This window comes from Delphinus delphis, chromosome 6 (assembly GCF_949987515.2).
Source record: "Delphinus delphis chromosome 6, mDelDel1.2, whole genome shotgun sequence".
NCBI lineage: Eukaryota > Metazoa > Chordata > Mammalia > Artiodactyla > Delphinidae > Delphinus > Delphinus delphis.
Window position 1 is genome coordinate 70,044,029 of NC_082688.1, and position 288,358 is coordinate 70,332,386.

Consider the following 288,358-nt stretch of genomic DNA (forward strand, 5'->3'; position numbering starts at 1 on the left):
ATGTGTTCAGATTAACACACTTTTCTAGGGAGAAAGGAAATCGGGGAAAGGGTAAACGCATCTACATTCTGGAAGGGAAGCTACTAGATATTGGGACCCTCCAGTGGGAAGACTTGGGGACAAGGCTGAGACTTAAAGGAGCCTCGTGGGAAAGGGAAAATGTGAAATTAATTAACCTTTAATGTAAATGGTTAATTTCTCGTCCAATGTTTATGTTGTTGAAAAAATATTTTTAAGTTTAAAAGTATTAAACTCACACTGTCTAAATATTTTATTTATGCCAAAAGAAGACTTTATTATAAGTTCCTGGCTTCAATGGAAGCAAAATCATCAGTAATATTTTCAGAATTACTTCTTTGCTTATCTCATTTCAATTGAGAGAAGGCCGTATTTGGCAATCTCTTATGACCCAGTAACTGTCTTTAATAATTAATCTAAAGTTACAGAATCTTTTGGTCCTCTCATTTGTTTTACTTGGGGTTTTTTTGTTTGTTTCTTTTTTGTTTTTTGGCTGCATTGGGTCTTCTTGCTGTGCACAGGCTTTCTCTAGTTGCAGCGAACGGGCTTCTCATTGTGGTGGCTTCTTTTGTTGGCAGAGCACGGCTAGGTGCATAGGCTTCAGTAATTGCAGCATGCGGGCTCAGTAGTTGCCACACACGGGCCCTAAATCTAGCAGGCTTCAGTAGTTGTGGTGCGTGGGCTCAGTATTGCGGCACACAGGCTCTAGGGCTCACAGGCTTCAGTAGTTGTGGTGCATGCACGGACTTAGTTGTTCCGTGGCATGTGGGATCTTCCCGGACCAGAGATCAAACCCACGTCTCCTGCATTGGCAGGCGGATTCTTAACCACTGCACCACCAGGGAAGTCCCCTCTCATTTGTTTTAAGCAAGTGTCTTCTATTAAACAGTCAGCTTTATTATAGTCACGGTTTTTCATTGTAGAATTTTATTAACTTCTTCAGAATGTCATCTCATATGGATACGTTACATAAAACTTTGTAATCTGTATCAAGATGCTTTTAATTTCGGCATAGTGTAGATTTAAACTTAATATAACATTTTCTACTAAATACGTAACTTCTGTGCCAATGCACTGACTGCATTTTGTTTTGATGCCCACTAGAGATCCATAGGTATTTTTAATCGAGTGTTTGGTACAGCCATGAGGATATTTCATTTGCGAGTAGAATTTAAAAATTTGTGTGTATGCTTTGTACAATGCTAAAAAAGATAACCCTATTTTAATTCACAGAGGTAGAATTTTTGCATAACCAGGTTATGAGCTGAGCAAGGCACAAATGTGCCATAATCATCTTTTGGGTGAGCATGAAATAACGGTTTTTACACCTTGTGTACACCCGTCACAGTAACAACTATCATAACTATGTGTATATGTCTCTGATTATAAAATGTACTCAGTTATGATAACAGTTATGAGTTGTATTCTCATTAAATAGAGCATATAACATAAGATGGTACGTTCAATGGAGTATGGTATTCTCATTATCCCTATTTTAAAGCTGAGAAAAACTGTACAATAGGAAAAAGGAAACAGTTGATCTAAATCATGCAGGAGGTTGAAGGAAGACTAAGGAGATGCCTGGCTAACAAATTTACTGGTCACCTGAGAAGACAAGAGTAACCCACAAGAGAAAATGGAGGAAAACTATAGTTTTCAAACAGATTTACTGGCACAACTATGTTAAGCTTATTACATTTATCACTTTTATGAACAACCCTGAGGACCAGTAATATCCCTAACATTGTGCAGGATACTGGGTGGGAATAAGAAGTGTAGAAGTGCTTCTACTCTGGGGAGTAAATCACAAGCATTTAAGTGACTCTCAGTTACAAGGCCTTGGGTGAGTATGTGCACAGGGAAGGGTGGGGAGAGGGGTTGAAAGTAAAGGGCAAGACCTTGATCTTGAAAAGTACAGGAGCATAGGAAATTATTAGAGTAATAAAAGCTGAAATGTCTTATATGAAACATAGAAACCATGGTAGGATTTTGGGGAGTCAATTTTAATTAATTAACTCTGGCTCATTACAGTAGGGTTTGTAACCCCATGTTCAAATCTCAGCCAAACCTCAGTCTATGGTGGTAAATAAATGATGTGCTGGGATTAGATGAGATGCTTTGACACGTTGCAAATAGTCAAATATCAAGCTTCTAGCTTATATCTGCATATTGACATTTGATTTATTATGTTTGATTTATAAAATGTGAGTGACGTGCATGTAAGTGTCTTAATAGGCAAGGGAGACAGAGGAATGTAGGCTGGATTTAAAGGTAATATTTACAGAGATAAATAACCTGAAAAGGTGCAGGGAGGAGTTTTCACAATAATTAAAGGCCTTCCCACTCTTTCTTAGGGTCACTTTCAGCCTTTAGCGTTTAGAATTAGCAGGCAAATTCTTCAGGGAAGTATCTTAAAGAACTGGTAGAATAGCAAGCATGTCAGAAAACACCAATAAATGTGTTAAAATATTTTTGTCAGAAAACACCTATAAATATGTTAGAATATTTTTAACACATCATGGGATAAAGTGAGAAGTCATCCACCTTCTTTTTCAAGAGAAATAAACTCCTGGTTCAAGGATTTTAAATGGGTTCAATAAGAAAAGAAATTCAGATTAAAAAAACAACTATGGATGCATAACAAATAAAATATCAGTAAAATAAATAGGCATGTTAATGATTAATAAATCATATAAGTAGAATTTAATAATTCAAGGATGATTACAGCATAGCTATTAATATAATTCAGTAGATTGAAGAAGTCTTGTGTTCAGAATGCAGAGCTTTACCAAGTTCTTGGATGAAAAACCTCAGTGGTGTAAAACTTTGATTGCACTCAGACTGGTTGTGAGAGAGGAGCAGAGAATGATGTCATGTACTTTAACCTGAGAACCTGGAAATACAGAGTTGCCATTAACTGATTAGAGAACAATGAGAAAGGACGGGTTCTTGTTATTATTTTATTTATTTATTTTTTAAGGAGAGTTAATTTTGAATAACATAAATGTGAGATGATTACTAGATACCAGCTGTCAAATAGGCAGTTGGGTATGTCATTCCAGAACTTAGCTTTGGAAGACGTGAGTATCACGATTGTTTTTCAATCCCTGAAACTAGATTAGATCAGGACTTATTTCATGAGTTTAAACTGGAAAGAATTCTGGGCACAGAACACAGGAAAGGCACCAATGTTTGTGTCACGAATGAAACTCAGAATGGGCAGCCAGTGAGATGGGAGGAGCACAATGTGAGTGTGGCTTCTGGGATCCAGTTTAGGGCATGACAGACTATGTGTCTTCTACTTTTATAACACAAAGTTTGTATAAAAAATGAATAATGAATTTCTTTAAAGAGGTGAAAAAGTGTCAATGCAAGAGCAGTAGGTGCATTGTGTATGGATAGGAAACTCATGGGGACTTCCCTGGTGGTGCAGTGGTTAAGAATCCGCCTGCCAGTGCAGGGGACACGGGTTCAAGCCCTGGTCCGGGAAGATCCCACACGCCACGGAGCAACTAAGCCCGTGCACCACAACTACTGAGCCTGCGCTCTAGAGCCCACGAGCCACGCTACCGAGCCCATGTGCCACAACTACTGAAGCCCGCACACCAGAGCCCGTGCTCTGCAACAAGAGAAGCCACTGCAAGGAGAAGCCCGCGCACCGCAGCGAAGAATAGCCCCCGCTCGCCACAACTAGAGAAGGCCCACGTGCAGCAACGGAGACCCAACGCAGCCAAAAATAAATAAATAAATGAATAAAATTTTTTTTTAAAAAAAGGAAATTCACGGAGGAAACTTGAATTTCCAGTGGACACTGTCACCTATCTTAGTGTGCTGGTCTTGAAGCTAAAGCCTCAGCTCCACAGCTATCCTTCTCAACTCTGCTCTGTGATGCTGGGGCTCCAGTTCTTTTGACTACATTTCTCCTTTGCCAGCAGATTTTTTTCTTCTAAAGTTCTTCCATACAAGTTGCAAGAGATGGACTAGAAGGCTGGAGGAAATTTTTCTGTTTTTCTGACTAGACTGTGACTGATAACAGCGACCATCAATTAGGAAAACGACAACTAATGGTTGCTACTAGATGCTATCTGTCACCTATCAGGTTGGCAAAAACTGAAAAGAATGATAAGATTGTGTTTTGGATAATGTGTGGGAGCACATATAAACTTATATGCTCTTGAATATGGATCAACATAGCCATTTTATCGTGGAGAATTGGCGGTATGTATTTGCAATGTGTATGTATTTTGAGCAATATAGCTGACTGATGGCACCTTCTTCAGAGAAAGACTCTTACTTGGGTATAAGACACCTGCATGACACTTGTAGAAGTCTCTCCTCTGAAAGCACTAAATCCTGGGAAGGACCGGCTCTAGGATGTGACATTGCCAGCAATTATGGACCTGGGACTTTATGGAAAAGAGACTAAGATTAAACCTGGGAGAGCCCAGGATTGGAGAGCAAAACTTTACATTTCATAACTCCTGCTTTTTTCTTCCTGCCTCTGCATTGCTGCTGAAAGACCAAAAACCAAAACCAGTTCAGAAGCTATTTTTTATCTTTCTCATACTAAAAAAGCAACGAACAGTATTAATGAAAAATGCATGTGACTATCTGCATTGATATGAGATCTCTATTGTTTCCATTTTACTCACTTTTAAGGTAAATCAAAGTATCTTCTACTGATCGTTCTTTCTTAAAAAAGGTTTACTAATTCCTAGGAAATCTTTTAGAAGTATAATACACAGAAAATGCAAGTATCTTCAGCATACAGCACAAGGAAATTTCACACACTGAATACACTGTGAAACTAGCACCCAAGTTAAAAGTAATAGATTTTGCCCAGGACCTAGCATGTTTCTTATGTTGCCTTCCAGTTGCTACCTCAGAGCAGCTCTCCTTCTCCTCCCCGATAGTAGCCACTCTGTGACTCTAACAGTCCTGATTATTTCTGACAGACACACTTTTATGCCTCTTGTGTATATTTACTCATTGAATCCTGAGAATAATCCTATGAGAAAATATTACTATTGTCCCCATATTAAAGATGAGAAAACTAGGGAGTTTAGTGTTTGTGTTATTTGTCAAGGTCACACTGCTATTAATAGAAGAGCTGGGATCCAGTGCCATGAACCCTGGCTCCTTCTCACAGACGTTTTGAAAATCCTAGAACTCTCCTTTAACTGTGCTCTCTTCCTGTGGCTTTCACTCTAACAGAAACCTTGAAGCTGGAAACCTGCACAGAACCAGAGCAGCTGTGTGGCTGGTCAGTGAGTTGGAGGGACTGAAGTTATGTATAAGGGATGAATGGTTCAGTAAAGCAGGACCGAGGAGAAGGTGGGAGGAAGGTGCCAGGATTGGCCAGTCAACACCATATGTCACCAACTTCCCTCGTGGAGATGACTCCTTCCCACAGGTATTTGCACCGACCACTCTTTCCTGGTGGTATAGATCAGTTACACCTATGACATCAGGACTAACCATTCTCCATAATTTCCAGGACTTCCCTCAATTCCATGGAATGCCACCTTTTGACAAGCATTTCCTGATAGTGGTAGGACTGTTTCAAAGGACAAAATGGACAAATACTATTTGGAGATCGATTCATATAGAAAAAATAAGGATTTAGGTTTTCAGAATAAAAAAAAAAACTCATGTTTTCTTTCATAAGAATTGAAAAAAATAAAACAAAATGCAAATTTAGTAAAATAGGTGAATATATTTTCTAAATTTTAATACAGTGTACACATAAAAATATCTTTTACATTAAAATATAAATAAGATACAAGAATAAATATATAAATATAAGTAAGTAAACAATAAATAACATCAGGGCAGTCATCTCTTAAGGACTGATGCCCTTAGGGCTTAATAATTTTAACATATACTTGTGTATTATTGCTGACAAAGTATCAGCTGAATTAATACAATAAATTCTGTGATTAAAGTTGAAATAAGAGCCTTCTGAAATGACCAAACACGTATGTGCAAGGGTGATATGGCATCTTAGTCAATGAGAAACATTTCAAGGTGACCCCAGGTCTCCATCCATAATTCTTATCCTTTCTTGCAAGTTGGTTGATGAATACAAGGATCTCATGATTTCCACTCTGACAATTTCCCAGGCACAGTCACTGTATTTCTTCTCTTTCAGGTAGAGATGGATTCCCTGGAAGTACCTCTTCACAGCCAGTGTAGGGCCCATCACTCCCAGGGCAGTTTCTTCATCTTCCATCGCCTGCACCAAGCAGGCGTCCAGGTCCTCCAGCTGCTGATGGAGTCCAGTGCAGAGTTTGTCCAGGAGGGAGGTGTCCCAGGCGGCAGAGGAGCGCTCTGTGTGGAAGAGGCGGAAGACCTGCTGGAGCATCTCGTGGAGGACAGAGGTGGCCTGGGCCTTCAGGAGCTGGCTGCCATCCACCATGTCCTGGGGGAAACCGAAGTCTTTTCTGTCCTCCAGACAGAAGCGAGGGGAGATTCTCCGCATCTGGCCCAGAAGCATGAAGTTCTTCCTGCTAATCCGCACGTGGTTCTGAGACAGGTCGCAGCCCAGAGATCCACCAGGGCCGTAGCTGAACATCACCAGGGCGGTCAGTAGAGAGAGCACGAAGGCCATGGGGCAAATGAGGCTGCTGCTGGCCTGGCTGAGACGGGCGTCTGGGGGAGCCTTGGGGGTAGGTTCTCTGGTGACATTCTTTCTAAGCAAGGCCATTAAATAGGGAACACAGTAATTTTCATTTTCTAAACATTTCTGTCACTTTTACTTCCTTTTTTGGGTTTCATTTATGTATTCTCAGTGTCTAAGATGTTATCAATCTAAACTATTAATTTTGCACTTTTCCCAATAACTTCTGATGTGCCCATCCAAATGGATATTTATTAATCAAATGAGAAATGTCTTTGTGTTAAAGTCAGAAATGCTACAGGTATGTAAGTACATTCTCTCTCTCCTTCTCATGCATAAATATTGCTTTTCTCTGTTCCAGGAACAAATTTTTAGCCATGACCTTAGTCTCCATTTTTACTGCCTTACTTTATATAGAAAGGCAGGCTTCCTCAGCCCTATGGTTTCTGTACTTTTTTAGGGATTTACTAGACCACCTCTGGCATTTAAGCTCTTTGAAGCCAAAGAGGGGTTTCATAGCAGAGGCTGATGATTATAAGTGAATGAGCTTTTTAATGTTTCTCTTCCTTCACATTCATACATGTCCATGTAGTTATGCTTCAGGGGACCACAAGGTTAGTACTAGTACCCTTTCTTTCCACCATTTTCTTACTGGAGACCTAGTCCTCCACAGGCTGGGCCAATACTCCCACCGGGAATACTGGTTCTTTTCAGAGAATATGGGTGTTGAGGTCCTAATTCCAAGAAAATTGTATTTCCCCAGCAGCACCTCAGTCACAAGGGAGAGATCACATCTAGTCACACCCTCTCCTCTAGAGTGACAGAGTCCCCTTCCTAACCTGGACTCCCTGCCTGAGGGCAGGCTCACCACATCCCGAGGACTTTAAAATCTCCTTTTTGTGGAGGGATTTGTTTATTGTTGGGAAAATAATTCATCTTCCAGGACCCTCACCCTTGCCCCTGGAGTGTTTTTGTGAAGGACCTTAGTCCTCAGTGGTGACCTCCTCTTCTCCTGACCCGTATCAGAAGTGTCAGCAGCCCTCAGATGCTAAGAGCAAAAGTGTGTTTTCTCTAAGGAGGTGGAGGAATTATCCAATTCTAATCATTTCACCCTGAGTAAACAAATAATTTTTATTTTGCCAAATACAAATTTTATTATTCAACTCTTTTACTAAAACTAGTGAACACTTGTTACATTCAGAATTTCTGAGCTGGGGGCAGAGAATTCAACGATGGTGTTGTCTCTCATTAAAGCTTATGTCACAGAAACCAGTGAGGTTCAGTTGTTCATTCAGTCAGTTGATGCCAGTGGGCTTCTCCCTTCCTCTGTCTCTGTCTCCCTCTGAGAATGCAGGGCAGCGAGGCCCAGGATTAGGTCAGAGAGAAATCGCCTTCTTTCCTCTACTTGTGTGCGATTCTACATTTAAAGTTTTAAAGTTTTTTATAAATTATATTCACTTAGTGACTTATTGGGCAAAATTTGTCTTGCTGCTCCTCGTTAGTTCTAATTCATGGTGAGGTAAGAGCAATACAGGGAAGTAAAAAAGGCAGAGGGGCTGCGGTCTCTATCATTTTCAATGCTTTAAATTTTTTGTTTCTCATTGCTACTTTCTTAGAAAGTAAAATTCCACAATTATTTTGTGGGTGAAAAGGAAACTAATGTAAGGTGAAATTCACGAATGTGAAAGAAGGGAAGTGATTTTCCACAGACACAATGACATATTCTAAGTTAGCAAAATTTAATACAGCATTGTTGGGGCAGGATAAAAGCCAATATGAATAACAGAAAGTCTGGAAAATGGCTGCTTCTGCCAGAAACTCAAAGAAGACCGAGTCCTGGGTTAATGGACTGCCTTCAGCTTTGCAAGACCAGGCACCTGATTTTTCTTTCATTTAATCGATATGTGATTATTTTTGAAGAAAGAGGGAAGAAGTCACACCGATCAGCTCACAAGCAACTGGCAACCAGAACCCAATGGCTAGAACACTAACCCTCTGTGGCAGGATCGTGGAGATCAGCCTTGCTGAGCATCTGTCTAGTTGATGAATCCATTCAGGTAATACAAAGAGTGCTTTGAGAACACTAGAATTAAAAGGAAGGGAATTAGATGATGCCAAATGATACTGATCTTAATCTGGATAGTAATCGTCATATAAAAGTAGCAACTGGGGACTTCCCTGATGGTCCAGTGGGTAAGACTCCGAGCTTCCAATGCAGGGGGCCCGGGTTCAATCCCTGATTGGGGAAGTAGATCCCACATGCATGCCACAACTAAGAGTCCACATACCACAATTAAAGATCCTGCATGCCTCAAAAAAGATCCCGCATGTTGCAACTAAGACCTGGTGCAGCCAAAATAAATAAATATTAAGAAAAAAAAAGGGAGAAACAGAGTCTTTGCTGAGAGATGTAGGGAATATGTTGGAAAAAAAAAAAGTAACAACCGAATTTTATTGCTTGCTTATAAGGAACTAGCCACTTTCTAAGTTCTGTTAACTTGGTCCTCTTAGTAACCCTATTTCGATCACACTCACTTATACAGCTGGAGACAAATATCAATCTGGACGGATGAACTATTCCAAACGTACCATAGATACAAGGGCAAACCTTAGTGAGGGGCTTTTCTGTGATTTGTCTGAAAGAGCCCAGTAAAGAAAGTGGAGGGTGGAAAAGAACATGATATTTAAGAACCAACTAAATCATCAGAGGGAAGATAGCGAGATGACAAAGTACCCTTAATTCCACTTCAGATGCCAAAGGATTGCTGTCGCTTGTTTTGGAGGGCTACACAGGGTGTGGTCTGTCAACCGAGCTGACTTTAAGTTCTAAGCAAAAATAGGCAAAATCCTTATTAAACAGTTAGAAAGGAGTGGATTTTTCTGCCAATTGAAGGAACAAGTCTAAGATTTTATGAGTTATTTCTTCAACGAAATACAGTAAATAGCTTTATTAATCCAAGAACAGCAGACTTCTGGAATCTATGTATTTTTAACTCTTGAGTTTTCTTGTGAGTTTAAGAACAAAGTAAAAGCACCTAACGATTTCTATCCATATGAGCTCTGACGTTTCTTCTTCAGGATAACAACTAAAAAGTCACTCGCCATCCGGCTCTACAAGAATGAAGTCACTAGTCACTGTAGTCCCTGACCCCAGCGTGCCCTGTTAGGAGTTCAGGGTGGAGATGAAGAACGAGGCACGCTGTGCTCTGGGAAAACTGACAGAACAGGCCAGTAGGTCGTTAAATAATTTCCCAAGAAAATTTAATAAACGCAATTTCTTGCATGTTCTCCGTATGTAAAAAGCCCTAAAATCATTAACAGAGACATCTGTTCCTCATAACTAGCAGCAAACTTCTACCAAGTTGTGTCCTTGATTGCATGTACCTCCCTCACCAAAATCACCAGTATATACTGACGTCCCCCTTACGTCCTTGGGGCAGTTCGTCAGAGCTGAAAGGCTGTCCTCCAGGCTATAGTCCTCAGTAAGTCCTCCCAAAAAAATGAACTCTCAGCTCTCATGTTGTGGTTTGTTTTCAGTCGACAAGGACCTCACTGATTTCCCAGGAGACCTCCTCAGGTCAGCCTGTTCTCATTCTCAATGAAGACACCTCCATTTCTCACCTACAGTCCAGGCTGGACATCCGTTTGTCTACTGATAGAGTCCAGGGAAGGATCTCTACTCTATTGTTCCAACTATTGGTTAAGATATGGGTATGACCAAGACAGAAGCGCATATGCGCTTCTTAGACAGAAGCAGTGAAGGTTTTTAATGGGCTCCTTAGCAGGGAGAGTCTGGCTTGAACTCCAGAGTCACCCTCATGGCCTTGTATAGTTGTCTTTATTTAAATTTCTAGCCTCAGCCCATTAAAACATCATAATACTGAAGAATTGAAATAAAAATATTTTAAAAATCATTTGTTAATAAAATGATATTTTTAGCAGTAATATAGGAATGGTTTCTGCTTGTTTTAGGACCCTAATCCTTAGGAAGTTTCCCAAACCTCTAAATGTCCTTCTGACTTTAGAAGTACCTACTCAGTGCTGTATGCACCAACTGGAAAGAACAGAAAGATGATCCATCAGTGTCCTCTTTCCAAAGTGCCTAAATTAAATAAATGAATTTCCACTTAGCTCTTTGTTGCTTTTAGAAATTGTGACATTCCAGTGTGCATGTTACTGATACCTGCCCTGCTGGAAAGGCTCTACCCCAGTTGTTGCTAAATATATTAAAATCCCTGCCTGTGTCCCTTCTATTCAAGCATATTTTGTTTTGTTTGTCTTTCAAAGGGGCAAAGACATCATGATGGAATGTAAGAAATTCCTTGGATTGCATTGTCCCCAGGAATGTCCTTCCCTGCTCTGTGATTACTTGCTGGGTCCTAAGGACAAAATAAGTTTGCAGCTGGCACTGAGGTAACCCTCGTCCCTTCCAAGACTCCGCAGGCTGCTGTGGTATCAGTGCTGGGGACACTGCTAGTGGCCACATCCTTATGGGAGAACTCTGTGCTATCGCATGCACCTCATTCTTTTCTTCTCTGAAAAGGAATGTTCTGGAGAAGCACTTGCCTCGGTGCAGCTGATCTGTGTTCTTCCATGTCCTGAGGACCTGCCGCTGTTCCAGTGAACGCTTTAAACATCTCTGTTCTCCTTCCAAGTTCTCAAGCTGCTGCTGCCTTTCAACTCCATGTTTCCTGCGCTTTGGGCTTTTTGAGCAAATAAGAGTCCTGAACCAGGTGAGTTTCTCCTAGTGCAGTCAGCACGTGGAAGTGTGCAAATAGAGGCACAGGTGAGCTCCTGGATTCTCCACCACTGTTCAGTGTTGGGCAGGGTGCCATCTATTTACTGTGTTTCTCTGGGAGTCTGGACAGTCTGGACCTGCAGTGCTTGGCAGGCGGAGAGCGTGGAGTCATATGAGAGTTTCTGACAAACCTAGAACTTTCACTCAGCTTCTGCTTTCCATTGGTGGCTTTGTAGTCTTCAGGGGAAATTGACAGCCAGAAACCCTAATGGAGAAGGAAACAGCTGTATGAATGGGCAGTACAGCTGAATGCAGAGTGAATGGGGAGAGTACACTGGATTTCTACACTGGGAGAAAGTAAATGATTATGGTATTTGAAAAATGAAAAAATGGGATCCAGGAAAGCAGAGATGAAGGAGAGTTATGCCATGTATCAGAATCAGCAGATAGATAAATAGAATTTTATATATATCGTATACCTTATACTATATATTCATACGTATGTAGCATAGATATGTATTATTATATTATTATGCATAAAATTACATACAATTGATGAAACAGTTTTTCCCAGTTCTGTTTTTTAGGCTGTCAGTGTTCTGCAGTCAGTGACAGAGAGAGGGAGAGGAGAATTCATTATTCCCATTTAGATCTGTATGAAAAAATAAGAAGATAGGCACTACCTGTTAGCCTTCACTCAGTGGATGATATTCTGCTAAAGGCTCTTTAATGTTCCAGTTTGTCTAATACCACAACAACTCTAGGAATATTTTCATTTACTTTATATTTGAGGAAACTGAGGCTCAGGGAAGTTACGTGATTCTCCAGGATCACACACATGTCCTGGCAGAATCTACATTCAATGCAGAATCCTATCTCACATATAAATAATTATTTAAATTTCATCCTGTTTAATTCTCAAACCCTTGGTTTCCTTCTTCAGTGTTTCCTGAAGATCGTTGTTCCCTCGCTGACTCCTAACTGCACTCGCTACTCCATCTCTGTGTCCTTGGCAGCCTCTCCTTCTCTTTCTCAGTCTTAAAAGTTGAAGGTCCTCATAAGCTTTAGGTCCTCTTCTCATTCTACATCCTACTCATAAGTAATGACATCCTTACCATATCTTGATTTTCAAATATGCAACAAACACAAATTAATATCTCCATGATGTACGTTGTTGTAGATTCCAGATCTGCATATGCATCCACCAATGGGAAATCTGTCTTTAGATGTTTGTAGAGCACTTTATAGAATACATCTGCCTTCTTGAAAAGCCTCATTCCAGATGCTAGTGAGAGAATCCCGTTTCCTTTATCTCTCATTGTAACAGGAAACTTAATTGAAATAATTTTAGCATGATTACTGTATTTATATCTCTTTCTTTTCCAAACAGAACTCTTTGGCATTTGCTTTTTTCACCTCTTTATTCGTGGAACTATTATATATCTGATATAGAAATATGAAGTTGTAAAATATAACCTACTGAAACAAGTGAATGATGAGTAGAATTCATCATACAGGACTTCCCTGGTGGCGCAGTGGTTAAGAATCTGCCTGCCAATACAGGGGACACGGGTTTGATCCCTGGTCCAGGAAGATCCCACATGCCATGGAGCAACTAAGCCCGTGTGCCACAGCTACTGAACCTGAGTTCTAGAGCCCACAAGGCACAAATACTGAGCCTGCGAGCCACAACTACTGAAGCCTGTGCACCCTAGAACCCGCACACCGGAACTGCGGAGCCCACTCGCTGCAACTGCTGAAGCCTGCGTGCCGAGAGCCTGTGCTCCGCAACAAGAGAAGCCACTGCAATGAGAAGCCTGCGCACCACAACGAAGGGTAGCCCCCGCTCGCCGTAACTAGAGAAAGCCTGTGCATACCAATGAAGACCCAACACAGCAAAAAAAAAAAAAAAAAAAATTCATCATCCATTTTTCACTATGCTTTGAGAATTTAAGCTATTTCTTTTTGTAAGAATAAACCAATGCAGGCTGTCATCTGGGGAAGATTTTCATAAATTAAACAAGAAAATAATTTGAAAAAAGATAAAGGTAAGCATATTTTATTATATTTGAATACATTATAAAGTTGAACGTGATATTATACAAGCAAAACTATTTTAAGTACCATACATAGTTTGACTGAGATAAAGTAGAAGAATAAAATAGGTGAATACATTAGAGCCTTTCGCACTTTAATCACTGTTATTTTGAACTCCTGGTCTGATAATTCCTAAATTTCTACTGTATCTGAGACTGTTTCTGATATTTGCCCTATCACTTCAAACTGTGTTTTTCACCTTTTAGTATGGTAAGTTTCTTTAAAAGTTGAACGTGATGTACAGGATAAAAGGAACTGAGGTAAATTGACCATTAGATGAGTATTTACATTTATCTTGCTAAGAGGTTGGCTGTGTTTACTTCTAGTCCTGGACTCTGTTTCTACCGTCTTTATTTTCCATATCGGCCAAGCTGGCTTATCCTTCAGGATTGGTCTTCTTTTTTTTTTTTTAATTAATTTATTTATTTCTTTATGTTTGGTTGCCTTGGGTCTTCGTTGCTGTGCATGGGCTTTCTTTAGTTGCGGCGAGCGGGGGCTACTCTTCTTTGCGGTGCGCGGGCTTCTCATTGCGGTGGCTTCTCTTGTTGCGGAGAACAGGCTCTAGGTGCACAGGCTTCAGTAATTGTGGCATGCAGGCTCTAGAGCACAGGCTCAGTAGTTGTGGCATACGGGCTTAGTTGCTCCGCAGCATGTGGGATCTTCCTGGACCAGGGCTTGAACCGTGTGCCCTGCATTGGCAGGCAGATTCTTAACCACTGCATCAGCAGGGCAGCCCAGGATTGGTTTTCTTGAACATAGATTTATTAGACCTGTTTGGCAAATAACCACTATAGGAGACAGGTCTGCATCTTGTTCACCATTGTATCATTAGCACAGAGTTCATAACAGTTACTCCAAATAATTATTAACAGAGTATTGGATTTTCCATCAGACCTCCCATTAGAAGCTTCTGTTGACCTCACATCAGAACCTTATATTGAAGTAATTAGTAACCATCATTAGATGACTCAGTAGATTTCTACTGAGCCTCTTGGTTCATCATTCTCCATCTCACAATGAAGATGTAGGGTGGTGAAAATTTAGGGCCTAGGATGCTAGATAAAGTTAGCCTTCTTTGCTTTCCTGGTGTCAGAGTCTTTGTAATGTTATACATTCTTTTTCAGTTCATATTTTTCTTGGCAAGGGTTGTCTTGCTACTACTGAATTACTTCCTGTTTCAACTTGAGGTTAGTTGCTTAATAGGAAAGTAAAAACGGAAACATAAACGGAAACATTATGATTTTCCATAATGTTCAATACATCACTAATTTCCTTCTCCATTCAACTTTCTTGGAAAGCGTCATTGCATTTGATGCACTGAAGTAAAGTGAAAACAGATACAAACCTGACTATGATGAGAGTGAAAGAAGTAAAGTGACTCCCCAGGTGAAACAATGACAGTGGGAGTTCTTCTCTTCTCTTGTCACTCTTCCACCTACTCCAGTATGGTTTCTGCTGATTAATCCCACCAAATCAGCTCTCAGTAAGGTCAGTGCCATCTGTTTCCCATGTAGTGGATGATTTCAATCTACAGAGCAGCTTACTGACAATCAATATAATGTTAATCAAAATGATGATAAATTATCCTTGTGAATAATTAAATATGTCATGTTTTAAAGTAAATAAAATATTAAATATGATTATGAGTTACAATACATCAAATCCATGAAATTTCTTCTGAGGCAAAAATGTTTCAGAAAGGTAAAACCATGCAGAGAATAAAATGAGCCACCTTCTACTCTAGGTTCCAGCCTTGCGTAGGACCTCCTTTCTCTCCTCCAATTCAGATGGCAAATATCTCAAACCTGTTTTCTATGTATATTGTCTTTACCTTCTTTTACTCATCCTTCCACCTTCTCTTCACCTTCTGCTGATTAAGTCTACCAAACAAGCTCTCACTAAGTGGCCAATGCCATCTCTTTTCCCAATGTAGGGAGCATTTTCCATCTATGATTTCATGAATGCATTGAGTCTTCTAAGCAGTTTCAGTCTTTTCAAACACGGTCTTCTCACCATTCTCTCTTGTTAACATATGGCCATTCCATGTCCGCTTCCTTTGTGGTGTTCCCTCCCTTTTAAAGTTAAGGTCATAAGACTCAATTTTAAGTCCTTTTCTCATTCTATACTGTCCTCACATTTGATCACTTCTTCAGTTCCATGCTTTACACTTCGTGGGATTGCTTGTAAATTGCCATCTCCAGTATCCAATGGACATTTGCACTGAAATGCCTACTAGTTAACTATAGGTAATATCTACTGCTTTTATTTTTGTATCCTCACATGGCTTGATCCACCTTCTACTGGAGGAATTCCATTTTTCTCCCTCTCATTGTAGCATTCAACCTAACTGATATTCATTTCTACTACAAATCAGAACTATTTTTAAAATAAGTAATAAAATTTAATTGAAATATGAATTAATTATTGTTTTTAGGTTACTCTCCTTAAAAAAAATCAAAGTTATAAAAAGCAAGATTGGATTAGTTATGTTCATGTCTGTGTCCTGAGGGCAACACAAAACCTGGCTAGAGTTAGTCTATTTTTATTTCTAATGTGAGAATCATAATGATGGTCAAGGAATTGTAACACATTCTTTAATCATTTTGCACATTCAGGCTTGGTGTTTCTTTTTTAAAGAATAAACAAATGAAGTTTTCTCTAGTAAGAATTTAATGAACAAAGAAAACTCATAAACTGAGTTAATACAAAGTATATATTTCTTCTCTTAACCACAGTGTATACATGCACATAATATTATGTAAATAAAAATAATTTAAATCTTTATAAATAGTGAAATAAATATTAAAATAGATAAATAAATATTTAAGTAGATAAGTAAGTAGATAGATCAGCATGGGCATCTATGAGGGACGAGTGCCTGTAGAGTAGAACATCATGTTGCTTAATATTCCTGAAAACACTGGACAAATTAACTCAATTCAGGGCATGATGAGAGCAGAAATGAGAGTCTTTGACATGGCAGCACAGGTGGAAGTGTGGTCTTGTTAGTGAGAATCATTTCTCAGGTTGAACGAGGTGTGTGTCATTCCTTCCTCCTGAGTCTTTCTTACAAGTTCCTTGATGAAGAGAAGGATCTCATGACTTCTGCTCTGACAATCTCCCAGGCACAAGGGCTGTACTTCTTCTCTTGCAGATAGACAGTGATTCTGTGGAAGTATTTCCTCACAGCCAGGATGGAGTCCTCCTTGAGCAGGGGAGTCCCTTCCAGCCCCGCCTCCTGCATCAGACAGGCTTGCAGGTCAGTGAGCTGCTGATAAAGTGCAGTGCAGAACTTGTCCAGGAGGGTCTCATCCCAAGCGGCAGCCGAGCCCTCTGTGCTGAAGAGCTGGAAGGTCTGCTGGATCATCTCATGGACGACAGCGATGGCTTGAGCCTTCTGGAACTGGTTGCCTCCAAACGCCTCCTGGGGGAATCCAAAGTCATTTCTGTCCTTCAGGCAGGAGAAGGGGGAGATTCTCCTCATCTGTCGCAGGAGCATCAGGGCCCTCGTGTTAGCCAGGCTGTGGGTCTGAGGCAGGTCGCAGCCCAGAGAGCAGTTGGAGTTGCAGCTGAGCAGCACCAGGGCCAGGAGTAAGGACAAGGTTGGAGACATCGGGGACCCTGCAGATGCTGCTGGCCTGGCTGAGGTGGGGACTCTGTGAACCCTGCTCTCTAGGTTCTCTGAAGACCTTCCTTCAGGCCTGGGTCTTAAATGGGAGCGAATTGGTTTCCATTTTCTGAATGTTCCCTCTTACTTTCTACTTCTGTTTTTGCTTTTCATTTTGCACTCTCCAGATAGGTTAGGGCAGCGTTTCTCAAACACTGTTTTTTATCCTTGCCTCCCCTTCTCCTGCCCACAGAACCTTTCTAGATATTTTTTTTTCCATATGGCCCCCTGTGAAATTTTGATACACAGATATACTGTGTACATCGGTATGTACTCCATGCATATCTCTACTTTATAAATAGAAAAAGAAAGTGAAAAGTTTTTTCTTTTTATTCAAAGCAGTGGTGAGTATGACAAAAATATTTAGGCTAAAAATTAGCTGTAAAAGCTACTGCAATTAATTTAACATTTTGGTTAAGTGTGCAGAATGAATTTTAATGTAATACATTTACTTAATAAATAGGAATGTATCAAACTACATATTCAATAAAAATTTATACAAATACTTCATAAGAATACCAATGTATAGATATATTTAAAAATCTATCAAAACTGCTAAAACCATTGAAAATTTAAATGATTTTCTTAACATTTATTTTTAAGTAATTCTTAGTTTTGATTCATATCATAAAATGATTTCTAACTTCACTAGCTGCTAGATATTCCTCTAGATATTGTCAACAACTTTTTCTCTTTAGGACTAGACGTAATTATTGATCTCCTAGATAACTTTTTTAGAATTAAATAATAAAATACAACCTATTTGTGCTTAATTCCCGATGCCCACATCACACTGAGGCTCAAACATAAGCAAAATCCACAAGACAGACAAGGACACCTCATAAGTAAGCAGAGGGCACCTCTCACATTATGACTTTGAGTTCAATCATATGATGGAGAGAAAGTCCTCTAATGAAACATCAAGCCACCATAGCTTGTAGCACTGATCCTGCATATTGTGTATCTTCCAGGCACTCAATGTCAATGCCTCTCGTCTCATACACAAGAAAACCCAAAGAGAAAAATGAATACAAAGGATAGGGTTGGATAGGGTTGAGCTTTGGAGTGCCACCCACCATCGTAGTAGCTAAGATTTGTTCGCACCCCTAACAACTACTGTTTGCACCCGTGGGAGCGATCTGCTCCCAGATGATTTAGGAATCATCATCGATTTGAATCTTTCTCTGTATTTTTGCATTGAATTTCAGATTCCCCAAAGGACTGTCAGAGGTTCCAATCCAAGCCTATTCTTTTCAAACAAAAGAAAACCATCTTTGTAATTAATTGAGAACTGGATAAATGTTGATTGGTATCATGGAAAGAATTCACTTTCAACTCTGATCATGAATTCTTTTATTTTGCAGTGGATGTTCTGTGGCCTCAGCCCCCTCTAATACCGATCTTTCAATAAATAATAGGTATGTGACTATCTGTGGCAAATCAGCTCTGTAGCAACTGGACTCTGTCGTATTCTCTGTGGTATCCTCGGCACCAGGCCCAGTGTAATCACGCAACAGGTAATTTTTTTTTTTTTTTTTTTTTTTTGCGGTACGTGGGCCTCTCACTGTTTTGGCCTCTCACATTGCGGAGCACAGGCTCCGGACACGCAGGCTCAGCGGCCATGGCTCACGGGCCCAGCCACTCTGCGGCATGAGGTATCTTCCCAGACCGGGGCACGAACCCGTGTCCCCTGCATCGGCAGGCGTACTCTCAACCACTGCGCCACCAGGGAAGCCCGAACAGGTACTTTTAACTAAAGCAATTTCTCAGATGGTCTCCTCCCCCTGGAAGGCAGTTACGAATGACCAAGCTATTTTCCTTTATCACGGTCGTATTTGCTGGGATTATAATAGACAGTGGCTGGTATTCCCACTCTACTCCTACTGGTATCAGTCATGCCTACTGAGTTTGTTGCTAAAACCACTAGGATTCTCTTTCCTTTAAGGAGCCTATGGCTCTGGGGATTCAAGTTGTAAGAGCAGCACAATTTTCAGCCGTTGCCCGGCACTCTATTAAACTCAGGAGGATGGCCTCGTCGCTAATTTGTCCTCTACTAGGTCATGACAGAAAATAACCAGCTTGATGTCACATACAGAGCCACGTATCTGAACTCAAACTCTCCCTGATTCACACAGGTCACAGCAACCAGACAATTAACCACGTTACTCTTCGGTGGGTCTTTACGGATGTGGCAATGACTACCTATATCCTGAGATTCTTTGGAGACTCCTCACAAAGACTGATGAATGATCCTTTTCCTCCTGTGTCTTCATTCCCTTTCAAGGGACGATGGGGTCCATTTCAGTTTGATTTCCAAATTTTGACACATAATAATTAAAGCATTACTGCAGGTTTGAAGTCAAGAGTTTGGATTCTGAGTCCTCGGTCTGCTCTTTTGGCCTGGTAAATGGCTCATTCTTCTTTATTTACATGAATATATTCTCTCTTCTGGATGCCAAGACATGTAGCCTTCAATGCCCTTTGTGGTCTGAATGTTTCCGTCCCCACAAAATTCATATTTGGAAGTCCTAACCCCCAAAGTGATGGTATCAGGTGGCGGGCCCTTTGGGACTTGATTAGGGTGTGAAGATGGAGGCCTCACGATGGAATTAGTGCCCTTATCAACGAGGTCAGAGATAAATGCCTCCCTCTCCTGCTGTATGATGATACAAGGAGAATTCTGCAGTGTGAGACCTGAAGCAGGCTTTCACCAGAACTGGACCGTTTCTGTATTGTAAATAAGTTCATTTGTATCCTTTTTTTTAGATTCCACATATAAATGATATCTCTCTTTCTCTGTGGGTCAGATTGTTTTTTAATGAAGTGTGTGCAAGCAAGAACATTAGTTGTTCCCCTCCACTCCACCCAGAACTTCATTAGGACAAATAGTGTAAAGATGAAAAGTGGTCTTATGCACTGAACTTGTCTCCTCGTCTATTAATCATCCAATAATTTCCCAACTTCTTTGCAGTGAGATTTCCACGAGGATAAATCCAGGCCATGTAATGTGAGCAGAAGGGCTCTTGCCCTGTATAGTCCTGGCCCTTGAAAACGTCCCATGTATGCACCAGACTTTTTCCCTTTACCACTGAGTGGAATAGACTCAAATACTGCAGAAAAATTTGCAGTCACCTGTTGATGATGGAAAAATCCACAAAACAGGGGGTACCCATGTCCCCGACTCACTCTTTGGAGAGCAACTTAGAACATCCATCTGATCAGGAATGCCTGCCTTGTGTTCTTATACCAGGGAAAGATAAGATTCTATTATGATCAAATTCCTGACAGCATTCTCTTTACCCGTTACAGCAGTCAGCATTAAGTTAACTGACAAATATCTTTAACACCACACTATCCAAAAAACCTTTCTATACTTCATGTGTTGAAAATAGCAAATACCTCTCCCAAAACTTAAAGTGATCTTTTAAATTACGTTATAAAATTATTTATACAAGAAAAGAGATTGTGTTCTGTCAAAACCTTTTTTAAAATCATGATTTTCTTTTCAGACATTTTTTCAGCCTGTGAGGAAACACAAGTCGAGATTGCTTTGGACTTGAACACTAATGTAATTGAATGAGAAGTGTCACGAGTATAAAAAATATTCTGTATTTGTTGACATTTCTTTGAGGATTCTTACATAAGGGAAAGGCACCTTTTAATTTCCACTCTGACAACCTCCCAGGCACAGGGGCTGTATTCCTTTGCCTTCAGATAGACATGGATTCCATGGAAATACTCCCGGGCAGCACGTCCCAAATCTCGACAATCCAGATTGTCTTTTTTCATCTGCTCCAGTCGGTGCAGCCTCAGATGAAGGCTAGAGAGAAGTTTATCGAGGAGGGTGTTGTTCCAGGCAGCACGGCTGTCCTCTGTGGTGAAGAGGTTGAAGATCTGCTGGAGCATCAGATGGTGGTGACAGGTGCCTTGAGTCACCTGGATTGGGGTGATATTCTCTCTTTTCCAAGGAAATTTGAAGTCGGTTCTGTCCTTTAGGCACCACTGAGAGGGGATTCTTTGCAACTGTTCCAAATGTTGGAAGACGTCCTTGTTTTCCTGGCTATGGCTTCTAGGCAAGTTCCAGCCAAGAGAGTAAGCAGGGATAGAGCAGAGCAGCACTCCTGCCACTAGCAAATAGATCTGGGCCATTAAGAAAGGGTGATTCACTAGACGGCCGCCAGGAGAGGCGTGGGCACCGCCAAACAATTAATGAGTGGGAAACTTCCTTCCCTGGAACTGTGGACAGCGTCCTTCCCTAGGTGGCCGGTAGAGGGCGCAGGGTTTGTTTGGGAAACGCCGACTGTTGAGTTTGCCGTCTGCAGCTGTCTCCTGCAGCTCGAGAGACAGGGCGAAAAGTAGTCCCTGAGGCTGCTTTAATAATCAGCATACGCGAAACACCTTGGTTTTCTCGGTGCTGAGCGTTGAAGAGGAAGCCTTGTCGCGGCCTCGCCAGAGACATTTTTGTGTGGCTGGGAACAAGAACCGTGCATTTTCAGGCTTCCCCTGAGTTTTGCGCTTTATTTTCTCACAGAAACTTGAGCGAGGCAATTTTTGGGAAAGAAGCCTTTTTCTGAGCGGTCTGAGGTGGGAAATCAGAGCGATTCCCAGCCGCAGAGAAAGGGGAGCCGATTTTTTAGATTCGGGCTGGTTTCTGGCGCGAGACAGCGAAGGCCCAGAGAAAGGGGAAGGCGGCGGCGGCGATGGGACGACAGGACGGTGTTGGGGACGCCCTGAGGGGTGAGTCGGCGCGCGGCCACCACCGGGGCCGAGGACGCGGGAGCTGAGCGCCCCTGTAGATTCTCTGGGACTTCATGGAGTCTTTCAAGGATACAGCGTTAAAGTGAGGGAGAAAGTATTGAATATCTGAAAAGTAGGAATATTAAAAAAAACTCACAGCCTTTTATTTTTTACATTTTAAAATTAATTTTATATTTAACTTAATTCATATCATATTTAAATTAAATATTTTAAATGTTTGATATTTTTATAAATTTATGTTAAAATATTTTCAATATTAAGCATAGAATATTAAAATATATTTTCATATTAAAATATAGAATTTTATTAAACTTTATTTAAACTATATTGTCTTTCTACTAAAGTAAGTATTTAATATAATTATTTGTTTATTTATTTTAGGCTGGGTTCAGTCTTCATTGCGGTGTGCAGGCTTCTCATTGTGGTGGCTTCTCTTGTTGAGGAGCACAGGCTCTAGGTGCGCAGGCTTCAGTGGTCGTGGCTCGCGGGTTCCAGAGCACAGGCTCAGTAGTAGCAGCACATGGACTTGGTTGCTCCACGGCATGTGGGATCTTCCTAGACCAGGGCTCGAACCCGTGTCCCCTGAGTTGGCAGGCAGATTCTTAACCACTGCGCCACCGGCGAAGCCCCAAGTATTTAGTTTTACTTTTCTATCTTTAATGGAAGCCAACTCATTAATATTGTCAAGATTACTTTTTTGCTTGTTTTTAATTGAGGGAATTACCATGTTTGACAATTTCTAATGACCCCGTGATAGTCTTAACTGATTTTTAACTCATGTTCCTGAAATGTCTTTCCCAGGACCTCACCTTGACTATAAGGTTAGAAAGAAGAGTTGGTGTGTACAAGCAATTGAGGACGTTTAGCAGGTCAGACTTTTTCATTTTTCTTTAGTAGGAATTTTATACACTAAGTGGAATTTGCCCAGATTTCATTTACATCATGAAGGCTTACTTAGTAAGACTGTCAGGGCCATGCAAATGGAGGTCAGCTTCATTTCTTTACTTAAAATTTTTATATTTTGTTCCTCGTGCATATTTTGGTATTAATTTTCATTTTAAAATGTTGCATTAAAACATCCTTTATCTTGATGACGTAGATTTGGTGCCTTCTTACCATTCGTGCTTAAGAGAAGTACTAGCTTAACGTTGCCCTAATGCTAACCCAGGAAATAGCTTTTGAATTAGAGTATTGTGCTGTTCCATGGCTGAAAATCTAGGAATGCTTTAATTCTCATCATCTCTCCCCCATATATATATTTCTTACCATTTTCCTGGTCTCTACAACATTATTTTAATGTCTTTTTTGAAAGGAAGAAAAAACCCTTTTGACTGCCTTCATCTGATTTTCTCAACTCACAACCCCTTGGCTATGGTAACCACAAATCTGATCTTTTTCTCTGAGGTTATGTGTTTGTTTTTAAAGTATAATTTAATCTGTGTCTTAAAAATTAACACCAGAGGTGGTCTGAAACAAAATAAGGTGAGGAAAAGGACTATTTATCTCATTTATACTAGTCACAGAGCAGGCTTTTTTTTTTTTCTTGTGGGGAGGAGGTCAAAACACTTTCTTAGATGCTGCAAAGAGCCTCAGGTGCCGTAGGATTTCTCTCCTTAATGTACGGGGCACTGCTCTAAGGGTGGAGACTAGATCTCTACTCCTTCGCAGGCCTACAGGCAATCCCTCTCCTAGAGTTTGCATTTGGGGGCCTCAACATGCAGACCCCTGAGTGTTAAGGAACCTGTAGTCAGAGCTTCTCTTGGCTGGGCTGAGGGTGGACTCTAGAGGTTTCCATTTGTTATATTAATACAAAAGCCTTCTATCATTCACTCTGTTCAAATTCTCAGCCTGTACTTTGCAAACTTTATTTTATTTGATCTCGGCAATGTCTTGTGTGACCACAACTAACGGTGTCTCCATTTTTTAAAAGATGAAATGAAAATCTGATGTCATTTAAATTCAGGAGCCCCAGATTTTTGTCAGAGTGGAGCCTTCTGCTGCTCCCAGGCCCTCCTCTTCATCAGCTCTGAGCACTGGCCCTCAGCTGCACTGAGCACGTGGTGCTTCCTTCATCCTAATCCTGCCTCTAAAGTCTGTCCTCCCTGCTCCCTGGAGGGCAGTCACCATCCCTGCCTCACTTTCCTGGAATCCACATTGCCAAGCGCATTGTCACATATATACGCAGTCAGAACATTTCTGGTGACGGAATGAAGAGAACTGCATGAATTCACCCTTGCTGTTCATTTTTATGTCACCATTATCTGTAAACTTTCAGAAAACGTGAGCTATGGTCCTGTAAGGAAATGTGGAAGAATTTAAATCTGATGTATGAGTCCCTTTAGAGGAGACTGCAGAGAGGTGAGGCTAGTTGTATTTTGGTGCAATTTAAGAAGTGGCAAAACAGAGTACAGGGTCAAACCTCTAAGTATTCGTATTAGAACTGAAAAAGAGATATATTGAGACTCAGGTTTTTATTTCAACCTTGGGTCTCATTTAGATGAATACATCCTATTGGATTGATACTCTTTCATGTTCCAGGAATGTGTTTAATTTCCAGTGTAATAAAAGAATTGAAGTTGTGACATTCTATGTTGCCCATAAATGGCTTATTTAAGAATCTCCTTTGCAGGCAGGTACCCACAGCAGCTGGATACAGGCTCCCACAGCCAGACACCTGCATCACCAGGCTCACCGGGGCCTGCCACCCTCCTCACTGAGGACACCCAGGATGATGTTCTCCAGCCCTGTCTGCACCCTTAGCTGTCACCTGGCCCAGAACCACAGGCTGCCAAAGCAGGAGACCCTCACAGTCCTGCCCCTAACAGGGAGAATCTTCTTTGTTTTCCTGCCTGAAGGACAAGGAGGTTTTCAGGTTCCATCAGCACCAGCTGGCTGACAGCCAGTTCCCAAACGCTCAGGCCGCCTCATTCTCCATGAGACGATACAGCACTTCTCCATCGTCTTCAGCACAAAGAGCTGAAATTCCTCAGTGGGCTTGATCAACAGTGGGCAGATCTGGAGACTAGTTTGGTGCAGGAGATGGAGAGGAAAAGACCCTGCTGGGCAATGAGGACTCCAGCCTGACTTTGAAGAACTTCCAAAGGACCAGGCTCGATCTGAAAAGAAAGTCCACAGCTGCTGTGCCCAGGACAATATGAGAGTGGAAGTTAAGGCGTGAAAATCAGAGTGTGCTTTCCCTGTATGTTCAACCTCAGAGAATCCAGGAGTGGGAAAAGGAGACCTGGACCCAATCTTCTACAATGGAGTCTTCTCTGCTTAGAGGTGGCCTCTAGTGCGTCCATATTCACTCAGTTCAATGACTTTTCTTCTGATTCAGTTGTAAATGCATCGAGTCTTCTCAGCACATTGTTTTTCAACAGTAAGTGGAACAATACTTTTGAATGGGGAGAAAATTTATTTTTAATTTGTAATAATTAGAATTTATTTCTCTATGATGATTGTTATATTTACCAAATTTATTCTTCATATTATGATATGGTCAGCTTTGTGTCTTGTTTTCCTTTGCTTTGGGGGTGCAAAAGGTGTATTTTAAGTGTTAGGTTTAACTCATACTCTTAAAGAAAATCAGAGTGTCCTTAAACCTTTAATCTGCCTTAAAATCCAACAGGAACATAAATCGTTTTATTCATTTCATTGGTTCTTAAAATATTTTGAAGTATCTCTGCTTTCAGGATTTTACTTGTGTTTTTTAATATATTGGTAGATAAAAGAAAGATATTACTTTCTTAATGGAGCACTCTGTCAGAGAAGACAGGCCTTAAAGAGTAAAAAATTCGCTTGAAACCCTTTCTAGGTTATGAGGGAGATGCACAAGGCATTATGACAGGTTATAGCAGCTGGAGCTATTCTCTTTTACTTGTTTTTTCTTGGAGAAAGCATGTCTAATGGTTGCTGATTCAGTTTCAGCAGTTGCATGATCAGTAAACTGTGGAATACATTATAGAATCATGGAATTTAAACTTCAACAAAGAAGTGTGACTATCCCTTGTATTGTTGGCACTGTGGTGGGTGCCAGGTACAATGAAAATAGTAGACACATTGCCCGCTGTCACAGAGCTTGCAGTCTGGTGGGGATATGGGTAACTACGTGTTCAATGAAAGGAATGCTAATGCTCTGACAGGGAAAGTACAGGTTCTTGGGAGTATGTGGGCTTTCATGGATCAGGGAAAGCATCTGCAAGAGCAGTTGGTAAGCTGGCATCCCAGGGGTCTGCAGGAGTTTGCCAGGTAATTACATGCTGGTCAAGTTTGGCCATGTGTGGAGATTATCTAGGGTAGCAGGTAAATATGAGGGTTTGGAGCTAATGACATTTGTTTGGAGATGTGACCCTGGGTAAAGACATGCATATGGAAGTCAACAGTCATAGAGAGGACGTTTGGAACTATTTGGGAGGTTGAGACTATATGTGCAGAGAGGATGAAGTGTGGGACTAGCATAGATCTTTGAGGAACACCAATTCCCTAAGATGAGAGTGTGGAGTCAACAAAGGAAGGAGAGAAGGAGGGGCAGAAAAGCAGAGGACGGTGGTGACAGGGAGAGCAGATGAGCGTCAGACTTTAAAATGGCGGGTATAATAAGAAGTATCTGATGCTTCGGACATGTCAGCCAAGGCTGCTTCACGTTGATCTCTAACCTCAGTAAATTGTAGCTTATTGGCAATATCTTATGACCTAGTAAGTATCTTAAGAAATTAATCTCAATTTTCAAGATATTTTTTCCTCTCATTTGTTTAAAGCAAGGGTCTCAGAAGACCCTTAAGGCTTCATAGATAAAGCATTCAGCTTTATATATATAATCAGGGTTTTTCCTTGGAGAGTTTTATTCACTACTTCAAAATGTCATTTTATATGGATAAATTGCATAAAAATTTGTAATCTGCATCAAAACGCTTTTAATTTCAGCATGATGTAAATTTAAATTTAATATAGTACTTTCTACTTAATATTGATAAATATCTTCTGTGCCAATGCACTGACTGCATTTTGTTTTGATGTCCCCTAGAGATCCATAGGTATTTGTAATCTAGTGTTTGGTACATCTGTGAGAATATTGCATTTGCTCGTAGAATTTAAAAATGTGTTTGTATGCTTTGCACAATACTTAAAAAGATGATCCTATTTTAATTCACAGAGGTAGAATTTTTGCATAACAAAATTATGAGCTCAGTAAGGCACAAATATGGCATTATATCAAAATCTTCTGGGGACTTCCCTGGCGGTCCAGTGGTTAAGACTTCTCCTTCCAATGCAGGGGGCGTGAGTTCGATCCCTCGTTGGGGAGCTAAGATCCCACATGCCTCAGGGCCACAAAACCCAAACATAAAAAAAAAACAAGCAATGTTGTAACAAATTCAAGGAAGACTTTAAAAATTGTCCACATCAAAAAAAATCTTAAAAAAATATGTATCTTTTGAGTGGACATGAAATAATGGCTTTTACTCCTTTGTGCATACCTGTCACAATAACAACTATCATTGCTATGTTTAATATGTCCCTGGTGCTTAAAATAATCTGCTCACTTAAGATAAGTTTATGACTTGTTATATTCTCATGATATAGAGCATATAACATGCGATGGTATGTTGAATGGAATATAGTAGTCTCATTATCCCTATTCTAAAGCTGAGAAAACTGTACTGTAGGAAAAAGAAAACAATTGCCCTAAATCATGCATGAAGCCGAAGGAAGATAAGGGGATGCCGAGCTAACAAATTTACTGGTCACCTGAGAAGACAAGAGTAACCCCCAAGAGAAGATGCAGCAAGACTGTCATTTTCAAACACTTTTACTGACACAACTATGTTCAGCTTATTACACTTATCGCTTTTATTAACAACTCTGAGGACCAATGATGTCCCTAACAGTGTGCAGGTTACTGGGTGGGAATAAGAAGTGTAGCTGGAGAGTGAGCTGAGTGCTACGGTACCTGATGTAGATGGAGATCTCTTTCCTAAGCCTGATAAGACTATGCAGTTCCACTCCCAGGTTTGCTACGACCCTATACTGCTCTGCCTCCCCTTTGGCCTCCTCTTGTCCCTGCTTGCTCAACCACAAACATGGCCAGGAGTTCTGCATCCCTGCTGCTGCAGAGCCTGTCCCATGAGAAAGGAAAGGCGAAAAGTCCTCAGCTGTACACTTTCATTAAGGCTAAATTGAGAACTGGGGAGCTGAGCTGCTTTGCCCAGCCTTCATCAGGACGCAAGAAGGCCTTGGAGTTAGATGAAAGTTATTCTCCATCAAAATATTTGGGGTCCTCTGGTTTGTTCCATTTCCTTCTGAACTTGAGACCTCAGGAATGCCAAATTCCAGTGCTGTTTTGGGGAATATGTGAAGTTTCTTGTCTCTGTTCCTAGGGGCTGATTGGGACATTGGGAATCTATGTGCCTGTGTAACCCGAAACATTCCAACCCACGGCTGTTTACAGATCAGTATCATGATGGAGAAGGGGAAGGACTGGGAAGTCCAGTTCCTGAGACTCGTTCTTTAATGGATTTTCTCAATTTGTAAAGCCCCTCAGCATTTGTCAAATTCCTATGCTTTTGTATTTGCTTTGTGAAGGGCTGTATTCATCATGACACAAATGAAGGTGGCTGAGATGGTAGAGGGTGTGCAAGGCCACTGTCAGACTCTCTCCCTAACCTTCCTCTGCCTCAAACACTCAAAGTCAGCTCTCAGTCAGAACTGGAGAACCTCTTCTTTTCCCTAGACCCAGTTCCTGGGCTACTGCATCCTTCCCCCAAATGCAGCAGAGACAAAAGAAAACATTCTCTTTTAGAAGAAACGATTTACTTGTGAAGAATGAACTTTGCTGTTTTTGAGAGAGACCATTTTGTTTTCAGAAGATGCCTTACCCCAAGGCTTCCTTCCATAATCTGTTCCCAGTGGGACTCCCTCGTGTCAACCTCTTGCTGGACTAGGACCCTGGAATTCCACAGGGCCAGCTAGCAAGAGGGATGCCTGAGATGACAGAAGATATGAATCACCTTTCTGAAGAGAGGGTGGGACTGGTGTCACATGAGTGCCTTTCAGGTGAGCTCTGCAAACCAAAAATAGGAGCCTGGGTGTGTCTAGGGAGAGTGGAAGCAAAGAGAGAGTGGAACATGCTGAGCAGACTGTTCTACTGGGAAGAGATTCTTTCAAGATTAATGCCCAGGAACTAGAATTATTCGAGGTCAGAGGTTCAATGACACTAATAGTAAGGTCCCTGTGTGTAGAGCGGTGTCATTTCAAAGCTCTTTCACACACATTGCCCCAGGCAATCATCACAACAATCCTGGGACTCTCCCAGACACAGACTATGAAACTTAGGGAGGTTAAGTTGTCTGAGTCATTACCCAAAATTTTGCCCCCAAAACAGTCATTGTTCCACCACGTCTCACACTGTCACTTGATGAGTAAGCGCCATGGCCCAGCTTTCACATGGACGAGCAGAGCCTGGGTTAGAAGTGTCCCAGGTCCTGACTTCTTTGCTTTCTAGCTCTGAGTCTCTCCTCTGGGGGGCGATTATTTTCTGAGAGTACAGGCTCTAGGAGGTGACATTGCCAGCAATTATAGACCTGGGACTGTATGGAGAAGAGAACTAAGATCAAACCCGGGAGAGCCCAGGATTGGAGAGCAGAACCTTACCTTTCATAGCTCCTGCTTTTTTCTTCCTGCTTCTGCGTTGCTGCTGAAAGCCCCCAAAATGAAAGAGTTCACGAGCTATTTTGTGCCTTTCTCATACTAAAGAAGCAACAAACATTATTAATGAAAAATGTGACTTTTTACATTATTTGAGGTCTCTGTTAGTTCCATATTATTCATTTTTAAAGTAGATCCAAGTATTTTCTGCTGATCCTTCTTTCTCAAAGAATTTTTACTAATTCCCAGAATATCTTCCAGAAGTAGAATACACAAGGACTTCCCTGGTGGCAGAGTGGTTAAGAATCCGCCTGCCAATGCAGGGGACACGAGTTCAAGCCGTGGTCCGGGAAGATCCCACATGCCGCGGAGCAACTAAGCCAGTGTGCCACAACTACTGAAGCCCGCGCGCCTAGAGTCCATGCTTCGTGACAAGAGAAGCCACCGCAATGAGAAGCCTGAGCACCGCAAGGAAGAGTAGCCCCCACTCGCTGCAACGAAGACCCAATGCAGCCAAAAATAAAATGCAAATAAATAAATAAATTTATTGTTTTGAAAAAAAAGAAGTGTAATACACAGAAATTGCAAGTATCTTCAACATACAGCACAGGGAAATTTCACACACTGAATACATTGTGAAACTAGCACCCAAGTTAAACGTAATAGATTTTGCCCAGGACCTAGCATGTTTCTTATGTTGCTTTCCAGTTGCTACCTCAGAGCAGCTCTCCTTCTCCTCCCCGATGGTAGCCACTCTGTGACTCTAACAGTCCTGATTATTTCTGACAGACACACTTTTATGCCTCTTGTGTATATTTACTCACTGTATCCTGAGAATAATCCTATGAAAAAATACTACTACTGTCCCCATATTAAAGATGAGGAAACTAGGGAGCTTAGTGATTGTGTTATTTGTCAAGGTCACACTGCTATTAATAGCAGAGCTGGGATCCAGTGCCATGAAGCCTGGCTCCTTCTCATAGAGGTTTTGAAAATCCTAGAACTCTCCTTTCACTTGTGCTCTCTTCCTGTGGCTTTCACTCTAACAGAAACCTTGAAGCTGGAAACCTGCACAGAACCAGAGCAGCTGTGTAGCTGGTCAGTGAGGTGGAGGGACTGAAGTTATGTGTAAGGGATGAATGGTTCAGTAAAGCAGGACCGGGGAGAAGGTGAGAGGAAGGTGCCAGGATTGGCCAGTCAACACCATATGTCACCAGCTTCCCTCGAGGAGATGACTCCTTCCCACAGGTATTTGCACCGACCACTCTTTCCTGGTGGTATAGATCAGTTACACCTATGACATCAGGACTAACCATTCTCCATAATTTTCAGGACTTCCCTCAATTCCATGGAATTCCACCTTTTGACAAGCATTTCCTGAAATGAAAGTGGTAGGACTGTTCCAAAGGACAAAATGGACCAATACTAGTCTGAAATAAATTTACACTGAAAAAGATAAGAATGTAGGTTTCAGAACTTAAAAAACTCAAGAAGTTTTCTCTCATAAGAATTTAATAAATAAAACAAAATGCAAATTTAATGAAATGGAAAGGTGAATATTTTCTAAATTTTACTACAATGTAAGTATAAATATATTGATATGAAAATATAAAAATAAGATACATAAATAAATAAATAAACAAATAAACAGAATAAATAAATAACAGGGTAGTCATTGCTTAGGGACTGATCCCCTGAAGCTGAATAATTTTAACATATACTTGCTTATCACTACTGACAAAGTAGTAGCTGAATTAATACAATAAATTCTGTGATTAAAGTTGAAATAAGAGCCTTCTGAAATGACTAAAGACATGTGTGCAAGGGTGATAGGGCATCTTAGTCAATGAGAATCATTTCAAGGTGACCCCAGGTCTCCATGCATAATTCTTATCCTTTCTTGCAAGTTGGTTGATGAAGACAAGGATCTCACGATTTCCACTCTGACAATTTCCCAGGCACAGTCACTGTATTTCTTCTCTTTCAGGTAGAGGTGGATTCCCTGGAAGTACCTCTTCACGGCCAGTGTAGGGCCCGTCACTCCCAGGGCAGTTTCTTCATCTCCCATCGCCTGCACCAAGCAGGCGTCCAGGTCCTCCAGCTGCTGATGGAGTCCAGTGCGGAGTTTGTCCAGGAGGGAGGTGTCCCAGGCGGCAGGGGAGCGCTCTGTGTGGAAGAGGCGGAAGACCTGCTGGAGCATCTCGTGGAGGACAGAGGTGGCCTGGGCCTTCGGGAGCTGGCTGCCATCCACCATGTCCTGGGGGAAACCGAAGTCTTTTCTGTCCTTCAGACAGAAGCGAGGGGAGATTCTCCGCATCTGGCCCAGAAGCATGAAGTTCTTCCTGCTAATCCTCACGTGGTTGTGAGACAGGTCGCAGCCCAGAGATCCACCAGGGCCGTAGCTGAACACCACCAGGGCGGTCAGTAGAGAGAGCACGAAGGCCATGGGGCAAATGAGGCTGCTGCTGGCCTGGCTGAGACGGGCGTCCGGGGGAACCTTGGGGGTAGGTTCTGTGATGACATTCTTTCTAAGCAAGGCCATTAAATAGGGAACACAGTAATTTTCATTTTCTAAACATTTCTATACACTTTTACTTCCTTTTTTTGATTTTCACTTAGATCTTCTCAGTATGGTCTATGAAGATGTCATCATTCTAAACTATTAATTTTGCAAGAAGTTTAATTTTCCCAGTAATTTCAGATGTGCCCATCCAAATGGATATTTATTAATCAAATGAGAAAAGTTTTCGTCTTAAAGTCAGAAGTGATGTAGGTTTGTAAATACGCACATTCTATATCTCTTTCATGCATAAATGTTGGTCTTCTCTGTTCCAGGAAGAAATTTTTAGCCCTGATCTTAGGTTCCATTTTTACCTCTTACTTTACCTAGGAAGGCAGGCTCTCTCAGCCGTATGCTTTCTGTATTTGCTTAGGGATTTACCAGATCACTCTGGCATAAGCTGTTTGAAACAAAAGATGGGTTTTGTTTAGTGTTTGATTTAGAGAAGAGGCTGATTATTATGAGTCCATGAGCTTCTCCCATGTTTCCTTTCCTTCTAGAACATGTTCCTTCACATCCATGTGGTCATGCTTCAGGGGACCACGAGGTGAGGACTATTATAGATATTGTCCTTTCTTTCCACCATTTTCTTACTGGAGACCTATAGTCCTCCACAGGCTGGGCCAGTACCCCCACCGGGAATCCTGGTTCTTTTCAGGAGAATATGGGTGTGGAGATCCTAATTCCAAGACAATTGTATTTCCCCAGCAGCACCTCAGTCACAAGGGAGAGATCACATCTAGTTACACCCTCTCCTCTAGAGTGACAGAGTCCCCTTCCTAACCTGGACTCCCACCCTGAGGGCAGGCTCACCACATCCCGAGGACTTTACAATCTCCTATCTGTGGAGGGGCTTGTTTATTTGTTGGGAAAATAATTCATCTTCCAGGACCCTCACCCTTGCCCCCGGAGTGTTTGTGTGAAGGACCCTAGTCCTCAGTGGTGACCTCCTCCCCTCCTGACCCATGTCCTCAGGTATCAGAAGTGTCAGCCGCCCTCAGATGCTGAGAGCAAAAGTGTGTTTTCTCTAAGGTGGTGGAGGAGTTACCCAATTCTAATCATTTTACCCTGAGTAGACACATAATTTTTATTTTGCCAAATACAAATTTTATTATTCAACTCTTTTACTAAAACTAGTCAACACTTGTTATGCTCAAAGTTTCTGAGCTGGGGGCAGAGAATTCAGCGACGGTGTTGTCTCTCGATAAAGCTTGTGTCACAGAAACCAGTGAGGTTCAGTTGTTCATTCAGTCAGTTGATGCCAGTGGGCTTTTCCCTTCCTCTGTCTCTGTCTCCCTCTGAGAATGCAGGGCAGCGAGGCCCAGGATTAGGTCAGAGAGAAATCGCCTTCTTTCCTTTACTTGTGTGTAATTTTTCATTTAAAGTTTTTGTCACTTATATTCACTTAGTGACTTATTGGACAGGATTTGCCTCGCTGCTCCTGCATTAGTTCTAATTCATGATGAGGTAAGAACAATAAAGGGAGGTAAAGAAAGGCAAAGGGGCTCCAGTCTCTATCATTTTCAAACTTTAGATTGTTTGTTTATCACTGCAACTGTCCTAGAAAGTAAAAGTCGACAGCTGTCTTGTGGGCATAAAGAAAACAAATGTGAGTCTGAATGTCATGAATGTGAAAGAAGGGAAGTGATTTCCCCCTGACACAATGCCAGATACTAAGTTAGCTAACTTGAGTGCAGCACAGTTGTTGACGAGGCTACCTCAGAGGAGAAGGATGAGGCCAATGTGAAAAACAGAAAGACAGGAACATGGTTGCTTCTGCCAGAAGCTCAGAAAAGACCAAGTCCTGGGTCAGTTGACGGCCTTCAGCTTCGCAAGACAAGCTCCCTCATTTTTCTTTCATTTAATCCATGAATGATCAGTTTTGAGGAGAGAAGGAAGAAGTCACACCCACCAGCTCACAAGTGACTGGCAACCAGAACCCCAGTTGCTAGAACACTAACCCTGTCTGGGAGAATCAGCAAGATCCGTCTTGCTGAGCATCCGTCTAGGTGATAAATGCATTCAGGCAATGAGAAGGGTACTTTAAGAAAACTAGAATTAAAGGAAGGGAATTAGATGATTCCAAAAGATCCTGATCTTATCTGGTTAATAGGAATCGTGATATTAAAAAGTAAGAACTGAATTTTATTGCTTGCTACTAATGGACTAGCCACTTTCTAAGTTCTTTAAAATTTAGCGACTTCCCTGGCAGTCCAGTAGTTAAGACACCGAGCTTCCACTTCTGGGGGCACAGGTTCGATCCCTGGTCGGGGAACTAAGATCTCGCATGTCCCATGGCACAGCCAGAAAATAGAAAAAGAAATTAACTCAACACTCTCAATAACCCTATTGGATCCAATTCACTTATACAACTGGAGAGAAATATAAATCTGGACGAATGAACTGTTCCAAATGTACCCAAGATACAAGGGCAAACCTTAGGGTGCTTACAATGATTTGTCTGAAAGCACCCATTAAAGAAAGTGAAGACTGCACATGAACATGATATTTAGGAACCAACGAAATAAGCAGACAGAGGACAGTGAGATGACAAAGGACCCTTATTCCACTTAAGATGCCAAAGGGTTACTGTCTGTGGTTTTGTAGGGCTACATGAGGTGTGGTCTGAGTCCACTGAACTGACTTTAAGTTCTAATCAAAATAGACAAAATCACTATTAAGTAGTTAGAAGGGAATAGATTTTTCTGCCTATTGAAAAAAAAGGAAGTTTCCTAGTGGCCTAGTGGTTACGATCCGGCACTCTCACTGCTGTGGCCCCGATTCAATCCCCGGTGAGGGAACTGAGATCACACAAGCCACGCAATGCCAAGTGTAAGATTTCGTGAGTGATTTCTTCAATGAAATATGGTAAAATAACTTTATTAACCCTAGAAGAGCTGACCCCTGTAATCTATGTATTTTTAACGCTTGAGTTTTCTTGTGAGTTTAAGAAAAAAAAAAAAAGCACCTAACAATTTCTAGCCATGTGAGCTCTGACATTTCTCCTTCAGGATGACAACTAAAAAGTCACTCACCATCTGGTTCTACAAGAATAAAGTCATTAGCCACAGCAGTCCCTTACCCCAACACGCCCTGACAGGAGTTCAGGGTGGAGATCAGGAATGGGGCACTCTCTGCTCTGGGAAAACTGACAGAATAGGCCTGCAGGTAGTTAGATAATTTCCTGAGAAAATTCTATGAATTCAATTTTTTGCAACTTCTCATACTTAGAAAAGCACTAAAAGCATTAATAGTGACAAATGCTCCTCATGACTAGCAGCAACCTTCTCCCAAGATGTGTCCTTGATTGCACGTATCCCCTTCACCACAATCACCTATATACTGACGTCCACATTATGTCCTTGGAGCAGTTCGTCAGAGCTGACTGAGAGGCTGTCCTCCAGGCTATAGTCCAGTGAGTCCTCCCAAAAAACCGAACTCCCAGCTCTTATGTTGTCGTTTGTTTCCAGTCAACAAGGACCTCACTGATTTCCCAGGAGACCTCCTCAGGTCAGCCTGTTCTCATTCTCAATGAAGACACCTCCATTTCTCACCTACAGTCTAGGCTGGACATCGTTTGTCTACTGATAGAGTCCAGGGAAGTATCTCTACGCCATTGTTCCAACTCTTGGTTAAGATATGGGTATGACCAAGACGGAAGAGCATACGCGCTTCTTAGACAGAAGCAGTGAAGGTTTTTAATGGGCTCCTTAGCAGGGAGAGTCTGGCTTGAACTCCAGAGTCACCCTCATGGCCTTGTATAGTTGTCTTTATTTAAATTTCTAGCCTCAGCCCATTAAAACATCATAATACTGAAGAATTGAAATAAAAATATTATTTAAAAAATCATTTGTTAATAAAATGATATTTTTAGCAGTAATATAGGAATGGTTTCTGCTTGTTTTAGGACCCTAATCCTTAGGAAGTTTCCCAAACCTCTAAATGTACTTTAAATGTCCTTCTGACTTTAAAAGTACCTACTCAGTGCTGTATGCACCAACTGGAAAGGATAGAAAGATGATTGATCCATCAGTGTCCTCTTTCCAAAGTGCCTAAATTAAATAAATGAATTTCCACTTAGCTCTTTGTTGCTTTTAGAATTTGTGACCTTCCAGTGTGCATGTTACTGATACCTGCCCTGCTGGAAAGGCTCTACCCCAGTTGTTGCTAAATATATTAAAATCCCTGCCTGTGTCCCTTCTATTCAAGCATGTTTTATTTTGTTTGTCTTTCAAAGGGGCAAAGACATCATGATGGAATGTAAGAAATTCCTTGGATTGCATTGTCCCCAGGAATATCCTTCCCTGCTCTGTGATTACTTGCTGGGTCCTAAGGACAAAGCAAGTTTGCAGCTGGCACTGAGGTAACCCTCGTCCCTTCCAAGACTCCGCAGGCTGCTGTGGTATCAGTGCTGGGGACACTGCTAGTGGCCACATCCTTATGGGAGAACTCTGTGCTATCGCATGCACCTCAATCTTTTCTTCTCTGAAAAGGAATGTTCTGGAGAAGCACTTGCCTCGGTGCAGCTGATCTGTGTTCTTCCATGTCCTGAGGACCTGCCGCTGTTCCAGTGAACGCTTTAAACATCTCTGTTCTCCTTCCAAGTTCTCAAGCTGCTGCTGCCTTTCAACTCCATGTTTCCTGCGCTTTGGGCTTTTTGAGCAAATAAGAGTCCTGAACCAGGTGAGTTCCTCCTAGTGCAGTCAGCACGTGGAAGTGTGCAAATAGAGGCACAGGTGAGCTCCTGGATTCTCCACCACTGTTCAGTGTTGGGCAGGGTGCCATCTATTTACTGTGTTTCTCTGGGAGTCTGGACAGTCTGGACCTGCAGTGCTTGGCAGGCGGAGAGCGTGGAGTCATATGAGAGTTTCTGACAAACCTAGAACTTTCACTCAGCTTCTGCTTTCCATTGGTGGCTTTCTAGTCTTAAGGGGAAATTGACAGCCAGAAGCCCTAATGGAGAAAGAAACAGCGGTATGAATGGGCAGTACAGCTGAATGCAGAGTGAATGGGGAAAGTACACTATGGATTTCTACACTGGGTGGAACTGAATGATTGTGATATTTTAGTGAAAGAATGGAATCCAGGAAAGCAGAGAGGAAGGGGAATTGTGCCATGTATCAGAATCAGCAGATAGATATATGGTATATTGTATACTATGTATTCATATATATGTACCATATATGTATATTATTGTATGTAAAATTACATACAATTGATGACACACTTTCTCCCAGTTCTGTTTTTTAGGCTGTCATTGTTCTGCAGTCAGTGACAGAGAGAGGGGGAGGAGAATTCATTATTCCCATTTAGACCTATATGAAAAATATAGGAAACAACACACTACCTGTTTAGCCCTCACTCTGTGGATGATACTCTGCTAAGTGTTCTTAAATATTCTGGTTGGTCTAATATTCAATACAACTCTAGGAATATTTTCCCGACTTTATATTTGAGGAAACTGAGGCCCAGGGAAGTTAAGTGATTCCCCAGCATCACACGTGTGTCCTGGCAGAATCTAGACTCAATGCAGAAACCCATATCACATATAAATAATTATTTAACTTCCATCCTCTGTAATTCTCAAGCTCTTTGTTTTCTTCTTTGGTGCTTTCTGAAGATCATTTTTCCCTGCTTGACTCCTAAGTGCACTAGCTACTCCAGCTTTGTGCCCTCCAGACTCTCCTTCTCTTTCTCACTCTTAAAAGTTGAAGGTCCTCATGAGCTTTCGGTTATCATCTCGTTCTACACTCTACTCCTAAGGAATGACATCCACATATGCTGCTTCCAATGGGAAGTCTGTCTTTAGATGTTTCTTGGCCACTTTATGGAGTCCATGTGCTTTCTCCCCTTCTTGAGATGCCTCATTCCAGATTCTGGTGAGAGAATCCCCTTTTCCCTATCTCTCATTGTAATAGGAAACTTAATTGAAATAATTTAGCATGAATACTGTGTTTATATCTTTTATCTCTTGCAAACTGAACTCTCCAGAAGAATAGGTTTGGCATTCTCTTTTTTCACCTCTGTATTCTCAGAACTATCAAATATCCGATATAGAAATATGAAGTTTTAAAATATAACCTGGAACTTCCCTGCTGGTGCAGTGGTTAAGAATCCGCCTGCCATTGCAGGGGAAACAGGTTCGATCCCTGGTCCGGGAAGATCCCACATGCCGCGGAGCCACTAAGCTTGTGGGCCACAACTACTGAGCCTGTGCTGTACAGCCCGCGAGCCACAACTACTGAGCCCACGTGCAGCAACTACTGAAACCTGCACGCGTAGAGCCCGTGCTCCACAAGAGAAGCCATCGCAATGAGAAGCCCGCGCATCACAACGAAGAGTAGCCCCTGCTCGCCACAACTAGAGAAAGCCTGCGCACAGCAACAAAGACCCAGCACGGAGAACAATAAATAAAATTTAAAAAAATAAAATAAAATATAAACCACTGAAATAAATGAATGATGAGAATTATGAGTAGAATTTATCATCCATGTTTCAGTATGCCTTGCGAATTAAAGCTACTTCTTTTTGTAAGAATAAAAAAATCCAAATGTCATCTGGGGGAGAGTTTCATAAATTAAACAAGAAAATAATTTGAAACAATATAGAGGTAAGCATATTTTATTATATTGAAAACACTATAAAGGTGAACATGATATTATATGAACAAAACTATTTTAAATACCATACATGGTATGACTGAGATAAAGTAGAAGAATAAATAGATGACTACATTAGAGCCCTTTGCACTTTAATCACTATCATTTTGACTCCTGGTCTGATCATTTCTAAATCTCTACTGTATATGAGTCTAGTTCTGATACTTGCTCTATCTCTTCAAACTGTGTTTTTCACCTTTTAGTATGGTAAGTTTCTGTTGAAAGTTGAACATGATGTATGGGGTAAAAGGAACTGAGGTAAATTGGCCTTTAGGGTGAGGAGTTACATTTATCTTGCTACGAGGTTGGCTGTGTTTACTTCTAGTCCTGGGCTGTGTTTCTGCCCTCTTTATTTTCCATATCAGCGAAGCTGGCTTATCCTTTGGGATTGGTCTTCTTGAAAATAGATTTATTAGACCTGTTTGACAAGTAACCACCATAGGTGACAGGTCTATATCTTGTTCACCATTTTATCATTAGTACAGAGTTCATAATAATTATTCCAAATAATTATTAACCAAGAGTATTCTTAGATTTTCCATTAGACCTCCCATCAGAAGCTTCTACTGACCTCGCGTCAGAGCCTTATATTGAAGTAATTATTAAGCATCATTAGATGATTCAGTACATTTCTACTGAGCCTCTTGGTTCATCATTCTCCATCTCACAGTGAAGACGTAGGGTGGTAAAAATGTAGGGCATAGGATGCTAGATAAAATTAGCCTTCTCTGCTTTCCTGGTGTCAGAGTCTTTGTAATGTTATACGTTCTTTTTCATTTAGTATTTTTCTGGGCAGGGGTTGTCTTGCTACTACTGAATTACTTCCTTTATCATCTTGAGTTGAGTATCTTAAGAGGGAAGCAGAAATGGAAACATAAAGGGCCCATACCATGATTTTCCATAATGTGCAATACATCATTGATTTGCTTCTCCATTCAACTTTCTTGGAAAGCTGTCCTCGCATTTGATGTACTTAGGTAAAAGGAAAACAAATGCAAATCTGACTATGATGAGAGTGAAAGAAGTAAAGTGACTCCCCAGGTGAAATAATGACAATGGGAGTTCTTCTCTTGTTACCCTTCCACTTGCTCCAGTATGGGTTCTGCTGATTAATTTCAGCAAATCAGCTCTCACTAAGGTCAGTTCTATCTGTTTCCCTTGTAGTGGATGGTTTCAAGCGCAGAGCAGCTTACTGACATTCAACATCATATTCATCAAAATAATGATACATTATCACTGTAAGTGATTAAATGTCAGGATTTAAAGTAAATCAAATCTTGAACATTGATACGAGTTTTCAGTACATCAAATCCATGAAATGTCTTCAGAAGCAAAAAATAGTTCAAAAAAGGAAAAGAATGCAGAGAAAAAAATAATCCACATCCATTCTAGGTTCCACCCTATGTCTCTCCTCCAATTCAGACGGCAACTATCTCAAACCTATTTTCTGTATATATTGTCATTCCCTTCTATTATTCATCCTTCCACCTTCTCCACTATGGTTTCTGCTGATTAATTCTACCAAACAAGCTGTCACTAAGTGGCCAATGCCATCTCTTTCCCAATGTAGGAGAACTTTCCATCTACGTTTTCACGAATGCATTGAATCTTCTAAGCAGTTCCAGTCTTTCAGACATGGTGTTCTCACTTTTCTCTCTTGTCCTGTTAACATATGGCCATTCCCCTTGCTTTCCTTTGTAGCGTTCCCTCACTTTTAACGTTAAGGTCATAGGATTCAATTTTCAGTCCTTTTCTCATGTGATACTCTCCTCCTGTTTGATCACTTCTTCTGTTCCATGCTTTACACTTCATGGAATTGCTTATAAATTGCCATCTCCAGTATCCAATGGACATTTGCACTGAAATGTCTACTAGTTAACTATAGGTAATATCTACTGCTTTAATTTCTATATCCTCGCATGACATGATCCACCTTCTGCTGGGGGAATTCCATTTTCCCACCTTCTCACTGTAGCACTAAATTTAACCGATATTAATTTCTACTACAAATTAGTACTATTTTAAAAATAATTAAATTTAATTGTGAGTTAACGGATTTTTAAAATTTATTTATTTATTTATTTGGCTGTGCCAGGTGTTAGTTGTGGTACACGGGATCTTCATTGCTGCGTGCAGGATCTTCATCGCGACATTCGGGATCTTTGGTTGCAGCATTCAGGATCTTTTAGTTGTTTGCGGCATGTGGGCTCTTGCTTGTGGCATGCAGGATCTAGTTCCCTGACCAGGGATGGAATCCGGGCCCCCTGTATTGGGAGAGCAGAGTCTTAAACACTGCACCACCATGGAAGTCCCTGTATTAACTGATTATTGTTTTTAGGTTACTTTCCTTTAAAAAAAAAATCAAAGTTACCCAAAGCAGAATTGGATTAGTTATGTTCACCTCTAGGTCCTGAGGGCAACCCACGACCTGGCTAGAAGCAGTCTATTTTTATTTCTTACGTGAAAATCGTAATGATGGGTCAAGGAATTGTAACGTACATTCTTTCATCAGGTTGCACATTCAGGCTTGGTGTTTCTTTCTTTCTTTTTTTTTTTTGTAGTGGTACGCGGGCCTCTCACTGTTTTGGCCTCTCCCATTGCGGAGCACAGGCTCCGGACGCGCAGGCTCAGCGGCCATGGCTCACGGGCCCAGCCGCTCCGTACCATGTGGGATCTTCCCAGACCGGGGCACGAACCTGTGTCCCCTGCATCTGCAGGCGGACTCTCAACCACTGCGCCACCAGGGAAGCCCCTTGGTGTTTCTTTTTTAAAGAAAAAAAACAAAACAGGAAGTTTTCTCTAGTAAGAATTTAATGCACAAAGAAAACTCCTAAACTGAGTTAATACAAAGTATATATTTATTCTCTTAACCACATTGTATACATGCACATAATATTATGTAAATAAAAATAATTTAAATCTTTATAAATAGTGAAATAAATATTAAAATAGATAAATAAATATTTAAGTAGGTAAGTAAGTAGATAGATCAGCATGGGCATCTATGAGGGACGAGTGCCTGTAGAGTAGAACATCATGTTGCTTAATATTCCTGAAAACACTTGACAAATTAACTCAATTCAGGGCATGATGAGAGCAGAAATGAGAGTCTTTGACATGGCAGCACAGGTGGAAGTGTGGTCTTGTTAGTGAGAATCATTTCTCAGGTTGAACCAGGTGTGTGTCATTCCTTCCTCCTGAGTCTTTCTTGCAAGTTCGTTGATGAAGAGAAGGATCTCATGACTTCTGCTCTGACAATCTCCCAGGCACAAGGGCTGTACTTCTTCTCTTGCAGATAGACAGTGATTCTGTGGAAGTATTTCCTCACAGCCAGGATGGAGTCCTCCTTGAGCAGGGGAGTCCCTTCCAGCCCCGCCTCCTGCATCAGACAGGCTTGCAGGTCAGTGAGCTGCTGATAAAGTGCAGTGCAGAACTTGTCCAGGAGGGTCTCATCCCAAGCGGCAGCCGAGCCCTCTGTGCTGAAGAGCTGGAAGGTCTGCTGGATCATCTCATGGACGACAGCGATGGCTTGAGCCTTCTGGAACTGGTTGCCTCCAAACGCCTCCTGGGGGAATCCAAAGTCATTTCTGTCCTTCAGGCAGGAGAAGGGGGAGATTCTCCTCATCTGTCGCAGGAGCATCAGGGCCCTCGTGTTAGCCAGGCTGTGGGTCTGAGGCAGGTCGCAGCCCAGAGAGCAGTTGGAGTTGCAGCTGAGCAGCACCAGGGCCAGGAGTAAGGACACGGTTGGGGCCATCGGGGACCCTGCAGATGCTGCCGGCCTGGCTGAGGTGGGGACTCTGTGAACCCTGCTCTCTAGGTTCTCTGAAGACCTTCCTTCAGGCCTGGGTCTTAAATGGGAGCGAATTGGTTTCCATTTTCTGAATGTTCCCTCTAACTTTCTACTTCTGTTTTTGCTTTTCAGTTTGCACTCTCCAGATGGGTTAGGACAACATTTCTCAACCTTTTTTTTCCCCATTATTGCCTCTTCTCCTGCCCACAGATCCTTTTTAGATAGGTTTTTTCCTAATTGCCCCCAGCATGAAATTTTGATAACACAGATATACTGTGTGTCTAGTTTTGTACTTCATGGGTATATTTACTTTATATGTAGACAGAGAAAGTGCAAAGCTTACTGTTTGTATTCTATGCAGGGTTAAGAATGACATAAAATTGAAAGCTATAAATTAAGTGGAAAAGCTATTGAATTTTGTTATAACTTATGACTAAGTTTGCAGAATGATTTTTGAGGTAGGATATTTACTTATATAAATAGTAATATATCAAATTACATATCCATATAAGTTTTATATAAATACTTTATAATAATACCAAAGTATAGATATACTTAAAAATAATTTAAAATTGCTCAAAATCATTGAAAATCTTAAATTATTTTCTTAATATTTATTTTTCGGTAATTTAAATTTTGCTTCATATCAGAAAATAATTTTTAATTTCACTGGCTGCTAGATATTCATCAGATATTATCAACATTTTTTTTTGTTTATCACTTGCCATAATTATGGATGTGTTGAACAACTTTAGTAGAATTAAACAATAAAATATCATAGAACCTTCCCTGGAACCGGGAACAGCACGCTTCTCTACGCGGTCGCAAGAGGGCACAGGATGTCTTTTGATCGGATGTGTTAGGGAAACGCCCACGTCGGAGAGTTGCAGGTTCCGCGGTTTGGGCAGCACGAGAGGGAGTGGGTCGGGTTCTCACGGAGCAATTTTATACTGATATAGTAGTGCGAAAAACCCCCTTCATTTTCACGGTGCTGAGTGCTGCAGAGGGAACCTTAATGCGGCCTCTCCAGCGATATTTTTGTCTGGTAGCAAGCCCGGAACCTTGCATTTTCTGGGCTTCCCCTGAGTTTTGTGCTTTATTTTCGCACAGAAACTTGAGCGAGGCCATTTTTGGGAAAGAAGCCGTTTTCTGAGGGGTTTGAAGCTGGGAAGCGAGTTGGGGCCGATTTTACAGATTCGGGCTCGTTTCTGGCGCTGTGCTGCGACGGCTCAGAGAGAGGGGAACGCGGCGGCGATGGGACGACAGGACAGTGTCGGGGACGCCTTGGGGGTGAGTCGGAGCGCGGCCACCACCGGGGCTGAGGACGCGGGAGCTGAGCGCGCCTGTAGATGCTCTGGGACTTCATGGTGTCTTTCAAGGATACAGCGTTAAAGTGGGGGAGGAAGTACTGAATAACTGAAAAGTGGGAATATTTTAAAACTCACAGTATTTTTTAATATTTTTAAATTAAATTTATATTGTTTTATTTAAATTAAATATTTTAGAATTTTTTACATTTTAATATATTTTCTGAAAATATTTTAAATATTGAAGGTAGGGTATTAAAATATATGGTTGTTAAAACACAGCATTTTATTAAACTGTTTAAACTATAGTTTCTTCATACTAAAACAAGAATTTAATATAATTTTACTTTCCTAGCTTTAATGGAAGCAAACTCATTAATATTTTCAAGACTACTTCTTTACCTGTTTGAGAGAACTGCAGTGTTTGACAATTTCTTGCGACTCTGTGACAGTCTTAAATAATTTCTATTTAACTCGAGTTTCTGAAACACCTTTCTCAGGACTCCAGCTCGACTGTAGTGTAGAAAGACGAGTTAGTGTCCTGTTCAAGCAGTTGAGGACATTGACCGGGTCTGAGCTTCTCATTTTCTTTGGTAAGAATTTTAGAGACTGAACAGAAATTGCCCAAATTTCATTGGCAACGTGAAGCCTTCCTCTGTAAGACTGTCAGCGTCATCCAAATGCAGGGTCATTTCTGTCTTTATTTAAAATTTTGCTATTTTCTTCAGCGTGTATGTTGTGGAATTTCCATTTTTATATATTGCGTTAAAATATGATTTATCTTGATCACTTAGATTTGGTGCCTTCTTACATTCCATGCTTGAGGGAAGCCCTCCCTTTCTTTACCCAAATAGCCAGGAAATAGCTTTCGAAGTAACGTTGTGACCTTCCATAGCTAAAAATATAGGAATGTCCCATTTTTCATCACCCTCTGCCCCGTCTACATTTTATAACCTATATCCTGGTCTCTATAACTTTTTTTTTTTATTTCGTTTATTTATTTATTTTTGGCTGCGTTGGGTCTTCACTGCTGTGTGCGGGCTTTCTCTAGTTGCGGCAAGCAGGGGTTACTCTTCCTTGCGGTGCACAGGCTTCTCATTGCGGTGGCCTCTCTTGTTGCGGAGCACGGGCTCCAGGCGCGCGGGCTCAGTAGTTGTGGCACGTGGGCTTAGTTGCTCCACAGCATATGGGATCTTTCCGGACAGGGATTGAACCCGTGTCCCCTGAGTCGGCAGGCGGTTTCTTAACCACTGCACCACCCGGGAAGTCCCTCTATAGCTTTTAAAAACATCTTTGTCTTAAAATAATATCACCAGAGGTGGTCTGAGACTAACTGAGGATGAGGGAAGGGACCGTTTATCTCATTTGTACTATACATTTATACAGAGCAGCCATTTTTCCTCGATGCTGGTTCTCTGCAAATGTTTCAAGTGCTGTAGGATTTCTCTCCTTAATGTACCAGACACTGCTCTAGGCCTGGAAACTTGGGCTTTGCTCCTTCACAGTCCAGAAGGCAACTCCTCTCCTAGAGTTTGCATTTGGGGCCTCAACACGCACACCCCTGACACTGTTAAGGGAGCGGCAGTCAAAGCCTCTCTTGGTGGGGCTGAGCATGGACTCTACAAGTTACTATATGTCACATTAATGCTAAAGGCAGCTATGTTCACTAAATTCAGATTCTCAGACTATAATCTGCAAACTTCATTTAATCTTTACATTTGCCTGTGTGACAACTACTTGAGTTGTCTCAGTTTTTTAGAAGAGGAAATCAAAATCTGATGTCATTTAAATTGAGGAGCCCCAGATTTTTGTCAGAGTGGAGCCTTCTGCTGCTCCCAGGCCCTCCTCTTCATCAGCTCTGAGCACTGGCCCTCAGCTGCACTGAGCACGTGGTGCTTCCCTCATCCTAATCCTGCCTCTAGTGTCTGTCCTCCCTGCTCCCTGGAGGGCAGTCACCATCCCTGCCTTACTTTCCTAACAATCCACATTGCCAAGCACATTGTTACACATATATGCAGTGAGTACACTTTTGGTGACAGAAGGAAGAGAATGGTATGAATTAGCCCTTGGTGTTAATATTTATGCCACTCTTGTCCGTAGACTATGTCTGAAAACATGAGCTATGACTCCTGTAAAGTCATGTAGAGGAATTCAAATCTAATGTCTTAACCCCTTAAAGGAGAAATGGAGAGAGGTGAGGCTAGTTGTATTTTGGTGCATTACAAAGCGTGAAAATAGAGTAAAATGTCAAATCTCTAAGTACTCTTATTAGAATTCAAAAAGAGATAGATTGAGACTCAGGTTTTTATTACAACCTTGGGTCTCATTTAGATGAATACATCCATTGGATTGATACTCTTTCATGTTCCAGGAGTGTAATTTCCAGTGTAATAAAGGAATTGAAGTTGCGACATTTTATGTTGCCCATAAATGGAAGACAAATTGCAAAAACGTGGAAACAACAGTGGGATAAGTAGAGAAATGACATTCCTGGCCTATTTAAGAATCTCATTTGCAGGCAGGTAGTCAGAGCAGCTGGATACAGGCTCCCACAGCCAGACACCTGCATCACCAGGCTCACCGGGGCCTGCCACCCTCCTCACTGAGGACACCCAGGATGATGTTCTCCAGCCCTGTCTGCACCCTTAGCTGTGACCAGCCCCAAACCATGGCCGGCCAAAGCAGGAGACCTTCACAGTTCTACACCTAAGGGGGAGAATCTTCCTTGTTTTCCTGCCTGAAGGACAAGAATGTTTTCAGGTTCCCTTAGGACAAGCTGGATGACAGTTGGTTCCAAAATGCTCAGGCTGCCTCATTCTTTATGAAATAATCCAGCAGATCTTCAGTCTCTTCAGCCCAAAGAGCTGAAATTCCTATTAGGCTTGATCGCCACTGGGAAGATCTAGAGACCAGTTTGGTGCAGGAGATGGAGAGGAAAAGACTCTGTTGGGCAATGAGGACTCCAGCCAGATTTTGAAGTACTCCTTCCAAAGGACCAGGCTTGATCTGAAAAGAAAGTCCACAGCTGCTGTGACCGGGACACTATCAGACTGGAAGCTGTGAAAGTCAGTGTGTGCTTTCCTCGTATGTTCGACCTCAGAGAGAACCCGGGAGTGGGAAAGGAGATTTGGACCCAGTCTTCCACAATGGGATCTTATCTACTTATAGGTAGCCTCAAGCATGTCAATATTCACTGAGTTCAGAACTTTTTCTTTGCTTCAGTTGTTAACTGCATTGAGTCATCTCAGCAGATTGTTTTACAATAGTAAGAGGAAAGTATAGTTTTGAGATTTTATTTGTAATAATTAGAATTTATTTCTCTATGGTATTTTTTTACTTACAAAATTTATTCTTCATATTATTATGTGGTCCTTTGTGTCTTGTTCTGCTTTGCTTTTGGGTGCAAATGGTGTATTTTATTTTACTTTTAAATTTATTTTATTGAAGTATAGTTGATTTACAGTGTTGTGTTAATTTCTACTGAACAGCAACCTGATTCTGTTATAAATATATATACATACTTTTTCTTATTCTTTTCCATTATGGTTTATCACAGGATATGGAATGTAGTTCCCTGTGCTACACAGTAGGACCTGTTGTTTATCCATTCTCTATATAATAGTTTGCATCCACTAATCCCAAACTGCCAATCCAACCCTCCCCCTCGGCAACCACAAGTCTGTCTCTATGTCTTTGAGTCTGTTTCTGTTTTGTAGATAAGTTCATTTGTGTCATATTTTAGATTCTACATATAAGTGATACCATTATGGTGTTTGTCTTTCTCTTTCTGACTTACTTGACTGAGTGTGATAATCTCTACTTCCATCCATGTTGCTGCAAATGGCATTATTTCATAGTTTTTCGTGGCTGAGTAGTATTTAAATGGTGTGTTTTATTTTTCAATTTTTTAAAATTAATTTTTATTGGAGTATGGTTGCTTTACAATGTTGTGTTAGTTTCTACTGTACAGCAAAGTGAATCAGCTATACATATACTTATAGCCCCTCTTTTTTGGATTTCCTTCCCATTTTAGGTTACCACAGAGCATCCAGTAGAGTTCCCTGTGCTATACAGTAGGTTCTCATTAGTTATCTATTTTATACATAGTATCAATAGTGTATATATGTCAATCCCAACTCCCAATTCCTCCTACTTCCCCTCCCCCCTTGGTATCCATACATTTTCTCTGCATCTGTGTCTCTACTTCTGCTTTGCAAATAAGATCATCTTTACCACAAATGGTGTGTTTTAAATGTTAGGTCTTCTCATACTCTTAAAGAGATAGGAAGTGTCCTTAAACCTTTAATCTGCCTTAAAATCCAAAAGGAATGTAAATAGTTTTGTTCGTTTCATTGATTTTGAAAATATTTTGAAGTATCTCTGCTCCCAGTAATTTTCTTGTGTTTGTGAATCTATTGGCCAATAAAAGAAAGATATTACTTTCCTAGTGGAGCATTCTGTCAGAGAAGACAGGCATTAAACAGTAAGAAATTAGGTAGGAACCCTTTTCAGGGCTGTGAAGGAGACGCATAAGGCACTATGACAGGTTATAGCAGTGGAGATTCAATTAAAGGAATGCTAATACGGTGACAGGGAGAAAATAGGATACTGGGAGCATGTGGGATTGCATGGGTCAAGGAAAGCTTCCAGAGGAAGCAGTTGGTGATCTGGCATCTCAAGGGTCTGTAGGAGTTAGCCAGGTAATTAACTAATGGTCAATTTTGGACATATTATGTGGAAATATTCTAGGGTAGCAGGTACATATAAGTGCTTGGAGAGGAACAAGTGTTTGGAGATGTGACCCTGGGGAAAGACATGCATATGGAGGTCACAATCATAGAGAGGACATTTGGAACTATTTGGGAGGTTGAGAGTGTATGTGCAGAGAGGATGAAGTGTGGGACTAGCACGGAATTTTGAGGAACACCAATTCCCTAAGATGAGAGGGAGCAGTCAACAAAGGAAGGAGAGGAGGAGGGGCAGAAAAGCAGAGGATGGTGGTGACACGGAGACCAGATGAGCATCAGACCTTAAGATGGAGGGTGTGGTAACAAGTGTCCAATGCTTCTGAGATGTCAGCTGAGGCTGCCTGACAGCGATCTCTGATCTCAGTAACATGTAGCTTATTATAAATCTTGGCTGAGCAGGAGAACAGGGAGAACAGGGAGGCTGAAGCCAAATTATAACAACTGGAAAAATGAGGTGCATGTGAAGTTAGGGACGGATATTGCAGAGAATGCTCAAGATGTTTGGATGTGAACAGAATGACAGAAGCAAGATAATAACCTACAGGTGGTTATTAAGAAATGGGCATATTTAGGATGAAGAAGATGAAAATTAAGCATATTAATATTGATCAAAACTAGACAGTAAAAAGGAAAATGTTGATACAGCAGAGAGAGGAGGTAACTGATAAAGCATAAGCATCTTATTGTACTAAGGCCTTCTCTACTTTGCATCAAGGGAATCTCTCCCAAAAGCTAAACCTTCTGGAATTCTCCCTCTGTTTGCTCTCACAGAGGTTTTTCACCCTGGTTCAGTGAACCGTGGTGAGGCTTGGGATGAGTAAGAGGTACTTTCTTTTTTCTTTTATGAAGTGATATGTGGTCTAAATGTGAGAATGGAAGTGGGAATGGAGATAGGCTAAATGTCCATCTCTCTTCTCAGGCCAATCAGTTCTATGCCAAGCATGATGGTGTTAAAAATCTGCTTATTGAAATATTTAAATAAATTTGAACACTTTTAAAAAAATATTATCTTCCGAATAATTTTTTAAAATACAGCTGTTTGATACAGGAAAAACAAAATTTTCCTTGTCATGTCAATAAGAGCATTTGGATAATTAGTAGCTAGGATTTATTATTAACACCATGAATTAATAAACTCAGAGAAACATTTTGTTTGATACTTATGACAATTATATATTGATTAAATATTATATATGTCTAAACATTTATAATAATTTTAAACTTGTATAGAAATATATTGTACTACAGATCTTCAAACCAGTATATTACAAAGTATAAAATCAAAAAATGTTTAAACATTTAATGAATTTGGATTCACCAGTAAATCCTGTCTTTCCTTATTAGCCCCTGTCTGATAGATATTACACATCCACTTTTGGATTCAATTATATATCGGTTTACTAAGAAACCAGGCAAAATGACTTCCTGCCTTAATATTTGTCCCTGAGCAGATTAAATTTTTAAAATATCTTTTTCCTGGCATATTCAAAGATAATAAGAAAATAAAAGAAAAACAATTCAGAACCTGGAAACAAGTAGGTTCTCTTCTTCATTAACAAGTTGACAGGAAAACTCAGGAATTAAAGAAAAAATACTTTGATTCTCAAGATACTGAAGTTCACTGACTTTCACTGGTACTTGAAGTTAAGCAAATTGGCTAATTTCACTGCCCCCTTTCTGACTGGTTACTAATTAAAGGAATGGTTGATGCAAATATTTAGACCAAGCCATGGTTAGGGAACAATTGGTTAAATGGTTTCAAAAAAATCCAAACTTTTTTCAAATAATAAATTACAGTAAAAATTATTTTAGATATTTATTTGGGATTATCCCTTGGGAGGAACCAGACAAAGCGTATTCTTTCTTGTAGCCTCATTTTACTTCTTGCTGTTTCCTTTCTCTCATCAATACTCCCTGTCAGGTATGATTTGAACTTGAACTATTTAGACACAATCTAACTAGTGTATTATATGAGCTAAATGACTGATGTCGTGCATCTTAGTTCAGGCTGCTCTAAAAAGGTACCAGAGACTGGGTGGCTTATAAATGGCAGAGTTTTATTTGTCAAAGTCTGTCGCCTGGAAGTCTGAGATCAGCATGCCAGCACTGTTGAGTTCTGGTGAGAGCCCTCTTCTAGGTTGCATACTGCCAGCTTCTCTTTGTATGCTCACATGGTGGAGAGCAAAGAGAGGAAGCAAACTGTCTTGTGAGTCTCATGAAGGCATTAATCCCATTCATGAGGGTTCACCCTCATAACCTCATCTACTCCTAATAACCTCCTAAATATCCCACCTCGTAATACCATCACATTGAGGGGTAGGGTTTCCGTATATGAATTTTGGATACACACACACATTCAGTCTGTAAAGCGGTGATAAGAAGATCTGAAGGTATTGTGTTTATGGCAAGGATTCATTAGAATGTATTTCATCTTGACATTTATTTGAGGATAAAGAACACCTTCCTTGATGCTGCCCTTACTTTTAATGGCACATTAAAACCTGTACTGATTATTAATTAAATGTTACAATGCTACTGTGAACATGATTACCAAGGACCTGCCAGACAAATTCTACAGACTTTCAGTCTTTATCAAAAATGATGATGACAGCAACTACAAATTCCTTAGCCCTTATAGAGGACTCACTTAATCTTTCCAACATAGTTGAAACTGAGTTGTTAATATTCTAATATTCTCGTTTCCAAGAGTCACCTGCTAAGAGTTTATGTGTATAAAACAATCTAATAAGTAAATGGTAAGTCCAGGTTTCACAACCTAGTAGGTCATATTCCAAATTCCACCTCCCTATCCACACCTTAGACATCTGTGCAAACGGCATGTATTGAACCATAACTTATTTTCGGGAAAGCCCTATACTTTTCTCATAACATTGATATTCCTTTGTCGTCTCATACTTCGCTGTTACAAATTCTCTATATTTTCATAAGTTTATCGTCCACCTACAAATTTGTAGATGCGTTGACCAAATTACAAAGTGTCCTGATTATTTTACATAATAAACAAAATGAAATTATCAACTGGTAATTATTTCTGATAGCCTTAAATGTGATCAACAAATTAATAATTCTAATTATTTTAAAATAATCATATTTAGCACAGGGAACTCTACTCAATATTCTGTAATAACCTATATAAGAATCTGAAAAAGAATGAATATATGTACGTGTATAACTGAATCACTTTGCTCTATACCTGAAACTAACACTATATTGTAAATCAACTATAATAAAAATTTTTTTAAAAATCATATTTAATTGTCCAAGGATGATTCATATAGATTGTTCAGTTAATTCTCACCATAAATTTATGAGCTGCATGTAGACAAGACCCTTGAGAGTTTTGACCCCTGCACCAGATTGGATTACAAACATTTCAACGAGTCCTCTGTAGACAACACCAAAGCTCTAGTGGATTCAGGCAACAAATACTTAACGCTACCAACTTACATGAATATGGGAAATGATTGGAAGAATATAAGACGATGTATACTAACGGGTAAAATGTGAGGGATGGAGCAGAGCATCCCCACGGCCATCAGCAGCGAGATCAGGAGTCCAGAAATTCAGCGCTTCACCTGGACCACCGTGAAAGGGAGCTCAGGTCCTCCGCAAGGCAAAGCCCTCAAAGCTGCCTTCGCTGCGCCGCAGCGGCCGGGAGGGGGCGCCCGAACTCGCCCCAAAGGACCGACGGGCACCGCCCACCCAGCGGGACCCGCTTCCGGATCCAGCTCCGCTAACTCCGGCGCAGCGCCCGCGGGAAGAACCGGCGAGTCGCCGTCTGCAGGAGCCCCGGCCCCGGAAAGGCGCCGCCGGGGCCCAGGGAGCGCGTGGGGCCGCGAGAGCAGAGAGGAAACTTCCTTTTCGGGCCTGACTGCGGAGGGGAGCTTTGCCGCGGCTTCGCAGTCTTCATTTTCTGCACCTGCCTCTGCGTCCATCCTTCCCTTCCTGGTAGGAGCTTTTAGCCAGACCGGTTGACGCCGGTGCCCATTTATGCAGGGATTGACGGCTCGAAATCAGAGCATGTCGTGGTATGTGTTCAGATTAACACACTTTTCTAGGGAGAAAGGAAATCGGGGAAAGGGTAAACGCATCTACATTCTGGAAGGGAAGCTACTAGATATTGGGACCCTCCAGTGGGAAGACTTGGGGACAAGGCTGAGACTTAAAGGAGCCTCGTGGGAAAGGGAAAATGTGAAATTAATTAACCTTTAATGTAAATGGTTAATTTCTCGTCCAATGTTTATGTTGTTGAAAAAATATTTTTAAATTTAAAAGTATTAAACTCACACTGTCTAAATATTTTATTTATGCCAAAAGAAGACTTTATTATAAGTTCCTGGCTTCAATGGAAGCAAAATCATCAGTAATATTTTCAGAATTACTTCTTTGCTTATCTCATTTCAATTGAGAGAAGGCCGTATTTGGCAATCTCTTATGACCCAGTAACTGTCTTTAATAATTAATCTAAAGTTACAGAATCTTTTGGTCCTCTCATTTGTTTTACTTGGGGGTTTTTTGTTTGTTTCTTTTTTGTTTTTTGGCTGCATTGGGTCTTCTTGCTGTGCACAGGCTTTCTCTAGTTGCAGCGAACGGGCTTCTCATTGTGGTGGCTTCTTTTGTTGGCAGAGCACGGCTAGGTGCATAGGCTTCAGTAATTGCAGCATGCGGGCTCAGTAGTTGCCACACACGGGCCCTAAATCTAGCAGGCTTCAGTAGTTGTGGTGCGTGGGCTCAGTATTGCGGCACACAGGCTCTAGGGCTCACAGGCTTCAGTAGTTGTGGTGCATGCACGGACTTAGTTGTTCCGTGGCATGTGGGATCTTCCCGGACCAGAGATCAAACCCACGTCTCCTGCATTGGCAGGCGGATTCTTAACCACTGCACCACCAGGGAAGTCCCCTCTCATTTGTTTTAAGCAAGTGTCTTCTATTAAACAGTCAGCTTTATTATAGTCACGGTTTTTCATTGTAGAATTTTATTAACTTCTTCAGAATGTCATCTCATATGGATACGTTACATAAAACTTTGTAATCTGTATCAAGATGCTTTTAATTTCGGCATAGTGTAGATTTAAACTTAATATAACATTTTCTACTAAATACATAACTTCTGTGCCAATGCACTGATTGCATTTTGTTTTGATGCCCACTAGAGATCCATAGGTATTTTTAATCGAGTGTTTGGTACAGCCATGAGGATATTTCATTTGCGAGTAGAATTTAAAAATTTGTGTGTATGCTTTGTACAATGCTAAAAAAGATAACCCTATTTTAATTCACAGAGGTAGAATTTTTGCATAACCAGGTTATGAGCTGAGCAAGGCACAAATGTGCCATAATCATCTTTTGGGTGAGCATGAAATAATGGTTTTTACACCTTGTGTACACCCGTCACAGTAACAACTATCATAACTATGTGTATATGTCTCTGATTATAAAATGTACTCAGTTATGATAACAGTTATGAGTTGTATTCTCATTAAATAGAGCATATAACATAAGATGGTACGTTCAATGGAGTATGGTATTCTCATTATCCCTATTTTAAAGCTGAGAAAAACTGTACAATAGGAAAAAGGAAACAGTTGATCTAAATCATGCAGGAGGTTGAAGGAAGACTAAGGAGATGCCTGGCTAACAAATTTACTGGTCACCTGAGAAGACAAGAGTAACCCACAAGAGAAAATGGAGGAAAACTATAGTTTTCAAACAGATTTACTGGCACAACTATGTTAAGCTTATTACATTTATCACTTTTATGAACAACCCTGAGGACCAGTAATATCCCTAACATTGTGCAGGATACTGGGTGGGAATAAGAAGTGTAGAAGTGCTTCTACTCTGGGGAGTAAATCACAAGCATTTAAGTGACTCTCAGTTACAAGGCCTTGGGTGAGTATGTGCACAGGGAAGGGTGGGGAGAGGGGTTGAAAGTAAAGGGCAAGACCTTGATCTTGAAAAGTACAGGAGCATAGGAAATTATTAGAGTAATAAAAGCTGAAATGTCTTATATGAAACATAGAAACCATGGTAGGATTTTGGGGAGTCAATTTTAATTAATTAACTCTGGCTCATTACAGTAGGGTTTGTAACCCCATGTTCAAATCTCAGCCAAACCTCAGTCTATGGTGGTAAATAAATGATGTGCTGGGATTAGATGAGATGCTTTGACACGTTGCAAATAGTCAAATATCAAGCTTCTAGCTTATATCTGCATATTGACATTTGATTTATTATGTTTGATTTATAAAATGTGAGTGACGTGCATGTAAGTGTCTTAATAGGCAAGGGAGACAGAGGAATGTAGGCTGGATTTAAAGGTAATATTTACAGAGATAAATAACCTGAAAAGGTGCAGGGAGGAGTTTTCACAATAATTAAAGGCCTTCCCACTCTTTCTTAGGGTCACTTTCAGCCTTTAGCGTTTAGAATTAGCAGGCAAATTCTTCAGGGAAGTATCTTAAAGAACTGGTAGAATAGCAAGCATGTCAGAAAACACCAATAAATGTGTTAAAATATTTTTGTCAGAAAACACCTATAAATATGTTAGAATATTTTTAACACATCATGGGATAAAGTGAGAAGTCATCCACCTTCTTTTTCAAGAGAAATAAACTCCTGGTTCAAGGATTTTAAATGGGTTCAATAAGAAAAGAAATTCAGATTAAAAAAACAACTATGGATGCATAACAAATAAAATATCAGTAAAATAAATAGGCATGTTAATGATTAATAAATCATATAAGTAGAATTTAATAATTCAAGGATGATTACAGCATAGCTATTAATATAATTCAGTAGATTGAAGAAGTCTTGTGTTCAGAATGCAGAGCTTTACCAAGTTCTTGGATGAAAAACCTCAGTGGTGTAAAACTTTGATTGCACTCAGACTGGTTGTGAGAGAGGAGCAGAGAATGATGTCATGTACTTTAACCTGAGAACCTGGAAATACAGAGTTGCCATTAACTGATTAGAGAACAATGAGAAAGGACGGGTTCTTGTTATTATTTTATTTATTTATTTTTTAAGGAGAGTTAATTTTGAATAACATAAATGTGAGATGATTACTAGATACCAGCTGTCAAATAGGCAGTTGGGTATGTCATTCCAGAACTTAGCTTTGGAAGACGTGAGTATCACGATTGTTTTTCAATCCCTGAAACTAGATTAGATCAGGACTTATTTCATGAGTTTAAACTGGAAAGAATTCTGGGCACAGAACACAGGAAAGGCACCAATGTTTGTGTCACGAATGAAACTCAGAATGGGCAGCCAGTGAGATGGGAGGAGCACAATGTGAGTGTGGCTTCTGGGATCCAGTTTAGGGCATGACAGACTATGTGTCTTCTACTTTTATAACACAAAGTTTGTATAAAAAATGAATAATGAATTTCTTTAAAGAGGTGAAAAAGTGTCAATGCAAGAGCAGTAGGTGCATTGTGTATGGATAGGAAACTCATGGGGACTTCCCTGGTGGTGCAGTGGTTAAGAATCCGCCTGCCAGTGCAGGGGACACGGGTTCAAGCCCTGGTCCGGGAAGATCCCACACGCCACGGAGCAACTAAGCCCGTGCACCACAACTACTGAGCCTGCGCTCTAGAGCCCACGAGCCACGCTACCGAGCCCATGTGCCACAACTACTGAAGCCCGCACACCAGAGCCCGTGCTCTGCAACAAGAGAAGCCACTGCAAGGAGAAGCCCGCGCACCGCAGCGAAGAATAGCCCCCGCTCGCCACAACTAGAGAAGGCCCACGTGCAGCAACGGAGACCCAACGCAGCCAAAAATAAATAAATAAATGAATAAAATTTTTTTTTAAAAAAAGGAAATTCACGGAGGAAACTTGAATTTCCAGTGGACACTGTCACCTATCTTAGTGTGCTGGTCTTGAAGCTAAAGCCTCAGCTCCACAGCTATCCTTCTCAACTCTGCTCTGTGATGCTGGGGCTCCAGTTCTTTTGACTACATTTCTCCTTTGCCAGCAGATTTTTTTCTTCTAAAGTTCTTCCATACAAGTTGCAAGAGATGGACTAGAAGGCTGGAGGAAATTTTTCTGTTTTTCTGACTAGACTGTGACTGATAACAGCGACCATCAATTAGGAAAACGACAACTAATGGTTGCTACTAGATGCTATCTGTCACCTATCAGGTTGGCAAAAACTGAAAAGAATGATAAGATTGTGTTTTGGATAATGTGTGGGAGCACATATAAACTTATATGCTCTTGAATATGGATCAACATAGCCATTTTATCGTGGAGAATTGGCGGTATGTATTTGCAATGTGTATGTATTTTGAGCAATATAGCTGACTGATGGCACCTTCTTCAGAGAAAGACTCTTACTTGGGTATAAGACACCTGCATGACACTTGTAGAAGTCTCTCCTCTGAAAGCACTAAATCCTGGGAAGGACCGGCTCTAGGATGTGACATTGCCAGCAATTATGGACCTGGGACTTTATGGAAAAGAGACTAAGATTAAACCTGGGAGAGCCCAGGATTGGAGAGCAAAACTTTACATTTCATAACTCCTGCTTTTTTCTTCCTGCCTCTGCATTGCTGCTGAAAGACCAAAAACCAAAACCAGTTCAGAAGCTATTTTTTATCTTTCTCATACTAAAAAAGCAACGAACAGTATTAATGAAAAATGCATGTGACTATCTGCATTGATATGAGATCTCTATTGTTTCCATTTTACTCACTTTTAAGGTAAATCAAAGTATCTTCTACTGATCGTTCTTTCTTAAAAAAGGTTTACTAATTCCTAGGAAATCTTTTAGAAGTATAATACACAGAAAATGCAAGTATCTTCAGCATACAGCACAAGGAAATTTCACACACTGAATACACTGTGAAACTAGCACCCAAGTTAAAAGTAATAGATTTTGCCCAGGACCTAGCATGTTTCTTATGTTGCCTTCCAGTTGCTACCTCAGAGCAGCTCTCCTTCTCCTCCCCGATAGTAGCCACTCTGTGACTCTAACAGTCCTGATTATTTCTGACAGACACACTTTTATGCCTCTTGTGTATATTTACTCATTGAATCCTGAGAATAATCCTATGAGAAAATATTACTATTGTCCCCATATTAAAGATGAGAAAACTAGGGAGTTTAGTGTTTGTGTTATTTGTCAAGGTCACACTGCTATTAATAGAAGAGCTGGGATCCAGTGCCATGAACCCTGGCTCCTTCTCACAGACGTTTTGAAAATCCTAGAACTCTCCTTTAACTGTGCTCTCTTCCTGTGGCTTTCACTCTAACAGAAACCTTGAAGCTGGAAACCTGCACAGAACCAGAGCAGCTGTGTGGCTGGTCAGTGAGTTGGAGGGACTGAAGTTATGTATAAGGGATGAATGGTTCAGTAAAGCAGGACCGAGGAGAAGGTGGGAGGAAGGTGCCAGGATTGGCCAGTCAACACCATATGTCACCAACTTCCCTCGTGGAGATGACTCCTTCCCACAGGTATTTGCACCGACCACTCTTTCCTGGTGGTATAGATCAGTTACACCTATGACATCAGGACTAACCATTCTCCATAATTTCCAGGACTTCCCTCAATTCCATGGAATGCCACCTTTTGACAAGCATTTCCTGATAGTGGTAGGACTGTTTCAAAGGACAAAATGGACAAATACTATTTGGAGATCGATTCATATAGAAAAAATAAGGATTTAGGTTTTCAGAATAAAAAAAAAAACTCATGTTTTCTTTCATAAGAATTGAAAAAAATAAAACAAAATGCAAATTTAGTAAAATAGGTGAATATATTTTCTAAATTTTAATACAGTGTACACATAAAAATATCTTTTACATTAAAATATAAATAAGATACAAGAATAAATATATAAATATAAGTAAGTAAACAATAAATAACATCAGGGCAGTCATCTCTTAAGGACTGATGCCCTTAGGGCTTAATAATTTTAACATATACTTGTGTATTATTGCTGACAAAGTATCAGCTGAATTAATACAATAAATTCTGTGATTAAAGTTGAAATAAGAGCCTTCTGAAATGACCAAACACGTATGTGCAAGGGTGATATGGCATCTTAGTCAATGAGAAACATTTCAAGGTGACCCCAGGTCTCCATCCATAATTCTTATCCTTTCTTGCAAGTTGGTTGATGAATACAAGGATCTCATGATTTCCACTCTGACAATTTCCCAGGCACAGTCACTGTATTTCTTCTCTTTCAGGTAGAGATGGATTCCCTGGAAGTACCTCTTCACAGCCAGTGTAGGGCCCATCACTCCCAGGGCAGTTTCTTCATCTTCCATCGCCTGCACCAAGCAGGCGTCCAGGTCCTCCAGCTGCTGATGGAGTCCATTGCAGAGTTTGTCCAGGAGGGAGGTGTCCCAGGCGGCAGAGGAGCGCTCTGTGTGGAAGAGGCGGAAGACCTGCTGGAGCATCTCGTGGAGGACAGAGGTGGCCTGGGCCTTCAGGAGCTGGCTGCCATCCACCATGTCCTGGGGGAAACCGAAGTCTTTTCTGTCCTTCAGACAGAAGCGAGGGGAGATTCTCCGCATCTGGCCCAGAAGCATGAAGTTCTTCCTGCTAATCCGCACGTGGTTCTGAGACAGGTCGCAGCCCAGAGATCCACCAGGGCCGTAGCTGAACATCACCAGGGCGGTCAGTAGAGAGAGCACGAAGGCCATGGGGCAAATGAGGCTGCTGCTGGCCTGGCTGAGACGGGCGTCTGGGGGAGCCTTGGGGGTAGGTTCTCTGGTGACATTCTTTCTAAGCAAGGCCATTAAATAGGGAACACAGTAATTTTCATTTTCTAAACATTTCTGTCACTTTTACTTCCTTTTTTGGGTTTCATTTATGTATTCTCAGTGTCTAAGATGTTATCAATCTAAACTATTAATTTTGCACTTTTCCCAATAACTTCTGATGTGCCCATCCAAATGGATATTTATTAATCAAATGAGAAATGTCTTTGTGTTAAAGTCAGAAATGCTACAGGTATGTAAGTACATTCTCTCTCTCCTTCTCATGCATAAATATTGCTTTTCTCTGTTCCAGGAACAAATTTTTAGCCATGACCTTAGTCTCCATTTTTACTGCCTTACTTTATATAGAAAGGCAGGCTTCCTCAGCCCTATGGTTTCTGTACTTTTTTAGGGATTTACTAGACCACCTCTGGCATTTAAGCTCTTTGAAGCCAAAGAGGGGTTTCATAGCAGAGGCTGATGATTATAAGTGAATGAGCTTTTTAATGTTTCTCTTCCTTCACATTCATACATGTCCATGTAGTTATGCTTCAGGGGACCACAAGGTTAGTACTAGTACCCTTTCTTTCCACCATTTTCTTACTGGAGACCTAGTCCTCCACAGGCTGGGCCAATACTCCCACCGGGAATACTGGTTCTTTTCAGAGAATATGGGTGTTGAGGTCCTAATTCCAAGAAAATTGTATTTCCCCAGCAGCACCTCAGTCACAAGGGAGAGATCACATCTAGTCACACCCTCTCCTCTAGAGTGACAGAGTCCCCTTCCTAACCTGGACTCCCTGCCTGAGGGCAGGCTCACCACATCCCGAGGACTTTAAAATCTCCTTTTTGTGGAGGGATTTGTTTATTGTTGGGAAAATAATTCATCTTCCAGGACCCTCACCCTTGCCCCTGGAGTGTTTTTGTGAAGGACCTTAGTCCTCAGTGGTGACCTCCTCTTCTCCTGACCCGTATCAGAAGTGTCAGCAGCCCTCAGATGCTAAGAGCAAAAGTGTGTTTTCTCTAAGGAGGTGGAGGAATTATCCAATTCTAATCATTTCACCCTGAGTAAACAAATAATTTTTATTTTGCCAAATACAAATTTTATTATTCAACTCTTTTACTAAAACTAGTGAACACTTGTTACATTCAGAATTTCTGAGCTGGGGGCAGAGAATTCAACGATGGTGTTGTCTCTCATTAAAGCTTATGTCACAGAAACCAGTGAGGTTCAGTTGTTCATTCAGTCAGTTGATGCCAGTGGGCTTCTCCCTTCCTCTGTCTCTGTCTCCCTCTGAGAATGCAGGGCAGCGAGGCCCAGGATTAGGTCAGAGAGAAATCGCCTTCTTTCCTCTACTTGTGTGCGATTCTACATTTAAAGTTTTAAAGTTTTTTATAAATTATATTCACTTAGTGACTTATTGGGCAAAATTTGTCTTGCTGCTCCTCGTTAGTTCTAATTCATGGTGAGGTAAGAGCAATACAGGGAAGTAAAAAAGGCAGAGGGGCTGCGGTCTCTATCATTTTCAATGCTTTAAATTTTTTGTTTCTCATTGCTACTTTCTTAGAAAGTAAAATTCCACAATTATTTTGTGGGTGAAAAGGAAACTAATGTAAGGTGAAATTCACGAATGTGAAAGAAGGGAAGTGATTTTCCACAGACACAATGACATATTCTAAGTTAGCAAAATTTAATACAGCATTGTTGGGGCAGGATAAAAGCCAATATGAATAACAGAAAGTCTGGAAAATGGCTGCTTCTGCCAGAAACTCAAAGAAGACCGAGTCCTGGGTTAACGGACTGCCTTCAGCTTTGCAAGACCAGGCACCTGATTTTTCTTTCATTTAATCGATATGTGATTATTTTTGAAGAAAGAGGGAAGAAGTCACACCGATCAGCTCACAAGCAACTGGCAACCAGAACCCAATGGCTAGAACACTAACCCTCTGTGGCAGGATCGTGGAGATCAGCCTTGCTGAGCATCTGTCTAGTTGATGAATCCATTCAGGTAATACGAAGAGTGCTTTGAGAACACTAGAATTAAAAGGAAGGGAATTAGATGACGCCAAATGATACTGATCTTAATCTGGATAGTAATCGTCATATAAAAGTAGCAACTGGGGACTTCCCTGATGGTCCAGTGGGTAAGACTCCGAGCTTCCAATGCAGGGGGCCCGGGTTCAATCCCTGATTGGGGAAGTAGATCCCACATGCATGCCACAACTAAGAGTCCACATACCACAACTAAAGATCCTGCATGCCTCAAAAAAGATCCCGCATGTTGCAACTAAGACCTGGTGCAGCCAAAATAAATAAATATTAAGAAAAAAAAAGGGAGAAACAGAGTCTTTGCTGAGAGATGTAGGGAATATGTTGAAAAAAAAAAAGTAACAACCGAATTTTATTGCTTGCTTATAAGGAACTAGCCACTTTCTAAGTTCTGTTAACTTGGTCCTCTCAGTAACCCTATTTCGATCACACTCACTTATACAGCTGGAGACAAATATCAATCTGGACGGATGAACTATTCCAAACGTACCATAGATACAAGGGCAAACCTTAGTGAGGGGCTTTTCTGTGATTTGTCTGAAAGAGCCCAGTAAAGAAAGTGAAGGGTGGAAAAGAACATGATATTTAAGAACCAACTAAATCATCAGAGGGAAGATAGCGAGATGACAAAGTACCCTTAATTCCACTTCAGATGCCAAAGGATTGCTGTCGCTTGTTTTGGAGGGCTACACAGGGTGTGGTCTGTCAACCGAGCTGACTTTAAGTTCTAAGCAAAAATAGGCAAAATCCTTATTAAACAGTTAGAAAGGAGTGGATTTTTCTGCCAATTGAAGGAACAAGTCTAAGATTTTATGAGTTATTTCTTCAACGAAATACAGTAAATAGCTTTATTAATCCAAGAACAGCAGACTTCTGGAATCTATGTATTTTTAACTCTTGAGTTTTCTTGTGAGTTAAAGAACAAAGTAAAAGCACCTAACGATTTCTATCCATATGAGCTCTGACATTTCTTCTTCAGGATAACAACTAAAAAGTCACTCGCCATCCGGCTCTACAAGAATGAAGTCACTAGTCACTGTAGTCCCTGACCCCAGCGTGCCCTGTTAGGAGTTCAGGGTGGAGATGAAGAACGAGGCACGCTGTGCTCTGGGAAAACTGACAGAACAGGCCAGTAGGTCGTTAAATAATTTCCCAAGAAAATTTAATAAACGCAATTTCTTGCATGTTCTCCGTATGTAAAAAGCCCTAAAATCATTAACAGAGACATCTGTTCCTCATAACTAGCAGCAAACTTCTACCAAGTTGTGTCCTTGATTGCATGTACCTCCCTCACCAAAATCACCAGTATATACTGACGTCCCCCTTACGTCCTTGGGGCAGTTCGTCAGAGCTGAAAGGCTGTCCTCCAGGCTATAGTCCTCAGTAAGTCCTCCCAAAAAAATGAACTCTCAGCTCTCATGTTGTGGTTTGTTTTCAGTCGACAAGGACCTCACTGATTTCCCAGGAGACCTCCTCAGGTCAGCCTGTTCTCATTCTCAATGAAGACACCTCCATTTCTCACCTACAGTCCAGGCTGGACATCCGTTTGTCTACTGATAGAGTCCAGGGAAGGATCTCTACTCTATTGTTCCAACTATTGGTTAAGATATGGGTATGACCAAGACAGAAGCGCATATGCGCTTCTTAGACAGAAGCAGTGAAGGTTTTTAATGGGCTCCTTAGCAGGGAGAGTCTGGCTTGAACTCCAGAGTCACCCTCATGGCCTTGTATAGTTGTCTTTATTTAAATTTCTAGCCTCAGCCCATTAAAACATCATAATACTGAAGAATTGAAATAAAAATATTTTAAAAATCATTTGTTAATAAAATGATATTTTTAGCAGTAATATAGGAATGGTTTCTGCTTGTTTTAGGACCCTAATCCTTAGGAAGTTTCCCAAACCTCTAAATGTCCTTCTGACTTTAGAAGTACCTACTCAGTGCTGTATGCACCAACTGGAAAGAACAGAAAGATGATCCATCAGTGTCCTCTTTCCAAAGTGCCTAAATTAAATAAATGAATTTCCACTTAGCTCTTTGTTGCTTTTAGAAATTGTGACATTCCAGTGTGCATGTTACTGATACCTGCCCTGCTGGAAAGGCTCTACCCCAGTTGTTGCTAAATATATTAAAATCCCTGCCTGTGTCCCTTCTATTCAAGCATATTTTGTTTTGTTTCTCTTTCAAAGGGGCAAAGACATCATGATGGAATGTAAGAAATTCCTTGGATTGCATTGTCCCCAGGAATGTCCTTCCCTGCTCTGTGATTACTTGCTGGGTCCTAAGGACAAAACAAGTTTGCAGCTGGCACTGAGGTAACCCTCGTCCCTTCCAAGACTCCGCAGGCTGCTGTGGTATCAGTGCTGGGGACACTGCTAGTGGCCACATCCTTATGGGAGAACTCTGTGCTATCGCATGCACCTCAATCTTTTCTTCTCTGAAAAGGAATGTTCTGGAGAAGCACTTGCCTCGGTGCAGCTGATCTGTGTTCTTCCATGTCCTGAGGACCTGCCGCTGTTCCAGTGAACACTTTAAACATCTCTGTTCTCCTTCCAAGTTCTCAAGCTGCTGCTGCCTTTCAACTCCATGTTTCCTGCGCTTTGGGCTTTTTGAGCAAATAAGAGTCCTGAACCAGGTGAGTTCCTCCTAGTGCAGTCAGCACGTGGAAGTGTGCAAATAGAGGCACAGGTGAGCTCCTGGATTCTCCACCACTGTTCAGTGTTGGGCAGGGTGCCATCTATTTACTGTGTTTCTCTGGGAGTCTGGACAGTCTGGACCTGCAGTGCTTGGCAGGCAGAGAGCGTGGAGTCATATGAGAGTTTCTGACAAACCTAGAACTTTCACTCAGCTTCTGCTTTCCATTGGTGGCTTTGTAGTCTTCAGGGGAAATTGACAGCCAGAAACCCTAATGGAGAAGGAAACAGCGGTATGAATGGGCAGTACAGCTGAATGCAGAGTGAATGGGGAGAGTACACTGGATTTCTACACTGGGAGAAAGTAAATGATTATGGTATTTGAAAAATGAAAAAATGGGATCCAGGAAAGCAGAGATGAAGGAGAGTTATGCCATGTATCAGAATCAGCAGATAGATAAATAGAATTTTATATATATCGTATACCTTATACTATATATTCATACGTATGTAGCATAGATATGTATTATTATATTATTATGCATAAAATTACATACAATTGATGAAACAGTTTTTCCCAGTTCTGTTTTTTAGGCTGTCAGTGTTTTGCAGTCAGTGACAGAGAGAGGGAGAGGAGAATTCATTATTCCCATTTAGATCTGTATGAAAAAATAAGAAGATAGGCACTACCTGTTAGCCTTCACTCAGTGGATGATATTCTGCTAAAGGCTCTTTAATGTTCCAGTTTGTCTAATACCACAACAACTCTAGGAATATTTTCATTTACTTTATATTTGAGGAAACTGAGGCTCAGGGAAGTTACGTGATTCTCCAGGATCACACACATGTCCTGGCAGAATCTACATTCAATGCAGATTCCTATCTCACATATAAATAATTATTTAAATTTCATCCTGTTTAATTCTCAAACCCTTGGTTTCCTTCTTCAGTGTTTCCTGAAGATCGTTGTTCCCTCGCTGACTCCTAACTGCACTCGCTACTCCATCTCTGTGTCCTTGGCAGCCTCTCCTTCTCTTTCTCAGTCTTAAAAGTTGAAGGTCCTCATAAGCTTTAGGTCCTCTTCTCATTCTACATCCTACTCATAAGTAATGACATCCTTACCATATCTTGATTTTCAAATATGCAACAAACACAAATTAATATCTCCATGATGTACGTTGTTGTAGATTCCAGATCTGCATATGCATCCACCAATGGGAAATCTGTCTTTAGATGTTTGTAGAGCACTTTATAGAATACATCTGCCTTCTTGAAAAGCCTCATTCCAGATGCTAGTGAGAGAATCCCGTTTCCTTTATCTCTCATTGTAACAGGAAACTTAATTGAAATAATTTTAGCATGATTACTGTTTTTATATCTCTTTCTTTTCCAAACAGAACTCTTTGGCATTTGCTTTTTTCACCTCTTTATTCGTGGAACTATTATATATCTGATATAGAAATATGAAGTTGTAAAATATAACCTACTGAAACAAGTGAATGATGAGTAGAATTCATCATACAGGACTTCCCTGGTGGCGCAGTGGTTAAGAATCTGCCTGCCAATACAGGGGACACGGGTTTGATCCCTGGTCCAGGAAGATCCCACATGCCATGGAGCAACTAAGCCCGTGTGCCACAGCTACTGAACCTGAGTTCTAGAGCCCACAAGGCACAAATACTGAGCCTGCGAGCCACAACTACTGAAGCCTGTGCACCCTAGAACCCGCGCACCGGAACTGCGGAGCCCACTCGCTGCAACTGCTGAAGCCTGCGTGCCGAGAGCCTGTGCTCCGCAACAAGAGAAGCCACTGCAATGAGAAGCCTGCGCACCACAACGAAGGGTAGCCCCCGCTCGCCGTAACTAGAGAAAGCCTGTGCATACCAATGAAGACCCAACACAGCAAAAAAAAAAAAAAAAAAATTCATCATCCATTTTTCACTATGCTTTGAGAATTTAAGCTATTTCTTTTTGTAAGAATAAACCAATGCAGGCTGTCATCTGGGGAAGATTTTCATAAATTAAACAAGAAAATAATTTGAAAAAAGATAAAGGTAAGCATATTTTATTATATTTGAATACATTATAAAGTTGAACGTGATATTATACAAGCAAAACTATTTTAAGTACCATACATAGTTTGACTGAGATAAAGTAGAAGAATAAAATAGGTGAATACATTAGAGCCTTTCGCACTTTAATCACTGTTATTTTGAACTCCTGGTCTGATAATTCCTAAATTTCTACTGTATCTGAGACTGTTTCTGATATTTGCCCTATCACTTCAAACTGTGTTTTTCACCTTTTAGTATGGTAAGTTTCTTTAAAAGTTGAACGTGATGTACAGGATAAAAGGAACTGAGGTAAATTGACCATTAGATGAGTATTTACATTTATCTTGCTAAGAGGTTGGCTGTGTTTACTTCTAGTCCTGGACTCTGTTTCTACCGTCTTTATTTTCCATATCGGCCAAGCTGGCTTATCCTTCAGGATTGGTCTTCTTTTTTTTTTTTTAATTAATTTATTTATTTCTTTATGTTTGGTTGCCTTGGGTCTTCGTTGCTGTGCATGGGCTTTCTTTAGTTGCGGCGAGCGGGGGCTACTCTTCTTTGCGGTGCGCGGGCTTCTCATTGCGGTGGCTTCTCTTGTTGCGGAGAACAGGCTCTAGGTGCACAGGCTTCAGTAATTGTGGCATGCAGGCTCTAGAGCACAGGCTCAGTAGTTGTGGCATACGGGCTTAGTTGCTCCGCAGCATGTGGGATCTTCCTGGACCAGGGCTTGAACCGTGTGCCCTGCATTGGCAGGCAGATTCTTAACCACTGCATCAGCAGGGCAGCCCAGGATTGGTTTTCTCGAACATAGATTTATTAGACCTGTTTGGCAAATAACCACTATAGGAGACAGGTCTGCATCTTGTTCACCATTGTATCATTAGCACAGAGTTCATAACAGTTACTCCAAATAATTATTAACAGAGTATTGGATTTTCCATCAGACCTCCCATTAGAAGCTTCTGTTGACCTCACATCAGAACCTTATATTGAAGTAATTAGTAACCATCATTAGATGACTCAGTAGATTTCTACTGAGCCTCTTGGTTCATCATTCTCCATCTCACAATGAAGATGTAGGGTGGTGAAAATTTAGGGCCTAGGATGCTAGATAAAGTTAGCCTTCTTTGCTTTCCTGGTGTCAGAGTCTTTGTAATGTTATACATTCTTTTTCAGTTCATATTTTTCTTGGCAAGGGTTGTCTTGCTACTACTGAATTACTTCCTGTTTCAACTTGAGGTTAGTTGCTTAATAGGAAAGTAAAAACGGAAACATAAACGGAAACATTATGATTTTCCATAATGTTCAATACATCACTAATTTCCTTCTCCATTCAACTTTCTTGGAAAGCGTCATTGCATTTGATGCACTGAAGTAAAGTGAAAACAGATACAAACCTGACTATGATGAGAGTGAAAGAAGTAAAGTGACTCCCCAGGTGAAACAATGACAGTGGGAGTTCTTCTCTTCTCTTGTCACTCTTCCACCTACTCCAGTATGGTTTCTGCTGATTAATCCCACCAAATCAGCTCTCAGTAAGGTCAGTGCCATCTGTTTCCCATGTAGTGGATGATTTCAATCTACAGAGCAGCTTACTGACAATCAATATAATGTTAATCAAAATGATGATAAATTATCCTTGTGAATAATTAAATATGTCATGTTTTAAAGTAAATAAAATATTAAATATGATTATGAGTTACAATACATCAAATCCATGAAATTTCTTCTGAGGCAAAAATGTTTCAGAAAGGTAAAACCATGCAGAGAATAAAATGAGCCACCTTCTACTCTAGGTTCCAGCCTTGCGTAGGACCTCCTTTCTCTCCTCCAATTCAGATGGCAAATATCTCAAACCTGTTTTCTATGTATATTGTCTTTACCTTCTTTTACTCATCCTTCCACCTTCTCTTCACCTTCTGCTGATTAAGTCTACCAAACAAGCTCTCACTAAGTGGCCAATGCCATCTCTTTTCCCAATGTAGGGAGCATTTTCCATCTATGATTTCATGAATGCATTGAGTCTTCTAAGCAGTTTCAGTCTTTTCAAACACGGTCTTCTCACCATTCTCTCTTGTTAACATATGGCCATTCCATGTCCGCTTCCTTTGTGGTGTTCCCTCCCTTTTAAAGTTAAGGTCATAAGACTCAATTTTAAGTCCTTTTCTCATTCTATACTGTCCTCACATTTGATCACTTCTTCAGTTCCATGCTTTACACTTCGTGGGATTGCTTGTAAATTGCCATCTCCAGTATCCAATGGACATTTGCACTGAAATGCCTACTAGTTAACTATAGGTAATATCTACTGCTTTTATTTTTGTATCCTCACATGGCTTGATCCACCTTCTACTGGGGGAATTCCATTTTTCTCCCTCTCATTGTAGCATTCAACCTAACTGATATTCATTTCTACTACAAATCAGAACTATTTTTAAAATAAGTAATAAAATTTAATTGAAATATGAATTAATTATTGTTTTTAGGTTACTCTCCTTAAAAAAAATCAAAGTTATAAAAAGCAAGATTGGATTAGTTATGTTCATGTCTGTGTCCTGAGGGCAACACAAAACCTGGCTAGAGTTAGTCTATTTTTATTTCTAATGTGAGAATCATAATGATGGTCAAGGAATTGTAACACATTCTTTAATCATTTTGCACATTCAGGCTTGGTGTTTCTTTTTTAAAGAATAAACAAATGAAGTTTTCTCTAGTAAGAATTTAATGAACAAAGAAAACTCATAAACTGAGTTAATACAAAGTATATATTTCTTCTCTTAACCACAGTGTATACATGCACATAATATTATGTAAATAAAAATAATTTAAATCTTTATAAATAGTGAAATAAATATTAAAATAGATAAATAAATATTTAAGTAGATAAGTAAGTAGATAGATCAGCATGGGCATCTATGAGGGACGAGTGCCTGTAGAGTAGAACATCATGTTGCTTAATATTCCTGAAAACACTGGACAAATTAACTCAATTCAGGGCATGATGAGAGCAGAAATGAGAGTCTTTGACATGGCAGCACAGGTGGAAGTGTGGTCTTGTTAGTGAGAATCATTTCTCAGGTTGAACGAGGTGTGTGTCATTCCTTCCTCCTGAGTCTTTCTTACAAGTTCCTTGATGAAGAGAAGGATCTCATGACTTCTGCTCTGACAATCTCCCAGGCACAAGGGCTGTACTTCTTCTCTTGCAGATAGACAGTGATTCTGTGGAAGTATTTCCTCACAGCCAGGATGGAGTCCTCCTTGAGCAGGGGAGTCCCTTCCAGCCCCGCCTCCTGCATCAGACAGGCTTGCAGGTCAGTGAGCTGCTGATAAAGTGCAGTGCAGAACTTGTCCAGGAGGGTCTCATCCCAAGCGGCAGCCGAGCCCTCTGTGCTGAAGAGCTGGAAGGTCTGCTGGATCATCTCATGGACGACAGCGATGGCTTGAGCCTTCTGGAACTGGTTGCCTCCAAACGCCTCCTGGGGGAATCCAAAGTCATTTCTGTCCTTCAGGCAGGAGAAGGGGGAGATTCTCCTCATCTGTCGCAGGAGCATCAGGGCCCTCGTGTTAGCCAGGCTGTGGGTCTGAGGCAGGTCGCAGCCCAGAGAGCAGTTGGAGTTGCAGCTGAGCAGCACCAGGGCCAGGAGTAAGGACACGGTTGGGGCCATCGGGGACCCTGCAGATGCTGCCGGCCTGGCTGAGGTGGGGTCTCTGTGAACCCTGCTCTCTAGGTTCTCTGAAGACCTTCCTTCAGGCTTGGGTCTTAAATAAGAATGTATTCATTTCCATTTTCTGAATATTTCTTGTGACTTTCTACTTCTGTTTTTGCTTTTCATTTTGCACTCTCCAAATGGGTTAGGGCAGTGTTTCGCAAATATTTTTTTCCATTATTGCCTCTGCCCCTGCCCACAGAGCCTTCTTAGATAGTTTTTCCTAATTGCCTCCGCAACATTAAATTTTGATAACACATATGTCCTGTGTATGTATTTATGTACTCCATGGATATCTCTACTCTGTACATACAAAAAGTGCAAAGCTTACTCTTTGTATTCACTGCAGGATTAAGAATGACAAAAAGTTTTAAAGCTATTGAATTTTTTTTTTAAGCTATTGAAGTTTTAAAAAATTTTTGTCGGAGTAGAGTTGGTTTAAAGTGTTTTGTTAGTTTCAGGTGTACAGCAAAGTGAATCATTTATACATACGTATATCCACTCTTTTTTAGATTCTTTTCCCATATAGGTCATTATAGAGTATTGAGGAGAGTTCCCTGTGCTACAAAGTAGATCCTTATTATTTATCTATTTTGTATATAGTAGTGTGTATATGTCAATCCCAATCTCCCAGTTTATCCCTCCCCCTCTTACCCCCTGGTACCCATAAGTTTGTTTTCTTCATCTGTCACTCTGTTTCTGTTTTGTAGATAAGTTCATTTGTACCCTTTTTATAGATTCCACATATAAGCGATATATGATATTTATCTTTCTCTGTCTGACTTATTTCACTCAGTATGACCATCTCTGGGTCCATCCATGTTGCTGCAAATGGCATTATTTCGTTCTTTTTTATGGCTAAATAATATTCCATTATATATATATGTACTACATTTTCTTTATCCATTCCTCTGTCAATGGACATTTAGGTTGCTTCCATGTCCTGGCTATTGGAAATAGTGCTACAATGAACATTGGGGTGCATGTATCTTTTCTTCCCTTTTTTCTCTATTTTTTAATTACTTTTTATTGGAGTATAGTTGCTTTACCGTGTTGTGTTAGTTTCTGCTGTACAGCAAAGTGAATCAGTTATACATATATCCTCTCTTTTTTGGGTATCCTTCCCATTTAGGTCACCACAGATCACTGAGTAGAGTTCCCTGTGCTATACAGTAGTTTCTCATTACTTATCTATTTTATACGTAGTAGTGTATATATATCCATTCCAATCTCCCAATTCATCCTACCCCCTTTTTCCCCCCTTGGTATCCATAAGTTTGTTCTCTGTATCTGTGTCTCTATTTCTGCTTTACAGATAAGTTCGTCTGTACCATTTTTCTAGATCCACATATGAGCAATATTATACGATATTTGTTTTTTTCTTTCTGACTTACTTCACTCTGTATGACAGTCTCTAGGTCCATCCACATCTCTGCCAATGGCATAATTTTGTTCCTTTTTATGGCTAATATTCCACTGTATATATATACCACATCTTCTTTATCCATTCATCTGTTGATGGACATTTAGGTTGCTTCCAGGTCCTGGCTATTGTAAATAGTGCTGCTGTGAACATTGGGGTGCATGTATCTTTTTGAATTATGGTTTTCTTCGGGTATATGCCCAGGAGTGGGATTGCTGGGTCATATGGTAGTTCTATTTTTAGGGTTTTTAAAAATTATTTATTTATTTGGCTGAGCCGGGTCTTAGTTGCAGCATGCGGGATCTTTAGTTGCAGCATACGGGATCTTTTTGTTGCGCCATGCAGACTCTTAGTTGTGGTATGCAGGATCTAGTTCCCTGACCAGGGATTGAACCCAGGCCACCTGCATTGGGAGTGCGGAGTCTTAACTGCTGGACCACCAGGGAAGTCCCTATTTTTAATTTTTTAAGGAACCTCCATACTGTTCCCCCTAGTGGCTGTATCAGTTTACATTCCCACCAACAGTGCAAGAGGGTTCCCTTTTCTCCACACTGTCTCCAGCATTTATTGTAGGTTTTTTGATGAAGGCCATTCTGACCAGTGTGAAGTGATACTTCTTTGTAGTTTTGATTTGCATTTATCTAATAATTAGTGATGCTGAGCATCATGTGCTCTTTGGCCATCTTCATATCTTCTTTGGAGAAATGTCTATTTAGATATTCTGCCCATTTTTTAAAGCTTTTTTAAAATATAAATTTATTTAATTTATTTTTTGGCTGTGTTGGGTCTTTGTTGCCGTGTGCTGGCTTTCTCTAGGTGCAGTGAGCGGGGGCTATTCTTTGTTGCAGTGCATGGGCTTCTCATTGCAGTGGTTTCTCTTGTTGTGGAGCATGGGATCTAGGCGCACAGGCTTTCGTAGTTGTGGAACGCAGGCTCAGTAGTTGTGGCTCACGGGCTTAGTTGCTCTGCGACATGTGGGATCTTCCCAGACCAGAGATTGAACCCATGTCCCCTGCATTGGCAGGCAGATTCTTAGCCACTGCGCCACCAGGGAAGTTCCTTCCACCCATTTTTTGATTGGGTTGTTTGTTTTTTTGTTATTGAGCTGCATGAGCTGTTTGTATATTTTGGAGATTAATCCCTTGTCAGTTGCCTCGTTCACAAATATTTTCTCCCATTCTGAGGGTGATTTTTTCATTTCGTTTATGATTTCCTTTGCTGTGTAAAAGCTTTTAAGTTTAATTAGGTCCCATTTGTTTATTTCTGTTTTTATTTCCATTTCTCTAGGAGGTGGGTCAAAAAGGATCTTGCTGTGACTTATGTCATAGAGTGTTCTGCCTATGTTTTCCTCTAAGAGTTTTAGAGTGTCCAGTCTTACATTTAGGTCTCTAATCCATTTTGAGTTTATTTTTTGTGTATGGTGTTAGGGAGTGTTCTAATTTCATTCTTTTACATGTAGCTGTCCAATTTTCCCAGCACCACTTATTAAAGAGACTATCTTTTCTCCATTGTATATTGTTGCCTCCTTTTTCATAGATTAGGTGACCATAGGTGCATGGGTTAACTCTGGACTTTCTATCCTGTTCCATTGATCTATATTTCTGTTTTGGGGCCAGTACCGTACGGTTTTGATTACTATAGCTTTGTAGTGCAGTCTGAAGTCAGGGAGCCTGATTCCTCCAGCTCCATTTTTCTTTCTCAGTATTGCTTAGCTTTTCATGGTCTTTTGTGTTTCCATATAAATTGTAAAATTTTTTGTTCTAACTCTGTGATAAATGCCATTGGCAATTTCATAGGGATTGCATTGAATCTGTAGATTGCTTTGGGTAGTATAGTCATTAGCACAATATTGATTCTTCCAATCCAAGACATGGTATCAATACATCTCTCCATCTGTTTGGGTCTTATTTATTTATTTATTTATTTATTTATTTATTTATGGCTGCATTGGGTCTTGGTTGCTGCACGCGGGCTTTCTGTAGTTGCGGCGAGCAGGGGCTACTCTTTGGTGCAGTGTGTGGGCTTCTCATTGCGGTGGCTTCTCTCACTGCAGAGCACGGGCCCTAGGCACCCGGGCTTCGGTAGTTGTGGCATACAGGCTCAGTTGTTGTGGCGCATGGGCTTAGTTGCTCCACGGCACGTGGGATCTTCCCGGACCACGGCTCAAACCCTTGTCCCCTGCATTGGTAGGCGGATTCTTAACCAGTGCACCACCAGGGAAGTCCTGTTTGGGTCATCTTTGATTTCTTTCATCAGTGTCTTATAGTTTTCTGAGTACAAATCTTCTGCCTCCTTACGTAGGTTTATTCCTAGGTATTTTTTGTTTTTGATCTGATGGTAAATGGGATTGTTTTCTTGATTTCTCTTTCTGATCTTTCATTGTTAGTGTATAGGAATGCAAGAGATTTCTGTGTATTAAGTTTGTATCCTGCAACTTTACCAAATTCATTGATGAGCTCTAGTAGTTTTCTAGTAGCATCTTTAGGATTTTCTCTGTATAGTATCATGTCATCTGCAAACAGTGACAGTTTTACTTCTTTTCCACTTTGGATTCCTTTTATTTCTTATTCTTCTCTGATTGCTGTGGCTAGGACTTCCAGGTTTATGTTGAATAATAGTGGTGGGAGTGGACATCGTTGTCTTGTTCCTGATCTTAGAGGAAATGCTTTCAGTTTTTCACCATTGAGAATGATGTTTGCTGTGGGTTTGTTGTATATGGTCTTTATTATGTTGAGGTAGATTCCATCTATGCCCACTTTGTGGAGAGTTTTCTTCATAAATGGGTGTTGAATTTTGTCAAAAGATTTTTCTGTATCTATTGAGATGATCATATGGTTTTTATTCTTCAGTTTGCTGATGTGGTGTATCACACTGATTGATAAGCTAATGAATTTTAATTTAACTTTACAACTAAGTTTTCAGAGTGACTTTTAATTACTATATTTACTTATATAAACAGGAATGTAGCAAACTAAATATTCAAATAAAATTTATAAACATTATAGTACTACCAAGGTATAGATATACTTAAAAATCATTCAAAACTGCTCAAAATCATTGAAATTTTGAAATTATTTTCTTAATATTTATTTTTAGGTACTTAACTTTTAATTTTGCTTCATATCATACAATAATTTTTTTTCAGAAAATAATTTTTAATTTCACTACTGCTAGATATTCATCTAGATATTGTAAACATTTTTTTCTGTTAAGCACTTGCTGTAATTATGGATGTGTTGAACAACTTCAGTAGAATTAAATGATAAAATATAACCTTTTCTGTATTTAATATGCAAATACAATTTTCTATTTGTATTTAATTCCCATAGTGCAAATCATACTGAGACTCAAACATAAGCAACATCCACAAGACAGCCAATGGGAGCTCAGAAGTAAGTGAAGGCCACGTCTCACAATATTACTTTGAGATCAAGCAAATGATGGAGAGAAAGTCCTCCAATGAGCCATCAAGTCACCATAGTTTGGAGCACTGATCGTGTATGCAGTTTCTTTATCGTCCATGAACTCAGTGTCAACGCTTCTTGTGTGTATGATACATAGGAAAACCCAAAGACAAAAATGAATACTAAGGAATAAGATTTTGTTGTATAGGGTTAAGCTTTGGAGTGCCACAGCATTGTAATAGCAAAATTTGTCATACGCCTAAAAACTAATGTTTGTACCCATGGAAGCAGTTAGCATCCCCAATGAGAATGCATGATTTAGCAGTCATCATCAATTTGAATCTTTCTCTCTATTTTTTTTTTTTTTTTTTGCGGTACGCGGGCCTCTCACCGCTGTGGCCTCTCCCGTCGCGGAGCACAGGCTCCGGACGCGCAGGCTCAGCGGCCATGGCTCACAGGCGCAGCCGCTCCGCGGCATGTGGGATCTTCCCGGACCGGGGCACGAACCCGCGTCCCCTGCATTGGCAGGCGGACTCTCAACCACTGCGCCACCAGGGAAGCCCTTTCTCTCTATTTTTGCTTTAAATTTCAAATTTCCCTAAGGATTTTCAGAGGTGCCAATCCAAGTCTATCCTTTTCAATCCAAAGGAAACCATCTTCATAATTAATTTAGAACTGAATAAATATTAAGTCTTGGAAAGAATTAACTTTCAGCTCCAATCTTTAATACTTTTTATTTTGCAGTGGAAGTTATGTTGCTTCAGCCCTCTACATTCCCATCTTCAAACAATAGGTATGTGACCATCTTTGGCAAAGCAGCTCTGCAGTAACTGGACTCTGTCTTATTCTCTGTGGTATCATGGGCACCAGGCGCAGTGTAATCACTCAACAAGTAGTTTTTACTAAAGCAATTTCTTAGATTTTCTCCTCCTACTGGAAGTCATTTGCAAATGACCAAGCTGTTTTGCTTCATCAGGGCCATATTTGCTGGGATTATAATCGAAATGGCTAATATTTCCACTCTTCCCTTACTGGTATCAGTCATGCCTACTGAGTTTATTGCTAAAACCACTAGGATTATGTTTCCTTTAAGGTGCATATGGTTCTGGGCATTCAAGTTGCAGCACAATTTTCAGCCTTTGCCTGGCACTATATTAAACTCATGAGGATGGCCTCATCTCTAATTTGCCCTCTACTAGGTTACAATAGGAAAGAACTAGCCTGGTGTCATATACAGAGCCACCTATCTGAACTCAGACTCTTCCTGCATCTGACAGCTCACAGTACCAGACACATACTACTCCTTAGTGGATCTTTATTGATGTGGCAATTACTACGTTTCTCCTGAGAATCTTTGGAGACTTTTCACAAAGAATGATGAGTGATCTGTTGCATCCTGTATCTTCGTTCCATTCCATGGGAGAGTGGGCTCCTTTCAGTTTGATTTCCAAAATTTGGCCAGTAATAACTAAAGCATGACTTCAGGTCCAAAACCATGAGTTTGGATTCTGAGTCCTTGGTCTGCTCTTTTTTTCTGCTAACCTGCCCTTTCATCTTTATTTACTCAGCATGAATGTATTCTTACTTCTAAATGACAGGCGTGTAGCCTTTAAAGACCTTTATGTTCTTAAGGTTTGGTACCCCACAAGATTCATTAAAGTCCTAATCCCCAAAGTGATGGTGTTAGGTGGTGGGCCCTTTGGGAAGTGATTAGGTCATGAGGATGGAGGCCTCAAAGTTAGAATTAGTGCCCTTTTAAAAGAGGTCTCAGGTAAATCCCCCAGTCTCTGCCAAGGAGAAGTGGACAGTGTGTGACCTGGAAGCAGGCTTTCAGCAGAACTGGACCACGCTGACACCCAGATCTTGGATTTCCAGACTATGGAACTGTGAGTAGTTTCTGCTCTTTACAAACTACCCAGTCTATGCTATTTTGTTGAAGATGCCCAAATAGTAAGACATGTCCTGACCTATTGTATCCTCAGAATACCTTCCAGGCGTGTGTAAAATACCTAAAGGGAGAGAAACCATCTTACCCAACCCCGTTTCCTAGACAGCTAGTCCAGTCCCTATCATTTCAGGAGCTCAATCATATATTTGATAGATATATTTGATAGATATGACGTGAAAGGACAGTAATCTACACATACTTTAAAATTCTTTATGGTTCTACAAGGGAGGTTACAATGAAATATTGTGTGAGGTATTTTTTTTTTTTTTTTTTTTGCGTTATGTGGGCCTCTCACTGTCGTGGCCTCTCTCGTTGCGGAGCACAGGCTCCGGACATGTTGGCTCAGCGGCCATGGCTTATGGGCCTAGCCGCTCTGCGGCATGTGGGATCTTCCTGGACCAGGGCACGAACCCGTGTCCCCTGCATCGGCAGGTGGACTCTCAACCACTGCGCCACCAGGGAAGCCCTGTGTGAGGTATTTTTTAAAAGACTTTGCAGCACTATTTTCTTCAAGTTCACATTTTCAGTATTTAGCAGATAAGGATGAGAATCACGGGCCTGGACATGAATGGAAGACCCACTCTCCACTTTTATTTAGTTCAGTCATCCTCAAGTACTTTCAAGGAGCTACGTGGCCCTACTTTTCTTGTCTCTCTCAGGCAAAAAGGAAACAACTTGTGTCTACACTTGCAGATATTTTCCTTGTTAGTCTGTGCCTTTGGGAATGAACTTGAATGCTTCTTTCAAAGAGTCACTCATGCTGTGAACTCTAATGAGTGACATCCATGTCATCATACCTAAGTTGAAATTGTGGAGTCAGACCCCAAGTCAACTTTTTTTTATGATGTGGGTGGAAGCAAGAACATTGTTTTGGTTTCTTTTCTCTAGAATGTCATTAGTACAAATAGTATAAAAATGAAAAGTAGTCTTATTCATTGAACTTGTCTCCTCTTCCATTAGTCACCCAATAACTTCCCAACTTCTTTGCACTTAGATTCCCATGATAATAAATTCAGGCCAACTAATGTGGGCAGAGGTGATATTGCCCTATACTGTCTTGGCCCTTGAAAACATCCCATGTAATCCCCATACTTTTTCCTTTACCACTGAGTGGAATAGACTCACACACCACAAATCGGAAATCACACGTTGAATAGAGCAACGCCACACAATAGAGGGCACCCATGTCCCTACATCACTGTTTAGAGGAGGCCAGCTAGAAAATTCATCTGATTAGGAATGCCTGCATTTTTCTCTTAAGGATGGAAAGGTAAATTTCTATGCTGACCCAATTACTGACATCTTTCTGTTTCTCTGTGACAGCAGCTATCATGAAATTAACTGACAAATGTCTTGAACAGCATACTATGCTAACAACCTTTCCATTTTAAAATAAACGTCATAGTTGGGAATCCAAATACCCTCCAAGAAGTTACACAGATTTTAGAAAGCACATTGTAAAATTACTTGTATAAGAAAATAGATTGTGTTCTTCTTTGTAAATATATTTTTGTAAACTCGTGACACTTCAGATATTTTTCAACATGTGCAGAAATATGAGTGGACGTATCTTAGAGGACTAAACAGACAATAATCATTTGATTAGAAGTGTCACAAGTGTACCTTTCTTCTTTATTTGTTGACAGTAATCGGAGAATTATTACATGAGAGAAAGGAACACTTTAATTTCTCCTCTGATAGCCTCCCAGGCACAGGGGCTGTATTCCTTTTCCTTCAGATAGAGATGGATTCTTTGGAAATATTTCGGGACAACAATTCCCAAATATGGACAGTCCAGATTGTCATTTTCCACTTGCTTATGCAGTAGTTCCAAGGTGTGATCAAGGCTAGAGGGTAGTTTATGGAGTAGGGTGTTGTTCCAAGCAGCTTGGCTTTCCTCCTTGTTGAAGAGGTTACCATCTGCTGGAGCGTCAGATGGTGGTAGCCGGTGCCTTGAGTCGTCAGGATTTCTGTGATATTCCCTCTTTTCCAAGGAAATTTGAAGTCGGTTCTGTCCTCTAGGCATGACTGAAACGGGATCTTCTTCATCTGTCTCAAAAGTATGAAGAGTTCCCTGCTCTGTAGGCTCTGGATCCAAGGCAAGTTCCAGCCAAGAGGGCGAGCAGGGATGGAGCAGAGTATCACTCCTGCCACTAGCAAACAGATCTGGGCCTTTGAGAATTTCAGTGATTCACCCGCTGGCCGCGAGGGGGCGCGCGGGCACCACTAAATAATTAGCCGGAAGGTTCCTTCCCTGGAACCCGGGACAGCGCGCTTCTCTAGGCGGCAGCGACAGGGCGCCGGATGTCTTTTGATGGGTTCGGCTAGGGAAACGCTGACTTATGAGAGTTTGCAGTTTCCCGGTTTGGGCAGCGCGAGAGAAAGTTGAGTTGCATCCTCACGGAGCAACTTTATACTGATTTAATAGTGAGAAAAAAACTTTTGTCTTCGCGATGCTGAGTTCTCAAGTGGGAGGCTTGTTGCGGCCGCGCCAGCGACAATTTTGTCTGGTTGGAAGCTGAAACCTTGCATTTTCGGGCTTTCCCCTGAGTTTTGTGCTTTATTTTCGCACAGAAACTTGAGCGAGGCCATTTTTGGGAAAGAAGCCGTTTTCTGAGGGGTTTGAAGCTGGGAAGCGAGTTGGGGCCGATTTTACAGCTTCGGGCTGGTTTCTGGCGCTGTGCTGCGACGGCCCAGAGAAAGGGGAACGCGGCGGCGGCGATGGGACGCCCGGACGGTGTTGGGGACGCCCTGGGGGTGAGTGGGAGCGCGGCCACTACCGGGGCCGAGGACGCGGGAGCTGAGCGTGCCTGTAGATGCTCTGGGACTTAATGGTGTCTTTCAAGGATACAGCGTTAACGTGGGGGAGGAAGTACTGAATAACTAAAAAGTAGGAACATTAAAAAACTCACAGGGGGCTTCCCTGGTGGCGCAGGGGTTGAGAGTCCGTCTGCCGATGCAGGGCACACGGGTTCGTGGCCCGGTCCGGGAGGATCCCACATGCCGCGGAGCGGCTGGGCCCCTGAGCCATGGCCGCAGGGCCTGCGCGTCCGGAGCTTTTGCTCCGCAACGGGAGAGGCCACAGCAGTGAGAGGCCCGGTACCGCAGAAAGAAAAAAAAAAAAAAACTCACAGCATTTTATTTTTTATATTTTTAAATTAAACTTATATTGCTTGACTTAAATTAAATATTTTAGAATTTTTTATATTTTAAGATATTTTCTGAAAATATTTAAATCTTGAAGGTAGGATATTATAATATATGGGTATTAAAACAGCATTTTATTAAACTATTTAAACTATAGTTTCTTTATACTAAAACAAGAATTTAATATAATTTTACTTTCCTAGTTTTAGTGGAAGCAAACTCATTAATATTTTCAAGATGACTTCTTTGCCTGTTTGAGAGAACTGCAGTGTTTGACAAGTTCTTGTGACTCTGACAGTCTTAAATAATTTTTATTTAACTCGAGTTTCTGAAACCCCTTTCTCAGGACTCCAGCTTGACTGTAGTGTAGAAAGAAGAGTTATTAGTGTCCTGGACAAGAAGCTCAGGACATTTACCAGGTCTGATCTTCTCATTTTCTCTGGTAAGAATTTTATAGACTAAACAGAAATTACCCAAATTTCACTGGCAACGTGAAGCCTTCCTCTGTAAGACTGTCAGCGTCATCCAAATGCAGGGTCATTTCTGTCTTTATTTAAAATTTTGCTATTTTCTTCAGCATGTATGTTTTGGTATTTTCATTTTTATATATTGCGTTAAAATACGATTTATCTTGATCACTTAGATTTGGTGCCTTCTTACATTCCATGCTTGAGGGAAGCCCTCCCTTTCTTTACCCAAATAACCAGGAAATAGCTTTCAAAGTAATGTTGTGATCTTCCATAGCTAAAAATATAGGAATGGCCCATTTCTCGTCACCCTCTGCTCCATCTACATTTTATAACCCATTTCCTGGTCCCCATAACATTTAAAAACACCTTTGTCTTAAAATAATATCACCAGAGGTGGCCTGAGACTGAGGATGAGGGAAGGGACCGTTGATCTCATTTATACTATTCACAGAGCAGCCATTCCTCCTCGATGCTGGTTCTCTGCAAATGTTTCAAGTGCTGTAGGATTTCTCTCCTTAATGTACCAGACACTGCTCTAGGCCTGGAAACTTGGGCTTTGCTCCTTCGCAGTCCAGAAGGCAACCCCTCTCCTGCAGTTTGCATTTGGGGCCTCAACACGCAGACCCCTGACAGTGTTAAGGGAGTGGCAGTCAAAGCCTTTCTTGGCGGGGCTGATCATGGACTCTACGAGTTACTATATGTCACATTAATGCTAAAGGCAGCTATGTTCACTAAATTCAGATTCTCAGACTATAATTTGCAAACTTCATTTAATCTTTACATTTGCCTGTGTGACAACTACTTGAGTTGTCTCAGTTTTTTAGAAGAGGAAATCAAAATCTGATGTCATTTAAATTGAGGAGCCCCAGATTTTTGTCAGAGTGGAGCCTTCTGCTGCTCCCAGGCCCTCCTCTTCATCAGCTCTGAGCACTGGCCCTCAGCTGCACTGAGCACGTGGTGCTTCCCTCATCCTAATCCTGCCTCTAAAGTCTGTCCTCCCTGCTCCCTGGAGGGCAGTCACCATCCCTGCCTTACTTTTCTGGAATCCATATTGCCAAGCACATTGTCACATATATATGTGGTGAGCACACTTTTGGTGACAGAAGGAAGAGAATGGTATGAATTAGACCTTGGTGCTAACATTTATGCCACTCTTATCCGTAGACTATGTCTGGAAACATGAGCTATGACTCCTATAAAGTCATGTGGAAGAATTCAAATCTAATGTCTTAGCTCCTTAAAGGGAAAATGGAGAGAGGCAAGGCTAGTTGTATTTTGGTGCATTACAAAGCATGAACGTACAGTAAAATGTCAAATGTCTAAGTACTCTTATTAGAATTTTAAAAGACACAGATTGAGACTCAGATTTTATTTCAACCTTGAGTCTCATTTGGATGAGTACATCCTATTGGATTTATACTCTGTCCTTTTCCATGAATGTGTTTCATTTCCAGCGTAATAAACAAAAGCGTTGAAGTTGGGACATTATCTGTTGCCGATAAATTGAATAGAAATTGGAAAAACTTAGAAACAACATTGGCATAAGTACAGAATTGACAACCTTGTACTATTTAAGAATCTCACTTGCAGGCAGGTACTCAGAGCAGCTGGATACAGGCTCCCACAGCCAGACACCTGCATCACCAGGCTCACCGGGGCCTGCCACCCTCCTCACTGAGGACACCCAGGATGACGTTCTCCAGCCCTGTCTGCACCCTTAGCTGTGACCAGCCCCGAACCACGGCCTGCCAAAGCAGGAGACCCTCACAAGTTCTGCACCTAATGGAAGAATCTTTCTTGTTTTCCTGCCTGAAGGACAAGAAGGTTTTCAGGTTCCTCCAGGAGCAGCCAGTTGCAAATAGCTCAGGCCACCTCTTTCTCCATGCGGTAATCTAGCAGATCTTCAACTTTTTCAGCAAGAAGGGATGATAATCCTCATTGGACTGCTCAGCAGCTAGAATTTTTGGAGACCTGTTTGGTGCAGAAAATGGAGATGGAAAGACTTTCTGAGCAATGAGGACTCCAGCCAGACTTTGAAGAACTCCTTCCAAAGTACCAGGCTCAGGGAATTCCCTGGTGCTCCAGTGGTTTGGACTCGGCGCCTTCACTGCTGTGACTCGGATGCAGTCCCTGATCCCACAAGCCGCTGGACCTGGCCGAAAACAACAAAAAGGAGGAAAAAAAAAACCCCAAAATAAACGCAAAGTACCAGGGTCGATCTGAGAAGCAAAGTACACAACTGCTGTGCCTGGGACGTTGTGATACTGGAAGTTAAGACATGAAAATCAATAAATGCTTTCTTTGTCTTAATAAGCTCATCAGAAAACTCAGGAAGTTGAAAAGGAGACTTAAGCTTCCACAGTATGTCTCATCTGCAGTCCTCCCTCAGTACCCGAGGGGGAGAGGTTCCCGGACCTCCACGGATACCGTGTGGATCTTCAAGTTCCTTATATAAGATGGTATAGTATTTGCATATAACCTACATACATCTCCCATATACTTTAAATCACCTCTAGATTACTTATAATACCTAATACAATGTAAATGCTATAAATAGTTGCTGGCGCGTGGCAAATTCAAGCTTTGCTTTTTGGAACTTTCTGGAATTTTTTCTTCAAGTATTTTCAACCTGTAGTGGTTGAACCCATGTGTTTGCAGGGCTGGCTGCACTTATTAGTGGCCTCAATCTTGTAAATATTTACTCAGTTCAAAGACTTTTTTTGTCCGCTTCTGTTAAAAAATATATTGAGTCATTTTGGCAGATTTTTATCAATAATAAGAAACTGTAGTTTTGAATAGAAAGAAATTTCATTTTGATTTGCAATAATTAGTATTTATTATCTTAGGATAATTGCTATATTTGCAAATTTTACTATTTATGTTATAATATGACAAGCTTTGCCTTTTGTTTTATTTTGCTTTGGGGGTGTGATTTAATCTATATTTTAAGTGCTGAGTCTTAACTTTTTTTTTTTTGGCCGTGCACAACACCTGGGATCTTAGTTCCCTGAGCAGGGATCACACCCATGCCCGCTGCAGTGGAACCACAGTCTTAACTGCTGGACTGCTAGGGAAGTCCGCTGAATCTTACTTTTGCTTTTATTTTCTTATTTTTTTATTGGAGTATAATTGCTTTAAAATGTTGTGTTAGTTTCTGCTGTACAATGAAGTGAATCAGATATATGTCTACAAATATCCCCTCCCTCTTGGACCTCCCTCCCACCCCTCCCCCATCCCACCTAGGTCATCACAGAGCACCAAGCTGAGCTCCCTGTGCCAAACAGCAGGTTCCTCCTAGCTATCTGTTTTACACATGGTAGTGTATATACATCAATCCTAATCCCCCAGTTTATCCCACCCTTCCCTTCCCCCTCCACCATGTCCATACATCTGTTCTCTATGTCTGCGTCTCTATTCCTGCCCTGCAAATAGGTTCACCTGTACCATTTTTCTAGATTCCACATATATGCGTTAATATACGATATTTGTTTATCTCTTTCCGGCTTACTTCACTCTTTTGCTTTTAAAGAGGTACAGAGTGCCCTTAAACCTTCAGTCACTCTTAAAATCCAAAAGGCACATAAATAGTTTCGTCAGTTCTGTTTATGTTTTTGCCGATATCCCAGTAGGAACTGAAAGGAAATGCCATGTTTTGATGCCATTTCTTTCCTGGAAACTTGAACTTGCCACCATGGGAAACCACTACTTCAGCCAGCAAACATGGAATCGCCACACAGAGCCTATATCTTCTCATTTTTCACTCTGGATCAAAATGTCACACAGGTGCTTCAGATTGGCAAAGTCTTATTCAAGTGCCTGCATTCTATCTGCAAAGGAGGCTAGAAATTTGCATTGGGTCTCCTACATTGGTAAATTAGTGTTCTATTGATGCATAATTAATAACCTAAAAATTTAGTGGCGTTAACCACTAGTCTATTACCTAACAGTTTTTATGAATCAAGAATTTGAGAGCGCTTTCAGTGGGCTCAGGGTCTCTCATGAGGTGGCGGTCAGGATGTCAGCTGGCCTGCAGTCACCTGAAGGCTTGACTTGGGTTGGAGGATCTGCTTCTAACATGGGTCATTCACATGACCACTGCCAGGAAGCCTCAGTTCCTCATCACAGTCACCTGAGCCCCTCCACTAAGCCCTGTGATGTGTCCTCACAACAGCTGGCTTCTACCAAAGTGAGTAATGAAAACCAGAAGTGGAGAAGGCAGTAAATTGTTTTATGACAGAGTCTTATAAGTTACACACCATCACTTCAACCTGTGTTGTGTATTGATTAGAGGGAAGTTGCTACATCAAGCACATAGTGAAGGGAAGGGACAGGAAAGAGTATGAGACAGTCTGTGACTATATTTTAAAACAACTGCAATGAAAGAAATAGGATTCATAAGGTAGGCATATCCCTTCATGTAGAAAGGCTGTTGTACAGATGATGGGTGGCCATGAGTATGATGTCAGAAGAAGAATCTGTGATGATTTATTGGCTATGGGCTTTGAGGAAGTTGAGAACTCAATGATAATGTCCATGTCTCTATCCTGGCCTGCAGAATGATTGGGGCCCATTCACACAAGGAACATAGAAGGGTGAGAAAGTTTGGAAAATATGTATTCAATTTTGAACACGTGAAGTGGAGATATTCTAGATATTCTAGCATGTAGAAATATGGATCTAATGTTTGGAGATAAGATTCTGGGGAAAGACATGCATATGGAGGTCACAGTCATAGAGAGGACATTTGGAAGTATTTGGGAGGTTGAGAGTGTATGTGCAGAGAGGATGAAGTGTGGGACTAGCACGGAATTTTGAGGAACACCAATTCCCTAAGATGAGAGGGAGCAGTCAACAAAGGAGAAGAGGAGAGGCAGAAAAGCAGAGGATGGTAGTGACATGGAGACCAGATGAGCATCAGACCTTAAGATGGAGGGCATGGTAACAAGTGTCCGATGCTTCTGAGATGTCAGCTGAGGCTGCCTGACAGCGATCTCTGATCTCAGTAACATGTATTATAGTTTATTATAAACTTTGGCTGAGCAGTTTTATTAGAACAGGGAGGTTGAAGCCAAATTATGGCAATTGGAGGAAGGAGGTGCATGTGAAGAAATAGGGACAGATAATCCAGAGAACGTTGAAGAAGTTTGGGTGTGAACAGAATGACAGAAGCAAAATAATACTAACAAGTGGTCATAGGGCTGAGGAATAGTCATGTTTAGGATAAAATGAAAATTAAGCACATTTAACGTGGATCAGAACTAGCCAATAAAAAGAAAGATGTTGATACAGGAGAGAGAGGATGTAACTGATAAAGCATGAACATCTTATTAAAGTCCCCTCTGCTTTTCTATCAAAGGAATCGTTCTGAAGAACTAAGCCTTCTGGAATTGTCCCTCTGGTGTCACAGAGGTTTTGCACCCTGAGGCAGTGCGCCAGGCTGAGGCTTGGAATGGGTAAGAAGGACTTTATTTTACAAAGTGATGTAAAGTCTAAATGTGAGAATGGCGATGGGCCAAACTTCCATCTCTCTTCTCTGGCTGATCAGTTTCATCAAGGATGTTTATCGATGCTGAGGATGTAAAAAATGTGTTCTTAAAATCAATGTGCTTGCATGCCCCTGGAAAGTAATCATGTACCCTCAGGGATACCAGTATCTAGGTTTGAACACTGATATATATATATATATATATATATATATATATATTTTAATATTTATTTATTTTGGCTGCGCTGGGTCTTAGTTGAGGCACGGGATCTTTGCTGCGACATGCGAGATCCTTTAGTTGCGGCATGTGGACTCTTTAGTAGTGGCATGTGGATGCTTAGTTGTGGCATGCATGCAGGATCTAGCTCCCCGACCAGGGATCAAACCCAGGCCCCCTGCATTGGGAGTGCAGAGTCTTACCCACTGGACCACCAGGGAAGTCCCTGAACACTGATATATAATGGATACCAGTATTCAGTGGCTTCACTGGTCTTTACTTACTCACCTGGAATCTCTTTCCTTTGGAGCACAAACAAATAGAATCAAATTTGTGGTTTTGGAAGAAATTGAGACCTTGTTTCCCCTCTAGAGGTCAGTCCAAAATAGTTTTTTTAAACAATTTTCTTTTTTTTTTTTTTCATTTATTTTGGCTGCGCAGGGTCTTAGTTGTGGCATGTGAGATCTTCGTCGTGGCATGTGGGATCTTCGTCACGGCATACGGGATCTTTTAGTTGCTGCATGCAGATTTCTTAGTTGCGGCATGGCATGCAGGATCTAGTTCCCTGACCAGGGATCGAACCCAGGCCCCCTGCATTGGGGGTGTAGAGTCTTACCCACTGGACCACCAGGAAAGTCCCACTTATTCTTTTTTTTTTTTTAAATTTGAAGGCCATTGAACCAATGGTACCCTAAGCATGGACTGGTCTAAGTATTTGCATCAACAGTTCCTTTAATCAATAACCAGTCTTAATGAGGGCAGTGAAAATAACCGCTTGCTGAACTTCGTGACCAGTGAAAGTCTGTGAAGTTCTGTATCTCAAGAGTCAAAATATTTTTCCTTAATCCCTGAGTTTTCCTGACAACTTGTTAAGAAAAAGATCCCACTTGATTCGAAGGTCTAAGTTATATATTATTTATTTTCCTGTTATCTTTGAAAAGGTCAGAAGGAAGATATTTCTTTTAAATGTAATCTGCTCGGACTTCCCTGGTGGCTCAGTGGCTAAGAGTGATTCTCAGAGTGATAGCACTTCTCGTATGAAGGCTCAGTCAGCAAGGCGGAAGCAGCATTACCTTTTAGGACCACGCCTCAGAAATCACAGTATCATTTTTATGTATTGTAGATGTCACAAACCCATTCATATTCAAGGAGAGAGGAATTAGACAATATATCTCTTACTGGAGGATTTTCAACATTCTAGAAAAATATGTGAAATGAGGGAAATGTTGCTGCCATCTTTTAAAAATACAATCTGCTACAGTCCATAAAACGTCACATCCTTTCACATGTAAAATACATTCATCACTTCTCAAAACCTTCCAAAGTCTCATCTTATGGCAAAAATCCAGGTCCAGAGTTTCACCATCTCCGTCAGATCAAGGTGTGGATGGAGTTCCTCAGGCACAGTTCCTCTAGCACTGCTCCTTGAGTGCCATTCTTCTCAATGTGAAGCCCTGTAATCTAAATAGAGAGGTTATTTGTTCCTTTACTCCCAACATGCAGTGGTGAGGCAGGCATAAGATACTATAATAGTCCCGTTCAAAATGGGGTAAAGCAGAAAGCCCATAGCAGTCACCGGCCTATTGTAATTCGGCTCCCTATTAGGGCAGGTGGTGTCAATGTTCAGATTAGGGCTCAGTTCTAAGTCTCTGGGAGTTCTTCTCCAAGGCTGATTTTTCTCCTTTCTGGCTTCTTGGCTCTGCCTTTTAAGTTATCCTTCCTTTTCCACAAGAAGTGCTTATGTTTTACATCATGTAGACTTCTCATCCTGCTTCCTTTCTGGAAAAGTTTGGGGATCTGAAGCTCTCTTTATTGTGTATGCTATTACTTTCAGTCTAAAGTGATATAATTACTGTAACCATTTACTGGGTTTGCTGTATATCCGTTTATAATGAATGCCATTGGATAAGAGGCACACCCACAAATCTCTTCAGATATATACCCTTTTTCACCTTGGGCTACCCATGAGTCTCCAGTGAGACAGCAAGTTGGTGTTTTAGAGCCCTGTCACTTAATGGAGAGAATCTGTGAGGCATTCCCTAGGATCCTCAGAAGGCCCTTTGTTTGTTTGAAAGACTGACTCTCTGAGACACCACCTAGATCTTTCTGAAGTCATAAAGGATTTTACATTCATACTCAGTCTGATCTGATAAATAGGGCTTGTTTGTTTATTGTTGTAGCCCTCCACTCACAATACAAACTAACATAATGTCCCCAGTACTATAGCTTTGAAACAAATGACTCCAAAGTCTATCACCCAAAATAATCAATGTCTCATCTCACAGATTCTGTGAGCCAGGGATTCCCACAGGGCACGGAAGGAAGGGCTGGTCTGTGTTTCACCATCTCTAGGGCGTCAGGAGCACACTCCACTGGGTGGCTGGGATTGACCTGGCATGTGGTAGGCACTTTCACTTGCCTGTCTGATGCGAATAAGTCTCAGCTGGGACCTCAGCTGGTACTGGGTACAGAAGCACCTCACAATGACTCTCCTTGTGGTCTGGTTTTTCTGTGAGTGTGGTAGACTCAGTGTAGTTGAACTTTTTAAAAGGCGCCTTGGGCTCAGAAGTGAGTGGCCCAGTAAGCAAGCTATTATGACCTAATCCATTGGTTCTCGGTGAGGGCAGTTTTGTCCCCGAGGGCACGTTTGGCAATGTCTGGAGACGTTTTCAGTTGTTACAACTGGTGATGAGGGCTGATACTGGCATCTAATGGATAGAGGCCAGGGATGCTGCTAAACACCCTACAGTACCCACAGCACAGCAGCCACAACAAAGAATTATCTGGCCTCTAATGTGTGCACTGCCAGGCTTGATAAACCCTAACCTACCTTTGGAAGTCATAGAATATTATTTCCAACAAATTTTTTTGTAAAAAATTGACACTCTGTATGGTTAGTCAATTCAAGATGGGTGTTCGCTTGCTCTTTGTGCATCCCGTGCTAGACCAGTCCCTGCTTCACTCACACCCCGCTCACACCAACATGCTTGCCCCCTGCCCCACCACGTGATTGTTCTAAAGCTTAGGCCAAAACAGCTCGACCTGCTAGTTCATAAAAGGGAAATATCTGTGGTGGTGATGGTCATTAACCTGAGGGGTTGTGAGAGACCTGCCCCAGCTGCTGGTGTCCTTGGTAACTGATGAGCGAACCAGAGGTCAGTTCTCCCTACAAATGGTAGTCTCCTGTGTCCGGGGGGAGTGGCAAACATGGCTGCCGGCCGATTGCGTTTCACGGCTGGGTGTTCTTTGAGGACCTTTTCATACAGACACGTAAGACCCCTGTCCAGTAAACCACTGATGTCTCTGCCACCGTCTCTGGGCTCTTTCTTGGGTCTGGAGATTGGGCAGCTATAAGGCTTGCAGGCCTGCAGGGTGCAGCTCAACAGTTGGCGAGCCAGCCAAGAACCCAGAGGCCGAGGATACTCCGGTGAGTGCTGAGATGTCGGGAAATAATGATGGATAACGGGGTAGGGTGGGGGGATAATCCCAAGGTGGCCATCCACTGGCAAGTGGGACCTGTGGCAGCTGTCTACCATGAGGCATGTCTTTCTCGACCCTTATACTGATGATATCCTGTTAACCTCAGAGGCTCTTTGCAGTTTAAAAGTAGCAGCCCTGTGCTTGTTGGCGATCTGACTTCCCGGGACTGGCTGGTGAAGGCAAAACGCGAGGACCTGGGTTTCCTATCAGATGGTTTGGGGGTTATCTGTTTGGGTAATGGAGCGTACCCCCAACCCCAAACCCCTAAACAGTTAAAAGCCACAGGCTTCAGGGATATTAAGGACAGGCTTGTGAATTGGGTGTGGCCACTTCCCCGGCAGGGTGTGGTTTGGGCCTTTGGCGATGGCAAAGTACTAATACCCTGGCACTTCTGGGCCCAGCTGTGGAAGGGGACAGAGCCATGATGCAGTGCCTTGGAACGACAGTTCTATGCAGTCTGCAGTGTCTTACAACAGGTGGAAGCCGTTACAGAAGGCTTCCATGATGCGTAGAGCAACGCAAAGGACCACTCTTCAGGACCTAGAACAGCTGTGGGAGAGAAACAGGACTCCCATTGTTACCGGCCCTTTCCAGATTCTTGGGCAGCAGTACCACAGAAATGATACCACTTCCACAAGACTCTTAGGCAAGCAAAGATTTTTATTAAAAGATACAGCTTGGGCTTCCCTGGTGGCACAGTGGTTGAGAGTCCGTCTGCCGATGCAGGGGACACGGGTTCGTGCCCCGGTCCGGGAGGATCCCACATGCCATGGAGCAGCTGGGCTTGTGGGCCATGGCCGCTGGGCCTGCGGGCCCGGAGCCTGTGCTCCGCAGCGGGAGAGGCTACAGCAGTGAGAGGCCCGTGTACCGTAAAAAAAAAAAAAAAAAAAAAGACAGCGTGTGCACAAGGGAGAAGGTTGGGGTGTGGGGCGGAGGAAAAAAAGTAGCTTCCTGAGAGGAAGGGGCGAGTTGCTTTTATAACAAAGGAGAGGGTTTGTCTCATGATCCCTGACAGTTTCCAGAGATAGTCACACATCTTCGTTCAGCAGCAGGAGGCTCCATGGTGGCGCTCAGGTTAGGGAACGCTTCTGGGAGGGGAAAGGGGTGCGTGAGGAGCTTCTGCAAGAGAGCCCCGGAACAGGTAAGGTTGAAATCTGCAGTTGAGCTTGTTCCCTTGTGGCAACTAGGTATACTCGTTAATGTAACAGAGATCATTTATTCCTGGGAGGCTGTTCCCCCCCTCTCTTATCCCACCCCCAGAACTCAGGACCCCTTGGCCTTTGTTCTCTAGCTTGCAAGACCTGTTTTGCCCGTTGTGTGGTCTTTTTTTCAGAATGACTGTACTCTTTCTTGTCTTCTTTTCTCACCATAGACATCGATATCAACCAAGGAATCCCACTTTCTTGGCCATGCACTTAAGGAATGGGCTGGTAAAGATAAGTGCCGGTATTTCCACCTGCCTTCCAACCCTGCTGATGCCTTGCTAATTGAAAGGCTCCATTATTTGGCGCCGGCTGTGGGGACTGAGGGTGGACAGGCAGTATGGTACTGCAGGCCAGGACAGAAACCACAGGTAGGGGTGGTATTATCTCAGAATGCTGTTAAGGCTTGTATTTTGCTTACTGGTCACGACCTCCCTGTATTGTATTGCTAGACTTCCTCGCTAGGCTGAGGGCAGGGAATCAGCTTGTGGACTGGGCCACCGTGGTGGCCAGGCTGCAAAATGAGTCTGATGGCTGGGTGTGCAGTGAGATGCCATGGGAAATCCACCTGGCTCATGCCGCCATACGGGGGGCAACTGAAGACTCTTGCCTTCTTCCTGCCCTGTGTGCCAAGGGCCTAGCTTACTCTTGACACTTCTTAGCAGCTGTTGTGTGTATTGCATTTGTGGTATCTGGTTGCGGTGCGCTGCTATGTACCTGACCCCGGGGGTGTCTCGGAAGAGGGGCGGACGGAGATTGTAAGGGTCGTGTAGGGTGCGTAGGGGTGGGGTGTGTGGTCAGGACACTCAGGACGGCTGTTCTCTTGCTCTTCGTGCATCCCCCGCTAGACCAGCCCCCACTTCCCTCACACCCCACGCCCACCAGCGTGCTAGCCCCGGGCCCGCCTAGTGATTGTTCTAATGCTTAGGCCAAAACGGCTCCACCTGCTAGCTCATAAAAGGGAAATATCAGTATCTGCTGTTGGTCATTAACCTGAGGGGTTGTGATGGAAGGGCCCCTGCTACTGGTTTCCTTGGTAACTGATGAGCCAATCTGATGAAAATTGCCTGTGTAATAGTAGCTTCCCTCAAATAGGTAAGATTGCTGCCACGTCTTGCTTGCTGTCCACGGGGTGTCGCTGCAGGACCTTTTTCTTAAGATTCCCTGTCCAGTAAGACATTGTTGTTTCTGCTGTCTGTGGGCTCTTTCTTAGGTCTTCAGGCTGGGCAGCCACGGGTCTTGGAGGCCTTCGGGGTGCAGCCCAATACAAGCCTTTCCATATTTAAAGAGGGATGAAGTAGACCAACCTCAAGTTGGTGAGAAATGGCATAGTTTTCAAGGCACACCTGGGGTGGGAGTCAGCATTGTTGCTGTCCTTGGAAGATAAAATCTGTCAGCGTCTTGCTCTATTTCTCTTGCTGTGCGGTTTTAAGTTGTGCGTTCTGCTCTTAGAGCGAAGACTATGAAATGTGTTTTTATCTTCCAGGAAGTCTTCAGAATCAGTGCTTTTGATAATCTTATTTCAAGGGACTTGGGTACAAGATGTGTTCACATTGCTGAGTTTTTCTTTTTTTTTTTACTTTTTTTTATGCTTTGATGCCAGTGTTTCTTTTTTTTTAACATCTTTATTGGAGTATAATTGCTTTACAATGTTGTGTTAATTTCTGCTGTATAACAAAATGAATCAGCTACACATATACATATATCCCCATATCTCCTCCCTCTTGAGTCTCCCTCCCACCCTCCGTATCCCACCCCTCTAGGTGGTCACAACAATGCTGAGTTTTTAATGTACAACATGTCTACACTATAGCTATGAGAATATTATGGACAGACCTAAATCTCTGGACCTTTTTTCTTGTCACATTAGTTGAAGGAAACAGAGCTTTTCTCAAATCTTCCAGATATTTTTTGAACAGTTAAAAACATTACTTATATGCATAAAGTAAAAGGGAGCATGTTCCACCCTCACCCTCCAAAAAAATCAGTAGCCTCCAAAATAATTAACACCAAATTCTCTTCTCTCTGACCACTAACAGCACAGTTGGAAGACTGTGCTAGTTGTCTCTGGATGCTCTCACATGACTTTCTTTGCTGGAGTTGTAATGAAGCCCAGCTAGACGCCCCAGGATCAGCTCTATAGTTAACCCAAGTCAGGTGTCCTAACTTGCAGCAAGAGAGTACTCACCATGAAGAACCATGATGAGGCTCAGTAGGAAGGAGGGGTAACGGGATTTGTACATGGTTTGAGCTTGGTTTACCTGATTCTAAGGAACTCAGGGAAGAGGGTATCAGCTCAGGATTAAAATGTATGAGCTCATGTGAACTTGTGTTTTTTCTAGAGGTTCTAGGAACACAGTGGAGCTTGGGTAGTCCTTGCTGCCTTTTTTTTTTTTTTAATTTATTTTTGGCTGTGTTGGGTCTTTGTTTCTGTGCAAGGGCTTTCTCTAGTTACGGTGAGCGGGGGTGACTCTTCGGTGCAGTGTGTGGGCTTCTCATTGCGGTGGCTTCTGTCACTGCAGAGCACGGGCTCTAGCACACAGGCTTCAGTAGTTGTGGCATGCGGGCTCAGTAGTAGTGGCACATGGGCTTAGTTGCTCCACGGCACGTGGGATCTTCCCGGACCACGGCTCGAACCCATGTCCCCTGCATTGGTAGACGGATTCTTAACCAATGCACCACCAGGGAACTCCTGTTTGGGTCATCTTTGATTTCTTTCATCAGTGTCTTATAGTTTTCTGAGTACAAATCTTCTGCCTCCTTAGGTAGGTTTATTCCTAGGTGTTTTATTGTTTTTGATCTGATGGTAAATGGGATTGTTTTCTTGATTTCTCTTTCTAATCTTTCATTGTTAGTGTATAGGAATGCAAGAGATTTCTGTGTATTAAGTTTGTATCCTGCAACTTTACCAAATTCATTGATGAGCTCTAGTAATTTTCTAGTAGCATCTTTAGGATTTTCTCTGTATAGTATCATGTCATCTGCAAACAGTGACAGTTTTACTTCTTTTCTAATTTGGATTCCTTTTATTTCTTATTCTTCTCTGATTGCTGTGGCTAGGACTTCCAAGGTTATGTTGAATAATAGTGGTGAGAGTGGACCTCCTTGTCTTGTTCCTGATCTTAGAGGAAATGCTTTCAGTTTTTCACCATTGAGAATGATATTTGCTGTGGGTTTGTTGTATATGCTCTTTATTATGTTGAGGTAGGTTCCATCTATGCCCACTTTCTGGAGAGTTTTCTTCATAAATGGGTGTTGAATTTTGGCAAAAGATTTTTCTGTATCGAGATGATCATATGCTTTTTATACTTCAACTTGTTGATGTGGTGTATCACACTGATTGATAAGCTATTGAATTTTAATTTAACTTTACAACTAAGTTTTCAGAGTGACTTTTAATTACTATATTTACTTATATAAACAGGAATGTAGCAAACTACATATTCAAATAAAATTTATAAACTTTATAGTACTGCCAAGGTATAGATACACTTAAAAATCATTCAAAATCATTGAAATTTTAAAATTATTTTCTTGGGCTTCCCTGCTGGAGCAGTGGTTAAGAGTCCACCTGCCGATGCAGGGGACACGGGTTTGTGCCCCGGTCCCAGAATATCCCAATGCCACGGAGTGGCTGGGCCCGTAAGCCATGGCCGCTGAGCCTGCGCGTCCGGAGCCTGTGCTCCGCAACGGGAGAGGCCACAACAGCTAGAGGCCCGTGTACCGCAAAAAAAAAAAAAAAAAAAATTATTTTCTTAGTATTTATTTTTAGGTACTTAACTTTTAATTTTGTTTCATATCATACAATAAAATTTTTTCAGAAAATAATTTTTAATTTCACTGCTGCTAGATATTCATCTAGATATTGTAAACATTTTTTTCTGTTAAGCACTTGCTGTAATTACGGATGTGTTGAACAACTTCAGTAGAATTAAATGATAAAATATAAACTTTTTCGTATTTAATATGCAAATACAATTTTCTATTTGTATTTAATTCCCATAGCGCAAATCATACTGAGACTCAAACATAAGCAACATCCACAAGACAGCCAATGGGAGCTCAGAAGTAAGTAAAGGCCACCTCTTACATATTACTTTGAGATCAAGCAAATGATGGAGAGAAAGTCCTCCAATGAGCCATCAAGTCACCATACTGTGGAGCACTGATCGTGTATGCAGTTTGTTTATCTTCCATGAACTCAGTGTCAAGGCTTCTTGGATGTATGATACACAAGAAAAGACAAAAATGAATACTAAGGAATAAGGTTTTGTTGTATAGGGTTAAGCTTTGGACTGCCACAGCATTGTAATAGCAAAATTTGTCATACCCCTAAAAACTAATGTTTGTACCCATGGAAGCAGTTAGCATCCCCAGTGAGAATGCATGATTTAGCAGTCATCATCAATTTGAATCTTTCTCTCTATTTTTGCATTAAATTTCAAATTTCCTTAAGGACTTTTAGAGGTGCCAATCCAAGTCTATCCTTTTCAAACCAAAGGAAACCATCTTCATAATTAATTTAGAACCGAATAAATATTATGTCGTGGAAAGAATTAACTTTCAGCTCCAATCTTTAATACGTTTTATTTTGCAGTGGAAGTTATGTTGCTTCAGCCCTCTACATTCCCATCTTCAAACAATAGGTATGTGACCATCTTTGGCAAATCAGCTCTGCAGTAACTGACTGGACTCTGTCTTATTCTCTGCGGTATCATGGGCACCAGGCGCAGTGTAATCACTCAACAAGTAGTTTTTACTAAAGCAATTTCTTAGATTTTCTCCTCCTACTGGAAGTCATTTGCAAATGACCAAGCTGTTTTGCTTCATCAGGGCCATATTTGCTGGGATTATAATCGAAATGGCTAATATTTCCACTCTTCCCTTACTGGTATCAGTCATGCCTACTGAGTTTATTGCTAAAACCACTAGGATTATGTTTCCTTTAAGGTGCATATGGTTCTGGGGATTCAAGTTGCAGCACAATTTTCAGCCTGTGCCTGGCACTATATTAAACTCATGAAGATGGCCTCATCTCTAATTTGCCCTCTACTAGGTTATAATAGAAAAGAACTAGCCTGGTGTCATATACAGAGGCACCTATCTGAACTCAGACTCTTCCTGAATCTCACAGCTCACAGTAACCAGACGCATATTACTCCTTAGTGGATCTTTATTGATGTGGCAATTACTACGTTTCTCCTGAGAACCTTTGGAGACTCTTCACAGAGAATGATGACTGATCTGTTGCATCCTGTATCTTCATTCCGTTCCATGGGAGAGTGGGCTCCTTTCAGTTTGATTTCCAAAATTTGGCCAGTAATAACTAAAGCATGACTTCAGGTCCCAAACCATGAGTTTGGATTCTGAGTCCTTGGTCTGCTCTTTTTTTCTGCTAACCTGCCCTTTCATCTTTATTTACTCAACATGAATATATTCTTACTTCTAAATGACAGGCGTGTAGCCTTTAAAGACCTTTATGTTCTTAAGGTTTGGTACCCCACAAGATTCATTAAAGTCCTAATCCCCAAAGTGATGGTGTTAGGTGGTGGGCCCTTTGGGAGGTGATTAAGTCATGACGATGGAGGCCTCACAATTGGAATTAGTGCCCTTTTAAAAGAGGTCTCAGGTAAATCCCCCAGTCTCTGCCAAGGAGAAGTGGACAGTGTGTGACCTGGAAGCAGGCTTTCAGCAGAACTGGACCACGCTGACACCCAGATCTTGGATTTCCAGACTATGGAACTGTGAGTAGTTTCTGCTCTTTACAAACTACCCAGTCTATGCTATTTTGTTGAAGATGCCCAAATAGTAAGACATGTCCTGACCTATTGTATCCTCAGAATACCTTCCAGGAGTGTGTAAAATACCTAAAGGGAGAGACACCATCTTACCCAACCGCCGTTTCCTAGACAGCTAGTCCAGTCCCTATCATTTCAGGAGCTCAATCATATATTTGATAGATATATTTGATAGATATGACGTGAAAGGACAGTAATCTACACATACTTTAAAATTCTTTATGGTTCTACAAGGGAAGTTACAATGGAATATTGTGTGAGGTATTTTTTAAAAGACTTTGCAGCACTATTTTCTTCAAGTTAGCATTTTCAGTATTTAGCAGATAAGGATGAGAATCACGGGCCTGGACATGAATGGAAGACCCACTCTCCACTTTTATTTAGTTCAGTATTCCTCAAGTACTTTCAAGGAGCTACGTGGCCCTACTTTTCTTGTCTCTCTCAGGCAAAAAGGAAACAACTTGTGTCTACACTTGCGGATATTTTCCTTGTTAGTCTGTGCCTTTGGGAATGAACTTGAATGCTTCTTTCAAAGAGTCAATCACGCTGTGAACTCTGATGAGTGACATCCATGTCATCATACCTAAGTTGAAATTGTGTAGTCAGACCCCAAGTCAACTTTTTTTTATAATGTGAGTGTAAGCAAGAACATTGTTTTGGTTTCTTTTCTCTAGAATGTCATTAGTACAAATAGTATAAAACTGAGAAGTAGTCTTATTCATTGAACTTGTCTCCTCTTCCATTAGTCACCCAATAACTTCTTTGCACTTAGATTCCCATGATAATAGATTCAGACCAACTAATGTGAGCAGAGGTGATATTGCCCTATACTGTCTTGGCCCTTGAAAACATCCCATGTAATCCCCATACTTTTTCCTTTACCACTGAGTGGAATAGACTCACACACCACAAATCGGAAATCACACGTTGAATAGAGCAACGCCACACAATAGAGGGCACCCATGTCCCTACATCACTGTTTAGAGGAGGCCAGCTAGAAAATTCATCTGATTAGGAATGCCTGCATTTTTCTCTTAAGGATGGAAAGATAAATTTCTATGCTGACCCAATTACTGACATCTTTCTGTTTCTCTGTGACAGCAGCTAGCATGAAATTAACTGACAAATGTCTTGAACAGCATACTATGCTAACAACCTTTCCATTTTAAAATAAACGTCATAGTTGGAAATCCAAATACCCTCCAAGAAGTTACACAGATTTTAGAAAGCACATTGTAAAATTACTTGTATAAGAAAATAGATTGTGTTCTTCTTTGTAAATATATTTTTGTAAACTCGTGATACTTCAGATATTTTTCAGCATGTGCAGAAATATGAGTGGACGTATCTTAGAGGACTAAACAGACAATCATTTGAGTAGAAGTGTCACAGGTGTACCTTTCTTCTTTATTTGTTGACAGTAATTGGAGAATTATTACATGAGAGAAAGGAACACTTTAATTTCTCCTCTGATAACCTCCCAGACACAGGGGCTGTATTCGTTTTCCTTCAGATAGAGATGGATTCTTTGGAAATATTTCCAGACAACAATTCCCAAATATGGACAGTCCAGATTGTCATTTTCCACTTGCTTATGCAGTAGTTCCAAGGTGTGATCAAGGCTAGAGGGTAGTTTATGGAGTAGGGTGTTGTTCCAAGCAGCTTGGCTTTCCTCCTTGTTGAAGAGGTTACCATCTGCTGGAGCGTCAGATGGTGGTAGCCGGTGCCTTGAGTCGTCAGGATTTCTGTGATATTCCCTCTTTTCCAAGGAAATTTGAAGTCGGTTCTGTCCTCTAGGCATGACTGAAACGGGATCTTCTTCATCTGTCTCAAAAGTATGAAGAGTTCCCTGTTATGTAGGCTCTGGATCCAAGGCAAGTTCCAGCCAAGAGGGCGAGCAGGGATGGAGCAGAGTATCACTCCTGCCACTAGCAAATAGATCTGGGCCATTGAGAATTTCAGTGGTTCACGAGATGGCCGCGAGGGGGCGCGCGGGCACCACTAAATAATTAGCGGGAAGGTTCCTTACCTGGACCCCGGAACAGTGCGCTTCTCTAGGCGTCGGCTAATGGGCGCCGGATGTCTTTTGATGGGTTCGGCTAGGGAAAGGCTGACTTATGAGAGTTTGCAGTTTCCGCGGTTTGGGCAGCCCGAGAGAAGGTTGAGTTGCATCCTCATGGAGCAACTTTATACTGATTTAATAGTGAGAAAAAAACTTTTGTCTTCGCGATGCTGAATTCTCAAGTGGGAGGCTTGTCGTGGCCGCGCTAGCGACAATTTTGTCTGGTTGGAAGCGGGAACCTTGCGTTTTCGGGCTTTCCCCTGAGTTTTGTGCTTTATTTTCGCGCAGAAACTTGAGCGAGGCCATTTTTGGGAAAGAAGCCGTTTTCTGAGGGGTTTGAAGCTGGGAAGCGAGTTGGGGCCGATTTTACAGATTCGGGCTCGTTTCTGGCGCTATGCTTCCACGGCTCAGAGCAAGGGGAACGCGGCGGCCGCGATGAGACGCCCGGACGGTGTTGGGGACGCTCTGGGGGTGAGTCGGAGCGCGGCCACCACCGGGGCCGAGGACGCGGGAGCTGAGCGTGCCTGTAGATGCTCTGGGACTTCATGGTGTCTTTCAAGGATACAGCGTTAATGTGGGGGAGGATGTACTGAATAACTGAAAGGTAGGAACATTAAAAAACTCACAGGGGGCTTCCCTGGTGGCGCAGGGGTTGAGAGTCCGCCTGCCAATGCAGGGGACACGGGTTCGTGCCCCGGTCCGGGAGGATCCCACATGCCGCGGAGCAGCTGGGCCCGTGGGCCATGGCCGCTGGGCCTGCGCGTCCGGACCCCGTGCTCCGCAACGGGAGAGGCCACAGCAGTGAGAGGCCCGGTACCGCAGGAAAAAAAAAAAAAAACTCACAGCATTTTATTTTTTATATTTTTAAATTAAACTTACGTTGCATGATTAAAATTAAATATTTTAGAAGTTTTTATATTTTAAGATATTTTCTGAAAATATTTAAATCTTGAAGGTAGGATATTAAAATATATGGGTATTAAAACAGCATTTTATTAAACTATTTAAACTATAGTTTCTTTATACTAAAACAAGAATTTAATATAATTTTACTTTCCTAGCTTTAATGGAAGCAAACTCATTAATATTTTCAAGACTACTTCTTTACTTGTTTGAGAGAACTGCAGTGTTTGACAAGTTCTTGTGACTCTATGAAGTCTTAAATAATTTTTATTTAACTCGAGTTTCTGAAACCCCTTTCTCAGGACTCCAGCTTGACTGTAGTGTAGAAAGAAGAGTTATTAGTGTCCTGGACAAGAAGCTCAGGACATTTACCAGGTCTGATCTTCTCATTTTCTCTGGTAAGAATTTTATAGACTAAACAGAAATTACCCAAATTTCACTGGCAACGTGAAGCCTTCCTCTGTAAGACTGTCAGCGTCATCCAAATGCAGGGTCATTTCTGTCTTTATTTAAAATTTTGACATTTTCTTCAGCATGTATGTTGTGGTGTTTCCATTTTTATATATTGCGTTAAAATATGATTTATCTTGATCACTTAGATTTGGTGCCTTCTTACATTCCATGCTTGAGGGAAGCCCTCCCTTTCTTTACCCAAATAGCCAGGAAATAGCTTTCGAAGTAATGTTGTGATCTTCCATAGGTAAAAATATAGGAATGTCCCATTTCTCGTCACCCTCTGCCCCATGTACATTTTATAACCCATTTCCTGGTCCCCATAACATTTAAAAACACCTTTGTCTTAAAATAATAATAAAATAGTCTCATCCTGAGACTGAGGATGAGGGAAGGGACCGTTGATCTCATTTATACTATTCACAGAGCAGCCATTTCTCCTCGATGCTGGTTCTCTGCAAATGTTTCAAGTGCTGTAGGATTTCTCTCCTTAATGTACCAGGCACTGCTCTAGGCCTGGAAACTTGGGGTTTGCTCCTTCGCAGTCCAGAAGGCAATCCCTCTCCTGCAGTTTGCATTTGGGGCCTCAACACGCAGACCCCTGACAGTGTTAAGGGAGCGGCAGTCAAAGCCTCTCTTGGCGGGGCTGATCATGGACTCTGCAAGTTACTATATGTCACATTAATGCTAAAGGCAGCTATGTTCACTAAATTCAGATTCTCAGACTATAATTTGCAAACTTCATTTAATCTTTACATTTGCCTGTGTGACAACTACTTGAGTTGTCTGTTTTTTAGAAGAGGAAATCAAAATCTGATGTCATTTAAATTGAGGAGCCCCAGATTTTTGTCAGAGTGGAGCCTTCTGCTGCTCCCAGGCCCTCCTCTTCATCAGCTCTGAGCACTGGCCCTCAGCTGCACTGAGCACGTGGTGCTTCCCTCATCCTAATCCTGCCTCTAAAGTCTGTCTTCCCTGCTCCCTGGAGGGCAGTCACCATCCCTGCCTTACTTTTCTGGAATCCACATTGCCAAGCACATTGTCACATATATATGTGGTGAGCACACTTTTGGTGACAGAAGGAAGAGAATGGTATGAATTAGACCTTAGTGTTAACATTTATGCCACTCTTATCCATAGACTATGTCTGGAAACATGAGCTATGACTCCTATAAAGTCATGTGGAAGAATTCAAATCTAATGTCTTAGCTCCTTAAATGGGAAATGGAGAGAGGCGAGGCTAGTTGTATTTTGGTGCATTACAAAGCATGAACGTACAGTAAAATGTCAAATGTCTAAGTACTCTTATTAGAATTTTAAAAGACACAGATTGAGACTCAGATTTTATTTCAACCTTGGGTCTCATTTGGATGAGTACATCCTATTGGATTTATACTCTGTCCTTTTCCATGAATGTGTTTAATTTCCAGTGTAATACACAAAAAAGGCATTGAAGTTGCGACATTATCTGTTGCCGATAAATTGGAAGAGAAATTGGAAAAAGTGGAAAGAACATTGGCATGAGTACAGAATTGAGAACCTTGTACTATTTAAGAATCTCATTTGCAGGCAGGTACTCAGAGCAGCTGGATACAGGCTCCCACAGCCAGACACCTGCATCACCAGGCTCACCGGGGCCTGCCACCCTCCTCACTGAGGACACCCAGGATGATGTTCTCCAGCCCTGTCTGCACCCTTAGGTGTGACCAGCCCCGAACCTTGGCCTGCCAAAGCAGGAGACCCTCACAAGTTCTGCACCTAATGGAAGAATCTTTCCATTGTTTTCCTGCCTGAAGGACAAGAATGTTTTCAGGTTCCTCCAGGAGCAGCCAGTTGCAAATAGCTCAGGCCACCTCTTTCTCCATGCGGTAATCTAGCAGATCTTCAACTTTTTCAGCAGAGAGGGATGATAATCCTCATTGGACTGCTCAGCAGCTAGAATTGTTGGCGACCTGTTTGGTGCAGAAAATGGAGATGGAAAGACTTTCTGAGCAATGAGGACTCCAGCCAGACTTTGAAGAACTCCTTCCAAAGTACCAGGCTCAGGGAATTCCCTGGTGCTCCAGTGGTTTGGACTCGGCGCCTTCACTGCTGTGACTCGGATTCAGTCCCTGATCCCACAAGCTGCTGGACGTGGCCAAAAACAACAAAAAGGACAAAAAAAAAAAAACCCAAAATAAACGCAAAGTACCAGGGTCGATCTGAGAAGCAAAGTACACAACTGCTGTGCCTGGGACATTGTCATACTGGAAGTTAAGACATGAAAATTAGTAAATGATTTCTTTGCATTAATAAGCTCATCAGAAAACTCAGGAAGTTGAAAAGGAGACTTAAGCTTCCACAATATGTCTCATATACAGTCCTCCCTCAGTACCCGAAGGGGAGAGGTTCCCGGACCTCCACGGATACCTTGGATCTTCAAGTTCCTTATATAAGCTGGTATAGTATTTGCATATAACCTACATACATCTCCCATATACTTTAAATCACCTCTAGATTACTTATAATACCTAATACAATGTAAATGCTATAAATAGTTGCTGGCACATGGCAAATTCAAGCTTTGTTTTTTGGAACTTTCTGGAACTTTTTTTTCAAATATTTTCAACCTGTAGTGGTTGAACCCATGTATTTGGAGGGCTGACTGCACTTATTAGTGGCCTCAATCTTGTAAATATTTACTCAGTTCAAAGACTTTTTTGTCTGCTTCCGTTAAAAAATATACTGAGTCATTTTGGCAGATTTTTATCAATAATAAGAAACTGTAGTTTTGAATAGAAAGAAATTTCATTTTAATATGTAATAATTAGTATTTATTAGGATAATTGCTATATTTGCAAATTTTACTATTTATTTTATAATATGACAAGCTTTCCCTTTTGTTTTATTTTGCTTTGTGGGGCTGCTTTATATATTAAGTGCTCAGTCTTAACTTTTTTTTTTTTTGGCCGCACGCGGCATGTGGGATCTTAGTTCCCTGAGCAGGGATCACACCCATGCCCGCTGCAGTGGAACCACAGTCTTAACTGCTGGACTGCCAGGGAAATCCGCTGAATCTTACTTTTGCTTTTATTTTCTTATTTTTTTATTGGAGTATAATTGCTTTAAAATGTTGTGTTAGTTTCTGCTGTACAATGAAGTGAATCAGGTATATGTCTACAAATATCCCCTCCCTCTTGGACCTCCCTCCCACCCATCCCCCATCCCACCTAGGTCATCACAGAGCACCGAGCTGAGCTCCCTGTGCCAAACAGCAGGTTCCCCCTAGCTATCTGTTTTACACTTGGTAGTGTATATACATCAATCCTAATCCCCCAGTTTATCCCACCCTCCCCTTCCCCCTCCACCATGTACACACTTCTGTTCTCTATGTCTACGTCTCTATTCCTGCCCTGCAAATAGGTTCCTCTGTACCATTTTTCTAGATTCCACATATATGCGTTAATATACGATATTTGTTTTTCTCTTTCTGGCTTACTTCACTCTTTTGCTTTTAAAGAGGTGCACAGTGCCCTTAAACCTTCAGTCACCCTTAAAATCCAAAAGGCATATAAATAGTTTCGTCAATTCTGTTTATGTTTTTGCCGATATCCCAGTAGAAACTGAAAGGAAATGCCATTTTTTGATGCCATTTCTTTCCTGGAAACTTGAACTTGCCACCATGGGAAACCACTGCTTCAGCCAGCAAACATGGAATCGCCACACACAGCCTATATCTTCTCATTTTTCACTCTGGATCAAAATGTCACACAGGTGCTTCAGATTGGCAAAGTCTTATTCAAGTGCCTGCATTCTATCTGCAAAGGAGGCTAGAAATTTGCATTGGGTCTCCTACATTGGTAAATTAGTGTTCTATTGATGCATAATTAATAACCTAAAAATTTAGTGGCGTTAACCACTAGTCTATTACCTAACAGTTTTTATGAATCAAGAATTTGAGAGCGCTTTCAGTGGGCTCAGGGTCTCTCATGAGGTGGCGGTCAGGATGTCAGCTGGCCTGCAGTCACCTGAAGGCTTGACTTAGGTTGGAGGATCTGCTTCTAACATGGGTCATTCACATGACCACTGCCAGGAAGCCTCAGTTCCTCATCACAGTCACCCGAGCCCCTCCACTAAGCTTTGTGATGTGTCCTCACAACAGCTGGCTTCTACCAAAGTGAGTGATGAAAACCAGAAGTGGAGAAGGCAGTAAATTGTTTTATGACAGAGTCTTATAAGTTACACACCATCACTTCAACCTGTGTTGTGTATTGATTAGAGGGAAGTTGCTACATCAAGCACATAGTGAAGGGAAGGGACAGGAAAGAGTATGAGACAGTCTGTGACTATATTTTAAAACAACTGCAATGAAAGAAATAGGATTCATAAGGTAGGCATATCCCTTCATGTAGAAAGGCTGTTGTACAGATGATGGGTGGCCATGAGTATGATGTCAGAAGAAGAATCTGTGATGATTTATTGGCTATGGGCTTTGAGGAAGTTGAGAACTCAATGATAATGTCCATGTCTCTATCCTGGCCTGCAGAATGATTGGGGCCCATTCACACAAGGAACATAGAAGGGTGAGAAAGTTTGGAAAATATGTATTCAATTTTGAACACGTGAAGTGGAGATATTCTAGATATTCTAGCATGTAGAAATATGGATCTAATGTTTGGAGATAAGATTCTGGGGAAAGACATGCATATGGAGGTCACAGTCATAGAGAGGACATTTGGAAGTATTTGGGAGGTTGAGAGTGTATGTGCAGAGAGGATGAAGTGTGGGACTAGCACGGAATTTTGAGGAACACCAATTCCCTAAGATGAGAGGGAGCAGTCAACAAAGGAGAAGAGGAGAGGCAGAAAAGCAGAGGATGGTGGTGACATGGAGACCAGATGAGCATCAGACCTTAAGATGGAGGGCGTGGTAACAAGTGTCCGATGCTTCTGAGATGTCAGCTGAGGCTGCCTGACAGCGATCTCTGATCTCAGTAACATGTATTATAGTTTATTATAAACTTTGGCTGAGCAGTTTTATTAGAACAGGGAGGTTGAAGCCAAATTATGGCAATTGGAGGAAGGAGGTGCATGTGAAGAAATAGGGACAGATAATCCAGAGAACGTTGAAGAAGTTTGGGTGTGAACAGAATGACAGAAGCAAAATAATACTAACAAGTGGTCATAGGGCTGAGGAATAGTCATGTTTAGGATAAAATGAAAATTAAGCACATTTAACGTGGATCAGAACTAGCCAATAAAAAGAAAGATGTTGATACAGGAGAGAGAGGATGTAACTGATAAAGCATGAACATCTTATTAAAGTCCCCTCTGCTTTTCTATCAAAGGAATCGTTCTGAAGAACTAAGCCTTCTGGAATTGTCCCTCTGGTGTCACAGAGGTTTTGCACCCTGAGGCAGTGCACCAGGCTGACGCTTGGAATGGGTAAGAAGGACTTTATTTTACAAAGTGATGTTAAGTCTAAATGTGAGAATGGCGATGGGCCAAACTTCCATCTCTCTTCTCTGGCTGATCAGTTTCATCACGGATGTTTATCGATGCTGAGGATGTAAAAAATGTGTTCTTAAAATCAATGTGCTTGCATGCCCCTGGATAATAATCATGTACCCTCAGGGATACCAGTATCTAGGTTTGAACACTGATATATATATATGTATATATTTTAATATTTGTTTATTTATTTTGGCTGCGCTGGGTCTTAGTTGTGGCACGGGATCTTTGCTGCGACATGCGAGATCCTTTAGTTGCGGCATGTGGACTTCTTAGTAGTGGCATGTGGATTCTTAGTTGTGGCATGCATGCAGGATCTAGCTCCCTGACCAGGGATCAAACCCAGGCCCCCTGCATTGGGAGTGCAGAGTCTTACCCACTGGACCACAAGGGAAGTCCCTGAACACTGATATATAATGGATACCAGTATTCAGTGGCTTCACTTGTCTTTACTTACTCACCTGGAATCTCTTTTCTTTGGAGCACAAACAAATAGAATCAAATTTGTGGTTTTGGAAAAAATTGAGACCTTGTTTCCCCTCTAGAGGTCAGTCCAAAAGAGCTTTTTTAAACGATTTTTATTCTTTATTTTTTTTAAATATTTATTTATTTTGGCTGCACAGGGTCTTAGTTGTGGCATGTGGGATCTTCGTCGTGGCATGTGGGATCTTTGTCGCGGCATGTGGGATCTTTTAGTTGCTGCATGTGAACTTCTTAGTTGTGGCATGGCATGCGGTATCTGGTTCCCTGACTAGAGATCGAACCCAGGCCCCCTGCATTGGGGGTGTGGATTCTTACCCAGTGGACCACCAGGGAAGTCCCACTTATTTTTTATTTTTTTAAAAAACTTTGAAGGCCATTGAACCAATGGTACCTTAAGCATGGACTGGTCTAAGTTTTTGCATCAACAATTCCTTTAATCAATAACCAGTCTTAATGAGGACAGTGAAAATAACCACTTGCTGAACTTCGTGACCAGTGAAAGTCTGTGAAGTTCTGTATCTCAAGAGCCAAAATATTTTTCCTTAATCCCTGAGTTTTCCTGTCAAGTTGTTAATGAAGAAAAAGACCCCACTTGATTCGAAGGTCTAAGTTATATATTATTTATTTTCCTGTTATCTTTGAAAAGCTCAGAAGGAAGATATTTCTTTTAAATGTAATCTGCTCGGACTTCCCTGGTGGCGCAGTAGCTAAGAGTGATACTCAGAGTGATAGCATTTCTCATATGAAGGCCCCATAGCGGGGGCAACTGAAGACTCTTGCCTTCTTCCTGCCCTGAGTGCCAAGGGCCTAGCTTACTCTTGACACTTCTTAGCAGCTGTTGTGTGTATTGCATTTGTGGTATCTGGTTGCGGTGCGCTGCTATGTACCTGACCCCGGGGGTGTCTCGGAAGAGGGGCGGACGGAGATTATAAGGGTCGTGTAGGGTGCGTAGGGGTGGGGTGTGTGGTCAGGACACTCAGGACGGCTGTTCTCTTGCTCTTCGTGCATCCCCCGCTAGACCAGCCCCCACTTCCCTCACACCCCACGCCCACCAGCGTGCTCGCCCCGGGCCCGCCTAGTGATTGTTCTAATGCTTAGGCCAAAACGGCTCCACCTGCTAGCTCATAAAAGGGAAATATCAGTATCTGCTCTGATGTTGGTCATTAACCTGAGGGGTTGTGATGGAAGGGCCCCTGCTACTGGTTTCCTTGGTAACTGATGAGCCAATCTGATGCAAATTGCCTGTATAATAGTAGCTTCCCTCAAATAGGTAAGATTGCTGCCACGTCTTGCTTGCTGTCCACGGGGTGTCGCTGCAGGACCTTTTTCTTAAGATTCCCTGTCCAGTAAGACATTGATGTTTCCGCTGTCTGTGGGCTCTTTCTTAGGTCTTCAGGCTGGGCAGCCACGGGGCTTGGAGGCCTTCGGGGTGCAGCCCAATACAAGCCTTTCCATATTTAAAGAGGGATGAAGTAGACCAACCTCAAGTTGGTGAGAAATGGCATAGTTTTCAAGGCACACATGGGGTGGGAGACAGCATTGTTGCTGTCCTTGGAAGATAAAATGTCAGAGTCTTGCTCTATTTCTCTTGCTGTGTGGTTTTAAGTTGTGCGTTGTGCTCTTAGAGCGAAGACTGTGAAATATGTTTTTAATCTTCCAGGAAGTCTTCAAAATCTTTTGATAATCTTATTTCAAGGGACTTGGGTACAAGATGTGTTCACATTGCTGAGTTTTTGTTTTTTTTTTTACTTTTTTTTTACTTTTTTTTATGCTTTGATGCCAGTATTTCTTTCTTTTTAACATCTTTATTGGAGTATAATTGCTTTACACTGTTGTTTTAGTTTCTGCTGTATAACAAAGTGAATCAGCTACACATATACATATATCCCCATATCTCCTCCCTCTTGAGTCTTTCCCACCCTCCGTATCCCACCCCTCTAGGTGGTCACAACAATGCTGAGTTTTTAATGTACAATATGTCTACACTATAGCTATGAGAATATTATGGACAGACCTAAATCTCTGGACCTTTTTTCTTGTCACATTAGTTGAAGGAAACAGAGCTTTTCTCAAATCTTTCAGATATTTTTTGAACAGTTAAAAACATTACTTATATGCATAAAGTAAAAGGGAGCATGTTCCACCCTCACCCTCCAAAAAAAATCAGTAGCCTCCAAAATAATTAACACCAAATTCTCTTCTCTCTGACCACTAACAGCACAGTTGGAAAACTGCTAGTTCTCTCTGGATGCTCTCACGTGACTTTCTTTGCTGGAGTTGTAATGAAGCCCAGCTAGACGCCCCATGATCAGCTCTATAGTTAACCCAAGTCAGGTGTCCTAACTTGCAGCAAGTGAGAGTACTCACCATGAAGAACCATGATGAGGCTCAGTAGGAAGGAGGGGTAACGGGATTTGTACATGGTTTGAGCTTGGGTTACCTGATTCTAAGGAACTCAGGGAAGAGGGTATCAGTTCAGGATTGAAATGTTTGAGCTCATGTGAACTAGTGTTTTTTCTAAAGGTTCTAGGAACACAGTGGAGCTTGGGTAGTCCTTGCTGCCTTTTTTTTTTTAATTATTTTATTTTTTTAATTTACTTTTGGCTGTGTTGGGTCTTTGTTTCTGTGTGAGGGCTTTCTCTAGTTGCGGCGAGCGGGGGCCACTCTTCATCGCGGTGCGCGGGCCTCTCACTGTCGTGGCCTCTCTTGTTGCGGAGCACAGGCTCCAGACGCGCAGGCTCAGTAGTTGTGGCTCACGTGCCTAGTTGCTCCGTGGCATGTGGGATCTTCCCAGACCAGGGTTCGAACCCGTGTCCCCTGCATTGGCAGGCAGATTCTCAACCACTGCGCCACCAGGGAAGCCCCTTGTTGCTTTCTTACAGTCACTCTAAAGCTGAGAGGGTTGTGTTGTTGGCCACATTTCTTTAGAAATGTTAGGAAGATCACCTTGTGTTCCCCCACGCAAGGGAACTAAGGAGAATCCCATTCCTGTTTTTCTTTGGAAAATATAATGCCAGGATAAATGAGGAATGCAGCGTATGAAAACCCAGTGTATGAAGCTTTGCATCTGGTTTGGGAATCAGGTTGCTGCTCTGTTGTATCAAAGTGACCACATGGCTCAGATCCTTTAAGATGATGATTAGAGATGTATGAGAAAATAGATAATAGTCTATGATGTGAGAGAACAGTGTTTCTCAGCATTATATTCTGGGTATTAATAAAAGCCGTTTTTATAGGTCACCTTGAGTAGAAGAGAACTGTTGAGACTGTGGTAGAGGTAAGGTCTGGGGTGTAAAGTCATTCCTATGGGATGGACAAAGGCTATTAAGAGTTAAATTGTAGTACTGTTGAGATTTTTCTTTTGACCATGCTCTTCTGAAAGCCAGCAGTGGGATGGTGACAGTAAAGGATACTAGAGAAAAATTAACCACTCTTTCTATGCAGGGATAGAGCATTGGAGTGGCAGGTTATGTATTTTTCTTGTGCCTGATACCACCATCTTCAGTCATCTGTACATCTTTCCAAATAGAATGGTGTTGGTCCAGCAACATCACTGATGTAGTAACTAACCCAGGGAAGTGAGATTATGGATAGGAGAATAATCAGTTTTAATGATTTTTTAACAAAACAAACATCCAGCTAGTGACTTGACTGTAGTTCGAGACTGGTTAGTAGCAGTAACGAGATGACCCCAGTTGACCCCAGTTCTACCACTGTCCTGAACGAAGTCCCCTTTGCGGCTCCTGCCTCTGCACACAACCAATGCTTCAGCAGACTTAGGTCATTCTCAAAGTTATAATCCTGATGGCTACCTAGATCTTGATAGGGCTTCTCGACTGTGCCCCAGTAGGTACTCCACATCAGCAGGTTGTCCACTGGGAGCTTTGACCAGCTGCAAGCACCCAGCAGGATATGTAAAAACCCATTTCTGGACACTGAGTTTGGGGGCTAACTAGAGGCATCTCTTTGAGCTTGGTCTACACACAGCAGTATTCCTCCCAAATGATAGCCAGGAACGTGTTGCACATGGCTGGTAAGTGCACTATGAGGTAAGTGGTGGGGGTGAATGAGAAATGCAGATATGGAAGATGGAGAAGTAAACTAAGTGGACAATGTAATGGAATCCATAACCCACTCCCCTTACAGGATGAAGTAGGAAAAGTTGAGGGCACAGGTTAGCTCATTAATGGAGAGTCAGCCTGGAAAGTTAGAAAACCCTCTTTCCCCATTCTCTGAGCTTAAGTGATGCCTTTGAGTGTGCCTGTATACATAGGATGCATAGAAGGTTTGTGAAATCTGTGTTATCTGGAGAAGGATGGAGGGATTAATAACCAAACACTCTGCCTAGTAGGAAGAAATGAGTTGTTTTTATGGATCACTAATTCCTGGCTGGAATGTGTTGGCTTCTAAGTGATAAAGTATCCTTCCAAACTAAGATAAAAGTTCAGTCAGTAGAAATTAGACTTGCCCTCCATTCACAAATATAGACTCTGCTGATGCGCTCTTAGGTGAAACGACGCAAAAAATGATAAACCTCTACCTCTATAGTCACAGCCTTCTGGAAGATGGGCCAATAAAGAGCTAGAATACTGCATGAACTTAAAATTGGGAAAGGGCTGTATACACAATGAAACATCTGAGCTCAGGTAACAGACCTTAACTGCCATCAGCAGCTTTATATTCATCTTGTTCTAATACTGTATTAAATAGAACAGAAGGAACAAGGAAGGTTATAGAAAGTGCATTTTGACAGGCTTCAGGAGGCACAATTAAGAGGTCACCTGTTTTCAATCATATCCATCCTGGGAGAAAGAATACTCAGTATGAGAATATTCTGCTCTGAGACAGTGTTTTGGAGATAGAGGAAATGGGTAGTTCCCTAGCCAAGAAATAGGCTTTCTTGGAACCCAGGGATGGTACTAAAAAGAATTTGGATCAGCTGGTCCAGAAGCCACTCTGTATCACACACGTGTGCTATGTATGTGTTGTTGTCTGGGGTGGATGAAAGCTTTGTGGGTAGAGCAGTGATCTGATCCTAGCATCTGCATGGGCAAACCAATATATAAAAGTTCTCAGAATATTATAAGTTAATCAAGTTTACTTATACCTGGATATTTGCACATTAAATTCTTTCTGCCACTGAAAAGATTTACTCTGTTAGTGTGATACTTTGTAAGCTGAAGCTCTTTAGTTTACAATCCATTAAAAAAACCACATAGTAGTGGGTGTGAATGCTTAGAATCCAGATGAAATGGTGCAGATTTTTTATAAAACTCAAATTATATGAATTTATCAATAAGATAAAGGTCAAAGATATTTAAATCTGTGTTTTTGTGTTGTATCAAAGATACTCTCTTTGGCCAAGATGGTGGAGTAGAAAGACCCTGAGCTTACCTCCTCTCATGAGCACACCAAAATCACAAGTACTTGCAGAACAACCATCAATGAAAAAGACCAGAACCAACCAGAAGAGATCTTCTACAACTAAAGACATAAAAGAAGGAACCACGATGAGAATGGGTAGGAGGGGCAGACTTAGATATAACCGTGTCCCATACCCCCCGGGATGGGAGACCCACAAACTGGAGAAGAGTTGTATTGCAGAGGTTCTCTCCTAGGAGTAACTTCTGAGCCCCATGTTGGGCTCCCCAGCCAGGGGGTCCTGCACCAAGAAGTCGAGCCCCCAGAGCATTTGGCTTTGAAGGGCAGTGGGGCTTTATTTCCCCACCAGTTGAGGCTCACAACATTGACTCCCCTTTTAAAGGGCACAGAATCTCCCTGCAGTGGGACCCAGGGAAAAAGCAGTAAATTGACAGAAGCCTGGGCCAGACCTACCTGCTGGTCCTGGAGAGTCTGAGAGAGGTGGCAGTGGGGGGCCGGGGGGCTGCAGCTCACCCTGGGTACATGGGCACTGGCAGCAGCCATACTTGGGAGCTCTACCACGTGGACACTGGTGCGGGCAAGCACTGTTGTGGGATCCTCTCTCTAGCTCATCAGTGCCAAGACCTGACCCCACCCAACAGCCTGTAGATGCCAGTGCTGGGACACCTCAGCCCAAGCAACTTACTAGGTGGGAACACAGCAGACAGGCTGTATAAGGAACTCCTAAGCCCACAGAGGCCTCTAGACATGGCTCCACCCACCAGTGGGCAAGCACTTGTGCTCTAGACCAGCCTTACCCATTAGGGAGGCAGACACCAGATTCAAAACCACAGTTCTCCAGCCAATGGACCCAGTCTACCCACAGCTAGCTACACCCTGCCCTGGGATAAGCTGGTCCCCAGCCTTGCCCACTAGCAGGCCAAAACAAGCTTGGGGACACCCTGGACCCTGTACCCAACTGTGTCAGGAACCACCTCCCCCAACCCCCACTAGTGATCTGACACCAGCTGTGTGATCCCTGGGCCCTGCAGCCAGACTCCAGGACCTGGCTCTGCCTGCCAGTAGTCCAGCACTAACCTTGGGACATGGGCAGGCAACAGCCCCAGAGTCTTCTGGACCTTGGCTCCACCTACCAGTGAGCCAGCACTAGCCCTGTGTCCCCCCTGGGGTCTTGCAGTCAGCTTCCCAGTGACAAGGCCCCACTAACCAGCAGCTGGCAGCCTCTGCACCAGGCAGGGCCTGGCAACCAACCACACTGCGGGCTAACGAAGCCTACCAGACCTCCCACATAGTCAGCCCACTACAACAGAAAGACCCACACAATCCTCATGGGGGAAATGCCTAGAGCATATAGCATGGGAAATGAGATGGGAGTGTGCTGCTGGGATGCATAAGACATCTCCTACAGAAGGCCCCTTCTCCAAGGTCAGGAAACAGACAAAATGAGGTTGCTGAGGAACATGTTCCAGACGAAGGAAGAAGGAAGTGGAGATACACAACTTACCTGAGGAGAAGAATTCAGGGTAATGATGGTACAGATGATCAAAGAACCTGGGAGAAGAATGGAGCGAGAAGTTAGAAGTTTTTAACAGAGTTAGAAAATATACAGAACCACCAAACAGATATGAAGAATACAATTACTGAAATGAAAAATATATATGAAGGAATCAACAGCAGACTAAATGATACAGAGAAATGAATCAGTGAGCTGGAAGACAGTCATGTAAGTAACTGCCACTGGAAAGAAAGAATGAAAAGAAATGAGGACAGTTACAGATACCTCTGGGACTACAATAAGCACACTAATATTTGCATTATAGGGGTCCTAGAATGAGAAGAGAGAGGGGGAAAGGAGCTGAAAACACATTTGAAGACATAATACTTGAAAACTTCCCTAACCTGGGAAAGGAAACAGTCACCCAAGTCCAGGAAGCACAGAGTCCCATAGAGGATTAACCCCAAGAGGAACACACCAAGACACATTGTAATTAAAATGAGAAAAATTAAAGAGAATATTAAAAGCAGCAAAAGAAAAGCAACAAACATACAAGGGAATCCCCATAAGACTATCAAGTGATTTTTCGGCAGAAACTCTTGAAGCCAGAAGGGAGTGGCACAATATATTTAAAATTATGAAAGGGAAAAACCTTTGCTATGGTACTTGAGGAGGGTGTTTGCAGCCAAGAATATCTAGCAAGGCTCTAGAGGAAAAACCTTTGCTATGGTACTTGAGGAGGGTGTATCCAGCCAAGAATACTCTATCTAGCAAGGCTCTCCTTCAGATTTGGTGGCAAAATCAAAAGCTTCATGTACAGGCAAAAGCTAAAAGAGTACAGCACCACCAAACCAGCTTTACAAATGATAAAGGAACTTTTCTAGGCAAAAAAAAAAAGTGACAACTAGAAACAAAATTATGGAATGAAAAGCTCACCAGTAAAGGCAAACATACAGTAAAGGTAGGAAATCATCCAAGCACAAAGCTAGTAGGAAGCTTAAAAGACAAAAGTAATCAAATCGTCTATATCCACAATAAGCAGTTAGGGGATACACAAAACAATTATATGTAAAATATATCAAAATCAGTAATTGTGAGGGGAGGAAAGTACAATGCATTTGAAATTAAGAGACCAGCAACTTAATCGTGTGTGTGTGTGTGTGTGTGTGAGAGATAGATATACAGATTGCTATATAAAAACCTCATGGGAACCAAAAACCAAAAATCTATAATGCACACACAAAGGAAAACCAAACAACATTAAAGATAGCCATCAAATCATGAGAACAAAAGAAAAGGGGAAAAAAGACCTACAAAAACAACCCCTAAACAATTAACAAAATGGCAATAAGAATATCATGTTGATAATTACCTTAAATGCAAATGGACTAAATGCTCCAATCAGAAGACACAGAGTGGCTGAAGGGACACAAGAATAAGGCAGGTGTGTGTGTGTGTGTGTGTGTGTGTATACACACACACACACACACACAGCCTACAGGAGACTACAGATTTAGAGACACAGAGTGAAGGTGAGAGGATGGATAAAGGTATTCCACACAAATGGAAGTCAAAAGAAAGCCATAGTAGCAATACTTATCAGACAAAATAGACTTTAAAACAGACTGTCACAAGGGACAAAGAAGGACACTACATAATGATCAAGGGATCAATCCAAGAATAAATTATAATTGTAACTATATATGCATCCAACATAGGAGCACCTATATACATGTATGACACACATTAACAGACATAAAAGAAGTTGATGGTAACACAATAATAGTAGGGGACTTTAAAACCCCATTTACATCAATGGACAGATCATCCAGACAGAAAATCAATAAGGAAACACTGGTCTTAAGTGACATATTAGAGCAGATGGGCTTAATTGATATATATAGAGAGGATTCCATTCGAAAGTAGCAGAATACACGTTCTTTTCAAGTGCACGTGGACCATTCTCCAGTATAGATCACATGCTAGGGCACAAAACAAACCTCAGTAAATTTAAAACTGAAATCATATCAAGCATCTTTTCTGACCACAACACTATGAGACTACAGGTCAACTACAAAGTTGTGTTTTGTGCAAAAAAACACAAACACGTGGAGGCTAAACAATATGCTGCTAAACAACCAATGGATCACTGCAGAAATCAAAGAGGAAATCAAAAAATACTTAAAGGCAACTGAAAATGAAAACAATGCAATCCAAAATCTACAAGATGTAGCAAAAGCAGTTCTAAGAGGAAAGTTTATAGTGATACAAACTTACCTCAGGAAACTAGGAAAGTCTCAATCTTTCTTTACACCTAAAGGAACTAGAGAAAAAACAAACAAAACCCAAAGTTAGTAGAAGAAAAGAAAGAGCAGAGCAGAAATACAGACTAAAAAACAAAGATCAATGAAACTGAGTTGGTTCTTTGAAAAGATAAATAAAATTGAAAAACTTTAGCTAGGCTCATCAAGAAAAAAGGGGAGAGGGCCCAAATCAATAAACTCAGAAATGAAAAAGGGGATGTTACAACCCAGATCACAGAAATACAAAGGATCCTAAAAGACTACTACAAAACTATATGCCAGTAAAATGGACAAATCTTAGAAAGGTACCATCTCCCAAGACCAAATCAGGAAGAAATAGAAAATGTGAACAGACCAATTACCAATAGTGATACTGAATCAATAATTTGAAAAACCCCCAACAAAGTCCAGGACCAGATGGCTTCACAGGTGAACTGTACCAAACATTTAAAGAAGGATTAACACCTGTCCTCAAATTAGTCCCAAAAATTGCAGAGGAAGGAACACTTCCACTCATTTTATGAGGCCAGCATCACCCTGAAACCAAAACCAAAGATACCACACACACACACAAAATTACAGGCCAGTATCACTGATGAAGATAGTTGCAAAAATACTCAAAAAAATATTAGCAAACTGAATCCAACAATACAGTAAAAGGATCATATATCATGGTCAAGTAGGATTTATCCCAGGGATGCAAGGACTTTTCAATATCCACAAATCAATGTGATACATGATACAGCACATTAAAACTGAAGAATAAAAACCGTATGATCATCTCAGTAGATGCAGAAAAACCTTTTGACAAAATTCAACATCCATTTATGATAAAACTCTAGAAAGTGGACATAAAGGGAACATAAGGTAATAGAGGCTATATATGACAAGCCCACAGCTAACATATTCAGTGAGAAGTTGAACACATTTCCTCTAAGATCAGGAACAAGACAAGGATGCCCACTCTTGCCACTTTTATTCAACATAGTCTTGGAAGTCCTAGAAAAGTCCAGAAAGGAAAAAGAAATAAAAGGAATCTGAATTGGAAAAGAAGAAAAACTGTCACTATTGGCAGATGACATGATACTATTCACAGAAAATCCTAAAGATGCCATCAGAAAACTACTAGAGCTAGTCAGTGAATTCGGTAAAGTTGCAGGATACAAAATTAATATACAGAAATCTCTTACATTTCTGTATACTAACAACGAACTATCAGAACAATAAATTAAGTAAACAATCCCATTCACCATCATACCAAAACAAATAAAATACCTAGGAATAAACCTAGCTAAGGAGGTAAAAGACCTGTACTCAGAAACTGTAAGACACTTATGAAAGAAATTGAAGACATCACAGATGGAAAGAAATACCGTGTTCTTGGACTGGAAGAATTAATATAGTTAGAATGACCAAACTACCAAAGGCAATCTACAATTCAAAGCAATCTCTATCAAAATACCAAGAGCATTTTTCATCAACCTAGAACAAATAATTTTAAAATTTGTATGGAAACACAAAAGACCCCAAATAGCCAAAACAATCTTGAGAAAGAAGAATAGAGCTAGAAGAATAATGTTCTCTGACTTCAGGGTATATTACAAAGCTACAGTAATCAAGGCAGTATGTACTGGCACAAAAACAGACACATAGATCAATGGAAAAATATAGAGCCCAGAAATAAACTGATGTATTTATGGTCAGTTAATCTATGACAAAGGAGGCAAGAATATACAATAGAGAAAAGGCAGTCTCTTCAATAAGTGGTGCTGGGAAAACTGGACAGCTACATGTAAAAGAATGAAATTAGAACATCCTCTAACACCATATACAAAAATAAACTCAAAGTGGATTAAAGAGCTAAATGTAAGGGGCTTCCCTGGTGGCGCAGTGGTTTAGAGTCTGCCTGCTGATGCAGGGGACGCGGGTTCGTGCCCCGGTCCGGGAAGATCCCACATGCCGCGGAGCAGTTGGGCCTGTGAGCCATGGCCGCTGAGCCTGTGCGTCCGGAGCCTGTGATCCGCAACAGGAGAGGCCACAACAGTGAGAGGCCCGTGTACTGCAAAAAAAAAAAAAAAAAAAAAAAAAAAGACCTAAATGTAAGATTGGATACCACAGAACTCCTAGAGGAAAACATAGGCAGAACACCCTTTGACATAAATTGTAGCAATCTTTTTTTTGATCTGTCTCCTAAAACAAAGTAAATAAAAGCAAAAATAAACAAATGTGACCTAATTGAGAAGATTTTACACAGCAAAGGAAACCACCAACAAAATGAAAAGATAATTTATTGATTGGGAGAAGATATTTGCAAATGATATGACCTATAAGGAGTTAATATCTAACATATATAAACAGCTCATACAACTTAACATCAAAAAATTAACAGCCTGATTAAAAATGGGAAGAACTAAACATATTTTCCCAAAGAGGAAATGCAGATGGCTAAGAGGCACAGGAAAAGATGTTCAACATTGCTAATCATCAGGGAAATGCAAATCAAAGCCACAATGAAATGTCACCTCACCCCTGTCAGAATGGCTATCATCAAAAAGAACACAAATAACAAATGTTGGTGAGGCTGTGGAGAAAATGGAACCCTTGTACACTGTTGGCGGGAATGTAGATTGGTGCAGCCACTGTGGAGAACAGTACGGAGGTTTCTCAAAAAACTACAAATAGAACTACCATATGACCCAGCAACACATATCAGAAAAAACAAAAACACCGATTCAGAAAGATACGTGTGGGACTTCACTGGTGGTCCAGTAGTTAAGAATCCACCTTCCAATGCAGGGGACATGGGTTTGATCCCTGGTCAGGGAATTAAGATCCCACATGCCACAGGGCAACTAAGCCTGCATGCCGCAACTACTGAGCCCATGCACTCTAGAGCCCACACGCCACAACTACTGAGCCCGCATGCTCTGGAGCCTGCACACCGCAATGAAGAGCCCGTGCGCTGCAATGAAAGATTCCACGCGCTGCAATGAAAGATCCCACATGCCACAACAAAGATCCCACATGCCGCAACGAAAATCCCACATGCTGCAACTAAGATGCAACCAAATAATTTAAAAAGATACATGCACCCCAATGTTCATAGCAGCATTATTTACAATTGCCAATATACAGAAGTAAATGGATAAAGACGTGGTATCTATATACAATGGAATACCTCTCAGCCAAAAAAAAGAATGAAATTTTGCCATTGGTAGCAACATGGATGGACTTGGACGGTATTACACTAAATGAAATAAGACAAAGACAAATACTGTATTACTTACGTGTGGAATCTAAAAACCACAACAAACTAGAGAATATAACACAAGCAGACTCACATATATAGAAAACAAACTAATGGTTACCAGTGGGGAGAGGGAAGGGGGAAGGGGCAATACAAGGGATAGGAGATTAAGAGGTACAAACTATTACGTATAAAGTAAGCTACAAGGATATATTGTACAACACAGGGAATATAGCCAATATTTTATAATAACTAAATTGAGTATAACATTTAAAACTATAAATCACTATACTGTACACCTTATATAATATTACACATCAACTGTATTTCAATTTAAAAAATTTCTTTAATGGAACCACAGGAAAAATTTTTTTTCTCTGAATATCTGACCCTCTCTATACACTAAGAGTTACCATAGGGATTTTGTATTCATTTATTTGAGTATCACCTGAAGACGGAACTTTCACATACACAATAAAAACTTCTGCTGGTTTTTGTCATTACTGTTTTTTTAAAAAGCCTACCATTTTTTGTAATCCATCTAACTAAGGATTTTGACTTACAACCAGTAGGTGGCAGAATAACATCAACCCCTAGAAAGTAGTTGTTCAGAGACTGTTACCAAGAAAATAGAGGAACTATCTATTATTAGTGCATTTGGTTAAGGACCACAACTTAAGCAGTTCTGTAGTGTATGCAATCATCTTTAGTGAATATCTAAGTCTTTTTTCAACCATCATTCTGCCATTCAAATATATGCTTAAAAATGGATACTAGCCAACACAGATTAGGTATCAAAATCGGGGGAGAAATTCCAAAACATTCATTTTTAAAAGTATGGAAATTTCCCTGGTGGTGCAGTGTTTAAGAATCTGCCTGCCAATGCAGGGGACACGGGTTTGATCCCCGGTCCGGTAAGATCCCACATGCCACAGAGCAACTAAGCCCGTGCACCACAACTACCAAGCCTGCACTCTAGAGCCCACGTGCTGCAACTACTGACTCCACAATGAAGAGCAGCCCCTGCTCGCCGCAACTAGAGAAAGCCCATGCACAGCAACAAAGACACAACACAGCCAAAAATTATTAACACATGTATGTGGAATCTAGAAAAATGGTACAGATGAGTTGGTTTGCAAGGCAGAAATAGAGACAGATACAGAGAACAAACATATGGACACCAAGAGGGGAAAGTGGGGGGTGGGGTGGGAGGGGATGAATTGGGAGATGGGGCTTGACATATATACACTAATATGTATAAAATAGATAACTAATAAGAACCTGCTATATACATAACACAGGGAACTCCACTGTACGGTGGAAACTAACAACATTGTAAAGCAACTATACCCCAATAAAAAAAATTGTTTTTAATTAAAAAAAAATAAAGAATACCTCTCTTTAACAAAAGAATTTAAAATTCTAATTCTAGAATTATCCCTATTAAAATTACCTACAAGGCACAATGCCTCGTGTTACAACTATAATCTGCTGGAAGTATTAACCAATGCTTTAAATTATGATACAAATAATATGAAACAAGGTTTTTATACTATGCAGATAACATGACTCTCTAAGGTAAAAAAAGAGAATCCCCCAAAATCCCCTCAAAATGTTAAGAATCAATGAGAGTAATAACAAAAACATGGTAAAATCATGTATTTCCTACTACTGCAATAGTTTGAAATATAATGTGAAAACAAAACGCCATTCAAAACAGCAATCTACATGCCAAGGACAACTTGAATAAAATATCATTATAACTGAAGAAAAAGACCCTAGTTTGCCCATATTATAAATAAGACCTTTATTACATGATGTTTACAAAGCATAAAAATTCAGTGAGAAAGTAAAGATTATTCAAGAAGTTGTGATGGAACAAGTGGATAATAACTTGGAAACAGAATACTAGTAAAAAGCTGTATCCATAACAATAACATAAAATACCAGGGTAATTACACCTTCACATGATGGGGGGAAGTTGTGCAAGACAGCATTAAAAAAATGACAAAGGAAAAACTAATTTCACTACATTACAAAAAATACCTTGGGGGCTTCCCTGGTGGTGCAGTGGTTGGGAGTCCGCCTGCCGATGCAGGGGACACGGGTTCATGCCCCGGCCTGGGAAGATCCCACGTGCCGCAGAGTGGCTAGGCCCATGAGCCATGGCCGCTGAGCCTGTGCTCCACAACGGGAGAGGCCACAGCAGTGAGAGGCCCACGTACCGCAAAAAAAAAAAAAAATACCTTGTATGTTAAGACATGCACTCAAAGAAAGATGGGAAAATACTTGCTGTAAAGATAGATTAATAGTCTTAATATAAAAGGAATTTTCATAAATTTATTTTAAAAATTCATCTTCATTTCAACCAGAAAAAAGAAAAGCTATCTGAACAAGAGACAAGCAGTAAATGCTACCTTAGCACGTTAAGAATAAGCACTGACAAAGCAATAGAGGACAAGGAACGTGACATCAGTACTATGTAAAAAAAATTATCACCAAAAGGTCAAAATGCAATAAAAGACAGACATATTTGACTATTAAACTGAATGTGTCAAGGTGGTCAAAAGGTACAAATAAGTCCTGGGGATATAATGTTCAGCATGGTGACTATCAATAATACTGTATTGTATATTTGAAAGTTGCTAAGAGTAGATCTTAAACATTCTCATCACAAGAAAAAAATTGTATTAACTATGTGTGGTAATGGAAGTTAATTAGACTTATCATTTCATAATATATACATAGAATCATTATGTTGTATGCCTGAAACAAATATCATTATATCTGAATTTTTAATAATTGAATAGCCCAGCCCCCCCAAAAATGACATAAATTGAAGAAAAAAGTCTTTGTAGCTAATAGGATACTTAAAATAATAGACAGGAACAAATGATTCACATATGAAAAAATGCACATGCTCAATAAGCAAAAAATTCAGTGTTTCCAATAATTAAAGAAATATAAATCCAAACAGTAAGATAACTGGAACTGCCAAGATTGCCTTTGAAATAGTCACTAAACACATTCTGGTGGAAACGCATAGTCACACAATCCTGGAAATATTTTTCAAAAGCCTAAAAAAGCCTACACTATTTGACTCAGATTTTACTTAGAACTTATCACAGGGTAATAAGAGAGAAAATTTTTTGAAAGAATATTAAATTTGTTTAATTTATGATAAAAAATTGGGGGTAGATATTTAAATATATAACCATAGGGAAATGGAAAAAAAATATGAAGGCACATTCATGGGTGAAATACTGTATAGACATTTAACACTTTCAAATAAAAGAACTTGTGAAAATCATTAAGACAAAACTAAAGTAAAAAATTATGCAATACAATGACAGTAACAAATATCTTACTAAATGCTTCTCTGTGTATGTTTTATGCTAATCACTTTATAATATTATCTCCTTCCAATTCTGATATAGATAACAATTATTAATGCCCACCACCAATCCCATAGACAAATGAGAAAATGAAGCTTAGGTTAACTTACCCTAAGGTCTTTCAATCGTTGAACTGCGGATAGAACGTTGGTTTTACTTCTGATAGTATGCTTCTGTAGTTTTGAATGAAATTTTCTGTAGGAGTATATTTTGTCTTTATAATCAGAACAAGATAATTTTAATTACAAACCAGAAAAATTTGAACATGATTAAATATGTTTGCTTTGCAGGTAATCTACAGAAATACTACTCTTGGCAAGTGGGAAAAAAATTAAATATGGATTTTTATCTGGTTTTAAAATGGAATGTTTTTCTTAATGCACATGCATTTGATAATTAGGAAAAAAGCACCTTACATATTATTTTCTAATACATACAGATTTTAGAAAACTTGGAGAAAGCCATAATGAAAGTAGTGTGTGCCTTTGGAAATTGAACTTACTTCCTTTTATCATCCAGATTTTAGCTTAAGTTCTGACATATTTGCAAAGTATTTGACAAATGTCTGTACATATATAAATTCATAATATACCTAGTATTAACATGTTACTTTTGACATGTGGAATCACTGATAATTTACACCCTCTGTTCACTTTCATTTTCCTGTACTTACTGTAATAGGAATTATTTTTATAATCAGGAAACTTAACAAAAGCTTATTTTTGAAACTATCAGAAAAACTAAAACAAGAAATAAAATGTTAACAGAATGCTTTACATGCTTGCAGCTTTTATCCTCTTTTAAATATTTTTCTAAATGTTCTGTAAAAAAAACTATCAGCTTGTAAAATAAAGATATCTTTCCAATCATTTTAGTCACCTCAAATTTCTTTATCTGTAAGGAAGGAATTCCAGATTTAATTAGATTTAATTAGCATAACACCAGTCAGCTGTTTTATGATTATCAAGAGTCCTGTCAATTGCAGAAAGTTATACAGTAAAAGAATGAGAGGTGGGATGTGTGAGGCTGGAGGCAGGGGGTAAAGGTGGAGCAGTTAACTTACCTGGCTGAACAATATTTAGTTAATTACAAAGCAACACAGTCAAATGTAATAGAAGGCAGAAACCTTTTCTCAACAAGGGAAAGAGAAAAGCTTATGCAGAGCAGACATGGGGCAATACCATCTCAGCACGTCAGAATTAGCACCAAAAAAGTAATACATCAAAATGATGTAAAAAATAAAGGAACCATAGCAAAATTATACCCAAAAGGTCAAAATGCAAAAAGATGGACAAATTTGATCTCAAAAATTAACTAAACGGCCCTGCCTCTGTAAACCTCTAACAGATTGAGAAAAAAAGTCAATGCAAGCAAATGCCAGTTAAATTATATTTATTATATAAAGAGATCCTATAACTGGATATGAAAAAGGAAGCAACTCCAATAGGTATTACAAGGGCAAAGGATATTAACATTCGATTAAAGAGGAACACAGCTACTCAAAAAACACAAATATTTAACTTCATTAATAATTAAGGAAATAATTGGGATGCTATTTCTTGCTTATTCAATGTACAAAGTTATTAGCAATTTCTACTTTTTCTATTTCCTAAATGTTCTCAAATGTGCTATTTTTAGTAATAAAAAATTGAATCATTTAAAAAAAATAGGAAGTATGAAATTTTCTGCCAATGCAGAAATCATAAAAGCATTAAAATGAATCAATACCTGTATGGGCAGTGAGGTTCAGATCCCTTGAAGCCAATTCCTTTTGTCTTGGTTCCTGAGTTTTATTATGAGGTTGTCAATAAAGAGAAGGTTGTTCCTGATTTACACTATGACAATCTCCCAAGTATAGGGATATAAATATAAACATATGTATGTAAATGTATACATGTAAATTTTTTCTTCAGGTAGACAATTATTCCAGGGAAGTAACTCTTCAGATTCTTCAGAATCACTCACTTCGGAGGACTCTTATGATTCCATTTGCGGATAAGGTCCCATTAAGATCTCCCCATGTGGTTCTGAACCAGTAGGGATGCCCTTGGTATTGAAGAGGCTGAAGATCTACTTTAGTACTGCATGCAAGACAGCAGTGTCCTAGGCTTTCTACAGCTGGCTTCTTAGGGAATCTGAAGTTGGTCCTGTCCTTTAGACATAGCCAAAAAGACATTTTTCTGACCTGATGCCAAACAGTACATCTTCTGCTTGCTCAGATTACAGCCTTGAGGCAGATCACACAAAGCTCAGGATGCATATGGGCTGGAGCAGCACCAGGGCAACCACCTCAAATCAAACAGTCGTGTTAGAATGACTAAGTTGGGAGACTGAACTTTAAAACCTATAGCTTTGATCAGTATGTTTTTCTTTGTCTTGTTCATAAATTTTACTGAACAAAAAGGTGGAATGTAGCAGAGCCTGAAGTTACTGAGAAGAAGCAATTCTCTGAGACTTGAACTTTGCTAAATAACCTGTATAAAGGCAACTCTACAGAAAACAATATACAAGCAGAAAAAGTGACAAGTTTCATCTGTAGTAACAATTCAGTCAAATGACAAATTTGGTTGTCAATTTAATGTTGTAGTTCTTATCTACATCAATTCAGTAAGACAACACAGACATTTATTCTCTAGTACTGAATTCCCGTTTGAATAGAAATAGCTGCTAGGCAGAAAAGAACTTAAATTTAAAAACAATTTCACTATAGCTAAAGTGCCAATTGATTTAAAAATTATGTGTATGCATGCATATACATTGTGTGTGTGTGTGTGTGTGTGTGTGTGTATGTGTATTTTCTCTCTCCCTCTCCCCAGAAAGATATGAAATCCTGACTTAGGGTTGTACTATTTTTTGAGTTAATATTTTTGAATTTATTATTTCTCTGGTCTGCCTAAGAATCGTCACATATTCTGAATGTACCCACATAATCTGGTGAGTTGGCAGCTATGTCAAAAACTCTATGAAAAAAGGGAGGCAGCTAATAAGGCTTGGAGACCTTATTTGTTTATTATTTTAGGTTAGAGCAGGCAGCCTCCCTTTGATGTTTTGTAGTCAAAGATGAAAACTTTCAACTTTGAAGCATAATGAATATAATTATACATTTACTACAATCACCTACACTTTGACTTACACACCACCACAAAAAGACATCTAACAAACATTTTTCTACTTATCTTTTTACATTTGTTAAAATGGCTATGTTGAATACATTTTCAGAATACATTTGTTAACCATTTGATAAACATACTAAGCCAAGCAATACAAATAACATCAATTACCTTTTTATCTAATAACTGTACCAATCAATGTAGGAAGATACAACTGAAGGGGAAGTATGGGATCATCCATGATGCACTGCAAAGGTATTTTACACCTTGGTCCTAAGAATGATCTGAAGGTGCTGAAAGAGGTGATTCTCTGGAAGGTGACCCAGGGTTTTCTTCAGGTGGAAAAACTGTGAGAGTACAAGCTCGAATGCCACCAAGTGACTCTGGAAGGTCAAAAACTTTATGCCACTCATCCTTTTCTGGGTCATATTTCTGGACAATTTCTACCATACAACGATTATTCCAAGAATATCCACCTACGACATAGATTTTATTTTCAAAGACGGCAACTCCGACATCACTCTGACCTCTTAACATGGCAGCAATTGGTGTCCACTGGTCAAGGGTCGGTGAATAGTATTCACAGCTTAGAACATCATCATAATCACTTGTTCCTCTGAAGTGATTGCCACCAATGACATAGAGCTTGTCTCCAACTGTACACATGCAATGCAGACCTCTGACTGTAGTCATTGGAGCCTTCTGTGTCCATTTGTCTGTATCAGGGTCAAAACACATGAGCTCGTTTTGGAAAGTATCATGAGTAATTCCTCCTGAAATATACATTAAGCCTCCATACACTGTTCCAGCATGGCCATAGTGGGGTTCACTCATTTTTGCAACATAGCTCCACTCATTCATTCTCGGATTGTAACATTCTACTGTGGCCAGCTCACCAGCTGCACTTCGCCCACCAACGGCATACAAATGTCCTTTGAGAGCACTCAAGTGGAAAAATGTGCGCTTTTCATTTAACGAAGCAACCTGCATCCACTTATTATACCGAGGGTCAAATCTGAAAACTGTATCAACGGCAGTTTTTCCTTTTGTATCATAATTACTTTGACCACCAACTACATAAAGAAAGTTTCCAATGACAGCAATGCCATGCTGGTAACGAGGAGCATCCATTGGGGCTAAAGATCTCCACTCTTGCGCCCTTTCATCATACATCCGTAATTCTTTACTGACAACCAGCTGCTGCCTCAAAACTCCTCCTAATGTAACCAAATGGGTTGAGTCAGATCTAATGGCAGTTCTATCTGACTGCATCACTGGCTGCATATATGGCATCATTTGGTAATTGCTAGCTTCCAAAAGCAAATTCACACAGGTATTGTCTGTTCTCATGAAATCTACTGTCTGCACATAATTGATGAGATCCTGTGGTGTCATCAGTGGAAATCGAATATTCTTCATTAATTTTGCAGCATAATCCATCCGAGGGTCTTCCAACCTTAGCCAGCGACAGGCAGCCTTGAAAAGCTCAAGTTCAGTACAGTGCTTAAGACTATTGCTAGAAAGCACAAAGGCAAGCCGTTCAAAAGGGAGTTTTAGAAACTCCCCAGTACTCAATAATGCAGGAAAATTCTTCAGGATGAAATTATTGACATATTTATCTACCTCTATAAGATTGTAGGTGTTAGCAATTCGTCCAACTTCAACACAGTTATCTAAAGAGACTCCTGAAATAAGAAACACTTTACAGAAGTCTAAAACAGGTAAAATTTGTAAAAAGCTGGCTGCTTCAAGTGTGTCCTGAAGATTGTCCATATTAAGAGAAAGTTTTGCAGTATAAATAAAATCAATTATTTTCTTCAGACCAACTTTGTTCACCCCATGAAGCTTAATGCACATTAAATCTTGTTCTTTCATTCCACCTGTGAACATAGCCTTGAAATAATCACTAGCAGACGCCATCATAGCTCTATGAACAGGGAAGATTTCATCTCCATCACCTGGTACCAGGGTCACGTCACAAAGCAATCCTTCTATTCTAAGCTGATCAAAGCCTTGCAAAACCACCGAACTGTGAGTATTGCTGGTAAAAAAACGTGTGGTTCCTGCCTTGCAAGGCTGTAAATGGGCGGAGACGCCCATTTCACCGTTACCAAGAGACACTTTCATGTGAAAGCCTTCCTCTTGCACAAAGATGTATGCCGTCCAAAGAGGTTATGACCTGAAAGCTTTAAAGGAAACGAGGATGTCCCAAGAGCAAGACAGCTTGCTTTCCTTATCAAGGGCAAACAGTCCCTGTGGCACACCTCAGAACACACCAGTCACTCTCTGAAAATTGTTCTATAGCAGGACCACAGAGGGCTGTGGACCTCAAATCTGATTATTATGTAGATAATTCATCACCTGAAGGCAGTTTAGTGACCCGGTTCACCGCGTCCGGCCTGCGTTGCCGCTCCTCCCGCAGTTCCGCTCCGGGCCAAGGGGGAGGTGCCGCCACGTCCTGCGGCCCCGGGGTTCGCTCGGCGGCGAAGCCGGGCACCTCAGCGAGCGGCCCGCCGCGCCCTCCGCTGTCCTTAGAGCGTCGCCGCGGCTACGGGCCCGTCGTGGAGCAAGGGCCTGGAACACTGGGCTGCAACACGGGCCGAGGCCCCGACGCCGAACCGGTCCTTCCGGAAAGGCCTGCTCCCAGGATCCCCCGGGCTAGGAGCGGCCGTGGCAGCTACTGCGGCTGCGCGGCCGCCTGACCTCGCCAGTGGGCGGTCGTGTGGGGGATGGGAGGAAGTGGGCGGGGGACTGGAAGGGCGGGGTTTGGGCAAGGCGGGGCTGTGCAGGATGGGCCCGCGGGGCCTCTTGGGGTACTTTGTATGTGGCATTAAATGGGCTGGAATGGGTGCATGTATCTTATGCTTGACCTAAACCTTTCACGGCAGCTGAGCTGTCCCCCTAAATGCATACTTTGAGATTTACACTTCCTGGCTTCTTCCTTTTGTTACTTCTGAGTGACAATGAAATGCGGCTTTTGTAGAAATTGAAAGGCAGCATGGGGGAAAATGCTTAAAGTTTTTTCTCTATTAAAAAAACTTTAAAATTCTTATCCCACAGGGGAATGCCCTGGTGGTCTAGTGGTTAGGACTCGGCGCTTTCACTGCTGTGGCCCGGGTTCAATCCCTGATCCGGAAACCAAGATCCCACGAGCCACGCAGCCCAAAAAAAAAAAAAAACATCCCACACAATTTAATAGATACTTCAGTTATAACTTTGGTTCATAGTTTCAAATTTTAATCATTTAAAACATGTCATTTGCCTCTTTTAAAATACCAAATTGTGACTATGCTATGTAAGTAATTTAGCCTGAATTTTTGCCACTCAATGGAATTCCATCATCAGTAAATTTTTCGTGCTTTTGTTTTCTACTCACAAATTTTTAAATGGATACACAATTGTCTCATAACTACACATACTATAGTTCCCTTGCCCATCATTTGTTCCTGAATATATACTTTCTTGTTCTCCACTGTTTTATAAAATCTGAGCACAAAACTTTACCTGTCTTTGGATAAATCCTAAGGGCAGAATGCTGATTGAAGACAATTTTTTTTTTCCAAAATACTGTCACCAGCAATGTTTGAGTGTGTATTTCCCTGCTACTGATCTTTTCCCTTTATGGATATTTTGCTAACTTACATTTTTTAAATTACTAGTAAATTGGAATTTGGGCATATGAATAAATGTATACTTTGACACAACTGCTTCCAACCTTTTCCACAGTTTGAAGTTATTACTGTCTTTTAAATCCTTCCAGTTTCTTTATGCATATGTCAACTGATCACAATATAGGTACATTATTTTATTACACTCTCCCCCTTTTTTAATATAAAAGATAGCATACTATACTCACTGTTCTGCATCTATCTTTTTTAACTTGGAGATCTTCTCATTCATATATAGATAACTGCTTTATCTTTTTAAATAGCTGTACTGTTTCCCATTGAATGGGTGTGTCCTACATTATTTGATTAGTCCCCTACCGATGGACATTTAGCTGGTTCCAATGGTCTTCTGTTGTTTCTGGTAGATGGCAGCAAGGTCCAGAAGGCTCAAATCACTGCTCTCCTCCATCAGATGCTTCAGCAAATCTTCAAACTGTTCAGCATAAGCGGTGGTTGGAATGAGACTGGCCTGGAGAAGTTCTTCACTGGACTTCATCGGCATTGGCAAGTCCTGGAGACCGGCTTGTTGCAGTAGTTGGGGATGGAAGGACTCCCCTGAGCTGTGAAGACTCCATAATGGCTGTGAAAAAGCACTTCCAAGGAAACAATTTTTCTCTGTTAAAGAAAGAACAGAGCTGCTACACCTGGGTAGTTGTCAGAGCAAGAAATCATGAAATCCTGCTCTTTATTATCAAGCTTGCAAGAACGATTAAGAGCTAAGTGTAAGGCCAACTGGCCCGAGGCAAGGGGAACGCAATCAGACTCACAGGTTGCATCAGACCGAAACTTTCCAGACCACCCAGTTCCAGGAACTGACCTGGAGACTTTCCACCCTGCCCAGCCTTCCCGCCTTTCGAGGGGTGGGACTAATGGCCCCAAGACTGATGCGACCGGCACCGGATATTGCCACGATACCCGAAAAGACCACCAAATAACGAATACCCTGCGCCCTCCCGGATTCACCACACCCCTTTCCCTTCTTTCCCTATAAATTCTGCCCAAACCCTCCCCCGGGCGCGGCTTCTCTGGCCCCTTTCTCTCGGACCAGTCAACCTCGCCCGGGAGCATTCCCAAATAAAGCTTGTTTAAGCTCTCCTCCGACTAAGGAACTAGAGGTATGCTCTTAAAGAAACAATTATGGACAGATACAACTCATTGTACTCCCACATGTTTAGTAATTTAAAAAGACTTGTTTTTTTCTGCCTTCATCATAAAATAAACGGATTAAATTTGTCAAAACATTTATTGGTAGTATTAAGCAACTATAAGTAAAAGCATCTAGTTCATAGGGGGCACCAGACCATCACAGATAACCTTATTAATGTACTTATGTACTTAAATATCTATTTTACTATATTTATTATATTTCAGTATTTTTGCTTGTATTTGTGCTAATTACACAAGTGTTCATCTTTATATTTTTAAGTTATTTAAAGTTTTACTTTCAAATCTTTTTGCATTTGTTTATTTTTCAGAAAGTAATACCAAGACTGATTTTGCAACCTCAATTCCCTGGTGGCGCAGTGGTTGAGAGTCCGCCTGCCGATGCAGGGGACACGGGTTCGTGCCCCGGTCCGGGAAGATCCCACATGCTGCGGAGCCGCTGGGCCCGTGAGCCATGGCCGCTGAGCCTGCGCGTCCGGAGCCTGTGCTCCGCAATGGGAGAGGCCACAACAGTGAGAGGCCCGCGTACCGCAAAAAAAAAAAAAAAAGTGAAGAAAGAAAATGAAGTGCCGGCCCTCTTGAAACTTCCCTTTTTGCCAGAAGGAAACATAAAACTATTAATCAATCAATTAATTCATTTCAACTACATTATATACTAACACCATAGGCAAAAGAAAAGTGGCTTCTGTCACCAGAAACTGGAGGATGCAGAGATTCTAAGACTTGACGCTGGATGTACAGTTCTAGAACTTTCAGAGTGCTATGGCTAGAAGTGTTAACCTAGAAGCTGGGTTATCCTTGTCTCTGAAGGCCCAGGAAGGAGTGAGGTCTTTTAGAAATAGAGAATAGGAGAACCAAAAACTAAACCTTAGGGACCTTCATATTTTAATGAAGAGAAGAGAATAAGGAGCCTGAAAAGCACACTGGAATGGTATGCAACACAACAGCAGGACAACCAGGAGACAGTGGTGATGAGAGGACGTTTCAAGGAAGAAATACATTTAAAACATGATATCTTATATTCAGGGAAAATGAGGGCTGGTTTGGCAAAGTTAATTCCACAGAATCCGGACTGGAATATACTGACTAAGGTTAAATAAGAGAAAAGGTTTTGGAGACAGAATGAATAGAAACTTCTTTTGAGAAGTTTATCTGTGAAAAGAAGAAGAGAACTAGGGTAGCGCCTGGAGAATAAAAGTGTGTGTTTATATTACTGGATATAATTTAAAAAAATTTTTACAAACATTTTTTGGGGACAGATTTCAAGAAATGTATGTAGTAGCACAAAGCACATAAAAATCAGTATTTTGATTTTTAAATAACTGCTTACATAACAGCCTAAAATGTCAAGCATCATTGTTAAATCATTTCTAAATACTAGTAGGCTGGAATGCTTTTCATATGCTTTGTTTGCTATTTTTAGTTCTTTTATTTGTGTTTCAGTTTACGACATTAACTAGTTTCCTACTGCCCTTGTGAATTGTCTTTATGTATCCTTAAGTCTTAAAAGTACATATAAACCATTTATGCAGATGGTAGCTATATTCCTATGATGCAACTATTTGTCAATTTTATGTTTACAAATAATAGCTTATTTTATTTATATTTTCTGCTAATGCCAGAATGTTGAACATGTAGAACCAATCCTCTCCCATTTTCATTCCTCTATTGATCGTATGGATTATCAATTCCCTTTTATGTTTTAAATCTTTCACATTTATTTTTTATAGTATATTAGGATTTTTTTTTCATCTATAATACGAAATGAGAATCTAAATTGATTTCTGTCTAGGTTGCCAGGCATTTATCCTGTTACCATTTACTGAAACTTTTTTTCTTCCATATTAACGTCTAAGATAGCCTTTACTTAATTACTACAGATTATATAACAATTTTTGGGATTTCTTTTTTTTTTTTTGCTGCACCAATGTGGCTTGCAGGATCTTAGTTCCCTGACCAGGGATTGAACCCGGGCCACAGGAGTGAAAGCTTGGAGTCCTAACCACTGGACCACCAGGTAACTCTCCTGGGATTTATTTTCTTTATTACTCTGCTCACCTAACTCCTTACTGTCACTGTATTTATACTGTTGCTGCTTTATAATACAGTTCATTTTCTGGTAAAGCTATATATGTAAGAATTTTTCCTCTTCTACACTTTGATATTTTTGCTTGGTGATCTTTCTTAATTAACTTTTGAATTGTTCTATAGAAGTCAGCATTGGGTTTATAAAAATCATGAAATTTTGTGGACTTAAAAATAACCATACTTAAGAATCTGCCTGCCAATGCAGGGGACACGGGTTCGATCCCTGGTCCGGGAAGATCCCGCATGCCGTGGACCAACTAAGCCCGTCCGTGCGCCACAACTACTGAGCCTGCACTCTAGAGCCCGTGTGCCACAACTACTGAAGCCCATGTGCCTAGAACCTGCGCTCTGCAATAAGAGAAGCCACCGCAAGGAGAAGCCCGCACACCGCAACGAAGAGTAGCCCCCGCTCGCCGCAACTAGAGAAAGCCCGCACGCAGCAACGAAGACCCAATGCAGCCCTAAATAAATAAATAAATTTATTTTTAAAAAATAATAACCACATTGCAGTGGATATAAAATTCTGAGGAATTTTCTTCATCAGATGGAAAAATGAAACTGGATAGGAGAATTTCTCTTCCACAAAAATCTAAGGTAAAGAACAAAAAATAGATTAAAATCATCAGAAAGTAAAAATGTAGCCACCAAAAAGAGAAGCTCAGGGAAAAAGAAAAAGAATAATTCTGCAAGTAAAAATAATTAGATTTAAAAAACCGCACAGAAATCCAACATATTGCTTAAAGAATCACTCATAACTCACAATGTACTATGTGAGGTTCTGCATGGAACCCTTATTCTGCTCGGAGGCAACTCAACTTCCCTGAGTCTCAGTTTTCTCAAATGGAAAATGGAATGAAAAATATTTGTAGAGCTGATGTAAATACATTTTAAAGCTCTTAGAGGGACTTCCCTGGCGGTCCAGTGGTTAAGACTCTGAGCTACTACTGTAGCGGGCGCAGGTTGGATCCCAAGATCCCACATGCCGAGGCAGTGCAACCAAAAATAAAAAGCTCTTTAGAATGGCTCCTTCCTCGGGGTTAACCATAAGTGGTAACTCTTTTCTTCATTTTCTCCATATAAACCTAAATGAGAATATTACGTGTCTTTTTCTATAAACTGGTTTGAAACTGTACCATCTCACTCTTGATAGCTGACTGACAAAGTCAACTGAATTGGTGAGAACCTAGAAGAGTGAAAGATAGGTATGATCATATCAAAGACATGTTTGATTTATATTCAGTCAGCACAATGGCTTAAATCAATATCTGAAATTGAAGGGAATCTCCTAGGCTGGAATGGGAAAAATATACTGTATTCTTTTGCTGATTCTGGCGCCTGGCACCTCTCCCTGCTTTCCTGGATCTATTCTTTGGCTTCCATTTCACAGTACTTTCCTTTTCCTTCAGGGCTGAAATTTCCAGGGAGCCCTCCTCCTTCACTCCCTTTCCTTGCACTGCCCTCTCCTACTTGCACAGCTACCTCCTGTTCTGTTGTGATTTCTGGTTTAAGTTTTCCCAGAGGAACACAAATAGAAAGTAAAAGTTGAATGATATTTTCAGATTTTATAGGAACACATATAAGAGAAGTCTTCCTTTTTTATGTTGAATACTTTTGAAACATGAGGGCCCACATAGTTCAAAGGAAGCAGAAAGCAGGGTCCAGTAACTGGGTGGGCTACAAAGCCCTCCCAGGAAAAGAAGCCCCTGCTGGTCAAGTGTAACAGGGCCAGAGACCAAGTCTGGCAGTCTTCTGGCCTGTGCAGATGTGCTCCTTTTAGGGAATTTTCCTCCAGAGCTGATCAGAGGTTCTTTCCTGGCAGGAACTGACCCTAATATTGGAATAAGCCTCTTGCCATAGTCTTTGTTATGAAGAGAACAAGTCTTCAACTTCAGACAGGGCATGGCTCCTTTGATCTAGGAGCAGGTATGGTGAGAGAAAAAGGAGCCAAAAGGAGGTTCCTTCCTCCAACCTGCTGGGCAGACCCAGGGCTCCTGATTAATGATCTGATCCACATACTGACACTGGCAGGTGGGTAGGCCCTGAAAATCTCAGGGTAAAACCCACAACAGTATATCTGAGTACAATCTCATATTTGAGGGTGCACTAAATTTCTCTATTAACAGTAAATTCCCAGTTTCACAAATTCATTTTTTATTAAGGACCTTTTAACTTTATCATTAGAAAAATACGTTCATTGTAACTTTGCATAAGGACTGCAACAGCCCCTTCTACTCCTGACACAGTAGTAAAAGGTCGCAGTCCTGCTCCATGCCAGCCTCCAAATCCCTTTTTATCACTGGATGCCACAATACTCAAGGATCATTTTACACTTCCCAAGTCCATCTTTCCCTCTTCCGTCACCCATGTTTCAAAGACTAACTCCATGGCCAAGGTTGCAAAGCTCCTCGGAAGAAACCCTCAAGCAGATTAGGGAAAAGAAATTCAGTCGCCAGCCTGGATAGCTCTTTCCCTTCACCCTCACCTGTGGCAAAGGAAGGCCAGATGACCATGAGAGGGGCCTGCTCTAATTCTTCTCATAGGCTTGCAGAATTAGTCCCTCAGAGTGGGAAGGATCGCAAATAGGACAAGAATCTATAATCTACTCAGGATGGAGAATACCCTAGGAGACTCTTAGAAGGACAGTATTAAAGAGGGCATGCAGGAATTTGGGTCCTTCCACATTACAGATTAGTTACCTTGCCCAGGACAGGGAATTAGCAGAGATCCCTGTGAGCAAGTCTCCTCAGTTTGTGCTACAGGTTCCATGAAAGAATAACTTTAAAAACCGGATGAAATGTTTGTGTCAGATGCTTCATCCACAGAAAACTGAGAAGGTACAGGAAGATCCACAGCACAAATCCATAGTGATGTCAGCCTCTGTTGACAGCCTAAACCTACTAGAAATTAGAGCAGTGTTTATGGATCAAGTGGGTAGTGAAACTCCGAAGAACAAGTCAGATACTGGTCAGATCCTAGAGAAGAAACTGAGGCTTATGCATGAATTAAGGAAACAAAAGACAGTCCACCCATGGAGGAACTCAAGGACCAACAGAGTCCAAAGATAGAAATTCCTGTGATGGAATTTCCCTCCTCCCCCAAAGAAAGGTAAGGGCTGAGTGTCACATCCTGCAGCCTTCAAGCAGGTGTGAGGGCCCAAGTACACCGACCATCCATGCCATTTGTTCTACCCAAACTTCACTACATGCTTTCCAAGAGGTACACACCTTTACCTTTGCTGCCTAAAAACTTCCACATGTCTAAGGAACTGGATTCTTCTTGTACTGAAGGTAGACTCATGAACTGTTTTTGCCTTTTCGCTGATTCCCTGCATACTGGTTATATTTAACCTTAAATACACTTGCTACATGCTGGCTGTCTTCTGCCAACCTGCAATGTTTCAAGTACACAATACAAAAAAAAATGAGGAAAACTGCTACAAAAATTTAATACTGTTCATCATAGAAAGACTAGTCCAGTGAGCTTCCATGCTACCCAATGAAAAGACAAGTGATCTTGGATTAGACCAGTGGAAAGAGTGCTACACTTTATAAGACCATAAATTGAATCATATACACCTTATACATGTATTTCTTTTCTATACTTTTCAAAAGATTCTGTTTTTAATAAGTTAAAATGTGTCCCATTGTAGCCACTTAAGGTAGTGCCAGTGGTGCCTATATTATCCGTCAGCTGAAGACACGAGCAGCCCCACAAACTTGACTGGGACCAAAGGCAAAAAAAAAAGGGTGTATTCAGAAACGGTTGTCTAAGTAGACCAGAACAATCAATCAGAAGAGAAACCCCACCTGGTCTTCTGCCCTATATATCTGATCATTATGTTATTGTGCCCTTACTGTCTAATGATATAAACTAACTTTTCATCAGAGAAAGAGAAATACTTCATTTTTTACTCCAAAAAGTAGCTGATCCAAATGGTCCATCTGGGAAGAGTGGAAAGGCTAAAAAATTTAAAAAATAGCTTAATTTCTTAGCAGAGCCATATGAGCAGGGTTCATTCATTATTTTTAATGTCTGGGGGGTTAAAATAGAAGATCTCATATATTATGCTATTGTAGGTCAGATACCTGGGAAAGCAGACTCTGAGACAGAGGTAAGCATGCAAGGAGTTTACTGGAGAATTCATGGATCAGTCATTGTGGCAAAGAGAATTTGAGCAGAAGTTGAGCTGCAGTGCAGTCACAGCAGGGCTTTAGCCAATCCCAAGGGAGCTCTGACTCTGGGATGACCCTGTGGAGGTAGAGAGAAGGGGCCAGGCCTTTATATCCCCACATTGACAGGTAATTGGATGCAGCCTGACCCAGGAGGGGGAAATAACTTTGGGCTAAATGAGTCGCTTTAGCCAAGAGCAGTTTCCAGAGAAGACCTGCATGCTCTCAGCATGAAGCTCTATCAGCAGCTAAAGGGAGTAAGTTCTCAGGTCTTAAAGGGAGCTGTGAATGGTGCATCAGATGTCTATTATAAATGTCTTTTTAAAAAAGTTTTGGGGTTTTTTTTGTTTGTTTGCTTTGTTGTTTTCTCTCTTCCTTTTTCTTCTTTTGTATGGTCATACTCAAACTTTCAGCTGGGTCCATAATTTGCAAAAATGTCTAACAAGAGTATGATGGACAAAGTATAGTCTGAAAACAGTGGCCCTCTGATGTTTATTATAAGCAGTTTATGGATGTGATATTTGTTGTCTCTACCTGAGGGCATTATAGTAGCAGATGGGGTAACTGGATTGGGCACCTTCCCTGTGAATGGGAAAGATGTAGATACTGGGAAACCAAGGATGGAATGTAGGAGGACACGTTATCTGTCTTCACAGCCCTTCCCTAAGAACTGCCCTCCAGCCCTGATATCCCGACCTGGAAGCTATGAATGATAAAGCCAGTGTGAGCCAATCAGAAAGCTAATCTTAAGAATCTGACTAAAGAAAGCCAGAACCTGAGACTCAGGAGCAGAGTCACATGAATGAGAATGTTCTAAGGTTGCTGGAGTTTATACAGTTCTTACCTCTTCTCAGGCTTTACTGTTTAACTTCTACTTGAATTCTGTGAGCTATCACAGTATTCCTGGAATAATTACCTTGCAGCTCATATCAATGCAGATTGTCACATCTTCTTAGAAGTGTGTGTGTACTTTTTGAGGACGTCATGATGTCCCTTTAATAATAAAAAGATACAATTTTAAAATGTTTTATCATAGATTATCCATTTAAAATTTTCTATTACAAATGTATACTGTATAATATGCACAGTATTTTATAACTGTAATACCTAGGTATATTATCAATAAAATAAATACATTGGAGGTGTGTGCTCAACATTTTTTCCAAGCGGGGTGGAAGGTGAAATACCGAGGGCTTATATCTCCATAATCCTGGGGACTCCACTTAAAAATATGGGTGGACAGTCTCTGGGATTCCACATATTTGTTGAAAGTTGAGTTTTGTTTGGGTCACAGGAACAGCAAGTCACCCCTTCTAGAACCTGGGTTCACAGACAGTCCCTGCCCTGATCACCCTATGTCTCACTTCTAATTCTCCTCTCATCCTATTACATTATCTGCCTGGGTAAGTAGCTAATCTATCACCAGCATGAGTACAGTAAGATCTCAGGTTCCCTTGAGGAGTCTCAGGGTTCAGGTAGCCTCTAAATATTCAGTGCCGAGTCAAGACCATTCTAGGACTTCATACAGGTTTAGCGCCAACCACCTGCAAAGGGGTGAGCAGGACCCACTGGAGGGAAGGGACCCTAACTTATACAACCCACCCAGCCTCAGTTATCTCCTGCTGTCTGTGAAATGGAGAAGAAAATAATGGTCCCAATCTGTCTTGTGCTCACATCTGACTCTGCTCCTTACCAGCTGTGGCCCTTGAGCAAGTCCCCTCCCTTCTTGACCCTCATGCCTCTCCACACCTTTCTGAGCTACAAGAAAGTGGATAAGACTCAAAGAATACTGTGAAACCACCTGCAAAGCGCTATGTGGAAGCGAGTACTATGCTTCACCCCCTCTAACTGATCTGCATTTGAATGCTTCCCAGGGAGTCTATATCCCTGGCCTGGGCCACGATGCCAGGTCCCTGGATGTCCTTAACTCTGCCCTAGGCTTTGTCTATGGGGGGAGGGGGGGTGACACTGCCAATTAGCCCGATATTGCTCTTCAATAATCTCCTTAGAGGAAACTTTCCCTCCCAAAGATGTTTTATTACATTTAGAGAACATCAGGTAGCTCCTATATCACATCCTCTGGTAAGGATGGTGTCTGTTTCTCGTCAGCAAGGATAATTATTATTCCCCCATATATGCTTGTTTTTTTCCTAAAGGAGGATGGTGCCATCTGTCTCTGTTGTGTCCAGGGGGAAATAGAATATGCTATGAGCTTGGATTTAGGGAAAGGAAGGGGTCCCTTCAGCTTTTATTGAGAGCGGGCTTTGGCTTATAAAATGAGACAAAGGTTAGGGAGAGAAGTTGATGATGGCGTTGCTGACACACCACCATCCTGGTTTCCTTCATTTGTATTTGTGAAGATAGCCCACTTTAAAAATTCATTACTTTTTCCATAATACTCTTATTGGAAAAACAAGTAACTACTCAGCAATCATTCAATGCTTATAAAAGTGAGAAATTGTAACAAAGACCACAGCACAGTATCTGGACCCGTCAGTCTTCTCCTTTGCTTCCTCATTACCCTGAGCATTACGTAGTAACGGCATGGAGTGAATCAGGTTATACATGCCTCACGGGGCCAAAGATTCCCCACTGAGCATCTAGGAATAGTAAGAGAAAATAAACTTCACAAATCCCCAAAGTGGAGCTCAAGAGTTTGGAGCAGTGAGCCCCTGAGTTCACAAGTGTGAGGAAAAAACAAAATCTATGACCATGAATCTATGGTGGGCCATAGATTCCATCTGCACCAAAGATCCCACACCCTTCCTGATGAAAGCTGCAGTGCTGGGTGCCCTTACTCCCTTCTCAACCTTAAGGAAAACATACAGCTGATCACACCACAACTCCTCTCCTCTCCCCATGTGACCTGCGCTGGATGGAATGTAGGAGGACATGCCAGTAGGGGACACAGAACCCCTGGCTCTGTGTTTTGGGAAGTGGTGTTGGCAGGGATTGGAGCTCTCAGCAAGGCTGCCGTGGGTGTTGGCTCACCTCCCTGCTCCTGTGAAAAGTGTTCACAGATTACCTGCCTTTCTTTCCTACCTCCATCCCAGAGGGGCGGTAGGAAGCCCTGAGTGGGTGGTACAAGGGCACGGATGTGTGTAGTCACCACAACTCTCTGACTGTGGGGCACTGTGGACCCAGGGTCTGGTGGTGCTGCTAAAGCAAGATGAGTCCTCTGCTCTTGCCCCTCCCGACAGGAGGTGGCTAAAGGGAAGGGAGAGCCGTGAAAGGCCTCAGCAGAGCTGGAGGGGAAGGAGAATACACTGTGTCCAGGCTTGGGGAAGAAATCTCCATGTACGTTCAAGTAACACTCCCATCACTCTCTAGCCACTGGAGGGGAACTGGATTCAAAGCTAGGGACCTGAAAATGGACCCGTGAGCTGGGTCACCCCACCTTCTGCCCTCCAGGCAGTCCAGCTCTGAAGGAGTTCAGAAACAGGATAAGTTCCCTCTTAAAAGTGGCTTTTTTAGATATTAGAAAAGTATCCATTGTACAGTGGATGCAGAACTGGGTGGAGGACAGGGATGTTGCTGTGCTTGGATACTGAGATGGACATGCTAAGGCCTAATACTACGGTAGGGGCTACTTAAACATCTGCTATAGCTGTGATATTTATCTGTTTTGAAACAAACGTTGAACTAAAAATAAATAAATTCTCCCTGCTGGCTGGTCACCCTGTACAGGGATTTAACTCCTCACTGGGACTGCATGTTGCCTGACTCAATGACATCAGTGCAAGGCATGTGGGTCAAATGGCCCTCAATGATGGGAATGTTCACAGTGCGGCCACACAGGGCCTGCGGAAGAATGAGGAGACAATGAGGAAAAGGTCAGGATTGAATGTGTGGAAAGGAGGGAAACTAACAGAGGGGAAAGAATGACCCAGTGGGTGGGAAGGCACAGGAGTGTCTATCACTAATCAAGCTACTCCCACTCCCTGCCTCACTCCCCAACTACTTGACTCGAGCGCCACCTGCTGGTGACTTACTAGAACACTGACAAAGTAAGATGGACTTGGTGCCATCCTGGCAAGAATGTGTGTATGTGTGTCCTTGGGACAAGTAGTGGAGAGGGAGAGCTTGTCTTTGAGCACAAAAACAATGATGCCTTCAGGGATGTTCTGAGGCCTGCCAAACTCCTTTCTGGCCTTCCTTTCAGCCATTCTTTCTGACATTGTGCAGGATCTTGTACTCAATGCAAGCAGGTGGCCTATCAGGGTTGAGGTGTCCTCTGTGGTCGTTAGTTACAGTCATGGGATATCTTCTTCAGGATACACAAAGTGCATGCACCACAGGTGGTTCTGCAATTTATGACAAGGGTGCAGTTTTTCTGGGCTCACTTTGGACCACTACTCAGCCCATTGAAGCCAAGGTGGCCAAACATTTTAAGACTTTCCGTATCCCTCCACATCCAAATGGCTTTGGTTAACGCCATTAAAGGGCAGAGTGGCGCTTCCCTGTGGCGCTTCCCTCGTGGCGCGGTGGTTAAGAATCTGCGTGTCGGGCTTCCCTGGTGGCGCAGTGGTTGGGAGTCCGCCTGCCGATGCAGGGGATGCAGGTTCGTGCCCCGGTCCGGGAGGATCCCACATGCCGCGGAGCGGCTGGGCCCGTGAGCCATGGCCGCTGGGCCTGCGCGTCCGGAGCCTGTGCTCCGCAACGGGAGAGGCCACAACAGTGAGAGGCCCGCGTACCGCAAAAAAAAAAAAAAAAAAAAAAAAAAAAAGAATCTGCCTGTCGATGCAGGGAACATGGGTTAGAGTCCTGGTCCAGGAAGATCCCACGTGCTGCAGAGCAACTAATACCGTGTACCAACTACTGAGCCTGCGCTCTAGAGCCCGCGAGCCACAACTACTGAGCCCGCATGCCACAACTACTGAAGCGCACGTAACTAGAGCCTGTGCTCCGCAACAAGAGAAGCCCGTGCACCGCAACGAAGAGTAGCTCCAGCTCTCCACAACTAGAGAAAGCCCGTGCGCAGCAACAAAGACCCAACACAGCCAAAAATAAATAAAGTAAATAAATTTTAAAAATAAATAAATAAAGGGCAGAGTGGAGTGATGGCTGAAAAAGAAGAGCCACAAAGAAGTGGAGTCACGCAAAAGGAGGAGTCCCCATGAAATAGAGAAAGGAGCCACTGAGCCACCTTGTGCCATTTGCACCTGGAGGAGAGAGGAGGTTGGGGTCAATGTAGCCACACCAGTTTTTCAGCTGCCTTGGCTCCCATATCCAGGCCCTGAGAATCAACCTTTATCTCCTACAGATAAGTCCACACTTACAGAGCAAGTAAAGCCTGGGGAAAATTACTATCTGCTTTTTATTATATAATTAATAACACTGCCCACTCATTTAAAAAATGTGATTCTCCTAACTTGAAGTTCAGATAGGATGAGTAACCACACAAGTAGAAAATCCAGGACCAGAGAACTCTATTTCTGTAGAGTTGGAAGGTGACTCTAAAGACGGTGACCTTCCTTATGCTCCCATAGACAAAGACTACTCATCCAGAGAGGTAGTGGCTCAGAAGTGCCAATGACTGGCCATGGGTCATATGACAAGTTACACCTGATTCACAGATCTTCGCTTTTCACTAGGAGCTGCTCTGCACTCTGAAGTAATAAAGCAATACAGTCTAGCATTCCACCCTCTGACCTCCACCTTCAGTTTCCAAATTGTCCTCCACTGGCCAATTTGTCAAGGAATTAAAGTTCGTTGGTCCTGACGGTTTCTCCTTCTCCATCAACAGCCTCTGGTCTTCTCTCTCTCTCTCTCTCTCTCTCTCTCTCCATAGATGTTATGGGCTGCATTGTGACCTCTGCACAAATTCATATACGAAAGTCCTGACCCCCAGTACCTAGGAATGTAATGGTATTTGGAGGTAAGGTCTTTAAAGAGGTGATTAAGTTAAAATGAGGCCCTTAGGGTGGGGTCCTAATCCAGTATGACTGGTGTCTTTTTTAGTTTTTGCCGTGCCGTGGCATGGGGAATCTTAGTTCCCTGACCAGGGATCGAACCCATGTCCCCTGCAGTGGAAGCATGGAGTCTTAACCACTGGATCGCCAGGGAAGTCCCAATGGTGTCCTTATAAAAGGAAGAGATACCAGGATGGGCACACATGGAGAAAGGCGCAGCAAGAAGGCAGCCATCTGCAAGGCAAGAAGAGAGGCCTCAGGAGAAACCAAATCTGCCTACACCTTGATCTTGGACTTTTAGCCTCCAGAACTATGAGAAAATAAATTTCTGTTGTTTAAGCCACCCAATCTGCAGCATTTTGTTAGGGCAGTTCTAGCAAACTAACAGAGTGGTCTTCATGGTTCATCAGCTAAGCAACATTCTAAACACCCTCACATCATTCTTGTTTCATCATTCCTGTCCAGCTAAAGTCCAAACTCTCTGCCTCTTCCACGCCTGACCTCTGGTAAGTGGTGGAGACCCACTAGATAAAATTACACAAACGACTATATTGTGCTACCATAGTTCTATGGTCTACAACTAATGGGCATCTCCAATACTGCATGGAATTCATACTTTCATTCATCCTATATACTTGGTAAGTTCCTTCTATGTGCACTTAGGATACATAAGTGAACAAAGGTGACAAAGCTCCCTGTTTTTCGGAGCTTATATCACTGGTTCCACTGTCAACTCTCTTATGCTTAACAAAACGATTTCAAACATTCTCCACTTTGACAAACTTCTGTCCCCCAACCTCAGCAGATGTGCTGGATGCCACTTCACAGAGGACATAAAAGCCATTAGAAGAGAACTTTTTGTTACCAAACTCTAAAACATTTGCCACCCTTCCTCCTTCCTTCCTGTTATAGTGAAAAAAGTTTCCCAGGGGATAATCCTTCTTGGACTTTTACAGTTGGGAAAGGTGCCTTTACTTCCCCAGGCATACAGTTTAGTCTATGTTGTGACTTTTGGCTTAATTATCTATTTTCTTCCAGAACAGGTATTCGCTGCTCTATCACTAGCCTTAGGGGCTTAGGATTTAGTTGGTACTCAAGAGCCATTTGGGAAATGAATGAGAAATGAGAGAGCTAGCTGGAGAGAGGGCACCCACAGCATGTCCTAGGACAGAGCCACCAGAAAGGACAGGAGTCTGAGGGATGCCCCCTTAGGCTGTCTATTGGGAGCCACCACAGGTTTCACCTCAGGAAACTTGCTCTGCCCCTGTGGCTTCTGGAAGACAAGAGCTGGAGATTTAGCCTCACATGTGAGGTTCTAGCACAGCTTTCTGGACATGCTGGGAACCCTGCAGTGCCCCTGCCAAAGGGACTCTTCTGCCAGCTCCTCTATCAGTGTTCAGCGGGCAGGGCTCAGCTCTGGGGGCCTCTGAGGCTGCTCCAGCCAGGAGAAGCTTGGAACCTCAGATCCCCTAGGCACAGCCTCAGCCTCAGAATGTCTTCCAAGGGCTGCTCGTGGTCTGGGCCTGCTGCAGTCAGGACCTCCCTTCTCTGCTGCAGCTCCATGAAGATAACAGTGGTAGTAACGATTATGATATTTAATACAGAAAACTGCATATTTAATCCCCAAATCTCATCTACTAACTGGAGAATATTCATATATTTTAATAACATAGTCATGAAGAACAGAACAAACAGGTAAGCACTTTATACAAATTTAAGGCCTGGCCTTGTTAGAGTTGCCACATGGACTTGGCAAATAACACTGTCCAGAGCCCCCCAGAGTCCCAGTGCCTTAGAAATATCAAGACTGCCTCAGTGAGACCTCAAAGTGGCCCCTTTCCACTAAAGTTGAGGGGTTGGTATCTCAAACTCTCTACAGGACCAATGCTCTTTTTGGATATGCTTTTATATAATTATATCAAAGACATCACTGTACAGTTTATTTCTATATAATATTTATCATGGAAATCTTTCCAGGGCAGTTAACATAGACTGACCTAATTTTGTATTTGGGGTGTGACATAGTTTAACTGACTACTTGACAATTTTTTCAGGTGTTTTTAAACTTAAGGATCAGAGAAGTTAGCACCTCCCAAATGGGAACTCCTGGACAAAGGGTTGTCTGCAGAAATGCGAAGGAGCAGAGCCCAGGCTACGTTGCTAAGTCTGTCCCTAGCACAGAGGAGAAATCACACAGCACACCTGAAGCTCTCTCTAGAGCACCTGAATCTTAGCAAGTTGTTTGGCAGATCATAGCTACTCTGTGAAATGTATAAATAAATGATATAAATAATCGCGACTCTCATTTCACTTAGTTTCAGACTACCTCTGGTGACAGTGTTTAAGGTATAGGTAAAACAATGTTATAAAGACAAAGATAACTTGTAAAAAAAACAATAAAGTGAGGGATGGGGAAAGGGATGCTCCCTGATTTTCAGACATAATTTTCACCCAAGGAAAATCACAACACTTCATTTCAAAAACTCTTTCCAGTGTAGGGATTAGATTTAGGCAAGCTAGAAACTTGCCTCAGATACAAATAGAGAAGGGGTGCCAAGTGACTTAGTAATATGGAAAAGTAATATATTATTGCAATGTTTTAAAAAATTAGAATTAATGATAAAAAACCCTTGATGAACATATAAAAATTATAAATGAAGACAAAATCTGGCACCACAATTACAAAAGCTTAAGAGTTGTACAAGTGGGGGAGGGAGGAGGGCTTCTAGCACAAAGTTAAAGTTTGACAAATGCCATGCATTCTATACATTTGTGACCAAAGAAACCTAAATGTACTTACTTGCTAAATATCTGGACACCTTTCAGACAACACTGCTAAAACAGGGTGTGATGTGCTTACCTGTGATACTGAAGCTTTTATAGTGAAAAGTTTTGGTCACTTTTCAGTCTCAATACATACAGAAGCACTTGATGAAAATTTTGACTCTGTCAAAAGAGAAAGAGGTAGCCCCATAAAAATGTGCCAACAAGGTGGTTATCATTGTTGTCAATCAAAGAAGAAATATCAAAATATTGGCCTGCCACAGAATCTTATTTTCAAACTGTGGGACAGGAAGAATATCCCCTATAATTTGGAAATGCATTAGGGATGAGATGGAGAAAATAATTAATATAAATCAGAAATTTATATGCTGTTTCTCAATAACTGTTTCAGTAAGCTAAAATTAAATTAAGATGGTAATTCTCTCAATTGAAAATGAGATAAGAAGTAATTCTGACAAAATTATTGTTGAATTTGCTTTCAAAAGCCCAGTACATTTTAACAAATTGTGGTTTTGGTATAAGTAAAATGTTTACAGCTACAGTAATCTGAGTTTTAATACACCCACTTTTCAATACTTTTAAACTACTATAACGTTGTATAAGAAATGAACCATTGGCGGAGATCACCTTCCTCCCCACAGATACACCAGAAATACATCTACGCGTGGAACAACTCCTGCGGAGCACCTACTGAACGCTGGCAGAAGACCTCAGACCTCCCAAAAGGCAAGGAACCCCCCACGTACCTGGTTAGGGCAAAAGAAAAAAAATAAACAGAGACAAAAGGATAGGGACGGGTCCTGCACCAGCGGGAGGGAGCTGTGAAGGAGGAAAAGTGTCCACACACTAGGAAGCCCCTTCGCGGGCGGAGACTGCGGGTGGCGGAGTGGGGGAACTTCGGAGCCGCGGGGGAGAGCACAGCAACAGGGGTGCGGAGGGCAAAGCGGGAAGATTCCAGCGCAGAGGATCGGGGCCGACCGGCACTCACCAGCCGAGAAGCTTGTCTGCTCACCCACCGGGGCGGGCGGGGCTGGGAGCTGAGGCTCCGGCTTGGTCGGAGCACCGGGAGAGGACTGGGGTTGGCAGCGTGAACACAGCCTGCAGGGCATTAGTGCACCGTGGCTAGCTGGGAGGGAGTCCGGGGAAAAGTCTGGACCTGCCGAAGAGGCAAGAGACTTTTTCTTCCCTCTTTGTTTCCTGGTGTGTGAGGAGAGGGGATTAAGAACGCTGCTTAAGGGAGCTCCAGAGACGGGCACGAGCCGCGGCTAAAAGTGCGGACCCCAGAGACAGACATGAGACGCTAAGGCCGCTGCTGCCGCCACCAAGAAGCCTGTGTGCGAGCACAGGTCACTATCCACACCTCCTTCCAGGGAGCCTGTGCAGCCCGCCACTGCCAGGGTCCCGGGATCCAGGAACAACTCCCCCGGGAGAACGCACAGCGCACCTCACGCTGGCAACGTCACGCCGGCCTCTGCCGCTGCAGGCCCGCCCCACACTCCGTGACCCTCCCTACCCCCGGCCTGAGTGAGCCAGAGCCTCCGAATCAGCGGCTCCTTTAACCCTGTCCTGTCTGAACAAAGAACAGACGCCCTCCGGCGACCTACACGCAGAGGTGGGGCCAAATCCAAAGCTGAGCCCCTGGGAGCTGTGAGAACAAAGAAGAGAAAGGGAAATCTCTCCCAGCAGCCTCAGAAGCAGCGGATTAAAGCTCCACAATCAACTTGATGTACCCTGCATCTGTGGAATACATGAATAGACAACGAATCATCCCAAATTAAGGAGCCGTGTGGATGAAAGGTTCTTGGTGCTGCAGCCAGGAGTTAGTGCTGTGCCTCTGAGGTGGGAGAGCCAACTTCAGGACACTGGTCCACAAGAGACCTCCCAGCTCCACATAATATCAAATGGCAAAAATCTCCCAGAGATCTCCATCTCAACACCAGCACCCAGCTTCACTCAACGACCAGCAAGATACAGTGCTGGACATCCTATGCCAAACAACTAGCAAGACAGGAACACAACCCCACCCATTAGCAGAGAGGCTGCCCAAAATCATAAGTCTACAGACACCCCAAAACACACCACCAGACGTGGACCTGCCCACCAGAAAGACAAGATCCAGCCTCATCCACCAGAACACAGGCACTAGTACCCTCCACCAGGAAGCCTAAACAACCCACTGAACCAACCTTAGCCACTGGGGACAGACACCAAAAACAACGGGAACTACAAACCTGCAGCCTGCAAAAAGGAGACCCCAAACACATTTGCTTATCTAGCAAAATGAAAAGACAGAAAAACACACAGCAGATGAAGGAGCAAGATAAAAACCCACCAGACCTAACAAATGAAGAGGAAATAGGCAGTCTACCTGAAAAAGAATTCAGAATAATGATAGTAAAGATGATCCAAAATCTTGGAAATAGAATAGACAAAATGCAAGAAACAGTTAACAAGGACCTAGAAGAACTAAAGATGAAACAAACAATGATGAACAACACAATAAATGAAATGAAAAATACTCTAGATGGGATCAATAGCAGAATAACTGAGGCAGAAGAACGGATAAGTGACATAGAAGATAAAATAGTGGAAATAACTAATGCAGAGCAGAATAAAGAAAAAAGAATGAAAAGAACTGAGGACAGTGTCAGAGACCTCTGGGACAACATTAAACGCACCAACATTAGAATTATAGGAGTTCCAGAAGAAGAAAAGAAAAAGAAAGGGACTGAGAAAATATTTGAAGAGATTATAATTGAAAACTTCCCTAATATGGGAAAGGAAATAGTTAATCAAGTCCAGGAAGCACAGAGAGTCCCATACAGGATAAATCCAAGGAGAAATACACCAAGACACATATTAATCAAACTGTCAAAAATTAAATACAAAGAAAGCATATTAAAAGCAGCAAGGGAAAAACAACAAATAACACACAAGGGAATCCCCATAAGGTTAACAGCTGATCTTTCAGCAGAAACTCTGCAAGCCAGAAGGGAGTGGCAGGACATATTGAAAGTGTTGAAGGAGAAAAACCTGCAACCAAGATTACTCTACCCAGCAAGGATCTCATTCAGATTTGATGGAGAAATTAAAACCTTTACAGACAAGCAAAAGCTGAGAGAGTTCAGCACCACCAAACCAGCTCTACAACAACTGCTAAAGGAACTTCTCTAGGCAAGAAACACAAAAGAAGGAAAGGACCTACAATAACGAACCCAAAACAATTAAGAAAATGGGAATAGGAACACACATATCGATAATTACCTTAAATGTAAATGGACTAAATGCTCCCACCAAAGGACACAGATTGGCTGAATGGATACAAAAACAAGATGCATATATTTGCTGTCTACGAGAGACCCACTTCAGACCTAGAGACACATACAGACTGAAAGTAAGGGGATGGAAAAAGGTATTTCATGCAAATGGACACCAAAAGAAAGCTGGAGTAGCAATTCTCATATCAGACAAAATAGACCTTAAAATAAAGATTATTAGAAGAGACAAAGAAGGACACTACATAATGATCAAGGGATCGATCCAAGAAGAAGATATAACAATTGTAAATATTTATGCACCCAATATAGGAGCACCTCAATACATAAGGCAAATACTAACAGCCATAAAAGGGGAAATCGACAGTAACACATTCATAGTAGGGGACTTTAACACCCCACTTTCACCAATGGACAGATCATCCAAAATGAAAATAAATAAGGAAACACAAGCTTTAAATGATACATTAAACAAGATGGACTTCATTGATATTTATAGGACATTCCATCCAAAAACAACAGAATACACATTTTTCTCAAGTGCTCATGGAACATTCTCCAGGATAGATCATATTTTGGGTCACAAATCAAGCCTTGGTAAATTTAAGAAAATTGAAATTGTATCAAGTATCTTTTCTGACCACAACGCTGGGAGACTAGATATCAATTACAGGAAAAGATCTGTAAAAAATACAAACACATGGAGGCTAAACAATACACTACTTAATAACGAAGTGATCACTGAAGAAATCAAAGAGGAAATCAAAAAATACCTAGAAACAAATGACAATGGAGACACAACGACTCAAAATCTATGGGATGCAGCAAAAGCAGTTCTAAGAGGGAAGTCTATAGCAATACAATCCTACCTTAAGAAACAGGAAACATCTCGAATAAACAACCTAACTTTGCACCTAAAGCAATTAGAGAAAGAAGAACAAAAAAACCCCAAAGTTAGCAGAAGGAAAGAAATCATAAAAATCAGATCAGAAATAAATGAAAAAGAACTGAAGGAAACGATAGCAAAGATCAATAAAACTAAAAGCTGGTTCTTTGAGAAGATAAACAAAATTGATAAACCATTAGCCAGACTCATCAAGAAAAAAAGGGAGAAGACTCAAATCAATAGAATTAGAAATGAAAAAGGAGAAGTAACAACTGACACTGCAGAAATACAAAAGATCATGAGAGATTACTACAAGCAACTCTATGCCAATAAAATGGACAACCTGGAAGAAATGGACAAATTCTTAGAAAGGCACAACCTGCCAAGACTGAATCAGGAAGAAATAGAAAATATGAACAGACCAATCACAAGCACTGAAATTGAAACTGTGATTAAAAATCTTCCAACAAGCAAAAGCCCAGGACCAGATTGCTTCACAGGCGAATTCTATCAAACATTTAGAGAAGAGCTATCACCTATCCTTCTCAAACTCTTCCAAAATATAGCAGAGGGAGGAACACTCCCCAACTCATTCTACGAGGCCACCATCACCCTGATACCAAAACCAGACAAGGATGTCACGAAGAAAGAAAACTACAGGCCAATATCACTGATGAACATAGATGCAAAAATCCTCAACAAAATACTAGCAAACAGAATCCAACAGCACATTAAATGGATCATACACCATGATCAAGTGGGGTTTATGCCAGGAATGCAAGGATTCTTCAATATACGCAAATCAATCAACGTGATACACCATATTAACAAATTGAAGGAGAAAAACCTTATGATCATCTCAATAGACGCAGAGAAAGCTTTTGACAAAATTCAACACCCATTTATGATAAAAACTCTGCAGAAAGTAGGCATAGAGGGAACTTTCCTCAACATAATAAAGGCCATATATGACAAACCCACAGCCAACATCGTCCTCAATGGTGAAAAACTGAAAGCATTTCCACTAAGATCAGGAACAAGACAAGGTTGCCCACTCTCACCACTCTTATTCAACATAGTTTTGGAAGTTTTAGCCACAGCAATCAGAGAAGAAAAGGAAATAAAAGGAATCCAAATTGGAAAAGAAGAAGTAAAGCTGTCACTCTTTGCAGATGACATGATACTATACATACAGAATCCTAAACATGCTACCAGAAAACTACTAGAGCTAATCAATGAATTTGGTAAAGTAGCAGGATACAAAATTAATGCACAGAAATCTCTGGCATTCCTATACACTAAGGATGAAAAATCTGAAAGTGAAATCAAGAAAACACTCCCATTTACCATTGCAACAAAAAGAATAAAATATCTAGGAATAAACCTACCTAAGCAGACAAAAGACCTGTATGCAGAAAATTATAAGACACTGATGAAAGAAATTAAAGATGATACAAATAGATGGAGAGATATACCATGTTCTTGGATTGGAAGAATCAACATTGTGAAAATGACTATACTACCCAAAGCAATCTACAGATTCAATGCAATCCCTATCAAACTACCACTGGCATTTTTCACAGAACTAGAACAAAAAATTACACAATTTGTATGGAAACCCAAAAGACCCCGAAGAGCCAAAGCAATCTTGAGAATGAAAAACGGAGCTGGAGGAATCAGGCTCCCAGACTTCAGACTATACTACAAAGCTACAGTAATCAAGACAGTATGGTACTGGCACAAAAACAGAAATATGGATCAATGGAACAGGATAGAAAGCCCAGAGATAAACCCACGCACCTATGGTCACCTTATCTTTGATAAAGGAGGCAGGAATGTACAGTGGAGAAAGGACAGCCTCTTCAATAAGTGGTGCTGGGAAAACTGGACAGGTACATGTAAAAGTATGAGATTAGATCACTCCCTAACACCATACACAAAAATAAGCTCAAAATGGATTAAAGACCTAAACGTAAGGCCAGAAACTATCAAACTCTTAGAGGAAAACATAGGCAGGACACTCTATGACATAAATCACAGCAAGATCCTTTTTGACCCACCTCCTAGAGAAATGGAAATAAAAACAAACAAATGGGACCTAATGAAACTTAAAAGCTTTTGTGCAGCAAAGGAAACCATAAAGAAGACCAAAAGACAACCCTCAGAATGGGAGAAAATATTTGCAAATGAAGCAAATGACAAAGGATTAATCTCCAAAATTTATAAGCAGCTCATGCAGCTTAATAACAAAAAAACAAACAACCCAATCCAAAAATGGGCAGAAGACCTAAATAGACATTTCTCCAAAGAAGATATACAGACTTCCAACAAACACATGAAAGAATGCTCAACATCACTAATCATTAGAGAAAAGCAAATCAAAACTACAATGAGATATCATCTCACACCAGTCAGAATGGCCATCATCAAAAAATCTAGAAACAATAAATGCTGGAGAGGGTGTGGAGAAAAGGGAACCCTCTTACACTGTTGGTGGGAATGTAAATTGATACCCCCACTGTGGAGAACAGTATGGAGGTTCCTTAAAAAACTACAAATAGAACTACCATATGACCCAGCAATCCCACTACTGGGCATATACCCTGAGAAAACCATAATTCAAAAAGAGTCATGTACCAAAATGTTCATTGCAGCTCTATTTACAATAGCCCAGAGATGGAAACAACCTAAGTGTCCAGCATCGGATGAATGGATAAAGAAGATGTGGCACATATATACAATGGAATATTACTCAGCCATAAAAAGAGACGAAATTGAGCTATTTGTAATGAGGTGGATAGACCTAGAGTCTGTCATACAGAGTGAAGTAAGTCAGAAAGAGAGAGACAAATACCATATGCTAACACATATATATGGAATTTAAAAAAAAAAAAATGTCATGAAAAACCTAGGGGTGAAACAGGAATAAAGACACAGACTTACTAGAGAATGGACTTGAGGCTATGGGGAGGGGGAAGTGTAAACGGTGACAAAGCGATAAAGAGGCATGGACATATATACACTACCAAACGTAAGGTAGATAGCTAGTGGGAAGCAGCCGCATAGCACAGGGAGATCAGCTCGGTGCTTTGTGACCGCCTGGAGGGGTGGGATAGGGAGGGTGGGAGGGAGGGAGACGCAAGCGGGAAGAGATATGGGAATATATGTATATATATAACTGATTCATTTTGTTGTGAAGCTGAAACTAACATACCATTGTAAAGCAATTATACTCCAATAAAGATGTTAAAAAAAAAAAAAAGTCTACAAACAATAAATGTTGGAGAGGATTTGGAGAAAAGGGAATCCTCCTACACTGTTGATGGGAATGTAAATTGGTGCAGCCACTATGGAAAACAGGATGGATGTTCCTTAAAAAAAGAAAACTAGAGTTACCATATGATCCAGCAATCCCATTCCTGGGCATATATCTGGAGAAAACTCTAATTCGAAAAGATACATGCACTTCAATGTTTATAGCAGAACTATTCACAATAGCCAAGACATGGAAAGAACCTGAATGTTCATCGACAGATGAATGGAAAGAGAAGATGTGGTATATAAATATACAATGGAATACTACTCAGCCATATAAAAGGATGAAATAATGCCATTTGCAACAACATGGATGGACCTGGAGATTATCATACTAAGTGAAGTAAGACAAAGACAAATATCACATGATATCACTTATATGTGGAATCAAAAAATGATACAAATGAACTTATTTACAAAACAGACACTGATTCACAGACATAGAAAACAAACTTATGGTTACCAAAAGGAAATGGGGGAGACGGATAAATGGAGTTTGAGATCAGCAGGTACAAACTACTATATATAAAATAGAAAAACAACAAGGTCCTACTGTATAACACATGAAATTATGTTCAATATCTTCTAGTAAACTATAATGGAAAAGAATCTGAAAAAGAATATATATATATCTGAATCGCTTTGCTATACACCAGAAAAACTAACAAACATTTGAATCAACTATACTTCAATGAAAATAAAATAAAATACATAGATGAGTCTATTAAAAAAAATTACTTGCGTGATTACACTGGGCTTGCTGCCAGGGATAATACAGGGAATGGATAGAGTCCAGTTACTAATGAGCTAATTTGCCAAAGATTATCACATACTACAATGTAAAGAGCAGGAATATAGAGGGCTGAGGCCACATGACTTCCTATGCAAAATAAAAGAATTCAAGATGGGAGATGAAAGTTAATTCTTTCCATGATAATAATCAATATTTATCCAGTTATGAGTCAAATACAAAGATGTATTCATTCCGTTTAAAAGAACAGACTTGGATTGGAACTTCTGGAGGTCCTTAGGGAAATTTGAACATTAATGAAAAAATATGGAGAATGATTCAATTTTTTTTTTTACTTTTTTGTTTTATTTTTAGTACACACTACAAGATACACTGCATGCTACACAATACACTGCATAACCTTCTAGCAGGGGTAGACAAGCATAACTGAGTTATTTTTCATCAATCAGGAAAATGCTTCCTTAATCAATGTTCTCCAAACCCTTTGACACATAGTAACGATTAACTGCAGAGATGCGCCTATTTCTTTCCATCAAATTCCACTGTTATGAATAATGGGCAACCCTTTTTTCCTTGCCCCCATTAGTGAACCTGTGGATGCGTGCAGTGGCCATTCCCGGGATGAACAAGCACGCGGCCATGACTGCGATTCCGGGGAGAATCTCGAACCACATCACTACAATTCAATTTTTCATGTTGCCTAAATTACGCATTCTCATTGGGGATGCTCCCATGGGTGCAAACATTAGTTTTCTGGGGTATGAACAAATCTCAGCCATTATAATGGCTTTGGTGTTCAAAGGTCAACCTTATCCAACAAAGTCTTATTCCTTTGTATTCATTTTGCTCTTCAGGTTTTCTTGTATATGATGTGAGAAGCATTGACACTGAGTTCATGGAATATAAACAAATGTCACGCAGGATCAGTGCTACAACCTATGGTGACTTAACTGTTCATTACAGGACTTTCTCGCCATCATTTGCTTGATCTCAAAGTCATAATGTGAGAAGTGTCCTTTACTTACTTATGAGCTGCCATTGGCTGTCTTGCGGATGCTGCTTATGTTCGAGCCTTGGTGTGATTTGGGCTTTGGGAATTAAGCACGAATAGGTTATATTTTATTATTTAATTCTACTAAAGTTATTTAGCACATCACTAATTATGCCTATTTCTAAACAGAAAACTGTTGACAATATCTAGATGAATACCTAGCAGCTAGTGAAGTTAAAAATTTTATGATATGAATCAAAATTAATAGTTAATTACCTAAAAATAAATGCTAAGTAAATAATTTAAATTTTCAGTGGTTTTAGCAGTTCTGATGATTTTATTTAAAATATATCTATACATTGGTACTATTATGAAATATTTATATAAATTTTTATTTGAAATTATAATTTGATATATTACTATTTATATAAGGAAATATATTACATTAAAAGTTACTCTGCATAATTAGGTAAATTTCACTCTATATCAAATACCCTATACAAATTCAAAGTAAAACCAGTATCAAATTTTTATTTAACTGGAAAAAAGATTAGCAAGTGAGCAATAAAATGGACATTACCACAGTCCTAGCATAAATTTCAGCAACTCCTTGGAAAACAAATTAGTTTTAGGTCTCAAGAACTTTAAAAAAGGTGATGTCTTTTGATTTCGTAATTATACTTTGTCAAATCGGGTACAATTTTATACCCAACGACATTCTCCCAACATGATTGGTAATTATGAAATTTTGAAATATTCTTCATCTAAAAAAAGTAAAATGTTAAACAAGGCTACATCCATAGACTAGAACATTATACAGTCATTGTAGATGTTCTATTTGAGTAATATTTTTAAGTTTATTTATTTATTTATTTTTGGCTGCATTGGGTCTTCGTTGCTATGCACAGGCTTTCTCTAGTTGCGGCGAGCGGTGGCTACTTTTCGTTGTGGTGTGGTGGCTTCTCTTGTTGTGGAGCACGGGCTCTAGGCGCACGGGCTTCAGTAGTTGTGGCACACAGGCTCAGTAGTTGTGGTGCACAGGCTTAGTTGTTCTGCAGCATGTGGGATCTTCCTGGACCAGGGCTTGAACTTGTGTCCCCTGAATTGGCAGGCGGATTCTTTTTTTTTTTTTAAGTTGTCTTTTATCTAAATCTGTCTTTTTTTAAAAAAATAAATTTATTTATTTATTTTTGGCTGCATTGAGTCTTTGTTGCTGCGTGTGGGCTTTCTCTAGTTGCGGCGAGCGGGGGCTACTCTTTGTTGCGGTGCCCGAGCTTCTCATTGCAGTGGTTTCTCTTGTTGCGGAGTATGGGTTCTAGGCGCACGGGGTTCAGTAGTTGTGGTTCATGGGCTCCAGACCACAGGCTCAGTAGTTGTGGCACACAGGCTTAGCTGCTCCGCGGCATGTGGGATATTCTCAGACCAGGGCTCGAACCCGTGTCCCTGCATTGGCAGGCAGATTCTTAACCACTGCGCCACCGGAGAAGTCCCTGAGTAATTTTTAATGGCATGAGAAAATGTTTATAATATAGAGCTTAATTTAGAAAATCAGTAAGCTTCTTCAAATATATCTTTTGACTAAAAAAAAGTTACTCTGCAAACTTAGTTATAAAGTTAAATTAGTTGTCAGTAACTTTTTATTTTTTCTTTTTGGCCACACTGCGTAGCATGTGGGATCTTAGTTCCCCGACCAGGGATCAAACCCGTGCCCCCTGCAGTGGAAGCGTGGATTCTTAACCACTGGACCACCAGGGAAGTCCCTAGTTCTCAACTTTTAAATATAATGTTTAGCTCAAATTTTTTTCATTCTTAACCCTGCATTGAATAAAACCAGTAAAATTTTCACTTTCTTTTTCTATGTATGCAGATATTCATGGAGTATATAAATACTCAGTACCTATGTGTTTTCAAACTTTCATGGGGGGGCAATTAGGAAAAAGCTATCTAAGAAGGCTCTGTGGGCAGGGGAAGAGGAGGCAATAATGGAAAAAATAATGGTTGAGAAATGTTGCCATAACCCATTTGGAGAGTGCAAAGTGAAAATCAAAAACAGAAGTAGAAATTAACGTTTAGAAAATGGAAACGAATGGGTTCCCATTTAAGACCCAGGCCTGAAGGAAGGTCTTCAGAGAACCTAGAGAGCAAGGTTCACAGAGTCCCCACCTCTGCCAGGCCGGCAGCATCTGCAGGATCCCCGATGGCCCCAACCTTGTCCTTACTCCTGGCCCTGGTGCTGCTCAGCTGCAACTCCAACTGCTCTCTGGGCTGCGACCTGCCTCAGACCCACAGCCTGGCTAACACGAGGGCCCTGATGCTCCTGCAACAGATGAGGAGAATCTCCCCCTTCTCCTGCCTGAAGGACAGAAATGACTTTGGATTCCCCCAGGAGGCGTTTGGAGGCAACCAGTTCCAGAAGGCTCAAGCCATCGCTGTCGTCCATGAGATGATCCAGCAGACCTTCCAGCTCTTCAGCACAGAGGGCTCGGCTGCCGCTTGGGATGAGACCCTCCTGGACAAGTTCTGCACTGCACTTTATCAGCAGCTCACTGACCTGCAAGCCTGTCTGATGCAGGAGGCGGGGCTGGGAGGGACTCCCCTGCTGAAGGAGGACTCCATCCTGGCTGTGAGGAAATACTTCCACAGAATCACTGTCTATCTGCAAGAGAAGAAGTACAGCCCTTGTGCCTGGGAGATTGTCAGAGCAGAAGTCATGAGATCCTTCTCTTCATCAACAAACTTGTAAGAAAGATTCAGAAGGAAGGAACGACACACACCTGGTTCAACACAGAAATGATTCTCACTAACGAGACCACACTTCCACCTGTGCTGCCATGTCAAAGACTCATTTCTGCTCTCATCATGCCCTGAATTAAATTAATTTGTCAAATGTTTTCAGGAATATTAAGCAACATGATGTTCTACTCTACAGGCACTTGTTCCTCACAGATGCCCATGCTGATCTATCTATTTAAATATTTATTTATTTAACTATTTATAAAGATTACAATTATTTTTGTTCATACAATATTATGTGCACATTTACACTGTAGTTTCAGAGAAAAAATACATTCTTTGTATTTAGTCAATTTATTATTTTCTTTGTTCATTAAATTCTTTCTATAGAAAACTTCTGGTATTAGTTTCATCTTTAAAAAAGAAAACCAAGGCTGAATGTGCAATCTGATTAAACAATTGATGGTACAATTCATTTACCCATCAGTATTATATTCAAGTTAGAAGTAAAATAGACTTCCCCTAAGCCAGGTTGTATCCCTCCAGATATAGAGGTAAACACAACAAATACAGCTCATGCTCTCTTGTATCTTTGATTTTTGTAGGGAAAATAACCTAAAGACAGTATAAATAATATTTATTATATTTAAAATTAATACTAATTAATGTTAGAAATTAATATCAGTTAGATTTACTGCTATAATGAGAAGGTAAAAAATTGACTTCTCTCTGCAGAAGGTACATCAGTCCATGTGAGGATATAAACACAAAAGTTGTACATATTCTCTGTAGTTGGCTGGTAGACATCTAACTACAAATGTCTGTTGGATATTTGAGTTTGCAATTTACAAGCAATTCCATTAATTGGAAGGCATAGGAACAGAAGAGGTCAAATGAGAAGAGAGTATAGAATGAGAAAAGGACTTAAATTGAGTCCTATGGGGCTTCCCTGGTGGTGCAGTAGTTAAGAATCTGTCTGCCAATGCAGGGGACACAGGTTCAAGCCCTGGTCCGGGAAGATCCCACATGCTGCAGAGCAACTAAGCCCATGCGCCACAACTACTGAGCCTGCACTCTAGAGCCCATGAGCCACAACTACTGAAGCCTGCATGCCTAGAGTCCGTGCTCTGCAATGAGAAGCCACAGCAGTGAGAAGCCTGCGCACCGCAACAAAGAGTAGCCCCCCCTCGCCGCAACTAGAGAAAAGCCTGCGCGCAGCAACAAAGACCCAATGCAGCCTAAATAAATAAATTTTTAAAAAGAAATAAAATGAGTCCTATGACTTCCAACCTTAAAAGGGAGGGAACACCACAAAGGAAGCAGAGGTGGAGTGGCCATATGATAACAGAGGAGAGAGGACGGTGATAAGACCATGTTTACAAACTGAGACTGCTTAGAAGACTCAATGCGTTTGTAAAAAGTATGGATGGAAGTTGTCCCTTACATTGGAAAATAGGTGGCACTGGCGACCTTAGTGAGAGCCTGTTTGGTAGAATTAATCAGCAGAAACCATCATGGAGAAGGTGGAAGGATGAATAAGAGAAGGGAATGACAGTTTGTATAGAAAATTGGTTTGAGAGGTTTTCCTTAGGAAGTGGAGGAGAGAAATAGGGTGGGACCTAGAATGGAAGTGGTTTATTTTTTCTTGGCGTGGTTTTCCCTTTTTTGAAATATTTTTGTCTCTGAAGAGACTCCATGGATTTGATGTATTGACAACTCACATCAACATGTTTAATATTTGATATACTATAAATCATGACATATTTAATTACTTACAATGATTTACCATCAGTTTGATTAATAGGATGTTGAATGTCACTAAGCTGCTCTGTAGATTGAAATCATCCACTACATGGGAAACAGATGGCACTGACCTTAGTGAGAGCTGATTTGATGGGATTAATCAGCAGAACCCATACTGGAGTAGGTGGAGGGTAACAAGAGAAGAGAAGAACTCCCATTGTCATTGTTTCACCTGGGGAGTCACTTTACTTCTTTCACTCTCATCATAGTCAGAGTTGCATTTGTTTTCCTTTTGCCTCAGTGCATCCAATGCAATGACAGCTTTCTATGAAAGGTGAATGGAGAAAGAAAATCAAAAATGTGTAACGAAAATTATGGAAAATAATGGTATGGCCCCTTTATGTTTCTATTTTTACTTCTCTATTTTGGTTTCTGTTTCAAGATGAAACATAAAATAATTCAGAAGCAGAAAAACAACCATTGCCCAGAATAATACTAAATGAGAAAGAATTTATACAATTATAAAGACTCAAATCAGGAAAGCAAAGAAGTCTAATTTTACCTAGCATCATATGCCATACATCTTCACTGCTTGGCATCTTCACTGTGAGATGGAGAGTAATGAACCAAGAGGCTCAGTAGAAATGTACTAAATAATCTAATGATGCCTATTAATTGCTTTAATATAAGGTTCTTTTGGGAGGTCAGCAGAAGCTTCTGAAGAGAGGTCTAATGGAAAATCTGAAAATATTATTTGTTACTATTTATACCTTTTGTAATTATTATGTACTCTGTGCTAATGATGATACAATAGTGAACAAGACGTAGACCTTTCTCCCATGGTGGTTACTTATTGAGTAGGTCTAAGGAATGATTTTCAAGAAGACCAATCCAGAAGGATAAGGCAGCGTGGCTGACGTATAAAACAAAGAGGGCAAAAACAGAGACCAGGTCATAATTAAAATGCCATTCTTAGAAAGAACATTATTTACATTAAGTTTGACTTTAACAAAAAGACTTTCCTCATTTGAAAGAACTGAATCCACTTTTTGAAACATCTGAAATTTTGACAGTCACAGCCGAGGGGCACAGGCTCACTAAAAGACTGAGACCTAATCATAGGATTATAGAACACTTCCCCTCCCCATACCTACCATCACATCAACAGGATCCCTGTATAACAGGGGATTACAACAGAAAAGAACTGCACGTGTATGATTTTATATAAGAATTCTCTAGGGAAACCACATGACAACAGGGGAGAAAAAAAATCATCGACAAAAGAGGAAGTTTTCGCTTCTGACTTCTACAGCTATGGCAAACGGGAAACACATCCCAACTCCTAGCAAGATAAATATAAAACCTCATTCTAAAGGCCAGATTACATCAGTTACTTTTACCTAGTACATCACGTCCAACTTTCAATTGAAATTTACAAGTCTTACCAAAAGCTGAATAACACAGTTTGAAGAGAAGGAGCAAGCATCAGACCTAGACTCAGATATAGTAGATTTTGGAATTATCAGGACAGGAATTTAAAGTGACAGTGATTAATATGCTAAGGTGTCTAATGTATTCATGGAGTAGTTATCTACTTTATCTCAGTCATACTATGTATGGTGTTTAAAATAGTTTTGTTCATATGATACCATGTTCACATTCATAATATACTCAAATGTAACAAAGTATATTCAACTTCATCTTTTCTCAAATTACTTTCTTCTTTAGTTGATGAAATTCTTCCCCAGAAGACATCTTGGATTTGTTTATTCTTAAAAAAGAAATAGCTTAAATATGCAACCAATATTGAAAAACTATGATGAATTCACCTAGCTCATTCATTTTTTCCAGTCAGTTATGTTTTAAAACTTCATATTTCTATGTCAGATTATGTGATCGTTCTGAGAATACAAAGTTGAATACAAAAGTTGAAAAAATAAAAAGCCTCTTCCTTTGGAGCTTTCAGTTTGGAAAAGAAAGAGATGAAAAAATAGTAATCATAATCAATGAATTTCAATTATGTCTCATGTTACAACGATAAGTAGAGGACAAGGGATTCTCTCACCAGAAACAGAAGGGAGGGATGTCAAGAAGGGGAAAAACAGATGTAGTCTATAAAGTGCCCAAGAAACATCTAAAAGCAGACTTCCCATTGATAGATGAACATGTGGATCTGGAAACTACAACAATGTACATCCTGGATATATTAATTTGCAACTGTTTGTTGCCTATTTGGAAATCAGGACATGGTAACAGATGTCCTTCCTTAGGAGTAGACGGGTAGAATGAGAAGATGACCTAAGCTTCTGAAAACCTTCAACTTTTATGACTGAGACAGAGAAGAAAAGCCTGGAAAGGGCACAGAGATGGAGCAGTCAGTGCACTTAGGAGTCAACCAGGGAAGAACGATCTTCAGAAAGCATTGAAGAAGAAGTCCCTCTTCTTAGGAGCAAAGCTATTATGTGATATCTTCACTCTTATCCTGACCAATTCTGTTAGGGTAGCTGAATTGAGGAAAGATGTCAGGTCAGCCTCCTACCTAACCAGTCAGCCCAGAAGGCTCTGTGTCTTTCAACTGAGCAAATCCTGGTATCTTTCACCTGGGCTATCTCAGTATCTTTCAAATGGGGAGGGGGGCACTTTATTCCCAGTGTCTTTCAAACAGGCTCTGAAGTTTCTTTCAGTTGGGGGCACTCCCCCCGAGGATCCTTCAATTGAGGGGCAGGTATCTGGTATATACTGCCAAATAAAACTCAGGATCATCAACCAAGAATTGGGAGATTCAAGAACCAGGAGACACTCACCCAGATGCATCTGGACTCTCCAGGAAGGTGGATGGGCACAAGAGGCGCTACTGGTACCAATGCTCCATAGCCTCATAGAGTTGAGGTGAAGGAAAGAAGTCTGTTCTGGGTCCCTTCCTTGTTCGCCAAAGCTGTCCACTGAAAATAACACACAGCACGAGGGCTGTGACTTCAGCTTTTCTTGAGGGGCAGGGATGTGGTGAGCGTGCCCTCAGGCAGGGAGTCCAGGTTAGGAAGGGGACTCTGTCACTCCAGAGGGTGTGACTAGATGTGATCTCTCCCTTGTGAGTGAGGTGTTGCTGAGAAAATACAATTCTCTTGGAATTAGGACCTCCACACCCATATTCTCCTGAAAAGAACCAGTATTCCTGGGGATGCTGGACCAGCCTGTGGAGGACTATAGGTCTCCAGTAAGAAAATGGCAGAAAGAAAGGGCAAGGTCTATAATAGTCCTGACCTTGTGGTCCCCCTGCAGCATAACCACATAGACATGAAGGAACATGTTCTAGAAGGAAAGGAAACATGGGAGAAGCTCATGGACTCATAGTAATCAGCCTGTGCTGTGAATCAGGCAGTAAATAAAACCCATCTTTTGGAGCTCTGAGCACATTGCTGAGTTGAGGGCATGCACTTAGTTTCACTGTGGTCCAGGTGAAGTGCTGAACTTCTGGACTTCTGGTCTCTCTGCTGATGGCACTGGTGATGCTCTGCTCTGTTCCCCCACATTTTACCCATTAGTGAATGTCATCTTAATTTCTTCCTCCAGTCATTTCCCATATTCATGTAAGTTGGTAGCATAAGATAGGTTTTTGTTACCTTGAATCCACAGAGCCATTAGCTCTGTGTTTTCCACAGAGGACTCCCTGAAATGTTTGTAATTCAATCACTATCTGGTGCAGGGGCCATAACTCTCAAGGGTCTTGTCTATCACGCATCTCATAAATTTATGGTGAGAAATAATGGAGCAATCTACATGAATCACCGGGGATAATTAAATGTGTTTATTTTATAATTATTAGAATTATTAATTTTATTGATCACTAGGATCTCAGAAGTAATTGCTAGTTGATAATTTCATTTTATTTGTTGTATAAAATAATCAGAATATTTGTTATTTGGCCAACTCATCTCCACATTGGAAGTGGATGATAAATTACTGAAAACATAGAGAATTTGTAACAGCGAGGTTTGAGACAAGTGAACATTAGTGTGTTAGAAGTAAAGTATAGGGCTTTCCAGAAAATAAGTGATGGTTCAATACATGTGATTTGCACAGGTGTCTATGGTGTGGATAGGGAGGTGGAGTTTGGAATCTGACATATTAGGTTTTGAAACCTGGATTTGCCATTTACTTATTAGATTGTTTTATTTATATAAACCCTTAGCAGGTGGCTCTTTGGAAATGAGAATATTAACAAGTCAGTTTCAACTATGTTGGAAGGATTAAATGAGTCCCTCAGAAAAAGCAAAGGAATTTGTAGCTGGTATCATCATCATTTTTGATAAAGACTAAAGTCCGTGGAATCTGTCTGGTAGGTCCTTGGTGATCTTGTTCACAGTAGCATTGTAACACTTAATTAGTAATCAATTCAGGATGAATGTGCCATAGTAAATGAAGGCAGCAACAAGGAATGTGTTCTTTATCCTCAAATAAATGTTGGGAATGAAAAATATTCTAATGACCACAATACCTGCCATAACCACAATACCTTGGGATCTTATCACCAGACTGAATGTTTGTATGTACCCAAAATTCATACATGGAAACTCTAACCCTCAATGTGATGGTATTAGGAAGTGGGGGTGTTTGGGAGGTCATTAGGGTTAGATGAAGTTAGGAGGCTGGAGCCCTCATGAATGGAATTAATGCCTTCATGAGACTCACAAGACAGCTTGCTTCCTCTCTCTGCTCTCCAACATGTGAGGATACAAAGAGAAGCTGGCAGTGTGCAACCCAGAAGAGGACTCTCATCAGAACTCAACCTTGCTGGCATGCTGATCTCAGACTTCCAGGCTCTGGAACTGTGAAAATAAATTTCTGCCCTTTATAAGCCACCCAGTCTCTGGTACCTTGTTAGAACAGCCTGAACTAAGACACACAGCATCATTCAGTTAGCTCCTAGAATACACTAGCTGAGGTTGTGCCTAAATAGTTCAAGTTTAAATCATACATGACCGAGAGAAATTGTCACGTACAGTTATTCTCAATCCCTTTCTTGAAAAGAAGAACTGATATCTGTGCTCACAGGTTAAAAATCATAGAAGGTTAATCAAAGAGAGACAGGAACCATGGCCCATCTAAAAGATATGAGTATTAATGCGAGAAAGGAAATGGCAAGAAGTAGACTGAGGCTACAAGAAAGAGTACACTGGTGTTTGGTTCCTTCCAAGGCATAATCCCAAATAAGTTTGTAAAATTATTCTTATTCTAGTTTTTGAAAATATTTTGGAGGCCACTTAACCAACTGTTCTCTAACTATGTCTTGGTGTAAATATTTGCAGCAACCATTCCTTTAATCAGTAAACAGTCAGAAAAAGGGGCAATGAAATTTGCCAATTTGCTGAACTTCATTTACCAGTGAAAGTCAGTGATGCTCAATACCTTGAGAGTCAAAATATTTTTCATAATCTGTTTTCCTTTCAACTTTTTAGAAATAAATTTATTTATTTATTTATTTGTTATTTATTTTTGGCTGCATTGGGTCTTTGGTGGCTTCTCTTGTTGTGGAGCACAGGTTCTAGGAGCGCAGGCTTCAGTAGTTGTGGCATGTGGGCTCAGTAGTTGTGGCTTGCAGGCTCTAGAGCACAGGCTCAGTAGTTGTGGTGCATGGACTTAGTTACTCCATGGCATGTGGGATCTTCCCAGACCAGGGCTTGAACCCGTGTCCCCTGCATTGGCAGGCGGATTCTTAACCACAGCACCACCAGGGAAGTTCTCAACTTGTTTTTTTTAATTAATTTTTATTGGAGTATAGTTGCTTTACAATGTTTTGTTAGTTTCTGCTGTACAGCAAAGGGAATCATTTATATGTATACATTATATCCCCTCTTTTTTAGATTTCCTTCCCATTAAGGTCACCACAGAGCATTGAGTAGAGTTTCCTGTGCTATACAGTAGGTTCTCATTAGTTATCTATTTTACACATAGTAGTGCGTATATGTCAATCTCAATCTCCCAATTTACCCCTTCCCCTTCCTCCCTGGGTATCCATAAGTTTGTGTCTCTATTTCAGCTTTGCAAATAAGTTCATCTGTACCATTTTTCTAGATCCCACGTATAAGCAATATTATACGATATTTTTCTCCTGACTTACTTCACTCGGTATGACAGTCTCTAGATCTATCCACGCCTCTGCAAATGGCACTATTTTGTTCCTTTTTATGGCTGAGTAAATATTCCATTGTATATGTGTACCACATCTTCTTTACCCATTCCTCTGTTGATGGACATTTAGGTTGCTTCCATGTCCTGGTTATTGTAAATAGTGATGCAATGAACATTGGGATGCATGTATCTTTTGGAATAATGGTTTTCTCTGGGTATATGCCTAGGAGTGGGATTGCTGGGTCATATGTATGGTAGTTATATTTTTAGTTTTTTATGGAACCTCCATACTGTTCTCCATAGTGGCTGTACCAATTTACATTCCTACCAACAGTGTAGGAGGGTTCCCTTTTCTCCATATCCTCTCCAGCATTTATTGTTTGTAGATGTTTTGATGATGGCCATTGTGACCAGTGTGATGTGATACCTCATTGTAGTTTTGATTTGCATTTCTCCAATAATTAATGATGTTGAGCATCTTTTCATGTGTTTGTTGGGCATCTGTATGTGTTTTTTGGAGAAATGTCTATTTAGATCTTCCTCCCACTTTTTGATTGGGTTGTTTTGTTTTTGATACACTGAGCTGCATGAGCTGTTTGTATATTTTGGAGATTAATCCCTTGTTGGTTGCTTTGTTTGCAAATATTTTCTCCCACTCTGAGGGGTTTTTGTTTTGTTTATGTTTTCCTTTGCTATGCAAAAGCTTTTAAGTTTACTTAGATCCCATTTGCTTATTTTTGTTTTAATTTTCATTACTCTAGGAGGTGGATCAAAAAAGATCTTGTTGCGATTTATGTTGAAGAGTATTCTGCCTATGTTTTCCTCAGAGTTCTACAGTGTCTGGCCTTACATTTAGGTCTTTGATCAATTTTGAGTTTACTTTTGTGTATGGTGTTGGGGAATATGGTTCTTCTTTTCCAATTTGTATTCCTTTTATTTCTTTTTCTTCTCTGATTGCTGTGGCTAGGACTTCTAAAACTATGTGGAATAACAGTGGCAAGAGTGGATATCCTTGCCTTGTTCCTGATCTGAAAGGAAATGCTTTCAGTTTTTCACCATTGAGAATGATGTTTGCTGTGGGTTTGTCATATATGGACTTTATTATGTTGAGGTAGGTTCCCTCTATGCCCACTTTCTGGAGAGTTTTTATCATAAATGGGTGTTGAATTTTGCCAAAAGCTTTTTCTCCATCTCTTTAGATGATCATATGGTTTTTATTCTTTAATTTGTTAATATGGTATATCACATTGATTGATTTGTGTATATTGAAGAACCTTTTTGCATCCCTGGGATAAATCCCACTTGATCATGGTGTATGAACCTTTAAATTTGTTGTTGGATTCTGTTTGCTAGTATTTTGTTGAGGATTTTTGTGTCTATGTTCATCAGTGATATTGGCCTGTAATTTTCTTTTTTTGTGATATCTTTGTCTGGTTTTGGTATCAAGGTGATAATGGCCTCATAGAATGAGCTTGGGAGTGTTCCTTCCTCTGTGATTTTTTGGGAGAGTTTGAGAAGGATAGGTGTTAGCTCTTCTCTAAATGTTTGATAGAATTCACCTGTGAAGCCATCTGGTCTTAGACTTTTGTTTGTTGGAAGATTTTGTTTGTTTGTTTGTTTGTTTGTTTGGCTGCATTGGGTCTTTGTTGCTGTGCGTGGGCTTTCTCTAGTCGCGGCAAGTGGGGGCTCCTCTGCCTTGAGGTACGTGGGCTTCTCATTGCAGTGGTTTCTCCTGTTACAGAGCACAGGCTCTAGGCACGCAGGCTTCAGTAGTTGCAGCATGCAGGCTGTAGAGTACGCAGGCTTCAGTAGTTGCAGCACACGAGCTCTAGGGTGTGCGGTCTTCAGCAGTCATGGCGCACGGGCTCAGTAGTTGTGGCGCACCAGCTTAGTTGTTCCACAGCATGTGGAATCTGCCAGGACCAGGGATTAAACTCATGTCCTCTGCATTGGCAGGCTGATCCTTAACCACTGTGCCACCAGGGAAGTTCCTGTTGAAAGATTTTTAATCACAGTTTCAATTTCATTACTTGTGATTGGTCTGTTCACATTTTCTATTTCTTCCTGGTTCAGTCTTAGAAGGTTATACCTTTCTAAGAATTTATCCATTTCTTCCAGGTTGTCCATATTATTGGCATATAGCTGTTTGTAGTATTCTCTTATGATCCTTTGTCTTCCTGCAGTGTCAGTTGCAACTTCTTTTTCATTTCTAATTTTACTGATTTGAGTCCTCTCCCTTTTTTTCTTGATGAATCTGGCTAAAGGTTTATCAATTTTGTTTATCTTCTCTAAGAACCAGCTTTTAGTTTCATTGATCTTTGCTATTGTTTCCTTCATTTCTATTTCATTTATTTCTGTTCTGATCTTTCCTTCTACTAGCTTTGGGTTTTGTTTGTTCTTCTTTCTCTAGTTGCTTTAGGTGTAAGGTTAGGTTGTTTATGTGAGATATTTCTTATTTCTTGATGTGGGACTGTATTGCTATAAACTTCCCTCTTAGAACTGCTTTTGCTTCATCCCATTGGTTTTGGGTCATCATGTTTTCATTATCATTTGTTTCTAGGTATTTTTTGATTTCCTCTTTGATTTCTTCAGTGATCCATTGGTTATTTAGTAGTGTATTGTTTAGCCTCCATGTGTTCGTGTTTTTTACTGCTTTTTTCCTGTAACTGATTTTTCTTTCTTTTTTTAAATACATCTTTATTGGAGTATAATTGCTTCACAATACCATGTTAGTTTCTGTTGCACAACAAAGCATTTCAGCCATATGCATACACATGTCCACATATCCCCTCCCTCTTGAGCCTCCCTCCCATCCTCCCTATCCCACCCCTCTAGGTCATAGCAAAGCACCAAGCCAATCTCCCTGTGCTATGCTGCTGTTTCCCACCAGCCAACTATTTTATATTCAGTAGTGTATATATGTTGATGCTACTCTCACTTCGCCCCAGCTTCACCCTCCCACCCTGTGTCATCAAGTCCATGCTCTATGTCTACCTCTTTATTCCTGCCCTGCAACTAGGTTCATCAGTACCATTTTTTTTTTTTTAGATTCCATATATATGCGTTAGCATACAGTATTTGTTTTTCTCTTTCTGACTTACTTCACTCTGTATGACAGACTCTAGGTCCATCCACCTCACTACAAATAACTCAATTTCATTTCTTTTTATGGCTGAGTAATATTCCATTGTATATATGTGCCACATCTTCTTTATCCATTCATCTGTCGATGGACATTTAGGTTGGTTCCATGTCCTGGCTAGTGTAAACAGTGCTGCAATGAACATTGTGGTGCATGTCTCTTTTTGAATTATGGTTTTCTCAGGGTATATGCCCAGTAGTGGGATTGCTGGCTCATATGGTAGTTCTATTTTTAGTTTTTTTAGGAACCTACATACTGTTTTCCACAGTGGTTGTATCAATTTACATTCCCACCAGCAGTGTAGGAGGGTTCCCCCTGTAATTTATTTCTAATCTCATAGCATTGTGGTCAGAAAAGATGCTTGATATGATTTCAATTTTCTTAAATTTACCAAGGCTTGATTTATGACCCAAGATGTGGTCTATCCTGGAGAATGGTCCATGAGCACTTGAGAAGAAAGTGTATTCTGCTGCTTTCAGATGGAATGTCCAATAAAAATTAATTCTATCTGGTCTAATGTGTTACTTAAGGCTTGTGTTTCCTTACTAATTTTCTGTCTGGATGATCTTTCCATTGGTGAAGTGGGGTGTTAAAGTCCCCCACCATTATTGTGTTACTGTCAACTTCCCCTTTTTTGGCTGTTAGCATTTGCCTTATGTATTGAGGTGCTCCTATGTTGGGTGCATAAATACTTATAATTGTTATATCTTCTTCTTGGATTGATCCATTGATCATTATGTAGTGTCCTTCCTTGTCTCTTGTAAAAGTCTTTATTTTAAAGTCTATTTTATCTGATATGAGTATTGCTACTCCAGCTTTCTTTTGATTTCCATTAGCATGGAATATCTTCTGCTCTGTGGCAGAGATTACCACCATTCTTTCTTCCAGGTCACTTATCTGTTCTTCTGCCTCAATTATTCTGCTATTGATTCCTTCTAGTGTATTTTTCATTTTGGTAATTGTCTTGTTCATCTCTGTTTGTATGTTATTTAGTTCTTCTACGTCTTTGTTAAACTTTTCTTTTATGTTCTTGATCCGTGCCTCCATTCTGTTTCAGAGATTTTGGATCATCTTTACTATCATGACTCTGAATTCTTTTTCAGATAGATTGCTTATCTCTTCTTCATTTAGTTGTTCTTGTTTTTATCTTGCTCCTTCATCTGCAACATATTTCTTTGTCGCCTCATTCTGTCAAACTTACTGTGTTGTGGTCCCCTTTCCACAGGTTGCAGGACTGCAGTTCCTCTTGCTTCTGGAGTCTGCCCCCTGGTGGGTGAGTTTGGTCCAGAGGCTTGTGCTGTTATCCCCTTGATGGGGGTTTGATTGGTGTTGTGGTGATCAGATCCTACCCTAGATATGGAGCAGGCCTCCTCTTTGCTTTGTGGTTGTCACTGCCTTGTCAGGGGTGAGGTCTGCTCCCTAGTTGTTGTAGTAGAGGTCCCCAGATCTGTTTCTTAGCTGTGATTCTGATCTGTGGTATGAGGTAGGTGGGACTGGAGTACTCCCACTTGGAGGGAAGCCACTGAGTTTTCCTCCTTTGGAGCTGTTTACCTGTGAATGTGCTCTGTTGTGTCCCCTTTTGCCTGTTGTGCGGGCTCACAAAGTATATTGTTGTTGGCACCGCTCTCGGTCCCGCCTTAACCGTGAGTATGCCAGAACTTGGCCCTGGTGACTCTTAGGCATTGGTTTCACCTGCCCACTGGAGCAGGTCCACTGAGGTTAGGTCCCAGTACTATAGTGGTCATGCACCTGGACCCGCTGTGGGAGCTATGGAGGCAGCTTGAACTCTGGTCTGCCCCTACCCCCAATGTGTACATGCCCACAGAGCCCACAGCTGCTAACTCCAGACCCATCCCAGCTGCAGGAGCACTTGTCCTTTCAGCTGTTTTGCAGGTGCGGAATTTAGGAAGCTGGTAGTGGAAGTGTAACTCTGCAGTTCACACAGCCACGAGGAGAGATTTCAGCTCTTCTTCATTAGTCACATAGCCCTGGGGCTCAGCTGTGGTTTCAGTCCCTCCTCTGGGCTAATTTCCTAGTGAGAGGAGCTATCTATGCCCTCCTGGGACAGCAGGGTGGGTCCCGGCACCCACTGGCAGATTTCCGAGTAGTGAGAGGTTTCTGCGTGCTCCCGGGATGGCGGGACAGATCCTGGCACCTGCTGATGAATTTCCTAGTGGGGGGAGTTATCTGCACCCTCCCAGGGCAGTGGAGCAGGTCCCAGCACCCACTGACAGATTTTCTAGTAGGGAGAGCTATCCATGCCCTCCTGGGACAGCAGGGTGGGTTCCAGCACCCACTGATGGATTTCCCAGTTGTGGAAGCTTTCTACACCTTGCTGGGACAGTGGGGCAGGTCCGGGCGCCCACTGACAGCTCTCCTAGCAGGGAAAGCTATCTGTCCCCTCCCAGGACAGTTAGGTGGGTTCTGGCACCCACTGATAGATTTCCCAGTCACGAAAACTATCCGTGCCCTTCCAGGACAGCAGGCAGGTCCTGGGCCCACTGGCAGAATTCCCAGTGGCTGGATCTGTCTGTCAGTGGGGACAGGTTCTGTGGCCCGCTGGCAAAATTCCCAGTAGGGGAATCTGTCTGCACCATTCTGGGTCAGTGGAGCGGGCCCTGCGACCCACTGGCAGAATTTCTAGTTTGGGGAACTGTCTGCGCCCTTCCAGGTCAGCAGGGGCAGGGCCTGGAAGAGGCAGCCAGTGCCAGCCTCTGCAGCCCAAGATGGTGGCAGAAATTCGCTCCCATTCCCAGAGCTCCTGTAGGTAGAGTCCTGTTGCCTGGGAGTGCTCACAGGGAAAGGAGATTTTATGGTGGTCCTGCCCCTCTCCTCATGCCTCTCCCAATAATGGTGCCTTGCCTCTCTGGAGGGCCCAGGCTTCTTCCTAATACACCCTCAGTTGCCACAGCCTGAACTGTTCAGGCTGTTTCCGCACCTAATCCTGGTCCTCTCCCTGAGACTGAGCTTTGTAGTGTGAGCTTCAGCACCCGACTCCCACCCTCACCAACAGAGGAGTATCTCAGGTTGGGGAGCACAGGGTGGCGGTGCCGACTCTCTGTGCAGGTTACTCTCTGTTTTGCCTTCCACAAACCAGTTGCTGCTCTACCCTTTTTAGGCTCCAAAACTCCCCCCTCCATCCAGTCTAGTTTCTCTGCTGATGAGGAGCCTTCCCAAGGTTCAGGAATCTTTCCTCCTTCACAGCTCCCTCCCCGGGGCGCAGGCCCCATCCTGATTCTTTCTTTTTCTTTTTCCTCTTGTCCTACCCGGTCTTTTCAGATATCTGAGGTCTTCTGTCAGCGCTCAGTAGCTGTTTTGTGTGAATTGTTCCACTTGTAGATGTATTTTTAATGTTCCTGTGGAGGACGTTGAACTCTGCTTCCTACTCCTCCACCATCTTGATCCCCCTCTCAACTTGTTGTAAAGAAAATTAACCTACTTGATTCTAGGACCTAACTTATCTTCATCTATTTTCCTGTTATTCTTTAATAGGCCAGTAAGAAGACATTATCACATTTACATTTAATACACTCAGGGAAAAATATTCTTAAGGCAGTTGGCAATTTACCTCTTTTACTAGTAAACCCACATACACTTTAATCCAAAAGTGGGTGTGTAGGGACTTCCCTGGTGGCACAGTGGTTAAGAGTCCGTCTGACAATGCAGGGGACACATGTTCAATCCCTGGTCTGGAAAGATCCCAGATGCCATGGAGCAACCAAGCCCATGAGCCACAACTACTAAGCCTGTGCTGTAGAGCCTGTGAGCCACAACTACTGAGCCCGCATGCCACAACTACTGAAGCCTGCACACCTAGAGCCCATGCTCTGCAACAAGAGAAGCCACCACAATGAGAAGCCCACATATCACAACTAAGAGTAGCCCCCGCTCGCCGCAACTAGAGAAAGCCCGCACGCAGCAGCAAAGACCCAACACAGCCAAAAGTAAATAAATACATTTACAAAAACCCAAAAAACAAAAGTGGATGTGTAATATGTACTATGCATATTAATAAAGAAAGGATATCCTGATGAATGCAGACTCATTAACATTTAAACGTTAAAAAAAGTTTATACTTTGTAATATATTGAACTGAAGATCTGTTTCTTAGTACAATATATTTCTGAATATGATTAAAATTAATATAAATGTTCAACCATATAAAGATTTAATCTATATGTAACTGTCACAGGTATCAAAGAAAAAATCTCTCTTAATTTGTTGTGTGAGTTTACTATTACATGACGCTAATATTAAATCCTGTCCCCCAATTATGTGTAAGTTCTTACAGATAAGATTAGGTAAATTCCATTTCTCCTAAGCCAAATAGTTGTATTTTTTAATCATTTGGAAGTTAATTCATTTAAAAAGTTATCAAAGTCTATTTACATTTTTCATTAAGCAGATTTTTAACACTGTCAACACTGACAACCATGCTGCATAAAATACATCTGCCTGAGAAGAGAGATGTACGTTTGGTGCATCTCCCTTTCCACTTCCATTCTCACATTTGGAACTTATATCTTAATAAAAGAAAGTATCTCTTACTCATCCCAAGCCTCCCCATCGTTCACTGCCCCGGGGTGAAAAAACTCTGTGACACCACACAGAGGGATAATTTCAGGAGGTTTAGCTTTTGGGAGAGATTCCCTTGATGCAAAGCAGAGAAGGCCTTAGTACAATAAGATGCTTATGCTTTATCAGTTACTTCCTCTCTCTGCTGTATCAACATCTTCCTTTTCAAAGACTAGTTTTGTTTTTTTTTGCGGTACGCGGGCCTCTCACTGTTGTGGCCTCTCCCGTTGCGGAGCACAGGCTCCGGACGCACAGGCTCAGCGGCCATGGCTCACGGGCCCAGCCACTCCGCGGCATGTGGGATCTTCCTGGACCGGGTCACAAACCCGTGTCCCCTGCATCGGCAGGCAGACTTTCAACCACTGCGCCACCAGGGAAGCCCAAAGGCTAGTTTTGATCAACATTAAATGTGCTTAATTTTCATCTTCTTCATCCTAAACATGACCACCTGTAAGTATTATCTTGCTTCTGTCATTCTGTTCATACACAAAAGTTCTCTGCAATATTTGCCTCTACTTCTTCACATGCACCTCCTTCCTCCGATTGCCATAATTTGGCTTCAACCTCCCTGTTCTCTTAAAACTGCTCAGCCAAAGTTTATAATAAACTATCAATACATGTTACTGAGATCAGAGATCGCTGTCAGGCAGCCTCAGCTGACATCTCAGAAGCATCGGACACTTGTTACCACGCCCTCCATCTTAAGGTCTGATGCTCATCCGGTCTCCATGTCACCACCACCCTCTGCTTTTCTGCCCCTCCTCCTCTCCTTCCTTTGTTGACTGCTCCCTCTCATCTTAGGGAATTGGTGTTCCTCAAAATTCTGTGCTAGTCCCACACTTCATCCTCTCTGCACATACACTCTCAACCTCCCAAATAGTTCCAAATGTCCTCTCTATGATTGTGACCTCCATATGCATGTCTTTCCCTAGGGTCACATCTCCAAACAAATGTCATTAGCTCCAAACCCTTATATCTACCTGCTTCCCTAGACTATCTCTCCACAACATGTCCAAAATTGACCATGATGCAATTATCTGGCAAACTCCTGCAGACCCCTGGGATGCCAGCTTACCAACTGCTCTTGCAGAAGCTTTCCCTGATCCATGCAAGCCCACATGCTCCCAAGAACCTGTACTTTCCCTGTCACAGCATTAGCATTGCTTTAATTGAATGCCTAGTTACCCATATCCCCACCAGACTGCAAGCTCTGTGACAGCAGGCAACGCATCTACTCTTTTCATTGTACCTGGCACCCACCACAGTACCAACAAATGGAAGACATATTCACTACTTATTTGTTGAAGTTTAAATTCCATGATTCTACAATATATTTCACTTTAGTTTCTCGAGCCTGCAAATGCTGAAGCTGAATTAAACAAACCATTAGACATGCTTTCTCTGAGAAAGCATAAGTTAAAGAGAAAAGCTCCAGCTGATATAACCTGCAAATTACAGGCTGAGAATTTGAACAGACTGAATGATAGCAGCCTTTTGTATTAATATAACAAATAGTAACCTGTATAGTCCACCCTTGGCCCAGCCAAGAGAAGCTCTGACTACAGGTCCCTTAACACTGTCAGGGGTCTGCATCTTGAGGCCCCCAAATGCAAACTGTAGTTGAGGGATTGCCTGTGGAACTGTAAAGGAGCAGAGCCCACCTTTCCACCCTTAGAGCAGTACCTGGTACATTAAGGAGAGAAACCCTACAGCACCTGAAGCTCTTTGGAGACAACCAGCATCTAAGAAAGTTTTCTGACCAAAAAATACTATTCACTGCTCTGTGAATAGTATAAATGAGATAAACAGTCCTTTTCCTCATCTTGATTTTGTTTCAGACCACCTTTGATGTTAATGTTTAAGAAACAGATTAGGGCTTCCCTGGTGGCACAGTGGTTGAGAGTCCGCCTGCCGATGCAGGGGACATGGGTTCGTGCCCCAGTCCGGGAAGATCCCACGTGCTGCGGAGTGACTGGGCCCGTGAGCCATGGCCGCTGAGCCTGTGCGTCTGGAGCCTGTGCTCTGCAACAGGAGAGGCCACAACAGTGAGAAGCCCGCGTACCACAAAAAAAAAAAAGAAAGAAAGAAACAGATTAAATTATACTTTAAAAACAAACAAATAGAGAGAGGACCTTCAAGATGGCAGAGGAGTAAGATCACCTTCCTCCCCACGAATATATCAAAAAATACATCTACATGTGGAACAACTCCTACAGAACACCAACTGAACGCTGGCAGAAGACCTCAGACTTCCCAAAAGGCAAGAAACTCCCCATGTACCTGGGTAGGGCAAAAGAAAAATGTAAAAACAGAGAAAAAAGAATAAGGACAGCACCTGCACCTCTGGGAGGGAGCTGTGGAGGAGGAAAAGTTTCCACACACTAGGAAGTCGCTTCACTGGCGGAGCCGGGGGGCGCGGGTGGGCAGAGGGGAAGCTTTGGAGCCACAGAGGACAGCGCAGCAACAGGGGTGCAGAGGGCAAAGTGGAGAGATTCCCGCACAAAGGATTGGTGCTGACCAGCACTCACCAGCCTGAGAGGCTTGTCTGCACAACCGCCGGGGCAGGTGGGGGCTGGGAGCTGAGGCTCAGGGTACGGAGATGGGATCCCAGGGAGAGGACTGGGGTTGGCTGCGTGAACACAGACTGAAGGGGGCTAGTGTGCCACAGCTAGCCAGGAGGGAGTCCGGGAAAAAGTCTGGATCTGCCTAAGAGTCAAGAGACAACTGTTTCAGGGTGCGTGAGGACAGGGGATTCAGCACACTGCCTAAACAAGCTCCAGAGATGGGCATGAGCTGCGGCTATCAGCGTGGACACCAGAGACGGGCATGAAATGCTAATGCTGCTGCTGCAGCCACCAAGAAACCTGTGTGCAAGCACAGGTCACTATCCACACCTCCCCTCCCGGGAGCCTGTGTAGCCCGCCACTGCCAGGGTCCTGGGATCCAGGGACAACTTCCCCAGGAGGAGACATGGTGCACCTCAGGCTGTTGCAACGTCACACTGGCCTCTGCCGCTACAGGTTTGCCCCACATTCCGTACCTCTCCCTCCCCCTGGCCTGAGTGAGCCAGAGCCCCCAAATCAGCTGTTCCTTTAACCCCCTCCTGTCCGGGTAAAGAACAGATGCCAGAGGGCAACCTACACACAGAGGTGGGGCCAAATCCAAAGCTGAACCCCAGGAGCTGTGCGAACAAAGGGAAAGGGAAATTTTTTCCCAGCAGCCTCAGGAGCAGTGGATTAAATCTACACAATCAACTTGATGTACCCTGCATCTGTGGAATACCTGAATAAACAACAAATCACCCCAAAACTGAGGTGGTAGACTTTGGGAGCAACTGTAGAAATGGGGTTTCCTTTCTGTGTCTAATTTGTTTCTACTTTAATGTTTATCTTAGTTTAGTATTTACAGCTTATTATCATTGGTAGATTTGCTTATTGATTTAGTTGTGCTCTTCCTTTTTTTAATATATATATATATTTTTTTTCCTTTTTCTCTTTTTGTGAATGTGTATACTTCTTTGTGTGATTTTGTCTGTATACATTTGCTTTTAACATTTGTCCTAGGGTTCTGTCTGTCAATTATTTTTTAGCATAGTTTTTAGCGCTTATTATCATTGGTGGATTTGTTTATTGGTTTAGTTGCTCTCTTCTTTTATTTTATTACTTTTTAAAATTTGTTTATTTTAATAACTTTATTTATTTTATTATTTTTTCTTTCTTTCTTTCTTTTTCTTTTCTCCCTTTTCTTCTGAGCAGTGGCTGACAGGGTCTTGGCGCTCTGGCCGGGTGTCAGGCCTGAGTCTCTGAGGTGGGAGAGCCGAATTCAGGACATTGGACCACTAGAGACCTCCTGGCCACATGTAATATCAGTCAGCGAGAGCTCTCCGAGAGATCTCCGTCTCAACGCTAAGACCCAGCTCCATTCAATGACCAGCAAGCTCCAGTGAAGGACACCCCATGCTAAACAACTAGCAAGACAGGAACACAACCACACCCATTAGCAGAGAGGCTGCCTAAAATCATAATAAGTTCACAGATACCCAAAACACACCACCGGATGCAGTCCTGCCTACAAGAAACACGAGATCCAACCTCATGCACCAGAACACAGGCACTAGTCCCCTCCACCAGGAAGCCTACACAACATACTGAACCAACCTCACCCACTGGGGGCAGACCCCCAAAACAACTGGAACTACAAACCTGCAGCCTGTGAAAAGGAGACCCCAAACACAGTAAGTTAAGCAAAATGAGAAGACAGAGAAATACACAGCAGATGAAGGAGAAAGGTAAAAATCCACCAGATCAAACAAATGAAGAGGAAATAGGCAGTCTACCTGAAAAAGAATTCAGATAATGATAGTAAAGATGATCCAAAATCTTGGAAATAGAATGGAGAAAACACAAGAAACGTTTAATAAGAGCTAGAAGAACTAAAGAGCAAACAAACAATGATGAACAACACAATAAATGAAATTTAAAATTTTCTACAAGGACTCAATAGCAGAATAACTGAGACAGAAGAACGGATAAGTGACCTGGAAGACAAAATAATGGAAATAACTACCGCAGAGCAGAATAAAGAAAAAAGAATGAAAAGAATTGAGGACAGTCTCAGAGACTGCTGGGACAACATTAAATGCACCAACATTAGAATTATAGGGGTCCCAGAAGAAGAAGAGTAAAAGAAAGGGACTGAGAAAATATTTGAAAAGATTATAGTTGAAAACTTCCCTAATAGGAGAAAGAAAATAGTCAATCAGGCCCAGGAGGCACAGAGAGTCCCATACAGGATAAATCCAAGGAGAAACACACCAAGACACATATTAATCAAACTATCAAAAATTAAATATTAAAGAAAAAATATTAAAAGCAGCAAAGGAAAAGCAACAAATAACATATAAGGGAATCCCCATAAGGTTAACAGCTGATCTTTCAGAAACTCTGCAAGCCAGAAGGGTGTGGCAGGACATATTTAAAGTGATGAAAAGGAAAAACCTACAACGAAGATTACTCTACCCAGCAAGGATCTACCCAGCAAGGAGAGAATTCAGCACCACCAAACCAGCTTTGCAACAAATGCTAAAGGAACTTCTTTAGGCAGGAAACACAGAGAAGGAAAAGACCACAATAACAAACCAAAAACAATTTTAAAAATGGTAGTAAGAACATACATATCGATAATTACCTTAAATGTAAATGGATTAAATGCTCCAACCAAAACACATAGACAGGCTGAATGGATATAAGAACAAGACCCATATATATGCTGTCTACAAGAGACCCACTTCAGACCTAGGGACACATACAGACTGAAAGTGAGGGGATGGAAAAAGATATTCCATGTAAATGGAAATCAAAAGAAAGCTGGAGTAGCAATTCTCATATCAGACAAAACAGACTTTAGTTTAAAAAAAGACTATTAGAAGAGACAAAGAAGGACACTACATAATGATCAAGGGATCGATTCAAGAAGATATAACAATTGTAAATATTAATGCACCCAACATAGGAGCACCTCAATACATAAGGCAAATGCTAACAGCCATAAAAGGGGAAATCAACAGTAACACAATCATAGTAGGAGACTTTAACACCCCACTTTCACCAATGGACAGATCATCCAAAATGAAAGTAAATAAGGAAACAGAAGCTTTAAATGACACATTAAACAAGATGAACTTAGTTGATATTTACAGGACATTGCAACCCAGAAAAACAGAATACACTTTCTTCTCAATTGCTCATGGAACATTCTCCAGGATAGGTCATATCTTTGGTCACAAATCAAGCCTTGGTAAATTTTAAAAAATTGAAATCACATCAAGTATCTTTTCCGACCACAACAGCATAAGACTAGATATCAATTACAGGAAAAAAAACTGTAAAATATACAAACACAAGGAGGCTAAACAATACACTACTAAATAACCAAGAGATCACTGAAGAAATCAAAGAGGAAATCAAAAAATACCTAGAAACAAATGACAATGAAAACATGATGACCCAAAACCAATGGGATGCAGCAAAAGCAGTTCAAAAAGGGAAATTACAGCAATACAATCCTACCTCAAGGAACAAGAAAAATCTCAAATAAACAACCTAACCTTACACCTAAAGCAATTAGAGAAGGAAGAGCAAAAAAAACCCCCAAAGTTAGCAGAAGGAAAGAAATCACAAAGATCAGTTCAGAAATAAATGAAAGAGAAATGAAGAAAATAATAGCAAAGGTAAATAAAACTAAAAGCTGGTTCTTTGAGAAGATAAACAAAATTGATAAACCATTAGCCAGACTCATCAAGAAAAAAAAGGGAAAAGACTCAAATCAATAGAATTAGAAATGAAAAAGGAGACGTAACAACTGACACTGCAGAAATACAAAAGATCATGATTGATTACTACAAGCAACTATATGCCCAAAAAATGGACAACCTGGAAGAAATGGACAAATTCTTAGAAAAGCACAACCTTCCGAGACTGAACCAGGAAAAAATAGAAAATATGAACAGACCAATCACAAGCACTGAAATTGAAACTGTGATTTAAAATCTTCCAACAAACAAAAGCCCAGTACCAGAGAGTTTCACAGGCGAATTCTATCAAACATTTAGAGAAGAGCTAACACCTATCCTTCTCAAACTCTTCCAAAACATAGCAGAGGGAGGAACACTCCCAAACTCATTCTACAAGGCCACCATCTCCCTGATACCAAAACCAGACAAAGATGTCACAAAAAAAGAAAACTACAGGCTAATATCACTGATGAACATAGACGCAAATATTCTCAACAAAATACTAGCAAAGAGAATCCAACAGCACATTAAAAGGATCATACACCATGACCAAGTGGGATTTACCCCAGGAATGCAAGGATTCTTCAATATATGCAAATTAATCAACGTGATACACCATATTAACAAATTGAAGGAGAAAAACCTTATGATCATCTCAACAGATGCAGAAAAAGCTTTCGACAAAATTCAACACCCAATTATGATGAAAACACTCCAAAAAAGTAGGCATAGAGGGAACTTACCTCAACATAATAAAGGCCATAGATGACAAACCCACAGCCAACATCGTACTCAATGGTGAAAAACTGAAACCATATCCTCTAATATCAGGAACAAGACAAGGTTGCCCACTCTCACCACTCTTATTCAACATAGTTTTGGAAGTTTTAGCCACAGAAATCAGAGAAGAAAAAGAAAGAAAAGGAATCCAATTCGGAAAAGAAGAAGTAAAACTGTCACTGTTTGCAGATGACGTGACACTATATAGAGAGAATCCTAAAGACGCTACCAGAAAAGTACTAGAGCTAATCAATGAATTTGGTAAAGTTGCAGGATACAAAATTAATGCACAGAAATCTCTTGCAATCCTATACACTAATGGTGAAAAATCTGAAAGAGAAATTAAGGAAACACTCCCATTTTCCACTGGAACAAAAAGAATAAAATACCTAGGAATAAACCTTTCTAAGGAGACAAAAGACCTGTATGCAGAAAACTATCAGACACTGATGAAAGAAATTAAAGATGATACAAACATATGGAAAGATATACCATGTTCTTGGATTGGAAGAATCAACATTGTGAAAATGAGTATACTACCCAAAGCAATGTACAGATTCAATGCAACCCTTATCAAACTACCGATGGCATTTTTCACAGAACTAGAACAAAAAATTTCACAATTTGTATGGAAACACAAAAGACCCCGAAGAGCCAAAGCAATCTTGAGAAAGAAAAATGGAGCTGGAGGAATCAGGCTCCCTGATTTCAGACTATACTACAAAGCTACAGTAATCAAGACAGTATGGTACTGGCACAAAAACAGAAATATAGATCAATGGAACAGGATAGAAAGCCCGGAAATAAACCCACACACATATGGTCACCTTATCTTTGATAAAGAAGGCAAGAATATACAATGGAGAAAAGACAGCCACTTTAATAAGTGGTGCTGGGAAAACTGGACAGCGACATGCAAAAGAATGAAATTAGAACACTCCGTAACACCATACACAAAAATAAACTCAAAATGGATTAAAGACCTAAATGTAAGGCCAGAAACTATCAAACTCTTAGAGGAAAACATAGGCAGAACACTCTATGACATAAATCACAGCAAGATGCTTTTGACCCATCTCCTAGAGAAAGGGAAATAACATCAAAAATAAACAAATGGGACCTAATGAAACTTAAAAGCTTTTGCACAGCAAAGGAAATCATAAACAAGACAAAAGGACAACCCTCAGAATGGGAGAAAATATTTGCAAATGAAGCAACTGACAAAGGATTAATCTACAAAATATACAATCAGCTCATGCAGCTCAGTATCAAAAAAGCAAACAACCGAATCCAAAAATGGGCAGAAGACCTAAATAGACATTTCTCCAAAGCAGATATACAGATTGCCAACAAATACATGAAAGGATGCTCAACATCACTAATTATTAGAGAAATGCAAGTCAAAACTACAATGAGGTATCACCTCACATGGGTCAGAATGGACAGCATCAAAAAATCTACAAACAATAAATGCTGGAGAGGGTGTGGAGAAAAGGGAACCCTCTTGCACTGTTGGTGGGAATGTAAATTGATACAGTCACTATGGAGATTCCTTAAAAAAGTAAAAATAGAACTACCATATGACCCAGTAATCCCACTACTGGGCATATACCCTGAGAAAACCATAATTCAAAAAGAGTCATGTACCACAATGTTCACTGCAGCACTGTTTACAATAGCCAGGACATGGAAGCAACCTAAGTGTCCATCGACAGATGAATGGATAAAGATGTGGCACATATATACAGTGGAATATTACTCAGCCATAAAAGAAATGAAATTGAGTTATTTGTAGTGAGGTGGATGGACCTAGCGTCTGTCATACAGAGTGAAGTAAGTCAGAAAGAGAAAAACAAATACTGTATGTTAACACATCTATATGGAATCTAAAAAAAAAAAAAAATGCTTCTGAAGAACCTAGGGGCAGAACAGGAATAAAGACGCAGACGTAGAGGATGGACTTGAGGACATGGGGAGGGGGAAGGGTAAGCTGTGACAAAGCGAGAGAGTGGCATGGACATATATACACTACCAAATGTAAAATAGATAGCTAGTGGGAAGCAGCCACATAGCACAGGGAGATCAGGTCGGTGCTTTGTGACCACCTAAAGGGGTGGGATAGGGAGGGTGGGAGGGAGATGCAAGAGGGAGGAGATATGGGGATATATGTCTATGTATAGCTGATTCACTTTGTTATAAAGCAGAAACTAACACACCATTGTAAAGCAATTATACTCCAATAAAGATGTTTTTAAAAATGAGATCAGATTTGTGGTTACCATAGGCAAGGGGGTGGGGGGAGAGGAAATCAGATGAAGGCAGTAAAAGGGTTTTTTTCTTCCTTAAAAAAAAGACATTAAAATATTGTAGAGACCAGGAAAATGGTAAGAAATATATTTATGGATGAGAGGGTGATGAGAAATGAAACAGTCCTAGATTTTCAGCCATGGAACAGCACAATACTCTAATTCAAAAGCTATTTCCTGGGTCAGTGTTAGGGTCAAGTAAGCTAGTACTTCCCTTAAACACGGAATGTTAAAGAGGCACCAAATCTAAGTCATCAAGATAAAGAATGTTTCAATGTAATATTTTAAAATGAAAAGTAATACCAAAACATGCACGAGGAACAAAATACCAAAATTTTAAATTTAAATAAACAAATGAAATCACCCTTCATTTGCAGGTCCCTGAAAGTCTTACAAAGTGAGCCTTCATGATGCAACTGAAATTTGGTCAAATTCCATTTAGTTTATAAAATTCTTACTAAAGAAAATGAAAAAGTCTGACCTGCTAAATGTCCTCAGTTGCTTGTACACAGCAACTCTTCTTTCTAACCATATAGTCAAAGTGAGCTCCTGGGAAAGACATTTCAGGAACATGAGTTAAAAATCAGTTAAGGGGTTTGCCTGGTGGCGCAGTGGTTAAGAATCTGCCTGCCAATGCAGGAGACACGGGTTTGAGCCCTGGTCTAGGAGGATCCCACATGCCGCGGAGCAACTAGGCCCGTGAGCCATGGCCGCTGAGCCTGCGCATCTGGAGCCTGTGCTCCGCAACAAGAGAGGCCGCGACAGTGAGAGGCCCGCACACCGCGACGAAGAGTGGCCCCCGCTTGCCACAACTAGAGAAAGCCCTCGCACAGAAACGAAGACGCAACACAGCAAAAATAAATAAATTAGTTAATAAACTCCTACCCCCAACATCTTCTTTAAAAAAAAAACAACAAATCAGTTAAGACTATCACGGGGTCATTAGAAATTATCAAACATGGTAATTCCCTCAATTACAAACAAGTGAAGAAGTAATCTTGAAAATATCACTGATTTTGCTTCCATTAAATATAGAAAACTAAAACTATATTAAATACTTGTTTTAGTATAACGAAAATATAGTTTAAATAAAGTTTAATAACCCACGTTTTAATATTAAAATATATTTTAATATTCTATGCTTACTATTTAAAATATTTTAATATAAATATATTGTAAAAGCATGAAACATTTAAAATATTTAATTTAAATTAAATATAATATGAATTAATTTAAATATAACATTAATTTTAAAATATAAAAAGTAAAATGCTGTGTTTTTTAATATTCCTACTTTTCAGATATTCAATACTTTCTCCCTCACTTTAACGCTGTATCCTTGAAAGACCCTTGAAAGTCCCAGAGCCATCTACAGGGGCGCTCAGCTCCCGCGTCCTCGGCCCCGGTGGTGGCCGCGCCCCGACTCACCCCTCAGGGCGTCCCCAACACCGTCCTGTCGTCCCATCGCCGCCGCCGCCTTCCCCTTTCTCTGGGCCTTCGCTGTCTCGCGCCAGAAACGAGCCCCAATCTGAAAAATCGGCTCCCCTTTCTCTGAGGCTGGGAATCGCTCTGATTCCCCACCTCAGACCGCTCGGAAAACGGCTTCTTTCCCCCAAAATTGCCTCGCTCAAGTTTCTGGGAGAAAATAAAGCGCAAAACTCAGGGGAAGCCCCGAAAATGCAAGGTTCCGGTTCCCAACCAGACAAAAATGTCTCTGGCGAGGCCGCGACAAGGCTTCCTCTTCAACACTCAGCACCGAGAAAACGAAGGTTTTTCGCGCACTATGCTGATTATTAAAGTAGCCTCAGTGACTACGTTTCGCCCTGTCTCTCGAGCTGCAGGAGACAGCTGCAGACAGCAAACTCAATAGTCGGCGTTTCCCAAATAAACCCTACGCCCTCTACCGGCCGCCTAGGGAAGGACGCTGTCCACAGTTCCAGGGAAGGAACCTTCCAGCTAATTGTTTAGCTGGAAGGAACCTTCCAGCTAATTGTTTAGAGGTTCCCGCGCGCCACCTGGCGGCCGTCTAGTGAATCACTCAAATTCTCAATGGCCCAGTTCTTTTGCTAGTAGCAGGGTGATGCTCTGCTCCATCCCTGCTTGCTCTCTTAGCTGGAACTTGCCTAGGAGCCATAGTCAGGACAACAAGGAAGTCTTCCAACAGTTGGAACAGATGCAAAGGATCCCCTCTCAGTGGTCCCTAAAGGACAGAGCCGACTTCAAATTTGCTTGGCGAATTTAAAAAGTTTAAAGAGAGTATCACTCAAATCCAGATGATTCAAGGCTCCTGTTACCACTATCTGATGCTCAAGCAGATCCTCCAACTCTTAAACACAGAGGACAGCCGTGCTGCTTGGAACAACACCCTCCTCGATAAACCCTTCCCTAGCCTTGATCAGAGAGGCTGGACTGACTAAAGCAGATGGAAGAAGACAATCCGGATTGTCCTGATTTGGGACGTGCTGCCCGGAAGTATTTCCATGGAATCCATGTCTACCTGAAGGCAAAGGAATACAGCCCCTGTGCCCGGGAGGTTGTCAGAGTGGAAATTGAAAAGTGCCTTTCCCTCATGTAAGAATCCTCAAAGAAATGTCAACAAATACAGAATATTTTTTATACTTGTGACACTTTTTAATTCAATTACATTAGTGCTTGCTGAGTGCTCCAAAGCAATCTCAACTTACGTTTCTCCACAAGTTGAAAAATGTCTGAAATGAAAAACTTGATTTTAAAAAAATGTGTAGACATTTTTTCTTGTATAAACAATTGTACATTATACACATTATTTCTTGTATAATTTCATAATGTAATTTAAAAGATCACTTTAAGTTTTGGGCTGGTATTTGCTATTTTCAACATATGAAGTTTCTTTTTTTATAGAAAGGTTTTTCAGATAGTGTGGTGTTAGAGATATTTGTCAGTTAACTTAATGCTGGCTGCTGTAACAGGTAAACAGAAAGCTGTCAGGAATTTGATCATAATAGAATGTTATGTTTCCCTGGTATAAGAGCACAATGCAGGCATTCCTGATCACATGGATGTTCTGGTTTGCTCTCCTCCAAAGAGTGATTCGGAGACATGGGTACCCCCTGTTTTGAGGATTTTTCCATCATCAACAGGTGACTCCAAATTTGCCTGTAGTACTTGAGTCTACTCCACTCGCTGGTAAAGGTAAAAAGTCTGGTGGATCACATGGGATGTTTTCAAGGGCCAGGGCTATACAAGGCAAGAGCACTTCTTCTGCTCATATTACATGGCCTGGATTTATCCTCGTGGGAAACTAATTGCAAAGAAGTTGGGAAACTACTGGATGATTAATGGTCAAGGAAACAAGTTCAGTGCATAAGTCCACTTTTCATCTTTACACTATTTGTCCTAATGAAGTTCTGGGTGGGGTGGAGGGGAACAAGTAATGTTCTTGCTTGCACACACTTCATTAAGAAACAATCTGGGTGGGAGGGAAGCACAAGAGGGAGGGGATATGGGGATATATGTATACATATAGCTGATTCACTTTGTTGTACAGCATAAACTAACACAACATTGTAAAGCAATTATACTCCAATAAAGATGTATAAAAAAAATCTGACCCTCAGAGAAAGAGAAATATATGATATCTCTTGTATGGGGAATCTAAACAAGAATGATATACAAATGAACTTACTTACAAAACAGAAACAGACTCACAGACTTAGAGACAAACTTATGGTTACCTGGGGGGAAGAGGGAGGGGGAGGGATAGTTGGGGAGTTTGGGATTGACATGTACACACTGCCATATTTGGGATGGAGGCCAACAGGAACATACTGTGTATGTACTCTGCTCAATATTATGTGGCAACCTAGATGGGAGGAGAGTTTGAGAAAGAATGGACGCATGTATGTGTGTGGCTGAATCACTTTGCTGTACACCTGAGGCTAGCACAGCATTGTTAATCAAATATACTCCAATATAAAATAAAAAGTTTTTTTAAATAAATAAAAAAATAAAAAATCTCATCCCCTAGTTCTGCCTTAAAAGAAATAAAACAGTCAAGTTTTGATGTTTATTCTCAGAATTAGTGATATTATGATTTCATGTATTTTTATTGTTCATTGGCTGGAATAAAGAGAAGGAAAAAAAAAACTGCAATCAGACTCAAATTCTTATTCCACAAGTTCAGCTTGGAGAAGATAACACGGATGTCACTCAGAGTTCACAGCATCATAGACTATTTGAAAGAAGCATTCAAGTTGATGCCCAAAGGCATAGCCTACAAGGAAAATATCCACAAGTGTAGACACATTACAAGTTGTTTCCTTATTTCCTGAGGGAGACAAGAAAAGTATGATCAGGCAGCTCCTTGCAAGTACTTGAGGATAACTGAAGAAAAAGTGGAGAGCGAGTCTTCCATTTGTGTCCAAGCCTGTGATTCTCATACTGATCTTCTAAATACTGGAAATACAAACTTGAAGAAAACATTCCTGCAGACGATCTTCAAAAAATATCTCACACAATATTCCATTATCACTTCCCTTGTAGAACCATGAAGAATTTACAAATTCTCTGTAGATTATTGTCCTCTCACATCATATCTATCTAATATATGTTGGTATTATTTCTTCTCCTATTATTATTATCATCATGAGTATGGATCGAGCTCCTGAAATGACAAGGACTGGACTAGCTGTCTAGGAAACGGGGTTGGGTAAGATGGTGTCTCTCCCTTTAGGTATTTTAAAGACTTCTGGGAGGTATTCCGAGGATACTAGATCAGGTCATGTATTAATATTTGGGCTTCTTCAACAAAATAGCATAGACTGGGTAGTTTCTAAAGAGCAGAAATGTACTGCTCACAGTTCTAGAGTTTGGAAATCTAAGATCTGGGTGCCCACGTGGTCCAGTTCTGGTAAGAGCCTGCTTCAGGTCTCACACTGCAGAGTTCTCCTTGTTTCATCACAGGGCAGGAGAGGGAGGCATTTATCAAGACCTCTTCTATAATTCCATTTGTGAGGCCTCCATCCCCACACCCTAATAAAGTCCCAAAGGGTCCGCCACCTGATACAATCACTTTGGGGTTAGGACTTCAAACTAATAATTTTGTGGGGACTGAAATATTCAAACCAGAAAGGTCATTGAAAGCTACATGCTTGGCATCTGGAAGAGAGAATATTTTCATGCTGAGTAAATAAAGAAGAATGAGCAATTTATCTGGCCAAAAGTGTAGGCCAAGGACTCAGAATCCAAACTCTTGATTTTCGACCTGCAGTAATGCTTTAATTATTATGTGTCAACTTTTGGAAATAAATCAGGAATGGAGCCTATTGTCCCATGGAAGGGAATGAAGATACAGGATGAAAATGATCATTCATCAGTCTTTGTGAGGAGTCTCCAAAGAATCTCAGGATATAGGTAGTCATTGCCACATCCGTAAAGATCCACCGAAGAGTAACGTGGTTAATTGTCTGGTTGCTGTGACCTGTGTGAATCAGGGAGACTTTGAGTTCAGATACATGGCTCTGTATGTGACATCAAGCTGGTTATTTTCTGTCATGACCAAGTAGAGGACAAATTAGCGACGAGGCCATCCTCCTGAGTTTAATAGAGTGCCGGGCAAAGGCTGAAAATTGTGCTGCTCTTACAACTTGAATCCCCAGAGCCATAGGCACCTTAAAGGAAAGAGAATCCTAGTGGTTTTAGCAACAAACTCAGTAGGCATGACTGATACCAGTAGGAATAGAGTGGGAATACCAGCCACTGTCTATTATAATCCCAGCAAATATGATCGTGATAAAGGAAAATAGCTTGGTCATTCGTAACTGCCTTCCAGTGGAAGGAGAACATCTGAGAAACTGCTTTAGTTAAAAGTACCTGTTGCGTGATTACAGTGGGCCTGGTGCCGAGGATACCACAGAGAATATGACAGAGTTCAGTTTCTACAGAGCTGATTTGCCAAAGATGGTCACATACCTATTATTTATTGAAAGATCGGAATTGGAGAGGGCTGAGGTCACAGAACATCCACTGCAAAATAAAAGAATTCATGATCAGAGTTGAAAGTTAATTCTTTCCATGATACCAATCAATATTTATCCAGTTCTCAATTAATTACAGAGATGGTTTCCTTTTGTTTGAATAGACTTGGATTGGAACCTTTGACAGTCTTTGGGAAATTTGAAATTTAATGCAAAAATACAGAGAAAGATTCAAATTGGTGATGATTGCTAAATCATGCTTTCTCACTGGGGATGATACTGCTTCCATGGGTGCAAACATAGTTTTTAGGAGTATGAAAATCTTGCTATTACAATGGTTTGTGGCACTCCAAAACTCAACCAGATACTACAAAACCTTATTCCTTTGTATTCATTTTTGTCTTTGGGATTTTTTTGTGTGTATCATACATAAGAGAAGTATTGACATTGACTTCAGGGAAGGTAAACACACTGTATACAAATCAGTGTTACGACCTAAGGTGACTTGATGGTTCATTGGAGGACTTTCTCGTCATCATTTTCTTGATCTCAGAGTCATATTGTGAGAGGTGGCCTTTACATACTTACGAGCAGCCACTGGCTGTCTTGTGGATGTTGCTTATGTTTGAGGGTCAGCGTGATTTGGGATCGGGAAATTAAATACAAGTCGTAAATTGTATTTGTAAGTAAAATACAAAAAATATGATATTTTATTATTTAATTCTACTAAAGTTGTTTAACACATCCATAATTATGGCAAGTGATAAACAGAAAAAAATGTTGACAATACCTAGATGAATATCTAGCAGTCAGTGTAATTAAAAATTATTTTCTGATATGAAGCAAAATTAAAAGTTAAGTACCTAAAAATAAATATTAAAGAAATAATTTAGTTTTGCTATGATTTTGAACAGCTTTGAATGATTTTTAAGTATGTCTGTACACTGGTATTATTATAAAGTATCTAAATTTTATTTGAATATATAATTTGATACATTCCTACTTATATAAGTAAATATATTACATTAAAATCACTTTGAAAACTTAGTTATAAAGTTAAATTAAAATTCAATAGCTTTTAATTTAAATTATAGCTTAAAATTTTACATATTCTTAACCCTGCACTGAATAGAAAGAGTAAGATTTTCACTTTCTTTTTCTATGTATAAAGTAAAGATATACATGGAGTACAAAAATAGATACACAGTATATCTGTGGTATCAAAATTTCATGCTGGGGGCAATTAGGAAAAAACTATCTAAAAAGGCTCTGTGGGCAGAGGAAAGAGAGGCAATAATGAAAAAAAGGTTGAGAAATGTTGTCCTAACCCATCTGGAGAGTGCAAAATGAAAAGCAAAAACAGAAGTAGAAAGTAAGAGGGAACATTCAGAAAATGGAAACCAATTCGCTCCCATTTAAGACCCAGGCCTGAAGGAAGGTCTTCAGAGAACCTAGAGAGCAGGGTTCACAGAGTCCCCACCTCTGCCAGGCCGGCAGCATCTGCAGGGTCCCCGATGGCCCCAACTTTGTCCTTACTCCTGGCCCTGGTGCTGCTCAGCTGCAACTCCAACTGCTCTCTGGGCTGCGACCTGCCTCAGACCCACAGCCTGGCTAACACGAGGGCCCTGATGCTCCTGCAACAGATGAGGAGAATCTCCCCCTTCTCCTGCCTGAAGGACAGAAATGACTTTGGATTCCCCCAGGAGGCGTTTGGAGGCAACCAGTTCCAGAAGGCTCAAGCCATCGCTGTCGTCCATGAGATGATCCAGCAGACCTTCCAGCTCTTCAGCACAGAGGGCTCGGCTGTCGCTTGGGATGAGACCCTCCTGGACAAGTTCTGCACTGCACTTTATCAGCAGCTCACTGACCTGCAAGCCTGTCTGATGCAGGAGGCGGGGCTGGAAGGGACTCCCCTGCTGAAGGAGGACTCCATCCTGGCTGTGAGGAAATACTTCCACAGAATCACTGTCTATCTGCAAGAGAAGAAGTACAGCCCTTGTGCCTGGGAGATTGTCAGAGCAGAAGTCATGAGATCCTTCTCTTCATCAACAAACTTGCAAGAAAGACTCAGGAGGAAGGAATGACACACACCTGGTTCAACACCGAAATGATTCTCACTAACGAGACCACACTTCCACCTGTGCTGCCATGTCAAAGACTCTCATTTCTGCTCTCATCATGCCCTGAATTGAATTAATTTGTCAAATGTCTTCAGGAATATTAAGCAACATGATGTTCTACTCTACAGGTACTATTCCCTCACAGATGCCCATGCTGATATATTTATTTATGTACTTAAATATTTATCTATTTTAATTATTTATAACTATTTATAAGATTTAAATTATTTTTATTTTTATAATATTTTGTGTACCTTAAATTGTGTAATATAATAAAATATGTTCTTTATAATTAGTTTATTTTGTCTTGTTTATTAAATTTTTATTATAGAAAACTTCTTGTATTTGTTTATTCTTTAAAAAGAAACACCAAGCCTGATTGTGCAACTTGATTAAAGAAATGGATGTCACAATTCATTTACCCATCACATTATATTCAAATTAAAAGTAACAACTGACTTTCTGTAAGCCAGGTTGGATGTTGCCCTCAGGATATAAAGGTGAAGACAACAAATACAGCTCCTGCCCTCTTGTTTCTTTGATTTTTGAAGGGAAAGAAATCTAAAAATAATAATCATACTTAATGCTATAATGAGAAGAAGGAAAAACAAATGAATTCTCTCACCAGAAGCAAGAGTGGAGAATGTCAGGAAATAAAAATAAAAGCAGTAGATATCCTCTTTAGTTGACTGGAAGACATTTAAGTGCAAATGTCATTTGTAAGTTGGAGATGTGAGTTTATAATTTAAAAGGAATGCTGTAGCTGGAGATACCTTATCTGGCAAATGAAAGCCGGAAATGGAGGCAGTTGTGTGGGGAGATAGTGAAGAGTGAGAAAAAGACTTAAAATTGATTCTGAGGATCTTTCACCTTTAAAGGGAGGGGAGAGAAGAGCCACAAAGGAAACAGAGGTGGAATGGCCATACATTACAAGGACAATAACAGAACAGTGATAAGAGTGTATTTAAGAAAATGAGGTGCTTAGAAGAAATCAGTGGATTCATGGAAGATGTGGATTGAAACTACATACCACATCAGGAATATAGATGGCATTGGCAACCTTAATGAGATTTGGCTTGGTGGAGTGAATAAGCGGAAACCACAATGGAGTAGGTAGAAGCGTAAATCAGAGAAGTTAGTGACTCTGAGGTAGAGAAGGAAATAGTATGGGATCTCGTAAATAATGTCGGTTAGTTTTTCTGTGCATAGTTTTCCTTTTTACGTAGTATATCTTTTTTCTAAATGATTTTATGTAATCGATGTACTGGCAAATCATATTAATGTGTTTAATATTGTATTTATTTTCAATCATGACTTAATTACTTACAATGATAATTTATCTAAGTTAATACTACTTTGTATATCAGTAAGCTGCTCATCATTTCAAAAAATTCATTAGGCAGGAATAGATAACTAATTCAATCCCTCATCAAAAAATCTAATTACTACTGATAATGTAATGTTTCCTGGAATTATTGGCTTTATTAGTTACATTACTTAACTTTCATCATTGTGACACTGGTTACTACAGCAACTTTACACACATTTCATTTTATATTAGAGCTAGATACGAAAAGAATTTTTTTATATTACTACTTGGTAATTTTTCCTAATTTTATGAATATCACAATCTTCTGTGGATTCCAAAATAACAAAGATTATACTGAACATAAAGACTGACAGACTTCCTTCAAAAAAGGAAAGTGGGAAACTGGATCAGGCAACCTCTTTCTCAATACTTAAGGTAAAGGAAAAAAAATAGTCAAAACCGTCTGAAAATATAACACGAACCATGGAAATCCATAGAGCAAGAGAGTGTTGTGTATAATTCAGGAGTAAAAAACAGATTTAACAATGATAACAGAAATCCAGAATACAAAGCTCAAAAAATCACCCGTAACTCACAATAAAAAATTTTTCATTGAAATTCCATTCTGCTTGTACACGTGTTATGTCGCGAAACCCATTTAATCTAAGCCTCAGTTTTTCCATAAATAAAATGGGTTCAAAATATTTATACATTTTTTATGAATATTAAATGAACTCATGCTTTTTAAAGCATTTAGCATCATATATTAGAGTAAGGAATTAAAATATACTAGGTTTTTTCCTGTTTTCCTTCAGACAGTTGTATATGAGAATATTATATGTCTCTTTCTATAAAATTCTCAGGAACTGTGACCTACTTTTCAGTAACTGACCTCCAAAGGAGGCAGCCTAAAAAAAACAGAATTCTGTCGTGAATTTTAAAGAAGGTTGAAAAATTGTCATTTCGTCCCTCATTTCAAAGAAGTGTCTTGTTTACATTCAGAGATGAAATGGTGGCTTGTATTGATATCTGAGAGACGGGAATAAATATTTAGATAAATGGCAGAAGAACATGCTATCTATTTAATGGTTCTGGCACCTGGCACACTCCCTCCCTCTCATCATTCCAGGATACACTCCCATATCACAATATTTCCTTCCCCTCCAAGGTAGAAATTCCCACACCATCCTTCTTATTCACTTAAACTCTTCACCATTCACACAACTCCCTTCTGCTGTTTTTTCAGCTTAATGGTTTCCTAAAAAGCAGAACAACACAAGTGGAAAGCAAAAGTTAAATAAAACTTCTAGGTTTTGCAGAAGCATCTGCAAGAGAGGCTTTCCTTAATTTCAGCTGAGTATGATGTAATAGTAGCTGTAGCTAAAAGGAAGCAAAGCAGGATCCAGCTTATGGGTGGGAAGATGAAGCTCCTCTCAGGGAAGACAGCCCTCAGGTGGCTAAGTGCAACAACAGCAGCGACCAAGACTGGAGGACAGGCCTCTGATCTATGCAGAAATCCTACCACTTCCTGGGGATGTCCCTTCATGCTACAAAAAGGCTTCTTCTTGGCACCAATTAATTCTAATGCTGTCATAAACTTGTTTCTTTACTCTCTGTTATAAAGAGAAAGAGTCTCCAGTCTCTGGCTTCAGGCAGGGCATGGACTCTTTGGGATCAGGCAAAGGGACAAAAATGTGTTCCCTTCCTACAGCCCACTATGCAGACCAGAGCCTCCCTTTGAATTACTCCTTCCACATACAACAAAACAGGCAGAGCTGCCAACCTGGACATGGAATTCAATGATAACCAGGAAAACCTCAGGTTTATAATGCATTAAACAACTGTCAAAAATAAAATTTTAGTTTCACAGATTTATTCCAAATATGAGACTTCAACTATTATTAAATAGAAAACTATTCTCATTGCCACTTTGAATAACAATCTTGACATCTATTGTACTCAGTAGTAAAAATTCTGCCTAGGTAGCAAAAGAGAGAAACTAAGAAGCGTGAATGAATAGTATCTGAGAGCTTAGTGACATTTTTAAAAATTCAAATGTATCAATTTTGGTATAAGTTGAGAGGAATTTCTGTAATCAATATCTTCATTGAGGTATTTCCCTGGGGAGTATGTGTAAATTGCTAAGGTAGCAGGGAGGGTCTGCAACTGTGTGTGTGTCTCCAATCTTTTCCTGAGGTTACTCACTCAACATTTGGATTTGCTGTTCTCCAACTTGGCGTTGGCCAGGGCCTTAGTAAAATTTCAACAGACTTTTGTCCTTTGCTATCTTGTTCTCCCCTCTGGAGGAGGGGCAGATGGAAACATTCAGCAGATGGAGAAGGCTTGGAAACATTTGGCTTCCAGCCTGTATTGGTCAGGGTTTTCCAGAAACGGAACCAGTGGGAACCAGAGAAAGAGAGAGATTGATATTTTAAGGAATTTGCTTAGGTGATTGTAGAGGCTTGGCAAGTCCAAAATCTGCAGGGTAGGCTGCAAGCTGGAAACCCAGGGAAGAGTTGCTGTTCAAGTCCAAAGGCAGTATCTGGCAGAATTCCTTCTTATTCCTGGGAGGGTCAGTCTTTTTCTATTAAGGCCTTCAATTGATTGGATGAGGCCCACCTGTAATATGGAAGGTAATATGTTTTACTTAAAGTCTACTGACTTAAATGTCAAATTCCTATAATCTCATGTAAAACCTACCTTCACAGAAACATCTAGAATAGTGTTTGACCAAGTATCTGGGTACCATGGTCTAGCCAAGCTGACATATAAAATGAGCTATTCCATTGTTCCTCCCTAATTCATGTCTTAACACTTTTCAAATATTATTCCTCTTCCATTCTTTGATGGCTGCTTATGTATTTTGTACATTTTACTTAATTTTCCTTATTTTGTTGGTTTCAGGGTGAGGAAATTCTGAGATCAGGCTTCATTCAGGCATCTTGCCAGGCAAGTCTCTGTAGCCATGTCCTGTTTCATCTGAAGTTAAAATTTTGTATATATTAAAAAATAACCAACTTTTTTTAATAGGTTAGCTATTTCTCATGAGCTTACAAGGTTACTGTGGGCCTCCTCTCTCCTTTTTAAATCTAATCTTACTGTCAATTCTCCATTCCATCAAGATTTTACTATCACATATGGTATGAGATGAGATTTTATTTTGATTTCTTCCTAGATTGCTAACTAATCAACCTAGAACCATTTATTGAAATGTTTTTCCATCATGTTAACATCAGATATATCTTTTACCTTAAATCTAATTAATACTGATAATTCAATTTCAGAATTGAAATTTAATAATCTGTTTACCTAATTTCTCCCTTTATCACAGTTTTTAGTATTACTACTATAATCTCATTTCATTTTCTAGAAAAGATAGGTATGCTAAGAATTCTTCTATTCTTTAACATTATTTGCATTCTTCCTGATTAAATTTATATTTCCTCCTCAATGTGGAGCATCAATTTTATGAAAATCACAGGCTCCTGGGGATGCACAGATAACCAAATTGCAATGAGTATAATAGCCTGGGACAATTCCTTCATAAGATGGAAGACTGAAACTGGATCAAGGAAGTTCTCTTCCACAATATCTAAGGTAAAGAATAGGTGGAAACCAGCAAAAAAGAAATAAAATAGTATGCACCAATAAAAAGAAAACAAGGGAGCAAGACGTTTATTTAATTTTGGGATCAAAGCATATTTTAAACCTGAATAGAATTCTAAAACATGAAACTTTTTCAATTGCCTATAATATGCAATATAGGGTTCTGTAGTGACTCTTGACGCTGCCAGCAATTATGTGTGATCCTAACTTCTCTAAGCCTCAGTTTTCTCAAACGTACAATAAAGTGAAAATATTCTAAGAATTATTGTACTAAACTAACATCTTAAAACACTTAGGCTATTTTCCACAGAGTTAGGGCTTAAATATGGTAACTATTTTCTTATTTTTTCATATAGATATCTATCAGAATAGTGAAGTCTCCCACTTCTTTCTCAACACCTGCAAAAACATGACAGTCTGAAAAATGGAATTCTGTGAAGTGTTCTGGAGAAGGCTGAAATATAGTCACTCTTCACATCAAAGGTAACTGATGTGTATTTTCAGTTCCAAAATGGCGGCCTGCATAAACATCTGGAAGAGAAGTTAGTTTTCTAAACTGAAGTGAAATATGTATAGTATTAATTTGCAGATTTTGATATCTGGCTCCTTTTGCCCTCCCCTCCTTGCTTTTCTGAATCACATTCTTTTATTTTCATACATACCACAGTTACTTACAGGCATAGCTCAGAGTATTGTAGGTTCAGTTCCAGACCACCACAATAAATCTAGACCTCAATTAGCAAAACTAGAATTTAACATCCACTGAAACATATATTTTTCTCTCTAAAATTACCCTCATCTCCACAAATCAAGCCTAATTTGTCTGCAAAACAAGTCTGGTCAATTGATCATATAGGCTCCTCCAAACTGGCTGAGGTAGAACTCCTCAGAAGGAGTCTCAGACTGAATTCCCAACAGGCTTCTCAAGGCCAGGAAAGTCATGCCCAAGGCCTGCCATCAGGCTCTGCCTCAGTGGATTTCTTAGTCCCCATAATATTGAGATTCTTGCACATGCCCGGAGACAGTCTTTCCCATTCACCTGATAAGTCTGCTCAGAACCCGAGTCTCCAATTTCTGGAGGGACCAGGCAGAGAGAAAAGAAAAATGTTTTAATTCTACCCACAGGTGTAGTTTACCAAAATTGCTGTAAATCGTAACCAACTTGAGGGGAAGGGCTTCCTTCTATCTGGAAAACACAAATACCAGTAATTTTCCAGACAAAATCCATAAAAATTATAACCATATTCACCAGTTCACTCAGTAACCAATCTTTTTGTTTTCTTTTTATGAAGCCATCAGGTTTTCCATTAGGATACCTTAATTTCTTACCCTGTTCAGCGGTATAATCTGACATTTATCAGAGACCTGTTGTTGTCAAAAAGTCCTTCCTATGAATCTTCTTGAAGATGAAGCACTTTTGCAAACACATCAGAGTACAACAAACACTGTCTATGAATGACAGAAGACTTAAAAAGCCATGGTTAAGGACCTGATTACAATGTAATCCATAAATAAACTTGGTTACAATAACTAGAATTATAACCGATTATAATCTTAACCCTTAAAAACCTTAATCTCTCGCAAAAACCAAGAAGCAAGTAATTGTACATTTCCTGATTGGAAACTTACACTTTAGTCTTTCTCTCCTAAGAAGGCAAGGGTAGATAATCTTAGGCCTGCCCAGCAATTAATGTTTCAATATTTTATCCTATTTGAAATGACCCAGATAGTCAATGAATTCTCTTCATTTAACTTCGTTTAGTTTCAAGTTACCAAAATCTGGAGAGACTATTTTATATAGACATTCCCCAAACATAGTTTGTTTCTACACAGTTTACCTAAAAGCTCTTCTTTCTCCTTTACTTTTAGAGATCACATAAGATTAGGTTCCAGAGAGCCCAGGTAGATCATTTACATCTCAAAGGCATAAGAGAAATACCAATTCCTTCTAGAAAGCTGGCTTAACCAATTACAAAAGGCTCACTTTGAGACAACAGCAGAGCCATTAGAGACCATTGTTCTCCATATCTCTTGGCAGCCCCCATTAACCAAGGACAGCCACCACAAACTAGTAGACAGCCACCACACGATTACCCCTGCAATTTTCGGGCCCTGCATGCTAGTGGACAGCCTCTGCAACTTTCCATTACCCTTCCCATATTTTCCAACATCTCTGTGCTCATGGCAGTTTCCTCGGGCTCCTGGCTGCTCCGCCAATTGTTGGGCTGCACCTCACAGGCCTGCAAGTCCTGTGCTTGCCCAGCTTCAAGATTGAAGAGCCCAGAGTCAGCAACAGAGACATCAATGGTTTAATGGACGGGGGAGCTTACACGTCTGAAGCAAGGTCCTGGAGTGACACCCCACCGTGTGCGGTGCGCAGTGGGCCAGACTTGGTGGCAGTCTTCGATCCTGGGGGGGGGAAAGTGTTGCAGGAAGGGGGACCCCTTCCAGGGCCTGAGAGTGGGCTCTTGTCTAACACTTGTAAGTGAATTGTCCAAGGAGACACATGTGCTGACAAAGCAAGAGACTTTATTGGGGAGGGGTGCTCGAAAGGAGAGCAGCAGGGTAAGGGAACCCAGGAGAACTGCCACGTGGCTCACAGTCTCAGGTTTTATGGTAATGGGGTTAGTTTCCGGGTTGTCTCTGAGCAATCATTCTGACTCAGGGTCCTTCGTGGTGGCGCGCCTATCGTTCAGCCAAGATGGATTCCAGTAAGAAGGATTCTGGGAGGTTGGTAGGACACATGGACTGGCATTTCCTCTCTCTTTTTGACCTTTCCGGAAATCTTCTGGTTGGTGGTAGCTTGTTAGTTCCACGTTCCTTACCAGGACCTGCTGTTGTAAGATAACTCATGCAAGTGGCTACTATCTTGCCTGGCCAGGGTGGGCAGTTTTGGTCAGTGGTTCCCCTAACAAAGGGGAGATTGCCAGTTCTAGGGGAATTGACATCAGGTGGGCTCATTAGTTACCAGGGAAACCATTAGAGGGACACGCCCCTCACCGCCCCTTTGATAAGATAACTAACTAGCTGGGGCTTGGTGCAAGTACAGAAGGAGGTCAGTCATGTGCATAGGGTGTAGGTGAAGACGCAGGCACTGGTGGGGCAGGGGATGTACAGAGAGCAAGAGAGCAGCCATCTTGAGTGGCCTGACCACACATACATACGTTAATTTTAAAAAGACTTTATTATTATAAACTACTAATGGTCATCTGGGCCTTCAGCAAGTCAGAATTTTTCTGCCGGTGAAGGTTTGAACACTCCTGAAAATTAAGGTGATGTGACACAGAGACATGGAGTATGCAAAAGCTGTTAGAAAATGGCACCAATAGACTTGCTTGACGTACGGTTGTCATAAACCGTCAATTAGTAAAAAGTGCAATTATCTGTGAAGTGCGATAAAGCAAAGTATGCCTGTACTTCCTCTCCAATGTAGAAATTCGCAGTATGCTCCCCTCATTCACTCCTCCTTCACCTGCACCAGCCATTCATACAGCTGTGTCCTGTTCCTTTGTGGTTCTGGCCACCAATTTCCCCTTAAGAGTACAAAGCCACAAATTAAAAGCAAAAGTTGAGTGAAAGTTCTGGACTTTTCAGAAACTCCTATATAAGAGGCTATTGTTTTTCTTCTGATGAATATTTTTGGGAATGAGGGGATGTCCTTGTTACAATATTATGACAGCAGCTGTAGCAAAAATGAACTGGAAAGCAGGATCCATTTTACTCTGGAGGCTGTTAAAACACTTATGGAGGAAGAGTGCCACTTACTGGCCAAGATGGACTAGGACATTGACCAAGTCTGCAGAGCAGAATTCTTTCTGTTCTAGGCAGAAGTCTCTCTTCTTCCACTAGCATTTTCTTCGGAGCTAAAAGAGGCTCTTTCCTGGAAAGAACTGACACCAATAACTTGGCTAAGCCTGCTTCCTTAGCTTTGCATCTTAGAGAGGGAAAATACTCCCAGCTTCAGGCAGGACGTGTCTTTGGGCTAAGGCAGCTGTGTGGAGAGAAGGGTCAGAATGTGTTCCTTGCCTCCAGGCTGCTCAGCTGGCCAAGCCTCCTGAATCATTATTCGCTTTACATACTGTAGGACTCTTGGAGGCTTAGAGTCTGCCATTCTGGGTGTGAAATTGCAAGGGGAATCAGAGGAAATAGCTCCTGTTTGAAGGTGCATTAACTCTTTCTTAAGAGTATGTTGTCAGTTTTTCAAATCCATTCCCAGTATGAGATCATGTTGCTTGACTTTACAGTTGGGAGAAAATTCTCAATGTCCCTTTGAATAATGACTGCACTTGCATCCCTTCCACATTGACTCAGTAGTAAGAGTGAACACAGACATACATAAAGGAATTTCAGAGAATACAACTGTTGCCAACTGACAGTCTATTTAGATAGAATTGAGAACTATTAAGGTAATCCAATATTGTAATTGGCAAAGTTAACCAGGAAGTGTGCATGCGTGCATGCATGTGTGTGTGTGTGTGTATGTGTGTGTGTGAATTGCTCAGGTAGCAGGGAAGGGCTTCAATTTAGCCTAGATCTCTCAAATCTCTGCTTTAGGTTACAGACTTCGTAACCAATTGACCGATGAGAGGGCTCTCTAATTTACATGTTAAATAACTTTTGTCCTTTGTCTTTCTATCTTCCTTCACCACTTTGGGAGCCCATTTCAGGGCAGGACAACATGGACAATTTTGGACTCACTTGGCTCTGTCTTTGTGGCTGCTTAACATCTTTCAAATACGATGATTCCTTCTATTCTTTGGTTGATGCTTTTTTTAGGTTTAACTTACACTTTGCCATTTTGTCAGCAGAAACGTCACTTCTCTTTTTTCACTTTCATGACATTCAGAATTACCTTTGTTTTATTTTTGCCCACAAACAGCTCTCAAGTTTTGCTTTCTAGGAAAGTTGAAATGAGAAACAAAAAATCTCAAGTCTTGAAAATCATAGAAAATAAGGTGAAACCCCTTTGCCATTCTTTTACTTCCCATTTTATTAACCTCAGGATGAAATGGAAAGTAACTATGGCCAGTAAATCACTATGTAAAAAATAAGTTCCTAAATTTTTTTGGTTGTTATTTAAATTTAAAACAAAACATTGTGAATAAGTAAAGGAAACCAGGCTATTTCTCTCTGACATAATCTGGGCCTCACTGCTCTGCGTTCTGAGCACGAGGCAGAGATGGACAAACAAATAAGCCCAGTAGAAATACGTAGACTGAATGAACAACTGAAGGTCACTAGTTTCTGTGACACAAACTTCTAATGAGAGACAGCATCATCACTGAATTCCCTATAGCCAACTCAGAAATTCTGAGCGTAACAAAGTTCAACAGTTTAAAAGAGTTGAACAACAAAAGCTGTACTGGCAAAATAAAACTTGTCTACTAAAGGTGAAACAATTGCAATTGAATAATTCCTCCACCTACTTAGACAAAACAAACTTTTGCTTTCAGCATCTGCGGGCTGGTCATACTTTTGATACCTGGGGACACAGGTAAGGAGAGGAGGAGGTCCCCACTGAGAAAGAGGGTCCTTAACACGAACACTCCAGGGACAAGGGTGCGGGTCCTGGAAGATGAATTATTTTGCAAACAAAGAAACAAGCCCCTCCAGAGTAGAATTCTGAACTCCTCGGGATGTGGTGAGCCTGCCCTCAGGGAGTGAGCCCCAGAGAGTTTGGGTTGAGGATACTGTGTCATTCCAGGAAAGTGCTACTAGATGTGATAACTACCTTGTGAGTGAGGCGGTGCTGGAAAATACAATTAATTATCTTGGAATTAAAATCTGCATACCTACATTCACCAGAAAAGAACCAGGATTCCTGCTGAGGGTATTGGCCCAGCCTGTGGAGCACTATAGGTCTCCTGTAAAAAAATGGTGGAAAGAAAGGGCGATGTCTAGTATATTAGTCCTGACCTTGTGGCCCCAGTGAAGAATACCCTCCGGAACTTGAATGAATGCATTCTAGGAAGAAGAGAAACACCTGAGAAGCTCATTCACTAGTAATCATAAGCCTCTGCTCTGAATAAAACAGAAAACAAAACCAGTCTTTGGTTCTAAACAGCTTATTTACCATGCATGGTCTGGTAATTACTTAACAAAATACAGAAACCTATAGGGATGAGGGAACCCAACTTCCTATGTATAAAGTAAGGATGGTAAAAATGTAGTCCAGAGTCAAGGACAAATTTTGTTCCTAACACAGAGAAGAGCAATATTTATACATACTGAAATGTGTACAGGGACTTCCCTGGTGACACAGTGGTTAAGAACCCGCCTGCCAATGCAGGGGACACGGGTTCGAGCCCTGGTCTGGGAAGATCCCACATGCCGTGGAGCAACTAAGCCCACGAGCCACAACTACTGGGCCAGCATGCCACAACTACTGAAGCCCACATGCCAAGAGCCTGTGCTCTACAACAAGAGAAGATACTGCAGTGAGAAGCCCATGTACTACAATGAAAAGTAGCCCCCTCTCGCTGCAACTAGAGAAAGCCCACGCACAGCAACGAAGACCCAACACAGCCAAAAATAAATAAATAAATTGTACAAAGAAAAAAATAATAAAATAAAATGTGTACATAAGTATGTGCATGAATCTTTACATACCTACATATACTTCATCCTTTAGTTAGTTTCTCATTTAATTGATATTCTTTTGGATTGACACATCCAAAGTTTACTGGGAAACTTAAACTTCTTTTGTAAATTAAGAGTTTAGATTGATTACATCGTCTTAGGTCAAAAGAAAATATCTAAATGAAAACACAAATTGGAAATAAAAGTAGAGAGAAATTTTCAGAAAATGGAAACTGTCTTCCCTATTTAAAAGCCATACTTAGAAAGAATGTCATCAGAGAACCTACCCCCAAGGCTCCCCCAGACACCCGTCTCAGCCAGGCCAGCAGCAGCCTCATTTGCCCCATGGCCTTCGTGCTCTCTCTACTGACCGCCCTGGTGCTGTTCAGCTACGGCCCTGGTGGATCTCTGGGCTGTGACCTGTCTCAGAACCACGTGCGGATTAGCAAGAAAAACTTCATGCTTCTGGGTCAGATGCGGAGAATCTCCCCTCTCTTCTGTCTGAAGGACAGAAAAGACTTCGGTTTCCCCCAGTACATGGTGGATGGCAGCCAGCTCCCGAAGGCCCAGGCCACCTCTGTCCTCCACGAGATGCTCCAGCAGGTCTTCCGCCTCTTCCACACAGAGCGCTCCTCTGTCGCCTGGGACACCTCCCTCCTGGACAAACTCCGCACTGGACTCCATCAGCAGCTGGAGGACCTGGACGCCTGCTTGGTGCAGGCGATGGGAGATGAAGAAACTGCCCTGGGAGTGACGGGCCCTACACTGGCCGTGAAGAGGTACTTCCAGGGAATCCACCTCTACCTGAAAGAGAAGAAATACAGTGACTGTGCCTGGGAAATTGTCAGAGTGGAAATCATGAGATCCTTGTCTTCATCAACCAACTTGCAAGAAAGGATAAGAATTATGGATGGAGACCTGGGGTCACCTTGAAATGATTCTCATTGACTAAGATGCCACATCACCCTTGCACATTCATCTTTGGTCATTTCAAAAGACTTATTTCTGCTTTAGCCACAAAATTTATTGCATTAATTCAGCCATTACTTGTCAGTAGTAATAAGCAAGTAATAAGCAAGTATATATAAAAGTATTCAGCTACAGGGTCATCAGTCCCTAAGTGATGACTGCCCTGATGTTATTTATTTATTTATTGTTTATTTATCTATTCCTTCTTGCATCGCTCATATTTATAATATTTAGAAATTATTTATAAAATTACATTTCATCTGTATATTGTAATAAAACTTTTAAAACATGTTTTTCATTTCATGTTATTAAGTTTGCACTTTGTTTTATTTATTAAACTCTTAACAAAGAAAATTTGAGTTTGTTTACTCTAAATTCAAACACTCATTTGGTAAATGATATTGAAGAATGGATGGTAACATTTACTCTTCATTCCATTCAGATTATACATATAAATTGAGTACCTAAATGACAGAGTGTAATTGCTATCAAGAAATACAAGCGAATAAAGCACATGCAGTTTTTACTGTGTTGAAACTCTCAGTCTTACAGGGAAGAGGACATAAAACAGTATTATTGTTCATTTTATTTCAAGTACATTAAACACTGCAAAGAGAAGTAAAGGAAAATAATTTTCTCGCACTGGAATTTTTAGGTACAAATGATCCTGGAAAGGAAAAATAATATTATACAGTATATCCTTTCTAAGCTGCCTGGAAGACATATAAGTGCAGAGTCTTATTGACAGCTGGAAATATGGGTCTTGAGTAAAAAAAAAATGCCAAGGGGGAGGTATTAATTTGAAGTTATTGTGTATCTGGTAATAAGGGCATGGGGATGGATGTGGTCACTTATAAATAGAATGGACAACGAGAAGAGGACCTAAACCTAATCCTGCAGACCCTCAGCATTAAAGGTTGAACAGAGGAGAGTCTGCAACAGGCACTAAGGCAGAGTGGCAGTGCAGTTAGAAGGACACAAGGATGAACAGGGGAGAGAAAACTGAAGGGAAGAAGTGTGTTTAAAAGAAGGAGGGGTGCTTGTAGGGCAGGTGAGGACTGAACTATCCCAGCAGACCTGTAAACAAAGGCTACTGTGACCTTAGCAGGATCTGGTTTAGTAGAATTAATGAGACAGAAACTCGATGGGAGTAGGTTGAAAAGCAAACACAAGAAAGAGAATTAGGGGCATTGTGTATAGACAATTACCTTCACAATTTTGTTTGTGAAGTGGAGAAGTGAAATAAGATAGTACGTGGAGGAGACTGTGGCTTAACATGCCCATGCACATTTTTCTTCATGTTTTTCGAGAATCATTTTCAAAGAATGGGTGAATTGCCACAAAACAGAAGAACATTTTTAATATCTAACTTATTTGATTTAAACAACTGCTTAGATATTTAATACATTGCTTATTTGGCTAAAAATTAATTTAGCATTGTTCTAATTCATATCACTTTGTAGTGAATTTCAACGGTAACTCATTTGCTTGCTAATTTAATTTCTTTTTTCAATCAACTTTTACAATCAAGCTTCATTTTCTTTTATCTGCCACTTCCTTTAATTTTATATTGGTAATTTACATTATTTATCATTTTATATCTCTAATCATTGACACATACATTTTCTATAAATTATAGCCATATTCTTTTGATGGACACTTGTTTTTAATTTTTCCTGTGTACAAAGACCTGGACAGTTCCTTGTATATTTCTCCAAGGGCTGTTTAGGACATAGAACCAAGGCTCTCCCTAGTCACATTCATTCTTCTTTTGAGTTTACATGTATTCAGTGCCCTTTCTTGTCCACCTGTTTTTACATTAAATTCAGTATTTCATTGGCAGTTTTTTTCCTTTTTTGATCTATGATATGAGAATCTAAATTGCTTTCTGTTAGAGTGCAAGGCAATTTTTCTAGAACATTTTATTGAAATATTATTTCTTTCCTTATTAACAATAGGTACATCTTTAGCATAAATCTAATTAATTCTGATAATACAACTATTTTTGAGATTTTCTTTGTTTTATTAATATGATTACTGAACTTTACTCATTGCTACACTTGTTTTACTACAGCTACTTTAAAACTCATTTAATACTTCTGGTTGAGGTAGCAAACCAAGGTCAAGAATTCCTTTCGGCTTTTAAATATTATTGCTTGCAGTAGTTCCTGACTAGTTTTAGAATTGTTCTAAGGTTAAGAGCATTGGCTTAATGAGAATCACAAACATTTGTGGATCCCCAAATGGCTAATTATAACAAAGAAGAGACATCCAATAAAAATGAATGAAAGAAATGGTATCAGAGAATCTTTGTCCCAAAACTTAAGGCTAAGAACAATTACTAAGTAATATATGGGAAGAGTTATAACATTAGCCAGGAAAAAAAGAACAGAGAGCAAGAGAGAGTTTAAGGATTGAATAAATTCAAATTTAAGAAATGATGACAGAAATCCATAGTATGAAACTTAAGGAGTCATACATACCTCACAATATAGGATGTAGTGTTGACCCACCCATTTGGCCAGTTGGTATACATATATACGTATAATTTTACTTTTCATTCATTTTGTTACATTGTTATATTTAATGTGAAAAACTTGTCCTAGCTAGTTCCGTACTATCACCTTGCCCTGAAAATCTCTTGCAGTCATATCCTGTTTAATATTCAGAAGTTATTAACTTGTACATTCCAAATTATTGGAGAAACAAGAAGCTGGGTTGGCAAAGCAGAGCTAGGGATGACTGAGCTGCTGCCAGCACTGCGCTGCCAGCCAACCGTGCACAGGTCCTGCCCAGGCTCTGGACTTTAGCAGCTCAAGACACATGTGGTCAACTGGGGAAAGGATGAGGGAAGACAGGGTTGCAGCTATGGTGGCCATGAGCTTCTGCAGGGGATCACAGTGCATTGTCAGTGAGAGGTAGCTCAGATTTGCTGGCTGCTGGAGTGAGAGTAGGAACATGGCCACGACTCAACCCTCTCCATCTGCCAAGCCCTCCTCTGCAGAGGTCAAGGTGCTCCTGATATCCAGGAATGCACAGAAATGCAGTAAATAGAGGTAGGTGCAAGCACCAACACTGCCCACATGTCCACATGAAACAAGCTGGTCAAGAACCCAGGAGCTCATTGCATCAATGTTTAGGTGCGTTTAAGTTCTGATTCCACTAGAAGAATAATGCACCAGTCATGTAATGCTCAATTGCTCAATAAACAAAGCATCAAGAACTATGAAATACTTGTAGGAGCCAGCAGCCCCTCAAGAATTTGAACTGCCACTCCCCGCCCCACAACCAGCTGCCCTGGGACCAGGCCCCACTTACCAGTGGGCCAGCAGCCACCACACAAGGCAGGGCCTGGCAGCCAACTGGGCCAGGGGCCAGCCACTTACCAGTGTGTCCACAGTAGTCAGCCCCACCAAAACAGAAGGGCCCACACAGGGGGCACCCCTAGAGCATACAGCCTGGTGATCAGAGGAGAGTGTGCTGCTGGGCCCCCTAGGACATCTCCTGCATAAGATCACTTCTCTAATATTCAGAACTATAGCTGATCTACCTAATATGTAGAAATAAACACAGAGAATTAGGTAAAATGAGGAGACAGAGGAATATATTCCAAACAAAAGAACGAGCCAACACCTCAGAAAAAGAACTGAAGTGGAGATAAGGAATCTACCCAATAAGAGTTCAAAGTAATGATCATAAAGATGCTCAGCAAACTCAGGAGAAGGACACATCAACACAGTGAGAATTTTAACAAAGGCTTAGAAAATATAAAGAAGAACCAAACAGAGCTGAAGTATACAATAACTGAAATAAAAAATACACTAGAAAGAATCAACAGTAGATTAGATGATACAGAGGAGTGGATCTGTGAACTGGAACCCAGAGCAGTGGAAATCACCCAAGCTAAACAGAAAAAAGAATTTAAAAAAATGAGGATAGGGCTTCCCTGGTGGCACAGTGGTTAAGAGTCCGCCTGCCGATGCAGGGGACACGGGTTCGTGCCCCAGTCCGGGAAGATCCCACATGCCGCTGGGCATGCGCGTCCAGAGCCTGTGCCCCAAAACGGGAGAGGCCACAACAGTGAGAGGCCCGCGTACCGCAAAAAAAAAAAAAAAAAAAAAAAAAGAGGATAGTTTAAGAGGCCACACTTACATGATCAACTAATCTATGACCAAAAAATCCACGAATATTACAATGGGGAAAACACAGTCTCTTCAATAAATGGTTGGGAGAACTACACAGCTATATGTAAAAGAATGAAACAACTATTTCCTCACACTATATACAAAAATAAACTTAAAATGGATTATAGACTTAAGTGTAAGACCTGAAACAATAAAACTCCTAGAAGAAAACATAAGCAGTATGCTCTTTGACACAGCAATATTTTTTTCGGATCCGTCTCCCAGGCAAGGGAAATAAAAGCAAAAATAAACAAATGGGACTACATCAACCTAAAAAGCTTTTGCACAGTGAAGGAAACTATCAACAAAATGAAAAGGCCATCGGCTGAATGGGAGAAAATACTTGCAAACAATATATTCAACGGGAAAAAAATGCAAAATATACAAACGACATATACAACTCAACATCAATAAAACAAACAACCTGATTAAAAATAGGCAAAGGATATGAATAGACATTTTTCTAATGAAAATATACAGATGGCTAACAGACACATGAAAAGATCTTCAACATCATTAATCATCAGGGAAATGCAGTTGAAGAACACAATTAGACACCACCTTACACCTGTCAGAATGGCTACTATTAAAAGGACAACACATAACAAGTGTTGGCGAGGATATTGAGAAAAGGGGACCCTTGTGCACTGTTGATGGGATTGTAAATTGGTGCAGCCACTATGGAAAACAGTCTGGATGTTTTCCAAAACATTAAAAATATAACTGCCATATGATCCAGCAATTTCACTCCTGGGTATTTACCAGAAGGAAAGAAAAACCCTAATTTGGAAAGATATATGCACTTCAATGTTCACTGCAGTATTATTTGTAATAGTCAAGATATGGAAGCAACCTAAGTGTCCATTCATATTTGAAAAAAGAAAATATGGTATACACACATGATGGAATATTAGTCATAAAAAGAAAAACAATTCCTGCCATTTGCAACAACATGGATAGATCTAGAGCAGGGGTCCGCAACTCCCAGGCCATGGACTGGTTTATGGTTTTCTGTCTACATTTATGGTTTTCTGCCTCCAGCTGTATTTTCAGACAAGTTGCAGAATGGCTGGCTGTGGAAGGAGGCAATCAGAGCCTGGAAATCAGAGCCTGATTGGAAATTCAATAAAGGCAGAAAATAAATACTTCATATAACACAACATGTATACATCACCCAAATTCAGTTTTTAGATAACTCTGCTAGTCAAACACAGAAATGTTCTCAGGATGACAAGGCTGGTTTGTAACAGGTATAAGGAAAGTGATGACCAAATTAATGGTACCATAAAAAGTCTGTCACAAGGGAATGGTGCCTATTATGACTGGGACAAATGGGAATTGGGGAGAAAGAACTTATCATTATTTATCTATTTAAGATTGTCCTGGAGAAAGAATGCTCAGATTCCCGGCTGTCTTTCTCATCCTTGTGGACTTGGATATCCCCAAAATTGGTAAAGAGCTCAAGCTGTGCATTCAGAGGGCCTGGATTCTAAAATGAGGCCAGGACCTTGGGAACGTTATTAATCTCTCCATGGCTCTGTTTTCTTCTCTATAAAAATCAGAATAATGAAAGAAACTACATCAGCCTGTTTTGTTAACAGATGCAAAGGTTTGAGATACAGCAACGATAAAGGAATAGAGCAATGCATTTTAACACATTAATTTTTAAAAAGTCTGTTCAGCAAAGCATCATAAAATTTTAAAACACATGGTATTGAAAAACCTTATAACGTATAATAGAGCATTAACATTTTTACTAATAGGAAGAGCTCAAGAAAGTTTAGGAATCCAAAAAAAATCTGGGCAAAAGAATATAAAGAGGCGATTTACAGAAGCAGAAATAACTGAGTGGGTAACATACATATGCTAAATAATCAGTCTCCTAGTGATCACAGATTTTGTAAATGAAATTTCAAATGAAAAATTTGATGAACAGCAACAACAAAAAGATTGCTTGGTGGTAGTTGGGGTAAAAGTGCACAGTTACAGAGTTGGTAGAAGTGTAAAAATTTCAAACACTATTGATCATTAGTTTAGTAACATCTATCAAAAATTCTAAAGCATCAGACCCAGCAAATATAGCAGTATGTGTCTATCTTACAGAAATACTAAGTGAATACTCAAATTTGCTCATTGTGTAGCATTATTTATATGAACGGTAATTGAAATCAACTTAATGTGTGACAGTACAGATGAATGGTTAAGTAAATCAGGATTCCTTCACAGAATACTGTGCAGCCACATTAACTTAAATAAGGTGGACCAATACTCACCAGCATCCAAGGATGTTCATGATATTCTGAGTGTCTTCTCGAGTGAAAAAGCAAGTTAAGGGATAAGAGTAAACACATTGGTGAAAATTGATATCTAGCTATTCTTAAAGATTAGGATTTTAGGAAATAAAGGGTAGAGATAAGATCATTTGACTTCCTTTTGTTTTCTGGAACCTATAGATTGCTTTTTGTTAACTTAAAAAAATAAGCTATATACTTAGAATTGATTTTTTAATATTGTTTCCAACATTTCTATTAGACTGAAGCAAGGGGTGTCCATCTTAGCTTAGTATCCCACACGTTTGATACTGAAAAAAGAGCACTGTCTTTGTATCACCAGGAGAAAACATGGGGGAAAATGGTTGACTGGACTCTTTAAAAGGTAGAAGTGGAGCAGACAGCATTGACTACTTAACACTTTAGATAGCAGTCAGAGTTGTCTACCAATACAGAAAGAAGAGAATGCTAGTGATGTTTCTCATTTAATAAAAACTTTGAGATAATTTTATACAAAAGTAATGTTTTCAATCTTGGACGTTTATTTCTTCAACATTTGAGTTTTCTTAGTATGAATGAATAAAAAGCACCTCTTGGCTTTTTTCTCCAGACTCTTCTAGGTCTTAGAGCTATGTTTCTGCTCCTCTTGGTAGTGGTTTGTTTCCTCCATAGAGCCAGAGCTTGCACCAAAAGGACTCTTTTGATTCAGTATCCTGCTCCAAATTTACCTTTAGCTGTTCCATCAGCTGAGAAATCCTTCATGGGTCTCTATTCCAATCCTTAGGTACACTCTTGGCAGAAAATAGCAAGGAGGGTCTGCTGGAACGTGCCTTATGGAAGAAAAAAACATTGAACAAGGTCTTCTGGTACAGACATAGCAAAGATCTCCTACCTGCAGAGAATATAAATCTAAATCATGTTTTGATATTTATATATACATCCATAAAACCATCACAATTAAGATAATGAAGATGCCAGTCACCCTCCAGAGGTTTCTTCATGCACCTTTGTAATCCCTTTCCCTTTCCAACCTCACCTCTCACCCTGCCAGTCAGCCCTTTCTGTCCCTAAAGACAAGTTTGCATTTCCTACAAGTTCATGTAAATGGAATAACACAGTATGTGCTCTTTTTCTTTTCATTCGGCTTCAACATTTTAAGATTCACCCATATTTTACCATGTTTCAATAGTTGATTGTTTTTATTGCTGAATAATCTTCCATTTTATGGATCTATGATAATTCATTGTTTCACTTGTTGATGGACATTTTTTTCCCCAGGGTTTTTAAATAGGAATAAAGCTGCTCAGAACATTCATGTATAAGTCTTTATGAGGACATGTACTTTCATTTCTCTCAGGTAAATATCTAAGAGTAGAACAGCTGTATCATATGAAAGGTATAGGTTTTACATTTTAGGAAACTGCCAAACCATTTTCCAAAGTGGTTGTACCATTTGATATTTCCACCAGCAATGGAGGAGAATTCCAGTGATGTCACATCCTCTGTACCAGTTATGCACAATCTTTTTAATTTTAGCCACTTCCATAAATAGGAAGTGGTATTTAATTGTGCTTTTAATTTGTATCTCCCTGGTGACTAATAATGTTGAGCATCTTTTCACATCTTTATTTGACATTTACACATGCACATTTTCCTTGGGAACCTGCCTATAAAAGTCTATCAAATCAGTGCAAAATACTTTACAGAAAAAAATTTAAAGAACTTCCATTCTTCTGCCCCAAATTTTGCTCAAGTTGTGAGGTGACTCAGGTCATGGTCTGGACAAGAGGCACATCTTAGTGTTTCTCCAACAAAAAGCAAGTGCTTCCCATCTGTTATTTCTGGAAAACACATCTGACTGATCTCTGAGATCCAGGGGATGCTGGGCAGTTTCAAGGAGTCCACATCACGCTGTCTTCCCTGAGATTTCTCTGTAGCATCTTCAGTACAAAGGGCCCAGGATGTTTGGGATGAGACTCTCTTGGAGAAATTCCACATTGGACATCAGCAGCAGCATAACAGCTGGAGATGTGTTTGGGACAAGAGAGAGATTTAGAAGAGAACTTGCTAGAAGTGAGGATTCAAGACTGGATAAGAAGAGTTACTTTCAAGGAATGAACCTTTCCCTAAAGGGGGAAGAATACAGACCCCATGTTTAACAAACTGTCGCAGTGGGAATCAACAGGTGCTTTCTCTTCATTAACAAACTTGTAAAAGAAATTAAAGAAAAAAAGGAAGAAAACTAAGCTTTCACAAAACGGTGACAAAATGATCCTTACAAAGTTCAGGTTTTCATGCATTTTAGAAGTTCCTTTACCAACTGAAAACTGAAGCCTAGAATCAACAATGGTGACCTTAAAAGCAGAGAAATATGAATTATATTCAATGATCATAAGGCTGACAGCTTTAAATTTATCACATACTTATTTTCCACATGTTATTTATATCTTATAGAACAAAATGTTCTCATTACAATGTATAAAACTTTATTTTGTAAACATACATGCAATTTCTCAAAAGTTATATGCTCATGTGTTCAATTTTTAAATCTAAATCAATGCACACAGAAACTGCAATGGAGTTGATGTTTTCCCATGTGAGACCTACACTGGAAACAAGAATACCTATACTTCCCAGGCTGATTTTGGGGCTGAATCTCAGTGAAGCATCTTTGTTCAGGACCAATGGACATATTAAGTTCTTGGGATGAGGGAGAATCTGCAGGCACCTGACATAAGTCAAAGAATGCTAAGTCCATACTTTTATCATAACAAATTTGAGGATACGGACCAATAAAGAGCTGGACATGCTTTTATAGACAAGAACTAGGAATGGAGACTGCAAAAATAAAACAGCAGTGCTTGAGTCACAGACCTGGGGAGCTCTTATCCACGGTATATTGATTCTGTTCTGATACTGCCTCTTATCTAAACTTATACCTTTGGTTATATCTATAAAAGAAAGATGAAAATATGTGCAGGCAAGCTGCAGTTTAGAAAGCACCACAGAAAAGTACATGTGTTTATAGCCACATCCATCCCAAGTGGAAAATGCTTAGTATAGGAGAACATCCTGCAGAGATAATGGCTGGAGAGTGGGGGAATGCAGTCAGTGCCACCTGACTATTCAGATGGTCAACAAGTAACCTGGGCAGAAACAGGCATGAGTTTCTGGAGAATTTGGGTTAGCTGGTCTAGAAGCCAGTCTGTATCATTCATACATGGGTGCCTGTACATGTGTGTGTGTGTTGGAGGGTAGGGGGGTGGTTCACGCATGTGCCTTTGTTCTTGCGTGTGTGTTGAAAGCTATTCGGCTACAGCAGCAAAAAGCCCAGTGTCTACAAGGAAATAGTGTATACAAAGCACTTAGAATATTAAGAGTTTTATTTCTCTTTCTTTTTATTTCTCTTTCTTCTCTGATTGCCACAGCTAGGACTTTCAAAACTATGTTGAATAAAAGTGGCGAGAGTGGACATCCTTGTTTTGCTCCTGATCTTACAGGAAATGCTTTCAGCTTTTCACCATTGAGTATGATGTTGGCTGTAGGTTTGTCATATATGGCCTTTAATATGTTGAGGTAGATTCCCTCTATGCCCACTTTCTGGAGAGTTCTTATCATAAATGGGTGCTGAATTTTGTCGAAAGATTTTCCTGCATCTATTGAGATGATCACATGGTTTTTATTCTTTAATTTGTTGATGTGGGGTATCACACTTATTGATTTGAGAATATTGAAGAATCCTTGCATCCCTGGGATAAATCCCACTTGATCATGGTGTATGATCCTTTTTATTATTGGATTCGGACTGCTAGTATTTTGTTGAGGGGTTTTGCATCTATGTTAATCAGTGATATTGCCCTGTAATTTTCTTTCTTTTGTGGTATCTTTGTCTGGTTTTGGTATCAGGATGATGGTGGCCTCATAGAATGAGTTTGGGAGTTTTCCTTCCTCTGCAAATTTTTGGAACAGTTTCAGAAGGGTAGGTGTTAGTTGTCCTCTAAATGTTTGATAGAATTTGCCTGTGAAGCCACCAGGTCCGGTACTTCTGTTTGCGGGGAGTTTTAAAATCACAGCTTCAATTTCAGTGCTTGTGATTGGTCTGTTCATAGTTTTTATTTCTTCCTGGATCAGTCTTGGGAGACTGTACCTTTCTAAAAATTTGTCCATTTCTTCCAGGTTGTCCATTTTATTGGTATACAGTTGCTTGTAGTATTCTCTTATGATCCTTTGTATTTCTGTGGTATCAGTTGTAACTGCTCCTTTTTCATTTCTAATTTTATTGATTTTAGTCCTCTCCCTTTTTTTCTTGGTGAGTCTGGTTAAAGGTTTATCAATTTTGTTTATTTTTTCAAAGAACCAGCTTTTCATTTCATTGATCTGTGTTGTTGTTTTCTTTGTCTCTATTTCATTTATTTCTGTTCTGATCTTTATGATTTCTTTCCTTCTACTAACTTTAGGTTTTGTTTGTTCTTCTTTCCCTAGTTGCTTTAGGTGTAAGTTGAGGTTGTTATTTGAGATTCTTCTTATTTCCTGAAGTAAGCCTGTATTGCTATAAACTTCCTTCTTAGAACGCTTTTGCTGCATCCCATAGGTTTTGGATCATTGTGCTTCCATTTTCATTCATCTCTAAGTATTTATGATTTCCTCTTCAATTTCTTCAGTGATCCATTGGTTGTTTAGTAGCATATTGTTTAGCCTCCATGTGTTTGTGTTTTTTATAGTTTTTTTTTCTTGTAGTTTATTTCTAACCTCATAGTGTTGTGATCAGAAAAGATGCTTGATATGATTTCAATTTTCTTAAATTTACTGAGGCTCACCTTGTGGCCCAGCATGTGGAGAGCGTTCCATGTGCACTTGAGAAGAATGTGTATTCTGCTGCTTTTGGATGGAATGCTCTATAAATATCAATTAAGTCCATCTGGTCTAATGTGTCATTTAAGGTCTGTGTTTCCTTTTGATTTTCTGTCTGGATGATTTGTCCATTGATGAAAGTGGGGTGTTACAGTCCCCCACTATTATTGTGCTACTGCCGATTTCTCCCTTTATAGATGTTAGTACTTGCCTTATATATTGAGGTGTTCCTATGCTGGATGCATATATATTTACAATTGTTATATCATCTTCTTGGATTGATCCCTTGATCATTATGTAGTGTCCTTCTTTGTCTCTTATAGCAGTCTTTATTTTAAAGTCTATTTCATCTGAAATGAGCATTGCTATTCCACCTTTCCTTTGATTTCCATTTGCATGGAATGCCTTCTTCCACCTCCTCACTTTCAGTCTGTATGTGTCTCTAGGTCTGAGGTGGGTCTCTTGTAGACAGCATATATACAGGTTTTCTTTGTGTATCCACTCAGCCAGTCTATGTCTTTTGGTTGGAGCATTTAATCCATCTACATTTAAGGTAATTATTGATACATATGTTCCTATTACCATTTTCTAATTGTTTTGGGTTTGTTCTCATAGGTCTTTTTCTTCTCTTGTGTTTCCTGCCTTGAGAAGTCCCTTTACTATTTGTTGCAAAGCTGGTCTGGTGGTACTGAATTCTCTTAGCTTTTGCTTGTCTGTAAAGCTTTTGATTTCTCCATCAAATCTGAATGAAAGCCTTGCTGGGTAGAGTATTCTTGGTTGTAGGTTCTTCCCTTTCATCACTTTAAATATATGGTGCCACTCCTTTATGGTTTGCAGAGTTTCTGCTGAGAAATTAACTGATAACCTTATGGGAGTTCCCTTGTATGTTATTTGTTGTTCTCCCCTTGCTGCTTTCAGTATTTTTTGTCTTTAATTTTTATCAGTTTGATTACTGTGTGTCTTGGTGTGTTCTTCCTTGGGTTTATCATGCCTGGGAATCTCTGCACTTCCTGGACTTGGTTGACTGTTTCCTTTCCCATGTTAGGGAGGAGTTCAGCTATTATCTCTTCAAATATTTTCTCAGGTCCTTTCTCTCTTCTCCTTCTGGGACTCCTACAATGAGAATGTTGTTGCATTTAATGTTGTCCTAGAGATCTCTTAAGCTGTCTTCATTTCTTTTCATTCTTTTTTCTTTATTCTGTTCCATGGCAGTGATTTCCACCATTCTGTCTTCCAGGTCATTTACCCGTTCTTCTGCCTCAGTTATTCTGCTATTGATTCCTTCTAGTGTATTTTTCATTTCAGTTCATCTCTGTTCTTTAGTTCTTCTAGGTCTTTGTTAAACATTCCCTGCCTCTTCTCAATCACTGCCTCCATTCTTTTTCCAAAACGCTGGATTATCTTCACTATCATTATTCTGAATTCCTTTTCTGGATAGTTGCCTATCTCCACTTCATTTAGTTGTTTTTCTGGGGTTTTACCTTGTTCCTTCATCTGGGACATAATCCTTTGCCTTTTCATTTTTTCTAACTTTCTGTGATTGTTGTTTTTGTTCTGCAGGTTGCAGGATTGTAGTTCTTCTTGCTTCTGCTGTCTGCCCTCTGGTGGTTGAGACTATCCAAGAGGCTTGTGCAAGCTTCCTTATGGGAGGGACCGGTGGTGGGTATAGCTGGGTCTTGCTCTGGTGGGCAGGGCTATGCTCAGTAAAACTTTAATCCACTTGTCTGCTGATGGGTGGGGCTGTTTTCCCTCCCTGTTAGTTCTTTGGCCTGAGGTGACCCATCATTGGAGCCTACAGGCTATATGGTGGGGCTAGTGGCAGCCTCTGGGAGGGCTCATGCCAATGGGTATTTCCCAGAACTGCTGCTGCCAGTGTCCTTGTCCCTGCAATGAGCCACAGCCGCCTGCTGCCTCTGCATGAGACCCTCCAACACTAGCAGGTAGGTTTGATTCAGTCTCCTATGGGGTCACTGCTCCTTTCCCTTGGTCCTGGTGCACACAAGACTTTGTGTGTGCCCTCCAAGAGTGGAGTCTCTGTTTCCCCAAGTCCTGTGGAAGTTCTGCAGTCAAATCCCACTGACCTTCAAAGTCAGATTCCCTGGGGACTCCTAGTCCCCTTGCCAGACTCCCAAGCTGGGAATCCTGATGAGGGGCTCAGAACCTTCACTCCAGTGGGAGAACTTCTGTGGTATAATTGTTCTCCAATTTGTGGGTCACCCACCCAGCAGGTATGGGATTTGATTTTATAGTGACTGTGCCCCTCCTACTGTCTCGTTGCAGCTTCTCCTTTGTCTTTGGATGTGGGGTATCTTCCTGTTGATGGTTGTTCAGTGGTTAGCTGTGATTTTGGTGCTCTTACAAGAGAAGGTGAGCGCACATCCTTCTACTCCGCCATCTTGAACCAATCTCCTTTGCTTGTTTTCTTTTTAAGGAGAAAATTTCATTAAAATTCTACCTTAAAGCTGTTTTCCTGGAATGTATCTAAATTGGGGATTTCAATTTGAACCAGTAGAGGGCAGAATAACATTAGTCACAGAAGGCACTTGCTTACCGTGTCAACAGTAAGCAAATAAATTAAGTCCAGGTATTCATATGTCTTAGTGCATTTGGTTAGTTAACATAACACCATGTTATGTTCATCCTTAATGAACACAAGACTTATTTTTTTTAACAGCACTCAGCCATTCAAATATACTTCTTAGCAAAGAGAAACCAGAGGACAAAGATATGTTATTAAAATCAGAATGGAAAAAATTCCAGAACCTCCCTTAAATTATATTGGATGCCTGATATGGTCAGATTACGTAGTACATAACAACACAGGCTGACATAGCCATTTTAAAGCTTACCTCTTCCTCTTCATTTTTACATTATTTACTTATTCTAGATTTCTGTAAATATATTTAATTTTTTAATACAATGGCACTTGGAAGATTTTTGTACAATGTTTTTCTAAGTTGGTTACCATAATTGATAAGGCAACCAGTAACATGGATTTTTGATCCAACTCCTGGGAACAATTCAAAACAATCTATTCATCAGTATTTAACATGAGAAAAATAAACTTTCTTCTCAAATATTTTGATGTGATATTTGTAAGAAAAAGAAATTATATGCATCATCTTTAAAAATTCCAAACTGATGAGAAATAAACAGAAACATGAGAATAACATCAAGCAGCTTTCTTTATAAACAGGAGAAATGATAAACTGGAATACAGGCATACCTCAGAGATCTTGCAGGTTCAGTTTCAGACCACTGCAATAAAGCCAATATTGCAATAAAGTGAGTCACACAAATTTTTTGCTTTCCCAGTGCATCTAAGTTATGTTTAAATTATACTGTAGTCTATTAAGTGTACAATAACATTTTATGTCTAAAAAAATGATGCACATACCTAAATTAAAAAATACTTTATTGCTAAAAATGCTAACCATCATCTGAGCCTTCAGTGAGTCATAATTTGTGCAATAGTAACATCAAAGATCACTGATCATGAATCACCATAACAAATATAATAATAATGAAAAAGTTTGAAATATTGTGAGAATTACCAAAATGTGACACAGAGACACAAAGTTTGAAAAATGGTGCTGATAGACTTGCTCAACGCTGGGTTGTCACAAATCTTCCATTTGTAAAAAACGCAGTATCTACAAAGCACAATAAAGAAGATACGCCTGTATTCTTCCTAAAAATTAGGAATAATAACGATAAATATGAAGCAAACAGAAGGAAGCAAAATTATTATAGTAAGTAGAAAATACAGTTCCTTAAGGTAAAAGTAAGACTACCTTTGAGCCCTATTAAGGAACACTCCACCATAAGTCTAACCACTCTGAGTCCTCTATCACCATGGATTGGTTTTGCCAATTTCTGAACTTCTTATAAATGAAAATACACTTCAGATACTTTATTTATATCTAGCTTTTTCACTCAATGCTACGTCTGTGAAATCATCCATATTGATTTTGTGTATCAATAATTCATTGTTTTCATTGTTATGTACTATGTTTTTTGAATAGATCAAAATATATGTGTCACTTTAGTATTAATGTACTTTTGCTTTCTTTGGCATGCGTAGGGTCTACTATGATTACGGCTTCTGTGAGCATACTTGGACATTTCTTTTGGTGGATCTAAGCAATAATTTCTATTGGATATATGCCCAGTAGTGGAGTGGCTTTGTCACAGGGTACATACATGCTTATCTTTATAGAATCTACCAAACACTTTTCAAAAGTTTTAATAATTTATACTCCCATCAACAATTGTCATGTCAGTGTTTTAAATTTTTTAATTTAATATTTTTAGTTTCAGCTGTTCTGGTGTGTGTGTTGTGGTGAGATTCTGGCTTTAATTTACCTCCCATGAGCAGTCACGATGTTGATCACTTTTTTTCAAGTTTGTCGATGGTTTGGATATCTTCTTCTGTGAAGTACAGTTTATACCTTCCTCTGTGAAGTACAGTTTCACAAAGTGTGAAGATACTTTCTCATTTTCTTGTTGATACTGAAACACGTATTTTAAAAATTTGCAAGAAAGCTACAGATGTAAATAAGCTAGAGATGCAAGTAAGTTCATAATCTTCTGAGTTTTTTTAAATCTGGTTAGTCTGGCAACATCACAATGGTCCTTTGGATTGCTGCAGGATCCTTCTGAGTTTGTAAAGTTTTGTTGTAGGTTCATACTTCCTGCAGGTAAGAGATCTTGGCTAATTCTTTACCAGAAGTCCTTTTCTCAATGTCTTTCTTCCCTAACTTGCATCCCAGAAGTTCTTCCTTCGTGTTAATTTCATCCAAGAGCATCCCTTCTGATTGGAATAGATACATGTAGAGAAATTTCTTCTGGAACTTATTCAACAATTGCTGGAAGTGCTAAAGGTAAGTTTGAAGCAAGATATTGAGTTAGAGACATCCTTTTTAGTGAAAATATTTGCTCTAAAGAGAAAATAAGTTAATACCAAGAGGTGCAAAAACATAGATCCAAGATCTAGAATAGTGCTGGAGGAAACAATCAGGATATACTTTATTCATCCATAAACTACTATGAAAAACCATATAGTAAAGAAAAAAATCAGCATTCAGGAGTCAGTTACTTACTCTTATTTAAAGCTATATCAATGGTTTTATTCATCAAATGAGAAACATATTAAAATTTTCTTATTTATATATTATCAGGAAAACATTTTTATCCAAATTCTGTCTGTTCCACCTTCACCTTTTAACAGAGTCCAGTGAAGTGGTTCCTCCATACTGTCCCTGGTGATACAAAGTCAGGAGTCATCTTCCAGTACCAACTTTGGGATACTGAGCTAAGATAAGCCCCCTTCTTTTCAGAAAAACAGAAATACTGGACACAATTTAAAAGAGTCAATTTTAAACACATAGCTAAGAAAAAAAAAAAAAAAAAGGGAAAGATACCTAGGTCCCAAAAGTTAAAATGGAGTTTAAAGATCTCATTTCTACCCTCCATTCCATCAAATCCCACTCTCTAGGAATAATGAGACATCAGTTTTCCCCAGTGTAATCATTCTTATTCCTTAATTAGCTTTTTCATTCAACATAATTCAATATGTTATGAACAAGCTTGGATTTAGGTGACTGTTCTTTACCTAAATGAATTTAATTGCTGTGTAGCTAGTATTCCATAATATGAGGGGATCAATGTTTACTTAACCAATCCTCTATAATAGCACATTAATTTGACTACAATTCCCTTTTATATAAATAGGGCTGCTATAAATAAATTCGTATTCATATTTGGGCAGGGGTATGGACAGAATATTTCTGTAATATAAGTACCTAGAACTGCATTTGGTAAGTCCAGTGGTTCAAAAATTTTGGTAATTTTTACTAAATTAATTACTGATTTTTAAAAAATTTTATGTTTCTACTGTGTATAGGTGTGGGCTCTTACCACAACCATCACCAAGCTATCTTGTTCTTTATCATATTTTTCATTTATATGAAAAATCCATGATCACTAGGAAGGCTGATTATTTGGCACATGTATATTATCTACTTGTAGCTATTACTGCTTTTGAAAATTACCTCAATATTTCTTGCTCACGTTGCTATTGGGTTAAACTTTTTTGACCTCTTTTTATATTGAAAATATTATTCTATTGCATGTTTTAAGATTTTTTTCACGTCTTTAAATTTTCTTGATAGTTCTGTATTGGAGAGACTTTTGTTTTTAATTCATGTATTAAAATGCGTTGCTCATTTCCTTTTAGCCTTGTGTTTCACATCACTCAGGAAGAGCTTTCCTATCTGAAAATTTAAAAACTTTTTATATACACATTTCTTTTAGTATTTAATAGGTTTGTTTTTGTTTCATATATTTATAACCATAAACATTCAGCGATTTGTTATACTAACTTAACAGCTGGATGACCTGAGACACAGAGATGCAGAGTAACATGCTCATGGCCATAAAGCAGTGTATGGCAAAGCTGGTATTGAAACCCAGGTGATCTGCCTTCAGAGCCAACCCTCTTATTGCCTCTTATTCTGTATACATCAAATTTCATTTTGTGTACTGTGGGAGATTTGGAATCTAATTTTTTTCCCAGATATCCTATTTTCCCAACAATATTTATTGCATCAGTCAAGCTTTCCCCATTTAGTTTAAAAACAACCATTATTCAATTATCAGTTCTCATACATACATGAGTATGCAAGGAATCTTAAAGCAGTTTTGTTTATTTTTGTGCCAGTACCAACTTTAAAAATTCCAATTAAAAACATTTTCTTTCTCTTTAAATAAAAAGTTACATACGTCTCAACAAAAAAAATATGTTTTTTGCAAAGTCATATGAAAATGCAATTCAGATCGTTTTGGGACTCAAAACCCAGAACAAAACTTCTTAAAATCCATCTTTTCCAGGCTCCTCCATCTGGATTCTGTTCACCGCATTCTGTACCCTATTTCTCCAGCCCCTGCACTGCAGAACCCTTAAGATATTTTCCCTTTTCCTCTCTTTCTAAATCCCTGGAGACCCTCTCTTCAAATCTTCTCTGACTACATGGAAATTTGCCCATTTTTTGATTCCTGCCACTGCTTTTCTGGATCCATTCTTCTATCTGTCTCCCAATTGTTTTCTTCCTTTATATTATGAAAATTGCTCTATAGTTTTTCTGGGACAATTTCTGCATCCCTTTCTATACTTTATAAATACACATAACGCAGCAGAGCAAAAGACCAAAAACCAAGCAAGGAGATGTACAATCTTTCTTACAGGGTACCTGAGGGAGAGAGGTTGTAAATACTCATTTGTTTTTTACTTTGCTCTTGTTAACATTTCAATGTATATGAATTTGTATATAGCTTGTATCATACATTTAAATAAATAAATAAAATGAGGACTTGGAGCTGATGAGGGAGAAGGGCAAGGAGGTCTACAGATGATTCTCACTCACAGCTTCCATTGAATGGCACTGCTCAGGGTGCTTAAGGTAATTCTGGCAGTCATCGTGGAAGGTGGGATCCTGGTCCCCTTCTCTTCAGAGGACATGGCATGGACCCCAGTTTCTATGGCCTGATCTCTACTCTTGAGAGCAGATCCCTGTTATCCTCAATAGCACTGCAACAGTAAGTTACCCTTCTTAACCCTGGGGTACCAAACCATATTGCTTGTGTGGGTACCAGAGAGAGTCAACATTCACCCCCATATGGAGAGACCCAGGGTCTCCTTTATTCTTTTATTTTCCTTATTTCCTTAATTTTTTAGCAAGTTTTTTAATGGATAGGAAGCCCCTCCTGATTTCCACCCTGATATCCTCCCAGAGGCTATATTCACTTACTTTAATTTAGAGGCTTACTCCTTGGAAGGCCCTCTAACCTTCCAATCTTGGCTCCTCACTGCTCAGGAGGAGCCCCTCCTTCCTTTCTCTCCTGCCCCTGATACATCTCCAGCTGTCCACCTGCTGGTGAAGACAAGTGAGGAATTTTTCCATCCAGGTCTTATCCCAAATAGCATGAGATCTGCTGTGCCTCAAGGCTGAACATCTGCTGGTGCTACTCACAGAGGACACAGTGGCCTGGTCTTTTGTCCATGGCTGACTATCTTCCATCAGCTCCTGAGGGAATCTGGTCCTTCCTATTCTCCAGGCATAAGAGAAGCAAGATTCTCTTTTGGTGCAGAAGCTGTGAGGTCTCCTTCTTGTGTAGATCATTATACCCCCGAGTCTGAGCCCAGCTCAGGGAGAGCTGAGGCTCAAGCAGAGCTAGTACTCTGGTAGGGGTGTATCTATTTCTTCAAAACTACGTTACTAGGTATGGGTTTCACAGTTTACTCAATGTTTATTCAGGATATGATATCATCATCTGAATTGCCTAAATATATTTATATAATAAATTATATTTTACATTTTTTCCTTATGTACTGAAGATGCCCAGCTTGAGCTTAACTAGTGTTGTCCTTGGATTCATACCAGTGTGGCTTGTGTCAGGGGTCTTAGACTGGGCTCACAGGGTTCCATTTGCATGAGATGACAAGGGAGCTTCCTGAGGACCACAACCTGGTCCAATCACACTAATTCTGCTTGGGAGTAGAAGGTCAGCTTTGACAAAGTCATGGGGTTTGACACTAGGATCTCCGGTGGCCCAACCCTTATAACCACACCCCTGAATGCTGTGAAAGAGGACAGTTAGTGTTTTTTGTTTTCATTTGACTTTTTGTTTATTTTTAATATGTCAGGCATTAGTTGCACAAGACAACACATGACAATCTGAGAGAAATGCTTTGGGGAAGAAATCTTTCCTCTGGAATCTTACACTCTACCCCACGTGTATATAATGCCACATGTGGTTTTTGATGTTCAAGGCCTCAGATATGACCCCAAGTGCTCCAGTGAACTTCGTGCCTAGAACTTACAGCATGAACCTACTGATGGAAATTCTAACATCCTTTTTCCCCGGGACCCTTGATCTGGTATCTTCTGAGACAATTTCCCTGTAGAATGCTACAACGGAATCCCTGATATGTCCAAACTCATCTCTTTGCCCTTCTAATTTCAATCCATGGTAGAAATCCACTTAGCTAGAGGCATTTGGGGGACATTTCTGTTATTTTATTTATTTCAGCTCCTGAACACTATCCCACCCACAGAAAGTGTGTCCTCTTTCCCCTACCCCTCTACTAGACAAAAGTGGGGACTTCAAGGTATTTTTCCTGTAATAGCACAATCTGCTCTGGAAATATGCTTATTTCCTTCCCAGCTCCATCCAGCCTTTTTCTCCTCCACTTGTCCCTCCCTCCCAAGGAGTGATAATAGATTAGGAGATGTTACTTAAAAAATGTCTGTTATATTGCAATAATACACCAGCTAGAATTCAGTTCTTAATGCTCTCAAACTAACTCTGTTTTGATCAGATTGATAACAACCTTGATCATCTGACATGAACCGAAATGAATCTCTGTTATTTAGAATAATTAAATTTCCCCCAGGGATCTATGCCTTATTTAGCACAAGGCTTATACTGAAACTTAACTTGGAATAAATTTCACTAAAACAATGTGCACTTAGCTCTCTTACACAGAAAAAGTTACATGATTTATGGGTCAAGGGAACCTGCCTTTTGTTCTATTCAAACTTGCTCCACTGTTGCTAAGAGGTACACATCTCCACCTTCAGTGAAGAAAAATTAAGCCATTTACACCATTTCCATGTATTGTCTTCATAATTTTTCCAACATATTAAGCTTTCTATAAACTGAACAAAAATTTTAAGTTGGTACCAGTGGTTTCTATACTACTTGGCAGTTGAAAGCACAACTAACCATCACTAGGCTGACAGGGATCAAAGGCCCAGGAAGGGTGAATTCAGAAAAGGATTGTCTAAGAAGACCAGAACAATCAGAAGAGAGGCTCCGGCCCTACATATCATGACATTATTTTATTATGCCCTTAATATACAAGGTTAAAAACCACTCTTTTATCAGAGAAAGACAGATACTTCACTTTTTACTCCAAGAAATAGCTTATCCAAATATCCCATCCAGGAAAAGTAGAGAAACTGAAAAACAAAAAAAATTTACCCCTTGGCAGACACAGGTAAACAAGACCTTCTCACCTCTAGACAGAGTCTCCTCACATATACAGCTGTCCGTGACAATATGGTACTGACATATCCCTTCTTTTTTTTTTAATACATTTAAAATTTCTTCATTCATTCAATAGTTAGATTGTCCCTGTTATGTGCTCAGGTAAAGACTTAAGAAGTCATTTGCCTACCGTGAAGTAGTTCACACTTTAGCTGAAAGAAAGAGAAGTAATTGATTATAGTACAATGTAGTTTGTGACATGGTAAGAGTTGTGATCTGCAGGGGCACAAATAGATTCAGAGAAATCTGACTGTAAGGGCTTTCAGTGAAGGGAAAATTTTTAAGTGAGTCATAAATAGCAAGAATGAGCTATTAACACATATTAGAAAAAGGATATGTACCAGACCAAAGAAACAGAATGTGAGTTTGGGTTTTCTATGGCCCTAAAGGGAAGTTCTATATGCTATGCATTGGAGTTCAGGTGCTGAGAAAGCAGACTTTGAGACAAAAATTACCATACAAGGAGTTTACTAGGGAGTACTATGGGATCAACACTTAAGGGAAGAGAAGCCAGGAGGATTGAGACAGAGAATGTTGAGTTGCAGTGCAGTCACAAAGTGGCCTTGGCCAATTACAGTGAGGAGCTCCGAAGCTGGGATGACCCTTCTGAGGTGGAGTGAGGGGTATGAGTCTTTATACCTCTACATAGACCAGTCATTGAATACAGGCAGAGCCCAGGAAAGGGGAGAAAACTTGGGCTAAATGCCAAAAGTAATTCCAGGAATGAACCCCAAGTCTCTTTATTTACCAAACATCTATACGTCTCAATAGAGATTATTGAATCACCTGTCATCTTTCACCCGGGAATCCTCTATCTTTCAGAAGTGTGGTTTCCTTTGTGTTCACAACATATTCTTTTTCCAATCAATTATATAGTTGTAGTTTTTTTGCAGTACGCGGGCCTCTCACTGTTGTGGCCTCTCCTGCTGCGGAGCACAGGCTCTGGATGCGCAGGCTCAGTGGCCATGGCTCACGGGCCCAGCCGCTCTGCGGCATGTGGGATCCTCCTGGACCGGGGCACGAACCCGCATCCCCTGCATCGGCAGACGGACTCTCAACCACTGCGCCACCAGGGAAGCCCCTAGAGTTGTAGTTTTGATTTCATTTAACCACAGGCATGAGAAACAGAAACTCTTACAGAAAGAAACTTGGTTTGGATCATTTTCCTTAAAAAGCAGTTATTGTTATGGGGTGTAACTGGAATATTACAGCTTCTTTAAGAGGGAAAAAAGCCATTTAATCTGCTGCTGTGAAAAGGCAGTGACAGAAAAAACTATCCTTACCAACTACCTCCTATCTATAGGATGCCCATTTCTCTCCAGGTACTATGGGAAAATATGAGATCAGTAACCTCAAGGAGACCATGCCTTCATCTGTTAAAAGTCTACCTTGGTTATCAAGAAATAGGGATGTGGTTAATACTGTGTAGTCACAAGACCAACAGCATCAACTTCATCTAGGAATTGTTAGAAATGCGGGACTTAGTCCCCACCACAGACCTATTAGATCAGAAACAGTGGGTGTGGAGTCATGTGATCTGTGCTTTAACAAGCCCTCCAGATGACTCTGATGTGCTGGAGGTGGGGCTTAATTTACTGCACATGATAAGCATACGAAGCCAAATGTCTACAAGAGGCCATATTTGTTCTTTTGAAAAATATTTGTATTTATGTATTTATTTATATTCTGGCCACCCCATGCGGCATGTGGGATCTTAGACCAGGGATTGAACCCATGCCCCCTGCAGTGGAAGTGTGGAGTCCTTACCACTGGACGGACAGGGAATTCCCTATTTGTTCTTTTCTTAAATTTCAAAAATAAAATTATTTTATTTTTCCTGGTTCCAAAATGAATCCATATTCATAACAGAAGTATTTAATCTGAAAAGTATAAGAGAATGGAAATTCTATCACCCAGATGGTACCGCTGTGAACATTTCAATGTATTTCTTTTCAGACATTTTTCATGCATATTTTATTTGGAAAAAATACGATACTGTACTTGTTATTTAGTAACTCGTTTTTTTGATTTAGTAATCTATTTAGCTCAGGACATGTAGATGTAACAATGATAATTCAGATGACTCAGCCTGCGAGTACAAATGAACTTGCCTTTACTCTGAGCTCACCCATGCATTACTAGCAGGGCATCTAGTCTTTTAAAGTATTTCTCTTCCTCAATATCTCCAAGCTTAGAACTCTGGTTTTAAAGTTTTAAAAGGGTACATATATTTAAAAGCAAGCAATTTTTAGTCTGTATTATGCAGTTAAAACAGTTATACAAGCAGGATGTCAACTTAAGCTAAATGTTTGGGGAAACATTAGCATGTAAAGTATTGGTTCTAGCGTCTAAATATGATTATCATCTGCTGTAAGTTTCCACTTGGCAGCTTCTCCATTCTGTTTACCTTAGTTCTGAAGAAAAAAATGTCCGGGAGAGAAAATATCCTTTCTGTAATTCAAGACTGTGAGAGTACGCGAACTTGAATAAGGAAAGCCAGGAGCAAATTATTATCATGACTGCCATCATTATATTTCCCAGTGATATTGCACAATGCTGTTCAGGTTTGTGGTGACTAGAATACAACACAGGCTTTCAAGGCGCGCAGACTTGGGAGGAAATTTTGCTCTGGCATTTGCTAGCTCTGTGGCTTGCTGCGTTACTTTGAGCAAGTTACGTACTTGACTTTTAAAGTCTTGTTCTCCTCACCTGAGGAAAGAATAACAGAAATTACCTTGCGAGATTAACTAGAAAACTGAATAACATGCTAAATGATGGATTTGGTTCTGAAAGGTTCCTGGTTTATAGAAAACAACAAAAATTGAAGACATGAGAAGCAAATAACCTGTAAACACAGCTGAGTGTGATAAATACTTCTTCTTTCTCCACTTCCCTACCTCTGCGTGAACGTGAAGGTAAGCAGGTCAACCCGTGGGCTGAAAATGTGAAGCCAACAAAGACTTCCTCCTGACTGCCCAGCCTCTGCTTCCTCACCCTCTTCCACTACTGCAGCTGACCCTGCCTCAGTCTCAGGATCCTATTCGGTTCCTCCTCGTTCCTTTCAATACAAATCTGGAAGCACTGGCCAATAGTTAATATACTTACATTAGTTAAACTGAAATGGAATATGTTCCTCAGCAAGCTTTTACAGCCAGTGATAACTTTTAACGAGAATTATACAGTGAATCTGAAGCAGAACATGACATAAAGTAGTAGAATGAGCACCAGATTTGGGGGCCACAGCTATGCTTCTCACGTTGGGCAAAAGTTGCTGTGACTGTGGGAAAGTTAACAAGCCTCAGTGACCTTCAGTTTCTCTGGCCTCACATTTGTTCCATGACAATTTTGGGGAGCTCCTGGGTGGAAGAGCTGGAATCCCTTCATCACCAGCATCTCCTCTTGTTTGGCATGAGCACCCTTCTATCCAGCTCTCCTCCCGTCTAGCCCTCCTCCGGGCCACCCCAAGGGCAGGCTGGCTCAGTCCTGTTTCTTCTAACCTTCACCAAACACTTCCTTTCAACAACAAGACTCCTCCATGTATATTTCTGATTACTGCGACTTGTTAGATATATTTTATTATTTTAATTTGTAACATTCAAATGGCTAAAAATTAAAATACAAAAATATGCTGTAAATCCTCTTCCACCCTGTTCTCCTCCCTTAGTTTCTCTCCCTACCCCACTCCACCAAATACAGGTTATCATCACTGTAATTTATTCCTTGTATATTCTTTATTTAGTCATACCTAAGTAAGGTCAAATATAAAATGTGTTTTACATTTTAATCTCAAATGTAGCATTTTATATATACAGTCTGCATCTTGTTTTTTTTTTTTTTTTTTCAGTATAGGAAGAGCACCCAATTCTTTCCTCCAGCTGAATAGTTTTCCTTTGTGTGAATATGACTTAACTATCTCTAATTGGAAGGATCTGGGTGATTTTCTGTCTTTTGATATTATATATAACATTGCAATGAATAATACTGTATGTAAGTCATTTCACATGGATGCAAGTATTTTTATAGGACACATTTCAGACCTGCACTTGATGGATAAAAGACTATATGCATCTGTAATTTTAATAGATTTCACCAAATTGCCTCCACAGTGATCGTGTCAATTTCCAGGACTGGCAAATTATAAGAGCATCCCTCCCCAAAGTCTCCATAAGAGTGTTTTTAAAACTGAACTCGGCAGTTTCATCTATCTGATAGGTTATAAATGGCACGTTAGTCACTTTTAATTTCTATTTTTTATTATTGTGCATGAGGTTGAACCTCTTTTCATGCATTTATGGTTTCCTCTGCAAACTGCTTGCTCATGTCCTTTGGCTTTACTTCTATTGTGTCACCTGTAACAAATATTCAGTGTGTGATGATATTTTCAGATCTTGCAATACAAATTATTCCTAGTATTTCTCATTGCTCCTACCAATTTCCGGCAAATAAAGAAATCACTGGGATGGATATTCTATGATAAGGAAAGTATTATAGTGGAGACATATATCATTATATCTACTTGGCCAACTTTTATGAAAATATACCCATTTGAAGAACAATTATGAAATATTAATGGCTCATTTCAACTCATAAAAATTTCAGATGGATAGAAAATACAAAGTGACATTACAAAACAAAAACACTTGTAGTCAATGTGCATCATCTTAAAGCACAGACCTATATATATATATATATATAAACAAAATTAAATAATATATATATTTATATATAAAAATATAAAACAAAATTAAACTATATATATATATACACACAAAACCAAAGCAATACTACCATTTTAAAACAAAAAGAAATAATAGTGTCTGGAGAAATCCTACCACCCCTCCACCTACCCTATGCTTTTAAAGCCTGCCGTTGGCTCTTCCTCCACATGGTTCAAGTTTCCATTCCTTGTTTGCTCAGCTTTCCTGTGAGTTGGAACACAAAGAACAGACATCGGTTGATTTCTACTTGGACAATGGTCCAGGCACAGGTGCTATAGTCCTGGTTTTCCAGGTAATCACGTATCCTTTGGAAATATATTTTAACCTGTAATCTAAGGTTCTCACTGCCCAAGGTGTCTCTTTTCTGCTCTGCTTGCCGTCTCTTGAGCGCTTCTAGGTATTTCAGCTGTTGATGAAGTTCAATGAGGAGCTTCTCCATGTGGCTTTCCTCTCAACCATTCAGAGAAATAATTGCCCTGAAGAGGTTGAAGATCTGCTGAAGCATCTCATGAAGAATGGTCAGTGCTTGTCCTTTCTGGTACTGGTGAGGATTCACAGACTTCTGGGGAAGCAGGAAGTTTTTCCTGTGTGGTAGACACTGCTGAATTGAAGAGGTCTGCAATTTATTCAAGAGTTTTAAACTCTCTCTGTTCACTCTCTTTTGTTGGAAAAGAACCAGTTTCAGCTCTCGGGAGCAGACAGAGGAAGAAGCCAACAGCACCAGCACAATGTCAAAGAAAGGCTTGTTAATCATGGTGAAGGTCAAATACTCCACTCACCTCTGTACAGACTTGATAAGGCTCCAACTCTAGTGACTATATGTCTTTCGTGCATCTCAGATTATTCTGGAAGGGGATCTCTTTTGCAGTTTTGTTTCTAATGCTGTCATTTCTCAAAGTTTACATGTTAGGCTTTCTGGTTCCCTTTTCATACTGTTCATGGGATATTTCCTCCCCATTGTGTTGGCTGTTTGAGGAAGTAATCAGAAGAATTTGTTTTCTTTGTATGTGTTCCTTGAGGCAATTACAGACCAGTCATCCAAAATGATCTTCTATTACTCTCATTATTTATGACACACAAAGTTTCACTCAACACAATACGCTTTCTAAATATTTAGTCATTTGATCAAGCTTATTAAAGTTCTTTTATTGAGAGTAAATGTTTCTTCTTAAAGTAGTAGTGTTTCATGGAGTTATATGTATCAGAGGCTTAGAAACACCTGTAAGGCACTCAGGGGCAAAAATTAAATAACAAAAATTTGAGTAAAATTAAAGGTCAAACTGGCTCCACCAAGCTGTAGAAAAGGAAAGGTTTTTTTTTTTTTTTTTTTTTTTTTAGGAAAGGTTTTTAAAGGTAGAAAGGGGGCAGAAAAAAGAAAATTATTAGCAAAAAATGTATTGTCTCAGGCAAGGTTGCCTTCCTAAGGGGAATGGAGGGGCCTATACGGCAGATTACCTCACTAGCGCTAACCAGGTAATTCTAGGTTGGCTGGTTAAAGGTTACATTCCTGGGCTGTTGAAACGGCAATTAAATTAAATATTAAGTCTTGGTTTACTGACATGGGGCTTGGCACAAGTAACTCCATTTTAAACACATTTTAGTAGTGTTAAAAAGGAGACCTTTTAGTAGTGTTAAAAAGGAGACCTTTTTAACACTACTAAATTTAAAACCTCAAGTAGAACTGTAAATTTGCACAAATCCTTGAGCAAATTAATCTTAAGATTATGTATCAGCAATCTTAAATTGTTTTGTGTCTTATCCAAGCGGTATAACATCTAAGATTCTAGCCTATGGAAGTAATATAAAAGGGAAAATATTAGCAAAAGAAGGTCATTAAAAAATTATTGCAATTGCAGAATATTAGAGACAGCCTATAGGTCCAACAATAGGAGAATGGTTAAATAAATGTTGGTAAGTCCACATAATGAAATGCTATGTAACCATTATAAATGATAAAAATTATACGTGAAAAGAGTTTGGGAGCAGTTGGTTAGTCTATATTCCCTAGGGTACCAATAACTATGGTAAATCAATGTGACTAGTTTACATCAGTAATGCTTCTTGAATTACAAATTCCCAGTTCCATATCTAAGTCCTCCAGAATAAACCCCCAATCAACCTTTCCGATCTTAGATAAGATTGCTCAAAATGTAGTATGAGGGAACCTGAATTCCAAATAAAGTTAATGATGCACTATTCCCTTAATATAGCTAGACTTGTGTGTGTGTGTGTGTGTATTAATGATATTTTCTCTCTCTGAAACATCACTTGTTGCCTCCTTCACTCCCAGTACCTGTCTGTCCAAGGACTAAGGACAACTTCTCCTTTAGGGCCTAGATCTCTCCCCAAGGAGTTTTAATCTCTTCTCTGGATCCTCACAGCACTTTGCACCTTTTAAGCCACTTTTCTTGGTCTGCCTTATATATGGTTATTTACTTACCTGTCTTACAACCTTCCAACATTAAAACCTCTTAATAGAGTGGAATAAACACTCATCTTTTTTACTGTCTATACAACTATAATAGGAGCTTAATAAACCTGTGTTGACTTGGAGTGACGATGTGCTCTACCACAAAGTAATACAAGATGTTACAACTTATATTTGACCATTTCTCTGCAGGTAGTTGGGTGAGATCACAAGTGTTGAAAAGAGACTGTAAACATGTGTGGTCTCATTATCTACCAGCTCAGCTATATGCTGGTGTCACTTAGTCGGTCTGGTATTAATAAGCTGAAATAAACTGAGTCAACATGCTCCATGGAGGAATCTTTTCCTGTACAAAAGTTCAACTACATCGATCAAAAGATTTCTAACATTTTGGGTGCTGTGGAATTTGAACTTTCAGATCCAGGTCCATGAGAGTCAAATTACAGAAATCTCTTATCTGAGCTAACAAGGTAAATAGGCTTTAAACTGATGTCAGGGAGTGGGAGTTGGAAAGAAAAGAAAACTTCACACCAAATTGGACAGAGTATTAACTCTGTTCAAAGGTAGGTTATGTCATGTTAAACCTTGGGCCCATGACTACAAACTTAACATCTAAGCTATGCACAGCTTGTATTGGATATTGTTCTGTAAAGCATGTCCTCTTTGAAAAGTTTTTAAACTTTTCACAGGATCAAAAATTACCTAGTAATTCCACTAGACTTACTGGTTATTTGACATCTGTACATAGTGTTCCTCTGCTTGGGACCATGGTGTCCATCAGAATGACAAATACTTCTTTCATGTTTTCACATCTCCTAGGGCAACCAGTAACTTTATAAAGTGATTCAGTGAACTAAGGGCTCTGTTCTTTCCCACTGGCTGCTAGAGAAGCCAATTGCTTAAGAAAAGGCTAGGGAAAAAGAAGGAAATCTGTTATATATTATCATCGGAATTACGGAATTTGGATTTTGATCACAAAGACCTGGAATGGAATATTCTCTCTACCATCTGCTGGCTGTGTGACTTTGTGCAAGTTACTTAATTCCTTTCTTACTCAGTGTTTTCATCTCTAATTTATAAACATTTTTGAGGATCAGCAGATAATAAGATTATAAATAAAAATCTAGTATGGTGTCTAAACTATGATAAATAACTAATACATATTATTTTACTTCCACTTAACAAATGACTTCATCAGTCACATTCTTCCTGGGGATTCACAGATAGTTATGGTAAAATATTTTTACAGATAGAACAGAAGATAGGAATTAAAAGTTCAACATTTTTATCTTCTTGTGGCTCTTTTGAAGATAAGCTGAGTTGTTCTGGGTATCTGGAAGGGTCTGATCTCACTATATCTGAATAATTTTTAATGTGGCAGCAACTCCACTAGTGTTTTTGAAATTTCTTCTTCTCCCTCTTCTCCTCTTTCTCCTCCTTCTTCTCCTCTTCCTTCTCTGCCCCTTCTTTCTCTATCTGTGTCTCTGTTTCTCTCTCTCTCTCAACAAAGACCTATGGTTATTTATATTATACAAAAGGAATAACATCTGTTTTGATAACATTCTGATTCTCTATCTAGACAACAGATTTTTGACCTGATCTCAACATATATCTATAAATCTTTAATGCAGAACTTCAGGAAAACACTGTAAGGATAAATGAGAACAATCTCTAATCTGCAATCAAGACTTTCACATCATTTTCATCCAATTGACTATAATAATGTAAAATTGTGTTGATTTCCAAATGCTGGAGGATTTTCCAGATATCATTGTTATTGATTTCTAATTTGAATCTGTTGTAGTCAAAGAAATTTAAATTTATTGAGACTTATTTTATGGCTCAGAATATGTTATATCTTGGTGACTTGTACCATGTGAACTCAAAAGAATTATTTTCTGCTTTTGTTGGCTGAACTGCTCTATAAGTTGTAATTAGGTCAACTTGGTTGATAGCGTTGTTGACATTTTCTATGCTCTTTCTATCATTTGTTCTACCAACTATCAAGAGAGATGCCTTGAAATCTCCAACTATAATTTTGGATTTGTCTATCTCCTTTTCAGTTCTATCAGTTTTTGCTTCATATATCTTTAAACTCTTGCTGTTAGGTACATCACATCACTGTCCACTTGATGAATTGACTCTTTTATTTTGAAATGTCCCTCTTTGTCCCTGGTAATATTCCTTATTCTGAAATCAACTTTGTCTCATATTATATACTCATGCTTTCTTTTGATTAGTGTTTGCAAGGTGTATCTTGTTGTATCTTTTTACTTTTAACCTATACATGGTTTTTTCATATTGAAAGTGAGTTTCTTCCATATGGCATATAGTTGGACCTTGCTTTTTATCCAATCTAACAATCTTTGCTTTTTATTAGAGTGTTTGGGCCATTTCCATTTAATGTGATTATCAATATGTCTGGGTTTACATCTACCATTTTGCTATTTGTTTTCTAATTGCCTGCATGTTCTTTTTTCCTTCTTTTAGATTTATTTTTAAAAAGTAATTCCACTTTATTTCTACCATGAGTTTATTAGCTACACCATTTTGTTTTATTTTTATAATAGCTTCTCTAGGGTTTAAAGTATATATTTTTATTTAGCATATTACAGTTTACTTTCAAACAATATTATATAACACAAAGTATATTGTAAGGATATTACAACAACATATTTCTATCTTTTCCCTTTCATTCTTGTACTATTGTTGTCAGACATTTTCACATATTTTAAACCTCTAATGCATTGATATTATATTTGTCTTTTAAATAGTCAATTATATTGTAAAGAGATTCTGGAAATCTGTCTTCTATATTTATTCACATAGTTACCATTTAACCAACCATATCTACCATCATCATATATTTACCACATAGCTACTGGTGGTCTTCATTCTTTTTTTGTAGATCTAAATTTCTGTCTGGTGTTATTTTCCTCCTGTCTTTCGGCTTACATGATTTCTGAAGGGAAGACTGCTGTCATTCTTAATTTTATCCCCTTGTGCATAATGTGTCTCCTTTTTCTCTGACAGCTTTTAAAATTTTTCTATCATCATTTTTCAGCAATTTGATTATGATATGCCTTGGTGTGATTTTCTTCCTGTATCTTCTACTAGGAGTTTCTTGAATCTGTGTTTTTATAATTTTCATCAGAATCAGAAAAGTTTCAGACATTATTTTTTCCAACATTTTTCATCTTTTTCTGGGACTCTATTGTAGATATGTCAGGACCATTCAATATTTTCACACAGGCCACTGATGTTTTGTTCATTTATTTTAGTCTTTTTCTCTTTTATTTTTGATAGTTCTACGGCTATATCTTCAAGTTGATTGAATAATATCTTATATCTTATCTTATATCCTAATATCTTATCTAATGTTAATCCCACCCAATATATTTATCATTCTAGGTATTACATTTTTCATCTCTAGAAGTTCAATTTGTTCCTTTCTGACATCTTTCATTTCTTCCTTCATTATGTTCATCTTTTCTTCTACCTTCTTGAGCTTATGGGGTATTTTTATAATAGGCCTTTTAACCTCCTTGTCTGCTAATTCTATCTGTGTCATTTCTGGGTCTGGTTTCTTGATTATTTTTTCTACTGCTTATGGGTCCTATTTTCTTGCTTCTTTGCATGCCTGGTAGCTTTTGGTTGGATTCTGAACATTCTAAGTTTTACTTTACTGGGTACTGAATTTGCTAAGTCCTATATATATGGTTGGGCTTTGTTTAAGACATAGTTAATTTACTTGGAATCTGTTTGATTTCTTGGGGCCTTGCTTTTAAGCTTTGCTAGGGTGGATGGATCAGACTTTATAGTCTAGGGCAATGTTATTCCACTACCAAGAGAATACCCTTGTAAGGACTCTCCTCAATGTTCCCTGTATTAGGAAGTCTTTGCAATTTGGTCAGTAGAAAATGAAATATTCCCAGCCCTGTGTCAGCCCTGGGGATAGCTGGCCTGTTCCTTTCTGGGTCTTTTTCCCCAGTCTTGGTTAATTCACACATCACAAATTAGCTACAGGCTCCAGCAGTCCCTTCTACAGATCTCTGTATCTTTATATCTCAGTATTTGTCTCTATCTCTTTTCTCTCTAATATTTTGCCCTGCAATATCTAACTACCTCTCTGAACTCCAAACTTTGACTATCAACTCAGTGAGATCACTGATGTTTGGGTTTCCTCCTCCTCCTTGTGCTCCTAGAAATTTTCTCCACACAGTAAGCAGGAGCAATAATAGGGCTAACTATATTTAGTTTCTTTTTCTCAAGGATCATTATCCTATGCTTCCTGTTACCCAATGTCTGAAACCTATTGTTTAATATGTTTTCTTTCATATTTTAGTTGTTTAAAGTGGGAGGGTGAATCTAGTCTCTCAACATGTCTGGAAGTGAAAGTTCTCTCAACATTAATGATCTAAATCAGAAGTTAGCAAACTACAACCCATGAGCCAAATCCAGTTCACTACCCGTTTTCATAAATAAAGTTTTACTGGAACACAACTGTGCCCATTCAATTATGTATTGCATATGACACTTTCATGCTATAATTGGCGAGTTTAGTTGTGACAAAAATGGGCTTTGTCAGTGACTTCTAAGTTTATTAGCTGAAAGTATATTTCTATTTCTTCACTTTTCCCATAATTTATTTACTATTAATCTAAAAAAATTAGTGCTGTAATTAGAATCCTGATTACCTCTGTGTGCTAAAAATATGCCAAAATAGTTTGTTAGTATGGAAGGCATTTAAAACTCAACCAAAGGATGGCAGTATAAGATCAATTACTTATAGTCTGGAATCAGCTTGCACCATTAGCAAAAGAAATCAAAACGTTCATGGCATCTAGTAGTCTAATAATGTGTAGTCAACATGTTATTGCTTTGACCAACTGAATTGTTCCCATAATGCATAAGCTTACTAATCACTCTAACTCATACTAAGATACTTACTGGTTAGTGTTAAATATTTTTCTTTTTTGCTTTGATTACTCTAATGGACATTTACTGCTTTCTGGATATCCACTGTCATCACTGCTCTCTTCTCTGGGGGTTATAGGTAAACATATCCTGACTTCTCTGCCTACTCTTGGATCTTGTGCTTCTGGCCAGACTCCTCAGTGTGATACATCCAGCCCTAGGCCAAAATACCCACTTTGACCCGGCCTCAGTGATTATTTCAGGCATGGTCATTTGTCCCAATGATTTCAACAAACCTCTATCCCCATTTTCTAAGCATAAACTTGCAAATTAAATTAACCATACTAATTTATCTATCACAGAATGCTGGAGTTGGAAGTGATCTTAAATAGTATGTAATCTCTGCTTCCCTTTCCCTTCCTGAAAAACTAGTTCTAAAGCCAAAAGATGGGTAGGAAAAAGTAAGCATTGTGCTGGAAGGGGCAGGGACTCATGGTGGTCCAGATCCCATGGTAGGATGCCAGAGTTCAAAGAGGATGGGTCAAGCACCCACATGAAGAGATAACCTGGCATGAGACGTTGGAGCCTGAGAAGAATGAGTAGAGTATCTGCAGTGGGTGGGATGGGCAGCTGCTGTGAAGAGTCACAGCCTGAGTTGGGTGAGGAGAGCAAAGTTTCTTATGGACAAAGTTTCAAAGTAAAATTTTGTTATTTATTTGTACAAGTTGTATATATTTAAGGTATACAATGTGATGTTTTGATATACATGTGCATCATGAAATGACTACTATAGTCAAGCTAATTAATATATCTATTACCTCACATAATTACCTAAATAACTTAATTAGTTTTAAAGAGTGAAAGAGTAACTTTACAGTGGAAAAGCCCAGCAGCCATAACCTCATTCAAGGGATCAAAGTGAACCTCAAAATGGGACAAACTGAAATCATGGATGACCAGATAAGATGCAACTCAAAAAACACAACCATCTCTTTTGTGCTCTTACTGCCAAGTGTAAATAACTTTAATCACGAAGCACCATTACTTAAACCCAAATGAGGAACATTCTACAAAACAACTGCCCTGAATATTTCAAGGTTGTGAAAGTCAACAAAAGACCAAAGAACTGTTTCAGAATAAAAGAGACTAAAGGGACTTCCAGTTTCCAGTTCTGTGTGTAAGGAGCATGGAAGTAGTCACTCTGTCTTAACAAGTAAAAAGTTGAACAGACCAAGAAATCAATAACTCTTTTAGGATCCATAAAAGAGGGGAAGACACAGGGCAAACTTCTGTCCTACAATTCAGAGACAGAGAGAGAGAGAGAGAGGAGAATACAGGGAGTAAGAGTTTACTGGAGCAGAGACTCAGAAGAGGAAACCACTGTGGGAACCAGTGCTGGGTGGGAAAACCTGAATTGGTGAGTTGCTGGATGCTCAGCGAGACTAAAGGATATGCCAACTCAATACAGAGCGTGATTCTGAACACTGTCCATTTGCAATTAACAATATTATTAGTACATCTGTACAAATCTAAATATGAAGGCTGAGTATTATATGGTACTAATGTAACAATGTTGATTTCTCAGTTTTGATGATGGTATTGTGGTTATATGGGAGAAATGTTCTTGTTTGTAGGAAGTACACATTAAAGTATTTGAGAGTATTAGAGCATCAGATTGGCAACTTACTCTGAAATAATTCCAAAACTAAGGTTCTCTCCTCTGTATTGGCAACTTTTGAGATATCAAAAGGAAAAAAAAGTTTGTGTTGTGTGTATTTTTTTAAGTGAAATAACCCATTTTTGAGATGTGGTAACTGAGGCCTCATAGGGCAGAGTATCCTTCTTTTTACATACTATCATCACCTATACTATTCTTTCTTCCCCTCTTCATAGTTTAATTTAGGCCAAGAATGGCAAAAATTCAGGGGAAAAAAGGCCACCACTTCCCATTATGAATATATATAGCATGATGCTTAAGCCCATGGAATCTAAAGTGTGATATATTAGATTTAAATCCCAACTCTATCATTTGTTTGCTGGTTGGTCTTGGGCAAGTTTTAACATTTCTGTGTCTCAGTTACATTAATGTAAAGTCATGGTATCCCATGGAGCTGTTGTGAGATCTAACTGAGATAATCCAATTAATGTGCTTATCACATGGTCTGTGCTCAATTAATAGTAGTATGTTATTTGTATTAGGCACAACAGTATTAATATCAATAGATTACAGCACTCTTTCACACTGATCCCTAGGTAACTGCTCTCAACATAGCTCTCCAAGCAGACCCCTATTAATCAATCACAGCTGGAAATAAGATGAAGCCTATCTTCCATCAATGGTTTTTCAGTAAATGTTGATTAATCCAAAGAAAGAAGGACTGAGTGGGTGCATGCTCTAGAAGCACTTACACAACATTTACTGGTCCTCATGATACTAATTCATTCAACACATTTTTATTGATTGCTTATTATCTTCCTATTACTGCTTTAGACCTGTTCACTGAGCCAGAGATAAAGATTATTGGAATGTGGTTTAACTGGATTGATTAGGAAGGGTGAGAAGGGAGAAACAGTGAAATATAATCAAATTATGTAGCACAATATAAAACAGAAGTAGATCAGAATAAGATCAGTTGGGAGCATCTTTTCTTTCCATTTATTCACCTCTTTGTTATACAACTTCTGTATACAGAATGAGAAGAGCAAGCAGCCTGAAGATCAACCCTGAGGATCACCAGTACTTAAGGAATGAGTAGAAGAGGACACCACAAGGGAAATAAAGAGCGCCTAGATCAGTAGAAGGAAAACCATTTTTCAGGAAAAAAGGGTAGTCTAACAGTGTCCAGTGCTGCTGACTGGATAAGCAAAATAAAGTACTTGAAAGCATATGTTGCAGTTAATGCCATGGAAGTCATTAGTGACTCTGATAAACAGAATTTTCAACAGGGTAGTCTCGGTAGAAGCCAGATTTCAACGCTTTTAAGAAGAAATGGAAAAACAATGTAGGCAATGCCAACAAAAATTTGATCACTCCAGGGAGGAGAAAAATAGAGTGGAAGCAGGAGTAGGATGTTCAATCTTGAAAGGTCCCGTTAGTTTATAAATTTTGATTTAAGGTGAGAAAGACTACCCATTGGCTGCAAGAAGCCAGGAGAGAGAGAGAGAGAGAGAGACAGAGGGCGGGGGGGAACTCATGGCAGGCTTGGTCTTTAGCAGGAAGGAAAGAGGAAAGAATAGGCATTGATGCAGGTTGGTGTGCAGGTGCGGATGAGGAAGTTGAGAGTTTCATTCTGATGGTTTCTATTTATTTTCTTGGTGAAGTAGGCGGTTAGATCACTTGAAGGGCCATCTTTGAGATCAGCATTTGCCTTGGCACATGCTGTTTCCTCTGCCCTCAAAGCCCTTCTTGTCTCCAACCCCTCTTCACCTACTGACGTGCCTCTCTGCATCCTCTTATATCCCCATTCATTGTTTTCATCACAGTCTATAAGATTTGTGACTATTTTATTAATTTCTCTCTCTCCTAAGAAGACAGTGGCCAAGTCTTTGTTTTGCTCACATTGAAATCACACAGCCTAGCACATTATATTCCTAGCTTGGAATAGTAGGGATTCAATAAAAATTGGATGAATAAGTGTTTTTAATTCAACAGAAGAGGGAGAAGTGTCCTAGGTTTGAAGAGAAGGGACAAGATTTAGGGCTGTGATAGCAAAAAATGTGAGGAAGAGATGGCTGATCGGGTAGGAGAGTAATATTGACCTGGTGTGATAATAAATTTTGTGTGTCAACTTGGCTAGGCCACAGTATTCAGATATTTGGTCAAACATTATCCTGGATGTTTCTATGAGGGGGTTTCTGGATGATATTTACATTTAAATCAAAGGACTCTGAGTAAAGCAGACTGTCCTCCATACTGCGGATGGGCCTTATCCAATCAGTTGGAGGTCTGAATAAAACAAAATAAAACAAAAGATTGACCCCCCTCCAAGCAAGAAGGAATTCCACAGTGACTCGATATGTATCATCAGCTTGTCTCCAGGTCTCATGACTGCCAGCCCACTCTGCAGATTTTGGATCTGCCAGCCTCCTTATGCCTCTGTGTACATACACACATCCTATTAGTTGACTATTACACCTTGTTGGGTACATTGGTGAACCTAAGTTAATAACGGCATCAATTTACCTTGCTTTGAGCAGAAGCAGAGAAGGTCCACAGTCCACCCAGGGTTGGGGCTTTGCCAGGTGGTATTCAACTGAATGACAATGAAATAATTCCAAGATATTAGTAAGAGAGTAGTAGAAGTACTGGACCGTGGAATTGGTAACAGGTGAGTCTGGATTATACCTAAATGATCAAGTTCAGGAGCAGTATAGTCCTCCTAAACCCCTCTGATCATATTTTCTCTAGTTTGAATACCTGGTTAGATAACAATGTTACTTGTGTATCCATTCACATGGAAATATCCAAATAATAGCCACTGTTTACTGAATATATACTATCTATGAGACACTTCTCAAAAAGCTTTACCTCCTTCCTCTCCCTCTCAGCAGGATTCTTGGTAAAATAGTGTAAAGTAACAGAGACTCTCTTAGCATTATATAACACATCAAAATTATGAGAAGTGGTCTACATAACAAGAGAAAAATTTGTCCTATATATGTTCTGACAAATTAAAAGACCTAAGCTTTTCTAAGATGAACAGTAAAAGGTATCCAAAGCTCTTCAAAGATGAAAGTTTTAAAAAGGCAAGTATGAGGCATGATCTTGAGGACATTTCATCATGTGGCTAGGAGTAAGCCAGGAAATTAGGCAGGGTAGGGAAGAGAGGTTTAGACAAAGGGAAGATGAAGGGGCCAATGAAAGAGATGGCACCCTGGACAACCATCTGAGATGGTTGCTACAGGCTGAAAAGTATTTCAATGGGAAAGGTTAAGAAATGGTTTGTATTTTCTCTGAATGCCAAGTGTGTTCACTGTTGATTAATGGTAAGATTACTTCCTTTCTGGTAGTAAACAACACCTCCACAACTGTCCAAAATTATTTATTTAACTAACACTTATACCTCTTACTTTGTGCAAGGCATTGTGCTAGGCAAACTGCAAATATCATATTAATTCATTTAATCCACACAATTACTCTATGAAGTATTATTATTACCCCCACTGTATAAACAAGGAAGCTTAGATGAAGACATATTAAATACAAATGTTGTACATTGTTAAGAAAATACATTAATATTATTTCTAATCTTTTTTTAGGAGTTTGGGATTAATACATACACAGTACTATATATAAAATAGGTAAACAACAAGGATCTAATGTATACCACAGGGAACTCTATACTCAATGTCCTATAATAACATATAATGGAAAATATCTGAAAAAGAATATATATATTTTTAAAAGATAAAATTCTAATGTTTATAATATGCTTGAGAGGTAGGTCTTATTATCTCCACTTAAAAAATGAAAAGAAAAAAACACCTTTGATTTAGAGAATTAAATAACATTTCCAACTACATGGACTTATACTTCTGCTTATAAGGGAGTAACAGGGTAAAGAATTACCCTCCCACTGTAAACAACTAGAAAACAAGACAGAATACAGGCAACAACGATTTTTAGTCACTGGATAATAGGCAGTGGAAGACTGTGATCCCTGAGAGATGGGAAACAAATGAGGCTTTCTGCTTGGAGGCAATTTCTAGACTAGGCTGCCGGAAGAAGAAACCTCCCTGGACAATCTGAGTTAAAGAAAGAGAGATCAGAGTTTGTAGAGCCGACACAGCTAGAATTTGCAGGGAAGAGTACCCAAAAGGGTGGAACTATCTAGAATTTCAGAGATGTACTCTTGAGCCTTTGGTGGATACTAATGTGTGTACATGTTAGGTGAAATCCTACAAGGCACAACAAGTATAATCTTCAGAAGAAGAAAGTAAGTATCATGGACTTTTAGGCTAAAGAGCACAGAGCTGATGAACACTGAATTCCATGAACACTGAATTCATTGACTCATTTGTAAATTTGGGAAAGAAAGGCCCAATACATAGCAATATATAGCAATCATTCAGGTTCCCATCAGGCACATGGGAGAATACATAGGGCATTCCATAAAGAGCCCTTAAAGAGCCACTCTTAAATGTGGAACTAAATTAGTCCTAAAGTAAAGACTGCTCTAGACCTGTCAAAAGTGCTTAAGAACAAGACTGGAAAAAACCAAACTAATCCACAATCAATATGACTGCCAAAAATATATATATATATATATGACTGCCTGGCAGAGCAAAATACAAAACTCTTAAAAGAAATACATCAAAATCCAGCACAATGAAACATAAAATCACAATGTCTGGCATTCAATTAAAAACTACTGTACATATGAGGAAATAGGAAAATGTGACCCATACTTAGGAGAATAATGAGTTAATGAATCAGATTGAGAAATAATGGAACTAGCAAAGATATTAACATTATGCTCCATATGCTTAAGGACATAGAGGAAAACAAACATAAACACAATGAGAAGAGAAATGGAAAACAAAATAAACAAATAAGCCAAAGAGAAAGTCAAGATTTGAAAAATACACTATCTGAATATGTCACTATGGGATTCACAACCAAACAACAAAGACACAACAGAGACGGTCAGGTCATAAATAGAACTCAAAGTCACTTCCACATGACTCCAAGGTATTATGATTTTCTCATGGTGCTTCTCATTTTATAGTGCCCTATAAAAAGCCACAGATAACAACAAAGGCAGAAATATCATTCATACAGAGGGATTGTGATTAGAGGGACAAATGTAAAGTTCGCATAATGAAGAAAAGAATTTTAGAAACAAGACAGACATAGGCTCAAATTCTAGCTCTGTTATTGAGCTAGGTGAACTCAAATCCATGAACACTGAATTCACTGACTCATTTGTAAATTTGGGAAAGAAAGGACCAATACACGGCAATATATAGCAACAATTAAGATAAAGTGAGAGGATACTTATCACTCCACTTGGCACATAGGCATATAACTTTTTCAATAGCTGGTAGGGGAGAACGCTGAAATTCTTACATGGGCTCAAGAAACTAAATATCAATGACTAGAAGGCCTGCATCAGGCTCAGGAAAAGCTATAGGATGTGTGTGCACGTATGTGTCTATCTGTGTGTGTGGAAGGGGGTGGTCCTGGATGCCAAGGATTCTGCACCAGGCTTCTAGCCACTTTTAAAGCTAGTGGGCCAGATGATGTGCGTGAACATATTTCTCCCAGAACAGCATACAAAGCCTTAATGGATATTACTCTTTTGACCTAAAAAAAAGTTTACAGGAATTCTAGATGGAAATCATCATTGAAAAGGATCTGCCAAAATACATATTTTAGGAAATGTGCCAGTCAACTTCACATTGTAATGAATGTTCTCATTTTCCCTTGGAACAAAATGACGTATTTCAGAGTCTGTTTTACCCTCAGATAGTACTGGCTCTGGAACCCAGCATACTAGATGTACAGTACTTAGAGAGTTAGTTAACCTTATTAAGTCTCCATTTTTGTAAAACTGGCATGCTAATAATAACCTTGTAGTTATAACGGTTAAATAAGGTAACATATATAAATTGCCTAGTATTAGTAATTTAATATTTATTTGTTTCTTGTCCTTCGGGAGTCCTTTTTTCCCTTCAATTCCTATTTATTTTATCTGATATTATGAAATCCTCCTCAGATGGAAATTGAACTAAGATTCCATATCACTGGCCTCTGATGTCAACTCTCTCAGTTTAGGCTTATCACTTCTTCCTTTCCTGAATCAACATTTGAGGGATTAAAAGAGACAAACACAAGAGAAGTCATTGTAACCTCACAGAGCTTTGTCACATTTGGGGTTCATTAATCTCTGAGTTTTGAGAAGAACTTGGTTGGCTTCACTTCTTGGTAGAGCAAAGAAAAAAATAAACCAGGAGACTATAAAATATTAAAGAGCTGGAAACTTTGCCCTTTGCCTTCTTAACCTAGCCTACATTTTTCAAGGCTCTAAGCAACTATCAAGAGACAGAGTTGTCTAAAATCAGTACTGCTACCTTGTATAACCACCAGAAAGCAGATATGAAGACCGGTGCCTGACCTGGCCCAGAGATTAATGAGTTTGCTGAAAAACATAGTCTGACTACCTAGTCACACATTTCTCCTGGCATAGGACTGGAAGGATGACTAGTACAGAGGCTGTGGCCTAACGTGGTGCCAGGAAATTCTCACATTGGTGAGAGTATTATCAAAAGCCCAGTGAGCCGGGAGGGTATCCAAGTGATCTACAGGCTGCCATGCCAAGAACCCAAGTTCACTTGAATTCCAGGTAAAAATATTCTTTGTGGGCTAAGATGTGTTGTCTCAAACAATGTGCTCTTCTAAATAAATGAACTAAAAATGAAGACAAAATACTGCTGCTTAAAAATCTTATTAAAGGTGTAGTAGTAGATTTGCAAAGTTCTTTATGAAGGCTGAAAATCTATGCCTGGAACATGGAGGGAGAAGCACTGAACAGATTTACTTAAATTCAATTTCAATTTTTCCGGGCTTAATAGATATTAACATTGGGTCCATTTATCTTCATGATTAACTTCCTGTAGGCACCTAAGTTTGACCCCATCTATCAGTGTCGAACTTCACTCCGACTAACCTAGGAAGTCAGGAAGCCTAATCTGTGCTGCCTTGGGTCATGTGTGAATGCAAGATGAGGAAGGTCATTCTAAAGATGTAAAACAGGGAGACTGATGCCCAGAGTGGGCCCTCTGGAAATTCAAGAGAAGATGGCTTAGAAATGGTAACACATACCCAACAGCAGGTAGCAACTGGGGCATGGGTGGAGCAAGCTGGAACAATGACAGTGTCTTTGATAAGCATCCTTTGTGGTGGCAGTTCTCCTCTTTGGGGCAGAAATAAAGGTTTTGTAAAAAGTCCTTAGATGCAGAAACAAATGTCCTCTTTGTCACTGTGACTGGGTAGCGAATACAGTCAGGTCATATAATGAAACCATTCACTAGCTTTGGGAATATAAATGGAGCTTCTTCCTACTCATCTCACCTATCCTGAAGGTCAGAACAAGATTAAGATCACCCTGAAATGAACTGACTCCCCTGCTGGTGGTGTACTGATACTTTCAAGAAGGTTTAGTTACATCAGTTTCTGAGGACCTCAGAATTGTTTTTCTTTATCCATCAGTATGCATAATATTTACATACAAGGCAGAAAATAGCATTTTAAAAGAAAACACCTTGTATCACAGAAGGGGGAAAATGGACACTATGAGATGTTGCCAGTCAGCTGTTATTTGGGATTGAGTGTTGAATACAAAGTATTGTACTACTACAAGACTTTAAGGTTATTTGTGAGAATTTCAGAGATCAAGGAGACCCATCATTTTATATTCATCACATGGACCTTTAAAAAGATGTATAATTTTGCATCACAGCTCATGGCCACATTCTTTGTACTTTCACGTTACCATCCAGAACAGTTTAAGGACAGTGCTTTACTTTAAAGGAGGGTATGAGCCTAAACATTATAGTGCTTCATTTTAGATTTTAGTAAAATTGAACTTTTACATCCCTAATTCATGTCTATTCAGCCATAATTAGCAAATCACACTATTAGTAATCACACTAATCACACTGATGTGAAAAGAAAAAGTACAGATATGTATGGTGGGAGAGGAGTGAGGTAGGAAACCAAGGGCATTAAGATGGGCAATAGGTACAAAGCAGTTTGTAATTTATTGAGATCAGTACAGGCACAACCACTTTTCTAAACAAGAAAAGCAGTCAATTTTCTGAAAGTCTAAAAATTTTAAATTAGCCTTCATATTAGGCTGAGTTATTATTTTTTAAATTATCAAGAGGTAAATAACTAAGACCACTGGTTCTCGGATGGAATGGAACCAAGATTTTGCAAGTTGAAGCTGGATGATCTACTGCTAAACTCAAATAACGGCAAGCATTTCCCAATGCATATAGAGTAAGTTAATGGACAGAGCTTTCTAAATTGTAAGCATTTTCCTCATAATTTGGTCTTAAACCATTAATGCGGGCAATGATTTATCTTGACTTCTCAAGGTAGCTTCTGATTTGTCCATAATATATAATTAAGGTTGCCATAGCAATAATTCATGGTGTTCTTTTAATAACACCATGACTCCTACATGTTCTTTCCCTTTAAAGACATCAGAAAACAATAGACTAAGACCACTGATCTATTGGCAGGTAAGTAAATTTAAGCTTAAATAAATAAAGAGAAAGGAGCCTGGGCATCCTTCTGTGACTCAGACAAAAATGAGGACACTGGCTGTGGTCTGTGAAAAAGAAGGGCACTGCACATAAGGCAACATCGATATCTCTGGCAGTCTTTTCAAAGGATGAAGTTTCAGCAAGTGCTACACAGTTAATTTTGAGACTTTCCGGAAGGCAGTGCTGTCATTAATTACTCTTTATATTCCTCCTAAAGGGAACTTGATTTTTAAGTACTTGTTACTCCTTTAAAACCTGGACAGTAAGGGTTTGAAATAACCATAAAATTTATTTATTTAAACAATGAAAACTGTCAGTCATCTTAACAAATATTTACTGAGTGCCTATCAATAATAACAGTGAAATCTAGATACTCCTCATTTGATTCCTTAGAGATTGGTTTTGATTTCTACATCACTGTTTTTCTAAATTATCACTCCTCTTGGCCTTCCCGAGAGAAAGAGTAAGTTGTTAGCATTTAGATTCTCTTGTAATTTTGCCATCTTTTAAGAGGAACTAGAGAATAAACCCTCATACTAAAACACATTAACAAGGAATTACAAATATTAGCTAAAGGCAAGAGAAATACCATAGAAGACTTTGCATATCAGCACATTGCTTGATTACTATTTAAAAAAACTCAGTCCATTAATGTTTTAAAAAATTAAAGGAATGCTTAACTCTGATTCTGGCTACAACCATAAAAGGATGTTTTCAGTACATCAAGAAATGTATAGATGAGATTAAAGAAGAAACGGGCTATTTATGCTATAGGCATGTCACTGAGATACTCGGTATTATATAACTTCAGAATTAAATCAAGGTTGAAAGGTTTTGGAAATTTCACAAGATATTACACTTGATTTCTTTAATCTAGAAAGGCCTTCTTCTTTCTCATGATTTCTCTAACTCATTCACTCAGCCAATCACTGAACATTAAATTCATTTTTTAGTTAAGTGTTAAAAGAACTGGTCTAAAGTAGAACATGAAGAGACCCAGTCTCACACGTACTCCAGTGTTTATCTAAAATTCTTGAAAGCAGTGATAAAGGATGCTAAAAGGGAAGGCAAACACCAAAACTTGGGAATTTATGTGGGCTATATTATGAAAAGATGAGGAAGAGGAGAGACAAGAAATCTCTAAGGTTTAGGACTTTCTGAAATATCAGCATACTTAAATCTTGCAAGTGTATGAGAAAGTCCTATAAATGAATGGTTCAAAGGACAAAGTTCATTATGATATAGAGGAGAAACAGAAGAAAGGAAAACCAAAAATTGGGGTTATGATGTTTTATAATCAAAATTATTTTAGTGTTTCTGGAAGTATGATTAGGATATACGATAGTAGGAAAATAATTCTAAACTTTTAAGCATATGTAAATATATTAATGATATTCAGTGATGGCACCTGGTGAGTATAAGCAGATACTCCTTACACCCCTTAAGAATAGAGCCCTGCCCACAATTTCTATGACCTAGGTAGCCACGTTTGTTTGTTTAGAGGTGACTGGGCCAGAGGTGGTACATGACCCAAGGACTGTCTCTGCCAGAACCCTATGACATGGTCTGGTACAAAAGGAGAACTGAGCCCGTCAGCTTCTCACTCCTGGGAATCAGAACTGGGACACATGGAGAGTCTGTTACAATTAACAGTGGGAAGTGAAGCTGAAAGGTTGTGATGCAGACAGTCCATAAAAGCAGGTGGTGGCACTCATATAAGAGCCCCACCTAAGCCAAAGCTATGAGAAAGAGAAAAATGAGTAAGAATAGAAAAGTGTACTGAAAAAGAAAATGGAGTACTCTCAGAGGGAGCAGGGGAGCAGTGAGCAATAGATATATAGGAAATGATGGGTGGAGAAAAGAGTATTCCGTTATAGCTGCTTTGATTCTTGACATCTTCCAGTTCCAGTCATGAATTCTTACACTGGACCCCTCCTGTTTGAGGTAACTGGATCCTTGAAATCATTAGAGTTTAACCACAGCAGTAGCTTATATAATAAAGCACTACTGGAATGCCTGAGCAAGGAAATGAGCTCTCACTGAGCAAAGGGACCGCAGCAACTGCAGCGTTTTGTGTGTGTTTTATGAATTAATAAAAGCTGATCCGTTACAAGTACTTTGTACATTATACAACAATTGATAACCATCATGACAGAGATTCATCAAATGTATTATATGCATAAGGTTTTGCACTAGGTACCATGAAGAAGAAGACATGCACTCTCCCCTCACAAAGCACTCTTAGGAGGATCTAACCAAACTTAAAACACCTCTTCATTGGAATGAGATTACTTCACCATTTCCTGTCTAAATTAGGTTCCCTTGTTATGTTTCCATATGCAAAAAGTACTTCCCTATCATAATCAAACTTGCAATGGCTTATCTCTTTCCTTAATACTCCAAGCCATGGGACAGGACTGACTATGTATCTGGTACATGGTGTGTGCTTAATAAATACTAAATGGTGAATAAATAACTGAAAAAATCGAGGCCATGACACAGAAAGTTGGGTAGAAGACTTCTGTAATTCTCAAAAAAACTGATAGAGCTTTTATATTCAGTGAAGGTAGTGATGCAGAGTCATTAAATTTAGGGTAAGTATTCATCTACAGACTCTAATCATTTTAATTTTAAAAGGTTAAAGGGTTTTCCAGAAATACTCACAGACACAGAAAACAAATTTGGTTACCAAAGGGGATAGTGGGGGGTGGGTGAGAGATCAATGAGGAGTTTGGGATTATCAGATACACACCACTATATATAAAATAGATAAACAACAAGGACCTACTGTATAGCACAGGAAACTGTATTCAATATCTTATAATAACCTATAATGGAAAAGAATCTGAAAAAGAATAGAGATATATGTATATGAAACTGATATATATACATATATATGTATATATACACACACATATAACTGAATCACTTTGCTGTACACCTGAAACTAATACAACATTGTAAATTAACTATACTTCAATTTAAAAAATGGTTTAAAAAAAGGTGGGTTTTCCCCTAATTTTTCAGTTTGTGGCCTTGTCACCAGTTACATTTTTACCTTTGTTTTTACCTCTTTTTCATTCTCAAGTGCTGATTCTTCTAAGATTAGACCTTGATCTTCCCAAATAACCTCCTCTCTCCTCCCTCTCTCCCCACAATCCAGCAATGGAGTCAACCTATTTTTTATGACCAGTCTCTAAAGTCCAGTATATGGGTCCCTTACACAGTTTTAGAAATCAGGAAAGATTTGCAAGTGAAAAGGCAGATGAGAAAACATGGGCAGATACCATTATTGGTTACAGAAATTTTGAGTGCTCTTCTAGAAATTCTTTTAACAGCCAGGTAATTAATTCAGAATCAGCAAGTCAAGTCACTCATTTTTCAGCAAAGTTACACAATTAGATAGAACATATTTCCAAAATATGCAAACTATGAAGGTGGCCTGCTTCCCAGTAACTACATCATCGTCCTGTAATGCCATCCCGGTTCTGTTTCCTCATACATGCTTGATGATCTCCTCAGTACACATCTTTTTGGACTTCTAGATTTTTAATTCCAAACTTAGCAAATTATCTTTGCTGACATTTTCTAATTTGCAGTTCTCATGGCATTACATAGGCATTGTAAGGCAAATCTCTCAGTGCTATTTTCTGATCTGAGACTCTGAAAGCTCTCTAGGCTATTAGAAAGGGCATCTGGCTTTATTGCATATACGCAGGTGAAGTGCCTGCTCTGTCAATGGAAACTGCCACTTTTGGGCACTGAGGACACTCTTATCTCCAAAAACAGAACACACACCTAGCCTCAAATACTTGCTCAACTGGCAAATCAACTTAAATGGACTTTCTTATCATTTACCAACTGGGCTTTGCTTTCAAAGACATAAGATATATTATCTTTACATCAGGGAAGTATTAGTAGTTTCTGACAGCAACTAAGTATATGACCATATATGCAATGCACAGGCAAAGTCCATTAACACTCAAAACTAAAATTTTCTTCATTTATGAATAATACATGAACTTCTCTGTTTGGACTATCCATTGAAGAGACTTTAGGAAACATCTCACCAGATCCATAAAGCTCTCACCTGTTGCTCCCAGAGCAAGCACTTGCTCACCCAAACTCCCGTTTCCCACTACCTGGGCAGCAATTCCACAACATTTGTCATATGCACTTACCATAAATGTAACATTTTATTTAATTAACTTTTAAAACAAATTTACTTTCAAAAGGAAACTCTGTGTAGTTTTTCTAATATACATTAAATAAACATGTAAAATATTTATATGGGAATAAAAACATCATCTAAGTTTCAGTGAAACTAAAAGTAGTACTTTGGCTTGTTTCGTCACACGTGTGGATGGAACAGGAAATTCATTGTAGTGGATGCTCTAAGCTTCTCACTTTTTTGCCTCCGCATTCCCAGATGAGCAGAACTGAAAGAAGATGGGCCTAACATACAATCCTCTGTAGTCAGTTTAGCTGCTACAGGTATACTGATAAATAATGAGAACCCTACGAATTAAAACTTTATAGCCAGCTTTAGAATAACATGTTTCATTTTTGTTAAAATTTCAATCACTTCAAAGGCAAACTTTTGTAGGGATAAAGGGAGAAAGGGTGGGTTGGAAAAAATTTATAAACAGTATCTTAGGACTTCATATAACTTCTTACCATTTTTGACGCAGTTTCATAATTTGAACCTCATAATAAGCCAATGAGATAGAGAAAGGTATATGGTTCACAGAATTATCATTATTTTAAGTCCTATAAGCTATTTCTAGGCTTAAAATAGGATAAGAGAAGCTGGACCTTTCTTCAAGATAAAACTAACTAAAATATCACCTTCCTTCTCTTTTGACTGGAGTTAGTTAGGAAATAAGTGATTGAGGCTAAATGAGAACAAAGTTCTGCCTTTTACCCGGGAGTCATAATTTTTAAATAATTTTAAAATTAGACAATAACAACATAAAGCAACAAAACACTGAAAGAAGTTTAAATTACTACTGAAAATGTCCAACTATTTTCTTTCTGTAGATTGCCTTCCAGTTTGCCTACATGCTTAATTTTCACAGCTGTGTTTTCCTATTTTCTAATATATCATATAGTCTCTCCTACTATTACCCCCAATTTACAAATAAGGTAACAGATTAAATGATCTGTCCGAATTCATGTACACAGTTAGAAAATGACAGGACTCGGACTAGAACGTAGGTCTTTTTGCATTTCATTCTGAAGCTCTTTCTATTACCCCATACTGTCTCAGAGAGGAAAAGATGTCCCAATTAAAAAAAAAATCCACAAAAGTCTAAACTTAAGAAATAGATCAATTAAGATGTAACCCTTTAGTTTATAGAAAGATTTATCACTGTAGGAGTCCTATAAATGTTGAAAATTCCCCTTCTGCACAATCAGACTTAGTCTCTTGCCTTGAGGAGCTCATATATCATTTGCAATTTAACAGAAATCTTACAGAAGAATGTATATTTAGAGGTAAAGGATTTTGGTCAATATCAAGTCAATCAGAAAAGAAAAGAAAACATCTTGGAAACTGTAATGTGAACCAGTGGAGAAAAGATAATTGAAGTTAAAAACAACTCCGCAGAAGCACATCAGCAGCCCATGGTGCTCCTGTGTGTAGTTATATAGCCTGTTTATATAAGAAACCTCAGAATATGAAGCACAATTACAAAACACTGTTCCAGTTTTCCATAAGCACAGATGCAGTGGGAAAGCAGGCTGCTTTCAAAACCATGCCCAAGTTCCATATTGGGAATTGTATATGATTTTTAAAAATCTGCCCTGTGACTTAGGATATAAGACAAGTGTTCTCAAAGTGCATGGTCAAACTGCATCAAAATAAGGTGCTTGTTAAAAATGAAGATTCCTGAGTCTCAATCAAGACTTATTAAATCAGAATGTCTAGGGGATGGTTTTGGATCTTCATTTTTAACAAGCTCTCCAGTTGACTGATAATGCAACACTAAAGTTTAAAAACCACTGACTTAGAGGAGTTATTGGATACTTCAGAATACTAATTTCTTAGCCTCTCATTTTGATGTTTCTATATGCCAAGTTTTGTTTTTGCCCCCATGATCACTTAAAATAAAAAAGAAGGTTCAGGTGTTTAGCAAATTACTGTAAAACGCATTAAGATGTGGAGGATTGATTGAAGTGACCTCAGGGTTCATTTCCATTATGGATCCAGCCATCAGTGGTACTGAGGTCAAGGGGTAGTGGATATCTCTCTCAATGGATGTAGATGAGGATAAAATGGAAGTCTGAAAAAGGCAGAAGCAGCCCAAACAAACTCACGAAACAAGTTTTTAGAACAAAGTTATAGGTTAAAAAAGTATTAAATAACAGCAGTTCCTAGAATAGACTGAATGTCCCAGCCTATTGACTCTGCACAGATTTTCTTTACTAGCAAGATAAAGAATGAATAAGGTGATGTGGATCTCTGTTTTTAGCTACAGCTATTGTGTGGGTTCTTAAAAGTTTTCATGGGCAATATCAGCTTACATAATGACCCTTCTGGGCTGGTGTTCTATGCATTTATTTCTGGCTGATAACTTCAAGAATTCAAAGAATAAAACAAGGTGATGAATACACAAACCATCAAGATTGAGATGATAAATCTGTAGAACTTCAGATTAGGAAAGCAGCATAATATTGCTTAAGGTACTTACCATACTGAATTTTAAATGATGTCTCTAAACTAATCATCCTCAGGTATCAATGGAACTTTTATAAGACTTGTAGACTAAAACTGCCGTACTTTGTGCTATGTATTTTTGTTAAATTCACAGTTCAGATTAATAATACTCTGAGGCAAGACAAAAATGTATAATACACAGTTTCTGGATGTTATAATACCATGAGCAACAATAAATGGGTCATGGGCTTTCCTGGTGGCGCAGTGGTTAAGAATCCACCTGCCAGTGCAGGGGACACAGGCTCAAGCCCTGGTCCCGGAAGACCCCACAAGCCACAGAGCAACTAAGTCCGTGCGCCACAACTACCAAGCCTGTGCTCTAGAGCCCGCGAGCCACAACTACTGAGCCCACGTACCACAACTACTGAAGCCAGCGTGTCTAGAGCCCATGCTCCACAACAAGAGAAGCCATTGCAACAAAAAGGCCACACACCACAAAGAAGAGTAGCCCCCGCTCGCCACAACTAGAGAAAGCCCACGCACAGCAATGAAGACCCAACGCAGCCAAAAATAAATAAATTTATAAAAAAATAAGTAAGTCATGAGTAGTGACTGTTATTTCTTGGAAAAGCATCAAAATTAAAATTAATTTAGTTTATTAAAAGCAAAACGTTTCACTAAAACTTCAATGCTTAAAAAACATGATCAGCAAACAGTATTTGTTAAATATTTTGATTCTGTAAAGTGAATCTGTAAAAGTTGCTTTTAAAAGAGATCTACAGACAACGAGCAACTCTAGAAATAAAAGAAGACAGAGGAGTAAGAACTAACCCAGAGAGAAGAATTTGAGATGTTGGACAATTAATTCCTTGGCCTTTTGAGATCTCTGTGTCTTAACAAAGAATTCCACATGTGCTATAGTTCTGGCAACGCAGTTCCACACATTCCATGGCTGATTACCTGTTTCTAGCTAAAGAAAAGTTAACTTTTTTTCCTTGGTAGTAAAATAAAATTTGTTGGGTGTCTACTACTACTACACATACCTCAGAAATTTAAGACACTAACTTAGACACAAAGTAAGAATTATCTGGCTAAAATATCTCATTTCTTAGTCTCAAGAATCCTCAGGGTTTAGTAGTAGTATCCTCATTTTGCACTTGAGAAAACTGTAGCTCAAAGGTTAAATGACTGTCCGAGAACACACCATAGGTAATACCGGTGGTGAGATTCGAACATAAGTTTTATTCTGAAACCCATGCTTTTCTCACCATGATTTGCTGAGCTCCATGAGTCTGTGGACCCAATGATCTATATAGTCATCCCTTGGTATATGTGGGGGATTGATTCCAAGAGTCCCCATGGATACCAAAATCCACGGATGCTCAAGTCCCTTATATAAAATGGTGTAGTATAGCTGGCTCTCTGCATCTGCATGCTCAACAAACTTTGGATCAAATTTCAGTCTGAATACAGAGGACTGACTGTATGTTGGGACTGTTTTAAAGAGTTAGGTTTGCAGGCCCAGAACGGTTTTACCAAAACCATTCAAAATGGGAAGAGACTGACATCTCTCCAGCATAATAAAATCAGGGTGGAGTCTCAAAAATATGCATGAAGGGACTACTATGTGTCAGGCTCTGGGGATACTGTGGTTGGTCAAGACACAAGGTCCCTAACTTCCAAGGGGCTTACATTCTAACGAGGGAGATCAAGATACTCAACAAGCCAACACATGTGTTTCAGATGGTGACCAATGTTTTGAAAACATATGGCAGGGTACAGGCATGAAGGGTGACTATGGTATGTGACAGCTGTTTTAAAGAGTGGTCAAGGAAGGCTTCCCTGAGGAGGTGATGTCCTTGCTAAGACCCAAATGAAGAGAAAGAGGCAGGAACATCCTGGATGTGTTCAAGGATCAGCCAGAAAGGCAGTGCGGCTAAAATGAAGTGACTCAGAGTATGGCAGGAGAGGTCAGGGAGGTGAGAGGTGCCATGTAATGGAAACCCACATCCAAGAAAGGGTACACATCCGGAGCAGTGCGTGGAGGAGCGGCACGCAGGTGGCGATGGCTGCTGTCAGACAAGAGAGGTGGCAGTATGCTGGCATAGCAGGCTCTCAGTTCAACAGCTATGCCAGCATCTTGCCTCCTCTCCAGTTCCAAGTTACAGGGGCAGCACCATGCCTCTTCGATGTTTTACTTTTCCAGAATCTTCCCTTCCACCTGAGGGAGGGAAAACACACTCATTAATTGAAAATGCAAACTGGTTTCTGAACATTACAACACAATCTTCTTAGAGCATCCAATTCTGAAGATGTAGTTAGGCACAGGAAGGTTGTGGCTAGTTTCTTTTTTTCATGGCCTTTGATCTAAAATGAGTCCTGAGAATGTTTACTGACTGCTTGTGAAACGACGGAGGGAAAATGCTGACAAAAATTTTAAGTCAGTAAAGTCTGAAGTTGATGACAGTTAATTATAGGTTATTACCACTATATTCACAGTCCATGGTACATCCCAGTGACTCTCAGTACAGTTTTATTTTTACTCTAATAACTCTCTTGGTCAATTTCTGCCACTCAGATGTACTCAAACAATAACAAACTGTCACCCTGCAATGTGTAGTTCACTGCTTTATGTGCTCTTAAAAATAGTGCCCCTTTGAGCCAGTTAACTGCCAGCTGGGAACTTAATCCACAAGAACATTTGCAAAAGCACCAGTATCATGTCCAAAGATGTTCACTGAAACACTGTTTGTAATAGCCAAAGAACTAGAAACAACCTGAATGTCCATCAGTATGATTGATATTGGCTAAATTATGATTATAAGTTATGATATAGTCTCACAATAAAGTACTTTGTCATTCTTACAAAGTATTATGGCATAAGAATAATGACACGGTGTATGAGAACTTTTGTGTCAGTGAAAAAGTATGTATAATCATACACATATCCTGGGGCGCACATATAAATTTTTTCTTGAAGGGTACATGAGTGATTTATTATTTTAAATAATGGTTTATTATTTTAAAAGTAATTGGATGACAGGATTATATTATATTTTTGTTTTCCTCTTTATATACATTTCTAATAAAAATACTAACAAATATTACTTACAAAAAAATGAACCTAAGATATACCCACATAAACATAAAACATTTCCCTGCATAGTGCTACCAAGGTACAGATAAGAAAGAATCACTTTCACTTAAACTTGACTAATATCAATTGCATTTGCCAGAAACAAAAGTTCCCTGTTCCCTAAGCCTGGAGCTAGGCATATACAGACACATTCACTTATACATGTGCACTATGCGGCACACATTTCTAGTGGGAGGACAGGAGGTAATGAGGGTTCTATTGCACAAGACCCTGTAAACATTGTCCTGGAGCTAGAGAACTGGTGGAAGAGGTACTAATTGACTTCCTAGAGTACAATTCAACTTGATCATGATCTATTAATGTAAAGGTATTTAGGAATTTTTGGTTCATTTTTGGTTCATCAAGTACAGAACATTAGTTCAAAATTAATGGTAAATACAATACAGCTTAGGTTACAAAATGCACCACTGAATTAAGAAGATTTAATTAAATCAAATTTCTTCCAAAAGTTTAGTTTTTTTAAAATATTCCTAATATTCATAATTGAGAGGAAGATGTAGATTGCCATCATTTTGGAAGGAAGAGACTACATATTTGAAAACAATAATTCCTTGTGACTTTTTCAGATCCATTTTGCATATGCAAAAGAAAACTGAATGCTAGCAACTATCTGATTTACCAGTCAGATGCAGCAGATACAGCAGATACCTGAGAAGTCATACAGGCTATTTTAAATGAAGATCACTTAAAGGGAAAAGCTAGGATAATGCAATAACCTGCCCCATGTTCCTCTTCCTTATTTACTTGCATTTTTTAAAAATAAGATGAAACTTACTTTTGTAAGTTATCAAATAATTGTTCAATTTATAATTTAAAAGTCTAGAACAAGATCATGCCCTTCCCCTATTAAAGAAGTTGTTGCTGTTAAAACTTGGGTCCTTTTGTTAATTTCTCTGATGTATTCAGGGAAGATGGCTTCCATCAGACACTGGTAAAATGCACCTCCTCACCACATACACCTCAGACAAATTTCTTGCAAAAATACGGCCTAACCATGAATTATGTTACAACTGGAAAGCAAAAAAATATTATGGGTACCTGATTATAGCCTTTGGCAGTTAAGGTTAAACTTTGAAAAATACTGTCAATGAAATGCCCTGGAGAGAATGCAACGCCTATTTATAATTTTTTCCTAAAAGAAGAATAAAAATATTTTTTTTTTCTTCTTTTTTGCGGTACGTGGGCCTCTCACTGTTGTGGCCTCTCCTGTTGCAGAGCACAGGCTCCGGACACGCAGGCTCAGCGGCCATGGCTCACGGGCCCAGCTGCTCCGCGGCATGTGGGATCTTCCCGGGCCGGGGCACGAACCCGTGTCCCCTGCATTGGCAGGCAGACTCTCAACCCCTGCGTCACCAGGGAAGCCCTAAAAATAATTTTTAAAAACATCTCAAACCTACTAAACCTTTTTGTAGTAAAATTAACAAAATGAAGTTTAAATTATAGAACTTTCAAACTATTTTAACTAACTTTAAATTCATTTAAAATGAATAATCTGATTTCATTTTGTGAATAACTGATTTATAACCATTCTGGCAGCAAATCCAGCATGTCCCAGACATGAGTGGGACAGGAGGCAGTTAGCTATACCAGCCCCAGTTAGTACACAGATATAAAGAATGAGAACAACTCAATCACAGAAAAAAAGAAAAATGGTGTAACTAGAGCTGGAATACAATCTACTTTTTTTTCAGAGCTGGAATACAATCTACTTAACACTTCATTAAAAGACAAGTTTTCTAAAAGTGGCTGGAGGTAGGGGGCTGATTATGTATAAAGAGCTAGAATGTCCTATTTTTCAAGTACAGTATTATGGAAAAATTTGTGGTCCAATCAAGAACATAACTGTGGGGAAAAAATAACATTCACTGAATGTGTTGGTATTGCTTTTGGGAACAGACAATTTGACAGGATGTGCTTAAAGCTACTCCCCAACTGATAGAAGCCAGATGTGTGTCTGCCCTGCATCTGGGGGACTGCAAGAAAGAAAGGGGTATAGTTATACATATATATAATTATATATATATATTTATTTATAGAGTTATATATATTTAATTATATATAATTATATAAACCATATGGAAAAAATAAGAAATAAGACTATATAAATATATATTATACATTTTAATTTAGAAATATTAATAAAACACAACTGAATATCTGTATCAGGCATCAAAAACAACCCCCATGCTGCAACCACTAAATTAAAGATAAACTGGCAGAAAGGGTTGGGTTTTTATTCCTTGCCCTCCCCATTAGCCCCTGGCTTTCCTGCTGGAATATCTCATACTCCCCTCTGCCAGTCCAATGTCCACCTCCCCACACACACATATACTGTGGCACCTACCAGGCTTGTTCTCCCTCAAAGAACTCCATTCCCCCAAATTACAGTCCTCTATCCATTCTAAACTGCCTTTCCTCTTTGCATAAGTTCTCTGTGGGAATGAGAAAGAAGAAATCTATCCCTTCATTATAGGAATTTAAGACAAACTGCTAATGGTTCAAAGGCTTAAGCCTTCAAGGGGACCTGACTTCTTTAGGAGATGAGTATTATACAAAATTAATTTTTAATGAGAAGATACGGAAGATGGTTTTAATAGGGGGATCACTATCCTAAAACTTCCTGCCTAAAATAGGCCAAGATTAAATCATTTACCATTTTCCCAAATTCATGTAAAGCCAGTGAGAAAGGAAGGTGGGGGGGGAGAACCAATTCTCTTGAGAAAATGGTATGTACTTTTACATTTTTTCCCCTTTTTAACCCTCAGAAAGGTGGTTGCAGTGGGTATTATTATCCTCTTAATTATCTCAAGTAAACAGACGAAAGTTAACCTACCAATAATTCCATTACTTTAACATTTGTTGGCATCTATTATATGCCAAACATTGTGCTGAAGACAGGTCTCCGTCCATAGTGAGTTACCCAAGTTGGGGGAGGGGTAAACTCTTAACATATTATAAGTCTCAACTTACTTTGGTAAGTCCTATGATCAGTTATGCACAAAGTGTATTAAGAGAAAACATAGCATTGTGACGGATTACAATTTACAGCCTCAATTCTCCCTGTATTCGCATTCTGGCCATGTAACTTTGCAGTACCCATTCTGACTCTGGAGTTATTAGCTGTGTAGTTCACTTTAGTCAACTTGTTACGTTAGCAAGACAGGATGCAAGCAGAGCTTAAAAAGCACTGTGAGACTGTGCTTGCCTGCTCTTTCCTGAGCCTTAGCCATCACTATGAGAACACACCTAGACTACTCTACTGAAAAATAAGACACATAGTGCAAAGTCTCCCCGGTCGTCCTAGCCAAGGCCAGCCTAGATCAGTCAACAGCCTGCCCTGACATGTGAGCATGCCTAACCAAGATGAACTGAGCTGCTTAGCTGACCACCCCAACGTGTAAGCAAATAAACACTTCTGCCGAACTCCTTTGGATTTTTTTTCTGGTTGTTTGCTATGCAGCATTATTGCTTGACAATAAGTGACATAAATAATGATTAAGCCTATGTGCTCTGGATTTAGGCTGACAGGGTCAAAATTACCCTGAGAGCAGTGTAGGCCATGTTTGTTCAAGCCATCCATTTCACTAAAGTCATAGCGAAGTCAACAGACACCCAAGTTCCTACCAGCACCCTGCTGGTAAATGAGTAAACTTTGATCAACTACTGTTTTGCTAGATGGTGGGTTCCTTGAGGATAGGAGGCAAGTCTCATTTATCTCTGCATCCCCAGGACACAACGTGATACAAGGCCTTCAGCAGAAAGGTCAGTCAGTATTTGTTGAATAAGAGAATAGTAAGGATTTGGGTTATTTTATCAAATCAATGGGAAGCTGTCAAAGAGCTGTAAGGAAGCAACATGAGAAGCTTTGAGTTTTTAAAAACACAATTTTTTTCCTAAGTTTAAACACTTTTTATCTCTTTATTTTTAAGACTTGTGATGTGGCAAGATGACTCTGGCTGCTCTTTGGTAGTGAATGGACAAAGGGGCCAGAACGGATTAACAGAGACCAGCTGGCAGCCACGAAGGTTGTCCAGTCAGAGGTGGTGTCAGCTTGGATTAGAAGAAAAAAGAACACAGATTCTAGATATATTTGGGAGGCACAATAGAAAAAACTTGCTTGAGGGCTTAAGGAAATAGAAGAACCAAGAAAAAAACCCAGTTTCCTGGTCTGTGCTCCTGGATGGGCAGCGGTGACTTTCACTGAAATAGGGAACTCTGAAAGAGGACAAATATTTTAAAAATGTAGACTCCTAATTAGAGAGATCTTGAGTTAATCCCAGTATAAAGCCACCATCTGGAAATTCAATTTAAAGAATCTGTGGTATCAATTTACTTCAAGATTGATGTTCCTTGAACAGTAAATTGTAACCTGTTGCACTAGAAAAGTTCATCTGCCTTATGTGGCCAAAGTGATCTGAAGGAAAGCCATGCTGGGTCTTGGTTAGAGGACAAAATACAACCCTGCTGTGGAAACTTCTTGAACTATATTAAACCTTTAAAGGAAATTAAGCTTAAGGAAGAAAAGAGTGTATGTGACACATTTGAAATCAGTTTTAAAGACTAAGGGTGAATCCTTTCCTGCTTAACTAACTTTCCATGGACCTAAAAATTGAACTAGACTTTACAGCGCTCCATAAACACAAAGTATGCACTCTTACTTTGCTCCCTTTCATTGATCTTAAACTCCATATTCCTAGAATTTCATTTAATGCAATTATTTTAAAAAATCTAATTGTTTAAGGTCATGATTCAATTATCCTTTTGAATACTGCTATTGCCACCATACTGTGGTCTATACCAGTGTAAAAGCATTGGCTTGATTTGGTAACTGGCATCTTTTCCTAAAGATTTAGTTCTTAATCAAGCCCTTAAAACATGTCCTTTATTAAATTAAAATGTTTATTTTACAATAGGGTCATTACTTCATTTGAGTATGAGTCATTCTATTTTCTCTTGATTTCATGGCCATGGACTGCCACCCCAATCCTAGCTAGTTACCTAAGATTGTGTGCTGTTGGCCTTAAAGGGGTTATGAGAGACTGGGGATAGAACCATGCAAACCTATCAACACTTCTAGAAAGAGACCAGAGCATTCTGATGGTGGGTGAGCAATATTTTCATGTGTGAAAATGTAGAGAAGGTGGAGCTGTTGTGAGTCACACATGAGGTGAGTGACTTACCAGTAATATATATGATACCTTGAAAGCCCAGCCAAGGGGACCCCTTAACCACTGGATAGCCGTCACCCTTGAAGATCTGGTATAGTGCATACCTTAAAAAACAAAATCTTATAAAAATATTGAATCACTATGCTGTACACCTGAAACTAATATACTATTGTAAATCAACTATACTTCAATAAAAAATCTTTATAATGGTTGAGTTTCCCAATAAATTCATATCCTAGATCCTCCAAAGCCTTAACCAAGGGGAGGATGAATTTAGAATTTATTAAGTGTCGAACACTTTACATCTATTCTGTGATTAAATCCTAACTCCAAACTGAAGAGTTGTTGAGGAAAATTATCTCCATTTTGTGCATGAGGAAACTAAACCTCAGAAAGGTTAAGTAACTAGTTAATAATCACATTGCTAGTAAATGTTACAGGCAGAATCAGCATGTCTTCCCCCATACACTGTATCTGTGCTCGCATACTGAATTCTAGCTTCACCAGCTTTATTTCCTACTTAACAACATGGCTCTCCCTTTGCAGCTAGATTCATCTCACCATCTCCATAGCATGCCAGATCCACCCCCAGATCCACTGTGTTCACACCATTTCTTCTGTCCCTGAAATATTCTTCTAAATGATTTTTCTGCTTCATGATTCCAAAAGGATCCATCCAAAAGGAAGCATTCTGAACTCAAAAAATTATCCACCAAGTTGATTCACAGCAAATCTATAAAGGACTCAGTCTTCTTCTTTATCAGTAATCTTTTGGACACCGTCTAAACATAATAAAAATATAAAACATGCTAGATGTTTACCTGTGAGCCAACTAGCACCAAATTCAGACATAAAGAACACATTACAGGGGAATCGTCCAAGTAATCCAAAAACCAAAGGCTCTCAAATATCTCCATCACCTGTAAGTGGTGGAGAGTGCTTAGCCTTAGAATGCTAAGTCTCCAGCCCTTTGCAAGCGTTGTTCCCTAAAGCCTATTAACCCCCTCCTAACATGCCCCTTGGTCTCCCTAGAAAACCAGAATTCATCTTCAAGACTGCTCAGGTAGTGTCTTGCTGCTGTTGCTGCTGCTGCTGCTGTTAAATGCCCAATTCTAACAAAGGAACAGACTGAGGAATGCTAAGTTATATTTACTGGAGGTTGTTTTTTTGTTTTATTTTGTTTTTTAATGGTCCCTTGCAGGTAATTTTGGTGCTACTGGAAGGCACACTGACAAACTGGGCCCAATCCGTGTATACTTTTGCTCAAATTAAAATCCAATGCCCTAAACCGCGAATGATGATGGGGCAGTTTTCAGACCCAGAGATTACCAAGGCTCCAAGAAGAGCTGGATTCCAGAAGGGGACTTTAGGAAGGAATATGGCCTGACTACGTCAAGGAGACTGGAGTAAAGGTCACAGTGCACAGGCCGCAAGTAACCTGGGGTAGGAGGTGGCGAGGTGGATGGCCTGTAGGAGAGAAAAGCAGTGACAGCAACAACAATGCTTACCATTTGTTTCTACTCTGTGCGGATACCATGCTAGGCTTTCATATACGTTACTGGACTATTTCCAATCCTCCCAAAAGTCCTGCAAGGTCACACCATCATTTCTATTTTATTCTCTTTATAGAGAATGTGCAAAATTGATGCTTTATAACACAACTCTGATTCATGAAAAGGAGTTCTGCTTTGTTTAAGAACAAAATACCAGCTTCTCCTTTGCACCTTTTCCAGCTGTGCTACCCTTTCACTAAATATATTTCCAAGTTCTTGTCTAGGGCTAAAATTTTCATTTTAATACCTGCCAAGGGAAGATAAATATTAATAGATGTTAAACAAGAATCAGAGTAAATGTGTGTATTTTTAGATATTTCCTCTAAACAACTCGAGCTGCTCTGGAAATACTTATTAAAGTGTATAAATCATCTTCCTAGTAAATGCTTACAAAAAACTCAAATAAGCTCAAGGAAAAAAAGAGAAAAAATGGAGAACAAAAGAAAACCTGGAGAACCAAAGACACAAGACCAGCTTCAGTGAGGAGGAGGCAAGTCCAAACAGTAATGAACTTGGCAGTGCAATGAAGAGGCTGCCCTCTGGGACACAGAAGCAACATCATACTTAAACTGTCATCACTAGCCTTTTATGCTACTCTTTCTGCCAGCTTTTGGTAATCTGATACAACCACAGGAAAAAGTGCTTATCTCCCCAGATAGTGAGGAAGCCCCTGCCCTTGAGATTTTTGTTTTTCATAGGACTGGGTATATATTACTACAAATATGTTTATCTTTTATTACAATGAAGATCCATTTACATATTCTTAATTATGTTTCTGCTAATATTGACAGGAATTATATTTTACTAAAAGACCTACGTCTTGATTACTGACGTCAGCCTGAGAATGTTCACTCAAAAATGCAAGAAACACAAAATCAAAATTTCATTTCCTGATGACAGTCATTAATTAGTATGTAGCGTTCTAAGGCAAATAAACACGTTACACTTTTAAGACAATTATAAGAAGAGTCTTTGCCTTATTAATTTACAATTAGCTTTCTCTCCTACAGACATAACTTGTGCTGGGATTTTAGCAAGATAAAATACTTAAAAAGGACTGGAGAATGCTTTAACTAGATAATTTCAACTTTGGTTCTATCATGTTTGATATCCAGAAGAAAATGCAAACTATTCCATTTACTGTATTGCAAAGTATCTGCTACTGCAAGGACGATGACATTTTAAAGACCTGAATTAGGCTGGATTGTTCTGAGAAGAAGCAAATAGGAGACAAGGCACTTTTCAAACACAATGGGATGGTTAGAACAGACCCAGGGACACATGGATTTCAAAAGAAAGTTAGTAAAAAGAAAATGTAAAACAAAAAAACACAACTCATGCTTCATTTAAAATATTACGTAGTGAATAATGAAAATGTCTTCATATAATAAATTATAGAGTTTCACATTTAAACCTTCATATTTATTGAAAGAGAGAAATGTACATTTTTAGAAATACTATTCTATTTAAATTATGCCTTAGAAATCCTACTAAAAATGTACTCTGAAACCCCAAAGTTAGCAGAAGGAAAGAAACCATAAAGATCAGATCAGAAAAAAACTAAAAAGAAATGAAGGAACGATAGCAAAGATCAATAAAACTAAAAGCTGGTTCTTTGAGAAGATAAACAAAATTGATAAAGCATTAGCCAGACTCATCAAGAAAAAAAGGGAGAAGACTCAAATCAATAGAATTAGAAATGAAAAAGGAGAAGTAACAACTGACACTGCAGAAATACAAAAGATCATGAGACATTACTACAAACAATTCTATGACAATAAAATGGACAACCTGGAAGAAATGGACAAATTCTTAGAAATGCACAACCTGCCAAGACTGAATCAGGAAGAAATAGAAAATATGAACAGACCAATCACAAGCACTGAAATTGAAACTGATTAAAAATCTTCCAACAAACAAAAGCCCAGGACCACAGAGTTTCACAGGCGAATTCTATCAAACATTTAGAGAAGAGCTAACACCTATCCTTCTCAAACTCTTCCAAAATATAGCAGAGGGAGGAACACTCCCAAACTCATTCTACGAGGCCACCATCACCCTGATACCAAAACCAGACAAGGATGTCACAAAGAAAGAAAACTACAGGCCAATATCACTGATGAACATAGATGCAAAAATCCTTAACAAAATATTAGCAAACAGAATCCAACAGCACATTAAAAGGATCATACACCATGATCAAGTGGGGTTTATTCCAGGATTGCAAGGATTCTTCAATATATGCAAATCAATCAACGTGATACACCATATTAACAAATTGAAGGATAAAAACCTTATGATCATCTCAATAGATGCAGAGAAAGCTTTTGACAAAATTCAACACCCATTTATGATAAAAACCCTGCAGAAAGTAGGCATAGAGGGAACTTTCCTCAACATAATAAAGGCCATAGATGACAAACCCACAGCCAACATCGTCCTCAATGGTGAAAAACTGAAATCATTTCCACTAAGATCAGGAACAAGACAAGGTTGCCCACTCTAACCACTCTTATTCAACACAGTTTTGCAAGTTTTAGCCACAGCAATCAGAGAGGAAAAGGAATCCAAATCGGAAAAGAAGAAGTAAAGCTGTCGCTGTTTGCAGATGACATGATACTATACATAGAGAATCCTAAAGATGCTACCAGAAAACTACTAGAGGTAATCAATGAATTTGGTAAAGTAGCAGGATACAAAATTAATGCACAGAAATCTCTGGCATTCCTATCACTAATGATGGAAAATCTGAAAGTGAAATTAAGGAAACACTCCCATTTACCATTGCTACAAAAAGAATAAAATATCTAGGAATAAACCTACCTAAGGAGACAAAAGACCTGTATGCAGAAAATTATAAGACACTGATGAAAGAAATTAAAGATGATACAAATAGATGGAGAGATATACCATGTTCTTGGATTGGAAGAATCAACATTGTATAAATCACTCTACTACCCAAAGCAATCTTACAGATTCAATGCAGTCCCTATCAAACTACCACTGGCATTTTTCACAGAACTAGAACAAAAAATTTCACAATTTGTATGGAAACACAAAAGACCCCGAATAGCCAAAGCAATCTTGAGAATGAAAAACGGAGCTGGAGGAATCAGGCTCCCTGACTTCAGACTATAATACAAAGCTACAGTAATCAAGACAGTATGGTACTGGCACAAAAACACAAATATAGATCGATGGAACAGGATAGAAAGCCCAGAGATAAACCCATGCACATATGGTCACCTGATCTTTGATAAAGGAGGCAGGAATGTACAGTGGGGAAAGGACAGCCTCTTCAATAAGTGGTGCTGGGAAAACTGGACAGCTACATGTAAAAGTATGAGATTAGATCACTCCCTAACACCAGACACAAAAATAAGCTCAAAATGGATTAAAGAGCTAAATGTAAGGCCAGAAACTATCAAACTCTTAGAGGAAAACATAGGCAGAACACTCTATGACATACATCACAGGAAGATCCTTTTTGACCCACCTCCGAGATAAATGGAAATAAAAACAAAAATAAACAAATGGGACCTAATGAAACTTCAAAGCTTTTGCACAGCAAAGGAAACCATAAACAAGACCAAAACAGAACCCTCAGAATGGGAGAAAACATTTGCAAATGAAGCAACTGACAAAGGATTAATCTCCAAAATTTATAAGCAGCTCATGCAGCTCAATAACAAAAAAACAAACAACCCAATCCAAAAATGGGCAAAAGACCTAAATAGACACTTCTCCAAAGAAGATATACAGACTTCCAACAAACACATGAAAGAATGCTCAACATCGTTAATCATGAGAAATGCAAATCAAAACTACAATGAGATATCATCTCACACCAGTCAGAATGGCCATCATCAAAAAATCTAGAAACAATAAATGCTGGAGAGGGTGTGGAAAAAGGGAACACTCTTGCATGGCTGGTGGGAATATGAATTGGTACAGCCACTATGGAGAACAGTATGGAGGTTCCTTAAAAAACTACAAATAGAACTACCATATGACCCAGCAATCCCACTACTGGGCATATACCCTGAGAAAACCATAATTCAAAAAGAGTCATGTACCAAAATGTTCATTGCAGCACTATTTACTATAGCCAGGAGATGGAAGCAACCTAAATGTCCGTCATCGGATGAATGGATAAAGAAGATGTGGCACATATATACAATGGAATATTACTCAGCCATAAAAAGAAACAAAATTGAGTTATTTGTAGTGACGTGGATGGACCTAGAGTCTGTCATACAGAGTGAAGCAAGTCAGAAAGAGAAAAACAAATACCGTATGCTAACACATATATATGGAATCTAAGAAAAAAAAAGGTCATGAAGAACCTAGGGGTAAGACGGGAATAAAGACACAGACCTACTAGAGAATGGACTTGAGGATACGGGGAGTGGGAAGGGTAAGCTGTGACAAAGTAAGAGAGTGGCATGGACATATATACACTACCAAACGTAAAATAGATAGCTAGTGGGAAGCAGTCGCATAGCACAGGGAGATCAGCTCGGTGCTTTGTGACCACCTAGAGGGGTGGGATAGGGAGGATGGGAGGGAGGGAGATGCAAGAGGGCGGAGATATGGGAACATATGTATATGTATAACTGAGTCACTCTGTTATAAAGCAGAAACTAACACACCATTGTAAAGCAATTATACTCCAATAAAGATGTAAAAATAAAAAAATTTACTCTGTAACTTAAGGTGATTCTACTGATCCATTTCAGAAACATTAAAAACACAAGCACTCTAATTAAAATGTATATTTTCCCCAGTAAACTTAAATGTTAAGAACTACATTTATTTTTCATATATGGTAACCAGTTAAAAGTGTATAATGGAATATCAATGGATAAATCCTGGGAAAATACAACTCTTTATCTGCAATCACATTTTGAAAGCACAGATATTTGCTTCTCTATCGAGTTTTACTACTCAGTTTATTTTTTACTTACAAAATGTCTTAAAAGCAGCATAATGATGAGCAATTTTGTCCCAACTTCCACATCAGAAGATCAGATTCCAATCTTCTTCCAGATAAGAAACTAACTTTTCACTTCCTCCACATTTCATGATCATCTGGGGGTTAAGGTGAAACTCTTGAGGGTACAAACTACAGCCTGGGGTTGGAGCTAAGCAAACTCTTCTCCTTTCTGGGAATTTTAGTGCTTTCAGAGTTTCCAGCACAACAGGGTTCTCAAGCCCTTGCAGTTCACTAGAATCCTTTTACTTACTCCTGGACCTCACAGCACAGTGAATAAATCAGAATCTCTAGAAATGGGGCCTGAGCATTGGCATGTTTATAAAAGCTCCCCACATGATTATCATGTGCAAGCAGGGTAGAGAACCACAGATAGAAGGCTTTAAGACAGATGGATGGTTACATCATGGTCAGCTTAACGAGCTGGTGAACCAATAATGTTGAGTGGGGAAAAAATGAGGGGAAGCCTCCATGATGAATTGATAATGACCAGAGAAAGCTCTATCTGTAGGTACATGAGGATGGAGCCAATAGCCAGAGAATGTTAAGTCCTGGGCAAGCTGTGTGACTTTAGGCAAATCCTCTAAGTCCCCTGGAGTGCAGAATTGGAGGAGAAGGCAGAGTGGAAGATTCACCAGTCTTAACCACAGCTGTTTTGTCTGTTTTCTATGTCTTGCTTCTGCAGGATTCTGTGCCTAAGAACAGCATGAACACGGCTGATCCACATGTCCTCTAAGGTCTCTTCTGAGGTAATTTTACAACATCCCGGGTAACATAAATACGAGGAATTGGCTTACTGGCCCAGCATAAGTTAAGAATAAAAAAGAATTTAAGATAATCACAGTGATGCTTCTATTCTCTGTGGTCCTACACCCACTCTTCCCCACAGATCAACTCTGTGGGCAGGAGGAGTTTACCCAAGATGCTCCCCCATCCTCACTGGCCTTCCCTCTCCCAGCATCTCCCAGGTACACAATATCTCTGTGATTTTCCCCTCCCAGATTATCTGTAAAGTAAATGTAATCAACTCATGCCCAGATTATAGCCTACATTTGAGGCCCTAAAACATCACTTTTTCTGGAGACAAATTTTCACTGTGGAATAAAGAGGCTATACGTGTTCCAGCTGTCTTCTGGGTTTACCTCTCCAAATCAGCTCTCCACTCTGCTCTCTGCCCTGGGAGGCAGACCTGTGACAGACTATATAAACAATTCCCCAGTCCTCTGACTTCCTGCTGGTGACAGCACTGAGGAGTCCTGATAGGAGATCAGAGGAAAGAGAGGGAAACTGGAATATAAATTCCCTGGGCTTGCTCCCTGTGGGCTGTGCCCCTCAGCCCAAAGTCATAGGTCCACTCAAAGTGGCCCTCTTGCAGGTTCCAGTTATTCCCACCCCTCACCTTCTTGTCTAGGAGTGCAAACCATCTCTGTTCTCAGAAGCCCTTCTTACTCTGCCCCCTCTGTTTTAAATAGTTCCTTTATTGAACCCAACAAGAATTATCCTAATTTGAGTGATCTGTTTCCTGATAGGCTCCTGACATATTTGTTGGCCAAAGATTTTCACTTTTAGATTTTTCAAGAAATAATGAGAGATGTATACAAAGATTCAGGGGTATCATTAACTATTTTGAAGAGATATACCAGAGTCAGGACTGATCAGAATGAGTGTCACCTGTGTCCTAGAGCCCTGCTACTGTGCCACGCCAGGCATTAAATTAGATCATGAGGAGTCCAGGAGGGGTAGAGAGAAGGGACTCAGGATGGTTGGGGTAGTGACTACTTTCCAGTCAGTATGGAAATATTCCAGTATTTTAGCAAGTATAGCCAAACCAGCTGAAGGTTAGTGAATCCTGTATATAATGCTGTTCATTGCAGAAGATTTATGATAGGAAACAAACAGAAAAACTTAAAGAAAAAACGGAGTACAGTAAAAAAAAGAAGTTGCTACAATACATTTTAAACTGAATCGTAAAGCCCTTTTGGAGATTTTGGTAAGCATTTTCACTTCATCCCCTCTCAGTTAAGACTTATTGCTTAAGCTTTGTAGACCAGATTAAAGAACTGATGCAGTTCAGCACCGATGAGCTAACAACCAGGTGGAGAAGGTGGACAGACTGAAAAATAACACATCACTCTAACACAGGCAAGAACAGAAACAGCTAAAGATTTTAAAATACAGGGAAAGAGATGACTTTTGTTTGGAAGGAGGTCATGAAGAGCTTCACAGAGGAACTAATGACTGAGCAGGACTGTGAAGACTAAACAATGGTTCAAAAAGCAGATAAGGCAGGATGGAACTTTTCTAGGAGAGAACAGTCCATGCAAATGATCTCAGGCATGAAACAGCCAGCAACTAAACGGAATTAGTTCTGCTCTCTTTCTCCTAAAATAGAAACTTGTAAGGATCTTGACTTTGAGGGGCATGGAGTAAGCATTTATGAAAAACATACTATATATCAAGGATTAAGCTAGTTCTGTTTTTTTTTTCCCCCAAACTGAGACCATATTACAAATAAGAAAACTGAGGCCCACAGAAGTAAGGGCTATTTTAGACATCTCTGGAATTACACCTTCACGGGTAGTTACTTTCTTTATATTATTCTTATGTTTATATGCAATCTTTTTTCCCTTGTCTTTATATTGTATTCTATCACTTGCTCTCATTACATGCAAAGGATTAAGATGAATTTATGGTGTCCAGGGTTTTGGATTTACCCACCAGAGCACTTCCTCATCGTAACAAGAATTAATTCACTGCTGATACCTGTCCATGGAGTGTGTGTGTGTGTGTGTGTGTGTGTGTGTGTGTGTATGTGTATGTGTAGGGGGCAAGTTCAAATGGGACATGTCGTAAATGTAAGCAGTTTAGGGAACAAGTAATCAGAAAATAACATGTGCCATGCTGGAATAATCACCTTAAACGTGAAACCTTCAATGAAAGCAAATCTTTAAGGAATTCAACATAGGAATTAAATTCTTTTAAAATTACAGGATGTTCTGGGCTCTGGATCTGGTAGAATTTCTCAAAACTATTGATAAATACTTGTATTTGTCGTTTTGAAAATATTTTCCAATATTAACTATTTTAGGCCACTTATTTTTATTAGAATGGGTTAATTCTGGGGTTATTAATTTTTGCTACTTCCTAAGTATGCAAAAAGTAATTATTTAATAATATGCCTATGTGGGCCAAAATCTACAAATGTTTAATGTAGATATCAGGTCAAGCGTCACTCTACAGAAATCAAGAAATCAAGTTAAGCCCAGTCCATCTCTCGCCATTAAGGGATTTCATTTGGGCATAAATTTACTTGGCCAAGACAATAAATTCAGTTTTTCTTCAGCACAAACCAAATTACTTTCTTAGATGTTTGTTGCTTTACTCCACTTAGATCTCAGGTCTTTGAAGCCCAGGCATCCAATTAAGAACCTTTTAATTCTATTATAGCTCAACCTTATACCACCTGACTTCAATGGGATATTCTACAAAAAAGCAAGCTGACTTGAGTTCCTTTAAACTTTGAGAAAGTTAATTAATATTCGCCAAGCACTTTGAAGATAAAGTGTGTCAAGAGTAATAATTATTTTTAAAAATAAAATCACAGGGAGCTACCATTCTATAATTTTTTGGTGCATCTTTATTATTTTTTTTTAATCCATGCTTCAATATCCCTCAAAGTGAGGAGGCGGTGCAGATATAAGCATGTAGCCTGTATTTTCTTTCAAGTAAATTCAAAGTCAGGCCAAAAAAAATGCACTTTCCATACCACATTTTGCTCTCCACAACTTTTAGGCACAAAGCACATTTAAAAGCACTATTCTGGGGACTTCCCTGCTGGCACAGTGGTTAAGAATCCACCTGCCAATGCAAGAGACACGGGTTTGATCCCTAGTCCAAGAAGATCTCACATGCTGCGGAGTAACTAAGCCCGTGCACCACAACTACTGACTGAGCCTATGCTCTAGAGCCTGCGAGCCACAACTACTGAAGCCCACATGCCTAGAGCCCGTGCTCTGCAACAAGAGAAGCCACCGCAATGAGAAGTCCGCACACCACTATATCTTCCATGCAGACCCCTCCACCTAGCCTTAGCATTACATCTGTGTTACCCCAAATAACCAAGTATTAGAATTCAGCCTATTTTCTCTATGTATTACATCAAATACCATGATTCAGACTGGCATGGAAATTTGATAAATTATATAATTAAATTTTTAACACTTTAAATAGACTTTAAAAAGGATGATCTCTCAAAAGACAAACTCTAGTGGATCCAATAGTGGGAACCTAAATCTAAGAATCTAGAAGAACCCACTGATTTCCTTGTAGGAAGTTATAAACTGTGGTGAGGCTGAGATTAGATGCCTGCCCTCCCACCAGTACCTCTGCTTATGAAGCCTTTGCACAGTGTGGCCTTCATACAACCTGTGTCTGTGTGTGTGTGTCTGTACACACATTTATCAAGTTGAGTACATGGTGGTGTTTTATGGAGGCCGGGGGCACTTGACAGAGGAAGTGGGAAGCACTGTTGAGACTGAGCACATCAGCCAGTCTATAGAAAATTACTTAGGAGGCTTGGCTTCTAGAGAAAATGGCTCACTGCATTCAGCATGTCAAATCCGTGAGAGCCTTCCAACTTACTAACTTGATTAGTATAAAATGACCACTGGCAAAAGCAAAAACTGAATTGTTTAAATTTTCTCTCACTTTGATGGTGAGTGTCAAACATTTTTTTTTAAAGATTTTAAAGGATGGGGACTTCCCTGGTGGCACAGTGGTTAAGAATCTGCCTGAAAATGCAGGGGCCACAGGTTTGAGCCCTGGTCCGGGAGGATCCCACATGCCGCAGAGCAACTAAGCCCATGTGCCACAACTACTGAGCCTGCGCTCTAGAGACTGCGAGCCACAACTACTGAGCCCACATGCCACAACTACTGAAGCCTGCGCGCCTAGAGCCCATGCTCCTCAACGGGGGAGGCCACCGCAATGAGAAACCCATGCACCGCAACAAGGAGTAGTCCCTGCTCGCCGCAACTGGGGAAAGCCTGTGCACAGCAACCAAGACCCAACACAGCCATAAATAAATAAATTAAAAAAAAAAAAGATTTTAAAGGATGGTCAACAGGTTTCAAGAAACTTAAAACATTTTAAATTCTTAGGTCTATTTAGAAAATAATGTTGTTTTTGCATATTAGCATTTATTAGCTTTTATTTAGCTTTTATCTGTACCTAGCAGGCATTTCCTAAAATTATAACCAAAATTGAAAGAAAAGCACATTGCCTGTAACGATCTGAGAGAAGCTGGTGAAGTGAATAAAATTTTAAAAAGCATTTACTCCTTTAGGACTCATAATTGTAGTATTCTGCCAAGAAATCTGTAAAAATTTCATATCATCATGCTTCTGAATTAGCAACTCATAAAAAGTAAAATTAAACTAATTCATAAATTTCAATAGTATAAAACATTGCAGATTTGAAATTAATTAATAAAAATATTCCCAAGTCCAGGAAGACAATAAAATAGCTGTCTTGTGTGTTACTGGAATAACATTTGTTTTCTTCCTCCATTGGTAGCTATTAGAATGTTACCTGTGGTGATGAAGTGTTCCACAATATGCAGGGTGGTAATTTCAAAACCTTCTCATGAAGTTAGATCCCCATGTTTTTTAAGCTAGTAACTAACCAAGCAGAACATTTTCATATAAAAAATCCAGTAAAGCTATGAAAGGTTTGACAAGTTAATACCAATCTACAGAGGAGCCAGCAGAAAATAAAATACACACCAAAGTCATTCATGGATGGAGGGCAGAAAACTCTTGGAATGGTGAGAAAAATCATGGTGTAGCATATTTTGCGCTGGCAAACAAAGTCAGCTGTAGGTTGGTCCTTCCCAGGAAGCTGAATGAACGCTCACTTTTTAAAGTGCCCATTCACAGGAGGTTTTATACAATGCAAGCATAACAGTGCTTGTTTTGACAAATATATCATCTCTTTGTGCTCAAAGGCACGTATAGCTTGTCGCTTGGTAGATTACTTCTTGAAAAGGAAGTGCTCCTGTCAGAAATTACTGAGATATTAAAAAAAGGGTTTTTAGGAGGTGGGGATTGAAGAGTCAAGGACAGCATAGCTACTTTTGCTAACGTTCTAATCATAGGTATAGTTACCATTCAAGCCAACTGGAAGCTGAAAAGTCTTGAAGATATAGACTAGAAGAAAAGTTAACAGGGATACTGCAGACTATATGATTCAATTAAAGGAAGAACCATAGAATCTTAGGATGTGAAAGCTTGGATGGAACCTTTATTGGACTAGACTTGATAGTCTAATTGCCTTATTTAACCAATTCACAGAAGTAAAAACAAGTCATCTGTGAGACCTCTTAACCTACAAGAAATAACAAATTCACATTAAATGTGCATGATACATAATTTGCTCATCTAATGTGTGGTATGAGATGCAACAGAGAGTAAGCCAGGCTATGGAGGGGATGGCCTCGGTGCACTCTTTTTCCTGTTCCTGGCTTCATGACAAAGAAGGCAGTCACAGGTACAGAAGTAGGGTGTCAAAGGCTTAATTACTTTGCAACTAAAAGTTCTTTTTGGAACATTTTGCTTTATGTTCTCAAACATTGTTCTTGTCTGTAATTTCTATGTATTCACATGGAAATTGCTTATGCTATAAAAATACACCCAAATCTGACTTTTTCTGAAAGGGTAGGAGGTTGGGGAGAACTTTTTTTGGCTACTCACCATGTGCTAGGGATTTTACATAGTCGCTCTCAGTTAATCTTGATCATCACCCTATGAAATATGGTATTACATCCATTTCATATGAAATAGAATTGAGGTTCCAGAGGGTGAAGTGATCTGCCGAGAGCCAAAGAGCTGGAGAATGGCAAAAACAGGATTAAAACCTGTCTTGCTCCAAACTCAAGGTGCTTCCAATTAAATTATTTTAAAAGCACGTTTAAAATATCTAATTCTTGTCCAAGGAGTAGTCAGGCAAGCCATGCAGTGGGGTTTTCCCTTATTATAAAAGAATCACTGTGGGGCTTTCAAGTGATGATTTTATGCTTGAAACCAGTATTGGAATCGGGGCAAAGTGTGGTCTTTCAGATTAGCCTGCTTCTTACCCCCTTGTTCCCCACCCTTTTCCTTCATGGTTTCCAAATACTCTCTTTCTACATACTCTTATCGTTATTACAGACTTTCACTTTTCTCCCTACACTTCTGAAATTAAATAGAACCAACAGATGGTGGTTGAAGTACTATAATGGTGTTGGTAGCTCATTATCATTCATGGTGGACACGTTCCCAATATATGATATGTAGCAGCATTTTTACTTCTCCTGTTTAATTCTGATGCTGTTTCTACAAATTCTTGCCATGCGATATGATGATATGGCCGTGCAATATAGGAGAGCAGATATCTGCGTTGCCCTAAGTAGTAACCAAAGAATTCCGAAACATCTTCTGCACGTGTGTAAAAAATAAATATGATGTGTGATAGTCACAGAATTCAAGTTTTAAGTAGCTTCTCCAGGTCACACAGCTCTGAAGCGGCATGATCTACATTACAAAGGAAGCTTCACTCTAGGGCCTATGCTTCTAACTACTTGGTTATTTTGCTTCCCACCAGAACTGACTACAAGTAAAATTATTAACCACCTCAGACAAAATACAAAGAGTCTAACAAGTACACTCAAAGGGAAACATACCATGTGTTGAAGAACGACTCCTAGAACGTATGAGTTGTTCTGTTTTTGATTAATCAGGCATAAATTATCAAATCGATTATGTAATTTCAGAAAAATAAAACCAGTATGAACATAGAGAAAAAGGAGTAGGTGTTCATGAAACCACTAGAATCACATTTTTATGCGACCCATTGTAGGAAATGCATTTTACGTCATGACCTGTTACACAATACATATATAACAAAAACAAAAGTTTTACAAAGCAATACTTATAATCACTATGTGCAATGACTTTGTTATTTCACTATTTCCTTTCTTAAATAATGCTTATGGTGATGCACATAATTGATTTCATGATATGCTAATGGGTCAGACCCACACTTTAAAAACCCCTCTGCCAGAGGACTGTCAAATTCTGTGCTGCCACTGTCTTTATTTTGTCCAAGGCAGACAATATTAATGGATCACAGCATTCATTCCAATGAGTTCAGTCAAGCCTCAGGACTCTTTCCAAACTGGTGTTCTAGGCAGCAAATATCAACTGGAATTAGGACGGTCACTATCTTATTTCCAAGGGGACAGGGTACAGAGGTAGAATAGCTCTTTTTGTTATTTGCTCTCTTTATATCCCTAGTGCTTCCTTTTGTCTGGCACACAGTAGGTACTCAAATATCCATTACAAAGATGAATCAGTAAACAGTCACTAGGATTAGAGGGTAAGCTTTGGCTCTGAAACTTCCTCTGTGAATCCTTTCTCTCCCTCTCTTGGCTACCTTGTTATATCTTTAAATGTAAAGTTTCCATGATTCAATGGCTTAAACTACTGTATGTACTCTCCCTTCTTTCCAAACCCCATCCTGTAATGAAAGTGCACTAGGCTACTTGATGTTATCTCTATTACCTTCAAAAACAATTGGTTTACATTGAAAGAATTACCAAAAAGGATTATGAAGTTGAAAACCATGGTAGAGTTCCTTGATAAACTGGTCCTGGAAGGAAGAAGAAAAACCGACACACCTGGACCTGGGCTGGATATCGGTGTATCTATGCTCTCACTTCAACCTTTCAATAATATGAGCAGTTTCATAGCTTTACCCCATCTTAATAGTGGAGAACCAAACCCTTAAAAAACCCTTAAAAAAAGAGGTGAGGTCACACAGTAAGTGTTTGGTAAAGCCAGTATTTAAATCTAGGTATTTCACTGCTTTTTTTTTTTTTTTTAACCTCTTTACTGGAGTATAATTGCTTTACAATGGTGTGTTAGTTTCTGCTTTATAACAAAGTGAATCAGTTATACATATACATATGTTTCCATATCTCTTCCCTCTTGCGTCTCCCTCCCTCCCACCCCCTAGGTGGTCACAAACCACTGAGCTGATCTCCCTGTGCTATGTGGCTGCTTCCCACTAGCCATCTATTTTACGTTTGGTAGTGTATATATGTCCATGCAACTCTTTCACTTTGTCACAGCTTACCCTTCCCCCTCCCCATATCCTCAAGTCCATTCTCTAGTAGGTCTGTGTCTTTATTCCCGTCTTACCCCTAGGTTCTTCATGACCTTTTTTTTTCTCTTAGATTCCATATATATGTGTTAGCATACGGTATTTGTTTTTCTCTTTCTGACTTACTTCACTCTGTATGACAGACTCTAGGTCCATCCACGTCACTACAAATAACTCAATTTTGTTTCTTTTTATGGCTGAGTAATATTCCATTGTATATATGTGCCACATCTTCTTTATCCATTCATCTGTTGATGGACACTTAGGTTGCTTCTGTGTCCTGGCTATTGTAAATAGAGCTGCAATGAACATACTGGTACATGACTCTTTTTGAATTATGGTTTTCTCAGGGTATATGCCCAGTAGTGGGATTGCTGGGTCATATGGTAGTTCTATTTGTAGTTCTTTAAGGAACCTCCATACTGTTCTCCATCGTGGCTGTATCAATTTACATTCCCACCAACAGTGCAAGAGTGTTTCCTTTTCTCCACACCCTCTCCAGCATTTATTGTTTCTAGATTTTTTGATGATGGCCATTCTGGGTGTGAGATGATATCTCATTGTAGTTTTTTTTTTTTTTTTCCGGTACGTGGGCCTCTCACTGCTGTGGCCTCTCCCGTTGCGGAGCACAGGCTCCAGACGCGCAGGCTCAGCGGCCATGGCTCACGGGCCTAGCTGCTCCGCGCAATGTGGGATCCTCCCAGACCGGGGCACGAACCCGTGTCCCCTGCATTGGCAGGCGGACTCTCAACCATTGCGCCACTAGGGAAGCCCTCTCATTGTAGTTTTGATTTGCATTTCTCTAATGATTGTCACTGCTCTTTTTATTATACCTCAGCTACTCGTGAAAACGGCATACTAAGTTACAAAGAAACAATGACCAGAAGCCTTGAATCCATTTGAAGTGTGTGAATTTAACAGGTTATCACACTGCAAAAATAAAACCCAATACCTTAGTAATGTACTTCAGCATATAACATTATTTTTTCTTCACCAAATCTTTGTGAGTGTTTCACTGCTGGGTATGTTTTTCTTGGCAGCTGTTAATCTTGGCTCAGACATAAATTCTTACTGCAGAGTAATTCAAATGTGTTAAGTCCTCTATTACACAGAGGAAAAACAAGACTCTGTGTGTGTGTGTATGTGTGTGTGTGTGCGTGTGTGTGTGTGTGTATGTGTGTGTTTGTGTGTGTTTATGTGGGTCAAGTCCAAGAGGAAGTATAAAATGGAAACAATGTATGATTTGGGGGTGTGTAGGGCAGTTAAAAGAAGTTACAGGCAGAATCACAATTTTAGCCTTTAGGTTCTCACCAGAAGCTGTGTAAGGAAACGGAGTAGAAGAGAGCAGCATGGGTCAAGTTTAACTCACACCCACCCCCAAACAAGTGTACACAGCTTGATATAGTCACAAAATCTACAATATGTAATTTGCCCAATCATGATCATGAGTCACTGTAAAAGTTACCAAGAAGGTCGTTTGAAAAAGTAATTTCTGCTATAAGTTTACAACAGTGGTTCCTAACCAGAAGCAATTTAGGGGACATTTGGCAATGTCTGGAGACATTTTTGGTTGACACATCTGGGAAAAGGCCAAGGATGCTGCTAAACATTCTACAGTGCACAGGACAGCCTCCCACAACAACAGATAATATGGTCAAAATGTCAACAGTGCCAAGGTTGAGAAACCCTGGTTTACAGGTGACACTGTTATCTGAGCAACACAACTATTGATACTATACTCCAGCTGTCTCTCTGGCCTCAGTCTCCTCATCTGTAAAATGGAGTTGTAGTTTCATGGAGTTGTTGTGAGGATTAGAGTCTTACTATGCAAAGCATTTAGAACAGTGCCTGTGGCACAGTAAGTACTCAGCAAATGTTGTTATCACCACCACCACCACTGCGGCCATCTTCACTATCATCAAAACTCATCACTGTGCAGGGCAGTATTCCCCAAAGTACGACACCTTATTAGGTGGATTCTGGGGGCAAAAAAAGGATTCTATGATCAAATAAAGCTGGAAAATGGTGGCTTAAAATCGGACAAGTCTCTATACTACAGAATTTCTCAGAATCTTTAATAAACCAAAATATATGGCATGCAGAATTTTCACAACTGATCTGAATAAAGAATCCTATGCAGAATCTTGCAAGATTGAACACATTTTAAGGAAAGGCTTGTGTGGTGAAAGGATAGTGAATTGAGAATCTACAGACAGGATTCAGCTCTTGAGTCTACCACTTACCCACTCTGAAGCCTGGATAAGTCCCTTGACCTTTCTTGGCCTCAGGGATCACCAATGAAAAAGAGAATTTGGGCCCTTCCAGTTCTGAAAGGCTCTGACTCTCCTGCACATTGAATATCTCTAGGAGAGCTCAAAGTCGTGCATTATCAGATAACAAGGACAGCATGGTCAAGCAAAATCAAGAGCTGTGACAAAACTCAGGACAATAATGTTTGCCAAATTCCTATTATTAAAGAAGCTCAAATATTCAATGTTGGGAAATCAAGATGAGTATGATGTCACAATAAATGCTAGCTTATGTATCGCTGTTGTTTCTGCAAATGCAGCCCACGTTTTAAGCAGAAAGTGGGGCTAGCAGAGAAGAATATGGAGACCAAAAAAAAGAGTCTCAACTACGCAAAATGCACACCAGTATAATCTACTCAATTACTTCTTGTTAGGCGCTAAATAAAATTGGCAGAGAACATGACAAGACAGGATTGCTACCTCAAGGAACTAAAACTCTATTTGGGGAGAAAGATGCACATATATCAGGAATCCAGTGAGGGCTCTGACAGAGGTTTAAACAAAGACCCACAAAGAAGAGTAATCTTACTTATTGCTATTTTTTGGTAAGTCAAATGCACAATGGCAAAAACACAAGATAAACCTTAAAAAAGAAATATAAACATCTATTTTCTTGTTTGGGTTTCCAGATGAACATTCTTACTGCCTGCTGTTTAGGTATCATCTATAGCTGTCAGGAAGGTAACTAAGCTGGAGGATATGAATGCAGCTTGTCATTCCCTGTGATCTTCACCCCTCTGAGTGCATTTGTATGGTCTGGCCTGAATCCGCCATGCATGACAGAGGTGGCACTGGGAGAAGAGATCTGTGCTTTGTATTGTCCAGGGCACTGTGTCATTATATTATAACTTTAAGCTACTTTAATTTGCATAACTAGAATTTCTCACTTTCAGCCATGGCTATCTAAGCAGCCAGTGTACAGGTAATCCTTCTCAATACCAGCATCTGGTGAAACCCATAGGCCCTCTGGCAGAATAATAACCTCAAAAATCCCTATCTTTTTTTTGCATCTATGGATCGCTTCTCAGATGAAATGCATAAAAATAAACCAGACTACAAAGGAAACCAAGTATAGTGAAATAGCTAAATATTAAAACACACATTTTAATACAATAATATATATGTGATTCTTTATTAACGTATTAATAACAAGATCTAGCAATGTATCTAGTAACTACCATTATGTTAAAGCTGTGTCATACACAAACAGTATTTCTAGATGTCGGCAACAACTGTAGTGTGATACAAAAGTATCTGTGATTTCTACTGGTGATAAAGTCACAGGTCCTGCTAAAATACTACTGTAATTTTTTGCCTCCATTCATAACTGATAGAAATGCTAAGTTTTGATTAGAGGTTAATGCAAATAAAATGCAAACAAAAACATTTTTGCATCCAAGCTCACAATCCCCTGAATTCTATCTATGGGCCCTCTTGTGATCCATGGACTCCAGGTTAAGAAGCCCTACATTTGGGTGATATCCTGAAGTCTCAAGAACTTTGGTGATAGAAAAGAACAAAAAAGTAACTCATCACATTAATTTCTTCTTCTCACTGGAAGTAATTTCAAAAAGATCTCTCTCTGTTACAGTAAATCATCCAGGTATACTTACAAAATACATGAGCTCATTTGATTCTCATCAGAGCCCTGTGAAGAAGGTATTAGACTAGCATTAACCCCATTTAACAAATGTGGAAAGTGAGGCAGAGAGCTTTTAAAAGACCTGTCCAAATCACACAGCCAGAAGTTAAATGCTGAGCTGGGACTCAAACACAGGGTTCCCAACATTCCAAACCCAGTCCATTCCTCCTGGGTGGTATCTATAATGTTGGGGTGGGGGAGGGAAAGTTAAAACAAAAACTTATGTTAAGACTCTTCTATCCACAGCAACCTACTTAACAAAGTTACTGCTAGATTGAGTAGGTAACTGATCAGCAACATTCACTCATTTCCTCGCAGTTCACTCTCATACATGATTATGCATAAACTAGTGTCATTTTCTAGAATGCCACAGGTTCCAGCAACTATATTGGTTTTCTCTGACACAAACAGAATTCAGCATTTGCTATTATTTTTGTAAGTTCTTTTGTGTTTGTCATATTGTTTCTAGCTTTTGGATTCCAAAGATTTTTTGAAATATTTCTTATGATAAACTTGTCTGTTTTGGCTTTTTCTGTAAATGCTTTAAATTTCGGGTGACTATCAACTTGTGTAGTTCCTGTTTTCCATTTCAGACACAAAAAGAAAATGACTTCGTACTTTCAAACTGCTTTAGAATTTCTTTTGTCAAAAACCCCTTTCAAAATGCTTGGATTTGGATTTGGTGGTGTCTCAGAATGTTGTTTTACATCATCCTCCTCTTAACCTCTTTCCCCATGCACATAAAAGGTTTGCTTTTCTGGAATATAACCACTCTGCTCCAATGGGTCTCAAAAGAGGAATTCTGATGAAAAAAAGAGCTTTAATTGCTTTTACTATTTACAAGTCATTTTTCCATCATCAAATTTGTTTTTTACATTTTTACTTTCTTCTCACGTAAATTTAATTCGTCTGACTTTGTCCTTAACATTTTTGTTTTGACCTCTGAGCTCATTTTGACAAATCTTTTTTTTGCTATTAAAGTTCCCTTTGTTTCTCTGTGTTTTAATCCCTGTTTTGTTCAGCCTGCAAACTGACTCAGTTCACTCTTTAGCCCTCTCCTTTTGCTCTTTTCCTGTGTCCCTGTGTTGAATTTCAGACACTGCAAAATGTTAGACTGAAAAGGGGCCTCTGCAATTATCCTGTTCAGGAGTGCAGGATCTTTAACCTCTACAAAATAAATACTAACAAGCCCCTACTTCCTTTACCATCATAGAGAACAATGGAAGAGGCTGAGGGGAATGGAGAATAGTGCTAAAGGAAAAGCTGAGGTCCAAGTAGTGCTAACCTGGATATGGAAGCAGAGGGGAGGGAGGGAGGGGGAGGGGGGGGAGAGAGAGAGAGAGAGAGAGAGAGAGAGAGAGAGAGAGAGGGAAAGAGAGAGAGAGAGAGCGCGCGAGCCACACTTTAGAGACTCTTAGGCAGCCTGAAGTGTGCCCTCAGTTTACACACTGACAGCCCAGGTGACTTGTCTAAAGCCACAAGTCAACACTAAAGATTCAGCACTGGAACACAGGTCCCTTCCTCTGCTGCTCTCTGCCTGGGCTCAGACCTTTACTCCAGAACCAGCAAAGCCCCATTTTCACCTCATTCCTTTATTTTTCCTCTAGTGGGTTCAGTTACACGAACTCTCATCTCAACTCATGCCTTAATTATGGCTGGCTCTGACAGATTTTCTTCAATCCTCACAAGCCAATAGGCTTTGTACCAACACAAAAGGTCAGGTGTGATAATAAAGAAAAGTGAATGATCATTTATTTAACTTTCACAACAATTAACTGAGGAAGATGTAATTATTCCCATTTCACAAAAGAGGAAACTGCGTTTCAAGATGGTACAGTCCTGGTTGCACAATTAATGGTAAAATACCCACACTTGTCTACTACACTTCAACACACAAGTGCATATTACAACTTTCATGGGCAAAGAAATGTTATCTTTTTACTCATTCTCTCACATTCATTGTTTCAAAAAATATTCATTGAACACCTATTATGGGTTAGGTGTCCCAGAGGTTTTAACTATATTCCACTTCCGGTGCCATGGTTCCAAAAAACAACAAAAAAATTGTCTATACGATTCTTTCAAAATGATTTTCAGAGAAAATTTACAATCCACCTAAAAACCAGGCTGAATACTTTAAAGACACCACTTATTTCTTTTGGTCACAAACATTACTACCTATATCTCATCTATGTCTTTTGTCAAACTTGGACATGAAAGGCTTTGAACTAGTTCTAAAAATGAAAGAAAAAAAAAGTGCTATATCTGAGAACATTTAAACTGCTATACAAATGACTCCCAAACAGTTTTTTACAAGAATTCCACAAATATTCTGCTTAATTACTGTGAAGTATAGCAAAGTAATCAAGAACAGAGAGGTGGGAATAGGAAAGACTTTGGTTTAAATCCCAGAGCCACATTCTTTATGAGCTGTTTGAGCCTTTTCTTCTTACCAGGCCATGGTTTTCTTGCCTGTAAGACAGGAACAATCATGGTGCTAAGACTGTAAGGTTGCTGTGAAGATTACTGTAGGTAATACAGATAAAGCATGTGGAACAAAGCACAGCTCACAGAAAATTATCAATAAAGAGAGCTATAATTGTCATTATCATTATCGCTCTGGCAATTAGAAGAGTTGACACATTTTAATATTTGTTTTTGAGAAAAGAGCAGGGGGGTCTATGAAGTGGACCCCCGACCCCCCAACCCAGCAGTTTTGGAAAAGAGTTTTGTGTTAGCTGTAGATAGTAATTTGGACATGTGTTCTGAAATAAAAGCAAACAATAATAAACTATGCTATTCCATTTATAGTTTAATATTCCCAGTATAAATTACATTTTTAGGTTAGCTAATAGAGCCATCTATTTTTCTGAAATATGTAGCTGTCTTATCATTTCTACTTTACTAAATTTTCCAAAAAAATTTGCACTAACAATTGTTAGTATAATGAACACCTTCAGAAGGAAGATTTACTTTGCAAACAAATGTTTTTAAAATTGTTCTTACCTGATTCATAATTAGCTTTCCAGTTTCATTGGTCTCTTTGCCACAATGTGTTAATTAAAAAGAGGAAATACAGGACATGAGGTTTTACCAATTACTAAATACATTTATTTTAAAAGGAAACTGACTTCTGTCAAATGTTTTGATTGTCTTTGTCATTAAATATGACTTACTGACATTTCTCCAGACTTAAAAAAAAATCCAGTTGGTTAGTCTTTTATTTCATATTTCTTTTCATTACCTTTCCATATAGTCTTCTTTTGTCTATAAAGATATTTTCAGTACTGCTGGTTGAAAAACCACAACACTGAAAGAAAATATCATTTGGCTAATTTAATAAGATTAAAATGTCTTATATTTTTTTCTCTTTGGTATGAAACTAGAAATTTGTTTCCAGGTGTTAAAAAGCTATGATAAAATTTTAATTGTTCAATTATTAGAAGCAATTAGAATGCTACTTATCACACATAGGTCCAAGTACTAACTTGTAATTTTTTTACTTCAAATTACAATTCAAACTATTGTTTGTCATGACTGACAGTTAATGTGCACAGATGTTCACTTAAAAAGGAAATTAATGTTACTCTTTTCATTAAAAAAATCCTAATTCCAAAAACAAAAATAAATAATAAAACAACCTAGAATCTTATCATTATTAGGGTGCTGGCAAACATGCAGCAGCAGCACTGTTACAAAACTATTAGAAGTCAGGCTGTTAAGCTATAAATTGTTCCTTTTGTTTTTTAATTTAATACAGTTCCACTCTTACCTATAAAAAGAAAATCAGTTTTGAGTCATGGCACAGAATATTTAAAGGAAATGTCAAGTGACAGTATTATCAGTTATTAGTTACTCGAAAACCCATTCTAGTTAAAAGCCAGTTAAATCCTAATTTAAAAGGCTTCATTCACTATATGTAGATTTTACGACAGGGAGCTCTCACACCTTTATTGCTTTAGTCTATTGTTTCCTGAGCCTTTTTTTTTTTTTTAAGTTAATGAAGTTGAGATGATAGGTGAAAGATCAGATTTAAAGAAGGAAAAAATTACCAGAACCCCATAGGGTTATTCAATAATGACTTTATGATTTGACTTTCCACTTGAGCATGCACTGTAATTCACAAATCTCAGGCTATTTTATTTCAGAAAGATGTTATCAGTTTGACTTTTGGGGGACCAATTCTTTACCTGCATCAACATTTAGACTCCAAAAGTTTCACCTCAAATGTCTAATAATGATTGGTCTTGACTGATCATTGGATGCCACATTCAGATCAATTAGAAAAGCACACGTACCACAAGTTTCTGACACAGGCCTTTCCGAGCTGATTTCTTTATCTTATTTTATACATATCCAATTTACTAATGTGGCCAAAGTCCACCTGAAATTTGATAGAGATAACTTACAATGTTGGTCGTCAGATGGCATTTTGGTTTTTAGACATAGCTCTTTTCCTTTCCTGCTACCCTTCTCAAAATCAGGATTACTTCTAAGCAAAGAACTTATATTTACAATACAAGGAAGAAAGTCCAACAGAGAATTACTTCAGCAGTAGTGGAACAGCTTTTACATGACCAATGCTTTATCATCTTCGTCACATTGAAATGCATCATTTTATTGTACTTTTTGCCTCTTTCAAATTGTAGAGGCTGAAGTAACCCTCCCACCTCCCATCACAAACTAGAGAACTACAATATAAACTATAAGTAATTCAAAATAAGTGAAAAACCTAACTGCATTCTTGAGCAACAGTCTCCTACATACTACCAACCCTGGAAGACTTATAATCAAATCATATTCTGGTGTGTTTTTTTGTTTTTCTTTCCAATTAAGGTTGAAAGTTTGAACAAGGCTACTGCCTATTCACAAATGGCACTAATTTTCCCGTTTGAGTATATCTTTTAACTTCAGCTGTTATGCCCTTGGCAAGGAAGTAGAAATGAACTGGACAAGACTAAAAGATTTCGTGGGTTTGATTTGCTGTGGATGTGAAGCTGGCTTTGCAAATGGCAGAAGACAACTACTTCCTTCCCTGCCACTGGAATTGGTGTAAAAGGGTGCTGGGGAATCTGACTCTCAGAATTCCTCTTTTGGTTCTGAATTCATGTGGACATAGGCTTACCAGGCAGAATTATGCTCAGCCCATAGAGCTGGTTTCATTAATTTTCTCCTCACAGTCTTTCATCTCTCTCAGTACCAGTCCTTTGTAAGAGGCAGGGCAGATTAGAGAAATGGAAACTGGGCCACAAACTACTTAGCATGAATGCCCCCAAGGCCAGTAAAAATTGCATTTCCCCTTGCTAAAAGTATAACTTGTAATTAATATAACCATTCTTATTTTACTCAAAGGATTGGTGCTATTTGTGATGTTAAAAAATAGTCCCTCAAAAGAGGAATTTCTCTCAAAATGGAAATTACTTATTTAATTAACTTTTATAATACATTTAATTTATAAATTGGTCTCAAATGTTGAATAGCTTGGAAAGTGGTATATAGGTAGCATACAGTAGGTTGTATATTTGATAAAGCCATGATTAAGTATTTTCAAAGGAGATTTATTTTTTCCGTTGTCCACTGTGTATTTTAATACATTCAAAAACTACATATTGGCTAAAAAGGCAATTATACAATAAAGAAGAAAGTATTAGGGAATCTGATTAATGTGTATAAATTTTGATCCCAAGCTCTTCTTTTTCACCCTTTCCTTGATGCAAACCAACACACATGTACACCATAATGATGTTTGAATTTCTTCCCCTTCATCTCAATCCTCTTCAAAATTATTTTGATAATTTCCTGGACTCCTCACATAAGATGTGGAGAAAAAAGTCTCAATACCCATGAATAAAGTAAGCACATTAAAGCACTTATACCGTACCAATACAATAACCGATTTACCTTCTATACACGTTTTTAAAAAGAGGACAAAGTTAAAAAGTCCTCAGTGAAGATACATTTCAGAACACAAAGATCACGTTTCACTGTTTCTTATTTAAGACTGACCTACTCTAGATTCAACAAGTTTTTTTTTTCTAGTCTATAGAAATACATTTTAACAAAAAAAACCTTTCTTGCTCTCATACAAATGTTTGAAACACTTGGAAGATTACTCCTAAGGAAACAATCTGTAAAATACATCAAGAAACTGTTAAAACATAATTATTGATTCTTTTGTTAATTTAAGATTTCAAAAAATTAGAAAAGAACTATAAAAATATTATTCTCTAAAAATCATACCATTATATGTATTCTAAAATGTCTTCAAAAAGCCATTTGGTCTTAAAGCTAGATTTCATCCCTGAAATGTTAGTAATCAAGAACTTAATCTATTTCTTTCTTACAGCTTAAATTTGTTGAGACCCCACGGTGTTTATATGTTAAAACTACTTAGATACATTAAATGAAGAAAAACTGTGGTAATTACATAAAAATTTTAATAATACCTACTATCATTAAGTGTCAATGTCCTAAGCAAAAGACATCTTACAAATGTATTAATAAAGAAAATTGTCAATGTAAATGGTACTCTGAATTACCCCAAATAGCTACCCACAAAATTTAACTACAATTTTAAGGCAAACCAAGATAAATATTTTTTAATCTGAGGAAAAAAATCATACGCGGAAAAATTCTTCTATTTCATTCAGTTTAATACCGTTCACTTGAGGATTTGAGATTTACAAATGTGCACTCTCATTAAAATTCTAAAAGTACAACACATAATTTTATGCTACCTTTTAATTTTAATTCCTCAAGCATTTTATAGCTTCTAGAATAGTTATCTAGTTATTACTTTGTACAAAAATAATATCCTTAAGTTTTCTTCCCACTTGCATTTTTAAAAAATGCTCAAGTATAAAAGCAGTTTATACCTCCCTTCTTAATCATCTATTTAAAATTTCAAAAAGAGACAATAGTTCATGTTCTCAGTCAAAGCTTTGTCCCTGATGCAGGCTCTTCAGAGTTATAAAACTTCACCCAGTGAGTAACTGTACTTTCTAAAGGAGCTTCTTGATGTTTCCCTACATTTACCTATCATGGAAGCAATATCCCCATGTACAATAAAGTCCTAATATGGCATAAATAAAGAATAAACATCACATGCTGATAATTCCATAAAGTCTGATAACTCTATGAAGATAAACACAAATAAAAAACTTTCATTTGGGGGCCTAAAATTCAGCTTAAGAGGTTGTTTTACATCCTACGTTTGGGGAAGTTGCCCAACTTTCATGAGGCTTTATCACAAATTAAGAAAAAAAGGGGGAGCAATTATAGTTCTTATACACAGGCTTAAACCACTGTTATTTTTCCATTTGTCCCTTAAAATCAAGACAAAGGCCTTCACTTAAGGATTAATGTCTGGAGAGAATGAAAAATAACCAGTATTAGACTTGAAAAATAACTTAAAAGTCAGTCCCTCCCCCAACCAAACACAAAACTCCACAACAAATAAACCTAAACTTGGTTGTCAATTTTAAATCAAATTTGTACCAATTCAAGCAACATTTATTTAAAACAAAGTATAAAACAGAATACTGTTTATATTTCTGTCCATGTGTCCATGAGAGAAACATTTTAATGCAGAGGTAATAAACTCCAGAAGAAAAAAAAAAAAAGGATCATTTTCCTAATTCACTTCAAAGCTGCCTCGATTTCACTGAAGAAAGCTGAAAGGCCCGACTCCAGAAACTAGAGGTCCCCGGGCGGTGAGGGGTGTCCAGCTACAGTCTCAGCTCCAACACAAGTGTGGGTCTTGAGCTGTCATTCTTAGTTCTAATACCACTTATGCAGCGACAAAAACCGTCCTGCAAGAAGCCGATTAAGGGGTCACTTTACGCTCAAGTTTTCCTTAACTTCTCCCCTGCCAAAGCGGCGCTAAGTGAACATTTCTGTCGTGCTTTTCACGACAGCCATTGTCTCGCTGTAGGATCTCAGGCTCTTTTAAGTGAAGTACTGTTGGAAATACCAGGATTTTACAGCGCATCATTTTCCCACCTGTATGTGGCGAAAACA

At 39.9% G+C, this 288,358-nt stretch overlaps 12 protein-coding genes, 3 long non-coding RNA genes and 3 pseudogenes across 17 annotated transcripts; 5 read left to right on the top strand and 13 right to left on the bottom strand.

Annotated features, from left to right (window-relative positions):
• Window positions 1-6,040: 6,040 nt before the first annotated feature.
• Window positions 6,041-7,081, bottom strand: LOC132427393 (interferon omega-1-like). The gene has a single exon (XM_060014830.1). The coding sequence runs from the start codon at window positions 6,722-6,724 to the stop codon at window positions 6,041-6,043; it is 684 nt and encodes a 227-aa protein (XP_059870813.1). The 5' UTR covers window positions 6,725-7,081.
• Window positions 7,082-15,411: 8,330 nt separating this feature from the next.
• Window positions 15,412-17,118, bottom strand: LOC132427395 (interferon alpha-1-like). Its single transcript, XM_060014832.1, has one exon. It carries the CDS (start codon window positions 17,083-17,085, stop codon window positions 16,540-16,542), a length of 546 nt encoding a protein of 181 aa, XP_059870815.1. The 5' UTR covers window positions 17,086-17,118; the 3' UTR covers window positions 15,412-16,539.
• Window positions 17,119-20,443: 3,325 nt separating this feature from the next.
• On the bottom strand, window positions 20,444-21,538 carry LOC132427400 (interferon alpha-13-like). The gene has a single exon (XM_060014836.1). The coding sequence runs from the start codon at window positions 21,286-21,288 to the stop codon at window positions 20,776-20,778; it is 513 nt and encodes a 170-aa protein (XP_059870819.1). The 5' UTR covers window positions 21,289-21,538; the 3' UTR covers window positions 20,444-20,775.
• An 8,913-nt stretch (window positions 21,539-30,451) lies between these two features.
• Window positions 30,452-32,080, bottom strand: LOC132427392 (interferon omega-1-like). Its single transcript, XM_060014829.1, has one exon. It carries the CDS (start codon window positions 32,078-32,080, stop codon window positions 31,397-31,399), a length of 684 nt encoding a protein of 227 aa, XP_059870812.1. The 3' UTR covers window positions 30,452-31,396.
• A 9,861-nt stretch (window positions 32,081-41,941) lies between these two features.
• Window positions 41,942-42,641, bottom strand: LOC132427402 (interferon alpha-1-like). Its single transcript, XM_060014838.1, has one exon. It carries the CDS (start codon window positions 42,509-42,511, stop codon window positions 41,942-41,944), a length of 570 nt encoding a protein of 189 aa, XP_059870821.1. The 5' UTR covers window positions 42,512-42,641.
• A 16,052-nt stretch (window positions 42,642-58,693) lies between these two features.
• Window positions 58,694-59,734, bottom strand: LOC132427394 (interferon omega-1-like). The gene has a single exon (XM_060014831.1). The coding sequence runs from the start codon at window positions 59,375-59,377 to the stop codon at window positions 58,694-58,696; it is 684 nt and encodes a 227-aa protein (XP_059870814.1). The 5' UTR covers window positions 59,378-59,734.
• Window positions 59,735-61,686: 1,952 nt separating this feature from the next.
• Window positions 61,687-101,448, top strand: LOC132427406 (uncharacterized). The gene is made up of 11 exons (XR_009519904.2): window positions 61,687-62,520; window positions 63,577-64,022; window positions 65,418-66,074; window positions 74,531-74,699; window positions 75,350-75,398; window positions 79,128-79,310; window positions 80,047-80,142; window positions 81,761-82,629; window positions 85,527-85,623; window positions 99,620-99,715; window positions 101,337-101,448. It is a non-coding gene; the product is annotated as an uncharacterized lncRNA (long non-coding RNA).
• LOC132427396 (interferon alpha-1-like) lies at window positions 68,063-69,736 on the bottom strand. Its single transcript, XM_060014833.1, has one exon. The coding sequence runs from the start codon at window positions 69,734-69,736 to the stop codon at window positions 69,191-69,193; it is 546 nt and encodes a 181-aa protein (XP_059870816.1). The 3' UTR covers window positions 68,063-69,190.
• Window positions 76,862-79,085, bottom strand: LOC132427679 (interferon alpha-17-like; annotated as a pseudogene).
• LOC132427398 (interferon alpha-8-like) lies at window positions 96,999-99,181 on the bottom strand (annotated as a pseudogene).
• Window positions 100,942-127,335, bottom strand: LOC132427405 (uncharacterized). 3 transcript variants are annotated; one of them, XR_009519903.1, is made up of 6 exons: window positions 127,033-127,335; window positions 121,672-121,756; window positions 114,894-116,978; window positions 112,626-112,672; window positions 111,134-111,223; window positions 100,942-101,894 (listed from the first exon to the last, which is right to left on the bottom strand). It is a non-coding gene; the product is annotated as an uncharacterized lncRNA (long non-coding RNA). The 3 variants fall into 3 exon arrangements; XR_009519902.1 differs by having other exon boundaries at window positions 100,958-101,894; window positions 114,894-114,939; window positions 121,672-121,775; XR_009519901.1 differs by having other exon boundaries at window positions 100,959-101,894; window positions 114,894-114,939.
• KLHL9 (kelch like family member 9) lies at window positions 124,843-127,038 on the bottom strand. The gene has a single exon (XM_060014825.1). It carries the CDS (start codon window positions 126,796-126,798, stop codon window positions 124,945-124,947), a length of 1,854 nt encoding a protein of 617 aa, XP_059870808.1. The 5' UTR covers window positions 126,799-127,038; the 3' UTR covers window positions 124,843-124,944.
• Window positions 127,336-135,875: 8,540 nt separating the features above from the next.
• On the bottom strand, window positions 135,876-183,172 carry LOC132427404 (uncharacterized). Its single transcript, XR_009519900.1, has 4 exons — window positions 182,803-183,172; window positions 181,856-181,923; window positions 144,533-144,618; window positions 135,876-136,753 (listed from the first exon to the last, which is right to left on the bottom strand). It is a non-coding gene; the product is annotated as an uncharacterized lncRNA (long non-coding RNA).
• On the top strand, window positions 155,872-156,417 carry LOC132426677 (interferon alpha-1-like). The gene has a single exon (XM_060013474.1). It carries the CDS (start codon window positions 155,872-155,874, stop codon window positions 156,415-156,417), a length of 546 nt encoding a protein of 181 aa, XP_059869457.1.
• Window positions 183,173-183,454: 282 nt separating the features above from the next.
• LOC132426678 (interferon alpha-13-like) lies at window positions 183,455-183,949 on the top strand (annotated as a pseudogene).
• Window positions 183,950-188,842: 4,893 nt separating this feature from the next.
• On the top strand, window positions 188,843-189,425 carry LOC132426679 (interferon alpha-1-like). The gene has a single exon (XM_060013475.1). The coding sequence runs from the start codon at window positions 188,843-188,845 to the stop codon at window positions 189,410-189,412; it is 570 nt and encodes a 189-aa protein (XP_059869458.1). The 3' UTR covers window positions 189,413-189,425.
• Window positions 189,426-201,272: 11,847 nt separating this feature from the next.
• On the top strand, window positions 201,273-201,875 carry LOC132426680 (interferon omega-1-like). Its single transcript, XM_060013476.1, has one exon. The coding sequence runs from the start codon at window positions 201,288-201,290 to the stop codon at window positions 201,873-201,875; it is 588 nt and encodes a 195-aa protein (XP_059869459.1). The 5' UTR covers window positions 201,273-201,287.
• A 15,524-nt stretch (window positions 201,876-217,399) lies between these two features.
• Window positions 217,400-228,798, bottom strand: IFNE (interferon epsilon). The gene is given in 2 exon segments (XM_060013477.1): window positions 217,400-218,093; window positions 228,174-228,798. A coding segment is annotated over 1 exon segment (582 nt). The 3' UTR covers window positions 217,400-218,093; window positions 228,174-228,216.
• Between the last annotated feature and the right edge of the window lie 59,560 nt (window positions 228,799-288,358).

Excerpts from the sequence above, each read along its gene's own strand:
- LOC132427394 (XM_060014831.1), bottom strand. The coding sequence starts at position 59,377 with ATGGCCTTGCTTAGAAAGAATGTCACCAGAGAACCTACCCCCAAGGCT.
- LOC132427396 (XM_060014833.1), bottom strand. The coding sequence starts at position 69,736 with ATGGCCCCAACCGTGTCCTTACTCCTGGCCCTGGTGCTGCTCAGCTGC.
- LOC132427392 (XM_060014829.1), bottom strand. The coding sequence starts at position 32,080 with ATGGCCTTGCTTAGAAAGAATGTCATCACAGAACCTACCCCCAAGGTT.
- KLHL9 (XM_060014825.1), bottom strand. The coding sequence starts at position 126,798 with ATGAAAGTGTCTCTTGGTAACGGTGAAATGGGCGTCTCCGCCCATTTA.
- LOC132426679 (XM_060013475.1), top strand. The coding sequence starts at position 188,843 with ATGGCCCCAACTTTGTCCTTACTCCTGGCCCTGGTGCTGCTCAGCTGC.
- LOC132426677 (XM_060013474.1), top strand. The coding sequence starts at position 155,872 with ATGGCCCCAACCTTGTCCTTACTCCTGGCCCTGGTGCTGCTCAGCTGC.
- LOC132427395 (XM_060014832.1), bottom strand. The coding sequence starts at position 17,085 with ATGTCTCCAACCTTGTCCTTACTCCTGGCCCTGGTGCTGCTCAGCTGC.
- LOC132426680 (XM_060013476.1), top strand. The coding sequence starts at position 201,288 with ATGGCCTTCGTGCTCTCTCTACTGACCGCCCTGGTGCTGTTCAGCTAC.
- LOC132427400 (XM_060014836.1), bottom strand. The coding sequence starts at position 21,288 with ATGGCCCAGATCTATTTGCTAGTGGCAGGAGTGCTGCTCTGCTCTATC.
- LOC132427393 (XM_060014830.1), bottom strand. The coding sequence starts at position 6,724 with ATGGCCTTGCTTAGAAAGAATGTCACCAGAGAACCTACCCCCAAGGCT.
- LOC132427402 (XM_060014838.1), bottom strand. The coding sequence starts at position 42,511 with ATGGCCCCAACCGTGTCCTTACTCCTGGCCCTGGTGCTGCTCAGCTGC.